This window comes from Calonectris borealis, chromosome 2 (genome assembly GCF_964195595.1).
Source record: "Calonectris borealis chromosome 2, bCalBor7.hap1.2, whole genome shotgun sequence".
Classification (NCBI taxonomy): domain Eukaryota; kingdom Metazoa; phylum Chordata; class Aves; order Procellariiformes; family Procellariidae; genus Calonectris; species Calonectris borealis.
This window is the reverse complement of record NC_134313.1, coordinates 98,770,800-99,059,157: the sequence shown is the minus strand read 5'-3', so window position 1 is coordinate 99,059,157 and position 288,358 is coordinate 98,770,800. Positions and strand designations below refer to the sequence as shown.

At 43.3% G+C, this 288,358-nt stretch overlaps 2 protein-coding genes across 11 annotated transcripts; both read right to left on the bottom strand.

Moving 5' to 3' along the window:
• Positions 1–89,156: 89,156 nt before the first annotated feature.
• EDN1 (endothelin 1) lies at positions 89,157–93,943 on the bottom strand. Its single transcript, XM_075140707.1, has 5 exons — positions 93,696–93,943; positions 93,333–93,471; positions 92,195–92,353; positions 91,819–91,926; positions 89,157–90,430 (listed from the first exon to the last, which is right to left on the bottom strand). The coding sequence occupies exons 1-5, from the start codon at positions 93,757–93,759 to the stop codon at positions 90,292–90,294; spliced, it is 609 nt and encodes a 202-aa protein (XP_074996808.1). The 5' UTR covers positions 93,760–93,943; the 3' UTR covers positions 89,157–90,291.
• Positions 93,944–122,610: 28,667 nt separating this feature from the next.
• Positions 122,611–250,001, bottom strand: HIVEP1 (HIVEP zinc finger 1). 10 transcript variants are annotated; one of them, XR_012672489.1, is made up of 11 exons: positions 249,908–250,001; positions 245,824–245,970; positions 179,077–179,130; positions 154,477–160,427; positions 147,881–148,014; positions 146,328–146,503; positions 144,191–144,295; positions 134,476–134,984; positions 130,558–131,637; positions 127,611–127,714; positions 122,611–123,137 (listed from the first exon to the last, which is right to left on the bottom strand). XR_012672489.1 is itself a non-coding variant. In XM_075142689.1 (10 exons), the coding sequence occupies exons 3-10, from the start codon at positions 245,861–245,863 to the stop codon at positions 130,462–130,464; spliced, it is 8,145 nt and encodes a 2,714-aa protein (XP_074998790.1). In that variant the 5' UTR covers positions 245,864–245,970; positions 247,611–247,689; positions 249,908–249,979; the 3' UTR covers positions 129,903–130,461. The 10 variants fall into 10 exon arrangements, 9 of the variants coding, with proteins under 9 accessions (XP_074998790.1, XP_074998789.1, XP_074998788.1 ...); XM_075142689.1 differs by lacking the exons at positions 122,611–123,137; positions 127,611–127,714 and adding an exon at positions 247,611–247,689 and having other exon boundaries at positions 129,903–131,637; positions 249,908–249,979; XM_075142688.1 differs by lacking the exons at positions 122,611–123,137; positions 127,611–127,714; positions 249,908–250,001 and adding exons at positions 247,611–247,689; positions 248,587–248,796 and having other exon boundaries at positions 129,903–131,637.
• Between the last annotated feature and the right edge of the window lie 38,357 nt (positions 250,002–288,358).

The window sequence follows — 288,358 nt, the reverse complement described above, 5'->3', positions numbered from 1 at the left end:
CACTTTTCTGCTTTACATACCCTGGAAGGTATGGTGCACTGTGTCTGAACAGCATCTAACGCTTTAATCACACTTAGCTGCTAAACAATAAAAATAAGCTCAGATTCTTATGCTTGCTCACACTAGAAATACGCATGCCAAGGTTTTTCTGAAGTGACTAATACTTTGAAGGACTTCTGGTTTCTAATTTTTGTTAACCTGAGCCACCTCTCACCTGTCCCTCCCCAAGCCTTGTGGTGTCCGTCCCTAGCTCCCTTAGAAGCTCCCACCCTCCAGCACTTGGGGGTTATTATAGTCCACTGGTGTCCGGCTCTGTTGCCCCTTTTTCTCAATATATACGGACTGCTGGTGAGGCTCCTTAAAAGTTTCAGTGCCATGAGGTGCCAGAATTTGGATAAAGACAGAGGGGAACGAATCAGAGCAATTCTTCTGGACATCAAGACCGATACAGAAGGACTTGGAGAGGGTGGATGGGAGGAGATGTGCAAAGGGCGCGTCAGAGGCCAACGGCTTTCTCTGCTGAGGAAATACTGCCCGCACCAAAGGATTTTGCCAAACCGGTATCTGAGCTGGCAGTGCCTGGGATGGGTGCCTTCCCCTGCCTACACCTTCCTCGGCGGCAGGAGCTATTAGTGGTGTTGCAACGGCAACAGGGAGGCCCAGCTGCAGCCCAGCACACACTCTCCTGTGCAAGTACTCTGTCCAAACCAAGTTTCTGCTCTGGACTCAAAGTTTTAATTCATGTCAAGATTCAACAAGTGGATAAAATGAACAAATGAGAGTGCTCAAAGGAGCGATAGGAAGGGATGTGAAAGATTTCTATCAAGAGCGTTTCATTTCTCAGCATCTGCTGCAAATGTTAATTATGTGTTCCCTTAACTCCTCTTCTTGAGTTTTATTTATTAGAAAACAATGCTGTACTCCAGGCTGCCTGGGTGGCTCTCCACGGTTTGGTCCTGGTCAGGGAGGGGATTTTGCCTACCCAAGCAAAGTATTTCCCTTGTTCTGAGGCCAGGAGATCTTCTCCTGTGGTGCAGAAACAGCAAAACCAACAGGACCAAGAGCAGACTGCTTAGTTTAGGACACATTTCAGGCAACTTACCTACTCCAGGGCCCAGCCATACCTCGGGAAGGCGGTAAACTCCTGCCAGCAAAACACCGGCACCAAGCGACCGCCTTGGAGGATTTCAGCCGTGTTCCCCATCTTCCTCTCCCCACACCTGATGGCTGCTCCCTCCCTCCCGTGAGCATGTTGCATGTTGGTTGCAAAGTCCTCCAAGAGGGACCTCTCCATATTGATTAAGTTAAACCTGAATTTAAGGCACAGCATGGTGCCAGTTGTCACAGGTCCCAGCAAGTCCCCTGGGCTGCTGTCCTGTATTTACCCACCTGCCATCTGGTGAGATCACTAACCGAAGGCTCATGTCTGAAAGAGGACATTTTTCACCTTCCAGGCTCCACCGTGGCCTCTGCAAGTCTCTAACCACCACAATATTTCTGACATGTCCACATTGTTACTGGTGGCCACACCAAAAGGCTCTGAGCCTGTGATGTTCCTTACAGCAGGAGTGCAACTGATCACACAGGCAGGTCCTCTTTGCTGCCAAGACATGAGCAGCACTAATTCATTTTAAACACAGCTTTTCTGGATGATTGGCCAGTTGCACAAGCAACCTACTTTCAAAAAGCAATTCTCTTAGCCCAAAGAGGGCTAGCAGCTAGTTTTTTGGTTTGCAGCCTTCAATACAATGTAAAGCAAGAGAACTGCTGGAAAACTATCCCCTTTTTTTTGGGCAAGTCTGAGCCATGCGGATTTGGTTGCCGGAGCCTTGTGCACTCTGCTTATTAACCCCGGTATTGTTAAACCCAAGCCAAGCACTAGAAACAGCGCCTGAGCCCTTCTGCAAAGCGCGACTGGATTAGAAACGCATTGTTCACAGCCCCGTTGCACGGACCTGCCTCGGCACCAGCCAGCGCTCGTGTGATTTAAAGAATTGGGGAGTTAGCAGAGAAGGGACCTTGAATTTACGGCTGCTTCCCAGAACTGTCCTAGTTAGCTGATTCCCATGCATCACCGCTCTGCCCCTCTCTCTGGGTCGAGCACATCCATTGCAGGGCTCACACCTCTCCCCGCTCCGAGAGGGGAGCTCGGCTGCTGTGGGAAGTGCCCAGAGCAACGCCCCGGGACCCTGACAGGCCCTCACAATTTCCCCCTTGGCTCTTTTGTTGGCTTTGCATGGCGGCGGGCGGCCGCGCTTGCTGCGTGACTTTCTACATGCCGGGGGATACTTCAGATGACATGATGGACAATCCCCCTTTGAACCCAGCCCAAGCCCATGCCAGAAAGGCCCGTGATAGATTCCCTGTGCCATCCTGCAAAACAGGCTGAAATATAGCACCTTTTAACCAAAGCCCAGGGTAAACAATACAGCCTGTACTCCGCTTCATAAACAGTCCTCGTTATTACAAAGGGCATTTCAAACGCGGTGTGCTATGGCTTGACCTTAAAAGCTATAGACAATCTAGCGGAGCACAGACGGTTTCATAAAGTACAATCACTTCCTGCAATTCTTGGGGCAGTGCAGCCGGAGCCGTGCAAATCCTGTTTTCCCTGCATTGTTTCCTGCATGTGAATATCATCAGTCTAGCGGTGCTCGTAACCATGGCACTCGTTAAACAGGAGCGGGGAGACTTCTGATAAAGCTATCCAGGATTAAGGATTTGCACAGGGCCAGCAACCTTGGCTGGGCAAGGCGGAGGTGCCAGCCATCACTTCAAAAGATCAAACAAGCAACACACACCCAAAAAAGTAGTGTTTAAAGAATAGCCACTGGGTAAAAGTGCTGTCAGACCCAAGTCTAGGCCAGTAAAGATGGTGGGAGCGCAGCGAGCCCCCCACCACTATCCTGGTTTTGGCTGGGAGAGATAGAGTTCATTTTCTTCCTGGTAGCTGGTGTAGTGCTGTGTTTTGGATTTAGTATGAGAATAATGTTGATAACACACTGATGTTTTAGTTGTTGCTAAGTAGTGTTTATGCTAGTCAAGGACTTTTTAGCTTCCCATGCTCTGCCAGGTGCACAAGGCAGCTGGGAGGGACCATAGCCAGGACAGCTAACCCAACTGGCCAATGGGGTATTCCATACCATATGATGTCATGCTTAGCATATAAAGCTGGGGGAAGAAGGAAGGGGAGACGTTCGGAGTGATGGCGTTTGTCTTCCCAAGTCACTGTTATGCGTGGTGGAGCCCTGCTTTCCTGGAGATGGCTGAACACCTGCCTGCCGATGGGAAGTAGTGAATGAATTCCTTGTTTTGCTTTGCTTGCGCGCATGGCTTTTGCTTTACCTATTAAACTGTCTTTGTCTCAACCCACGAGTTTTCTCACTTTCACTCTTCTGATTCTCTCCCCCATCCCACTGGGGAGGAGTGAGCGAGCAGCTGTGTGGTGCTTAGTTGCTGGCTGGGGTTAAACCATGACAACCCCTCAGTGGGAGTGCTGTTTGTCTTTTGGGAAAGCCTTTGCCCCTGCCTGAGAGTCCATGCATTCGCAAGAGCCCAGAGGTGCTGGGCTCACTGCAGCATCTGCGCAATGTGAGAGCAGATCTCCGGGAGGTGCAGAGGTCGGGGAGGATCACACCTCTCTCCCCGCTGCTCTCTGCCTTGGTTGCCTCTCCATTTCCTTACAGATGGGAAAAGAAAAAACATTGGACAGAGACAGTGCCTCAAACTGACAAGATAACTGAAGGTAGATCCTTTGCAGTATGACCAGTTCATGCTCTGGATGAGATTATTATTGACTCTCTGATTATTTAATGATATTAATAATGAGCCCTGCGGGTATCAGTTTCCAGACAATCCAAAGATGGTACCTGCCTAGCATATTCAGGATTGCCAAACCTTCTGAGCATTAAATTTTTACAGAGAAGTTCATGTAAATAAGTGCACGCAATTACACATTTAAAGAACAAAAAGTATAATGGGCTGACCATTGGGCACCTGGCCATCATCAGATGCCCAAATGCTTTGCAGTCTTTACTGGATTTGGGAGCTAAAGCATCAGCAATACCCTGTTTAATATTGGAAGGTACCTGGCTCAAAAAGACGTTGGAGGTGTTATTACTCCATAAAAGGTTTAATTTACAGATTCCCGCATCCCGAAATGAAACCAATAGCGCCAAGCCTGACCTCAGCATACAAGGCAGCAGCCGCAGTGTGAACCAGGCCGAGGTTACTGCAAATCTCAAGGCAAGTAAAGACTTGGTGATGGGGAAATTCTACATGAGTAATTAATTGAATAGGGCAGGACATAGTTCATCATGTTCTTAGAATACTATAATAAAAACCGCGTTTCCAAGAAAGAAGGGTGTTTGTGGTAGGAGTGTGTACTTTAGTGCTGGTGCCGCTGAGTAGGCGGGAATTGAACACAAGCTTTAAAACGTAGGGCAAGGGGGATGACAATGGTCACAAAATGGTGGCATTCATGGAAAGAGTAAAAACCACAAAACAAACCAACTTCTGCAAAGCAAACGTCAACAGCAGCATAGAAATGACAAGTCAGGTCTCACAGGAAAAAATTCTGGAGGAATTCTGGAGAAAAGTTACTATGCAAACCTATGTTTGGACAACCCTAAAGCAGTCTGAGTTGCAGAGGAGAAAAGGAAGTATAGCTGAAGAGCAATAGGACAGCACCGGCAGCTTGTGGAAAATTGCCATGTCAATGAAATTAATGTAGAAGTGGAAGTGCAGACTTGTACTGATGAATGAACATAGAGGAATAGCACAAGCATGTAGATGCAAAATGAATAGCAACTAGCAAGGGGTATAAAAGGCTTCCCAGATGTCTAGAAGCAACTGAACAACACAGGAAAACCCGTTACTTATCGGATAAAGAGGAGAAATAACGGCTGAGTCAGAGAAGGCTGTTCAAGTCCTTGTAAAAAAGTTAACTGTGAAATTGATTTAGCAAGTGGTAAGTATAAAGGCCAAAATAGAAAAAGAATTGCCCAAACAGTTTTTTGATAAGATAAATGCTTTCAAGTTCATGAGGCCTGATGAAACTCACACTACCGTAATTAAGGAACAAATCAAAGCAGACTGAGCTATTAGCTACTACCTGCAAGAATTCAAGGTTTGAAGAGGATGTCCCAGAGGGCTGGAAAATGGCAGAGAGAGGACCTACCTTTATAGAGAGGAAAAAGGAGGAGCCAGGGAATTCAAAACTAATCTGCCTAGCTTTGATAAATGGAAAGATAATAGAATGAATAGTTAAATAATCAAGTTATAATCCCAAGAGAACAATATGTTGACAAATATCAACCAGTGTGGTGTGTGTTTGTTTGTTTTTGTTTGTTTGTGGTGGGATTTTTTTTGGGGTTTTTTTGTTTGTTTTTTGTTTTTTTAAGAACAAGGCATGTCAGACCAATTCGTTTACTGGGTAAGTAGCCCAGTAATTAAGAAAGAGGCAGGATACCATTTTCCTACACAATATTCTGAGAAGCAAAATAGGAAAATATGATCTTGGTGAAGTCACATTCACTTCCATGTGCCATGGAGTGAAAAACTGCACTTGGAGACCAGTTATCAGTCATTCACTGTCAGAGCAGGATGACATTTAAGGAAGTCCTTCGTCCATTTATCCTAGTCTCTGCTCTATTCACTTTATTCATTAGAGGCAGGGACTGACAGTGAGCTCAGCACTTACAGTGCTAGCTACAAAGTTCGTGAATGATCCAAAGTGGGGAGGGGCTTCAAATCAGTGGCATGAAATCCAGCGAAGATGAGGCATTTCTGAATGCACAAATAAAGTAGATTGAATAAGCAGAGAAGTGACAGCACACCAAAAAGTGATTTTCAGGTTACAGAGGACCAGAAACTCAATGTGCATTAAGGAAAGAGGATGAATCCTTTTTTCAAGGTGTATCAATAGAAGGGCTGGGTGTGAAACACGAGGCAATTAGCTTGCTCTGTGTGACACTCGTGGGGCATCAGCTTGGCTCCCCTTTTGGGGTGAGATCAGTCCACTTGTGAGTTCAAAAGAGAGCAACAGGGATGATATGTGATGTGAAAAACACCTTATTCAAGCAAAGGTTGTCTTTTTTCGGTACAGAAACAGGAGCAGGGGGAGAACAAGAGAGGAGAGATGCTATCAGTCTCGCGGCATGCAAGAAGGGTGTTACACAAAGAACAGAGCTTAGTTGTTCTCTGTGTTAAGGAGAATTTTGTTTATTTTGCACAAAGAAGAACAGAGCTAGCTGCCTGGAAAAAAAAAACCCACAAAACAAACCCCAAAACTTTCTCATTCGAAGGACAGTTCAGCAGTTGGAACAAGCTACCAGAGGAGGTTGTACAAACCCTGTCATTGGAGGACTGTTAGCGGAACAGCTGTCAGGGTTGCTCTAGGTCATCTCTTGAGGTCCTATCCAGCCCTGCTTTTGTATGATCTTGCAGAGTAATTAAGCCTCTGTTTAACATTATGCGCATAAGTGACTTGTAAAATAGGCAGTGTTCCGAGTTGAGCATATGCTTAATTGCTTTGCTGGTCTGAGGCCCAAGGTATTTCTAGTAGGTGTTAATTTATTCCAAAAACTCTTGCTAGCAACTATTCCCCTATGCATCTTGACACCTGCAAAAAAATAAAAGCAGTATTCTTCTGTTTCCAAGCTGTTGCATTCCTTTCAAACCATCCTGCCTTCCTCTGATAACACTAAGGAAATAAAAGATTGTCTGTTTGAAACCTTCTTTACTGAACCAAATTATTTCCTCATGCACTGTAGATACAAGAAAAACATGAGGTCACTGAAACAATGAGATGAATTGTATCAATAAAGTATTAGGGATGCAAAATAAATACATGAACATATTTATAGTTCATTCAAAAAAATATATAATACGTACAGACATCACACAGTAATATATTCCCCTAAGCCTTGAATGGCTGGAAAACCTCTTGTCTTACAGCGGCAGGACCATTACATTTAGGTCCTAGTAAATCTCTGGGTTTAACCTCACTATGCCTTGTCTCCATAGCAGCCAGTGCATGGTGGTCTCCATCACCACGAACAGCAAAACAGTTCACAAAGGAGGACTAAAACGTCTTTAAGGACATACTGAGATTTAATTGACTTTCCCAAAGCTAGATAACCTCTTCCACCACACATGGGACCAAACCCCATCAGCACACAGCTGGTGACTGCATGGGGAGGTTGGAGATGCTGAGTACAGCTCAAGTACCAACAAATCCTTGCCTCTCTGTTGCTGTTTTTTTTTGTATGTGTGTGAAATGTAGTGTTGTCCAGGAGTATCGGTCATGATTCAGGTCTTCCCACTCTGTGCTAGGTGTGCAAACATTCAACAAAGACAGAAGCCCTGCCTAAAGCTTTCCAAACTGAGTGCAAGATGAAATACCACAGGTGGATGAAAGGAAGGCAGGGAGGAACAAAAGGAAACCATGAGTCAGATTGCACTATTATCTGAGAAATGCTGCTGTTTACAGAGGTGAATTTTAGCCCTTAAGAGGCTGCTTGTGGAATGGGATGAGAAATGGTCACCTTTGTCTTAAGATTTAGGGGCGGAGGAGGTGGGAAATTGCTGACAGAAGCTCCCATACCCAGAAAGTCAAGCAATGGGGTGCTTATGTTGCCAGCAAGAAGCCTTGCTTCAACCCCTCGCTGCAAAGCTGGCAGCAAAGGGACTTGAACCTGGCGCTACAACAGAGCATGAGAGTGAGGTGGGTCTGGCTGGGCTTGGACATCCCAGAAAACCCCAATGAACAGGGTGGAGATGATGGACTGGAGCCAAGGAGGTGTTCAGGTCAGCCACACTCATCGCTGCTAAGCTTCTTCCAGATCTATCAGAGGCTTCTGCCCTTCATTTTTTTGGGCTGGAGATGGTAGATGCCACCAGTCCCCCACTGGGCTAGGCCCTCTCCTGGGTTCTCCCTCTGTCACTGGGAAACTGGTGAAAGGGGAGGGAAAGATTCATGGTAAAGAGGGTTCCCTTTCCAACTGCAAGCTGGCTCTCACGCAAGATTCGATGGCCACGAGTGGGGGACTCTTCGCTTTCTTTGCTTGATACAACCCAAAATTACCAGTTTTCTTGACAACATTTTAACAGCAACACTAAAATATTGGTTTTGAGATCACTTTCTATGAAACTTCAAACTCAATTTAAAAGACACTTGGATTTTCCTGGCTTCCTGCAGATATGCTGAAATACCAGATTTTTTTTTTTTAGCAGTTACCCTTTTACTGTGAACTTTCAGATATGCCGCTTCACTAACGGGATTTCTCTTTGTGAAGCTCCGGTGCTTTAATGCTGATAAAGTGAAAGTCCCATCATTAATCTTTAAAACTGCAGAGCATATGAATTAGTATTTTCTTGAAATACACATTTCTGTCAAGCCATTCATTTTTTATTTCAAAGATACTTATGTTTTCCAGCTTTCCTACTGACACGTGAATTGGTATTTTCCCAGCAGTTCCCCTCTGAACACAATTTCTCATGCAGCATTCAGTCAGGCAGTTTCAGTTTGTGAGGTCTAATCCTTTAATAGTTTCACTGGTGAAAATTCCAATAACACGCGATTATATCTCTGGCACATATTACTTATTATTTCCTTATCAGTAATATTTACTATTTATTCTAGAGTAAATACACTGCTGGAGCACCCAGACTGCAATACGCGAGCTCGTTGGGGGTTGTCTTGTAGACCACTTGCTAACTTCTTCTCCCAGGAAGCCCCACCAAAACCTTGGGAAAACCCTTAAAATTATCACCCTGATGAACCCTCCTTGTCCATACTACAGGGAGCCAGAAAATCCCCAAGATGCCAAGTGCAGTCTCTTGGCCGATTTCAGTTGTTCCAGTGAACGACATTTGCCAGTCCCATCACAGAATCCTTAAGATCATCAAGTCCAACCGTCAACCCAACACCACCATGCCCACTAATCCATGTCCCTAAGCGCCTCATCTACACGTCTTTTAAATACTTCCAGGGATGGTGACTCAACCACTTCCCTGGGCAGCCTCTTCCAATGTTTGACCACTCTTTCAGTAAAGAAATTTTTCCTAATGTCCAATCTAAACCTCCCTTGGCAGAACTTGAGACCATTTCCTCTTGTCCCATCGCTAGTTACTTGGGAGAAGAGACCAACACCCACCTCACTACAGCCTCTTTTCAGGTAGTTGTAGAGCGTGAAAATGTCTCCCCTCAGCCTCCTCTTCTCCAGACTAAACAGTCCCAGTTCCCTCAGCTGCTCCTCACAAGACTTGTGCTCCAGACCCTTCACCAGCTTTGTTGCCCTTACTTTGTTGGAGGCATGGGTTGCATGCTATGGCCCTGCAGGTGGATCTCAGGACTCAGCTTGCCCTGACCCATGCAGCTTGGAGTGCAGACTCAAGTGGACCAAAGCCGGACACGTATATGGGGCAACACCATGAGTCCACTTCTTTATGCCTAAAGATCAAGATGGCAGGAGGTGGTAAGGTTGAGATAGCCGGTCTGTTCCCATAAACCAAAACGCTTGGGCAGGGCATTGAAGAGAGCTGCTGGCAACACCTGGGGCTTTCTCCCAAAGGGAGAGCCCTTCTGCGCTTGCCCGTGGAGGTAGGGCAGGAGCTGCAGGGCGGTGGGAGCCTGCTCTCCCACTTCCAGCCAATGCTTCTCTCTTAGCTGGCCAGTCCAACTGAGCACAATGCCATTTCTTTCACACAGACTCCCTTTCTTCTCAGTAAATCATCTTTCTGCCCTCTCTTTCCTCTTTTTGCCCAAGAACATCAGTTTTCCAGAAAGGTAAGGACATTTGCTTGGAGATCCTTACTAATCCACTGCAGGATTAGCAGAAATTTAACATTCAAAGGCACAACACTGCTCACAGGGAAGCTGAACACTAAAATATATATTCGTATACTTTTGAAATTCTGATTATTTTTTCCCCCCTATTGGAAAAAGATAAGCAATTCCAAGAGCACTGAATCTACTATGATCCTTTCCACTGTGGAGAACACACAAAAAGAATGCTTTAATTAGAGATGGCAGGGAAGATTAAAAAAAAAGGAGGGGGTGTTTCCTTGGAAAAGGCAATAGATTAAAACCAAAGCTTTCCTTAGAGACCTTTTTTTTTTTTTTTGCTCGCTTTTTGATGAGGAATACAGAAAACATTTTCTTTCTTGGGTGCAGAAAAGGACCTGTAGCCTAGGGAGGCACACCCCAGGGTGGTGAGTGGGCTGGTGGTAGGAGTGCTCTTCCTCTTCCAGATTACAGACCACTTCTCAAGTGAATAGCCGCAAGTCTGAGCTGTTGGCTATTGTGCAGTGTGTATTTTTTTGTTCCTTTCTTCCCCCATATTATTATTTTTATTTTATTTTTGGCAAAAACAGTTGGGAGAGTCTTGGTTTCACTGCACTTTGACTCAAGTGTCAACACCTTGAAATATTTTGCAAAATGGAATTCTTGCTGCCCACCCAGCCCTATAATCAACAGCCTGAGGTTCCCTCAGACACCTATGTTACCAGCAAGTCTGGAAATCCTTAAACGATGAACTAAAATACCTGTGCCTGAAAAGGAAAGTTGGCACATACTGCCTTAAAACCCAGTTTTGCAGGGAAGCAACACTTGAAGCGGGGAAGCTGTGAATCCCTGGTGAATCCCTGGTCCTAGAGCCCTCATCCTGGTTGGCTCCCCATGAATTCAGTCCAGTAACTGTTTAAGTAAACAGCAACCCCTCACCACAGAGCGTATGGGAGGTAACTGGGTAAGTGTGACAAGTGAGCCGCAGCGAGGACAGGGAAATCCCACATGCAGAGCAATAGAAAGAAAAGTTATAGAACGGAAAAGACCTTTAAGATCAAGTCCAACCGTAGACCTAGCACTGCCAAGTCCACACTAAACCATGTCCCTAAGGGCCTCATCTACACGTCTTTTAAATACTTCCAGGAATGGTGACTCAACCACTTCCCTGGGCAGCCTCTTCCAATGCTTGACAAACCTTTCAGTGAGGAAATTTTTCCTAATATCCAATCTAAACTTCCCCCGGCACAACTTGAGGCCATTTCCTCTTGTCCTATCACTTGTTACCTGGCAGAAGATACCAACACCCACCTCACTACAACCTCCTTTCAGGTAGTTGTAGAGCGCGATGAGGTCTCCCCTCAGCCTCCTCTTCTCCAGGCTAAACAACCCCAGTTCCCTCAGCCGCTCCTCACAAGACTTGTGCTCCAGGCCCTTCACCAGCTTCGTTGCCCTCATCTGGACACGCTCCAGCACCTCCATGTCCTTCTTGTAGTGAGGGGCCCAAAACTGAACACAGTATTCGAGGTGCGGCCTCACCAGTGCCGAGTACAGGGGCACGATCACCTCCCTGCTGCTGCTGGCCACACTATTTCTGATACAGGCCAGGATGCCATTGGCCTTCTTGGCCACCTGGGCACACTGCCGGCTCATGTTCAGCCGGCTGTCAACCAGCACCCCCAGGTCCTTTTCCTCTGGGCAGCTTTCCAGCCACTCTTCCCCAAGCCTGTAGCGTTGCCTGGGGTTGTTGTGACCCAAGTGCAGGACCCGGCACTTGGCCTTGTTGAACCTCATACAGTTGGCCTCGGCCCATCGATCCAGCCTGTCCAGGTCCCTCTGCAGAGCCTTCCTACCCTCCAGCAGATCAACGCTCCCGCCCAGCTTGGTGTCGTCTGCAAACTGACTGAGGGAGCACTCGATCCCCTCGTCCAGATCATTGATAAAGATATTGAACAGGACTGGCCCCAATACTGAGCCCTGGGGAACACCACTTGTGACCGGCTGCCAGCTGGATTTAACTCCATTCAACCACAACTCTTTGGGCCCGGCCATCCAGCCAGTTTTTTACCCAGCGAAGAGTATGCTCGTCCAAGCCATGAACAGCCAGTTTCTCCAGGAGAATGCTGTGGGAAATGGAATCAAAGGCTTTACTAAAGTCTAGGTAGACAACATCCACAGCCTTTCCCTCATCCACTGAGGTTAATGTTGCTCTCCAGCAAGAGCCATTATGAGCTGCAACCCGCCTGTTTGCAGATACCAGCCTTCTGCTTTGCCTTCAGGAAACTTTTAGGGGAGGGGCACAGTTACCTACATCCACAAGTCTTCATCAAAAGCTGCATCTATTCAACTTTTTGGATTTTGGACGCCTGAATGGAAGCCCTCTCCCTTGCCCCTTGCTGTGATGACAGGCTTTCATTCCTGGTATTGGGATGCAGCCCCCATCCAGCGAGGCTGATGGACACCCAGGGACACACGCACTCTCCTCTCAAGGATTCCTTTTATTGTTCTTCTCCCCCCTCCTTTTTTTTTTTTTTTGTTATTCTCACCACATAAATGAGAAGTCCTTCAGACAGAGCCTGCCGGAAAAGCCAAGACACATTCAAATGCTCTCTTTTCATTGTTCCCAGAAGATTAATGACACGTAGGCCAATGGGCCTGTAGCCCTGTTCCCGTAACCTGCATGCCAAGGGGGAATAAATGAAAGCACGTAACTGGAATTTCCACTCAGCTTGTCTCAACAGCACATGAAAAGCTAGGACAAATCAAATTACAACTACAGGATACAACAAAGAAGATCCCCTCTCCTTTCGAAACAAATAAACAAACAAGCAAACAAATAGGAGAACGGCCTGATTTAATTGGCGAAGTCAGGCAGCGCTAGCTGTATAACAACATCTGGGCTGTGCTTGCGTTTGGCTGGGGGCTACCTTCTCATGCCTACGTTAAGCACCAACCACCAGCGAGGATCCGGTGGACTTGGAATGTTTTTCAAGCTAGGCAGCCTGCTGCTGGCTCTCTGTGGCCAGCTCCCGCGGCTGCTCGCAGCTCCCGTAACCCAGCCGTGAGAGACCCCCGCCGCCCCGTCCCTGCCGAGAATGGGTGTCCATGTGTTTGTCCTAAATTCCAGCATGGCAGCCGAAGCCGGCTGGCAGATTAATTGCTCTGCAGAGGCCTGTCACTCAGAGCCACGGGTGTCCCCCCCGGGCAAGGTGGCTTCTTCATTCCAGGCTGCCAGCGCGGGAGAAAGGCAGTCACTCACTTTGAAGGGTGTCAGCAGGTTGCGTGCCTCAAAAAGCAAGCTTTAAATAAATATGCAGGTCTGGGGGCAATGTTTGACTCTCTCTCCCAAAACTCTCACTGTGGTTGTTGAGTTGCTGGTTTGGGGAGTTTGGAAAAAGAAAACAGGATTGAGGGAGCTCGGGGTAATGGCAAAGACATCGGGTAAAGCCAGCAGACTAAGACGAAACACCAGACCCCAAAGAGCCTGGGAAATGAAGGAAGGCAGGGTGCGGTCCCTGGAGTGAGCCTTGGAGCCAAACTGCCCCTGGCAGCACAGCTGTGCCGATATCAAAGCAGGTTCCGTCCCCGCGGGGAGCCGAGAGAACCCACTAAACCCCTGCTCCCTCCACTGCCACAACTGAGCTGGAACCAGAAATGGAAAAAGCTAACTCCTAGCCGGAGCTGGAAGAAACTTATCACTTCTCTTCTAAAGGGGTAAAATTTTGAATGCTATTTCCTCATGCTTTCTGACTAGCCCATCTCATCTTTTTCCCTGGGAAGATGGCTTTGGACATGCAATCCAGCCTCCAGCTGGGGAGCAAAAAAACCCCACCACAGCTGAGCTCTGCTTCTGCCGAGGAGACTTGGGTAGTCCCTGCGATGAAAAGCAGTCGCTGGCATCTAAGGTGTGCCCCAGAAATCCCTCCTACGTACTATTCCCAAATTTTGTAACTTGACCTGATGCACCGAGAGCAATGTTTTCTGTTCATTTCCACATTAAGTAACACTTACTAGATATGATGAGTGAAATGCACCACTCTTGGGCAGAGCTCCCCCTCCAAAACTAACCGACCAGCCAGAGGGTGCGCTGATCCCCCCGTTCCTTAAACTATCACTCCTTACCGTGTATTTACAGCAGTACAACGGCTGTAAGTAAACTTAGTAACAAGTCATCAGCTTTGTCTGTATTCCAGTCTATTTTTTCAATGATTTTTTCTTCTTTTAAACATAATTTTTCAGACTTGCCATCTACAACAAGCCTCTGCATTGCTTCCCCCACCCTCCCCCCCCAATACAGCATACACTAACAAGAAGCCTAAAAGTCATACCTGTGATACAGCTTGCTTTGGGTCACATAAAGAACTGGTAGTTAAGAAGATCTACACTGGAAAATGGCTTTACTTACACAACATTTGCTGAGGTCTGAAATACAGACCCAGAGCTAAAGGAAATCAGTTTGCTTACTTTCATTGTGTTTGCTTCTGGGGAAACTGGAGCAAAAAAGAAAAGCAGTATCTGTTTGTGGTAGCTGAGAGACATTTGTCAAAAGTCAAATATTTTCAGACATGGGTGCCCACAGGCAAATGTTATCTCCCAGATAACAACAGCTAAATGACTGCCCTGATTCTTCCAAGGTTGCAGCATCAGCAACGGTCACTGCAGTCAAGCAGCATTCAATGCCTAAAAACACCAAACCCGCTATTCGCGTCCATTACCAAGCAGTGACGTGAGGACCAACAGCCAGGCAACCTGTTCTTAAAATATCAATTAGCATCATTGCCTGACCCCTACACCAACAGGTCCTTTCTGGTCACCTACATTTCCTTCCTTGTTATTGCCTGTGATAAGATCCCACTGATCAAACCAGGTGGTGTTTCTCTTGCCATAGCTGCAATTGGCAGTCCTGGCCATCCGAGCAGAGTGTCTGTGCCCTGCAGCTGCGCCGGGTGGAACATAGCACGGGCTCACGCATTGCAGATGCCAAAGGATGGATTAGTGCAGTGGTCCCTCTGCAAGGGCTGCCTGACACTGATGTTGGTTTTTTTTTTTTTTAAATGAGGAAGGCCTGTGTTTTAAGAAAACATCCAGCCTGGATTTAGAAATTGCCAGGGAGGAGAAGGCGTTACGCAAGAAGATATCGCAGGAGCTGTTTGTTCCAAAACACAGCGCGGGGAATACGCGCACACCTCTACGTGTGTGGGATGCACGCACACACACCACACAAAACAAGAAAACAAGCCACAGCACTTAATCACTTTGGTACGCGTGAAGTCTAAGTGAGTGGGCTAGCAAAATAGAGACAGATGGCAGCAAATACATAACTAGCTATTTTAAGACATTGTTGTGCTTCAGCTGCTGCTGATTTCTCAATCTCTGCACCACGCGCCCCCTAAACGGCAGTGTTTCCAGCCCTCTGCTTTCCCACAGCTCTGGGATGCCCCACCGAGTGACAGGTCAGAGGGGGCTCTCGCAGCTTGTCTGAGGACGATTTGCCCTAGGGAGGCATCCGAGCCACTGCACTCTCTGTGCTGCAATGCCAGCTGCCCGCTGCGGCGAGCATCCACTGCAGGTGAGCAAATGCCGCACGCGCGTGTCAGCATCCCCACGTGTTGTTTATCTCCAGAAATAGCACCGAGTGACGCACTGGCATGTTAAAGTCCACACGGGGATTTATTTAATTTTTTTTCCCCCTTTTCTTTTTCCCTCCCCAAAGGTCTCCGAGCATGTTCCGGTGGTTATTGTTCTCGGGGCTGCGCAAGGGCAGTGCCCCAGAGGGGCTGGGCTGGAGCCTGGCACGATCCACACCCACATTCCTCACCGGTGGGAGACGGATGTCTCCTCGGGGCCTCTATTTGCACAACTTACTGTATATTTCCATAGAAGGACAATGAGCATCTACCTAAGCGTAAGAAGCCTCCCGGATGGCAAACACTCTTACATATGCACCCAAACCGAGGGATTTGCAAAATACAGGAATTCCCTGCATGCTTCTCCTCTGAGGTTTTGTGGGGATTTTTTTTTTTGCTTTAAGCAACGGAGTCATTGTATGAGTAATATGTCCCATGTATTTTTGCTGTCATTCATTTCTGCTTCCTATGATTTTCTTATCAGAGAAACTTCCAGAGTTCTGGAAAAGGATTTGCACACAAAATGCCTCTTTCACAGATGCGTAACCTCTCAAGTTCTTAAGTGAAAAAGCCACAGAAGTTGCCATTTTCAGACAAAAATGAGATTCCCTACGAGATGCTTAAGCATGTTCTAATTTTAAAAGATGCGAGCAGTCCTGCTGGCTTGAGGTACCAGTAGACAAGTGCCTGTGTTAAAAGCACAACTTTATCTCATTACAGGCTTAGCACGTGTTCTTCAGCAAAGATCAGCTGAGGGCAAGGTAACGGTGGTTTTGTAGCTGCCTTGATGTTGTGAGGATAGGAGGTAGGCAAAGTTTATAGGCAGACTCAATGCCTTTCATTAGGCCAACAGATACAGCGGGAGACCAAGCAAGCTTTGGGGCACACCAGGGTTGATACACTCCTATGTTCTTACATTTTTCTCAGCTCTATCTGATGCTACTCACTTCTCTAAAGAGAGAAGTAGACAAGGACTTCACAGGTGCAGATTAAAGCCTGAGAGCTGAAAGGGAGAGGAATATAGCTGTGGGACCTTGCTGACCTCAGCTGGGTACCTCTGAAGGCAACCTCCTCTCCCCTGGTATGCATACAATTTACATCGGGTTGATAAAAAATAAGTTTATTTCTGCTTTTTGTTGTTGCTGGTATGGGCGCAGCTACCCAGGGAGAGAGATTTATCTCACCTCACATGAGCTGTCTCAGCGTTAGGCGTCTGGCACGACCTGGTGTGTCTGGGCTCCCGCTGCAGTCAGTGGAAAGGGATGAGCTTTTTTCAGCATGATTCAACCCATTTTATGACATATATTAGAGACAAGAGGGGTGAATCGCCCTATAGACAGGCTTTGCTCTCTCTGCTGAGGATATAGGGACTCTGGATGACCAGACTTAGTCTTAAGTGGCTAAAATTAGATGAGGTGAATCATGCCCAAAGGTGATTTTTCTATGCTAGAAACGCTGATGTTACCCACCTAGCAAAATTAGTGAGGCAGCAACGTCTGTCAGTGTAAACCTGGCCCGTGTCTTTGCAGTTCAGGAATTTGAAGCGTCATCTGCCAAACATTCAATTCCTCCTACAGACTCCCCTCCCTTTCTGGGACCTATTGTACCCACAATTGCCCTGTGCAGATTTGACACCCCAGAAACCTTTGCTGCCCATTCCCCATCTCCTTTGTCTCAAAAACATGAAGAGAACAATCCTCATTTTCTATACATTTACAATGGCAGCTAAGGCAACTCAGAACGACAAGAGAATAGACGCTCAGATTTAACATCTTCAGTGCATCAAAGATAAGGCTTAACATTTAATATGGAGGCTTAATATTTAAGCCTCTCCCATCAAATCAGGATGAGATCCCAGTAAGTCAGTACCGTTGCTCTTATAATGACCAGCACCAAAACTTGTTGGATGTGTATATGGGAGAACCACAAGGAATTGCCTCTGCAGTATATACCTATATGTAATACAATTACACTTCATCCCATTATAACATGAGAGATCAATAAAGGTCTCATCCTAAACAGCCCTCCCCAAACCTACTTTTGTAGCATTACGTAATAGAATTAGAAATATGCTCATCATCAGCACACATTCCCAGCCCTTTCTGAATCTTGATAAATTCCTGACCCCAGTGACAGCGTGCAGTAATGAGTTTCATAGTTGAATTATATCACGCAGGGGAAAATAGTTCCTTTTCTCAGCTTTGAACTTGCCACCTTTTAGTTTCTTCCAGTGTCCTTGGATAGCAGCTAGGGCATGTTAGGAATTTTCCAGTGAAACAGATTGGAAAAGGGTGAAAATGTCTTTGGGAAATGGGTCTGTTTGACAATCTTCTGATAAAGCACAAACAGGACTGGGTCCCGGAGGTGTTTCCTGCTGCGTTGCCTGACATAACGCTGGGGAGCCGGGGGCTGCAGGGATCCCTGCTCCAGGGCAGGTCATTGCTGGGCTGGCCACAGCTAAGAGAGCAGAGGCCCCGGGAACCCTGGCTCCTCTGAATGTCTTGGAGCTTAGATCTCACTTCTCAAAGGAGGTTTAAAATTTTCCTGAACAATGTGTTTCAGTTCTGAAATTTTTGTGGAATTCCCCTTTTGCAGGAAATTTGGAAAACGTGTTTCACCGCTCCCCCCGACCAAAGACTGCAGCATTTCCTCCCTCACCACCCAAAACCAGCAACTTTTGACCCAGTGTCATGACATTCAGTCCTTTTACTTTCTGATTTTAAGGAAGCATTTGCCACCTTTTCAACCTCTTCCCTCCTCAGGATTTGCAGACAGCCCTCAGTTTTCTTTGCTCTCCTGGGAAACTCCTCCAAACCTGTGGTGTCTATTCTGAGCAGCAATCAGCAGCAAAACTCTCACTGCCTTTACTGGGGGACAGGATCAGTATTTCCTGCATAAAGAGCCACATAAATGTAAGAGGATTGCCGCCTGAATATTTGCACACCAATAACCGCCGCCTGACGGGTGTGCAGGGAGCGCCTCGGTGCGTAACAATGCGCAGTATTTGGCAGTACTTCAAAACCTTGCTTCTTCCCTTTTGGTATGTCTCTGGCACGTAACTGCAACTCTCTGATGAGCTTACTGAACGCCAAGTATGGGAAAAATGACTCGCTAGGTTAGAAATGCAGACCCCTTCTCTTTGCAAGAAGGAGAATTTCAAGATCTCTCTTCCGTTCCCATCTGGGCTGAGAGAATGGACCTGAAGGCACATTTAGGGTTACTTCCTTTAAAGGTTCATTTTAGCTTAGTATGGGCCTATCGCTACAAAATTAAACAAAAAATTTCCCACGCAAAACAAACAGAAAGGGCCAAAAGGTCTTCTAATGGACATTTTCCTTTGGTGTCCTCCTTCTGAAGCAGACTGAGGTTGCATTAACACATATTTCAGGCAAAAAAAAAAAATTCCCAAACCCTGACATCATGAGCAAACCAAAAAAGCAGCACGGCAAATTCATGCTTCTCATAACCTTCATTTTTGCATGTTATTCTTTCTCATTCCGCTGTAGGGAGTATAAAACAAAACAGAAATAGGTGCAGACGTGATTTTTTTGTGTGAAACTGATACTAGTGAACCTGCAGCCACCCCATTAATATAATCTGCTGGGGTGCACAGTCCCCATCACCACACTGGAGATGGAGTGAGGTGAAAGGATTTGTTTAAAGGCAGCAGATGTATAAATAATGAAGTTGGTGCAAGGATGATGGACCGGTGAATAACAGACTTGGGCAGTTCAAGGCAACTTAGGCATCCAAGACAACTGTTCCAGTTGCAGCTTGAAACTCCCAAAGCCTGGAAGATTTGAGAGCCACAGCTGTGGCTGATGGCTCGTCTCTTTTCCATTTCACGGTACTTTGTGCAACCTGACCTCTCGCAAGCATTGGGCTGGTGATCCTCCCTCACAGCCGCATCTCCGTGAAACCAGGCAGAGGCACAGGAAGCTTATCACGGTGTGCCATCATAGCCAGCCACCACTGACAAGTGCACAAGTTTTACTTACTGCCTCCCTTGAACTATATATAGACAGCCAGGCCTGGAAAAACACGAGTTGGGTCATCCACTCCAGTCGCCCACACCACAAAGATTATTTCCTTACTTTATTCTTGCTATTGTCTTATCCTATCTAGTCTCATCCACCCATGTCATTGCCTCTGCTACAGTTTGACAGTCTGTTCCAGGCATGCTCAAGGTTATGAATTTTTTTCCTTATGTCTAGCCTGATTTTTTTTCCATTTTTAATTTTAGGCCAAACTCTGTTCAGCCACTTTCTAGATAATCCAGATAACCCTCTTCCTTTCTTTCATACAATTTCCTTTCATTTATTTAATATTGCTATCATCATGTCATCACCCCCCAGCCTAACTTTTTCCAAGAGCTCCTGGCTGATGCACTCTCTGTTCCAGCATACTCGTGTTCTTCTCAGCTGCTCTTCCAAGGCTTTCCAATTTGCTTTTCTACCATTATGATAGTTTCAGCTTTCCTGCAGCATTTAGGAAGCAAAGTTCACTGCTCCCATCCAGTGTGTCAATACTAGAAGCTAGTAAATTTACACACTCTATTGGCATTATGTTTGTCTTTGAGACCTTTAAAGCAATTCTTTGCCCTCAGCATCTTGTTTGTCATCTTCATTGTAAGATCACAAGATGTACAGGCCAAGATTATACCTGATACCTGCACAAATCTACGAGCTTGAAGAGGGGACAGGGCCTTGCTGAGTGTAAGGGCTCATCTATAGGCTGTAGTTACCATAGGGTTGAAGACCCTGACACAGCCTGAGCAACGAGAGAAATATCAGATGCTGGGAATAGTAGCAGAATATAGGCACAAGATCCAACATTTAAAAAGAAGGAAAAAAAAAAAAAAGAGGTCATCAGCCAGAAGATTTTCAGGTAGTAAAAGACAGGATAAAATGGGAATAGAGCAGAACATTTGGAGGAGAAAGGATTTTTTTCAGTGGCGTAACAGAAAAATCAGAAACCAAATTTTCACCCGTTTCAGTAGGATTTAGGCAATTTCTGCTTTTCACTGGCTGGTTTACAACTGACCTACTAGTAGTTCCTTGTCAGCCAGTTTCACCCATTTGTACCTTAGCCTGCAGAGATACTGTTTTTCCCTTTAAAAAAATATAATGCATAAGAGATTCTTGCCTAAAAGACTGGTTTTTAAAATTGTTATTTCCATATTATTTCCTTTTTCTAATCTTCAAATATATAAATCACACATTAGCAAATAACTCTCTTCCTTCCTTGCCCCTGCCATTTGGATGTTGCCCATCAGTGATTGGAATTTGAGCCTTGTTTTTAACGCATTGCATGCTGTAGTTATTCAAACACTGAGCTTGCTGCCACCACTGAGGCCCCATGATAAAAGGTTTTAAAAGTCATAAATGCTAGTTAGACCGTGACTTTTATTGAATATCACAGAAAGGCAAGGTATGCAAATGCCATTTTATTTTCAAAACCCTACCCCCTCTCCTGTCCTTGTATCAAGTCACTGGAACCTCATTGGCAGATCGTAGATTTTTTCAAGGTTTTCAACTTCCAATATGACAAGTGGGGGAAAAACCCTTTTCTGTCAAAGAGGATGTTCTAGTCACATGGTTGAAGCTGTGCTCCTGAAAATGCTAATTTATCCCAGGTACAAAATAAAGGGCAACGATAGGAGTTTCCGAACATCAACATTTCTAATTCAGGACCATATGGGATCTCCGAGAGAGATGTTTTAGATGATCCTGACTATTATCTGGTGGTTTCACCCGCTCAGATCAAGGGCAGTCTTCTTCTCCCCTGGCTATGTCATCCCACCTCATTCAACACTTTGCAGTTATGGAGCAGACTGAAAACTACACTTCTTTTGGTAGTTTCAAGTTGGCTTCACAGCCACGAGAGCCAGCACAAAGGACGGAGCATGAACAGAAGTGCAGAGGGGCATCGGAAGGGGAGAGAGAGCAAGAGCATGGTGTCCTCAGACTGGCCTACAGCAACTGTGAAACTGCACCTCGGGTTACTGGCCTCAGGGCAGGACTATCCATGGCCCATATTACCAACCACAGGTTACGCTGGGTGGATTCTCTGATCTTCAAAGTACACCAAGCTTATTAATTGTAAATAGCTCACCCGCTTGGCAAGGACTATAGCTGTTGCAATTATAACACCCATATTCACCACTGCATTTGTTACACAGCGAAGGTCGCTGCTCCTGGGCGAGCTGTTCTCTCCACTGCTCCATGTCCCTAAAGCTAGTTTCTCTCTACATCAGGTCTACTCACAAATACTTCTTACTCCCTGTGGTCTTGGCAACATTTTAAGGCAGCTCAACTCCTAGCATCTCTTCAATGAGAAATTTGTCATCAGTTAGCATTCTGCCTTAGCTCTTAGGGGGAAAAAAAAGAAAGTTGTTCTTATTTGCCTACCAACCGCTTGTTCCCAGCTTTTGTTATTTTCTTCCCTAGTACCATATGGAAGCACTAGGGAAGACCCTAGATGAACTTACAGAATCAAAAAGCAAGACTACCCTACTTGTCAAAATAGAATCGAAGGAGTCAGATGAAGACCTAATTTCTCTCTCTACCACATGTGCAGTGTTTAATCAGGCAGCCACCTAGTGCAATCTCTTTGTCTATCAGTTTATACAATGCTGAAGTGAGGTTAGTAATTACCTTATTAAAAACAGTGGCTATTGTGGCACCAAGTTAGAACAGCAAAATTAAAGAGACCAGGCTGCTGAGAATGTAATTAATGAATGTTTGCAAAACTCTGTGATTATTAGATAAATGGCAGGCTTTGGGACACTAATTACTACAGTCAAACCTCTTTTGGTGATGTTTTGTATAGGGAATTAGTGTGATGACCCTGGAGACAGTGGGTCTGGGACAATGTCACCCCTATGGTCCCTAAGAGTTCAGCAAAATCAAATAATTTCTCCAGAATTATGTTTTAGTTCTTCTAGTAGCTGTGATGAGTGACAAAAAAAAGTCAGTAAAAAGAGAAGATTAGGACGTGATTTCCAAACTGTTAGGAAGGAAAGGTCTTGTGTAGTTACAGCCAGAAGCGTCTTAGAGGGGCTTGCCAGCAAGCAGAACCGAAAATCTTCAGCCCAGGGGTACAGACACCGGGATAAGAAATATTAGATTTTCCATTGCAGGAAAGTGGGTCAGAGAGTCAAGAAACCAATTAATGAATGGGGAATAGTATGCAAAGCAAAAAACAAATATCAGCATTTTTCCCCCTTGAAGCTGTTGATAATTTGAAGCTGTTTCAATAATGATATCCCAAACCGATGACAATGTTTCCTCCCACCAACCGACACTATCCTGTTGCTTTGTGTTTTAAAGGGCTGTCAGTCACATGGAAAACAAGGAAGAAAGGTCAGCAAGAGAGGACAGGATATGAAGGAATGTCGGACAACCAAGTCAAGGCTTTCGAGCATACAGAAACCCTACACAGGCCCTTGTGGCTTGATCCTGCAAGCCTTCCCCGACAGCAGCCGCCGGTGTTTGTGCGAGCATCCGAGGGAAACCGGCAGGCCCACATGCATCACTGGTGCTCCTGGAGACAGGAGCGTCCATACGCGATTCCAGTGCTCCAAAGAAATCATGGACAGTAAGAAGTGGGAAACAATACCCACATGGCAGAACACTACTATCCCTAGGGGGAAAAAAAAAAATCTACTGAGAACCAGCCCAACAGCCCTGTCTTGCTGAAAATGACTGTTTTCCCTAAACAACAAGCTTCCTCTGGGTCCAGTCTTGACATCTGTGCAGACTGCAGAAAGACAGTCCCTGAAACCACACGTTGAGACACAGTTTCATCGCATCACTCGTGTGCCATCTTTCCTCAGTTCAGAGTAAAGCTACAAAAGCCGCACTCCTGAGCCAGAGCGCTCCTTCGCCAGCATATTTTCTCTGGGCTGTGCATCCAAGGATTCTGAACATTTTGCCCCTTAGGTAGCAGTCTGCTATTTAACACTCTTTTGAGAGAGCTCGTGCCAGGAGGAGAGCAAAGCATCAAGGAGTAATGAAAGCCCTCAAACAAGTCTATGTAATTTACGTTAATTTTACTGTTGTCGGCATCTAGATAAAAGCATGGAAGTGACCAGCTGACAAAGGTGGGTTTCTAAAATTCAGGGAAAGCCACAATCAAAAGGCCACATTCTGCAGCAGCACCGGGTCCTTTGAAGACAGAAGATTAAGACTGAGCCTCTTAAAGTTCATAGCTACTAAACTGTTAAGGGTCAGTGAGGAGAGTAGCCGTGTAAGTAATGCGGACTATTTAACAGACTAAAGCTGTCCAGCTGCCTTTTTTTTTTTCTTTTTTTTTGGCTAAAGAAATCAGAACAAAAGGGCAACCTCAGAAAGGGAGGAGACCACACACACCTGGTAGATCAGAGTAACTGCCAGGAAGAAGCAAATTCCTTCTTAACAACTACTAGAAGTATTGCTTAGATTTTCAGAAATGTAAAAACTGAAGACTTAATGCAGCCCACAAATTTGCCTGTCCTGTACTTCCTACAAGCACTCAGAACTGGCCTGGTAGTCAGCACATTTAATCTTCTATTTTGTCTCATATTCATACATATGGCCCAGATACATTGCTCATATGGCTTTGGATGAAACATTGGACTATTTTGGGCAAGAACTTTTTTTTTTAAACAGCTTGCATAGCACTCAGTGGTAACAAGGTCCAACCCTTAACAATAGCAGTAATAAGTCACATAAAATGTGAGATCGTTAATACATTTTCAACCCGTTGTAACTAGAGAGAAGCTCTTGACGTTAACTTTAGATCAAAGTTATTGCAAAGTTCTGGCATATTTAAATTCAAGAACTTGTTTCCTTCTGCTACAACAATATTTCATTTTATTGTAAAAACTGCTTTGTCTAGACAACAAATAGGAAAATTTCTTTTGCTTGGAAATTGAATATCAAACTCTGACTTCAGGATGTGATCTGACTGCATTGATACCGCTTTCTGTTGACTGAGATTTCACAAAATGAACCACAGTCCTGTCCTGTTGGTTAGAACAGCCTTTTAAAGCTGGCAATACTTTCATTTACTAACAATAGGCAAATAGTGATCAAGAACTGGATACACATTTTTTATTGCATTGAAATCACACTCAAGTTTTCCTCCCTCTGTGCCTCTAGTAGCATTTTACCCCAGGCCTGGATTCCTCTTCACAGGGACCATGCAAGCATTGAGGAATTAGCATTGTAAGGTACTACCCATCTCACACAGCCAAAGAGTATTCTAGGAGTGCAACAAAATGCAGAAGTCCCTTTGGGTGCTAATAACGGTCTCAAGGATGAAAAAAAAGAGCAAAGCTACAGCCCTAGGGAAAAGCCCAAGGTGAACTTTTAGGTCCAGAAGACAGCATTCCCCCCTACCAAACCCAAGCATCATTAGACCCTTAGCTGACCAAAACCTGCAAGATCACCCTCACCCTGACCCCTTCCAAAAATTTCTCAAATAAGAATTGCTTACCCTTAAATTGTGTAGTAATTAACTACCTTCATTACTAACTGAAGTACAGCAATGCCATCTCACTTCTTCATTCTTTTGTATACTCATGAAATTCAGTGGCATTAACACATGCAAAAGTAACGTAGAAGAAAAATTAACCAAAAGGACACCTATTTGAGTGCAGCAGCACTCTTCCTCATTGCTCCTAAACAGAAGGTCTTTGATAAGAGGCCATACATTATATAATAGTGCTGCTGCATGTCAGCAGATTGACGCCTTTCTACCTCCTTTATCCCTGAAGGACAATAAATCAAATTTTGAATTCTTTCATACTCGTATAACCCCAAAAGAAGCTATTCTGGCTGCAAGCTGACAGAGAAACAGTGCTGTGCAGCTCTTGTTACCAACCAAATAGCAAGTGGAAGCAAAGGAACAAGAGGAATGGGAGCAAACCACACTCACCTAGCAGTAAATGGCACTGGCTGCTCCCAATGAATCCAGTACTGAAGAGTTACCAGGTGTGTGAAGTAGAGCCAAGCTTTTTAAAGCAACCTAAAAGATTTAGATGAAACATCAATGAAAGATGTGTCTGTTTACTCTCCACAGCTTTGAAAATCACTACTTATTTGACTCTGCTTAAGAGACATACTGGATCAGACCAGCAGTCCATCTAGCCCAATACTGCATCTCAGACAGTGGCAATGAATAAGTCACACTATTCAAAGACAGCAAATGGGCCTGGCCAGTTTCTGTGGTCTCTTCTGCTCGTTCTCTTCTAAGACCCACAATGAATGTATTAGGGATGATAGGGGACAGTTTCCTTTGGCCTTTACTTGTGGATGTGCTGTCACTGAATTTGTCTGATCTCTCTCTGAACCTGCAGACACCGTCTGCCTGAAACTTTCTGTGGCAACAAATCCCATTCTTCATTGCCAGCCACATAAGAAAAGTATACTCTTTTATCTGTGTTAAACTGATTTCTTGCTAGTTTCAGCAAGTGTCCCCCAGTTTCAGCATTAAGGAATTTGTTAAATAACTCTTCTACCTTCATCTAATGTACCACCTTTGTGATTCTGTAAGTTTTTACCATCTCCTCGCTCACGCCCCCCCACCTTCTTCTCTCCAAATTGAAGCAATTCAATCTTTTTAGTCTCTTTTCATAAGACATCATCTAATCAGCAGTCTCTGAGCTGTTTTCCTTGCCCTTCTCTGGATCTTGTCTAGCTCCGCTATGTCCTCCTCAAGATGCAGAACTGCACAACATACTGCAGGTATTGCCACTACAGCAGTTTTCTGTAGCAGGAAAATGGCACACTCTCTCTCGTTGTCCATACCCCTCCTTGTGTTGGCCAGAGCTTTGCTGGCTTTTCTGGCTGCCACTGCACACGGAGCAGATGATCTCCGAAAACTGTCACCGAGGATGCCGACGTCTCTTTCCTGCGCTGGAGCTACCGAGTTCAGCATCATGAAGGCGTGGTTTAGATTATTACTCCAAAGATGCATTACCTTTCATTTACCTACCTGGACCTCATCTGCCACCTTTTTATACACACATGTGGTCCTTCTGAACCTGGCACAGCAGTTGCCTACAGGGAAATGCTTAGTATTATCTGCAAATTTGCACATTTTACTGTTCGCTCCCTTCTCTGCTCTTCATTATCAATAAAAATGCAGCGCTCATCCCTGGGGACTCTCCACTACTGACTGTAATCCTCTGGCCAGTTAGTTTCTTCAATAACCTTTAGTGTGGCACCTGTAAAAGGCTTTTGAAAATTCAGGTGTTTTGAAAATGATGCTCACCCTCGTGCTACTGACACCCTCCTGGAGACCCAGAGACAAGCGCTCCCTTCCCCAGAGATGTGCGGGGCCATATATCGCCTTCCCAGGGATGGAAGTCAGACCCATCTGTCTTCCCAGTTCTGGTCTGTAGTTCCTAATTCTAAAGGCAAATTAAATTCAAGGAAACATTTTAAATCAAGAGAATTTCCTTCTCCACTGAAGAAGAAGTCAGGTCTGTCCTCTGCCCACTTCATATGATGCTGCCAGTAAGGCCTAGCTCAGTATATATGAAGACCACATACAGTATTTTGTCTGTTTATTCGGTAGGTTTTGGATTGTCATAAACTGTAGGAAAAAAGTGCAATGAAGTCATTTTGGAGAGTTGAAAAAACAATTTGGACAATCCCAGGGGTCCTTGGTTTTGCACTCAAAATTCTTCAATTGTAAGGCCATTTTCTAATTCAGAACGACTTCCTAAGAGGCCATTCTTTTACTCCTTTCTGCAAGAGGGCACAAGCATCCTGCATGTTTAACTGCAAGCATACAATGTTATCTGCTCCTTCTCTCTTATGTAAGTTTGCAGGAATGCCGAAAGACTTTCCGGGCTCTGAGAGGTTAGGGGTTGGAATCAGGTCCCTTGTATATCACTGCATTGGCTTTTTGGGACGTGAAGTTATTGCAATTAAGATACTGGCCGGATGTGTGGGCTAAAGAACCCGACTGATATCACAGGCATTTATTGATAATGCAACTTCTGAGGAAGAAATCTGGGGAATTGTTGTTCTTCATGCTTTCCTCTGCAAGCAAGCAAACCATATGGATTTATCAGAAACACACAATGCTTTATCTAGCTCAAGAGAAAAAGAATAGTGTTTATTTTACTGTGGAGGAATGTTCTCTTTCAGTTTTGAGAGCCAGTTGCCTGAGCTGGCACTGTGTACCATTTGGCCTCCAATAGACCTATTGCTCTGGTTTAATTCAGTGCTATCTTTAACCTGATTATTATTTACTATTTGTGTTGTGATAATGTCTCCAAGCTGCAGTCAAGGAGAAGGGCTTCACTGTGTTAGGTGCTGTACAAACACACAACTGAAAGATAACTCTTGCCTTGAACCGTGCAACTAAGCAGCTCCTGAACTGACTGCTGGCACACGAGGAGGAAAACATCAGCTGGAGGCTGGGATAAGGGCTTGGTGGTTTGCTTCCCTTCCCCACCTGTGCAATCTCAAGCAAGTGGCTTTCCCCCATCTCATTTAAATTGCACACCGCTGTACCAAAAGCCCAGCTGAAAGACAACGAAGGGTGGTGGGAAGAGCTTCCTATCTCCTAATTCCTTCCTCTTGTGGCACCTGGTATTTAAGCAGATCATCTGCATCTGCTTTCTCCACATGCGGGTGGGCACAAAGGAAGAAAACGCTGAAAAACCTGAAAATCAAAGCAGTCACATGCCTGACAGTCGCTCTGCAAAGTGTTAAGATGACCTTTCTGTGAAGAGAAAAAATCCTTTCCCAGAAATCTTACCAAAGTCCTGAGAACGTTTTTTTTGGCAACAGACATAGAGTAACCTTCTGCTCCAAAAATATTTTGGGTCCCTTCTTACTGCTCGAGGACAGCATCCAGAAGGCCATTAGGAAGGGTAGTGTTTGGTTTACTTTCACCATTTACCACATCGAGGCCTGAGGTGTCAGTGGTCTTGCAGGATGGAGCCTTTTGGAAGAAGAGGTTTGGTTGGGTCAGTGTCCACTTGTCTGGGTCTGGCAGCAGGGATCCAAATGTTTTCTCAGAGCTGTTGATTGCAAGACCACCCTTGAGAAATGGACTTTGAGTGAGGCCAGAGTGCTGGTAAAAGTGTTTTCTTCTGTGCCTCAGGATGAGTCATGGCTCCATAAACCCATTCTCACTTTCTAGTGCATGAACTTAAATTCCAGGAGTCTGAAATAAGTGAACACCCATGCTCGATGTGGGTTTCAGGCAACCCAGGGGAGGGCGAGAGAGAAGGAGGAAGACCGGCATACTAACTCTGTTCCAGCATTGGACTCGTTTTCCTGATTTTTTGTTAAATACGTCTCTCTCTCTCTGTTTCAGCAATATTTCAACTCTGTCTAGGTTTTGATATTCCCCAGTTGGAGATTTATTGAGTAATTTCCATCTGTGCTGCAAGGATGAGTTTTAGATGGTGCTGCTGAGGAAAATGGAGCAAAATAACAAATGAGGGGGAACGCAGTTCTGTGGCCTTTTTACATGGAGCTTGGACTCCATTAAACTGCAGCAACACCTTGCTCTTCTTGAACTATTTCCCCATCTTATGCTAAAATCTACTACTGCAAATATCCATGCAAATAACCCTGTGAAAAAGAGGCTAACGTGAGCTGGTATCTTTGGTAACAAAGTAGTAAAAAGTCTGTAATGAGGCACATAAAGTCCATCTTCACAGAGCCTGTGGGTACAGTATATATGACTACCTCATGCAAAATTCAAGAAAGAAGCTATAAAGAAAAGCATTATTTTTTACAGAAATATGTCAAAATGACACCATTGCTGGAAGAGGTGGTAGCAAACCAGCAATTAATGTTTGCCTTCTTTCACTTACACTACTGTCAGTTAAGAACAAAATACATAGAGTAGACAGGATACTTCTATGGTTTGTTCATCTAGGTCCTAATAAAATGTATTCAAGCCTGTGTTTGTGTTTTCTTGAAGCCACACAGATCTCCCGGCTCCTGCATGCTTCTTCGGTTGTTCCCTGCTGGCTTTGTCTCTGTGGGTTGCAAGCTCTCTTGGGAGAACTGGGTGTAGGATGGAGACGTCTTTTTTGTACTCCTGAAGTGGATAGCATGTTTTTAGCAGTACTCTAATCTTAATATATATATATAATAGTTAAAATAATTGTCTCCTAATAGGACTTTCCTAAGTAGCTTATGGCACACTGCCCTTATTGTAGAAAAGTCCTTGCAGATAAGAGATGTCAGTTAAAATGTAAGTTTTGCAGAGCACAGATAACATACAGTTTCATACACAAATTAAAAAAAATTTAGTACTTTTCTGTGTTTTGTTGTTTGTTTTTTTTGAACACAGCCATAAGTAGTAAAGGAAAAATAATGTGCAGGAACTGAATCAGCATACTGTATAAACACAGCAAATAGCATCATAATGACTATGTTATCTTATCATAGTGGTGCATAGTTTTGTATGCAAATGTTACCTCAAATATAGTCAACTATCTACAATAAAGAGCATTTATGGTAGCAAATGTAAGAATCACTTTATATTCTTTCATTATCATAATTGGCTTTCGAAATAGCATCGTAAATTTACACAAATCTGGGTCTAAGTTAACAGATACTTACTTTCACTAGCTTTTAGCTTGCTGCTTGTAAATTGGTTATCATGCAAGACTTGTTAAAATACAACGGGGGAGATGGGTTGAACGGAGGCACAGTTACACACTCCCTCATGCCAATGTCACAGGCCATTAGCAGAGGGCAAGGGGGAGCTCATGCAGCTGCCCTGGTGCCATATTTCATAGCCATATAATTTTACAATAATTTGATTTCTGCGCCAGCCAATACAACACCTTCCAAAGATTGTCACTGTCTTCAGCACTCTGAGAAATTAAACTCTGGGTCTCTGAAGTCACAGGAGAATAGAACTGGAAATGATTTTGTCATGCTGTTGTCCTCTGTGACACAAGCGGGTAAAGCATGGCCTAACCCAGACTTACCTGCCCCTTACCTTCATGGGAGGTCAATGAGAGGTTTCACACAGAGATGCTGCCATCAGGATCCTGAGTAAAGCCCATTTATAGCTATCCAATGTAGACTTGTGACCTGCTCTTTGAGGGCTTTTCTCTTCATTTCAGAATTTTATGTGGAGGGCACTTAGAGTAGAAAGCCCAGTAAATACCCTCAGAAAAGAACAAAACTAAGCGAGGAAGTAATTGATCTCAGCAAAGTTCCAGATGCAAAAATAATTATAAGACTTTTTCGCAGCTTTTACACTCTAAAAGAAGTAGTATTTGCTTTTAATGTAATTTTAAAAAACCACAATCGAACAGCTTGTGCGGTAGCAGCATAATACTGGGGCTGAAAATGGGCCCTATGTTTCTAATAGCCATATACAATTAAAATGCTTAAAGCGAGGAAAATTTTGCTCTTCCCATCACAATTCCATTCAAAAAAATTACTTCTCTAAAATCCTTCATTTAGCAGAACTTCTGCCTGAGATGGGCTGCTTTTTCCTCCTGCTGAATTCCTGGCACAATATAAATCAAACAAATTCAAGATAGCAAAGCCGGGAAAATCATTATTATAATCGCAATACCAGCAAAAAGGTCAACAAGAAGGAGAACAACAATAGGATTCTGGTAACTGTTTGGGAAGAAACTATTCTTGCTGCAGTCAAACTCACTGTTTTCATAACAACAAATTAAATACCAAGGTAATTCCCCAGAGTCTTCGGCAGTGTGGCTGTGTCGCAGTGGTAGAAGCCACTCCAGCACAATGCACAATATCATTAGGAAAACCTCCTGGCTGCCAAGCCACCACGCAGCCCAGCGGTGTTTGAAGTTAAGCTGGAGTCAAGCCTACCTTTTCAAAGAACCGCATTGTTATTCTTCTTTTCCTCCCGTTCCTGTCCATTTCCCCATCTTCCTCTCTTACTTTCCCCTGCCAGGCGGACATATTCTAGACTCCATTCATAATATGAGAAGCTGTAAGAGGGAGTATTGTTGTAGCGGTGCACAGATGGCTGGACTGCTGTCTTCACTAGTCGGGTATGAGGGTCTCACAGCTGCACCCGCCTTTTCAATATTTTATTTGTTTATTGGTGCCTGATATGTACCCTAAAAATGTGTAATTGATCAGGGGTAAGCTGTTGTCTTACACTTAAATGGCCCAGGAGACAGGTCAGCAAGGTGAGTGCTCTGCAAACACCTATTCTGACAAAGACTAGCATTTGTATTTGCTTTGGCTGTTCGACTTCGGAGAACGAAAAATCAAGACCATAGCTTTTGCCACGGTGTGGCCTTTCTGAGCCTCCTTTTACTCATCTATAAAATGTGATGTTCTATATATCAAAGTGTTTCAATGAGTTGCCAAGGAACTGCAGGTATCAAAGCAACTTTCTTAATATTTTTCATTGGGAAGCTTAGATTTCCCTGATTAGTGTGCAAAAATGAGTATATTTTATCACTTACTGGGAGAGTAGATGTGTCTATATTACTATGTCAGTCCTTCTCTGAGCAACAGGCGGTAACATAACTGGTAAATAGCTGGAGTGTAACAGAAAGAGAAGTCATTATTACAAAAAAAAAACCCCAAACAATTAAATGTCAGATAAAGAACATGCTGCAGCAATACAGTCGTTGGGGTAGTTGATCCCTGCCAATCAGCAGGTTTAAAATAAGCATTCTTATGTTATTAACAGCTATAGAGGTTTCACCAGGTAATAAATTCCCATGTAACAACAATAGGCTACTTTATCATCTGAACTTATTCACCATGCAGCCTGAGGCGTGGTTCATAAAGTCTAAAATATGTATGTTCACTGTGTTGTTTCATGGCATTTTCAGCTAAATACCCACTACTTTACCTTGCAGACCAGGCCCAGTATCTCCAGTCCTTTTACTGAGGCACCTGGCTGAAGCAAATTCATGATTTCATGAGAGTCACAGTGATGCGGGATGAGCGCAGCAAAATGAAGACTCAGCAAGGTAGTAGGAGGGAAGTTGTTTCTGCTCCTCCTGTGGGATCATCAATTTCTTTCTTCCTCACTTTTCCAAACAGTAATCTCATGCTTACTGTGCTCAGGAAAGGCTGACTGCCTTTTGCCGGGAGTCAGGCGCTCCTGGGGCCTTTCGACCCCCACTTAGCTCTTCTGCAGATGGAAACAAATGGAATTGAAGGTACTTTTATAAAGACTCTTGTCTTCAAAGGAAATTGTCACGTCAACATCAAAGTTTGAAATCAAGAAACCAAATAGGAGAAACTATTCTGAAAAATGGAACTTAACCTAGATTACATTTTGAACCCAGATATCTGGTCTGTCTCCTATGTATTTGATCTCTTCCCTCACATCAGGTAGCTTCTGCATCTAGTCCAGAACTTCTGAGTTAAATAAACTTTTAAATTTTTGTCTGGATCTCTAGAGATTTCAAGTGATCTATCAAATGCCTAAATTAATTGTTCAGGGGATTTGCTGTTAACAACACTTTGTACTCTGAGCTGATTTTGAAAAGAGTTGGAAAAAAAATCTAGTATTGGATTTCTTACCAACGCTTTGCCATTGGAGACCATTATCATGGTCCAACCATGATTTTCTACAGGTAAAAACTGAGACTGCATGTTTTATTCCTTTCAGTAGGGAAAGAAAATATTCCAGAGTTCTGTCAGATTCCAGAAAGCCTGTTCTGACTCTGTGTGTGTCATATTTCATAGCGTAGACTCCAAAATCCACTTCAGCAAATGACCTTTTTTCTGATGATCCTTTGAACTGTAATTACAGACACAAATAAGCATGAGGCAAGACTTTGCTGAACATAATTTCAGAAAAGAGAACTGTGAATGGCTTTATATCAAGTCCTCTGTGCATTTGCACTCTTCTGGATTTTACTTCACTTGACATGAAATTCTAGGGTGAAACAGGTTGGTGACAATATCACAGCGGTATGAAACACATTGGCTGAAGAAACTCCTGGGAACCCTTAGTTTCATTTTGATTGCCTAGTATGCAATATAATGAAAACAGCGTTGCCTGTTCATGCAGTAACTTCTCCCCTTACTTTTGCTAAATTCCTACCAGGGATAAATCTTTCTTGGGATGGTGGGGGGATAGCCAATGAATCAGAGATGCAAACAGTAGGTATCCTACGATAATAACAGTGATGTGGATGAAAATACTCCCCAGACCATCATCTTTATATAAGTTAGATGTTGACCTTGTGGTGCAACGTCTCTCAATTTTTCCTAAGTCCAAACATTCCTAACACATGCATTTGCAGAGGTCTGCTTGCCAGTAGCCAGATCGACATAGTTACTAGAGAAAAGTTTTATTTAAGAGGAAAAACAAGTTTGTTCTCTCCAGGAAAACATCCTCCTCCACTTCCAGGGATTTACAACACATTAAGGAGAACTTAATTACCAGAACTCTGTTAAAATCATTTGTCTGAAGTTACCAAGCAGTAGGATGCACAACAGGACAGGGAGAAGCTTCTATTTCTGGCTGATCAGATAGGCCTGGCATAGGAAAGCAGACCCAATCTGTACTTGTTTTCCTTATTGATAAAGTTCTCTGCAACTCACCTCACCATTAATGTCAAATTAAGAAGACCCAGTGTGAAAATGAAGCGTTGAAAGTCTAGCCCTGTTGAATGTAACAGCAAGATCTCAACTGGCTTTAATTCACTATTATTTCATCCTTTGTCTTTGCTTGTTATGTAGGCTATTGTTAATTAACTTCATCTTTCAAATATCTGTTGACTTTATGGAAAACACTTTGCACCTGATGCTTGTTTTGCTTTCTGGAGGTGAAATGCTAAACTTAGAATCACCATTTAATCACATGTTTCCTATGCATTCCACCTGAGCATTGTTGAGGCAAGCTTTCCTTCTAATTACAAAGGTGAACTGAAGAACCAGTGATTAAAATAAGATCAGCTTTTCCTTAAATACCATCGTACTTCAGGAGAGTGATCAAAGCTAGTACTTGCTTCCAGAGATATGTTAGTTTACAGCAGATGAACTTCTCAAATGAAGAATAGTGAACCCTATTTTTCCTGCTTAGATTTAAAAAAAAAAAAGAACACAACTGTTCAGTCTACTGGGCAATCCTTCTACTAAAAACCCTTTGCCTGCCTTTCAGGCTAACAGGGGGCTCAGCCCAAATAAGGCTAAAGGATTTGCCAAAAGGCCTCAGGGAAGATTGTGTTCTGTCTATAATTTTGTTGTCAGAATAATACCCATGGTTTTTTTTTTTTTTAATAAGGAAAAGGAGATTTTTGTGGCATGATCAGTTAACACTTGTAAAGCACTTTCAGATCCATGGTGAAATAATGTGCACCATATACATGTATACGTGCACAGGTACGTATAAAGTTTTAGGCATAATTCTTTTCATTTCATCCCAATTCCTGGTTGCTTGCGAAGCATGATCATAGCATCTAAAACTGAAACTAAACTCAGAATAATTTGTCGGAGATGCTGGAAGAATTCTATAACCCTGATAAGAGTTACTGCTTCCTTTAGGAGAAGCCTGAATGAAGCCCAAAGTCCAGCTGCTCCTCAGGGCACTGGACGAGCTGCTGCCTGGGAAGGAGAAGAGCGTAGAGCCTGTCCTGCTGTGGACTCTGTGCTGTGCAGGTGCTGGAACTGGACTAAAAAGGGTTCCCTCTAAGTATGTCTAATATACTTGTGGTAACAGATGGAAACGGCCATTCATGAGATATCTTGCTCTGTGTCTGAGGACAGCAATTTTTAGGATCTGTCCCGCTAACCTACAGTGGAAGATCAGCCAACATGAGCACATTTTCATGATAACTGCAAGAGAGGGCAGCAAAGTCTGCTTCCAAAGCAACGTGCTGACAGAAAAGCAGCTCATTTAAATATCTAGAAAACTGAGGTATTTAGAGCTTCTGATTCAGTAAAAACATTCAGGGCATATCTGCTCTGTAGGACACAGAAGCACAGTGTCACAGGTTGTTTTTCTTTGGTAATAAGTGATCTTATTGATGACAATTTGGAGTTACCCTGTGATGGAGTCATTTAAAATCAGAGTGCCCAGCTAATCATGTTCAGATCTGACACGGACTGTTTTAGCCATCCAAAACAAATGATAACATGGGCTTGAACCATTTCTTGTGGCCAGGAGACTCTGAACTCACTTTGACTCAGTACAGGTGTTGAAATCACTACAGGATTATCCCTGGAGGTGGGTAATCCTTTAAAGGTTCAGAGCTTTGGGTTAGATAAAAATCTAAACATTTGGATGTTTATCTGAAACCTTATCTCAGTATCTAAACTCCTGGAGGCTGAACACCCATCAGTTGCACATCTACAAGTAAAAGAGTAATAGGGCCTCTTGTTTCTACAGACTTAAAGCCTGATCCTGACAGCTCTGAATAAACAAAACCTCACATTGATATCAACTCGCCTTTGAGTTGGGGTATTGGGAATGGGAAGTTCCCTTTCAGCTAAAGGTGATCACAAACATTATCTGATGGGGGGGGGGGGGAAGCTTTGGTTACAAAATACAGAGGTTTTTTTCCATAGAAGTCATCCATAGCAAATTTTTCTTTTTCACTGAAAACCTGTACACTTGAAAATTGCCAAAGGAGCTTTGGTTGAAAAGCAAAATATTTCATCCCTTTCTTTTCTCACCCAGAAAAAAAGGATCTTGATAATGAAGTATGATTTTAAATCCGTACTGGCATTTTAATTCAGGTGCCTCAGGTTTCTTTCCCTAATTGTCCTTTACCCCCTAGGATGCCATATGACTGCTACTGAGGCACCGTGCTGCAGTACCTCACAGGAGGCATAAGAAAGATTGGGAGCATGAAACGCACACTGCAGCTACAGCACCGAATTATGTCAGTGCAGAGATACTTTGCTTTTCTACTACAGTACCTCAGATTTTTCAATTTTTCACTAAACGTTTTGCTCCTTTCTGGCATTTCAATGAACATAAAAACAATTTTACTAGCTGGTGAAAAATTAACTTGTGGCTATTAAAATGTGTATGAGTATAATAGTTTGGGAGGGGAGAGGGGGGAGTTTGAGGAATTACTCCTATCCTTCACTGACATTCCCATACTGAATGGTCTGGTTACTTGTTCTGCCGTGGGCCGTGTACATATGAAGGAACGGGGTACAGCCTGAGCGTGCCCAGACCCACTTCACAGCGTTATGACCATTGCTTTCTCCCCAAGGCTTGCTGAAACCAGGAGCACTGCTAGCTCCCAGTTCCCACACCTACAGGGAAAGAAAAGCTGCCACAAAGGAAGAAGCGGAGGAAAGAGAGTGGCAATTCAGCAGGTGAGACAGTAGCTGGAAACATAGTAGGTATGGGTTCTGTTCCCTGCTCCACCACAACCTCTCTCCCTCACCTTAGAGGAGTCTTCGTTTTTTTCCTGTTGACTGTAAAGGCTAGCACTCTCTATCTTAAGGGGTATTTAAGGAGAAACACTAAAAAAACCCCACAAAATTACTCAATTTAATACAGTAATAGGAGCTACAGTTGCACAGGGGACAGACACAAAACTGGACTGCACTACTGCTTGGCAAACACATATGAGCACTTTATCAAGGTCTGGGCCATGTGTCTCTTACTACTGTTTGCAAGCTGAGCCTTTTCCACGTTCCTATCGCATTAGTTTAATGGAGAATTAACATCGTTTTGCAGCATTTTAGAGGCTGGGAAGAGAATTCAACCACTTTCCCCTTCCTTTTCCCACTGACATGCCAGATACAGTCCCAAGTTCACAGGGCAATTCTGTTCGGTCCTGCACCTTTGGGACCTTGTGCATAGCTGCTACACCACTGTTGTAGCAACACTCCTGCCTTGGGAATGAAGAAAATGCACTTATTTGTTTGTCTTGGCACTATCAGTAAGGCCACAAGATTAATGGCCATTAATTAAAAAGATGTTAGTCGGACTCTTCTTTGATATGGCAATTTAAAGTTGATATCTGGAGACAAAGAGCTGTTCAGAGTTTCGCAGAGTAATTATTTTCTCCTGTCTGCGGTACAGTTGTCTCTTTTTGGCAGTGAAAAGTGCTTGTCTGAAAACGGAGGGAATGATTTATTGTCCAGATTATTATATTCTGTGGCTCAGGAGAATCATACTTCCACTTATGTGGCAGAAAATTATTGTCATTCTCATGGCATTTTTCAAGCATCATTGTGCTTTTGATAACTTATTCTCTGTCAAGCTTCCCTATTTAAGCAATATGCTTGTTTTCTCTCGTTAACTACCTTTTATATCTACAGCTGTTGTTTCTCGTCAATGTTTTATGCTTCAAATAAAAATGCTAATATAGCTCATGCAGAAAGACAGTCCTTTTTTTTTCTGGGTAGCCATGCTGTCCCTAAACTGGTTTCAAGTAGGTCAGGAAAGTGTTATATTTTATAAAAGACATCTCTTGCTGGGTTATGTTGCTTCTGAGCATCGCTTTGAAAATCCTACCCCTTGCAGCAAACGGGGCCTTACTTTCAGAGTTGCAGAGGAGGGTTTTGTTGCAGGGGGTGGAGAGGGGGAAAGAACGATGCGAGACAAAACGCACCTCCGTGACTCACGAATCAAACGCAAGGCGGGATTTGCCCACCCGCTCCCCGCGAGCCCCGGTTTCTCCCAGCAGAGCTTGTGTGCGATGCAGCAAGCGGGAGCGTGCACCACCCCTCAGAGGCATGCATTCCTCAGCTGCAAACACATGTGTGCTCCCTTTCTCACTCCATTCCCTCGCCCGGAGTGCTCTGGGGGAAATTCTTGCAGGATGCTTCCTGTTATTCACTTAATCCTCTCTCATCCTTAAATTCTATTAAACTGGGCATTACGAAAGCTTCCAATGATTTATTAATCAAGAATTGTTTTTGCGGAGCTGCTCATTACTTGCAACGAGGGTTCTCCAGCCTTGTCAGCACCTGGATTTTTTGGCTGAGGTTTCTCAGCACTGTGGTAAGTGGCAATGGGTCTTGCCCAGTTTGTGCATCACCACAGAAGTGCTGACTCAGTTCCAGCCAGATTTTAGCCGCCCAGATCTATAAAAGACAATTTAATTGCACTTGTCTCAGTGAAGATGTCATCTGAAGCTTACAGTTAGCCACCAGATAGCAAAGAGCATGTACTTGGTTGTGAGCAGAAACTGGTTACTCTAGAGGAACAATTCGCTAGTAGAGGGGTATTGCTCTGAAGTTGTGTGCTGAGGCTTTGGGCTTATTTCTTATTTTTCTTATTTTCTTCCAGTCTAGAGACTTGACTGTGTGAAAATCCCTGCAAACCCATATGCTTTCAGAAGCCATATAGGCTACGTATTGTTGTGCTCCAATTTGCTACTGCTATTTGCGCTTACACCTTGCCATCCATGTACAAGTAATAAATATGAATATGGAGATGCCAAACATTTGCAGTGGTTGCCTTCCACAAACAATACTGCCAGCTCAGATACTTCCTACAGATTATTTAAAGATGACACATTTCCCAGTTAACTTAAAAAAGTAACAGCAATTAAATGGCCGGGCTGTAGGTATTTCCCTGATAAGATGTGGTGAGAATTGCTCAGCCATGTGTCATGGCAACAAGCAGCTTTCTGAGTTACACCCCACCTGATCGAAATTCAAATAACCCAGGTATCAAGCAAAGCATCGGCCATCATTTCACAAGTGGTCAAAGATTTACTGCACTGGTAACATTAGTAATAAAGCTGCTCGTTGCTTTATCGTTACATTTAAATGGAGCTTGTTTCTACAGTTCATGAGAGAGGAAAAAACATTTTAGCCCACAGTGGTAAATGAAGGGTAGGTAAAAGATGCATTCCCAGATAGGAAACACGTCAGATAGAGGAAACTGGGAGCACGGGGGGCAAGTGGACAGAACAGAGTGTCAGGGAGCCGCAGCCCATCTGTACGTATATATAACACACAGCCCATTCTAAATACAGACAAGTTTTCTGTCTCTGTGTTTTAAGCAGCAGTGCAGTTCATACAGATAGGAATCCCAGCTCAGCGGATGCTATTCAAAGTATTCCACCACCCCTCAAAAAACCCAGTAGGTTTTTTCTGCTGTGTCAAGACAGGCAAACTGGTTCAAAGTACTTAAGCCAGCAAACACGTCTGCAATGCAGCCCAGCCTAAAGGCAACAACAGGCGAATGGTTTAATAATGCTACCCCATCAAGCTTAATTTCAGCCCTTAAAACACCTTGCGTGATTGGACCTTTGGGCGAGACACATACATTATAGAAATACATTATTTCTTAAATAGTAAATTCTTTGGGGCAGGAATCCCGAGTTCCTACAGGTCCCTATTTGCAGAGGCCTTGTTCAAGGCTCCCTCCACTATTACAACCCCAGAAATGAGTAAGTGCTCGCCTCTTGGGCCCACGCTTGACAGAAGACACGATGATGAGAGTGCATTTCATGTTTAAAATGCTTTGGGTTTTACTGCTAAAGATGTAATCTTGCATTTTTTTTACTGACATGGTATCACACACGTACACCATACGGTGCCAGCCGGCGAGCAAGCCCCGACCCAGAAAGCGTATGCTTTAGCAGTGCCAGCTTTAGCCAACAATAACGTGCTGTCAGAAAACTGGATTAGCTCTCAGGCTAGGTGAAAAGGAATGATTAAATGAAATCCGCTGATATGATTCGAGGCTCTGCAAACATGGATGTGCAACAAAACATTACATACTAACATAAGAAACTAGATGGAAAATGTAAGGGAAGCGACAAGATACAGGAGCCTAAAGGGAAACTGCCAAGTATTGTATAGCTCCTGACAGGGAGAGCTGTGGAGCACAATCCTTGGTGTGCTGCAGAAATATGGCTCTAACATCTTAAACCCTCATTTTTCTCATCCAAAAGTTATACATATAAACTGGAATATATAAACAGAGCACCTTTGTTCTAACTCTGCAGATAGCCTGAAACCACCTGAGAGATGGGAGTCTCCTAATAAGGAGAACCCACTCTGACCCCCCAAAAAAGACATGTAAGTGGTCAAGTCTATTAATTACTTTGCTGCTGATAGCATTAGTAGAACCATGCAGCTGCTGCCTTTGTCCCAAAGCCTCGGATTGTAGCAGTGCCCTCAGCTACTCCCTGCACTGCTGCTGCAAAAACCTTCATCTCACAGCCAAGGCGCTCTACAAGGCAACCCGTGCGGTGCCAGTTGCAGAGTTTGAGGTGCTGCTGAGTTTTGCCCCATGAAGGAAGAAAACCACCGGCTGACCTTCCTGCCAAGGCAACGAGCAGACAGGCTACCTGAATTACAAGTTTTCATGCAGCCAGTCAGCTGAAAATTTCCCTCCTCTGATCGCGTGACATTTTATCAGAAAAGGAACAGACCGTAAGTTGGAGAAACCGCTGAGTGAGGCACAGCCAGCCGCTCAGAGCCACCCTTGCCTTCCCTCTGTAAGTGGCCGGGCCACCTTACGCAGATGGTGCTACTGCTGCCAGCCTGTGATCGTGAACTGGTTGGCTTGGAGCCGCTTTGCCAGTTCAAAAGAGAGGTCTCCTGCAGCTCTCGTGCCTGGGGAGCTCCATCCCAGTGCCTGCACAAGTCCCAGGGCACTCAGGCCTCAGTTCACTGAGAATTAGAAGGGCAAGTGATTTGGTTTTCTTTTGGATCACTTGCCACCAGCTATAAAAAACAAACTGCCATTCAGCTCTTATCTGCCAAGCTCTGTATATGTGAATTTTGCTTCCTGTTATTGCAGCAACGGTAGGGATGGAGAAACGCTCTTGATTTCCTTTTTCAGAAAAGTTTTCTTTTCTAAACAATTGGTATTAAACAGAACAAAACAACCAAGAAACAGCATACTCATTTCACAAATTTCCAGTAATGTTAGAGCCCTGTACATTGTTTCAGCTCTTGCTGAGATGAAGCCTGATTACGCTAATGTTAGCCAGCCATTTAATTTGTTTCACTCGGAGACACTTTCACTACAGGCTTCCTGGATCTTGAGAGACTGACTCTGCTCGCAATTGCAAGGGTGGGCAAAGAGCGTCTGTAGGGTTTGCATCTGGCTTCTAGGAAAATAGGTGTGTACAATCATAATGTGCCTGTTCATGTGTATTTTCATATGGGTGTGTGCCTGTATTTGCCAGCAGAGATGTAGGTGTGTCTTCTCTAGTAGCTCTTGAACCCACTGATCAATGTCAGCCAGCACGATGGAGAGGCATAGGTTACAAGGATAACTAAGGTCAAGGATAATGAGACAGTAAAATGTAAGAGACCTCAGAAAAGGGCCACTGAAGGGAAAGACTGCAGGGTGGACTCCCCAGAGAACGCACATGACAGAGCAAGAAAAGCTTCCTGTGGGGCCCACTGCGAGCGGTCACAAACCCAGGAGCTCACAGGCAGACCCCAACAACGCCAGCAGGCTTCCCAGTGTGCCCATGCTCTGCTGCGGCTTGGTGGTGGGATTGGGATGGAGCTGAATAAACCAGTGGTACAATCAACAGTAATGCAATCAGCATCACATGCTTGCTCACTTATCCTGATGGTCAGGACCTGGATTACCCGGGAGACCACATAACAGTGCAGCCCATATATTTGATCTATGTCCATATGACATATGTATCAAATAACATAGGTCTGGCTGAGGCAGTCATGCTAATTCAAGGGTCCTCAAAATTAATACTTGTGAAGAAGGTCCCAACCTTTTCTTAGATGAATCCCTCTGTGCAGTGCACTGGGTACTCATTGGTTTCTGGGTGAACACAATATGCTTGTTTATACACAAAAGCCCTAAGCAACTTGAGGGCTTTCCCTTGCCTGATGAGTTCCATTGGGACAGACAAGATAAGCAGAGCCAGTAAAGAAAATACCACCTCCCTGCACAGCAGACACTCTTTGGGCAGGACCAGTTTTGTGTGTCTCCCAAGACCTTGGGAGAGAGGAGTACAACCTCCATGTCTTTCTTACGGTATCCTAATTGCAGCTCAGCTTCCTGGTGCACGCACTGTTACAAGAGTGGAGGATGAAGAAGTGGAGATTAGATATAAACATGACCATTGACATCATACACAAAATGCCTGATCCAGCCCTCTTTTTCCATAATGGAAACTGGATCAGGCTGCATAAGCCACTTTCTGCAACTACAGGTCAATGAGGGACACAGGCTCCAGAGGGACTGGCCCAGCAACAGCCCAGTCTTTAAGGCAGAACAATGAATTATTGGAGAGCTAAGTGACATCGTGATAAAGTGGCATAATCATTATATATTCTACAATAAAACAGTTTGCACTTCTCATGGAGAGCTCATCAGAACTACAACTTTTTAGTTTAAACCTTATCACAGTGTACAAGCAGTTGTTTTGCATTGTCCATTTCAAGGAATTATTCTCCTCCATTTGTTTCTTAAAAATTAATATCTTGCATCATGTCTTACTTTGATGGTTTGTTTTACATTTCAGGAATGCAAAACAATTGCACAATAAATCACTGAAGGAATGTACATGAGTGTTATTTGTCATGGTTATAAATAAATGAACTTTAGCAATAGTTGATAAACAGAACATTATGGACAATTCAGGCAGGCTTTCAAAGAGATCAGAGCATGACTTTAGCCCTTTAGTAATAAGCTTTATTTTATTGTCCCATAACCCACTGGAAACACTGCAAGAGAGGTGGCCAACTGCGTCTATGAGCTGGCAGCTAGTTGCCAGGGATAGGCTATAAAGCCCTTTTTGTTCTTCCACGGGGTGCCTGGGCCACTCAGTTCTGCCAGGAGCAGAAACACTCAGCGCCTGTGAAAACTTGACCATCTGTGAAAATTGTGAAGAAGGTTCATCCTACAGATGCTTAGGTTTTAGGAACATAGCGTTAAGATTAAATGAGAATCAAATTTAGTCTTATGCCCACTAGTCAAGCATGAAAACAGTTCATTACAGAAGAGAATTCAAACTGCAAATAGTAATGTCCTCCAGTTCTCAGCCACATTAAGACCCACCATAGGGTAAAGCCTTTTTTCCTTTGGCACTACTGAAATTAAATGCCCTGCTGAACAGAAATAGGATTACCCATTTGTTTAAATGCTTCCTGAACCAAGGACCGAGCAAGTATATCCAGCCTTCAGTTTGCCAGTGCAAGTATTAGAGAGGCTCCAATTTTTATGGACTCTCAAAGAGTCACTGCAGTGCGCATATCTTCATAGGAACTGGCCACTTCTGTGGAAATTTTAGTGTCTCTGAAAACCTAGGCAGACAGGTTCTTTGGTAACTATAATCCCATTCACTTACAGAAGTTTAGTTGAAGCTTGCTTAAACCTGCATCTTTGAAAGTCTAGATTTGGTCCAGCCCAGCAAGGATGGAAAAGAGCAAAAGGATAAGCTGAATTTTTAATAGGAAAGCTTATTCCTTAAAAATATGTCTCCGAGAACATGTGCATCTTTCTGAATTCAGGGCCAAGGCTCAAGAACACAGCAGATTAATCTGATTTCAAAACCAAATTTGAATATGTACACATGTATTTGTGAAATGTAATGATGGGAGGAGCAGTAATTGTGACATGTGCCAATCTTTCAGTGGCATATTTCTGAAGTGTAATTACCAGCAGTTACGAAGTAGCCACCTTTATGATAATAGGATGCAATTAATTCAGACAAGTCTCTATCCATCAAGGTAAAGTGCTACAGAAACCAAAGGGGAAAAAAAAAAAAACATAGATATGCATGCCTTTGCGTCGGTGGGTTTGCAATTACAGCTAGACCTAGCATTGCTCTTCAGACACCAATATCCGAATTGCTGTTATCTGCCAAAAATGCTTGTGCGCAGTACACAGCTCTTATTGTCTATTGTTATTATCTATCTAGACATCTATCTTGGGAATAGCTGAAGTGTCCTTCACTTTTCTATCTGAGGGTGTGGTGAGATGATAGGGCTGGGCTGTTACCGAGGCTCGCAGATGCTGCAGGAAAGGGGATCCACCCCAGCCCATCTCCCCTCCCTGCTCCCTCCCGCTGGCACTGGTGGGCAGCTGACAGGCCGATAAACCAATTCAAGCCAGTATTTCCAACAGGAAACTAACCCAGGGAGTGTGAGGGGGGAAACAACCCACAGCCAGTCTAGCTGGCTGAATAAATCTGTGCAAACAGACACGCGCCAGAGCTGGGGCAGGGAAGGAGTGAAATGGCATTGCTGGCCGGGAAGGGGAGACAGCCCCTGCACCGGCAGCAAAGCACGATGTTGGCCTCACTCTGCTGTCTGACCTCACCCTCGGCTTCTAGGAACAATGACTTAAAGTATATTAGGAATGACAGCTTCTTCCTCCAGCCTTCAGTAGTACAGTAAGAGTGTGTCAGAAATACAGGGGGTGTACTGTGCCTAGGGAAAGCATCAGGCTTGGAGCAGGAGAAGATTAGGCACGAGGAAAGACAAATCAGGTGATGAAATTTGCCAGAAGACAGGACTATTGCAGCTATACAAACAACCAAATCCAGACTCTGCATCAGCTGCTTTCCTCATTCTTTCTTATCCATGCCCCAGCACTGGGGTACCTTGTCCAGTACCTTGGAGCAAACAGAGCTGATGGGATATTTAACAGAATCAGGGATAGAAGGGTGAAAACCTTACAAGAAGTGTGTCAAAAGTGCTTAGGGTCTGGTAGACGTAAGTCAGTGCCAGAAAGAAAGGATACTTCTGTTAAAAGATTAATTTTCTGAACGTGAGGGACGTTCAGAGACAAATACACTCTTGAACTCGAGCCACGGTCACTCCTAAAGCCCAGCCACTAGTGCTAGCAGCGAGACACTACACCTGCTGCAACCCCTCGCTGCTGAAGAGACCGGCAAGCAAAGGTCCGCACGCCCGCTCCCCGCGCGAGCTCGGCACGCACGCTGACCTTGGAGGGAGCGCACTGCTTCCTGCGGCAGATTAGACCAGGCCAAGGTACAGCGGGTGCAGACAGGTCTTCGGGGAGCCGGCCCGGCACAGGCACGCTCCTGGTCTGCCGAGTCCCATGCAGTGCCGGCGGGCTCCCTGGGCCCCCCCAGATCCCCCGCGCAGCCTTGTGCACCCCCAGATGGCCGCCAGCTCCCTGGAGAAGGCTGCCGAGGAGCACTCCCCCTTTTATCCAAACAGGCAAATACGACAACTATCTGCCCAAAGGGGTTTCTGGTTCCATGACAACATACCAAACATGAACTGCTCCCACCCTTCTCAGGGAAGATTTGCAAGGAGACAGCTCGGTGGGGAGGAGAGCACCTTGGTGCTGCTGAAACAACACAGGCAGGTGCAGATCATGCTACTGCAGAACACCTGGCAATTGTCAAAACAGCAGAAACTAGTCAATTAGTGTTGATACTTTATTACAGAGCATCTTCTCCTTTATGACTATTAAATCTTTAATCCTTTACTAGCACATTTTTTTCTCCCCTCACATAAACAGCATTTGGTTCCCTGGAACGGAGCAAGGCTCTTTCACACAGTCAGCCACAGCCCAGAAGAGCCACAGAGAGGAGAGTAAGCACTAAGGCATCCTCTTTACTTTGTTGTTCCTCTCATTTCGACTTGATAGACCTTGACTTTTCATTACCAGGAGGCTCCAAAAGCCTCCGTGGAAAGAAAGGGAAGAGCCTGGGAGGCAGGGGGAATTCTCAGGGTGGGGTACGGGCTACGGACGCTTTCACCCTCCAGCCATCATTAGAGACACGTCATGGTGGGTAACCAGAGCCTTCCCCGGGGAAGTGTTGCTCAGTGCAACCCCAGCCTCTTCCTCACGCTACCCTTCAGCCAGACTGCACAGGATTGCTGGGCTGCTCTGCGTGGGGAGCTGGTAAGCCCGAGGTCAGCTTGTCCCGCTTGGGCAAGTGTTAGCTACTTTGCTGGGCTGCTTTGCACAGAGAAGGAGCTGAGTCCCTTCAACATGCACACCCGCACAGCAAAGCTTAGCGGTCAACATGGATGTACATAAGAGTCACAGACATACAGAGATTCAGTTTTGCACCCTGTGCATTTCCATGCTCTCCTCCACACATTCATCATAAACCCCTGGAAAATGCTCACTCATCTTCAGGGCCTAACTTGGAGCCATGGGACAACGTGAAGTGATGAGAAAGCAACCCTGTTCCTGCAGCACTGCTGAAGTGATTCCTCTGCTGCGGTTTGGTCATGGCTCCTAATCACCTCACATGCAGCTTCCTTAACCTGCAGTGCCTTCCCAGATAGCACAGTAATATAAGGCACCTGGGACAATTCAAGTGCTGCAATTACAGTGTATGTGTTCTGCTACTATTACTGTATACATTGTTACAGCGTGTAGATATCAATCAGTTGTTCATACCTTAAGAATATCACTAAAAGCAGAGTTACCCATCCGTGAGGCCTCGTCTCAGCAACCTCAGAAAGACCCGTTCCTGGATCCAGCCATGAAATGGTACCTGCACGCAACCACCCATACCCAATAGAGTGTCCCCTGTTTTCCTACAGCGTCCTTGCCCATTTTGAGATGGTCAGGTCAGGATAATAAAAATTACAAGGGGAAGGGAGACTGTCCAACAGGGCACAGTGAGGGTCTTCTGTGGCAGACCTGTATTACTGGACAAAACCAGAGCAACCATTTCTAGTGAAAACTAGAAGTGAGACCCCTTGGGTGCGCACAAGGTGGCTGATTTGTATCATCCTGGAAACACAAGGGAGCTTCAAAATGGGACTAAATGATGTTGGTGTCCTACTGCTATGGGTTTCAAAAACACCATTAAAAACCCATACATAACATTCTTACTCATGTACTCTGCCTTTAAATGGCCGGTCAGGGCCTCCGCAGCTCTCTGTTGCTGGAGGTGCCAGAAACCAACCAGCTCATCAGTGCAGGTTTCTAGCCTCCTCTGTTTGTGTATATTCAATAAACACAGCTATTTGGATCTGACCGAGCCCTTGTGGTTTCTCCACACAGACTTTCTTGCCTAAAGAGCAGGAGACTTGAAATATGTGACTAATTATGATGTTTTACCCTGTTTGCATGTGCAGGACTTGAAATGCTTCGCTGAACAGACAGGGATCCTCTTTCCCACTCTTGCGAAGCACAAAGCACGATGGGGACCTGAGGCATCTTGTATGAGCTCCGCTCCAGGACAGACAACAGGCATGGCCCGTTGGTGGGGCAGTCTAACAAACGTTGGCAAGCAGAGCTTACCCACCTTTAACCTCGGAGAGATGCTTGGGTTTGTTTCTGACTGGAAAGCTCGACAGATGGGTTTATCCACCCCTGTTTGTTAGCTACTACATCACTGTATAAAGGACCAGTCTTCCTCTGCCTTGTCACACTTTGCATAGCATTGTTGCTGTTTTCTTGTTGTGCAACAGTCATCTCAACTATCAGACTTAGAAAGCAAATGCTTGCAGACTTCAGACTTAACACATATACCCTGTAAGCTTACCAGCCAGCAAAATTTGTGAAAGCAAGCTCGAAAGAAATATAAGTTGGCTAGAACAGTCTGTTTAAAATCCAAATTCAAATGAGTACTCATAGAAAATATTTTGGAGTATACGCCCAGATTTTATGACACAACAACAATAATAATAGTAATACCACCTAACTTTCATCAGTAGATCTCAAAGGCACTTTACAAAGAGATTAGGCATCCTTAGAGCAGCTACTTCGCAATAGGCACTTTTTCAGCTGCTGACAATATTTAAATTACTGAAACAGATTAAGTGATATTATTAACTAATCACCTGCCAAGCCTTTTACGTCAAGTTGCTACCTGGAGCAGAGTATTATGCTTAATTTTGGAACAACTGACACCTATGGTTTGTAAGGGCAACTGTAAGCATAAACAGTAAACCCAACAGCACAAAGGTGAGTTTGCATGGCCTAATTTCATTTTTGCCAGTTGTATACAGCATCTTTTCAGCCATACAGATACTATTCTGCTGAAATCAGTTGAGGTCTAGGGAATGCAAGCGACTTGGGGAAAACGAAGCCTTAGCTTTCCAGAGACAATGCAAAGCATATCAGAATGGATCAGTCCAGTAATCACAAGTATAAATCAACAAAAAGTGAACACCTCAGACCTGGTAGGGCAAGTAGGACTTCAGTGGATCTGCCTGACAGAGAGGAGGGGGAGACTTAGGCCTACTCATAAGATAAGTTATTTTTCTTCTTCCAAACTGCTGCTAAATTTTGTTATGGTGCAATATCAGCCTCTACTAGGTGGTAGATAGTGCATTAGATATGCACAGTGGGTGGTAGATGTGTGTTAAGATATTGCATGAAGCAATAACGTTTCCTAAACTTTCTCTTTCTTCTACCCAGCACACAATGAAAAAAGCATGAAAACTACCCACAGGTTAGCAGCGGGTAGGTTTGAAGGGCCCATATTGCACTTGGAGATATTTTGACTGTGTTACAAACAGCCAGTCTCACTGGCTATAATGATCCTGTGAAGTTACACAATGCTTGTGGACTTATTTTTCATAAAAACTTGGAGTCAGGTGTTATTTTCAAAGTGCTAATTGAACTTCAAAACAAAAATTGAACGTCTTACCCTCACAGTGAGACACAAAGCTTGAAAATGCAACCAAGAGGTGTTTTAAGGATTGAGAGACTAAGAAACAAATAACACCTCAAACTGTATTAAAGAGACAAAATACTATTTGCAGTGCCTAGTGTTTTCAGTACAGTATACCAACATTTTCTTTATCGTGATTCGGTACATGACAGAAGAGATTTTGGATTTTCTGAGACCAAGGGGAATCCTCTGCTGAGGCTGCAAGAAACAGAGGCAGCCTTGTAGGAGGATGGGTTACTCCAAGACTAACCTAGTTTGTGGGCAGCAGGTAACACCAACAGGTATTGAACCTAGACAAGGGAAAACTGGTATTTGCTAGAAGTAAAGGAAAAGACTCTGCAAAATGGAGCCTCTAGGTTGCCTGTCTGTCACAGAATATACTTGCAGTCAAAACACTATGTGAACTCAAGTTGATTTATCAGTTGATTCTTCATTTTGAAATTACTTTAGGTACCCAAAAAAGGTAATATAGGTTTCTCTTTGTGAGTGATAAAGGAAACAGACCTTGCAATATAGTATAATGCTCTCCCTATCTCTATATCTCAAGTCTTTTCCCTATATTGTTCCAAAAAAGAGCAAAAGACCTGACTTCCCCCTTCATGTAGCTCATGTTTTGCCAAAGATTGCAAAACAGCAGTGGTACCATTTTCACATGAGCCCATTGCAATGGAATCAGGTTATACTTTATTTTCCTCTCATACCTCAGCCCTAGGTGGGGCCTTTGCGTAGGTGCCAGGACAAGTCAAGCAACCTCAGACTGCAATTAAAATGAACACTGAAATAAAGCATATCTGAACAAGAAGTTGTAAAAGTTAGACAGATGGCAGTTACTAGCAAACTACATTTTAACAAGGGAATCAAAATCTCACCATGATAGACGGGGAGATAGCGAGATTCGAGAAAACAACTTTGAGATTATCTGCGAGCTGGAATACTGGGGGGATTTTTTTTTTTTTTTAATTGCAGTTGAGTGAAACAGCTTTGCCTTGCAATACACATTAGTCAAACACATAAGTGATAGGGATAGAAAAGAAAAAAATCCCAGTGTTATTCTAAATATGGGTGGACCAGAGGAAATGGCTAAAGAAAGTAGGAAAGGGTATAGATTTAAGCTACACGGTCCCTGTAGCTTAGAGGTCTCTTACAGTCCCCAAAGCACACAGAACTCACAGCTTTGCCCAGGAAAAACCTGCATTTTCAGCTTAGCAGGAGCCAAGTAACTGTATCAGTTCTCTGTAAAACACAGCTGACTGCAGTCATCAGCTCCAACAGGCAGATGCAGGCCTGCGGACATGCAGGTGAAACCAGAAAGACAGCCATGCCATGAACAAGGCTTCCAGCAGTCACTTCCATCAGTGGAGCACCAGGGTAGCTTCTACCTCTGCAGCTCCCACCCTTGAATATCTCCCCTCAAGCCTCAGTTTTCCATCCATAGCACAAGAACAGTAACACCACCTCCTCCACCAGAGCCTAAGTCAACTAACACCCTCTGGTCAACAGAAATGCACTACCAACCTTTCTGATCTTTCAGAGACTGTAGCAAGGCTTTCATGTATCTGAGAGTCACAGGGCACAGCCCATCAGAGAGCTGAGGGGCAACAGCTGCTTCCAACAAGTTCTGCCAAGGGCTGTCTAGCCCCAGTTCTCCAGGCAGAGCTGCTCTCCACAAACTCTACTCAGCCACACTTACATGAAGACTTAATGTAGCGTAGCATGATGTGAGTCACCTGAGCTGGGTGCTCTCAAGACACACACATGGGCTGCATTTGCTACTCTGTAGTCATTATTTTGCAGCTGGAGTTAAACATGCATCTGGTAATTAACAGACTACTTAATTCATTTTTACCTTGCTCTCTTCTAGAATAGTTTGACAAGGTTGCCGAATTCTGCAGTGTATTTCTTCTTTGAATTTTACTGTAGTTATTTGCTTTGTAACTTCTTGAGCTGCAGTTCATTTGAAAGTGCTTATGTGCACTTTGGTATTTAACCTTCAAAATATTTTGATCAGAAGCCTAGGACCAGTAGCATGTTTTGAGTTTCTCAGGACATCAGCCTAAGTCCTGCCCTCATATTACCGTATGATCATAATATCCTTTAGCATTTAGATACTGCCCTCCCCCTCAGCAGATTTCCATGCCCTTTCCAGAAGGAGACAGTTTCGTTATATGCATTTTTAGAACAGAACTCCTGTCTGATGCGCAGAAGTAGGATGACTTGCCTTTGTGTCAGGCTAATAGCAGAGATAAAAGAACTCTGATTTCCTGTTGCCAATCCAGCATCCCAGCTAAAAGTACCACCAATTTCTTCTACCTTAAAATTTTATACCTAATTATAACATCTGCTTTACTGGTTCCATTTTTCCAACAAAATCATGATGGACCGTTCATCGCTAGTGCATGGTATTCACTTAGGATCCACTGATTTGGTGACCACTTCTGCCTGCGGACTCAGTTTCAGAAAGATTACGCACTCAGTCCAGATGCATGTAAACAACTGGCTTTAGTGGAAATTGTTGCTTTGCTGGATTAATCCGCTTTGCTAAGGGGCAGGCACAGCTGGGAAGCAATCTGTCCTTCGAACTTTGATTCATTTGTGTTGCCGCATGGTATCTGAAAGAAGAAAAAGCCGAACCCTTAGCAAAGCTCTTTTCTTCAGTGAGTATTGCAGATGCCTTACATGCCTTACCTGCAGCGCTGCTTCTGCCACACTGGCTTCACATCTGGAGTTCCCGTATGCAAAAGAAGTGCAGCAGAACAGTTGATGTTGATTGAAGCAGAAACTCTGTCCTCAGATCTGGTCCTACATTAACTCCCTTTTGGGATCGCTTTAGTGCTTGTATCAATGTTTCCGTGTCATCTTTCTCCAAAGAATAGCTAAGGGTGACCTCCAAGAGCAGAAACATCTCTGAAAATATGAGGAGGAAAAGAAGGAAACTCTCGGTAAAAGAAAAATCTTCAGAGATTTCACTTTGATCTTACTCTATTGTTTTGGTTTTGCTTCTTTTCTCAAAGTTCAAGTATTTTCTCGCCTGTAGCGATGCTAACAAATGGAACATGTTAACACACCCTCCTGCTTGTTGCTGATTACTATATTAAGATAGGCTTCAGATCAAAAAGCAGATGGAAAAACAAAGGTCTAGTTTACAAACTTTATTTAAGCAGACACCGTCTTACATTAACTTAGAGATACCTTGTAGACTTTTATCACTGCTGTTAATTATTAAAACATATAGACTAATTTTGCATCTGCTGCTGGAAGGAGTCGATAGGGCCGGCTCTGAAAAGCTTCGAGGACTGTGCCTGTGTCTGGGTTTTGGGCACAGCTCCCCCAGATAGCTCGGTTTCTCTGTGCGGTAAAGACGCCCAGCCTGCAGCACAAAGCCAGGTTGGGTCTGCCTTTGCACGCAAGTGCAACCCAGAGAGAAGCAGTTTTCACTGAGAATGTTTCTTGCCCCCAAAATGCTAATTTACTGGCATAAGCTTTAAATTGGAGCTGTACAAAATCCAAAGAGAATTGCCGCGAGGCAAATGACATAAGGGGGTGTAGGAGTAAATACCGCGGCTGGACGTATTCAAATGCAGCCCATAGTATTTCCCCGTCTCCCCCCTCCTCCCTCCAGGACACTGTTGGAGAGTTTATGCTCCTCTATGACAAATCACATTCCAAAAAGTTAATGACTACAAGCATGAAACGAATTATTAAGAATCATTCTTACTGAGCTGTAACTTCTTGAAACGAAATGGAGCCCAAGACCCTCTCCATGCCTTCAGCGAGATGGCTCGCTTGGCACGCTTGCCAACCCTCCCCGCCCTTGCAGCCCTGCTCCTCAGGCCTCTGGGACCACGAAGGGTTTCTGAGCAAGGAAACCTGCAGCGGCAGAGGCCACTAGAGGGCATTCAAAACACAATTTTTCCAAATTGTTGGGTGCCCGTAGCACCCAATAAAATCAATTAACTGGTGTTATGCGGACATGGTAAGTTGGAGAACACCTACACTTCTCGATTCATGTTTGTTCAAGACCTAATGCAGGTAATATTTGTCCTGACGCTACCACAAATGCTGTTCCTATGTAATTACAGCTAGAATTACACCACAGGAGGCTCAAATCCTATAGTAACAGGTTACTTTGGAGTAGAAAAATTCAGATTTGCATCTCTCGTTTGTTTTGCTTTTTACTCGGGGTTCCAGTAGACATCAAAGAAATGGACCTCACCACCGTTCACATTACTCTCCATATATGTGTGCAAACATGTACATCCAATTCTCGTAACTCGAATACAGTCACTCACAGGTCTCTGTCTCTGGTTGACAAGGTATTATTTAGCAGGCATCTTTCCTTCTGCTACCTTTACCCTATTATCAGTGCTACCTTCTTTCTGCAGTTTGCTTACTCAATTAAAGAGAAGTAGGTTTATTTGGTTTGCCTATTTGTTCAGATAAAGGTTTTACATAATATATCATTTTCTTGCTCATGAGCTGCAGCTGGGTTGTTGAACCTAATTCTCCTAAAACACAGGTTTTATATAAAATAGAACAGTATCTCACCAACTTAACAGATGTGAGGTTTAGTACACTGCCATCTTTAGATGAAAAATGAGGCTAACAAGAGGCTAGTAACACAGTTCTGTCATTTGAGGACACAGTACAGTATTTATTGAGGGCCATATTAAATAAAGTCCCTTTATTTAGTAGGTTCAGTTGTGGCAATGCAGTCATCACCAGGAAAGCATTTAAAGTCTGAATCAGTGTGTGGAATAACTTTGTTGTTCTGACTTGAAGGTACTTTTAAAAAAGAAAAAAAATAGCTGCAGCTTTTGCATTAAGTTCTGGGCATCTCTTCCTGTGGAAGTCTGTGCTTAGTCATTGTTTTCTTCCTTCAGGACCATTTTACCTCTCAGGATAAAAGTGCCCAGCTATGAAATAAACCTCAGTCAAAGCCTGTGATAGGATCTTCTAGGCTGGTTTATTGTACAGTTAAGATGTGGGGCCCCAATCTCCGTTTACATTGCCTGCGAATAGAATCAGGTTTGAAAAGTTAGGCTGCTTCCACTGATCCTCCCACTACCACATTAATTTCTCAGGACTGATGCACATGGGACAGGCTGCGTCGTAGAGACCATGCATACACGGTTCTAAGGAAAAACTTGTACACTGCTACCACTGGTGCCAAAGCAAACCAAAATGCCCTATTATAAATGTAGGCATTTTGCTCTCCGTTTTCATTAATGGTGCTGCTTGGAGGATGAAAGAACAGACTCGTGCTGGGCACCAGGCTGCAGCAGGGAATCAAACTCAGGCAGCGCCTGGGGATCACCACCATGCCTTGTACAAGGGACCCTGGGACGGCGGAGCACCAGTGCCCTGAGCTGCAGTGTCAGGAGAGGGCTGGTACTAGATGCTTCACCCACAGACCTCTACCAGCAAAGGCTCTCCCCTGTCATTTATTTCATTAACCTCTGTGCACAACCTCGGTGGCAGGCTTATGTCTGTCACATAATTGAATTTATCTGTCTCCTGCCTGAGGATACCCACCAAGCCTGCTTCCTACCCCATGATAGCCACTCTACCCCTAATTTTTCCTTCCTTTCTTTTTAAGAGTAGCAGCTCTAAGAGAGGGGAAGATGATCTGAGGTCTATGTGTGGGAAGGTACAGTACTACTTTTACTTGGACAAAGTAGGGACCAGAAGATATAGGACAACAAGATGCCGTAAGAGGACCAAAGGGCAGTGGATCGCTGTGACCAGACTTGTTAAAGGATTCCCCAGCTGATCTGCACCAGAAAAGAAGAGAAATCCCTTGTCGTTATACGCAGCTCTTACTTTTCAAGCCTAGTTGTGGACCACAAGGATTGTTTTTTCCTGATGTTCAGCTTTCTTCATTTTTAAAGGAAAAGTTAAGCAGGGAGGAGAGGTGGAAAACAAGGAAATCCAGAGCTGTCAAGCAGCCGTGAGTCTGTCTCCTAGAAAACGTGGGCTCCTTTTCTCTTGTAGCTGCTCTGTTTGGGAAGTCTGCAGGAGCTGATGGCTTTGCCTGAGGAATCCACAAACCTTCTGGCTAAACATGCAGACTCTGCCACCCAGACATGCGCAGCTTTCTGTGCAGCATCTGATGAGCTCTGCTATCTCCAGCAACTGAATTCTCTGAAATTAATATATATTACTCATGGTAAATGCCCATTTCAATCCCCACTCATTTAAGGAGTCCATTTTACATGAGAAGCTTGCTGTTCTCTGATGAAGCAGGTTTGTCAACACCAAACTTTTTTATTTAAAAAAACCCAAACGAACCAGCAGCAAAGCCAAGCCAATATTAGAAAAGCAATTTTGTGAGGGCTTCTCCCATATTGTATTTCATGCTCTAGCATTGCGTCTTTATGTCAAGCTGTATTCTCCAGAACCAAACCAGGAAGCTACAAGAGGCTGCAGGGCTGCAGCTGCTGCTCTCTCTGAATTGCAAAGGACCAGATACAGGAGAAATGCAGACCTAAACCAAAGACTTTAGTTAAAACGATCTCAGTACTTCTAGAAAATGTGTGGTAATTATAGAAGTTAAGTTCTATTTGGGACAGGTTTGGCAAGAACCCAAAATGTCTGAAGTACTGAGATACACATCTCTGGGTTTTGCAAATTTTGTAGAATATGAGGTGTATAAGGGAAATCTGGGTGTATTTCAGGTCTCATCTGCGATCTGGGTTTGGAATATATCATCCTTGCACCTTCAGGTTCTACATGTATTCCAAAAGATTTGGTTACAAGATCTTTTGTGATCTACAGAAGGATCTACCTCCTCACTCTCCCCTTGCATATACTTCTGTCTCTTTTATTTCATTCATCTTTTCCAAAGATTTTGCTTAGAGACCAAACAATGGTCTCTGACCTTATCAACACATGAGGCTTATGAGCCATCCCTCTGAATTCAGCAGGACATCCCATATGCTCTTGGTTAGAGGTGTGAGTAAGTCTCTGTAGCAGAAAGTCTATAGGAAGTACTTGGTTAGAGGAATACTTTGAACATGAGCGTACTGCTGTTTCCACATACGTCTGACGTAGTAACCTTATATGACTCCTAGTAGTAACCCTTTTTATGGTACCCTGCATGTGGTTGAGAAATGTGCAGTGCCCAATGACTACAGACAACACCTTCTTTTTACTCCTAGGTCAGGACTGTCGGTGGGATCTGCACTGAAATCCCACTGCCCATGCTGCATTTGCTCGAAGAAGTGCTGCAAAAGGGTGGTGGCTGTGGCTTGTGCCTGTGCCTCGTGCCTGTGCCTCCTGCTCCCAGCAAGCGATTATTGCTGGAGTCTTTTAGCCACGAAACAGTAAGGGCCTGTAGCATATTCTTAAGTCAAAGCCCAAAGTGAAGAACACAGCCATTGTTTGAGCAAATACAATCTATGACCAAATTCATAGATCTTAAAGCCATAGCATTATAATCAGACTTGCATTGCAGTGGGATTTCAGCCACTCATTTCCACATTGGTTGCTTTGTTTGCCTGAGAGGAATTATTTTCCTGGATTGGACTGCTCTTCTCTTTACAGCTGATGAATTTTCTAGACATTGAGTGTGACTGCTCAAATGGCTTAGTGGAAGTGATTAGGGTTATCTGGCCAGCCCTCAGACATAAGTTTTCCAGGAACAGCAATGATTTTTGTTTTTGCTTGTCCTTCAGGATTGTAACTGCACTTGCATTACAGTTTTCCACTTATTTGGCATACTTAAATTTAATATTTGGGAGGGGAAACCAGGGGAAGAAATTCCATTCCCCTGCTTGCTCTTACTTGTCCTTCAGCATTTCAAATTGTGAACTCTAATGTCCAAGAGGCAGCTCACTAAATTCTCCAGCGTTATTCTGCCAAATAACAATTCCTTTCCTGTTTCTTCAGTCTAAGCCTCACTGTCAGCATTAGTTGGGAGGAGGTGGGGCAAAAAGGACAGGAAAGGAGGCTATAGGGAACCGTCACCGTGAAGCAGGGGGGTACCCAGTGGCACGAGCAATAATAGCCTATTCAACAATCCTCCCATGACCTTGCAGGTTGGCTGCCATATAGGCCTGCTGTGGTCCCTAAAGCATTTTCCTTGCTGGTGTTCATGCTTTTATGATGGGTTATTTCAAGAGGTATTGGCTTGAGGGAAAGTTTGTGGCTGAGGAGTAACTTTGCCCAGTGCACCAGATTCCCTCCGGGAGCAGGGATGTTCCTTCGACTGCTCCCAGTGCAAGGTGCAGGACAGAGCTCTAGGGCTTGGGATTTCTGCCCTCTCGTATTCTCCTTTCTTGACACAAGCCTGTTTAATTCTGTGCTTTTTCCAAACCATCACAAGCTGCCCCTCAAGATATTGATCTCCCTCTGTGCCTCAGGGCCCATTTGTAAATGCTGGTAACAGGTCCTTTCTCCCGTCCTTTATTTGTCTTGTGGTCAGACTATGAACTCCTTGGAGGATGGACTGTGCCCACGATGAAGGGATCTACTGGTCTAAATCATAACCAATAGTAACATGGCACCAGGAAGAACTGTGGTTAATCCAATAAGTGAAGCTCGAGCAATTAATTCTGAGAACATTTTTTTGGGGTCATTTCCCCTGACTGATGCAAATGGGCACTGACGGAATCTGCATTCCTTTCAGGGCAGCCTGAACAGCTCATCCTAACTTCTTTTTCTTTCCCCAAGCATTTGAAAATGTAATTGCGAGGCTCAAGGATTGCTCAGGGTGATACGATTGGAGCTTTTTTAAGTTTTTGACTTGATTCAACACAGCAAGATTACACTACAGTGAAAAATTTGGTATGTGTGCCTAGTCACGTCAGGAACAGTAGGATTACATAGCAAAATGTATACTCTGGGCTTCCCATAATATTCCCAGTAAAAATGAACAACTGACAGGTTTTCCTATTTTATTTTTGGTTGTGAAGACTAATTTAAAGATAATTGCATTGCTCTTGTGTCAGCTGTTTAGCTTTTACTTTTAAGAGGAAACTGTCAGTATAGGGATTAGAATGAAGTAATGTCCTTTAATCATTTACCATAATTAAGATAAGTGAACTTAAGGCAAAACACATCTTACTACCGACATCTCTGCCCAACCCTGTTTCTTTTAGCCTGCTGTCCTAGTATTTTCCCCCTCTCACTTGGAGGTGGCAAACCAAACATGTTGTCAAGAATAGCAAAAAAAAGTGTAAAAATTTATTACCCCATCAGAAAAAGGGCTGGATAAATGGGACAAATGAATTTCAACTATGTTCAAAACAAAGAATCACTGGTTTTGCACTGGCCATTTTACTTCAGTTTCTCTTTTAATTTCTGTACTGTTTAAGCCTTTAGATAGTGTTATTGAATCTTGGATTAGTCTGCTTATTCCAATAACAGCTTCAGCAGCTTGCCGGAGATAAAATGTATGTAATCTCAGGGACAAAAATTCTCTGGTCACTGCTGAGTCAAAACTGTCACTGAAGATAATGTTCTTGCTGGGAGAGTCTAAGAATACCAGCAAGATTTGCAGGAGGAGGTAATATTTTTATCAGACTAGCTGATATAGCTGAAAAAGCAAACAAGTGTCTGGGTATAGAATTCCTTCTTCAAGTCAAAAATAGAAGAAGCTGAAAAGCTAGATACAAGTTGGGAACAATTGCTCTAATTTTAACCTGATTGTGCTGTCCACGTAGACTATGAGAGAGAAAAGATATTCCCAGCTGGGACCTACAAAGCAGAGAGATGAAGGTGTATGAGCTGGTCTCAGACGATATTGATACTGAAGACGCTAACTTTGAAACTGGGCCTGCTTTGAGCAAGGGATAGAGCAGATGACCTTCAGAGGTTCCTTCCAACCTCGTTTATTCTTGGGGATCTGTGCTTTTATGCTACCGCTTCCCATAAATCTTGCTTTTTTAATGATAAAGCTCCGTTGCCTAAATAACAACAGCACCCAGAGACCCGGGCACTGGCCAGATCCTTTCTCCCCTTGTAGCACAGGCCCGGGGGTGACATGGGCCATTTTGCAAGTTTTCATTCAGATGTGGACTGTTATAGATGAATTCCTGTTGTGGGAAAGACTGGACCCAAAATGGAAGAGGGAGAAACCAAAACACAGCGGCAGGGCATGCATGTGTGTAGGGCAAGCAGGAGCAGGGGTCGGGGAGCTGCAGCAAGGGGGGTGCGGGCGGGTGTTTTACACATACTCGCAAGAATGGTCATGCACACATCCACTGAGACATTTGACATTGAGGTCAATCATGTCTCTCAGCTATTTGGAGAACGACATTGCTGCGGGTTTCAAAAGGATGATCTGCAAGTGCAGCCAAAGCCGGCTCATTAGAGCACCTGCCAGTCTTTATCAGTTGTCAAATAAAGCAGATGGATTTGGTCAGCAAACCTGCAGATAAAACATTAAAGGTTTTGTTGTGGTTTTTTCCTTACTTTGGACCCCACTTCAAAGCTAGTTTCTGCTTTAAAGTTCTAACTCAGCCTGATAAATAAAAGAAGTTTAAGTTTCCAGTTAGCAATGTTTATCAACAAAAAACCAACACAGCTGACCGTTATGATTTTTAACATAGGCAGACTCAACCTCCATTTTTTTCATAAAAGGAGGGGAAATGGCTTACCAAAAGTTACAGCAGAATAATTCTATAAATAAAACAGCAAACATTAATGACAATCATGCAGTAACAAGCATTCGTTACCTCTTATCCTAGGAATTTAAAACAATTATGCCTCACAGAATCTAAAACAGGATGGCACAAGTTAAAGGACGTAATTCCCATATGGCCATAAAATTAGGCTGCTCTGCTTAGCGTGAAGTTCACAAGAATGGACACAGGAGCTAATGCAGGAGTGCTGCACCTTGCCTGTTAGGACAATCGCCTGGACGATTGTCCCCTGTACTTTAGAGAAGCCCTAAAGACTGCTAGATTATACGTAACTCACCGCTGTACCTTTTCTGGAGCTGGCACTTGCCACCACAGTGGCTGGAAGCCCAGTCCCCTCCAGCGGGGCTGATCACTGAGGGGCAGATGCTTTTCCCACCTCCCCTTCAGCCTCCTTGGACATTAGGAGCAATGCTGAGTCTGGTTCACCAAGCTTAGGCTCGTGTGGGTAAAAAAAGCCTTATCACTCAGGTGTTTGTGCAACACAAACATTAGAAAGAAGCATAGATACCATCAGAGAGAATTCATTAAGAAAATGCAAATTCATCTTCTCGGCAAGCTACTTATATTTTCCATTCAGCTCTAATCATGATTTGCAATCGTTACAGAAAGTACCTCTACATATTCATCACTTTCCAGCAGCTACTTCCTAATCCATATCACCGCTGATGGGATTGGACGTTGCTTCAGACATATTTCTGACGCTGAGATTAAGAAGTGAGCATCTTTCTGGGATTATCGCCAAGGGCATAAATCTCAGAGCGATGTGATGAATGGAGAGGTGTGAGGGAGGCACTTGAGGAATAGATCTTATCTGGCGCTGATGATTTCAGGGAGATATCTTTTGGAGAAGTAAAGGAATTACAAGCACTTGTCAAAGAAGACAGTAGTAAGAGATTTGACATAATTCAGCAAATGCTTTCTGGTGACGAGTAAGAAAACTCTCTTTCCTTCCTGGCAAAGCCCTCATTTATCACCTGGGAACAAAACTAATTAAGAGACTCAAATGAGAACTATGAAGCGATGTTTTTAATTACCTCTTCTGTGTAATAATTCTTTGTCACGCAGACATGCAAATGATTTGCTGTTCCCAAAAGATTGTGTTTGTGATTAAAGAGAGGAAAACAGGCCAGCTCCTTTCTCCCCTTTACCTTCAGCAGCACAAGCCTATATCCACTGTAAAGTCATCAAAGGTGTTGGAATAACACAGGATTTAATATGTAACTGAGAGTAATTCCAGCCTCAAATTATACTAGTTTATCACTGTATGCTTTTCCTGATGCCTGGGGAGCGATACGCCTTAAATCTCGCACACAGAGGTTCTGGTTCAGCGAGGAGTGCCTGCAGCCGGTACAATGGCAGACTGGCACCATTTTAGTGCTCCGAGCAAATCCACATCGGTCAAAACAAACCATGGACCCTGCAATCTCTGCATCTGGCATTTCAGCTGACATTTACCTGTCAGCTGAGAGGGGGAGGGGGAGGAATGGTGGGAGGGAGAGGGGAAAGGGAGGAGCAGCGCCGGCTTTCGGGTGGAATTGTAATAACTCCTTTACGGCAGGGCATTAGCATAGAGCCAGTGCCAGTGAAATTAGCCCACCATTGTCCTGGATAAACAGGGCCTGGGTTGAGACAACAAACCCGTTGATCGTATCTGTCAACACCCAGATCATCATCTGGGCTTTGGCTTATCATCTGCTCTGTCAACAGTTCCCCCGTAGAGAAAAGAAATGGCAACGGCAGTAGTAACGGCAGCCTGCAGCGCACAAGAAGCTTTTTGCTTTAGCAACCTGCCAGGCCATAAAAATGTGCCATTTTAAATAGGAAGGCACATTGTTACTGAAGGAGAGAGCCTTCGGGCAGTTTTCAGCAATGGGATTACAGTGAATTCCACCTCGGACAACAGTTTGGTGATATAGATGTCGCAGAGTTCAGTGTTTGCAATCGAACTTTCTCAAGATCCACCAGAAACCCCAGAATTTTAGTCAAACATTTTGTTTAATTTTGCTTGATTTTTCTTTGTGCATTTGTGCCTAAATTAATGGAGAAATATAACAAAACAAACAAACAAAAACCAAAGCACAATTCTTCCATTGATGGAATATTTTGGCTGGAAGCTCAGTCAGCAAAACAAGGGGACTCAACAATGTGTTTCCCTTCCTTGCAGCTCATTTTTCATCTTCGGTTTCCCTTTCCTTGCCCTTCAGGCTGCCATGAGAAGATGGCCTTTCGTTATGTGGACACAGAGCAGAGAGCAATGGGAAGTACCGCGGGTCAGGCAATAGCTCCTCAGCCAGCATAACCTGCTGCTGCAACACATTAACTTGGAGGAGTTCACAAAGGAAAGATTTATCGGGGTGCCCAGGCTGCTGATAAAAGGTGACCTACTTTCTTACCCAGCCACATTTGTGTTCCATTTATTGCTGAGCCATCAGGGTGCAGAGAAAGAGGCGAAGCATCCCTGGGAGCGTGGCAGATGTAGACAGCGTCTGAGCCGGGCAGGGGAAGGGCACAGACTGGCAGGTTTGATGAGCCCCCATGGACCCATCGGGCACAAACACGGGTCCTAGGGGGAAGAGGGGAGAGATATGTAGCTGATAACAGCAATTTGCAGAACAGTCTTACGACAGGCATGTGCAGAGAGGGAGAATCAGGTGGAGGAAAGCCATGCCTTGGAGAAGGAAGATCCACTGAGAGCTGACTGCCTAGCCATGATCTGCTCTCTGAAACATATTGTCAGGGTTCAAACTCTTATTAAAAGGATCAATCTGTCCCTTTCTGAGACGATTTGTGCATCTGTGAAGCCTGTAACATCCTCGCATCTTCAACAAGGAAAAGAAAAAACTACTTAAATTGAATGGCTTTGGTACAAAGAGGATCTGGCAGTGGCCAGCTTTATATTATTAACATTTCCCAGGAGTGATGTTCCACAGTGGCAGGCTGATGTAATTACCAGAAGTGAAGTTGTAAGTCCTATTGAAAAGACCAAGAGATTTACTAGCGACTTCAAAGAGGTAAAGATTTGTGTGGATTTGCACGGGGATAGAAAATGCAATGGGTTAGAAAATCAGGTCCTCCAGTGTCTTTAATCTTTTGTGGGCTTTATCCAGACATTTTGGTCTACAGGGGATTTAAATTAAGTTGCAAAAGAGACTTCCTAAACTTTCTATCCGAATGTTATATTATGTGGGTTTTATACTATTAGCTTAAAAAATTGACCTTTTCTAAGCTTTTTGGATTAATGGCTTGTGGACAACTAATGCTGGCTTAGTGTTGGCAAGGAATTTACTTTCACGATGTGGAGATAGACGATGATCTAATAGTGATTTGCCTTTATCCAGGAAATTCACATACATATTAAAAGATGAAAGAAAGATCTTGGGCTGAACCAGTAAATTATCAAAAATGACAGGTCAGGATAAAGTACACTAGAAAAGGCATTTGAGAGAACTTGTAGCGCAAAATACGTTTACAGATAGTCAACGTGAAAGTATACGATCAGATGTTTAGACTCTTTCTGGTCCTATTTTTGTATTAAAAGTAATGGTTCTAAAGTAATTGTGCAGATTTGTTCTGAACTATTTACAACTGATCATGTGCCAGGCTTTGTGATCTTTTTTTTTAAATGGAGATCACTCGAAAATGTGAAAGAGCAGTCAACTGAGGTAAAAAAAATCATACCTCTGATTTAACATGAGCTGGTGTCCATATGGATATGGAGCAAAGGGATACCTACTCTCAGACCGGGCACTGTGACGAGACGTCCCAGAGGACCCAGTGGCCTGAGGATCCTCCCTGTTGTTTTACAGCTAAGGTGGGAATGTCACTCCTGTAAAGCAGTATGAGGCACATTTTCAAAAATGCTCAGCATTGTGAAAGAGCTCTAAATTGTCTGGACCAAAAAAAAAAGATCCTTTTCACTGCAAAGATCACTTCAAAGACAAAAAGCGTCTTTCAAAAGATTTCCAGCTCCCATTCAGGCCTTGCCACTGGTCAGCTTTTCCCTCTGGCCTCTAGGTTCCAGCATGCTTTGAAAATCCACCATTATAAGAATTTTATGCAGGTCCAGGTCAAACATGGAACAAATTAAGGTGTGCTTCAGCAGGCAGATGGCAAACAGCCTTCCACTAAAATAAATGTCGTATGATGGTTTCCACTGTGCCTTGGTTTCCCCCTGTGTTCAGTTGGAATAAAGATACTTATTCCACAGCAACATTGTACGGCTAAAACTGGCTTGCTTTTTAAGACCTCTGGAGAGGAGCCAACATGGTGGGCTGGGGATGACTGACTATTTACCCTCGAGCAGTAGTGGAGTAGTCATGGACCCCAGTATCCTCAAAAGGGCAGGCAGAGAGGATTCAGCAGGAGCTGAATGAGGCATGGGTTTAACACCAGCTGTGGGAGGTGATGTCCATCCCCTGCCTTTGTCTTTGAGCCCTTTGCTGGCCCGTCACTGTTGTCTGGGAGTGCTGTAGCCAAGGCTGAAGTTAACAGGCAGGGACTACAGGATAATCTAGATGGACTGTGAATGCAGCACAAAAGGAAATACTTGTTCTCTCTCTTCACACCCGAAAAAGAAAAGTACTGCTTGTGACTTTCTCCCAGCTCAGGCATTTTGTAGATAAAACTGTAAAATTTCTATTCTTTTTAAGTATACTTACAAAGACATGTATCAACTCTATGACTGCGTCTCTCTTCCTCATAGATATTATATCAGTCAAAGGTGTTGACGCAGAAGAGGACTGTGGTTGGGCATAGAGTACATACCATTCCCTAGGTTAACTTACTCATCAGCGCTGGCTGGCTGAGAAAGAGCAGGAGCAGAGAAAAGCAGCAGATGGCACAGGAGTCCTGGGAAGACCATTGCCATTCTTTGCTTGTTCCAACACAAAATTGTCCCTGCAGATGAAGGGTTCCTTGTAGGAATGCTGTTTTAGCCAACATGGGAGAGGTTCCTTATAAGCTGGAATCAGTCTCATGGAGAAATGCCTCCTGCAGTGTGCAGGTCCCCAGCTGCTGTTCTGCAGCCAAGATACAGAGCACATGTGGAGAGTACTAAACCACGTCCCAAGAAGAGTCTTTGGGCAATACTTTGCTGCAAGTACCACCAATTGCTAGATGCTGTTTTGAAAGAAAAAAGTGTTTTGCTGACACCAGCATGCAGAGACATTTAGCAGCTTTAATGTTTAGCATGACGGAATCGAATCTGCAGCTGATTCACAGAAACATCATTTCATGGTTCTTGGCTTCTCTCTTGCCTTGGTCCATTTTATTGTACTTGCTTCTATGCAAAATAATATCAGCTGTTAATGAGGACACACTGGTTCCACTCAAGGTAAATGAATGAGGGATTTTGATTCTGCCATATTTTCCCTCTGTTTTGCTTTCACTCCCCCAAGTGTGGATTGCTCTGTCTCAGTTCAAGACAGAGGAAGAATAGTTGTATTTCACCACGGTGAGCCCCATGCTCTGCAGCAGCTGTAGCAATGCATGCCTTTGAGGAAAGTTAGAACAGCCTCTGAACTGTTTCTCTGTATAGGTATACTGCACCCACAACTCTTCTCTGTCATAAGCAACAGCATATAGATGACATAGTGGTCCATTTTGCCCATATACCCTGTCTCCTCCATTGAAATGACCAGACCTAAGTCTGGAGCTAAGTATCCGTAAAAAGTAAAGTGAGGTGTCTCCCACTGGGCTATTTCCTGGCATGTGCACTAGAAACAGCTTGTGATGAAGAAGAGGTCAACTTTCCCAGAGGCAAATGACTGCAGAAGACGCCAGGCTGAGGTGATTTAGTCTCGTTCATTCAATCACTGCCTGAAGTGAGAAATTTAGTCAGGACAGCCCACAGCCACAGGAACCAACTGTCTTTCTGAGGACTGCATTTGCGATTAACTTCTATTTGCTACATGCTGCACAGCTTTGCATAACGGTTATGCATTCTGGACAAACTCACCAGTAACCAAACCTCACCAGTAACAAGAAGTAGACTTCCACACAGTGATTGTACCCTAGGATTAGAAATCAAATTCTATGACTGGAAAAAAACCGCACAGACAATATGTGAGAAAATATGCTGGTTTGCTATTTTTTTTCTCCAATTGAGAGATGCATTAAGGCTTACTTCAAATTAAAATCTAGACTTTGATTCTGCATTTAAGAAATAAAGATGCCCTCAAATGGATATGCGTAAGGATAGCAAAGAAAATCTGTCTTAAAAGGCAAGTGAGTGAAATTGCCTAAGTAAATCAATAAAATCATTTGGAATACTAATGAACTCCAGATTTAATTGCAGCTACAATGAAGTCAGCCACCCGCCAGCTTGTAAGCTATCATTGTGTAAATCTGATATACAGCGGGTGTGAGCTAGCAGAGCTGCCCTGACTTCAGCTTCATGGAAACACCGGGCTCAGTGAAGCAATCCCAGTAGGAGATGAAGATCCAACACTGCAGTCAAACTCCTCCCAGGTGTCAGCAGATTTTTTGCCTGTATTCATTTTGGTCTCATTTAATAAAAAAAAAGGAAAAGTGCTGAAAATAGGTGAGGCAGAGTTAGAGACCTGATTTCTCTTGGCTCAGTGCTAGTTTTTCCTGTGTGTAAAGACACGGATTGCAGTGGTAGGTATACCTGAAGTCAAGGAAGGTACAGCTCACAATGTGGAAAGACTGTGGAGAGGAAGCCGTTGCAGATGTCAGTGTCTTGCTGCAAGGTCCTCCTGGGGCAAGCACATGGCAAGGCTTAGTTTCCAGAATAGCCCTTTTGGTAGCTGGGAAGTAACAGAGTAAACCCATCCTGGGCTACTAATGAGGGGCATCTGAGGTGGGGATACCTTTATGGAGCACCTTTGAGTTTTCACCTTCATGGCCTCACAGGCATAGTGTATTGATCACCCACTGCAGAAAATTTAGCCGTGACCGCTAAATGCAAGATCCATGGGCAAGTCCCCTGCCCCATGCTCCAAGTGAGGGGGACAGACAGGGGATGTATAATGCTGCCATGCAGCTAAGTCATGCATCTGTGTGGTTTTTTGCTTTTGCTGGACTTGTTTTTTAAGCCACCTCCAAGAGTGTGAAGAAAACTATAAAGACCTGGCAAACAGTCAGCAGAGGTTTCAAAGTGGGATGTCCACCTGTAAGAACATCTACCTGCAAATGCACTGGACCACTACTGGACACTAAATACTGCCCTGCCATGATTCTTCAGCACTGGAAACAGAGACCTAGCATGTTGTTCAGATTAACTCTCGATTAGCTCCCTAGGACTATGCAATGCCAACAGAAGTGGCTTTGCAAGGGCTGAATTGTTCGCTCGCCTGTTGCTCAGGCAGTCTGAGCACTTCCAGACGTGCTGCCTCTCCACTGCTCTCAGATCATAAACGCTGTCAGTAGGGTGCTAGAGAAGTGCGGAAAAGAAGCACTGGAAAAACATGTGAAACTGTTGAGGTCCTAGGTATAATACTGATATGGCAGCATGTATTGCAGATCCTAGCAGATTCAAATCTTGTAGCGTATGTTGTTCATGATGTCCGGGTTAAGCCAATCACTTGATTTGGGACCAAGAAAAACCCTGCGGGGAGAGGAATATTTCTTTCTTCTGTAGTGTGTGAGATACAACCTGCTTCCTAGGGCTATTTCAGACTTCTAAGCAACAATTTTCCTACCACATTATTGTTTCTGGACATGAGCTTCCCATGGGTCTCTTCTTCTCCCTTTACATACTACATTATTTGTACTGGCTCTCAGTCTTTACCATAGGTCTTAATTTGTCAGAGGCTATTAGGAAACTATTTTGAAGCCTCTAACAGTCAGTGGCATGTGGAGGTGATGCTCTAGGGCCCTGTTGAGATTAAACATTTACTGCTTGGCTTGTTTGTGATGACAGGGACCTGGCTGGTCTTCTCTTCCTATGCAAACTGGCAAAGCTCTGCATTTCAGCAGCCGGGAAACCAGCCCTGTCGGCACCACTCCTCGTTTGTAGTGAGGAGCAGCTTAGCCTGAGAGCACACAGTCTCAAAGCAGTGCTCTCCGTCCTCCAGCACAAAACTCTTTGATGGGATCTGCTACAGGAGATCCTGATAATACCAGTGAGAGGACTACTGAGTGCATGCCTTGTCTTCTCGGGCCCTGGAAACGGCGTCTAATGAAGGTGGGCACTCCTTCCCTCTCACTGGGGAGATGAGCATTGCATAGGCAGCACAAATAAAAAGATACACATCTAGGCACTCAGAATGATATCTGACAAGATAGGAACAAACAAATCATCTTCTTTCCCTCTCCCCTAGCCCTGGTGCACGAGGCACTGGCAGTTAGCAAAGCGAGGACAGACACCGTGTAAGTCATAAGCATCACTGCATTGGTTTTAATGACAACATTGTCTCTGTGCCTGTGCACTAGGGTCTCCTCAGCCTGCTGTGGGTATTTTCTGCTGTGCTAGGCTTTCATTGGACTCCCTACCCTAGCCCTCCTAAATTGTTAGTGCATAGCAATTAATGGAGCTGTCTCAGTTGCTTTTGTATTTTGTAATATTTCTACCAACTAAGATTAGCTGGGTGGTTCTATCTTGTATTTGACAAGCTGTCAACCAGTGTGTATAGGGGTAGTGATGTCTAAGGACAAAGAATAATACTTTTTCAGAGCAGAGCACTCACCTCAGCAAGCTTGCCTTTGCTCTCCTTTCCAAAACCTCCCAGGTGTGGACTGTATCCTATTGTCTGCCATTCCCAGGAAATGAAATTCATCCCACCACATCCAGGCTCCAAAGCACAATGACACAGCAGCTTGGAGTAGGGATTCATGCAAGGAATAATATGGGACAAATGACTGGCTGCTTTCACCTCTGTTTTACACCATGTTTACTATACAATGGGTTTTGATTGTTCTTTCACCCCTGAGTCAGTGTAGTACATACAGTCATATGTGTGCACGCTAAAAAATTGACTTCTAGCATCCACCATGGACTCTGCAGATTGCAAAAACACATTGGGAACTACATTGCAGATCTGTGGGTGGAACCTAGAAAAATGGTCTATGATGTTTAAACCACCATAAGAGACTCCTTGATGAGCTTGTATCTGACGAACAAAAGAAAGCACTTTTCTCACACAAGCATAACCAAGCTCTAGAGCTCCTTACCACTCCAGAATTTGTGACAGCCAAAGGTATAAAGTAGTTCACAAAAAACCAAAATCTTGGAAGATGCATCCTGCTATTTAACCATAAACTGAATTGGTTGGAGGTAGAAGCATCCCACCGTGGGAGGCAGATAGCTGTGTGCTTGCCTGGTTCTACGCTCTTTCCCTGAATATTTGCTGCTGGCCACATGAGTGGATAGACTAACTGCATAAACTAACAAAAGTTTATGTCTTTATTTTTCTGTGTTCCAGGTAAAATACAACCCAGAACGGATGCATTCTGACTGCTTCTTCTTGTTGCTGGTATCTCATTACTTGCCTTGAGGGTGATCTGTGTGTGAATCCAACAGAACTGCAGTGGTATACAGGGATGCCCTCTGGTCGTGTTGGGGTTTAAACTAAATATCAACTCGAGCAATCATGTTTTACCTGTATATACCAAGTTTCCCCTAATAAGTTCAACTGGAAAAAGTGCTTCACATGACTCTGTTAAGCAGACCTTACTGCAGCAGATTAGCTACCAGGAGTTCAGAATAAATCACCAATTGCAATGATAGGCAGTCAGCTCTGTGCACACACATAATCTGTGTTATTTTGGAAGCAGCACAGAAAAAGCCAGAAAACCAGACAGTTATTATGATGGGTGTATGCCAAGAGGGTCACACTCAAATTCAGGCTGTCCCAGCTAATAAGGTTTTTTCCCCATTGCTCTGAGGGTACCTGCCTTTCTGGATTCAGCTTTCCGAGTGGAACTTGATCCAGGTGAGAGCGGGGAGGTGGAGGCGAGCAGGGTGCTTTCTGCTCCTCCTCAAGGCTGTTGCATCATAGTCTTTGAGTCAACACATTTCAGACCTCCCACAGAGAGAAGACCTGGCTCTTTACCTGTGCAAGCCCCAGCATAATAACTTTGGGTAGCTTTCCCCAAGGCGTTTTGTTGAGGTCATACATGACAGTCACAAATATTTCCCAGATTACCAAATCTTGTGGAAGGCTGTTGTGTGTTGGACAAAGAATTTATTTCTAATTTTTTTTTTAAATTGCTGTAAAGCAGAAGTTAGCTAAAAGACGATCATACAAAGTGATGTCTGAGTCACTTGACCATGACTTCTCGCATTAAACAATGTAAGCACAGAAGAAGAATCCCATCTCTGGTTCTCCCTTTTTGTATCATGAGGCTCTTCTTGCAACACCAGCTAAGAAAGCAGTTTTCTGGGGACCTTTGTGAAATAGGGGAATCCCTGAAGGAGGAGAAAAAAATTTCTGTGTTGTGAGCCTTATGCACCATGGGGGAGAAAGGAGGTGTTGGAAGAAGGGTCAAACTACCTGGAAACATAGTAGGAGAGGGCTTTGCTAACCGGTATAATTTAGAACAGGATTGAGGATACTCTGGGGGTGAAACAGAGAACTAGAAAGCTTTGACTAGGTCCCTGATTGTGCGTATAAGCTATCCACAAGGAAATTGTGCCAACATTTCTTGGGAGGGACTGTGGTGAAAAGTCTCAATTTCTGGCAAAGTAGAAAAAAAACCCCAATGGATGTGCTGCTTTCTTGCAGAAGACCACATACAGCAGCTGTTTCAACCACGCAGGTGAGACTAACAAGGTACTGAGCTCCCTATTGACAGCTAACAGATTTCTCAGAAAGAGCACAACAGAGCAGAATGACAACAAAGCACTGAAGGTGTGGAAGGCTCTCATATTTGCCATTCGCACGGGATACCGCTCCTGCCAACATTTGTTGAAACTTGTATCCTTGATCAGGAATGACATCTTGTCATTTCTGCAAATGAACAAAATTCCTCTGGTGAAGAATTTGAAGTTTAAGCAGAGCCAAAATTGCTCAATGCCGTTAATAGGGCCCAGGCTGAGCTTTCATGCTGAAATAGCAACAATTCAGGGGAAAAAAGTAGTAAGTTAAGAAAGCAGCCAGGAGGCCCCAGAAGGGTGTAAACTATGCAAATCTCTGTTCTCCCAGTTAGCACCTTGTTCCAACTCTTTTCTGTTTCTTCTCTGCCTCTTTTTTTCAAGTACTTACTTTCTGCTACGAGAATCCCAGTTTGGATGCAAGAAGGTGTAAGCATTCTTACCATGTTTGTGGCGCAGGGCACAAATGAATTCTTACAGTGTGGGCCAGGTATGTGCTTAGCTGATGCTCAAATTATGCCAGGTTTTCTACAGAGCAGAAATAACAGGATAACTAAGCAAAAGTCCCTTTTTTTTTGTTGCTACATTTCTTGTTCCAGGAAAGCATCCACTGATTTCACCACGACTTCTGCTAAAGACTGAATCCATATCAACTGCAGAACAGGGCCTTCAAGAGAGGGGAACAACTATATTCGTACTGGTGTTCCTAATAAATACCTGTGGCTGTGATATTGTCTGGTTGCAGAAGCTAAACAAATCTGAAGTCGGTTTATTTAAGCGTCCCCACATGAATCCCCACTGTTACAGTGTACAAACCAGGGAGACATGGTTGAATCCTTGGCAAAGAGCAAACCCCCAAAACAGGGTAAATTTTAAATAACCTTATTGTTGCTTTTGAGTGGACGGACAGGAATGGCAAAATATGTTTCTGATGAAGAAGCCCTAATTTTCCTTCTAAAAATGAAGCTAATACTATGGATCCCAGGTATATTTCTGTTTTCTGTACTTCAACTACTCTGTCTTAGCTATTTTATAAACCCTCTGGTCACCAGTAAGTTCATGCTACAGCTGGAAAAGTGCCTGACTCCTGGTCCAGATGTAGTCTAAAGAATAACTGCAACATTCTGAGATGCAGAACTTTTTCCTTCAGTGAACTGATGGCCAGGTCCAATGCATACAATTTTTACACACAAATATATATATATACATGTAAATATGTATCAATACATACAAATGTATTTATGCACGTGTTTGTGGTTAGGTACATGCTCTGCACGTCTTGACAGCACTGGCTTCCACTTAAGGGCAACATCTCAACGAAGTATAATTATTTTGTTATGGAGAATCAGATCACTGTTGCATAGAAAGGGAAATAAAACCAAAAGCTACTCCTCCTCACTTCCCCTAGCAAGTAGATTTTCAGGTTTGAGGCTTCTGACAGGAGGAAGTTGTTAGGAGTTGTCTTCCAGGCAGATCTCGTATCTATGTTTGTCTGTCCTTACGGTAAGCAGGCTCGCAGCTCAACTGATCGGCACGGCCAAGTAATTTCATCAGCCTCACTTCAGACAGCAGGAGGCAAGGAAACAGCTGGGCCTTTGACCAGCCCTTTCAGCCCAAACTCATCTGGGACATGCCCATCAAACACACCCTGGAGAAACAGTGAAGAGAAACAGATCTGAGTCTCCCCTGCTACGGCCCTTACCAACGTTGTGGTATCATATCTCCGAGCCAGCCGTGTAGAAACCTGGGGTTGGATATGAAAAGCTTCATTTTTCACCCTTCTCGAGCAGGCATATGTCAGCACGCACTGCGTAAAACTGGAATGTCATGGGCATCACATTTCCAGCATATGCACCTTCTTAACATTTTTATCAATGTAAAAACACTTGCTGCTAGAAACAAAGCCATTTTAACTGACACCTTGGTTTGTTTTGCTGAGTAACTACATGAATGCTGTTTTGCCTCAGCGATTCTCTGCACTCACTTTGACTTTTTTTGTATCAATTTCAGGTGCATCAACATAGCATATTTCATTCTGGAATAAGAGCTTCCTTCCTATTTTTAGAGTTGTTTTTTTTCTTGGGTAGTGCACGCCTCTCAGAAGCGCGGTAAGCAGTGTGAATGAATCCTCCTGCCTGTGAACCTAGAGTCCTTGTTCAGCTGTAGACTTGCACTATAATAAACTGATTTGGGGGGTTTGGTCTCCAGTTTTGCATGTAGACTGGCTCCCAAGCTCCCTAGATTTAGTGACTCACCTAAAAAGTCCGTAGGCGAGCTCATAGATTTTTATCGCCAGTGAAGAGTTGTGGTGTTTTCCAAAAAACTGCTGATCTACGTACAATAATCTGTGCCTGTATATCCAGAAGAGTTCTCTTTTGGCAAGAAAGAGTACAATGGAAACCAAACAGTGGCATTAGAAATAGTTTCCTTACAAGATACTACGTCAGTTCCAAGCTGAAGTGAGAAAGAATTAAACTGTTAACCCAATAGCTCCTCGTCAGACTACATAGAGCGGGTTGATAATCACAGGTAAGGACAATAACTCACGCTTTATTTCCTACAGATTATAAAGACATCTCTTAACACTGAGTCACTTTTTCTCCAAAAATTATGGGTAGCCCAAAGCTAATGCCCTGCAGTAGCAGGCAACCTGCCAAAGGAGTGCCAAAGGGTGGCCAGATTTTGAGCAACGCACAGCAGGGCCAGCAATCAGCTGCGAGTCGCTGTGTTTTGCAACTAGAGTCTATGAGAGATGGCAGCTTTTAGCTCCCCGCTTCTGCTCAGCTTTGGATTTGGTGGGAGCCAGGAGCTGCTGCACACAGGCAGACAGCGCACTGCTGCTGCTAAATCCCAACCCGTGCTGTGTTTGGTGGCATTTTTCCTCCAGGTAAGACAGCAGCTCCTGCTGCACACGCAGTGTCTTTTGGCATGCCTGACTTCCAGCCGGGAAGGAAATCTACAGCCCTGTGCATCACTTTGCAGAAGCTGCTGATTTGTGCTCTTATCTGTTATCTCTCTTCATCATTTCCAGACTAAGTCATGCACAGGCACCATGATTTATATAGCTCAGTGGAATAAGTTATATAAATGAAATGCCCCGTTATCTATATTTCTTTATCACGTGTCATTGAGGCCATTCTTTAAAAAGAAGAAATCTTCTAGTATCTTTGACAATAAGAAAAGACTCCTTGGTCTTTCTTTGTCTCTCATACACACACACTCATTTGTCTGTTGCGCATTCACACACTCATCTCCTCCTCACTCTCTCTTGCATGCTCTTGCACCCTCCTGGAGGTCCCGCTTTCTTAAATGTACACAAAACACAATCAGGACAAAAGACTTGCACACGCTAATTAGCCTGGCTGATTTTTACTTGGTCTGGAGAGCCTTAAAACCTGAAAAGGCATTGAATATCAACAGTGTGGCACTTTATCCAACAGGGGAATATTTGTTTTCATAGGTGAACTACCCAGTACCAGCAGTCCTGACCTGCCTGGCCATGGGGTGAATTGAGCTGGAAGAAAACACTACTTTCCCAGGAACACGCACAGGTTATCTTTTCTTTAACCTTCCAGTTTGTTTCCCCTACTTGTTTGTTTGGGTTATTTTACCCTCTACCCATTTGAGGTGTGTTTCTGGTTCAATGCCCCTGTAAAGGCCAGAGGAATTAGCACTGTTGAAAGAAACCCAGTACTGAATTGCCCTTGTGTTGTCCGGACTTTGTTACAGCTTCAGTTCATTAAAACCAAGAGACGGACCGCTGGAAGAGAGAGAGACCAGCTAGAGGGGGGCACTCGGGCCTGGGCTGTGGTAAGTCTTCTTTAGGGGCCAGACCTATTTTCGTTTGAAAAGAACATGGTGAAAAAGTCACAGCTGTGAAATGGGAGGCTGAGTAGGAAATGACATATTCCACGCAAGCTGGAGAAAGAGTGATAGGTGCTTCATGCCCTAATTTTCCCAAGTCTCTGGTTCCCGTCGGCGCTGCAGCTCAATCTGCAGATGGGTACCTTGCACCCCTGCCTCACTTCTCCAGTTCTCTGACCTCTGTTGATGTATTCCTCCACACACCTCCCAGTCCTCTGATGTCCCTGAAGAGTGACCTCGACAGGTCCCATCGCTGCTGTGGTGGGCTGCCTGCAGCTCCTGCCAGTTGTGGGCATCCCCGAGGGCCCGTGGGCCAGAGGGTTTCTCAAAGTGGGATCCAGCTTTCATGCCTTCGCTGCCTCTATCCCAAACAGATGGGCAAGGTACAGGATGAAGACTTCGGTAGGGGAGAGATGGTACCCTCCCAAAGAGTGCAAGAGAGAGATGCAGCCAGCTGAGAAAAAGGGGGAGGCAAGATTGAACCCTTAGTTTGTCTCATTTTCTCAGAAAACTGAGATCTTCAGAGAGCTGAATTTTGCGTAGCTATTCCAAACCAAACTTCCCAGGTCTCTCTGGTCTACTCAAGCAAAATTATCAAGACAACCTAAAATAGGAGTCCTTGAGGCACGGTAGCAATAAAGTGACTTTTTCCTATCAGTTCTCTAAAAGCTTGCTGTTGCTACACCAGTAATTGCAACAAGAGAGAGGATCCTTGTAACAGACTGGCCTATTTTTAACAACAAACCAGGACCGAAACTCTTCTCCCTTCTCTGTTCTCAACTGTTATTCCTCTTTCCTTTCCCTCTCCCCACATTTAACCATTTCGTTACAGAAAAAGCAGGAAAATAGTAGCAAAAGAATATAGAGCAAACAAATGACATAGGCAAAGTTCCTGAAAGAAAAAGGCCTGTTTCTTCCATTTCATAAAAAAAAATCCAGAAATGTTTTGAAAACCAAACTTTAGGGCATCTTTTTTATTTCCCAAAGAATCCAGTATACCTAATAAAAATTATTTTGTTTGAAAATCATGCACCAGCTCTGTTAAATAAACCGCTGAAAATAAGTTCTGTACCTTGTAAGTATGTAAGTATCTGCTAAACAACATACATTATGAATAACTCAGTGTGACGGAATACTAGTGTATTTGGAGGGAAACATTCATCAAAATTCTTTTGAAGTTACTTCTGTCTGTGTGTCAGTTTACTAGGCTGTTTCCTACACCATATAAAATATAAACCATATAAAATATAATTTAAAAATTGCTACTTATTAAGAAGAACAGACAGTGCATTCATATACCACAAAATTGCAAAATTTTAGCAACCTTGAATATCAGGTTCTTGAGTTGTAACTCATTTGCACTGGAAACTTAGTTAACAAGTCAGAAAAAACACATTCAAAATACTGCAGAGCTGTAAAAGAAGCGAGTGCTGACATTTAATAAAATGCGTCTATTTTTATGTCAAGTCCTGATAACTACATTTTTTCATTTTCAGATATGAAAAGAAAAAGAATTCAGATCTTTCCAGACTTGGCCAAGGCACCTGATTCACAATGGAAAATATTGTTACGTCTTATGTCAGCATTACTTTGTTCCGAATTAAGGGCTGTGGTACTGAAATCTTTCTTTTATGATAGCGTGGCTTTCTTGCCAGTTCTCTCCTTCCCATAGCAACGTTGTGTGTTGGAGATGCAACACAGAAGTTCACTCAGCTTTGCACATCAGTTTTCATCTATGTCTGAATGCAAAATTACATAATGAAATGTATCTTTTCTGACGCAACCCAGTGAAACCTTGGAGGAAGAATGCGAGCTTGAAACCAAATCTCCCAAACAAATTAGTCTGAATCAGACTTTTTAATGGAAATATTACCAGAAAAATGGAAACATATATCAAAGGTGTCACTGCAAGCATTTAAGGGCCAAGGCTGAAGCCTCAAGTCTCCCTGTCAATTTAACTGACTATCCTGGTCACTAGTTAATATCTGGAACTGAATGGCAAACTGTTATGAATGTGTTAGAAAAATTAAGTTCTTGAAAGATAAATCGATAAACTGGGAAACAGAGGAGTATCGACACTGAAGAAATGGTGGCATTACTCAGACAAGTATGGAAAGGTTGGTATCAGCAGCTGGAAGAGAGTGACATAAATTCTTAGCAATTGTGCGCTTCACCAGGAGCTGTAAACCATGGGATTGGGTCTGTCTAGCTCTCCCCATGACTTTGCACCCCAGTTCAATGGATTCTTGAAGCAGCTATGAAAAGTCATCTCCAAAAGTTTTTGGCACAGGCTGAAGTCCCGCTGGAGTCAATGTGACTTGAAGAGTACAACAAGTGCAGGGCTTGCTTAAGACACTGCAGACTTTGCACCTCTGGCTTTCAACTAACCTTTTATTGTCTGCCAGAGGGTTAGGACCAGGCATTACTCAGAACTTCAGAAGAAATCTGCTTCCTGCAAGATTTCCATACTGATATATTTTCTGTGTAATGTGATGCTTTAGTCCCATGATTTACAGCCAGCATATATCTCTAGTACCTTGAACTTCTCATAACACCTCTGGTATCTTAATGTGTAACTCCCATGGCTTCCCTGTCTACCTTTCTCTTCTGCTTTTTCCCATAGTCATAAATATTTCAGAAATTGGTTGGTCAGACATGACCATGCTTTTTATCCCTCTAACCACCTTCTGTTGCTTTTGGTGTTAGTGCCATTACTAACCTGGGAGGTGCTAGAGGATGATGCCTGACCAGAAAACTCACTTCCAGCAAACTCACTCACTATCCTTACTGTTATTCTTCATTCAAGCCTACAGGCATTGCCCCAACTTTTCAACAACAGCCACCAACAATGTGTAACAGAGTTCCCTGTACCTCAGCAGAGCTCCTTGTGTCATTGCAATGCTGCAAAACACAAACATGGGTCTCTGTGAACTTGAGGGCAGCATCTGTACCAGGTAAACTTCTCATTAAACAAACAGGAGATAAGCTAAGCTTGCTCCATCTTTGCAGCTTTATACAGGTTTCTGGATTAGAAGACAAGTCAACAAAAGTTTATGTGTGCTGGTTCATAAGAGCACAAGAGAGAGACTATTGTCCTCTCCCTTGTTTTCATCTGCAGTGAAAGGTCAAGATCAATTTAGAAGTTATCTGTACCTTGACCATCTCATCCAGTGAAGAGAAAAAACACATTTCAGTTTATCCAAAGTAATAGTAGACACACATCTCACATGTGATTGACTGTGAATATTAGAAACATGAGGAGAACACTTTTTTTGCCATTACAATAGTTTTTTGCAGCAGCTGGCAGTACCCTCTGCTGTCGAACATTAATGAGAAACCAATTCAAATCAAGGTGGCCCCATCTCACAACTTTGTTCTCTACCTTCAGCACAGAAAGTCACTTCATCAGGTTTCACTGAGTACCCATCTGGCTCAAAGCTAGCATAACTGTTCACTGATGTCACCTAGATATTTCAGAGCAGAGCATGGTGGGCCTGGACCTGCTCGGTCCTCATTTGATACCACCCTTCATCTGACCCATCCTGACTTCAACTTTCTCACCAGCCAAACTCACATTGAGAAATAGGGCTTAAACTAGTTCTGTCAAGGAATGCCAGTGCTGTCTAAATGATCTGACTTTCTGATCATAGCCACACGTGGCATGCATTCACAAGGTTTCTTCAAACTGGGAGTGAGTACTGTGAGAACTGATCTTCAGTGAGATCCTGGCATGTACTCTGATGCTATTGAGAGCAACAGCTTCAGTGCTGTTTCTACATCGTTTCTAACCACACTGAAATTACCACTTTCCATTAATTTTATTTTTTAACTGTGTCCTTTAATTATTTTACCCTTCCCCTTTTTTCAGGGCAGAGGATTTCCCAATGAAAGATTATCCTGGAAGCGTACGATATAAATAACATCTCCTGGGTGTGACAGGCTCTCCAAATAGCTGACTAAGTCAGAAAAGAGCATGAAGAAATTTTCTTTTTTTTTTTTCTCCTCAGTGGGATAATCAAAACCAGCCATCTCTTCCTCTTGAGTCAGCCCAGGTATGTGAGGGTGGTAGGCCAGGCTGCAGGAGCCAGCCTCATTCAACTTTTCAATGGGAATCGAATTCTCTTCAGCTCTTGCTCTTTCTTCCCTCTGTCTTGTTACCTCCTCAGGATGTCCTAGAGTTAATTCATGGTAATTAAGCCTGTCCTAGAAACCCAGCTTAAGAAGGTGAGTTTCTCCTGCCAAGAGCTTCCTTTATGCTATTTTCTTCACCACACCTTCAGTTTATTGCATAGCTATTATACAGTGCATCTTGCTCTTTCTTGCCTCTTGGAACATATTGCAAGATTATTATTTATCTTTGGGAAAACAATTGATAAATAGCTGCCCTGCTATTCTTCTGTGGGAAATTCATATTTCCCATAAGAGAATTAGATACTGAATACAGTGGACCCTGAACATTTCCATCTGTTTAATACGGTTGCATCCATATTAAATGCTACTTTCAAATGCTACTTCATGAAGGTAAGGTGGATGTGGTCCTGACCCCATGTCTGTGACTGTCATCCCTCTGTAGGCTCCTTCACAAGCTCAGGGGAGAAAGCCAGATGCCTCCAGAGGAAAACTCCTCTCAGTTCAGGTGACATACAGTCAGCTATGTAAATTAGGTAGGATTAAACTAGGCAGTTTTTTCCCACCGTCTCTTCACATTGCCAGTAGATCCTTCCTGCACATTTACCCCACTGTCCTATTTCTGGCCTCTCCGTATCAACCTGTCCTCCTGGCCCATACCCGCCTCTTTTATCATATGCACGCTGCATAATGTTTTGGGAGCAATCTCATTTCCTTGGAGAAGATTCCCTAGACTCTTTGCACTTAATCATTTCTCCTAAAATTAGGCCAGCTGTACCTCTCCTTTGCTCCACCCTTATTGCTTCCTTAGTGGATGCTAACCAATCTGAAAACGTATCTGCTTCTAAACCCTTCACTCAGCTGGGAAGCGTACTGGTACTTCAGGGTGAATAATATCCTGAGAATAAATTGCTCAATATTGAATTGCCACTAAATTAATACCAGGCTGAGGACTTTGAGCTGATCACCCTGCTCTGCTCCTCTCGGTGCATTCTTGTTGCCCTTCCTGTTTTGGAAGGCGGTTCCTTGTTGGGAGTTTCATGGGGCTCTTAGGGTCAGAAAGTAAGTTGCAAGAAGAGGCTGTACAGAGTCTCTTCAGTCTCATTTTGCTCTTGCATTGCTCCTACCTCTGTCTTGTTGGCTCTTCAAGATGTAATTCCCTAGAGTGCACAGTGATTAAGGCTGCCCTCCAGACCTAGTTTCAGAAACCATATTTTTGAAGTAGATTCCTCTTTTCCTCTGGCGCTGTCAATTTACACAAGGTTCCTGTCAGTTTACTACACAAGTTGGTGATGCAAAGTCATCCCCAAACCCTTTGTCACTTTACAAAAAGTTTCAGTTCTTCCTCCAGTGGAAGACTGCACGTTGCATCTAACTCCATTCAACATGAATTAAGGAACTTTTTCATGTTTATTTCCCAGCCCTAAGGCCTTCTTGTAGCCTGAAGAAAGACTTCCCTATGGATCACCTGCACACTACCCAGGCTGATGGTTTGGAGACCTTCCGAGGTTGGTAAGACAGTGAAGAACTAGGCTGGACAAGAGCAGGATCTCACTGTATAAGCCATGTGCATCTGCCATTTCCTTCACTCAGTTAGTAACAGCTCGTTACAGTTAATAACATATCAGTTATTTCTTTTTGTAACGGATGCTGTGATTCAGTCCAAGTGTTCCACAGTCTGGAGGACACCAGAGGGGAATTTCACTCTTAGGGAGCATCTCTTCTGCCTGTGGTGAGGACAAGCCTTGGTGGCCAGGCCCCAGACACCTTTGGAGTAACCACATTGAACCGCATTACAAAACCTGTCGTTTGTGTACAAGCTTTCAGGGGAGGACAGAAAGTGAAGCATCAGTCAGCACCTCCTATTGTTCCAGCCTCATGCATGCACTTGGGTTGTGGTGTTCCATTTTTCTGACAAGCGCTCTCTCATCAGAATAATCAGGCACAGGAAAAGTGATTGTACTGAAAGACAGGATTGCGTGCAAATAAGGTTTCCAGATACGAGGCAGACTCATGGCTTTTAGGCTGTTTTCAAAAATTGATGAGTGGTAATGACGCCAGGACTAAGCCTGCAAACTTTGTTCCCAGGAGTAAGCCAGGCCATATTGGTGTGCTCCCGTTTAGTTATCACAACTGGAAAATGAGCAAAGCAAGAGCAGGCCAAGGACTTTCCTTCAAATCCAAGTGCTATTATTGCACTATTCTTCTAAGCTGTCCTTTGTTACTAACGGCCCAAGGAAAATGGGATCCCAGATGACCCCGGTGGTGGTGCTGATACTCCCTGTGAGGTGGGTTCCTGGAAGCTAAGTGCTCGTAATCCTGGGTACTGAGCAGTGAGCATCACCCTTTCTGTCTCCTGTTTAAAAATGACAGGCGTTGCTGTGAAGGGGCCCATCAGAATGCAGCTAAATTTTCCTTCCAGTTGAAAGGAAACATTGTCCCTCTCTCTGCATGGCCACCGCTGGTGACAGCCATTGTCCCTCGCACACCTGCAGGCCTCGGAGGAGCCTCTTGCTCAGAGGACCGTTTCTGCTCCGGTGCTGCCTCCTGCTAGAGGTCCAGCAAGCTCCTATCATTGATGCTGTGCTGACTTGTGAGAGCTGAGGACACAGCTCTCCTAGATCTCCTCTTAATTTAAGTATCCTTCTATACTTAGGTATAATTTTTCCCCCCAAAAAAAGAGACAAAGGAAGCCATCGAATGACTGTGTAAGAGAAGCACGATCTCTGGAGTATCCTGACATTATGTAAAGGCGTCTTTTGCAAAAGAGCTAGCAACCTGCTCAAACAGCACGAAGACAAGCTTTCATTGGATTCTCCATCATGTGGTGGTCACGATACGCTCTCGCAATACAGGTCTAGGACCAAATTCTGCGAGATCCCACCCATAGGGACTCTAGCTAAATATTGGCTTTTTTCTTCAGATTGGCGAAGCCAGGTTCGCATTCAACAAAACCAGAAAGTACAATCATTCCTGGGTAGGGTGGACTCTGGCCGCTTAAAGCCACACGCAGACAAGCTGGTAGCAGAGTTTTTTATCCCAGCTCTTGGTGCTCTGCTGTACCGTAACCAGATGGCCCCAGGTGAAGGAGACATGTGCCAGCAGACCGCCAGGAGCTCTGCCTCTGGGAGAGGCAGCATGCCTGGGGGGAACAGACCAGCTGGGTTCCCTGGAGAGCTGGACTCTAGGAGCCATAAATAGGATTTCTGTTCCACTGCCACCCTGAAGATGCTACCATTCCCCACCACATTACTTATCATCCGAAATTTTCCCACCTTGCCTTTCTGCCCTTATTTTTGACAATTTTATCTTCCTGGAGACACCATCCCGAGTGCTGAGAGTACGACCTGGAGACCGTCCTGCCTCCTGCTCGGTGTTCATCTGGACTAGCCTGCTTTTCAGATGCTCACTCTCTCTCCTTACCAAGCCTCAGTCCTGCCACAATGCCTGACTTTTTCTGGGCAGGGTGCTGGGAAGAGACGGAAATGAGCATTTGCAGACACTTTGAGCTGTCTCCTGAATAAATGGGAGAAAACTAAATGATCCCCAGACCGCAGGGATTATTGATTTTATAACTATTTCAACAGCTCCATCAGTGGTGGCATGTAAAAGGAGCTCATCATTTATAAATTGACTCTTCCAGGGATCAAAGGCCTGTCAGGGCAACAATTAGTTCTGGTAATTCATCAGCTGTTTGAGCTTGTCAGGTGGAGAGAGAAGGGCAGTTCTGCATCAGCTCCCTTGCAAAGTTGTTACCGTAGCCAGAGCCAGGTAGGATGTGCAGGTCAGTCATTTGCTAAATATTTCATGTCCTCCGATGTTTTGTCAGTCTTTCCGATACCTGATCCGATTTGGTTAGGCTGTCAGGTGAAAAGGAGGCATCTTGTAGCACACTAATGTCACCCAAGTCAGAGGTCCTTTGTGTCCTTAACAATGCCCATGTCAAATCCCTGGGGAGCAGCTAAACAAACTGGAATGCAGCAAAAAGAAGAAATAAAAAAAAACCCAACCAAAGCCTGTGGTCTGTTTTTAATTAGCCTATAAATGATTCAGAGCTCTCCAACTGTGCTGTCCGGAGAGGGAAAACTGAGGGCAAATATACTCTCTCTCCTTGTAGACCTCATAGTAAAAAAATCCATGTAAACAACATGAGCTTATTTGAACAGACTAGAATTCCAGGCAAAAGTAAACTTCTGCATAACAGTGAACAGCAGCACCTTTTGCAAAGCATCTTTTGCAAGGGCACCTAGAGAATTTGGCTATACTGACCAGAGCTCTGTTAGATTAAACGGAGATAAAAGATCCAAAAGGTGTTGTACAACATCAGGAAGACCTTTGTTACATTACGTTACGTTACATTATATGACATTACATTACATGACATGTGTGCACACTTCCACACTTAGAAGTACACATGCAGAGTCGGTAAATGCTTCAAGTTTTCCCCGATGTACCCTGTTGCACACACACTTTGCAATACCTGATGATGTAGTTATACAATCAGGCTTTTATTAGAGCGGTATCTTTCTTATTTGCTATGTGGCTGGACTCAATTCTGCGCTGTCCTCTGCTGACGACTTCATTTTGCAATTCTTTTTCAAACCTACTTTCCACGTAGGCACAGGTTTAATTAATTTGTAAAGTGGACCACCAAAAAATTTCCAGTGGAAGTACAAACTGTTCTAAGAATTTCACATACACAGGTTGTTGTAAAGCACATATGAACTTGCATCTCTTAATCACATTTCATGGCTCTTCAGATGTTCAGGGATCACAGGCTGAAAAACAGCTACGATCACATCTTCATACAGAAGCAGCTCACAAAAGCTATGTTTGGTCACAGGAACAGCACAGAAATGCTTGAGAGAAGAAAAATAAAAGGGTGGGGAAGGAAAGGCTGTAGTTTGCTTAGAAAGTTGACCCCTGTGCATGTATAGACATTTATAGAAATGTTTGCGGAGAAAAATAATTGCTCAGCAGAAAGTGGTTAGTTCAAAGAATAAATTTTTACTGTATAGTAATATCCAGACAACTTTCTGACTTGCCTAAAGGGTCAACATCGGAACCAGCAAACCGTAGCCCATTGCCAATTCAGGGCAAAGGACGGCACTCGCAGGCACTTCGCTTTGCAGCCAGGTGAAAGACGTCCTTGTGCTTATGATGAAGCAGATTCAGGGTGAAGTAAAATTGTGAAGTAAAATTAAATTAACAGCCTTAGTCCACGTTGTTTGGAAGCCACTGGAAAGCACATTGCTGCAAAGCGTCCTGCTGGATGTGTACCGAGAATGATGTAATGGTTAGCAGAGACCCAGGAGGAAAAACAGCAGGCCAAGTCCTCAGCAAAGGCCACAAGATTTTAGAAAGATAGGGGAATAAAATTTCTGGAAAAATGATGAAAAGATTCTTCTTATGAATATGTAGAAGAAACATGGACAAAGGAGCCTCTGTAGAGGTATCTGCCAATTTCACAGTCGTATGCTGCATCTGCATGACTGATACCCTGAAAAACCTCTGGGCTGGTGAAATCAGTGGGGTTCCTCCAAATTCACCCGAGTGACACCAGTTTCGTCAATCCACAGGGAAACTGGGATGAGTGGACAGCCCTCCCACCTGAGATGCTTTTTCAGAAACATCTGCTGTAAGATACTGATAAAATCTGTGGAGTCATTTTGAGACCACGAGCATCAAAGGGGAGCTGCTGCCATCGCAGGGCAGCCTGCGCGGCATTACCCAGGGCTGAACCCGCAGCCGCGTGGGAAGGGTGGTTTACATTTCCAGGGAACTGGGCAGGGCTGCTGGTGTGACGTGCAACTTGCAGCCACCCTCTCTCCCATCCCCCGTGGAGCACGCCGGCAGCGGCGTCGCGCAGGGTAAGCTCTGCGCAGCCCGGGGACGATGACTCCTTTCAGCAGCGTGGGCTCTTTGATCCCCGCTTGCCTTGCCGCATCATGAAGCTAGCTGCCTGTCAGATGTGCTGGGCAGCCCACGTGTGAGGAAAGAGATGTCTCCCTTCAGGTCAGATGAGAGGTACAGTCATGAGGGAAGGACCCAGAGGGCACTCTCAAGGCACCTCTCCTGCAGATAATATTGTGGTTCTTGTTTTCTACTCGCTTATGCCACCGAAGTGGGTGCGCAAGTTCAGGGTATGAGAAAGTACAGGAGAAGTCCTTACTTCCTCGAGGAGGGAGTTTGGTCCTGCGAAGTACCCAGCACCTTGGACCCTTTGAAGGTCCCGGGCAGTCTGTGCACATTTACATGACCACACTTTCATGAACAGCTGATGGCCACAGAGTTTAACTCTTTGCAGGGCTGAGCCCTATTTTTGGTTAAATCACTTGCAAGATTGGAAATCCTTCCACAGGCAAATACACAACTTAAAGGCCTGCACATTTCTGATAAGAATACGACAGGCACCATTTGACCAATTTTTCTGTCCACTTTAGTTTGCTGTCTAGTTTGTGAATATCACTGCTTTATACTCCTGTTAGAAATAAGAGAAGATGAAAATAAGAAGCAAAAGAAAAACAGATCTCTTGCAACAATAGGACTGAAATGAAGACGAGAAAGATGACAAGAGGAGAAGCTCTGATCCATCAAAACATTCGATGCATGTGGCTACCTTTGCACAAGAAGTCCTTAGGGCACTGGCTAATTTTTCGCGATGGACACTTCACCGGGTGCTTGGCTGAATTGTGTCTGTGAAAAGAGATGGAGAAAGCAGAGGAAAATGTAAATCCAATATATATGACCAAAGTACAGTGCTGCTTTCTTCTTGCCAGACTAGAGGTTGGATTTGTTTCTAGTGACTGGCATGTAACACACATTTTTCCTTTAGCTAGAAAAAAGTTAGGTTTAGGGTTTGGGGGTTTTTTTTATTTCCTTGGGGGGAAAAACACAACAACAATAGTGTGGGCTTGAATTACTGTTGGTGAACTCAAATCATTTCCGCAGACCCCAAAATAGTTGGAGAGGTCAATGAAACCGCAAACTCCACGGGGCTCATCCATTTCTGAACGCAGCTTTTTTGAGCCAGAGGCAAACTGCCCCGTTGCTTACCAGAGTGATATTTATCTAATTTGTTACTAGAAAATGCTTGCGGGGAGAAAAAAAAAACCACAAAAAACCCCAAACCCAGACCAAGAGCAGCAAGAGCCGCTGGAGCCCTGTGCTAGCATCAGCAAATCGGTGTCCATTTGCTCCCATCACGGCAGTATCGGCAAGAACGAAGCCTTTCTGGGTCAAATTCTGCTCTCGTTTTTCACTGGCATAAACGATGCCTCTAAAGCTGAGGGAATTGTTGGCTGACCGACTGACCTGGTGGACTTCAGGCAGAATTCAGGTCTCCTCGACCTGATCAGAGCAGAGGAACTTGTCCCAGGCACACCGCTAAGACGTACCAGCTGATTGTTTAACCAGATTGAGAAATAGCAAAATAGGCTTCCCTATCATTTTTCACCTAGCTCAGATTTGATCAGAGATATAAAATAAAGAAAGACACGAACACCCATTCTGGCTAAGTTTCCGAAATGTCATTCGCACGATGTTTACCTCAGGAAAAACGATCCTGCCGCTATCTTTGTACTTTATCTGTGACGCTCTGTCTCTTCGCATACTTACACTCACCATCGCAGCTTCCAAGCATTCTCCTCTAATTAATCAAAAACTCCGTCCTTTTGTTTCCTAGGTCACGAAGGAAGAACAGTAAATTAAATAAAGATATCGGCTGAGCGTGGAAGCTGGATTTCTACCCAAGGAACCTAATAATAGCGCCATGATGCAGGCGAAGTGAAAATTGATATGGTTTTATATACACAGAGGTAAACAGTTGAGTGTGAAGAAAGTAAACATCAGATAGCGTTCAAACAGCGGTTTATCCAGCTTATTCTGTGTTTGTAAATATGGAAGTGTGTTGTGGTGGCTAAATTTATCCTAATGTAAGGAAACACGAACAAAGAGGCTGGTATTTGGTAACTTCTATAGGCAACATTAGGACATCCTGAGTGAATTATTTTGGGGCAGTTCATGATAACATGGTACAGATTAGAGTTGCCATTTCTGGAAAAATTATGTAGATAAGATGGAAAGAATTTCAGTAGCATTGTAGTATTTTCCTGACTTGAAGCCTGACTCGAAGCCTGACTCACATGTTGAAGCTTTGTTTTATTGTACACCTTGTTTTGATATGTAGTCAAAACAGCCTTTATCCAGAAAAAATAAAAATAAACCAGCTGAGCAAGAAAGAATTACACACAGCATTGAATAAAAATAAGTACTGCAAGTTTAATTTTGGAGAGAAATAGTTGTCTTTTCCTGTGAAACGTTTTGCAATTTCAGAAATGGCCATGCCGAACCCAGGAAAAATCAGAGGAGGGAGATAGATACAATTTGGTAACAGCTTGGGAACGGGGCCTTTCCTTGCTCTTGATCTGAGCTGGAATTTCAGCCATTCGTCAGGTGTATTTTGGGACCATTAGCGTACGGCCACACTGGAAAGTGGTGGCCCTCTTCTCTAGATGCTTCCCTTCGTCCTTCTCAAATTTCTTCCTGAGTTAGAAGAGCCTTTCACTTAAAAAGGAGATAGATCATGGCCATGAAAGGTTTGCTTTTTAAAAGAAGACGTGAGATTAGTTTTAGTTAGAAGAACGAGAGCCCTGACTCTGCAGCCTTGCCTCGGCAGTCAGCACAATGTTTCCATTGGCTTCAGGCAGAATATTTTTTCGCTCAGGTCGTTTATTATAAGTAAGAATGTACTTTTACACTGCTCTGTGTTCAGTGCCATAAATCCCAGCACATACCATGCCTCTCTTTTTTCACCAGAGGTTCTGGCCTGAGTTATTGAATCTCTTTCTGCCATGGAGTTCTCCTTGAGAAGGAGCAAACCTCTGGGGCAGACCCTGGTGCTTGTATGTGAGCCAGCCTTACGATAAAATGCTTCATTTTCCCTTTTGCTTATTCAGTGAGACAAACAGACTGTTCAATTCTGGTTTTCGGTCCAGCTCATTAATGCAAAGCAAGGTAAGCTGCAGTTTATGCTCCTATGCCAGAAGGTAAAGAGCGCGGGGGCAGGGGCACATCCCCTTCCGCCTCCGCCACGTGCAAACAGGCCCCAAGAGCAGGCTGGGCAGCACCGAACGGCTTTGGCCACCCTTCCCAAAGCCCGCAAGCCCCTGGCATCGGGGCATCTCACCCTCCTTGTGCTCTTTGCATTGCCACTTGGGCTTCGTGCTGTGGGGGGCTCTTACTTTACCTCGCCCGGCTCTGGGGACCGTGCCTTCCCCAAAAAGGCCAGTGGGTGCCCATCACTACACAAAGCTGCAGCATGAGCGAGCAGCGGGGTCAGTTTAGGGGGAAGGCAAGGAGGATGAAAGCCAGCTTTCGAGTCCAGGCATGAGCAGAGTAAAACCTAGAAGGAACAGGTTTATTTTTAGGATGGTCTCTCAAGAATCCCTTAAGCAGCTGGCCAGGAATTTGGGCTACTAAAGCCCACCCACAGCACCATTTAGCCCGGACACCTACAAAATCTAGATAGCCAACCTTAATAACAGCAGAGGGGCTGCTGTGGCGCTCCTCTGCTCCCAGAATCACTCCTCTCCTACCGCTCTCTCCTGGGAGAGAAAACAGGAGCGGCTGGGACAGGGATGCCGATGAGCAGCCCCTCCCCTGGCAGGGGCACCCCGCGCCACCCGCTCGCCTGCCACATCGGCTGGGTGACAGGCAGCACCTCGACTACTTGCTTGTTTATTTTCGCTGCCGAAGGCAACCACCGGTGGGGGAAGAGACGGCAAACCAGGGAGGGTTAGTGAGGTCTCTTCACACCTGACAGAGGTCATCGATCCACGCATGTCCCGATGCAGAGATCAAAGGGCGGCTCCGGGGGCCGCATCCGCAGGAGTGCAGGGGCTGCCGGTTCCTTCCCGCTGCCTGGGCCAGGCTCTCCTGTCGGACCCTGGCTGCCAGCACTGCCATCTCCCTGCTGAATTACTGCCCCAAAACGTAGCAAAGCAGCGCTCTATGGGGTTTATTCAGCCTTCTGGTGTTTGGGTGTGAAAAACGCTGCAAACAAATGGATATTGACAAGAAATCCAGAACAATTTAAGAAATGTTTAACGGTGACTGCTTTTAGTGTTTGTCAGCATCACACACCTTGTATTGTGTTTGTTTGTAAAAGTTTGTTTTTAAGAAAAAACAAAACAGTTTTATCCATGGACCAACTCTTGTGCTTTTTTTTTCCTAGAGGATCAGAGATGATTAAATCCATTTACTTGCTTTAAGCATCTTTCCAGCTATAACCACTTTAGGCCAAAACGTTTGGAGACGTGCAAAGTCTGACTATTGCTCTAGCTCTTTCCTGGGCTTGGGCCAGGCTCCCAAGGATGAAGACCCATGAGGACTCCATCTTTGACTTTCGTGGGCTAGGCTGAGACTTTTTGGGCTAGCATGGTAATAAGTAACATAATACAGCCTAGTCCAATATAGCCCACAAAGCATCCAGTCTGTGCATTTTCTCCTCTGCTTCACGTATATCCAACCCCTTATTGGCAATATTTTAATGGTACGGTAAATCCAACATTAGAATTTGTACTATTGGATGAAAAAGACATCAGCCATGTGAGAGTGCTGCTCCAGGAGAAATTCATTTAGCCAATTCAAATTTCACCATGAAATTTTGATGAGCGAGCTTGAAGCTAGAACAAATATTAACTGTTGTCTCACATCTGGCATAACCTTTCTGTGTTGTGATTTGGCTAATCTGACAGAAAGGCAATCACGTGCACACATTTCATCTAGGTCAGCTTTGTACGTGGGGCAATCTACCTCCGTGCTCATGGGGCCACAGCCTACAGAAAAATGGGGCATATGAAGAACAAGCCAATACAGTAATTAAAAATATTTATTTCTGAAGATATTTACCTTGATAGGCATAAAGCATTTTCCAATTTCATACAGAAATACATAAAACATGCATAGACCAATATGGCCTACTTCAATGTGTATTCAACATGGTAAATATAATGAAGAACTTGTGTGAATATAAATACAAAACACAAAAAAATAAGCATGTAAGATTCAACCTGTCAGCAAATTCAACAATGTGAACAAATTCACTGCTATGAACATTCACCCAATATTAGCCTTTTGACATAATTCAAAACAACCCTTTGTCTCGACGCATTTCCACCAAACAAGGCACTGAATAAATCTCACAACAGCCTCTGGTACATCCCCACTTCCGTGCATTTTTGGTGGCATGTAAGACACAACAACTTCTATTATTAGAACTTCAGTTAGCCAAATATACTTGTTATGGGAAACCTAGTAGTGTCCTCTAACTTTTATTTTATGTTGAAGAGTCCTTTGGTATCCAAAACCAAAGGACTTTGACTATGCAAACAACCACGGTGTCTCACCCACATTCAGATAACTCTGGTTGTACAAGTAAATTAGACTTCTGAAAAAAGGCAAAGGGTTGCAGCTGATTAGTAAAGGCAATAACAAGGTGTAAAAATACTCTAGCAGGAGTGCAACAAACAGTACGCGAGGTAGACATGTATCTATGCAGTAAGTCCTGATTAAAGTAGCACTGAGACTTTCGTTTTTGCATTTTAATCAAAAGGTAGAGTTTTTCGCTTTGAAGTTTGTCCACTCAGATCTTGCTTTCTGTCCTTTCTAAGCACATCTGTGAGATCTTCCTTGCAAGATGCTTTTGATGTCGACCCTGAAAGCTGCTCAACTGATGGGTAACATTCCAGAAGCAATATTCAAATGTTTCTTCAGAAAGATGGCTTTTCATGTATGTTACTGTGGATTCCCCTTCATCCCCTCTACCCATCCATCCGAGTTCCAAAACGATGAAATCCTTTGCTTTTATCCCTTCAAATACGGGACTTTTTTAGCGTTTTGCTCAGCTGCGCAAACATTTGGACAGACAGGCCCTTCGCCGTCGTGGAATGTTAGAAGTCAAGAGAGAGTTTTGGTCAGCAAGTGTGGCGGAGAAGGTGATCTTCCCACTAGGATGCTTTCAGGCTTTCCCAGATGCTTTGCCTTTTGTTCGCCCTGTTATGTTTCAGCTTCCACCCTTTCTGGAGCTCAGCCTTCAGCTTTGCAATACTGAAGGAAGCTTTGATACTGTTACCAATGGCTTCCAGCCTGCAAAAATAAGAAATATTGTTATTGTTGAATTATTGTTACAATAATGAAGATGCATCTCCAGCGGGCAGACATTCAGTTTTTGATTAAGTAAGCCTCAGTCTAGATTTCTGCCATGGGACCCTCAGTAACTGCTGATTGCTATACCTCTGTCAGAATTATGCTAACTTAAGCCACTTGAAATACTGGATTCAGAATTTAAACCCAAACATTAAAATAAGTTAAAATATTCATTCAAATATAGATGCCCTAGACTTCCTTAAATAGCACGTATCCAACCAAGAGGTCTTCAGTGTTATTCTTTTTGGCTGTTTTGTGTCTTTTAGGTAAACCTGATCCTGGTTCCAATGAATGGGTACATTTTTCAAGTAAGTAAGTAAGCAAGCCCCATTTTCAAAAATGATTTAAGCCTTCCAAGGCCTAAGTCTCACTCAAAATCATCAGGCTGCCTGCTCCCATAAATCCTGTTCTGCTTTTGCAAGCAGCGCTAAAGAGTCTTCTTTTGTAAGGGCAAAATTCTGTATGCCATACTTTTACACGGGCATACGGCCGAACATTGAATGCTGGGGCTGATACAGCCGAACTAACACTCCGCTTCAACGCTGACTTCACCTCTGTGGGGTTCATAGCTGCACCAAGTCCAATGCATGCGTCTCCGAACTGCACTGTGGAGTGATATTGCTGCCTACTGCCACTCAGCTTATTATGCACAGACCTCAAAGGGCAGTCCTGAAATTTACTCCTAATATCAAATATTAAATTGGGCTTAAATATTAATTTAGTCTTCATTTTCCCTTTCCTCAATCTTTTTGCAGTCATTTCCATCACTAACATCCTGTACTCATTTTACACAGGTTTGTTGGGCAACGTAAGAGATAAGGCGGGTAGAAATCCTCCTGCATTCTGAAAAGCCAGCCACACCAGCCAGAAGAAACAATATATTCCAAATCCGGATAGACCAATAACCTTCTTTCTTTCCCTCCAGTAAAATGGAGTAAAGTATCTATGAAAAGGCATTCTGATTCAATTTCATATTAGAACAGTTGGGACATAATATTTTTAAGTAGTTAAGATAGTGCACGAACACACTAAAATGACAGGCTCTATTTATTTCTGTCAGTATTTCATGATTTCATACTCTTCTGAAGTTTGGTGTATCTTTAGGCCTACAACTAAGCCTGCTTCCTCTGAACAAATGGAGGTGCTCAGCACCTGTGTCTTCACAAGCTAAAAACCCACTGCATGAAGAAAAACCCTCAAGATGTCCTCACCGATTCCTCCGTAACTCTCAAGCTGAAATCACCAGCTAAGCCCACGCTGACCCGAAGGCAGGTGAACTGTGCTCTCTATTGCTACTTTGGGGAACTACAACAGGATGAGAAACTCACCGCTTCATTTTCTTGCTGTCAACAAGCTGTCGGTTCATGCATTTGGGTCCAATGCAATTGCCAGCTTTGTTGCGGTGACGCGAGGTTTTCTCCACTGTGGACTGAGCCCTGTTAAAAGTGAAAAGGTGCTGCTGTTAAAAAAAAAAGAAGTCTGCAGTCCACAAGGTGAGGCATCTCATCAACCACTTCTCAAGGCACGTAATAAGCAATCTTTCTGGGCCAAACCATAGTATGTATCATAGCAGTGTGATCGCTCAGGTAGGAGGCAAGGCTTTGCGGAGATTATTCGCTCAGCAAGTGCCAAAATGAGTAAGTCTACCACAATCCATCCCTTTTACATGTACTGCCTTTTAAAGAGTAGCAACAATAGACGCACCAGAGATCTTTTCCTGTCTGGCAGAAGTTCAGACATTTCTTGTCCTTCTGGTTGGCACATCGGCATCTGGTGCTAGGTTCAGGGAGCACCTCCGGCACCATGTCCTTCAGCGATCTTCTGGATCGAGAAGGGCCTCCGAGACCATATGGAACAGTCTTCCTATGATCAAAGAGACAACATGAAAGTCATTCAAATAATTCTGTGGCTTCAAAACAGCGGGGTATTTTAGGCAAGTTTATCAATGGGATAGATTGCATGAGTAAAGGTTGTGGGATTGGGAATGCCTCGTTGGTCACAGTTTCCATGAAAATGCTTCTGATGATCCTGCAACATATTCATTAGCTTGGCTACTGACAAGGCTAATGACCTTTTAATTGTGATTTCATAAGGCTGCTGTGCCTCCCTGTGCGATAGAAAGCAATAAAACCTCATCTCTTTGAACTTTGGTAATTGCCAACACTGAAAGAAGCAATAAAAGTGAGGAACAGATCCTCTGCACTCAGAGGAAACCCAGCAGCAGAACAAATCACCGGAGTCAGTGTTTGCAGCGTTAGGTGAGGCTCTGGCTCATGACTTTTTGGTGAGGAGAGCGTAGAAATGGACACTGTACATAACCCTGTTAACACGTGGGATGCGTTAATTTGCAGCAGAGCGCAGCAAGAGGCGGCCAGGAGCCACCCCATGTCAGAGTAAGCCTCCTAACTTGTTGGAAAGAAAAACGGTCAGACAAATTCAGGCTGGCAAAATCATACTTTTGGCATTTTGTCCGCTTCTGATTCATATTGAAAAGTATCCTGCAGCCTTTGCTGAGCAGCACCCAAAGGAAATACTCCTGCCCAGATTTTAGGAACGCAGGTGTGTTAGGGTTATTAGGAGCTATCTGCTCAATCTAGGTGGTCAAATCCTGCTTGCTTTCTCCCAGTGAACAGTCTCGCTGCTGAACTCGGCAAAAAAGCAGGAGAGGGGGGAAAAGCAATAGGAGAGACCGTGCAAATAACTAGTCCTTCCTCCCTTCCCACTTCTGCAGCGGGGTTTGTGGTTCTTGATTTTTCCCTTTCCCCCCCCGCCTCCTTTTTCCAACCTAAGCGGCACCCAGCGCTGAACGACTGCCGAAGCCCCCCCCGGTCCGCTCACTCACTCGGGGGTGTTGATCCAGATGATGTCGAGGTGGCAGAAGTAGACGCACTCCTCGTCCAGCAATGAGGAGCAGGAGCAGCGCCGGGCGCGGCGGTGCGCGGCGGCGGGGGGCGGCGGGGGACCCGCCTCGGCTCCGGGCGCTGCGGGGAGGGAGCGGCAGAGCTCAGCACCCGCAGCAACCAGGCACCCCGCGCGTCCCCGCCGACAGCCCCTCCCGCTGCACCCCTCAGCCTCCTCGGGACGCCCTCCCCGCGGTGCCCGGCGGCGCTCCCCGCCAGCCGGCAACGGAGCCCGGCTGCGACCCGGCAGCCCCCCCGCAGGGCCGGACCCAGGCGGCGGCGAGCGGCGGGGGACCGGCACCTACCTGCCGGCAGCAGCCCCGGGCAGAGCACGAAGAGCAGCGAGACGATCATCTGGGAATAATCCATAGCAGGCAGCGGAGAGCGGACGAAAAAAAGGAGGGGGGAAAAAAAGGGAAAAATTAATGAAAGAGAAAAAAGGGGGGAAAGCCTCTCCCAGCCTGGGGACGGAGAGCCGTGTCCCGTCCCCTGCGGGGCGCGGCGCGGGGGCAAGCGGCGGCTCGGTGCGCCCCGGCGCGTCTGGCTGGCGCGGCGGTCCCCGGCGCCCTTTTATAGCGAACCCCCATGGAGCGGGTAAACAGCCCCGGCGCTATTTTATCCCGAGACAATGTTATTCTGCTATTAGTCACCGCGCGGCAACGTGCGGGCCGAGATAAGGCCGGCCTGGAAAGGAAATCGCCTGCAAACTTCAGAGCGGCGGCGGCGGCGGCGGCGGCGGGCGGCGGGGGGGGCCGGGGGGGGCCGAGGGGGGCCGGGGGCGACCCGCCGGCGGGGAGGGGCGGGGCGGGGAGGGGAGGGGCGGGGGGCGCCGCGGGCCGCGCCAGGGGCGGGCCGCCAGGGGGCGCCTCGCCGCCCCGCGCTTCGCACCTGAGGGCGGCCGGCCGCCTCAGCCGCCTGGCGGCGGCGCGCAGGAGCCGTCGGCGGCCGGCGGGGCACCGTCGGCCTGGCCATAACAACAATAATTATTGTGATTATTGTCAGCGTTGTTGTTGTTATTATAACAGCGGGGCGGGGCGGGCCGGGCGGCGGCGGCAGGCGCGGTGCCGCCCGCGGTGGAGGTGTCGCGGCCGCCCCTCAGGCTCGCGACGGCCGTTGGAGTGGCTCCGCCGCCCGGCGGGGCCTCTGGGCTCGGCCCGCTGCTCCCGCCGCCGCCCCGGGGAAAGGCTCTGGCGAGCGTCCCCACCTGTCCTTCCCCAGCCGCCGAGGGAGCCGGCAGCGGGACGCCGGGGGCTGCCGCCGGCGGCAGGAGGGCCGGGGCCGCACGGGCAGCGCCGAGGGGGTGCCCGGGGGCGGCGGGGGTGAGCGCGGCCTTGTGCGGCCGACCCCCGCCCGCTCTCCGCAGGCCCAACCGAGTGGCCTCTGGGGGGTCTCAAACGGCTGGGTTGGGCAGCAGGGGTGAGACGTTGGGGTATAACCCCCCTTTTCGTCCGTGGCGAGGCATGGCGCCGTGCCACTGTGCGTTTTAGGGTCTGGGGCGTGCGAGCAGCAGCAGGCACGTAAAGCCAGGGGCGTGCGGTCAGGAGGAGGAAAGACCCGTGCCCAGCCTTTGCCTTTGGCTGCTGCCGCTAACTCTGGCAAGGTCAGGGCGAGTTTTTTTCCGGCATGTTTATGTTTGCTGAGGCGCAGTAGCTGTCAGCGTGGAAGCTGGACACTTGAGAAACGGCAGCGGCAATGCCATCGTACATACATACGTGCGTGAAATCCACTGAGCTCCCTACCGAGAAAGCAAGCCTCTGAATATAAACTCAAATGAACTCGAATGGAGTGGAGCCGTTGTGCTGCAAAGCGTGCCAATTTCACCTATGATAAATAGATAAGAACTCTCTTGGTATTTGTGGTATTTCCGTGCACTGTGCTGTAATAATAGAAATGACCTTGGATATCACAAAGAGCAAGGCTGTTAACTGCAAGTTGCATTGTGATCGCTCAGGTGAATGGCTATTTTTTTAAAGTATCAAATTATACTGTGCTGCTGTATCATAGCGGACAGACTGTCTACAGCCGTGCTGAGTCAGAATAAAGGTCCATTTAGCTGGTATCCTTTCTCCCACAATGGCTGTTAGCAGATGGTATGAGAAAGAGTACAAGAAAGGAATGCAAGTGGAGACTAATCCCTTCCTCGGTATAACTTCCCTGCTTCTAGCAGGATAAAGTTTAGGGGCTTTCCGAGCAATAGCGAGCATTTAGACCATTATGCTGAATAAACACCAGTAGCCCCATCCTGTGATGGTCATACCTTTTTATCAAAGGTTCTCTAAAAACTGCCCTATAAAACATCTGTGGGTGGAGAAAGCTGGGTTATACAAATTTTTTTTGTACCTTTTCAGCGTGGGAGTCTATTTTTCAGAGCAAGGATAGTATCTTCTTGTGTATTATGTCGTCTTGTGTATGTAGGGCAGCAGTTGCCAGAATACCAATGTATCTGTACCTGTATGTGTGAATTACTGCAGTTATGATAAGAATCTACCAGCAGAGGTCACCTAGCTACATATAAAAAGTAATCGTAGCCCACTGAAGCAATAAACTTTATCAGTATCCAAAAGTTGGGAAAGAAATCAGGTGATTTTTTTTTGGCTTCTTGGTGTTTTTTAAAAAAAAAAAAAGAAAGAAAAAACACAGCAGTTGTGTGGGTTGCAAGATAGCTATCGTTTCTGTATAGAATACAAATATGCATAGCCTTTCCAGGCCTGTCACTTAAAGACCGTATTTCATGCCAGCACTTACTTAAAAGAGATTTTTTTCTGAGATTCCTTTTTCTAAGATGTGCACTTGAGGCCAAAATGACTCACATCAGTGTAAGATATTTTCAGCTTTGTCAAAATGCTTTGTTAGAAAGTATTTTGTAAGCTGGCAAAAATGGCATGCATGTTTCCTTTGAGTAACAAAGCACAAACATATCTGAAGGTGCTATTCTTTCTGTTGTTTTTTTTTGTTTTTGAAAAAACAAAAACGTCTTCAGCAATTTTTGGTAAGGATTCATAAATATTATTGTTGTCAGAGATCCATATCCTCTGATTCAGCGATTTCTGATAACTCTGCTTTCAGGTCTAGAGACTGACCAGAATCAAGCTATTCCTGTTGCTTGTTCGAGTAATGCAAAACCAAATTTATGTTCAGTTGCCAGTGGCCCGGATGGGTCATTTCAGGCCGCGGGGACTGCCAGGCCAGGAGGTGGGTTTCCCCGGGAAGGGGTAACCCCCTGACGCTTCCTTGGGCACTGGGAGGTACTGGGCAGGTCTGTGCCGCGCAGAAATACCCTTTGGGAGTTTTGCCAAAGAAGGAAGATTCGCTCACTCGATAGCTGTTTATAGTAGGAGTCTGTAACAGTATGGGTCACAGTAGGGGTCTTACAAAATAAGCAGAACAGGACTAAACTGTGGCTAGCGGTCAGTGTTTGCAGAGTGGAAATACAAAGTCGTGCACGATCACACAAAGTCATCTACTCAACAAGTCGTCCCGGTGCACGCCACGCCAGCTTGCCCCAAGGGCTGGGAAGTTTGTGCTGTGTTTGCACTGCTACGCGTTTGGGCGAGGGTGGAAGCAGGAGCTGAGGCTTTTTCCCTTTCTAGCTGGAGTACCTCGGCCTGCCACCGCTGAGACACTGTGTTATGGGGTGAAAACTTAGCTGGCCAGCCAGGCTCTGGTTTTAATGTTCCAGCTGGAAAAGGCCACGGCACCGACTGAGTTTTCTAAAGGACATTTTGTATAGTGTCAGAAATGTGCAATGCCTGCTTATCAGCAAAACAATAAAAGGAGATTGTAAAACTGTGCCTTTCTGTCTAGGGAACAAGGGGAGCAACATGCTGTTTTCTGCAGATTTGAAACACAATTCCCAATTAAGTGAAAGTTGCGTAACTTGTCCCTTTACTTCACTCGCTGCCCCTCTTGCACCTTACTTTCCTCTTAGGGACCATCCAGTCCCCCTGCGCCCCTTCTTACACAAGAGGAGGGGGGGAGATTCCCCCTCCTCCCTTACATAACATGCAAATTAAAGAGCTAACTAATTCAGGCTTCTTGGAAGAGACCTTATTCTCATCTGTCACTACCCAGCCTACAATGTATTTATTTCCCTTTACAGATGTCAGGGTCCGTGAGCAGAAGCATAATTTGTGGAAAACTAACTTCTTCATTTCTCCCCATCTCCAGTCAATGAGTTTACGGAAGGACGTAGGTGCCTGTCTCGCACAACGCTTGTGGAACTCTTAACGTGCTGAGGAGAGGACGAGGGTCAGCCACTAATCCAGCAACCTCAGCCCCACCTGTTCGTTGCACATGGCTGGATCCTCTCCCTACCTCAGTCCCATCAATGGTCATTTTCCTTCCAGAATTCACTCCACATACAAAACCCTATTTAAATTAAGGAGGAAGGTGACAGCTATATGACGCTTGGCACAGAAGAGCCGTCATCACATGAGAAAAGAAAGCTCTTCCAGCCCATGCATGTCCTGGCACCAGGTGGCAGTGACTAGATACCATTTAAAATACAGAAATCAAAAGCAGCTTAGAGCTCAAATAGAGGAGAAAATAAAATTTACTAAGCAAAGGTCACAGTTTCTCCCAGGGCTAAAATTGTTGTTACCAGAAACACAAGAAGGACGGTTTGCAAAGATTCAGGTTTCAGAGGTACCGTTGTGAAGCCTTCCTCCCGCTTCCATCAGTCAAGTTCAAAACACAAGCAGTGTGAATTATGTCTTCTAGAAGTGTGAGAAGATGGTAAAAGGTTACATGTGTCGATAATCAGCCTCTTAAGAATGGGTTCTGCAAGCAAGAGTTTAATAAAGATTATCATCAATAAATACAAGAGATGAGTGCAAAGACTGCACCAGAAGGGCGTAGTGAAGAAAAGGAAAATACAGAACAGAAAGCGTCACTTGTAGAGAACCAGATCTGGTTCCATATACAACCTCCTCTACGAATACAGCAGCATATGACAGAATACTTATTTGCAAATAACAGTTAGTGGAAAATGTGCTTTATCAGGTTTGTTTACTTATTTCTTGGCAAGCCTGGCTTGCAAGGAAGTCAAACCCGACGCATCCAATTTGAAAATCTTCCGAAGCAAATCACTAAGAGTAGTGCACAGCTCTCTGACTGATCATCTTGCTCCTATCAACAGTGCATTTCAGAGTTTCATGTTCTTTAATAAATGCCACTTTCCCATAGTCTTGGCAAAGAATCAGTCATGCCATCCCGGTGTCCAGAGTTGGGAATTGAGGCAAGGAGGCCACTACCCATCCTGTCTAATAGTAGATATTCTGCTACGGTTTCTAAATTAGGTGAACCTCTTAGCTCGCCTGATGTCTGCACTGCCCTCTAGACTGTGGAAAGGGGCCTAAACTGCTGACAGTCCTAAATTTAGGCACCATCCTCCTCTTAACATCTACAGTTAGCTGGGGATGAATCCAAGTTGGTGGCTTGCCCAGGGTCGCATGAGAAATTACTGGGGGGGTGGAGAAATGAGCTCAAAAGTTCCTCAATGAGTTCCTCAAAGCCGCGTCCTGTATCCTGCCTGCTACATTATCAGCCCTCTCCATTACACAGGGGTTTGCTTATCAAAACTGACGTTTTAGCTGTTTTGATTTGTCCATCTCTTGGATTTTATGTTGCTTTGCTCAGAAAAGTTACTTGCAAGATCTTCATTTCATGCAGCTTGCTCAGAGACGCTTCTTTGAATTAATGAATTTAATTGACTTTTCATGCCTAGTTTTTCCACCTATCACGTGGCTTGCTCCACCTTTGAATGAGACTGTCTCCAAAGGCTCAAGTTAGTAGATTTCTGAGATCTAGCTGGCTCTACCCTTTCCTGAGTGCATAAAAGCCTTGCTGAAATGAAGGTAATTAGCAAACGCATTGTTCCAAGAATGGTGTTGAACTTTCTTTACAGCACAGCCATTCTGCTACCACATGCAGCCGCCCTGGGACTGTTTTGCCACCTCCGATTTGAACCTGGGGTTAGATGAGCGGGCTTGCGGGTTCCACTTTTTCTTTGTGAGAGAAACGAGTACGTGCTAGGAGACAGCACAGGTTTAGATGCGGCCTGAGCCACAGGTATGGGTTTGTTTTTCGTTGGTTACTTGTTCCAGATACTTGCTTTGCTCCCAAATCCATTAGCACTACACTTCCGTGCATCATTGCCTGGAAGGTGGATAGGAAAGTAGCCTCATAGGAACCAGTGCTCCTAGCATTAAAGACCTACTCATTGTCCGTTTGGGCAGATGCTTGTGTCCATCATTTTTTTTGACCGGGGCATACTTGGCCTGTAAAAGAAATGCTGACAACCTCTCTCCAGCTGCAGTTCCTAGTCTTTATCTGCCCTTGTTTCTCCCAGGAGAAGGCAGCTTTGTGAGGAAACATTGCATTAAACACGCTCCAGACATTTCTTGCACCCGGTCTTAGCTTGAACAAGTTACACCAAAAGCTGTCAGAGGAGGAGAGAAGCTGTAGATAAACTACAATAAACAAAAATGAAATAAAATGGAGAAGCTGTCCTTCTTATTTTTAAAGGAACAATAAGAGGGACACCCTCTTATTTTTCAAGTGACGTGTACACTTTAAAATATCTACTCTATGTCTGAGGTAAAATACAGACCACACAGATCCAGGGGTTGTTATGGCAATTACTCGCTGGTGACACTGACAAGAAGGAGATTTCGTTACCTATCGGGGCCAGGAAAACAGGAACAGCAGCTTGAGAGTCGCCGATGCCCCAGCACTGAGCTAAGATCACCTTAGGTCCAGCAGGTGCCTGCCTTCAGCTGCAAGAACGAGCCTGTTCCCAAGTGTGCATGCGGACGGTCGCATCGGCACGGCCACCAGAACACAACAAAGTGTCTGGGAAATGTGAGGGGGTGAGAAACCGCTGGAAGGGAAGGGGCTATATATGACTCCAGGTTCCTGTGAGCAGCTAAAAACCCAAGATGCGTAACAGGGCTGTATGTCGACATTTGCCATATATGACATATAGCGTATAGGAATGAGGACAGCTTTTCTGGCTGCTTTCACTAAGCATCCTTGAGGCATGTCTCTATCAGGAATTTTTCACCAGCCGTTTCCATTTTGGCTACTCAGCAGAACCTGAGTTGGTACCACTGGGAACCCCTCTGCAGGCTTGATGCCTGCAGCCAGACCTTTCTGTGTTGCTATTCCATGCGGATTTACTTGCTATGAGAAAAAAAGCCAATGCAAATTCCTCGGTTTCCTGTAGGTGTTCAGCATTGCAGTTGTAGGCGTTCAGCTGAAGCGGTGGAGCCTTGGCAGGAAAGGTACCACGCGGGGCCTTCGCTCTGATGGGCTGGTGTAGCACAGTGCAGATGTCAATGCAGGGCTGTGCTGTGACAAAAATCGTTCGTGGATGATGAAGACTTTTTCCACCGTTACTGCCAGTACTGTACATGCAGAAAACCACTCATCGTCCTTTGACTAATCCTGTTCAGATTAGCTGACTCTGAGCGTAATTACCCTGTTGCCATCGCTGTAACTGTATGTGAGCAGCTATTGCCTTAAGAATTGCTCCCTAGAGTCATTTTCCCAACATTTATCATCTCTTCACAGTTTTTAATGACATCTTTTTCTTATTTAAAGACAAACATATTCCACCTTTCCTAACAGGATTATGCTGTAAAACTGTAGTATTGGTTTCAGTTTCAACAGACACAGCCAGGAACAGCTGTTTCTTACACTGGGTTTAGGATGAGTCTTGTGGAAGTAGGAACTGTATGTATCACACAGTAGAGTTCTAGCCATCAGCTGACAGAGCAGACCAGCTTTCCTCAAATTCTTACAGATATATCTGAAAAGCTAAGCTAGTTTCACACCAGCTGAAACACACAAGCAGAAGCGGTTTAATTTTAGTTTCGGAGGGCAGAATAGTAAGGAGGGTCCAAACCTGACTGAAACAAAGTTTAGCATTGTATTTTCCGTACATTTCAGAAGTGAGTTATCCATATAGTTTTGTTCCTGGTTTTTAAAATTGCTTTAAAATCACACTTTTCTCTAGAACAGTGAAACTTAATTAAGAGAAAGTCCAAGCTAAACACAAGGAACAGCAAAGGTATGATTCAAAGGCCTCATTTCTCGAGGAGCTTTTCTCCCGACACCACATTTTTTAACCTTTCTCCAGCCACCGGTGACCAGAACTGTAATGTTTCTGAGAAGAGCTGACACTAAATTTGAAAATGTTTTATTTTGTGTAAGAGGAAAAAGAAATAAAACGCCTTGCTTCCTTTGCTGATACTTGCTCTTTGAATGGGGCCATATGACACAGCTTAAAGCTTTGTCTATTTATTTGCAGCTTGCTTGCTTCCCTGGAAAAGTCGAAGTCAAAAGCAACAAGACACAGTAACCCTCTCAAAACCCACTTATCTTCACAGGAAACCAGTTTAGGATTAGGCAAATCAGAAATCATAGAATCATAGAATCATACAGGTTGGAAAAGACCTCTAAGATCATCGTGTCCAACCGTCAACCCAACACCACCATGCCCACTACACCATGTCCCTAAGGGCCTCATCTACACGTCTTTTAAATACCTCCAGGGATGGTGACTCCACCACTTCCCTGGGCAGCCTGTTCCAAGGCCTGACCACTCTTTCAGTAAAGAAATTTTTCCTAATGTTCAATCTAAACCTCCCTTGGCGCAACTTGAGGCCATTTCCTCTTGTCCTATCGCCTGTTACTTGGCAGAAGAGACCAACACCCACCTCGCTACAACCTCCTTTCAGGTAGTTGTAGAGCACAATGAGGTCTCCCCTCAGCCTCCTCTTCTCCAGGCTAAACAACCCCAGTTCTCTCAGCCGCTCCTCACAAGACTTGTGCTCCAGGCCCTTCACCAGCTTCGTTGCCCTCCTCTGGACACGCTCCAGCACCTCCATGTCCTTCTTGTAGTGAGGGGCCCAAAACTGAACACAGGATTCGAGGTGCGGCCTCACCAGTGCCGAGTACAGGGGCACTTCCTTTTTCTAGAGAAATTACTCTATCTTTTAATTAGCAGATGCCTGTTTCCTTTTCTTCCACCGCCCTTGTTATAAGAAAAGGAGGAGGCAGGGCACCTAAGGGCACCTACCTTTTGCTGCAGTTACTATTTGCAGGTTTTCCGTTCTGTCACTTCTCTCCCCATAAACACCAGTTGTGATACCCGAATGAAAATAGCATCCTGTTTTCCCTGCAGTTTGTTCGGGATTGTGTAAGATATTCCTTACAATGAGAAGGTGGGATTTGCAACACTGGTAGGAAAGAGAGGTTTTTACTGGAAATAATCATCTTCAGCTAAGAGCTCGCTTGCTATGCGTGTGCCACGGTAGGCACGTGTGCTGCATGGAAAATAAACCGGTGGAAACTCAGTTGGAGTAAATCGTCTGGCTTCTCGGACCTTGCAAATGGCACCGTGCTACAAGAAATTCTGGGAAATAAGCAACCAGGGCCAGCACTGCCCGTCTCCAAAGCTGCTGCCGGGAGGGCAGAGAACCCGTTCCCGCGAAGGGCCGGAGTGCGAGGCCTCCCCAAGGGAGGGCAGCAGTGCAAGCCGCTTAGCAAAGCCCTTGGGGAGAGTGCTCCCTCGCCCCGTCCTCCTCCTGAAGAATGGTTTATGGTAAACTGCTGCTTTGAGATAGGGAACCTGCCATACATTTCCTTGTAGCAAAGTACACTGTAGCAAAGGGAGGTGCTGATTAGTTGCACGCAAACTAAACTGCTGTTCCTTAAAATAAAAAGCCTTTTTTTTTTTCTTTTCTTTGGTCTTATCACCAAGGGCATGGTTTTCTCAAAGGTTATTTGACAGCCTGGAGTCCTCAAGCAGTTGTGTTGGCCCACTGCATGAGAAATACAGCCAAGCAATGAAGGAGCTACAAAGTGCTGCATCTTCTAAACAATGTAATATTGACATTCAACTTAGTCCCGGAGCAGCACGAACTATGAAAGAGGCATGAAAGACGAAAATCTCAGGGGGTCAACCTAAAACAGGGCACGAGGAAGAAATATGCATTTTTGGGGGCTATTCAAGAGAGACAGTTCCAACAGAAGATCCATGCAGCTGCCAAAATTGCAAGGTCCCCACTGGGCTCATTTGAACACGTAACCTGTGCTCAGTGGTGTTAACTGTATGACCAGTTCCAGTGACTTCAAGAATATCTTTGAGCACATGCTCAAGTGTTTGGAGAATGGGGGTCAGATGTGTCTCCTTTTTTGGGGTGACAGTACATGGCAGAGTGCAGGTGACAGAAGTATTTCAAACATCTCTAGAGGTATTGCATCCTTGTGAACACTAAGAAAGGAAATCAGTGTTTCTGGGCTCACAGGTGCATATGGTCACCCTCCTGTGGTCAGCTACCACTTGTGGAGTATCCCCCTGGCATATAAAATCCAAAGCTCAGGAGCTTCATTCAGCAGAGGGCATTTCTCTTTTTTTAGGAGGTTTAATCTTAGTCTATGGGCCTTCAGGGAGTATTTTTTTTTTCCCCATTCCGCTCTGTCAGAGGTGTGGTTCTCTCACCACAAGGATTTAGTGATTTCCACATGTCCGGGGATATTACAAATATTACACGGGCTGCTTTCTGGATCTTAAAAGTGGCCGTCGTCATTTCTTCGAAAGTTTCTCCCTGGACAGGGAGGCCAAGTGTAGGAAAATATCAACTTGGAGGCACAGATAGATCCAGGGTTAGTCTCCAGTCATGATACGGTTGCTTTTACAGAGAGCTACTTCATTATAATAACAGACTTCAGTGATGCAATACACTTCATGACGTATACCTCATGGCATAAAACAAAGGAAACCAACTCTGCCTTCATAGACCTAGCAATTATTTTTTCATTTCCCACTTGGGAAAGGCCAGCAACAGGTTTATAGTGGAAAAAACAGGTTGCAAAAAGGAAAAGGCTAACCTAAAAAAAAGAAAATGAGAAGGAGGTAGAAAGTTAAGGCATGTGGATCTGTTTTCTGAAGGAACTTGTTCACCAGATTCTGGAGAGTGGATCTGAATGTAAGGAGAGGAGCCCAGATGGTTCAGAGCAGGGAATCGATGCCTCAGTTCAGCATCAAGGTCCTGAAGGAAACAACTTGCATGAGAAGAAGAGAGAAATAGCTCTTTCCCTCAGTAGTGCTATAATCCTGGTCCGTTCTGGTCTGGAGAGGCTGCTCAGCTACTCAAGACTAAAAAGCTGTGATATCGTGGATGATGACAACAAGCAATTGCAAAAAATTGCATTTGTTTAATAGCTAAAAATTGAGGCTTTGACTTTCACACACACACACAAAAAAGCCTAAACCGAGTTACTAGTAAACTGAGCACATCTTGCCTGGATTATGGAGATACCCCAATTAAAGCGTCCCACTGGACTCCTTTTGCTATTGGCTGAATTTCCCCTCCCTGTCCCTCTGACCACAGCTTGCTCTCTCAGAGGGCTTCCACGTTTGCATTTATTGTTCAAACTAATCAACTTGCTTTGATAAAATAAGGAACAGGAAAAGGGGAACGCTGAGGCTTTTAGTTTGGGATAGGCGTCGTACTACGTTGTTACTGTCCCCGAGCAGAGCTGGAGGCCGGCCGTGCTCGTCTCCTCCAGCCTGACTGCAGCCCGCATGCCTCTAGGTGGTGCCTGGCCCTAAAGTTTAATGCCAGGAGCCGGGGACCGGCAGCCTCGGGCCGGGTTTTGCCCAGCAAGTGGTGCCAGCAGCCGCATCACCCACCGTGCCCTTCCCGGGGTGGCCTGGGGAGCAAAGCAGGCAGTCCTGCTGAGCCCTTTTCACCGAAGTATTGCTAGAAAAGGCTATTTGCTTTAGGCAAAGGAGCCACAGCTAGAACTAGAGGGGTCTCCCACAGCAACAGACACGTCTGCAGTTCATCCAGACCCCACAGACAGACTTCATCCAGAGCTGACTGAGACACCTTCCTTTAAAGCCGCTGTGGGTCAGGCCCCTAATCCCAAAGAAAACCACCAGTTGCTTTGCTTTGAGGCTACTGAAAAGCCCTGTCATCTAGACAACTGGTGTCTTTAAGGAGATGTAACAAAGTTTATACCCTTCAGGCTGAAGTGTTAGAAGAGAAAAATTAAATGGGCAGGCTCGTGGGTCATCAGTGGGAGCGGGTGCCTATTTCTTTCCTGCGCTGCAGCCCATTTTGCTAACCTGGGCTGTGTTAAAAGTCTGGGTGTAGGGTAGGAGCAACTCCTGGAAACACATGTGGAGCAAAGGATGCCTGTAGATGGATGATACGGAGCTGTTCCCTACCCTCAGTTGTGAGGAAGGGCAATATTAGGGATTGGAAATGGAAGGGTACACCGAGTTTGTTAAGTGTGGAAAAAGCAGTTCTTGGCATTTCTCTTTACATCTTTGAGGTGAGGAACATCAACCAGGGAGGTTCACAGCCCATCCCTTCACCACCTCTCCTCCTTTTCCACTATGTGACTAGGAAGCAGAACACACTCTCTGTTTTGAAGCAAACTACTTGGTACACACAGCCATGCAAAGTCAAAATCGACCCTGACATAACTGAGACAGCCCCAACTCCCACCTACTCACGGTGCGTTCATATGTATGTCCCCCTCACACTGGAATAACACAGCTCCCTGGCTCCTACTTGGGAAGATGGGAGTAGTCTTGGAAGACTTGCTATTTTCTTTCCTGCTATACCCTCCTCTTGAGAGAAATGACAGTGCCCTGTATTTGGTATGGGGAGGAAGAATTTGCCCTTGGGCTTCCTCCTTGCCCCTACAGGTTTCCATGTACTTACATCTAAGGGGGAAGCAAACCTGGGACAAAGGGGGAGGTGGTGTAACAGCCGGAGGGACATCTGAGCAGGGTCATCACACCAGCTCATCCCTGCAGCAGGACATGTCCATCGGGAAGAGGGGGGACATCTTCTCTGACATGCACTGCTCTCCTGAACAGGCTAAAGGATTAGCCCTTGAATTTGTTTTTCAGATGAACTCGTGCTAACAGCTTTGGGCGGATTTGAGCTGACTTCTCCACATCGAGTCCTTTGACCTTTTAATCCTTCTGAAATAACCTATTCCTTCTCCTCCCCCTAACTCCCAATCCCGCCAGATCGCCTTTTGTTGTTTTTCTCCTTGGACATGTTTTGAGAGCTTGCAGCAGCTTTTCTGGTGGGCTGGGTAATTAGCTGGCAGCTCTGGCTCCTTCCTCCCACTGGGCTGTACCCGGGGCTACGCGTGGTTTCAGGGTGCTGCTTGACAAGGGTGTTAAACTCACAATTTGAAAGTTTTTCAGTGCTAAATCCAAACTTAGGCTTTTGTGATAAATAATAAGGAATATCTCTGACTTCTTTTCCCCTATTTTAACTTCTTCATCCCTCACTGCCGCTGGCAGACCCAAAGGGTTATGCAGTTCTAAAAGAGGAAGAAAAGAAACCTGAAAAAAAGAAAATTACAGCTGGCAACTGAGGCCAGATATAGCTGTGGTATGGATGGGATAGGGCGGAAAAGGAGAAAGCTGGAGGGGGCCCTGGGGAGGAGATGACTGCGGAGGTGGTCACATAACTCAGATGAAATATCTTAAGGACCTGAGGTGTGGGGGAGAGGCAGAACCTCCACTGCAAGTACAGTCACTAAAAGCTGCGTGAGGATACCTTTTATAGGCCCTGATTCAGCTCACATCATTCTGAGGCTCTGAAGGAGGGAACCCAACTAATGGCGCATCCGCGGGAGGTTCAGTTGGCTTCAGCCAGAGGATGAGCGCATGCTGTGTTTTCTCCCAAAGACGGGTAACACGCTCTGTCTCCGGCCAGGTCCCGCTGTCTCCTTGGCTTCCTCTGCCATCGATGGCTGAAATAAGAGGATCGTAAATGGCTCTTTAAAAGCATTTCACACTGGTGCAGGAGAGGAATAATTAGTCCATACTTATTCTTCTGGGCTTAGGTCTTTACGCAGACAGATCAATATGCTTCCTTCTGCAGTTCAGCTTCAAACTCATGTGTGGAGGAAATGCAGGGACTACTCGGAAAATTGTGCAGTGCCTTGCTTAAATCCATGCAAGGCTTATAGTTATCTGAGGTCCTTGGGAATTAACGTTGCCTTTAAAGTTAAGTGTATACTCAAGTTTTTCTCTCAAGAAAGATGGCTTAAGCATATCTGAATTGGAAAAGTCCCATCTCTCACAATTGCTGTGTACAAAACCGACTGACAAAAAACTGACTTCATGGTAGGCTGACTTCTAGATGGCAAAAGATACTGAGTGTTCCCTCGGCTCTAGATAAGAAAAGGGTGGCACTCCGGCAGCATTCTGGGGACTGCCAGCTTTCTCTCTCCTCTAGGGAAGGTTTGTTGGAGAGGGAACGCGCAGAAAGGAAGTCGGAAAGCTGAGGATGGCAGCTGCACAGCTCTGTGTTCAGTGTGTGATGATGGGAGAGAGCTGTGTGCCGTGGAGGAGGAAGGCAATGCCCGATCCAACCCAAAACAGGGACATCCACCCAAGGGAACAGAGAGGAGCAGAGTTACCTCAGCAGCTCATCCCACACCCCTGCACCAGGACACCACTGCCGGACTTGAAAAGGCACAGGTATTTCCCCTACACAACCCAGAAAGTTTGTCCACTTCCCCTCTACAAATAAAATCCTGTCAGAGTCATGGTTTCTGAACAGATTATGCTCTCACACAGTCGCTTTCTATGTGAGCAAAGGCAGTAGCCAGATCTCACACTCCTTTGCGTACCCGTGAAGGAAGATGGCACAGATCTATGGCAACTGTACTGCAGACCTGCTGTTAAGACCAAGGTTGTGGGCTTAATCACACATGTGATACATGGGGAAATAAATTCCATCTGAATGTACAATGTAAAGGAAACAGCCATTTCACATCTGTCATGCTGTCCAGTGACTTGTCTAATGGAAAAACAAAACAAAGTACAACATGGAAAAACTTTCACAAAAAGGTCCTAAGACGGGATGCTTTTTGCTCTTTCCAGGCAGTAAGGGAAATAGCCTGATTAATTCTTAGGGATGTCTGTGTATGAAAAAAATCTTCTACAGTCTCTGCACCAAATACAGTTAAATTAAGCATGGTAAATATAATCCTGAGCACTGTTTATATTTTTTAAAAAAACTGGAATTTTGGCAAGTTTTTGAAGCTTGTACATTGATGTCAAGACCCAAGAAGGGCTAAGCTGCCATGGAGGTCCTGAGTGGGATCCTAGGGGGTTGATGTCAACCAGCAGTCAGGAAACCAAAAAGGCATATGAGATTTTGGGCCGACTCCTGCCCCAAAGGGTTGTCTCACCTTGCTCAGCCTCTCCCAGGGTCCAAGTGCTACACTGCATCCCCTTCAAATCCCTTGCACATCCATGCAAATCCCTTGTGCATCCTATTCTGGCCTGGATTTTTTGTTATGGGAAGGGTGTCATGCTGCTACGCTCCCTTTCCACGTAGAGGGACAGCTGCGCTGGGTCAGACCGAAAGCCTCCAACATCAGCCCAAGGCAGATGCCTAAGGAAGAGTATAAGAATAGGGAAAGTAATAGCTTGAGACATCCCCATCAGTCTGTGACTCGAAGGCTTCCTGAGCCAGAGGCGGTGCAGCCCTCCGTGGATCCCTATTCCACTGACTTACCTAGTTTTCTGAAAACAGATGAGCTTTAGTGCTCACAACATCTCACGGCCAATTTCTATGGTGTGAAGAAAATATACCCTTTATATATTTGGTGTGAAGAAAATATATCCTTTAGTTCATTTCAAATCTGCTGCCTGGTTGTTGCATTATGATCCTTAGTTCCTGTCATGGAGGACCCTTGTGCACCTCCTTCCTAACACGCAGGGCTTTAGAGACTCCTGTCTTAGTCCCGCAGTCATCCCTGCCGTACTGGGACCGGTTTCCCTTTCTTCCGTGCTGGTCTAAGTCAGAAGTAACACGGTGAAGTCTGCAGAGGCTGAGCAGGAGGCACAGAAGAGAATATGGCTGTGCAATAATGCAAGCTGTGGCCTGCCCCTGCAATTTGGCCCTAAACCGAACACGAGAGGTTTCCTTATGTCACATCTGAAGCTATTTGGTGCCATTAGTAACAGAGCAATAAACCAGTGATCTTTTCTCTCCTGTGCAGAGGGAAAAGAAAACAGGGACCTGAGTGCTAAATTCAGTTTTCAACTTCACTGAGATACTGTTTCTGGTTTGGATGTTTTCTGAGCTTCGGTTTTAGAAGTGTTCAAATGTCCATGCTCACCCAGAAATTCAGTGAACTCAGGGGAAACAACTGGTCTCTGAACAGCTGTTAGTTTGGTTTTGAGTGCTTCAGAGGATCTTATTAAAATAATAAATTTCCATAGGAACTGCTACTGCAGCACTTTTGTTTTTTAATTTTTTTTCAAGAGGGAAGTTATGCAAGGCCCGCTGGATGATATCAGCACATCCAGACAGCTCGGAGACTGGGGAGTTTTGAGGAAAAAGGAGGCAAACAGAAAAGAAATGTGAGGTTTTCTCAGCTTGGGGCAGGGAGTGGGATCCTGGAGAGAGAATGCAAACTCCGCCAGCCCCAGGAGGGCCCTGCCTGGCTCTCTGCTGTCCAAAAGGTCACGGAATTTGGCAGCTATCACAGACAGCAAATAGCTGCTGATTGCCGCAGTGGGAAGTGCAAGGCCAAGCAAATTCGTTCATGATTCCAGCACTAAATGCTTACACCATAGCTACGGTTTGTATTTATGCTCTCGGGGATCTGCGGAGGGAGGTTTTGTTCCCGCTCTTGCCTAAGTAAGAAGTATTGCACAACAGGCAGGTGCTGGATGCCTTGGAGCAACTTCTGCTTGGTCCTGCTGATAGGAAAGCCGTGGGATGCAGCGTGCCGGCGGAGTGGAGCCTGCTGCGGCTGTTGCACCTCACAGCTACCACTTTGCAATTGCATCCTTACAGATGCAAGCCAGGGCAGCAGCTACTTGCTTTTTAGTTTAGACCCTTGTAGCACATATAACTACAACATCCCCACCAGGTTCACGAGCCCCTGGGACCTGAGTGATGGTGCATGCGTTGGCCCCTTTGGCCTTCTGGTAAAAGCAGATCTGCTCATTCAAGCAAAGGTCCCTGAAAGGGCTGCAGAGGAAAGAAAAAAAACAAATTGCTTTGGTTTAAGCTTCTGCAGACATCTTCATGATATAACTGTTTTTCAATAGAGCCACCTCTTAAAAATATAATTAGAGGTCACATATTAATGGACAATCCATGTCTTCAAATGTAATTAAAAGCACTGGTACAAAACTGCTTCTGTCCAGAAAGTTCCTGTGCTTGGCTAACTTTCTGGGGCTGGTCATTACTCCCAGCCATAGAGTTGCTTAAATCATGTTGATTCATAATCCTCTGCAAGAGAAAAATCAATGCTGGAGTGCTTTGCTTGTGTAACAACGTACATTAGTGAGCCTGGAGTGCCTCTTCAATGAGATAATACCAAGCAGTTAAAATATGTAGAGAGAGCCTCCTGAATTCATTATGAATCGATTTTCATCCTTTTAATATTCTTGTTTACAACGAAATTCCTGTATAACACACTGGCCTTTTCTTCTGCCAGTTCACCTCCTTCTTGGTCTTTGGGCTTCTTCCTTGGCGCTCTCCCAGTGCAAGCTGGTGGAGGGAATTACGGCAGGAGCAGCCTGTTGATCAGCTCTGCATAAACTGAGTTGTATAAACTCAACATTAAGGTATCTACAGTTAGATAGAAGAATAAAGCAGAAGGAAATGGCTAATATCCCTTGCAATGATGAAAATAAGAACTTGTTATCAGTACTAGCAGTGTGACAACGAGCTGCCCCTTCTTTCTCTGGTGGCTTCAGCTGGCCTGGCCTAAGCAAACGGGAGCTGGCTTCTCCCCTGCCTGTGGACATGCCTGTTAGACTTCCTCCATGGTTTTCCAGACAGCTTTCTGGGGATAAAGTGATTTGACAGGATTTGGTAAAACAAATAATTTCACTCACTACCTTGTGAAAGGTAAGTTTAGGAGCGAATGATGGTGCATCATGGTGTGTCTTTAAAGGGTTAACCGCATAACTTGGGCCATGGCTGTGTGTGTTAGGTCTTTTCAGTCTGTACTATCTCTGAAAAAGACTTTTAGCAGAGGCACAATTTTTTTTTGCCATTATAACTTATCTCAGCAGAATAACCTGTACCCATGCTCTACAGCTATGTCTACTCCAGGTTAATTTTTCTAGTCACCATTTCTAGTCATCATTCACCAGCCGTATCTCCTTGCAAACTCTGTCCTTCACAACTCCATCCGGAAAAATATGTAACATAGGCCTGATCTCCTGTTCTGCTTTTCTGTAACTGTACTCTGCCTCAGTCTGATTTCCTACTAACCAGGGCTTAGGAAGCTTATTCTGCTCAATTTTTTTGACAAATCAAGTGTGTGCTGAAAATTAGTACCTGATGTACACATGGCTTGCGTGTGTACTATGGGACTGGGTCTTAGTTTGCTTATTTATAGATGACTAAACACAAAAATAGACTAAAGCATTTGTATGCAACAAAATATGTTTTGGATGGGACTGATAAGCATCTTTTCATGTGTTACTTTAATAGCAGTAAATATCTAGGGATTGCAAAAACCAAGGGTTCCAGTGGAAAATGTTTCAACAACAGATGATGAATCCTGCTAAAACAGTTTTTATGCTTAAACTCATAATTAAAATTATTTTAGGCAAAGCTGCTAATATACTGGCAAAGCCACTATCCTTCTCTGAGACTGCCAGATGTTTTACTGTCACTTGAACTGCAATGTAGTGTGAAGACCGTATCTGTTATTTTAATAAATAATTTGTTGTATTTTCTTCTATTCTCCCATCTTCCTCTTTACGTCCAGCCATATCCTCCCTCTCCTTGACCTGGGCTATCAGCTTGTAGCTTTACATGCAGACCGTGGCTGCACAGAAGCACCCCCTGCTCTCAGTGGGATTGCTGAGAGTCCTACCAAAGGCTCCGCTTCTCCTTAGGAGGTGAAACGCTGCAGAGGCATGCATCCATCAATGTGCTTTAGTAAGCAATGGTGTTAGATAAAGTTTCCAGCTGGAGGGGGAGGAATGCTGCTTTTCCCACCAGAAAATGCCTACCCACGCCAGGGGCTAAGTTGTCTCTAAGGCCCATTTCTGCTGGCATTTTCTAACATACCAGCGCTCTCCCAGGACGCGGGTGGAGGAAACATCTTGAGGCTTGGGGCTCTCCTACACTCACAGGCAATTCTTGACAAAGCCCCAAAACCTTGGAAATTATACACGTGCTCCTCAAAACATGAGGTTTGATCCAGCATCACTTATTTGCACAGGAAACTATGTTCATCTCTGCAGTTACCAGTACGTGAAAGTTGTTCCTCGTGCAGACCTCTCCTTTCCTCAGTCAATTTAATGCAGCAGAAGTGATGACAACTTATGCAAGCAGTCTTCCTGGTACATGGGATTTTTTCTAAATAAGATATAAAGATGCATCATTTTGGGCCTCTGTTCTCTGGAAACTGCTCATGTACTCCATTCTTAATGAGCAGGCTAGGGAGTTTTTCCCCATCTCTATCTTAATATAAAGAAAGTGTTTAAGACAGCCTTTTCCTTTTCAGCGATCCATAAAGCAGCGTATTTGCAAATTCATGCCCACGTCAGATTATTTTTATCATTACAATTGGTGTCCCTGTGGAATTTGTTAACATGTTGCTGGCTATTTTCATCCTTCACATGAAAATGAATCTACTGGGTATCACACAGCTCAGTAGTTATGAGGTTTTTTTGATGAAAGACTTAAATTGCATCTGAGAAATAGGAATTACAGGGCCTAATGTCCCCCCAGAGATTTTAATTTAATACACAAAAGGAGCCACTCACTCCCTACTGAGGTCATTACACGAAAATGTTTTTTCTAGCGAACAGAGTAATTGGGACCACTGGAGCTTGTTTCCCCCACCCCCTCAAGAAAAAGGATGGGTCAATTTTGGCTGCCTCTGTAGGTTTGTAAGTTTTGTGAGTGATCACGCCTAAGATGAATTTTGTTGTTGTTTCTATAAAGAACAAAGAACTCGTGAGAGCCCCTGTTCACGCCACAGGCATTGCTCGGGGTAGTGGCCTCTCCTTTCACTGTTACAACGTGGCACTGGAGGAAACCACTGAGGTCCAGGTCCCCATAAACCCGAGTACCCAAACCACAGTGCCGGCCTCCCCTCCCTGCCCCACAAAACCCCTTCAGAAGGCAAAAACACCCTCAGAAAATGTAGTAGGTCAGTGAGAAAGAGGGTGCTGTCCCAGAAGGTTGCCCATGTCATAGGTGCCGGAAGGGGTTCATGGCCAAGGTAGTTGGCTGCACAAAATCATGGAGCTGATCCCACCCATCTCCTTTCCCTTGGTGACTGCTCTGCGGAGATCTGAACTTTAGGGCCGGGCAGTCTAAGGAAAATCCAGCAAAGTCGCCATATACTCATTTAACTCCGGGATAAACAAACATGTGCTGAGGTCACCCCCAAGTTATGGCAGCGCGGGAGTCAGAGGGATGTCGGCAGGTCAGGCCGCGGGGTCAGGGAAGATGATCCCACCGCAGTCCCCGCTACAGTCCCATTAACCTCAGCAACTCAGCTCCTATGCGTGGTTAAAATTTAAACACTTGCATAAGTGGTTTGCTGAACCGGTGCCAGAAAGATCAGTGTCTTGCAGGACGGAGCCCATTAATTCTCGCTCTCTGAGAAGTAGGGCGGGAACAGATGAGCCAGGAAACTAAACAGCTTTGGACTGTTTGATCCAACGAGAAGGGCAAATTCCAAAGTCGAGGAACCCTCATGCGCTTTGTGAGAAAAAAATAAAAAACAAAGGGAGTTCAGGGTTTCCATGCCGCAACTGTGCTTGGGGCTGAGGTAACCATAACTTTGCATGGATGCAGGATATTTTTGCACAGCAGAGCGAGCCAAGACATTATTCATTGTGCCGGTTTGTAGGCACAGATTATGTGTATCACTAGTGTGAAATTCAGCTTCTTATTTCTAACTTGAGAAAAACTTTCCAAATACTCATTTTTTTCTCAATCTCCTACTGAAGAACAAAGCACTCAGGAGAACGGGCAGCTAGGAGGCACGCTTGTTCCCCGAGTGCCACTAAACTTCTTTAACAGAAACAGATGATAACAAGTATACTAAAAACAAGAATAAAAATATGCCTCAAACAAAAGCAATATACTTCCAAAACAAGGCTCTCAACCACACAGGTTTGTCCCAGTGGGGAGAGGCTGTGAGAACAAACAGACGACACTTGTTAGTCACGTCACTTAGCTGCACGCCTGGAAAGCACTCAGATCTGATGGTGATGGTGATGACACCGTAAGACCCTATGCAGAACATAAACGCTGCACTGCAGTAAAGGCTTTCACAACGGCATAGATGGAACCATTATTTTTCCCCAGGGTCTTAGGCACTGAATTCTTTCAGGAGCCATTTAATTATTTTGTTTTATTTCTGCTCAATCTGTATAGGAAATCTTAGTAAAAGGACTGTTCATTTTGACAAGGTTCCTCAGGGAAACCTCGAGACAAAATAGCAGTAATTTCTTCCCTGTATAACTCACCAAGAAAAATAGGAGAGGAAATGAAGGGGTAATAACAGAAAGGGGAAGATTATCTTTTAAAAGCAATTGCTTGATACCAATACACAGTGAATGTATTTAATGTCATAAACATAGGTTTACTTAGGGAAGACATGAGGAAATGTCAGGAGCAAAGAGACTCTTATAGCTAAAATGAAATTAAGACTGGCAAGTGTAAGAGGAGAGGGGAGGGAGGGGGTAAGAGAATCTTATTAGGGATGGTCTCACAGTCCTGACGAAGACTTAACAGTTGGATCCCAGCCATATGTTTCCTGCAGACGTTGGGCTGCCAAAGCACTTGCCAATCTGGGGGCCTGAGTGGCTTTTTTCCTCCTTAGAGGGAGACAGTTGAGGCAGACACCCGTATATATAAATACACATATGTCTCTGGTGCGACCTTGCTTACAGAGAGGAGAGAGGTTATAAAGTCCTGCTTCCCTGAATACGCGAGAGCTTTATTTCCTTTGCTCTGAAATATCCAGGCTTGCTGACCCCCGAGCACTTGACCTTTCTTCCCATCCTTTGGCCACACTCCTGGCTCTGATGACGCCTTCCTTCCTGCAGGCACAAGGACGCTGGCATTTCAGGCCGATGCTTGCCACCGGTGGTCCTCTCCTCACAGGCCTGTCCCCATGCCCCAGCTGACAGCTTTGTGTTGCTGCCTGGGGGAACCCGACCGGGGCTCCTGCCAAGCCTGGGAGATGCTACCTTCCACTTGTGAAGAGGAAGCCCCATCCAGCAGTTATTAATATCTTTCCTCAAAATAGATCTTCCCTTATGCCTCCAGCATCAAGGTATAATCTATGTTTTTAAACTGGTTAAGAGACCACAGAGCCCACAACTGCAAAACAGGGGTCAACGGTATTTTCTCGTCTATACTTGTTTTGATCCTTTTGGGCCCTGAAACTTCAAAGACTCACTCATGTTGCTGAATTTTAGTCTTAGCAGCAATGAGTTGTCCCTTTGACTTGATATACACCTTATTTTATAGTTTGCGATTGACTTGGTGGGTCTCATGGCAGGTTTCAGGCTTGGATTTTAGGATAGAAACTTTCCCCTAGAAAATGTGTTGAAAATACTCAGTTGGGTCCAGCTCACAGCTGAGGATGCTGGTGACAGATTGAGCGCCTTGAGAGCAGTAATGGCTCGGCGTCCAACACATCCGCCTTCAGGTGATACGTCCTTCCCCCCAGCCAGGCAACCAGCCAGAGACTGGGATCTTAAAAGTAAACTCCAGTCCCATAAATTCATATGCTCATAAATTTTACAGCCACAGGGAGCATTAGGACTCTACTCTATCTTTTGTTTTATACAGGCCAAATAGTCTCATTCAACAAATTCTGCATCAAGCTCAGAAGTTCTGACTGAGCCATGGAGAAAATTATCCAAATATTGACATAAGACTGAAAGGAATGGGGAACATCCCATATTAAACTGTTCTCATATTGGCCATGTATCCTCATTTGCTTTCTATCTTTGTAACAATGCACATGTCTCACTTTTAAGGTTCCAACTTTTGCTTTTTGCTTCTTCTTTGTTCTTTGCCAGATTCTTCCCCCCCTCACCCCCCCCCCAAAAAAAAAGTCCCTGATTTGGGCTCTTCCTATAATAGCTTGGTTTTCCAAACTACCAACAGCTGTACTTCTCTCTACTCTTCCTTGGGCAGGCTACTATTTTGTTGCAGAAAGCTTATTTATTTTCTATTTCCTACTATTTTCTTTCACTGTGAGAAGCCCCGGAGAGCTAAAAAGAGCCTCTCGAAGGAGAGCCGGCAGGCATTTAGACTGTATGGGAATTTTTGTGATGGTTGTTCCTATAGATGAGCCAGGCACAACAGATGATACGCATGTAGATGCTTAGCTTGAACACGGATCTTCAGCTGAGGCTCTAGTGCTCAGCCCCACCTGCGCTGGTTGCAGCTGTGCTCCTGCTTGGCCATGGACCATTTCGACCCTGACCCCAATCCATGGACTGATGTCTTGGTTTGAACTTAGACCTGTCTGGCTGCTGTGGACTTGCCCAGACATCTGCCCCCCTGGGCCTGCCACGTTCTCCGTGCTTGGGGCTGTGGGACTGCATCTCTTGTCCATCCATGAAGCCCTGGCTCCACTGGCCCTGATGTCACGCTCACCTTGCTGTCCCTTGCTGCTCCATGGCACAGTTGAAAGAAAAATCTGTAGAGCAGGAAGAATCTGGTTTTATGTAGAGTGTATGTGTGCAGCGACAGAGAGAAACTGTACGTGCATTATGGGCACAGTGCTGAGGCACTGCCACCACTAAAAAAACCAAAGAAGAAACAAAAAAAGCAATTAACTCCCTAAATAGACACTCTGATCCCTAATTTTTCAACACGGAATAAATTTGTCTGCTTTGTTTATACTAATCCCAATCCTCCATGCAGAACGGTATATGTGCTCTGTTATTCACTGTCTGAAGAGACAACAAAAAATGAACTTTGCTGTTGGCCGTGAGCAACAAGGATTTGAACACAAAGGCAGAGTTTTTCCCTGGCATCTTCTTTTACCTTTATGGAGAAATGTATTTTAGAGTGTGACAGGATACATAATCCTTGATTAAAAATGCCTTTTAGTCAACATTTACAGTCCAAAGAGGAAGATAAAGAAGGTGGCAATGAAACTGTTAAAGCAATAGATGGCAGCTTTCTCTTGGGCTGCTTATAGCTCATCCTGTGTGTTCTTGATATTCTGACAGATCTGTTCAAAAGAGCAGGGGCACCCCAAAAATCAAGGCCAGGATTTTGCTATTGCAATTGCTGTCTTTGAAGAAGAAAACTACAGAGCTGGAATTCCTTAGAGCAAACGCTGATCCCAGAGTTACGCTGTACTGACTGGACTACAGGAGCTGTGTTTGGGCGTTCAGGCCTGAAGTCATCCCTCTTCGATATTAATTCTCTGCATAGGATTGTTCTCTCTAATATTTTAGAAGGCAGAACTCTGGGAAGGAGAAAGAGAAAGCAATTACGAGACAGGCAGATACTACATAGAAAGGAACAGAAGAAAAGCCTGGGGCATGATTGCCTTTACAACAGGCAGCTGCAGGATCCTACACATAGGCAACAGCAGTATGAAGGTCCTTGTGATGCAGCAGATGTGGCAGCAAAGACTTTGAAGAAGACTTAGCAGCCTGGTAGGTATCAAACAGCCCTAGGAATGGTCTTCTACAATTGTTCTGGCCATCTTCCTCAGGCTCACACTGGGTCAAGTACGCACAAATTTCTGCTGGACAGAAGAGGTACAAGCAGGAGGAAAGAGAGAAACCAAGCAGGGCTTGCCTTCCCCCCCGCCTTGTACAAACACTGCATGAGAGAGACCCATTTCAGAAGGATAGGAAAAGGGATAGTGATAGGAAATGGGAACAAGGAGGTAGGAAATAGCACTCTGTTAGCAGGAGCAGTGCTCCGTGAGCTCTGGCTGAGCAGATGAAAGGCAGCAGAGAGTCCTCAACTAACTAAATTCAAATCAGGCAACCGCCAGCTCCCAAAGCAGCTGCAATCCTAGATCTGCCTGTCATCGCTTTGCCCAAAATCTTCCCCCAGGCACTGATGACTTAGCTCTCCATGAACCCAAACTGAACTGGATTGATAGCTGCACTTCTAGAGCTCAAATCGCTAGAATAAGAATAAGAGATCTGACTTGACATTAATAAAAAATAGATCTTAAATGTGAAACTGAGCGTAAAGCAAGCAGCTAAAGTCACGCTGAGCACAAGAAGGACTCTCGCTACAAGTTGTGGCAAAAAATCTGCTCATCTGTGTGAGCCCCTGTCCTGCCCCTTCCTCTGAGAGAGTGCTGCGCTAATGGAAGGTTATTCCATCCAGAGCAGGCTGCTTTCTTGCTTCCCTCTCTCCCTCCCATACTCTGCCTCTCTGCTTAATAGCTCATCTCACAACCCACACAGTTCCTGGACTCTAAGCCCAGTTTATATCCGATTTCCAGCCTGTCAGTGTGATGGGCATCTGCTCCAGGCTTCTTGCCTTTCCCAGGCCCCCAGCCCATCAATATTGGGGCAGTTCCTCACCCGGTGAAAAGCCTGCCCTCCTTCCCCCCCGCCTTTATCTTTCCCCTCCCCTTGCTTCTTTCCTGACATAACTAACTCCACGTGGTGCTTCTCAGACTGGAAATCTGGTCTCTTCAGGGTCTGAGATTATCCTTAAAATGACTGGAGGAGAGGAAGACTCCTTTTGGCTTGCATAAACCGAAAGGACAGCCTTCTCCTTTCCTCCTGCTGATTTTTAAAATAGAGCTATCAGTTTTCCATATAGTCATCCTGCCTGACTTAATGAGCCATTGTCTTCAAAGACTTCACATTAACATGTTTATATATTTGTTTGCCTGGCTGGGTTCTTTAATCAGCGTGCCTTTGGTTCAGGTGCTCCCAGCAGACCACACTCTGCCAGGCTGCAGGAAGCCCTCCATTCGTTGCAGCTGCGCCCCCAAATTATGCTCTGCGACTGATTGCTTTTGGGGCAATTGCTCAACTGGAATAAGCAGGAACTTAGATAAATTGGACGTTTTTCTACAGAAGCCATTAACACCGCGCCTCGGAGAGGCTGGAATTGGTCTCATTCTTAGCAGTTTTGTTTCTGCGGTATTAGCTGAAGATCCCAGCAGGAGGGTTATTTAAGTGCAGAGGCTAGACTAAGATACCCTGCTAACCTAGGATGTGGCTAAGAAGGCTGATGTTAGAGATGCAGGGGCCCTGGTGGGCTTGGGGGGTAGCCTTAAAAGAGGGGGTGGACGGTAAGCTGATTTTATACAGCTTTCATTTTAAACAAGGGCTCCTGGCAAGCCAACCCCATCCTTGCCAGAAAAGGGATGTCTGATCTGGTTTCGTGACTCTTCAGTGATGCCTGTTTCCAATGTCAGGCTCATTTCTGTGACTGCTGCTAGAAGATCTGCACCTGCAGGGCTTTTCTTCTCTCTTTTGCCCCTGTGCTGGGTAAACTTGAGTTTCGACTGAGGTAGCAGCTGCAAGTACACAGGCAGTGAAAGTAAAGTAAAGTATCTATTGTACCTACGGTGTTGAAAGCTTCCTGTGAAATTGGATTAGCACTTAAACGTTGTGTGACAAAGCTTTATGTTCCAGGTTTTGTAAATGCTCTCAAGGAAAAAAAAAAAACAACCACTTGTCAAACTCTCTGTATCGTTTGGGGACAATTACAGTATCGCCAGATTAATTACAGTGTTTCTACAATGTTCTCCTCTGCTTCTACTATTAAAACACAGCAGAAATCAGAGTCTGTTTTGACCTTTATTCAGAGCCTCCTGTTAAAGTGACTTTCACAACAGAACCCAATTTGTCACATTTTATTTGTACTTTAATTTTATTATTAACAGATTAATGAAGCTGGTAATGGGTTTCCCAATGCTCCCTTTGGAAATGTGAACTGTGTCCCTTCCTTACATCAATCTGCTGTCAGCAGATGAAGTGCCTTTGCAAAATGCTATTAAATGTTACCAGAAGCAATTAGTCAAAATAGCAAGTCAGCTTCAAAAGGAGACACTCCAGATTCCCTCAGTGTGTTAGGAAAAGCGTATGAGTAGGATTTAGTCTTGCCAGCAGACACAAGCTTTAGGCCCTGCAGTAGGTGCCTGGGTTAATGACACGTAGAAATGCAAATGTATCAGACTTTAATTTGCTTGAAGGAATAATGTCAGGTAAAAAAAAAAAAAACAAAAAACCAAACAACCAACTTTCTGGTGTCATTAACAGCAATCCCCTTGTGCCAGAAATATCCATGCTCTGTTGTAAGATACTCTCCGTGCTCCAGCTTTAAAAATCCCTGAGTGAAATCCTGGCCCTCCTGAAGGTGGTAGGAGACTGCTCCTGACAACACTGAGGCCAGGTTTGGTCATAATTTTCTGGCTCAAACAATTATTTTGAAAGTATTCTCCCTCACCCTCCAAAGCATCGAAGTCCAACCCCTTCCCAGACAGCTCCCTTTTTTTATGCTGGTGCCAGAAACTCACAAGATGATAATTCCTAGAGGGACATGCGCAAACCCAGCTCAAGCTCAGTTTCCCCCGTTTGGCACCATCATTATGCAGCCACCTTTATTGTCTGGTCAGTGCTCCAGCACGGGGCTGACAGAATTGCATTATCGTACACAGACAAAACACAAAATGTGCTCAGTAAATGGTCCCTAATAGGACGAAGTAGGAGTCTGAACTCTTTCGAGGTTAGCACCTGGTTAAGAAGCCAGCAGTCCTCAGCTCCCTCACCACTGCCCTGGGTGAACTGACAGGGAGGAATCTGGGGGAGGCGAAGCATCAGGTATAACATCCTACGTGCCCAGCAAAGTTTCAAGCATATGCTCTGGGCATGCCTCCCAGGCACCTACAGACTGCTTTCCAGACCAACAATTGCCCCCTCCTCTTTCTCTCAAATGTTGGAAAACGATATTATCAGTCGTTATTTCCAGTGCATTGCTAATTACATGTGTATTGCACACATGGGTCCAATTAAAGGGGGAAGGTCGTGAAAAAAACAGAAATACCACGGATTATAAAAAACAAAAAGATTATCCATTTGTCCTCAGGACTGGACAATGATGTTTCTGTCTCTGTGCAGAAGGCGAATCTTTTTCATGTTATTTGGCCCTCCTTCCTCCAAACCCAGTCCCACCTCCCTTAGATGGTTGCGGTGGCCCAGACGGCTGCCCCAGCGGGGGAAGCTGCAGCAAGGGGCAAACTTTGGGGTCAGTTCATGTGCCTCTCACAACCACACCGTGGGCTGATACTCCTACATCGAGGGTTTTTTTGGAGGCGGAGAACAACTCAGCATCAGACCCTTGCTGACATTTTTCCTCGAAGAAAACATAAACAGCTGACCTCCACCCAGGGACTTGGACAAACTATAGTCTGGGTAAAAAACCACCCTTAATTTTGCCAAAACCTCATTGATTAAGAATACGCAGATCTAATGATTTTGCTGAGCATTTGCAGAGCGTATTCCTGCTGGGTATTCTTTCCTCCATTGCCTTCAAGTGAGTGTTCACAGTGCATAAGGTTAAAAGCATTTCTTTTCCCCTCCAAGTGCAGAAGGCTGATAGAAGAGTTAGAAGTCTAGGACTAAAAGCCCGACACAGTCCACCCTAAGACGTAAGAGCAGCACATTTTATCTTCCTTTTATATGAGCTTAATGACAGAAAAAGGACAGCCCTTTGGTCCTTCATTCAGCTATTTCCACCGACTAGAGGAACAACTTCTTAAAAAACCACAATATATTGTTCAAACACTCCCATAAAAATGGTCTCTCCGACTATCCAAACACATTGTCTGTTGTCTTAGATCAAACACGGCTCTTAATCTTAAACATAAGGATTAAAAGGCATCCCTTAAAAGGAAAGTTTAAAATTCTATTTTAAAAAAAGTTCAGAATCTTAAAAGACCAATTATTTGTGCAATCTTCAAGATCAAACGCTGCTGAAATAAAGACTTTAACTGCTTTATCAGATAAAACCCGTGTTCAGAGATTGCAAGGGGAGAAGAGACTATTAAGATAATCTAGTTTGACCTCATGACCTTAGGTTTTGGCATTTCACGGAATCTTTTCAGTTGTTCATCTAGCTAAATGGAAAATTGAATAAAAGCATCAAGAACACAACAGACTGCATAACCTTGAAAAAACAGACCACGTGTTTTCATGTTCCTTTAATTTGTGTGTTTGTAGGCAAGGCTCAAGACTTAAATGGATAGTACCAAGTCCTCCGCTGATGCTGTTGCTGAAGCTTACGGATGTCATTTTCCATCAGATGAGGATCTAGCCTGAAGAGTTTCCAACTGCAAGGGAGAACTAACTAAGTACAAAAGTGCAAATACTTAGAAAGGGTAATTTGTAGAAGACTCTGGGCAAACTAAATTTCCAAAGTCTCTCTCCTTTTTTCTTCTTTTTGTCTTCCTACTGTTTCTTTTATAACAAGTGCTTAGGACTGTGTTCACCATGCCAGTTTTCAGCAGGACTGGAGCGAGAAGCTGGGATGCATTTCTTTGTGTGTGTCTTTTCTAATCTGTTTGAGCTGTCTGATGTCTTCATATCTAATACATTCTGGATCTTTGATCTGAGTTGGAGGATGTCTCAAGGAGGAACGATGATTCACAGGAAAACAGGATATCCACAGGGGAGCCAGTTACCCAGTCCAGCAGAATTAATCAGCATTAGGTGTGTGAGCTCTTGCTCTGAAACACTGTAAATAAGAGAGAGTCACAGATGATTATAGGTATGGGAATAGACAAAGAAAGAGAGAAACACAATTTAAACCTCTAAGTGTCAAAAATGGTTTCTGAACCACCCCCTTTGATTTTGGTGGAGCTAAACTGTCTGGTGTCCAGATGAAAACATGACTTCTGTTTTGCAAAGAGGCACTGTTTCAGCATTTGCTCCTGTTCTGGCTCCTAGACTGTTTTTTGCAAACCAGGGACACACCTAACGCTGGGTAACAGGGCTGAAATACAGGACGCTGCCTTCCTGTGCCTAAACAGCCTCCCAGCCTGGTTACAGCGCGGTGCTCTCCCCGGCTTGCTCTGTCTTGCAGCCCGGTTTCTCTCTCTCTTTCTTGTATCGTGGCCTCGTTTCTGCCAGCGGGTGCCTGCAGCTGGCCTAGGCTACAGCACGGGAGCTTGGAGCAGCCTCCTGGGAAAGAGGCGTCACTAATGAAGGTGCCCGCTTACCGGGGGAGCCGAGGGGCATCACCTCCCTTGCTACGTAGTCCCTGGCCGATGAGGCGAGAGCTGGTGCAGCACTAGTGTGCTTCAGCCTCCCTCGAGAGGATGGTGACTGCATCCTTCCTTGCACCCCTCGGGCTCGGTGGCAGAGGGTGCCACCGCTCCAGTGTCGGTGGCCGAGTGTGTAGAAATGGACATCACCATCTCTTTTTCCTCACACATTTTCAGAATGAAGCCCCTGTGATTGCATTGTATAAAAGATGCGATCTCTCTGCACACAGTGTGCCTGAGGCATGGAGAGCCTCACAGAAGCAAACGACCTTGTTGCTAGATCCTGTGGAGGAGAACTGGGTGCCAGAAGGGCAGCAGCTCAGGCTGGGGAGTTTTTGAGTATTAGCAGGAACAGAGCTGTAACACTTTTCTGTTCAAACAGGGAATTTTGGCTTCCTGTCTAAATTCCTTTTGATTTGTCAAAAATTTCTGTCAAAAGGTGCCTTTTAATCCTTCATTTTGACTTGCTACAGCTTGGTCATAAGGGATGGGAAGGGGGAAGTCTCAAGATGGTGGCTTTCCACTCAGCCGCTTCAGGTCCGGGTAGGTCCTGTTGATGGTGCCCAACTCCTTTTTCAAAATCTGCACCTGCACGAGGCCCGGTGCTGATCAAAATCCTTGCTGGTGTGCCGTGGCCCTGTGCTCCTGGGGCGCGGGTGGATGTTCGTGGTGACGGTCCCTCCGTGCTGGTCCCTCACTGCACGTGCATGTCCAACGATCCCTCCTGCCTTGCACAGGCATGCCGGGGAAAGCCCCTCACGAAAGCGGGGCCGCTGCGGCTGCGATGGGGACGAGCCCTGCGCAAATGAGTGAGCTGCGAAATCACTTCCACGGCTGCATCCGGGGTGGGGAACGACTCTTAACGGTCATAGAGTTTATTAGAGAGCTGCTGTATACGAGATGCAACTGTCACCTGTGTCAAATATTTTGTTTCTCAGAAGGAGGAATCCAACTGTAAGGTATTTAGGTACCAACACCAAAGCACCTTAGACCTAAATGACCTGCGAATGGAACTTCTGAAGCCCAAAGGGATGTTGTAACCACCTTAACTTAACAAAAAGAGGAAATGCGAGGGGTATTTGACTTTACAAACAGCCTTCAGTTGGCCTGTTTCCAGCACAAATGCCTCATGAATGGTAATGGATTTCAAACACACTAAAGAGTACAGCCACAAAACCAAACAGGCCTTAACATTTGACCTTATTGGGGAAAACAAGCCTACTATTACCAAAGAAAACTAAGCATGCCTAGCTAATTGACTCATCTTAGGACAAGTTTTGTTTCCATGACTGAACCGTAGGAATGCAAAGCCTTGCCATCTTTCAGCCAGCATGGCTTCCTTAGATCTCACACGGAATATCTGAAAATCGCCAGCCACTCCTAACATTTTGAGTAGTCTGGCCAGTATAGAGAGAAGTGGAGGGACAAACATAACACCAGCAACACCTTTGCCATAAGGTGGTTTTTTTTTTTTTGATTCACCATTTCTGGAACAAAACATGGACATCAAATCAATTAATTACATGCTGTTACATCCCTGTTGCTGTTTGCTCATCCACCCACGGACATTCCACATAAAATTACCTAATAATCAATCTGAAGTATTTTCAAGTAGCTTGTTTTTATCCTAAGCCAGCAATAGAGTTAGCAATCCAGTGTCTAGACCTAAGATAGTGGTCTCATCCTCAAAGATATAAGCCATAAACGGTTTCTATGTGGTGTAAGTCTCTGGTATTTTATGTATCATTAAAAATGGCTGAGACCCTGTACAAGCAAAGGAAAATTCCTTAAGCCATGAAAAGACAATTCTAGCCACATTTTTGTAAGACCTTCATAATTTAACATTCACAACTAGAGACTGACCACAACAGTCACCTAAGATTCATGACACCTATTGTTCATACTATAAACCATGAAAACGAGGTAAGGATTCCCTGCTATGAGATGTAACTGGTCTCAGAGGATCTTTCAAAAGCAACAGAAGCACAGTTGCTTCTGTCAGATAAATCAGCTGAAGGCTATCTTGAGCAAGCACTCTTACTTGTAGATTGTTTGGTTTCCCTGGCTTTTGGCAAGTCACTCACGCTAAAACTGAGCTTTTTAAATTCTGTTTTGATGAAACTATCCCCATGTTAAACACGTTTGAAAGGCAGTTTACAGGCTTAAACTAAAGTGTTTATAAAACCTTAGGGAGGATTATCTTGCAAAAAATGAGGACTTCTGGAATAAGCTGTATAGTGACAAATTCATTTTATATTCTGTTTAACATACATGTCAGTAAACTCAAGGCGAGATACATCTGAAATACAGCATGTTTAGCTAAGTGTAAAGCATGGTATGTCTTTGTTTTATGGTATATCTTTTGTTTTTGGGGTGGGCTAGACTGTGTTCAGCCTAAGTACATTGTCTCAGATGAAACACATGTGATGTGCATTTGAATTTGCTTGTATGCAAAACACTGCTGTCAGACTTTCTGGCAGGGCACTGGCTGATATGGACCAACTGTGGGCAGCTCTGAAGCTACAGCAAGTTACTTGAGAAGTGAAAGGAGCAAAAGCGTGAACAGCAGCAGCAATCAATATAGGGCTGGGCATCGCTGAATCTAGTAAGTTTGTTTTATTTCAGCTATGGCCCAGAAGTTGGGAGTTGTGTCTGGGGATGTAATGCCACGGATCAAAAGATCTGAGGCCAGTTACAGCAAAAGTGGCTGTCTCTGGTTTAGGTCTTGTCCTAAGAAGTGACAGGTAGGTCATGCTGTAGCTTATTAAAGCCCAAACAGGGAACGTAGGCACATTTAGTAGAGTCCACATTCCCAAACCGATATTATTATATGGACAGCAGGGGAACATGCTGCCTTCAAAATCAGATACCCACATCATCAGCAAACATCACGTATTGCAATGAGAAATCAATCGAGGTCTGAGTTGAAAGAGAAGAGCTACAGGCTACGGGTCAATTCTTTTTCTAGTGAGGGCTTTTGACAGCTTACAGGGAAGCATCTGCATGGGTCTCACAGAAGCTGACCATGCCATGTCCTTACTGTAGCTGTGTTTGTACCCAGCCTTTAGCTAGCACCTGCTTGCACCCTCTTGATGAGAATAGGTTGTGTGAAAATGCCAGACTGTGCCTGGGTGCACTGAGGAGCAACACTTGCCCTGGCCTATTAATGTTTAAACAGTTGTGCTGGATTTGCCAGAGGGTGTCTGACAGAGTCGTTAAAAATTGATCCCTGAGTAAACAGCCTCAGTGCTATTTACTCCAATTCAGCTGCGATAATTTACACCATCTGAAGAGCAGCCTAATCCTGCACTGGCAAATCTCGGAGGTACTTGCTACTGACTTGAACAGAAGGATCCTTGTGGCAAGGGGAGTGCAATTTCCCCATCACTAATGACTCTGGACAAGAGACTAAAGATACAACACAATTTAAAATAAAAGGAATTAATTCAGAATGAAAACATAATCACTAACACAATGGTCACAGGCTTGTGCCGATGCAGGACACCCATGTATGCTGACATATAGCATAGATGTTGGTTACATGCATGATTAAAATTAAACTGCTAGCTACTAACGGAGGAGAGGTATGGAGTTTAACCTTCTCTCAGGTCTGGTCACACTCCTAGTTTGGTTTTTTTCCCTGTTGCACAAGTTGTAGAGGCGCCTCAAGGAATACCCATTTGGAAACATGCTAGAGGGAAGGGAAACAGTGTAATGTTCAGGACCACAAACATCTATCTTCTAGAAAAGTGTGATTTCCTCCCAACTCCATTTGAACAAGGTTAGATATACCTGCAACTACCCACTAATCTTTTCATTGTTAGCGGAGACCCTGCTTCAAATACGGCTCATCTGCTTTGCCTGGCTGTATATGATGATCGCTCACTATCAGTCAGTACCCATCCTCTTGGTTCTTTTTCTCTATTGTCCTGCTATTAACTTACCAAATGACACACGTCTTAACATTCCTCTTTATGACATGTTGTCTTGTCATTCTTACTCTTCAAGATACTGCTTCCATCTCTTGGCCTTGATGTCTTCAAAACACCTAGAATAGAAGAGAGACACGTGTAGCTCGCCTGATTCACCAGGTTGAATTTTCTGTTAAATTAGTGACTTCCTGGAATTAATCCTTAGAACATGAGCACACCACAAATTGCTAGTCAAGTAAATATTTAAGATGTGTATACAGTAAATCTCTCGAGTTTTTAAATGGTTAGTAATATCAGGACTTCAGGGCATGTGGAACAGCAATTTCTTACCTACTGCTTCCTTAAAAAACTCAGAGAAATGGTAATATTTGTGATGATATTCAACATTTTGGAGATAGTTTTACTTTGCTGTAAACCTATTTGATCCAGTCATCTTTTTTTTGTCATGCTGTAGACAAATATGCTCAAATTAATTAGCATAGTTCTAGTTTACTGGTAAGTGTAAGTGTCCATTTCAAAGAAGCTAAAACTGATGCAGAGTTTCTTGAGTTCATTAACTACAAACCTTTACCCGATTCTACTAGCAAAAGTTTCAGGCTCTTGAAGCATATGTAATGCAGCAGTGGTTTTTTTAACTTTGGCTGGCTCAGGTAATTTCACATGTTTGGAATAAATGATAATGATAAAAGGCACATTGACATCACTACATGTTTGTAAGAAGAACATACAAATGCACAGTGACATTTTACACAGTGGTTGCACATAAGACACTCACAAATCTGAAGTCCGACGCTGTGGGGTGCCGAGTACTCTTAACTCTCATGAAGTTCAGTGCGAGTTGAGAGTGCTTCGTGGTTCAGGTGCTTGGGCCTCAGTGAGGCTCTGCACAGTAAGGAATTATACCAACATTCACGTCTGAGCCGAGAGTAATTTCTCCTTTCTAGTACATGCGTTTCTAATTGCTGGATTAGTACAATTGGCTGATAATCACAGTAATATAAATGATTTTCTGGTACTGAAGTGCTCTTTCTGAAAGTTAATAAAGCTCACTCAACATCGCCTACAGTTTTACAACACACGGTAATGGAATAATGTAATGAGCAAAGTGAGAATAGTACAAAAGCTGATGTAAAGCTAAAAATGGATCTAGGATAGTGCTGTTCGTGAATACGAGCAGTACAAGGTATGAATTACTTCTCTGAGCTGGGTACAAGAGTTAATCTGTAAACAAGGCAGCCCAGCTCACATTCAGGTTCACTCCTGATTTTCTTTCAAGATTTGCTTCCCACCCTATTCTTCCAGTTGTTTTATATGCACTCGTCCTTGCTATTTCCATAAAGGTGATGATGCTTTTAATTTACATCTTCCAGTTTTCTACTGGAATTTGGTTGTTTATAAACTTCTGTAAGAATGGGATGTAAGGACAGAGCAGAAAACCAACTCCATTTAAAAATTACATCATGAATCTCAGGTCAATTTGAAACTTTCAGGAATGTGTAGCCCCGTAACATGTGAGACTTGTCTCCTGCAGTAGTTGAACACCTTAAAAATTTATTGGTAACTTTAAATTGTTTTCACTATGTGCAAACAGAATTTTATTAAATTTCATTATTCTGGGCTCCGTCCATGTCCTGAATGCCCATAATGACGAGTTTGTTGATACACGGGCACATTAATTGTATGTGTAAGACCCCTAGTCCCTTTTTTCCCCCTGCATGAATAAGACAAAGCCATGTTTAGGGAGAAATTGGCTTTGTCTACCTGTAAACGAAGATCACCTGAAATGCAGTCTTACAAGTTGTTGGTGGTAACTGGTAATGCCAAATCCTCATTACAGCAGTGGCATTTTCACCAACTGTATGGCGGATTTTGCAATTAAGAACACACAAAGAATTATTCCTTTCTTGCGTAACAACATTTTAATGTCAATAAAAACTGGTTTTATAGTTCAAGATTACAAATAAAAAAATATTTCATCTTGACCCTTTTGCTATTTTCCCTCAGGGAAGTCTTCAAATTTTAGTTAGGAAGTGTTAAAAACACGAGGTGGATGGATACTCGTTCTACAAAAAGCTGAAGGACTCCCTCCCCACTTTGCCATCGCCGGATGTTTTGAAATAAAAGGTTTTGCTCCAAGTAAGCTTGAAGAGTGTACTCTCTCTCTCGTGGCAGGTGAAACTACGGGGGCATACACCACCACCGGATCCTTTCAGGCTGAACGCAGCTGGAAGGATACTAAAAGGAACGAGTCAAGCGCCTCTCCAACTACCGGGCTGCATCAAGAAGGCACAACATAAGCAATGGTAAAGTCAGTAAACAAAATTTTACTGTAATATTTCATAACACAGATACTGTATTTCTCTTTTAAGTGTAAAGCTACCGTCTTACACAAGAAAGATGGACAGACCCTTTTCCAAGACTAATATGGATACAATAAATATGGAGTTTTACATACTAGATCTGTACACAGAAACTTTGTCCCACAGCCATAAAAATTTACATTTAACAGTGCAACATATAATTTAATCCTTTATTTATCTGACATACTTACTAAACACAAGCAACTACCTGGTTTTAATATACATATTTTATATATATATATTTTATATATATATATTCAACAATCTGTACAGGTTTCTAAACATAAAACTCCAAAAAGGCACAATCGTCTATACAACATGTACAAAAATGGCTGGAGCTGACAAGAAACAACAATTATTGGTCAAGAGTTCATGATTGCACGAAGATTAGTAATGGGTTTGTGTCAGAAAAATGTGCTTTAAGGAAAGGAAGGTTTGCAAAGAAACCTGTAAGTGTTGTAAAAAAAAACCCCAGAAAATAAAAACACAATGAAAAACAAAAACTAGGTTGCTATTACAAGTCTATCCTCATCGTCACTGCTGCCATCACTAAACTGCACCGTGTTATGCCGCCGGGGCAAGGCGGCTGGCCTGTGTACCTGTCTGTCCGGGGAGACAGTTCGGTGGACCGGGGACTTGGTTAACGCGTCGGGATTTGCCTTGGAGCGGGGCTCTGCCGGGGCAGCCCTCTTCACCTGGAGGGAAGGGACGTCGCGCTTTGGCTTGGCGGGGTTCGCGAGGTCAGTCTTTTCGGGGTCCGCTTTCCCCGGACCGTCGGGTCGCTCGTAGTCAGGCAGCGGGGTGGGCTCGGGGTGGCTCTTCCCGCCGTACCGCTGGCCGCCAGCCGCCGCCTGAGGAGAAGCAGCCCTGCTGGCCTGGCCGACTTCGGCCGCGGGGAAGCCGACAGGAGCCGGCTCCGGCTGGGCCTCGCAGGCTTTGCTGCCGGAGGTGGGCGCCTCGGAGGCTCCCTGCCCCTCGGCGCCGACGGGGCTGACGGAGGGGATGAGGGTCGGCAGGGCGATGTTCAGTATCTGCAAGCCGGGAATGTGGGCCTGCGGGCTGGGGTTGCCCTGCGGGGCCGCACCGGCGGTCAACACCTGGAGGCCCACGGCGTTCAGGGTAATTCCCGAAGGGCGCATCTGCGGGGCGATGTTTGTGTTTGCCAGGCCCAAGATGTTCACTGTCTCCATGCCCAGCGGTGGCAGGGGCTGCAGGCTGGGCGTGCCGAGACCCTGGATGCCCGGCACGCTCACCTGGCCTATGGGGATGCACGGCACGACGCTGTTCACCTCGGCCACTCCCAGGGGATTCGCGGCGGCGGCGGCGGCCGCGCCGCCCGTCTCGCCGAGGGCGCTGGTAGTTCTGTGAATCACGCTAACGGCAGGGATGGTGAGCTGCACCGGCCCCGCCTGGATGGGAACGAAGGTGGAGTAGGTGGCCAGGCCGGCGGGGACCACCTGAATCCCCCCGACCGGTACCGTGCCGTAGGGTGCCTTGGCTTGCCGCTGCGAGTGCAGGGGGAGGTGGCTGAAGAGGTGAGTCTGGGGAGCCCTCAGCTCGGCAGCGTGCTGCGGGCACCCGGCCAGCTTTTCCTCTGGGATTTCGGCGTAGGGCGACGGCACTGTCGTCTGCATGCTGCGGTCCACCGGCGAGGAGGGAGAGCTGACGGAGGGCGTGCTCTGGGAGAGAACAACACAGGCGTGTTAATGCGGCGGCCACCGCTATCCTCGAGTGAAATGAAAACGCAAGGTAGCTGGGAGTGCTTCCCACACTCCCTTTTAAGAAAAAACAACAACAAACTGGTTCACAGCATATACTGCCCAGCTCGAACAATGAACTAATTTCCTTCCTTTCTTTTTCCAACTCCTTCCTCGCCCACTGATTGCATTTTCCTCTCCTAATTACCCTGGCTAATTTCTCTCGAACACTAGTACTCGAAAACACTGCTGAATATCCTTTGTATGTGTTTCTTAAGGATCGAGAAGGCTTTGGAGAACTTTTTCTGTGGAAATCACCTCAGGCAAAAAGGTTAAATAACATAAGCTGGCATTTTTGATGCATGGGGTTCCTCTCCTGGAGGCATTACAGCCTCCGGCAGGCAGCGGCAGCTTCATGGCACATCTGTCTGTAGGTGCTTCTGATGTGGAAGACAGGCGATATGCCATGACAAGAGATGGATGACAACTACAGCGCCCACAGAGGCGGAGGTGATGGGCGGATACTGGAGTGACACGTGGGACCCACGTCCCACTGCTGCCTCAGCTCGCCGTGATTTGGGGCACACACCTGGAACGATAACTGTATTTATATGCTCCCTTTTCTTGTCATACAGTCTGTGTTACCAACCAACGCTGGCAACTCCTTTCCTAAAAACACCTAAACCGAGAAGTCTTAAACTGCAACTGCAATCCTGCAATATCTTTTAGTTTTAGGCATATTCATAACACATAACGAGTGGTGCAACCTTATTTAGTTTTTATAGTCCCAAACTGTAATTCTGCTGACTTTGACCAAACTCTCAAGAAATCTCTAGAGCAGGCACAAAACCAAAACAATAACAGAAATACTTTTGAAAACTGCTGGTAGGAAATGTATTGGTTAAAGGAGAATATGGTTTACTGACTACGCAGTGCCGACCAGTCTAAATGGAAAGATGAGTGTGAGAAGGAAGCCAACATCTTTCTCAGAATTAAGTCCTGTCTGACACCTCACAAGAAATCCTGATAAACTGGTACAGATGCTTCGAAGGAACATACAACAGCCTTCCTCAGCTGTCTCGACCCCTTGTCTTGATTGCAAGAACTGGGATCCACAACCATTCACAACAGGAACAGACTGTAGATTAACCATCAGACACATGGCTGCCACTTCTTTTGGTCTGGGAAAGGAGGAGGTAGTCTGGAAAGGAATTACTGCCTTGTATTACTTACATGTCTTTTTTAAAAAATACATTAATGGAGGCAATTATTAGAGGCAATTATTAACAATTAAACATTTTTAATTGTTTGAATATTTTCTTGAGGCTTCAGTGGTTCTGTTCGATGAAGAAGTAAACTCAGTCAAATTCTTTCTAGTATCTATTGGCAACAACTGAAACCCAAAATCCAAATATTAAGATCCTACCCCTTTTGTGGCAGGTATATACAGTGATCGGAGACCACTACATTTTATTCTCTGTCATACTACAAAATCGCTCCAATTTACATTTGCCACACGGACTCACAGTTCTTACAAGCAGGAATTAACCTGTGTCAAACAATGAAATGCAGCAATAACTTTTATTGTTTCTGCTTGTCAACACTTCACTATCTTAAATCTTGTAAAAAATAAATCCACTAGTACAGATTTTCAAAGAAAAAACAAGCCAATAAGTACTTAAACCAGAATGAAATTTTTACTTACTGTTTATGCGTTTGAAAATTTCCTGCTGCTTATTTTTCTGCAACTGCATGCATATACTATTTGTAAATATTGCATTCATCACAGAGAAGGCAGTAATTACTCCTTTATTTAAACTACATTTTGCATCACATTTTTCTGAGCATTATTGTGGAAAGCTCTAATGCCTTCCTGGTCTGCAGTAAGAATTCAAAACTTTCAAGAGATATCCTTAGGGTCAATCAGGTATGTGACTTGTACCATCCCCACTGCAGTCCATTAAAATATTGCTGAATTGTAAAAGGCTTAACACCTGCCAGTTCTCCTCTGTGACATCCTCGGCAGAGTTTTAAAGACAATAGTCGCCAGAATTACTGAACACTCCTGCAGCCTTGCACACAGACTGACCTCATCTTCCTGCACACTGCTCTGAAGAGCCATGTGTCTACAATAGCCATGGGCAAAATTGATCCTTTTCTGATCAAAATGTTCTTTCAGCTTGGAGAAAAACTGAGAGCACTGGGAACTCAGGTCTCAGTTCTGCGCTCGTCTCTCTTTTTGTTATTGTGCAAGGGCAATCTCCCAGTTTCCTTGAACATCTGGTGCTCCTTCTAATTCTACTACTAAGCATATCTGGAGGAGAGATAAGCAATTGCACAATTTTTTTATAGTGATAAGGCAAGAACTTTTGGGACTAGATTCATTTCCCTTGGCAATTACCAATAATTCTATCGTCATATTTCAGCGTGAAATGACTTCTGAATTCTATCACTGTCCTCTGAAAACTTCATAACCACCACCATATGTTCATTCTACATATCTGTTATATCCCTTCTGATTTGTAATACAATCTGCCAGCTCCAAACTTCAGCTGAAACGACCATATTACAATTAATACTTTCAGGGAGAATACATTCAAAACTAAGAATTTGAAAAGCACTGCTCCTACAACATCGTTGTTTCTGGAGTCCTGCACATCTGTGCTTCGATTACTTTCAACTCTTCTTAAAGACTCAGCAGCCAACAGCTCTAAGAATGAAGGGAAAGGCAAACATTTTGATCTTTGAAAAATCTCCAAGAAGATCTTTAAAAGGAGAATTTAAAATCCCTCTCTCTCTCCCGGAGTCAGACACTCCTACCTTTGTAAGAGCTACAGTTGATATTAAGGAGTGGCCCGAGGCTGTTTCTGGATCGGGGTAATCCACAGACATCTGGCGACCTGGAGATGTAGGAGCGACGTCCGCCAGTGCTGCGCTAGTACTGCGGGGACCCGCTCCTCTCTCCTGGACTTTATCCTCCTGTGCCTCCTGATGGGTGAATTCTGCTGGCGACCTGGAGGTCCTGCTAACCGCGCTGAGGACGGTCATCTTCGTCAGCAGCGCTTTTGGCAGACCATCCATAGAGTCTGTGTGAACCCCAGCAAAACAGTCTGGAAGTCTGATGTCTTCATCAGTGCTGGCGGCATCCTGCAGGCCGTGCCGAGAGGGGTGATGCTGGGGGCTGGCTGTCACCGAGGGGGTTGTGGATAGGACTGACTCAGCCTGGCTGTCTTCATCGTCATCTTCATTGTCATTTTCATCTTCATCCGCACCATCAGACTCCTCCACATCATACCCTGACCGGTCATAGCCAAATCTTTGCTTCTCACCTGCAAAAGTGGGAATTAGAAGGTAAGCCAATGAAGGTCCCGAACTGATTGGGAAGGAGGTGGGAGGGAGTAATTAGAAACACCAAAAAAACACATGGCACGTGCATTTTTCAGTCACATCCCATTGCATCAAAAAACCAGGGAAGATTTTAATTTTTGTTTTTATTTTCCAGTGTACATATTTAATTATACAGCTACATAATCTTTCATCTCTGCTTCCGTGTTGTTTTCAAGCCTCTGGATTTGGCTGTTTTCTTTTAAGCCACTTATAACTATTTGCTCAAAGTCACCCTTCACTCTTTTGCTTGGGGAGAAGCAGATCCCCGGTTCATTAAGTTCCCAGTGATGACACACGGAGCTGGTCTGCCAACCTTAGCGGTGGGATATTCTCTAGCTGGTTCTGACTCATAAGTGGGTGTCCTTGTACCTAATATGAATCACTGCTGCAAAGGGTTTTGAAGGATGCAAACAGAAAGACTGGAGGCTGTTAGTCAGGAATCTGTCTCGTTAACAGGCAAAAGAGACCAAAATTAGACCTTACCAGATTTCTTCACTTTGCTAATGTTTTGAAAGGTTCATTAACAAATCACCCAAGATGTCCGAGGAGGCAAGAAAGCCCTAATCCTATCAAAACTTACCTATGCATGAAACTTTGCTCCATGAAGAAGCCCTCCTGACTTCAAGTCTTAAAGCCAAACTGCTGTCTAGTGGTAAATTTCTACAAAATACAGCTCCACTGCAGTTTTCACCTTCTTTTATATCATAAGTTGGAAAGAAAGAATCGTCTTTAGTAAAGAGACAGAAAATCCCATCTGCTGTATCTGATTCCAAGCCAGACTGTCTGGGATCATATTTTATAAAAGACAAAATGCTTTGAATGCACTAATATTTTATATTCGATTAAAGGTCTGTCTGCTGAGCTGTCCAAAAAAAAATCAGCATAAAAATCATTTGGCTCTGCAAAAGCAATGATGGCTGGTTAGTTAAAATTTCAGAGATCCTGTTCTAGGGAAATCTACACAGCAACTTACCATCAAAATGAACGCTTCCGAAAAAAATCAGACCCTTAAAAGAATTTGAATGTACTACCAATACTTTAGGGTGCTACATTACCAAAACCAGAATAAGCGTCTTGAACTCCAGATAAAATAAATGGGTTTAATTGAGCTACCTCTCAATAAGTTACCCACCATTATAAGCCTTTATGGTTTCAAATGAGCAATGCAATTAGGAACGAGACTAATAGCTTCTTTAAAAAAAATCCCTCTATAATGACTTTGCCCCTCTTTGCCTACACAGTAATTTGTACATTAACTAAATATGGAAACTATAGATTTTCTACATTTACTGCAGCAGGCATGAAACTGAAATGTTATTAAAAATACCCCAAATCCTCCAGGTCACTGGAACGATGCTAACAAAAATATTTTTTAGAATTTTAAATAGTCTTCATTTATAATTCTCATCTACAGACAAAGCTGTTCAAAGAAGAAAATACATTTTAGTGGAAAAATTAATTCAGCAAAGTTCATTCCAAAAATATGGCAAGTAGGATTGTTAAAAATATTACTAACAAAACCACACGGAGTTATTCAACTTTTTTTTTCTCGATACGTCTGTCATTTCTCTTCTTCACACAAACGGTGTTTCTTCATCATTAATTTGCAAAGCAAATACATCTAAAATGTTAGAATCTCTACATGTGTTTAATTTCTGAATGGAGATAACCTCCCTCAATGCCCCTGTAACAGGTCTCGAAGACTTCTCCATGTGTTACATCTAAAGGGTCACCCATGCATTTCCTGCAACTCTTTAAATAATGCATGGGGCATTGCAAAGTCTTGAATTTCAGTCCGGACTCCCTCTTAACTTTGGTCTCTTTACCAACATCACATAACTATTCTCTGGGAAATCCTACTCTTTCTTTTCTTTTTTCTCCCTCTCTCCACATGAATCACATTTTCTAAGAAAGCTGATGTCAATCACAAATGACTGTCTCCACTGGCAAGAAAAAGTACCTGAAGTGATTAGACTGACTTTGTAAAGCAAGGAAAACATATGCTCAAACAATGCTCTGATTTATAGTAAGAAACTATCTTTTCTTCAAATCAACATTTAAAAACGCTACAGGATTTACTAGCAAATGCTGCTTCTGTAGAAATTTTCTGCATACGTCTCAGCTTTCTAGAATAAAACCACGGAAAGGAAAAGGGGAACTGTGCGTGGGACACAGATTCCTTACATGCAGGACTCCGTGGGATATCATTTCCCTCCATTGTTTCCCTGTTTACCTCCACCCTTTGTGCATTTGCCAGCTTCTATTTAAGTGTGGTTACCTGGAGCCAGAGCCTGCAGTGTAGGCGAGGTGACAGCGATGAATGTGGTTCCCTTACTCCCACATCGCTTCGAAACGTCAGATGAAAAAAAAAAACATTCCTCGCTTGCTCTGGCAATGCACAAAGGAACGCTCTGCTCTGGCTTTTACACCTGCGTGCATGTTTGCTGAAACAAGAGGTGCCCAAGCTTTCGTAATTAGTGATCCTGTTAAGCATCGCTGTAAATCAGTGGAGTTGCAAGAGGACCCAGTGCTGGAGTTTCAAGCGGTGGAAGACCCAGGCAGGTTATGGGGCTTCTCCGAATGAGGCACTGAGCTGAGGCTGTGACCACTCCTTGTGGTGAAAGACTCTTTTCCAAGCAGTGTCTTGTTAACCAAGTAGTATTGGCCCCGATCCATTTTAGTAATGGTATGCTGCCCACTAAAGTTCCCTTGCAGTTTTAATTGGGGAAAAATTAATTCTTCGCTTCCTATCTTAAACTATGCACAATTATAACCATATGCTTATGTAGCTGATATATATAACTAGAACTGACTCAATTTCCAAAGGGAACAAAATGACTTCTGTGTTTAACGTTGTATGAGGTTGTAAAGCAGTGTGGGATATTTTAGAATGAAGGATGTGTCATAAATTTAAAGGCCACTAGCATATGGGGAAATGGCTTTTGGCATGAAAGTTCACAGTTTTTTTTAAAAAAAAAAGAAAACAGGAAAAAAGTTTCACACTATTAAGTGAAGCCTTTATGAAAGCTACTTCTCTTTCAAATTTGTAACTCTCACCATTTTAACAGAAAGACTGCTCAAGACTGCCTCAATTTTTTATAAAGACTGTTTTTGGAAGAGTAGGGAATGTCTCCCATCCTCTGTCAACTGCTGCAATCTTTTCTTTTAAACCCTTAGTAAGTCTCTTTCTTCTTCCTGGACTTCACAGGAGAAAGTGGAACTTTTGGCTTCAGACATGAACTCTGCAAAAATTAGGAACAGCTGGAAATAAAGGTATAATAGAAATATGGGCATAACTTCTGATGCGGGATTTTGCTCACATGCCAGCTATAATTATATTTAATAAAATTGAGTTTTTAATCCTTGGTATTGAAGTAAGTGTATACAAATCATGGGCAAAAATCATCTTAGTGCTTCATTTATTTTTTTGTCAGTCCTGAGTTAGTTAATCAGCTCTGTACTGTGTTTGTGGTGTTGACGAGTTTGTTGGCTAAGGTTGTGTTATACTGACATTTTACCTCAAAGCTGGGAAAGAAAAAACTTCAAGTTCTTTAGCACAATAGCATTAGCTGGACTTATCAGCATCCTAGTATGTCCATTAGTGAAGCGCCTGGGGCTGATAAGTCCATGAATTGCTTTTTCCAGTTGTGATGCTATGAATTAGGTAACTGAAATAGGTCTCTCTATGTACTTTGAAGTTCTTTATTTTAAAAGTTTTTCCTAGAGGAATCCTTACTGTATATGGTTTTAACAATGACCATCTAACTATCATCATACTGCAAAGTACTAAAAGAAAGGTTCTTCAGAATCTCAACTTACAGCTTTTAATTTTAACTGCGATATTACCACCAATTAGTCCATCACATGACCTGACTTACCAGGCCCTCCTACAGACTTATCAATTTCTGCACCAAATCCAATGATAAAGTTCAACAGCTTGTAACTTAGCCATATTTGGTTATAACTTAATCATTTTTAGGTAGATTTTCACATAAAGAGCAAAATATTAATTTTCGTTCTTTCACCAGCAGGAACACAAGAAAGAGCTGAAAAGATAAGTCCAGACTGCTGAAGTTTTACACATTTCTAAGCAAATGGACAGTTATGTAGATAACTATAGGATTGCTATTAGCTCTATTTATACAGATTAAAGACACAGCTTATTAAGTATCTGTTGGTCTGTTCACTATCTATTCCCATCTAAATTTAAATTTACTACATTTATTGGCTTTTTGCACCTGAGTAATACAAGCAGTGTTTATTGCCTCAAGTTGTGTAAGTATCTTCAGTTATGGGTTAATATCTACATAAAAGCATTTAAAAATAAAGCATCTGTTCTGTATTAGATATTCTCCATCAAACTCAAGAAAAAAGATATACTATGGCAATAAAGGCAGAAATATTTTTTAGTATGTCATCATATTATCATAAAATTGAAAGTAAGGTCTGTATGTCATCAATGCACTCTCTATTTTTCTAAACAATTACAAGCTTAGACTTGCCTTTCACCTGTCGTATTTGTCTTGTAATAGACCGTTCCACAACCATTCAAACAAATTTTTAAAAAGGTAAAAACAAAGTACTGTGAAATAATGCTAGCATCTATACCCAAACTTGCTGTATCCTTGTCTTTCTAAGTTCATAGGCGATTTCAGTCTTGCTTCAGCTACTGCCCACTGCTCATCACCATCAAACAGGACTCATAGTGACATCTACTGGGTTAAATTCAGACTGGTAATAGCCAGCGCTCCTCAGAGATGAGGAAAAAAAACCTGCTTTTGACTTTCACTCCTAAGAGTATGGAAAGTAACAAAGTAAACTAACCAAAAAAATAAGAGTAACCTCTGTTTAAAGAGATTATTCATACCTAAGCCTTCCTGAGTAACCTGTATATGGTAAATCAACCCTAGCACTAGGTAGTCTATTCCTAGGCTGTAGGTGTAGGGCTCCAGCATGCTTAATGTACATCTAGTTGAAGATTAGACACTAATAATTAAAAAAAAAAAAAAAAAGGATTAAAAAAATATTTCTTGTAAGCTATGCAGAATCAGCCTTCCATTCTATTTGCAAAAGGAGGATATTATTGCAAGGATTTTCATTTATTTTCACTCCTTCAGTGCAGGTGCAGTGAAAACACAGACTGAGTCATGATTAAGCTAATGAAGAGCCATGGAACTCACTTAAGATCTACTATAAGTAATATATAGCTAATTAACTTAGAACCATTGTATCTTTAGACGGGTTTATTTAATACTGCCGAAAATGAAAGTGTTTTTTTAATATATATATGTATGTGTATGTATATATAAAAAGATACATATCTGAAACTTAGAATTAGGTCTTTTCACCGGTAAAATAATTAATATTTTGGGATAAAATTTCTCCATAGAGACCATTTAAATAAGTTCTGACCATCTACTGATTTCATTATTAAATAACTATCTTGTGCAAGTTTACTCAGGTGTACCATACCACTCATACATTAGCTTACATATGAAATATTACAGGTTTAAAGTTCATAACTTTTAATTTGAAGACAAATTATTGTTGTTTTTAAGACCGCATAGCAAAATATTGGGTCAACATGGCCAAAAAGGATATCCCCAGTTGCAGTCTGTCACACTAAACAGTTCACCTCGCCTGACAATTTAATTCAGATATTAACATTCCTTACATTGTAACCCTGTATTTTGGTGACAAGAACATTCCACAGAGCAGAAGATGAAAGATAAATGGATGAGGGAATGGTTTTGAATACAAAAAGCCAGGCCAGAAAGTACTTACTAATACCCAAATGATGACAAGTCCAAATACAAAGAATGCTATGTTAAAAGCTCTGATCACATATAGTCTCAGACAGCTAAAGAGCATCTCTTTCTTTTTTCCCTAGACGCTACAGCACAACAAAATTTCAGCTTCTCAAATTACTGAAAAAACAGGCTCTGAGTGTGCGCGTGCCTGTGGGCAGGATCGTGCACAACTTTGCACTCCTTATTCAGCCGGCACGTACTATTAATCTGTACTGCTATCAGGTCAAAGTTGACTTCTCATATGAATCTAAAAAATGATATATACAAAAAACTGTGATTGCCTATGCTTTAAAAATCTACATAAAAACAGAACCAGCAAATTCCTTAGTAAATAAAAGGTTGGTAGCTTTGTGAAGTTTTTGGCTAATTCTCTAATTCGAAGTCTGGTGGAAGACATACAGCATAGTTATTTTAAGCAAAGGTGTAGACATTTTTATTGCCATAAGAATAATCAGTATTCCAAATGTTCAGATAACAGATTAGTTAGAGGCAGACAGACAGACATTCTCTGGGTCAGGAAACTAGCCAATCTCACACGGCCTACAGGAAGAAGAAATTTTTTTTCTGAGGTCATAATTATTTCTTATCAGTTTTTCTGCACCTTCCTCTACATCATCTCACATTGCCTTCCAACTGAGGAAAGAGATGGGGCTGGGCAAACCACTGGCTCGAAGAGAAAGATCATCTTTAACAACCACCCAACTCCTGAAGTAAAAAACATACGCATTTAAAGACGTCGTTTTTTAAAGCACCAAAAGGATACGCGGCACAAACCAGCCACCACCGCACACCAGAGGGAGAAGGGGTGAAAGGGCCAAAGACGTAACGCCACGAGTGCTGCTTAATACCCGAGGCCCGTCACGTTTGCCTTTGTGGGGGACATAGTGCTGGCAGGGCTGTCCCTAGAGCCCAGACCTGGCACGAAGGGAGCTGGCCCCGAAAAGGCCCTGGGGAAAGGGCAGCCAAAGAGCCACTTCGTTAACTGAGACTGCCTAGACACCTCAAAAAAATAAATACATTCAATCACATTCAAACTTAGCCAAAAATTAGCATGTACAGGATTTCAGAGAGGGCAGCAGAACCACCTACATTTAAAAAAGCATGTATGCAAATACTTCACACTTTTTTCCCCCTCCTGACTCTTCGCCTCAAAAATGGGCCAACCGGCAAGCTTCTGAATTATCACGAGAAATACCTTCAAGGGTGGCTAGGTGAGCTGAAGGTGAAATCACATTTTTGAAGTGTACGGTTCCTCACTGAATTTACACGGATAATTGTAAATGCCCTGTGTTAAGCAGCAACTGGAGAGGCTGGACTGGTTTGGCTGCAGCAAACGCATGTTTATCACGGGCTTAATTACCCTGCGTCTTGGATAGGACTTTTGTGCTGAGCTTTGTGCTGCACAGCTGGTTTTGCTATGGGTACATCAGCCAGACCGTTTAGAGAAGGTAGGGGTTTTATCACCAAGTCGTTTATTGGTTTGGGGTTCTTAATTAAGGAAAGAAATGTTACCTGCTCTATTTTGGGGGGAGGTAAAAAAAAAAAAGAAAAAAAGCATTGTAGTCTTAAAATTAAATTTCTGGGAGAATTTCAAGGATTATGTGGCAAATCCTGCTGAACGTTTGTCTTGCCTTTTTTCCAAAATAGAATATTTAATTTATTAAGTAATTACTGTGCTGAAGCAAAGAACATATTTCAGGGAATATAGAATATATTTATACTATGGTTACACACACTTGTACATGATATGTAAAAAGAGAGAGAGTCTCTCTCTCTCAATTAAATAGTCTTAAAGCCAAAGGAAAGCAATCTTTCAACAAATGTTTGAAATGGCTTACTTCTACCGGGTGTTACTGATAATTCTGTTAACATTTGAAACATTTCCCATTACACTACAACCACAAATGCAATTTTTAATGTATGCAATTGGGAGTATCAATTTATCAATCAATAAAATGTTTTCAGTTCCTAGTAAGTGGAAATACCTGTTCGGCTGTAGTTTACAAAACTAAATAAAATGCGAAAGCTACAGAATATTGCTTAAAAAAGTGACGATTTTTCTGTTACGTGAAGGCTGAAAATGTGTTCCTCTGTGAGAAAAGGACAGTAATTTGTACTGCCGCTTATCTTCTGTGTTATTTATTTGGTACCTCAAATTGCAAAGTGGGACATGTTTTTAGCTTACTAAAAAGGAATATATCGAAGAATGCCAAAAAAGGGAAAATGTAGGTTTCTTTGTACCTAGTGCACTACTGAATCATACCAGCTGAGTCATATTCCCAGCATTATTTAGAATTAGATTCAAGCTGATTCGCTTATTCTGCTAGCGGTTGTCACATGGGAGCAAGTGCATTCATCTTTCTTGCCCTTTACTCTTTAAATAAAGATCTCCACTGCTTTCTTTTCTCAAAACCTCATCCGCAATCTAATAAACTATTCCACTGAAGGAAGAAAAATACAAGGCAAGGCAACAGGACTCATCTCCCTGCTGAGAAACGGGAGGAAGAAGAAAATGCCATCACTGCACTGAGCCATGCTGAGATCTGACACAGAGTCCTAACGCACAATCCTGTTCTCCATCTCACTGCATCTGGTGCAGCTACATCTTTCTTATCACGCCGAGCAAAACCTGTGCAAACCCGGTTTGGCCCTCTTTGACTGTCCTCGATCTCATCTCCTCTTCAGCGGAGCCATCTCAGGATGTGGGAAGTGCAGAATTCCAATTATTAGCAAATACATTCATTTTGATAACACTTTCATCACTAATAGAGAAGTAGAACAGGTCAAGATGAAAAATGTTCATAATTTCTAAATGATCTCTATCTGCTGGTTTATGCGCAATTATTTATGAAGGAGGACAGAACTCTACACTGGAAGATGATTAGCCTCCTTGCAAAGCACTCAGCAACATATTTGTGATTCTGGGTGGCACGTTAGTGATATATTTTTTAAGAAAATGTGCATCTCAAAACTTTGACAATTTCATGCACAACTATTTTCAAAGAAACACTATATTTGACTACATTTTCTTCTAGGCAAACAGCTGTTTTTCTGGTATTTTCAGTCTTGTCACATTTATCTGTGAAACTGGTAAAGTAAACTGCGTAACACTTTGTGAGAAATTCAGCAGCAATTTATCTTTAGCATATGCTTGTCATTTCTTTTGGTGAAGGTTTTTCCAGTATTTCTTACTCCCTTGGACTGGCTTCTAAGATTTTTATCTCTATATCTTTTCCCTGTACAAGAATTTAAAAGCTTTGGAAAAGAAAGGGTAAGAAACTGGGATGACAAAATAAATAAAAAAAATGCAGTAAAGAAAGAAGATTTTAATTTCTTACCAAATTCTTCTTCTCCATCCTGGTCATCTATTAAGCCTACTGAGACTCCCAAATCCATGCATTTCTTGCTATGTGCCTTTGACTTCATATGTTTTGTTAAATTTCCTTAAGAAAAAAATAAAAAAAATTAACTGCTCTGTGACTATAAAAATGTATACAAATACAAGCTCAACATATCTAGATCTTATTCAGCTACATTTATAACCACCCGTATAATTTGATTTCACATATGATAGAACCTTGCCCCTCAATGCAAGCTGTCAACGGCTGCGGCAGACTCACCATCCTGAATGCTACTAGTTCTCTGGCTACGTTTCATGAAGTTCTTTATTGAGATAAAATAGCATAGGATGGAAATCCTAGATGATGATGTATTTTGCATCGGTGTAAAAGATCCCTCATTTGTTTATGGCAAAATATAAAAAAGGTTGATTCAGTCTTCAAAGTCATGTTGACAGAAAACTACTGTGTGAAACTAAAGTTCATATCTTGCAGCTCTTTTAGTATTTGATGGATTCTATTTTTAGTGTAATCATTTTCACTGCCGACCTAAAAGAGATTAATTTTATTCAAAATCAGAGCATGAACATATTTGATCTGAATCTCAAAAGTGAATGTGTAACTGCTGAGAGGCCCCACAGGCCCTTCTCCTTTGAAAAGAAAAAAAGGCAAATACCATCAAGAAAAGGTTAAGAGTAGATCAGAGATCTGTAAATGATGACATTTGTGAAATGTATGTTATTACAAGTAACTACTTAAACATCCCACTGTCTCTCAAAAACTGTTTATTTGAGGTATTTCAATGGGAGACATTACAGTGGGTGAAATGGTGACTCTTCTATGGTTACAGAGTACTTTACTCCTGCTTCAAAACGAAGCTAGGAATTCTCCCCAAATTTTGAAATAATTGTTAGGAAGCTGTATCACTCTATTGACTCACAAAGGGCAAATTTCCCAGTTTTACACACTGCACGAAGTTACTGGCTACACTGTCCTGCCATGAAGGGCGGTTTCCCAAACATCAAGCACCCAACTGTGTGACTGACTCTGCCAGCAGCAACGGCAACATCCGGGCATAGCAACTGCAGAAGAGGAAGCGAATACAAGTATCTGCTACAACTGAAACCAGGGAGAATTTCAAATGGGCAGAACTTAATTACTTGAACTTGGCCAGCACGCCTACTCTGCAAAAACCATAATCAGAATTTATTGGGTTCACATGCCGGCATTCCATCTTAAAGGCAACATGATGACCCAGCGTGTCAGGATGCAGCAACAGGTTTTGACACATCTAAAGACTATCCATCCCACTTTCTGCAGCACTGACTTATTTCTTGGAAGTTTTCCACCCAACTGCTGAATAGTCTTGAACCCACTAAAAATACAAATGTTTCTGAGGTTACAGCTGGGGGGGATTATTGCTAAATGATGTTCAAAGCCAAGAAAAATTTCGCTGCTTAGAATTTTTTCGCTGAAAGTATTTTGGCTGTGAACTACTTCCGTCTGCTTCACGTATTTTGAGTCCTGGATCTACCACTGTTTAATATACCACCTGCTTAAACTAGATGCATTTAAGTATCTGGTGTAAACAGGCTTTAAAAAGTAGGGGTCCATCGTTGGGTCTTAGAAGGTCAAGTGGAAAGTGAACCTTGTCCTTCAAGGGTATAAAAAAACATTTCAATATAGTAATTTAATAAAGGCCAATTTCTTCCCTGGAGCAATTAGCTGAGTGCCAATAGGAGTACAATATATGTCAATATCATACCTCCAACAGATCACAGCTAGGGACTTAAAATTCCGTGTTCCCATAGCTACCTAGAATGAGCAGCTAACCAGCTCACTTATCTTCACCTAATTTTCATCATACTCCCATATGATTTCCCTCTTCCACTCCAACTTCTCACCTACTGTGGCACGCCACAGAGTTCATTCATATAAAGAGGTGATTATCTGAATAAACATACAGAAGACAAAGGAAAAAAAGGAAATCAGAAACTACAAATATTTGAAGCATTAGAGAATAAACATCCACAGAGAGGCAACTTCTTTAACTTATGAACAAATGTGAGAAAAAAAGAATTATACTTTAAAGTAGAAAGAAAAATGGGAGAAAATGTACACAGAAAAGTACCCCTACCTTTAGTTTTGAAGGAAAAGTTGCAGTAATTGCAGTGGTAAGGACGGACATCTGTATGTGTGCGAATATGCTTCTTCAGCATGCTGGGTTTCTTGCAACGTATTCCACATTCTTCACAGATATACTTCCCTCTCCCTCTCCCCCGAACATACACATAGTCTTCATTTGACTTGTACCTAGTTACAGACCATAAGAGTAAGGCAATTAGTTGTAATGGGAAAATGATTCTAGCTAGAAACCCTAATTTACCAGAATTTAAAAATTAATATAATAGATGAAAATGTATGATTGACAAAACCAATCATGCTCTTTTTCTGCTCAACTTCTGCATTTATTTGTTAAACTCTTATCTAGATTTTTCACTAGGTAATCACGGACTTGTTTAGGAATAATGGTGTATCTTTTTTAATAAAGGTATCGTTTGATACTAAGCATTTAAAGATTTCAAATTTCCTCTTTGCAACACAGGAATATACATTTTAAAAGTGTCAGTTCTTGGAAGCGGGTTTGGGCACCATGAGGAAGCTTTAAAAGAGCATCCCTGAGGCTCTGCGTTGGATGCAGAAAAGGAACAACATTAGTTACGGCAATGGGAAAGTCTTTAAAACTCCCTATCAGTGCGCTCCGGACTCAGCATACTGGGACTGCCTCTAGATGGAAAAAGTAATTCAGATTCAATTACAGCCTTCACATCTCTGCTCAAGGACGCCAAAGGCTGTGCTTAGTTTTTGTGACCTAGTCCCTGCAACGTCTGGATCTGAGCAGAGGCACATGGCAATGTTTTACCTGGGCAGCTGGTAACGGCTTAACTGCTGGCCTAGACTGGATCCAAACCGGGAACCAATAAATGGAAAGCCCTAGAGCCCGCCACCAATTACGAGAATAATAAAATATGCACAAAATATTTTTGTGCTCAAAAATTTGAGAAGTGTCACGGGCACTTTTCTACTAAAAAAATCTGTTTTATAAGATGTTGCACATGGCAAAACACTGTGGCTAAAGCAACTGCTATTCATATCAGGCAACCAATTTAAAGTATTACAGTGCATGGATTAGGACTCTCAGTAAATATTTCCATGGCGCTTTTCAAATCAGGAGTTCTCCAGCCTGTGTATACCACAGCAAACTGCCAGACAGAGATTGTACTGCAGTCTGCTGCTTAGCCCCTGGACTATATCCTCTCTGGCTACAGCTATACAACCTTACTGCAGAATAGGTATTATTTATCACTTAAGAGAAATATAGGAAAAGAATTTACATCTATGGCTGTATCTAGCTGCCTTTACTGCTGATTAATGTTCGTCCTTTGGAAAAAAAAAATGAATCGCGCTGCCTACTGTTCTTTATTTCATTACCCCTCCTCGTAACTCTCATGGCTCCATGCTTCTGATGACTTTCCATTTTTCTTGGAAACATAAACCAACATCCACAGACCACAGTATGGGAACTGTTGTTTAAAATAAATCAGATAGGAAGCAACATCTCTGCAAAGTCTAGAATCAAGGAAAAAACATCTTCCCAACGATATCTAGTATACAAACTATAATACTTGCCCTCCATCAAATATTTTAACTCTTCTTGGTTCAGTTTTGATAAAGGAGTTTTCTTTATCATGCTCAGTGCTTGATTCAGAGTTTTCCTTATTGCTGAATTCAGTTGCAGTCAATTTTTTTCTATTTAATGCTCGCTGAAAAAAAATGAGATATGCATATCATTAAAATTAGTATCTTTCGTATGCCATTCAAACCTGTAAGTTATGACGAATAAAAGCATCATAAAAGCCACAATTACAGTAGCTGATTTTTTTACAATGTTAAGATACATGAAACAAAAAATATCTTTTGTTAAACAACTTCTCTACTATGCATTGACTATTTGTGGACTGGCAAACTGAGATGGAGATTGTGGCACTGTAGGCAACCAGGAATGCTTTGAATCTACAGTAGGAGATGCCTCTTCCTTCTTCAGGGAAGGTGAAAGTGACATTTTTTAGCTCACAGATAGCCTTCTACAGAGCAAAGATGCTTACAAGGAAACCCAGTTGCCTCCCGAACGGCCTCAGCTTTGCTCCTCTGCCCTCGACGCGGCCACTGGACCACACAGACGGAGCTCTGCAGCTGCATGATACCCTGCCCCCGACAACTTGACAAAAAGGGGGAAACTTTAGCACACAACCAGTTTTCTGTGCTTTTTTCCCCACCCGCAACGTTTCAGGAGCACATCCCCAGCTCTAGCTGCCTGGTGTCTACCACAGCAGGGCAGGGGCAGGGGAGGGAAGGGCTTCCCTGACTGCTCTCCATCCCTGGGCTGTGGGTCTCGGGTCCCCCCCGCCGACCCACGAGCCAGCAGCGCCTCATGGCTGGCGGGAGCTGCTTTCCTGCGGCAGGGCCAAGAGGAGAAGGGTGGGAAGGAGGGGTGTACCAAGGGAAGATACTAACAGGTAACATTTCTGATTGCTAATATTTTTAAAAAAATATACCTGTTTTGGTGTGGAAATTGACTGTTCCCAATTTGGCGAGGTTATTAACAGGGGCTCCGGAACCCTTCCAAAGCAGGACTCCACACTTAATTCCCACTGCCAGACCAAATTACAAGAAAAAGTGTACCAGTTGTCTAGCAGAACAAAAATACGTTTCTCCATTTCCCCTGATTATTAATTAAGGAACTTTTTTTTTAAAGGAGGATGAGTTCCCCCAACATTTGCCAATTAAAATATACTCCTTCCAAGTCTAGGATATTTATAAAATGGGCAACAATGAAGGAATGATCCAATTAGCCAGCAATTATTACTGCTGTATTTATAAACTGTTCTACCCACGTAGCTGGCACACTTGCCACATTTGCTCATATTGATAAGTGAATAAAATGATGAGAGAAAAAAAAAAAGTCTGGCCTTATGTTTTCTACTCATTATAAAATTTAATGCTGTAAACTTGCAAATTCTTGGCAAGAGGAATGACTTCACTGGCTGACTTAAAATGACTGATGAATTACACTGGTCGTTACATATATTGAAGGGTGACATCATTCTGGCACCCGGTCCTGGCCCATCGTCCTCCATGCAGTGTCAGACACCGCCTTGACTTCACCACCTGATGAGGAACATGGCTGATGAGGAATTAACACAGATCAGGGGAAAAGCATCTTCCTATTCAATTCAAAGCCCTAGGAATCCGCACAGGCTGCAAGTACTAATCCAGTCCGTGTGCCTGCATGCAGCCCTCTGATTGATTTGGGCTGGATTTTCAAATATCTGAGCAGTTCTACCAAAGCATACATGACAACTCTGCCTGTGTGTAGGAAGAAAGAAATTTCACCCTGCATGTTTTAACAGCATCCATACAAGGTGAAAGGAGATGATGTTCTGGATGAGAAATATCAGAAGTGGAGCCTACTCCAGTAATCGCAACTCAGCCATGTTGTAGTTCCCATACACTACCTGGCACATGAATTGCTTTTGTTTCCACGGCAAACAAAGAGTAACAAGGTGACTTTTGTAATTTAACAAGAAAAAAGTAGTGGAAAATACAGAATACGTACAATAAACCCAATACCATGTAAATATTCCCAGCAGCTGGAATAATGCAATCTTTAAGTGCCTGATCTTTCAATCCTAAATACTAAGTATTCTTTCCAGATTTAATTTTCAAGAACGAAAAGATAAAGGAAAAAGAAAGATTCCGGAATTATTTGGCCCACGTTGTTATCTAAACTACAATGAAACAGCGTTATAATATTTGTGAATCTATATATTCACAAAAGCACCTAGAGTGCAAAAACTAACACAAGGCCAAATACCTCTGGATTCTCCCCCTACCCCTTTTTTTTTTTAACAGACATGTTTATGCACAGACATAAGATAGCCTAACACAGGAGTTCAAATTACTATTTACCTCCCACTGACGTGCTTTAATTTACTGGTTATATGCTATTTTAGCTGTTGTTTCAGTGTCTTAAACATGCAAAATGCTGCTGTCAGAGAGATGCTCTAATAGAAACACCGAGTTTCTGTCACAGAAATCTACAGAAATGCTCACGCAGTCTTTTTCGTTCTTATGAAAAATTCCAAATTGATGCTGAAGAGGACTTGGGTCCTCTGTAAATTTTAAAGAGCTGCCAGTCTCTAAGGAGCTTTCTTGTGTGGAAATCCTTTAACGTACCTCACCTAAAATCCCCCCAAACCCCACAGGTACTGGTGGAAAGGGCAGAAAACCGGCAGTGCTGTAAAATGTTCCTCTCCACAATTACTTATCCCTTCCGTTTCTAACACAGCCTTCTCCCTCTTCTCCCATAGAGACAAGGACCATGATTCATTTCTACTTTACTCGTTTTGCTCCAATTTAACTCCACTGTCTTCAATTACTGGTATAAAACTGGAAAAAACCTGCTCTTAGGGCTGCCCAGAGACCACAGTTCAATAGATACTTCTGGTACTTTACAACATCCCTTGGAAAAACAACATGCTCACAGCCTGAATCATCAAAGTTATAAATTTCAGATTAGAATATTCATTAAACATTTTCCCCGTTGGCACATAGCCACTTGAGGAAAATGGTTTTAATATCTTTAAACTTTTACTAGTTTACACATAAAAATCTTCTGCATTTAACTACTTTCCAGTGGTGAGCTGGCCTGTCGTGGCACACCGTCCAAGAAAGGAAAGCTTTCCAGTTAGGAGAAACTTTCTGCCCATTCTTGCCCGAAAATCTTCACCCTGGAGTACTGCACACATTACTGATTTGCTTCAGAGAGGGGAGCCAAGATCAATGCGGGGGCTTGAGAAAGGGCTCCTGATCCTCACCTGAAGTCATTGGTGTTGTAAAACTGGTGAAAAATAATAATAAATAGAACAAGAAAATAAAAAGAGCAGGGAGATAAAATAAGCCTTTTCCATGCAGGTGAACCTCCTGTTACAGTTTAATGTGCTGTACTCATTCCAGGAGCTTCTTTCACAATAACATTTTGTGGTTTGCTCTCTGAATCACTGGATCATGGCAACTTCACCTATTGCCTTTGAGCAGCGAATTGTGAAGAGCAAACAAAGTCCCGGGGTTCCTTATTGTTTGCATTTTGTTCACATGTCTCTTCATTTCCCATGGCATCTATTGTTGAAAGAATTGCCTTTTTTGTGACAGTGATTAGCAGCGGTTATGAAGCAGCATGAGATCTCTGCAAACATGACTTAGTTCTGGGGATAAAACCCAGGAACAGTTCAGGAAGCTGCTTTATCTTGGTGAGAATATCGGCACAAGCAGAATATGCCAAATCACTCTGGAAAGGGTGAGACTGGAAGAGAGGAGGTGAGGCATAACAGTGCTGCATTTTTATTACTATTTATAAATTGGATTATAGTAGCACTTAAAGCTTTCCATCAGGTCAGGGTTAAAATGTGCAAACCACTTAAGCAAATACAACCCTCAGAGACTTGCAATCTAAATTGTGGTTCCCCAAGGAACTCAGGACCCCGCCCAGCTTTTAAGCAGGAAATCAATCACATTTTTTTTGAGAATTATTTGCTAATCTGTTTGTTGGCTTTGTTGTTCTTTTTTTTCCCAATGGAATATTAATTTCCAAAAGGACCTCGAACGTTCTCCATCCTCAGTCTTAACCAGAAAAAACGCTAGGAGAATTACTGGGCATGAACTGAACGAGGAATTTCAGTTTTTGCTTTCTTTAAACATGGCTTCTGTGAGGAAGTTTCCAAGTTGGCATCAGCTATTCCATTACCAGGTCTAACTGGAGACTGGTAATACAGAGGTATATTGTAACAGCAGCATCATCAACGTGGAAAGTAGCTGAAATCCCGCTGCCTGAGTCATTAAAAGGGAAAGCAGACAAACTCTGGAGGTGTTGGGTCATATCAGGTCTTTGAAATTTTTAATTTCTGCCATCCTATACCTTGCTCGTACAATCTGAGATGCCAATTAAACTTTAATTGGTTCTTTCTCGCTGCACTTTCTTCCTTCATAACGGCTCTGAGTAAAACCTGTAAATCAGCCGCAAGCAGAGCTTAAGAACTCTTCATTTTCACCATGCCCGTGCGCTTCATTCAAAACGTCAGCAAGAAAGACTGAAGAAAGATTAGTAACTGTGGTTCTTTTGTGGCAGAAGCACTTTAAATGTACCTGACAGCTGCCTATTACAGCATTTAAGTACTCCTCGAGTGTTTAAAAGGGTGCTGTCAAAATATTTTTCAAAATATTATTATCCATTATTTATATTCTAAACAGAATTTGTTTGTAGACAAAATTTGTTCTTCAAGAGGCATGCAGTAGCTTTGTTATCAGAGAATTTCTTCTGATACACTGTTCTTTAAAAATAAAACAAACATCAGTCAATGACACAACTGATGTGAGACTTGCCTTAGAAAGAATCGCTCAACTACGTACAATGAAAAAAGCTAAATATTTGAATCCTTTTTTCTTTTTTTTTTTAATTTAGCACTATTTAAGTACAACATCTCATGAAGTGTATGAGGGAGCAGGCTGAAAAAGGTAATACGAGTTTAAAGAAAGGTGGCACGCTAATATGGAACCGACAATTCAATTCAGATACAGCAGTCTGTATGTATTTTCTGCACGAAACATTCCAGATAAAGTTTTGACCTCCAATATAAATGTTAGCAAAGTCTCCCACTGATTTCAGGAGGACCAGGTTTAACCCTAATGCTCTTTTGGCCTGAGAGTTTTCAGCATATCTTCTCGACTCCCCCTGTAATTTTGAAACTATTTCTTCCTCTTATACAGAGTTTCTCATCCTATTGCTCTTTTCTTTTTGTATCTTAGCAAAACATTTAGCAATCACAGAGACATCCCCGGGTGACCTCTGACCTCTGTCACTCAAACTCCACAGAAATACGCGTCTTTTCCCAAGGCTGTGGTACGGCTCCTCTACGGACGGCCCTATGGACCCCGATTCCCGGGAAGTTTTACTGATAGCAGACTGAAGGATTAGGGCAAGTTATTATTGCTTTTAAACTGCTCCCCCCCCCCCCCCCCCCCCGAAAAAGGTTTCTATGTCCCAGGCATCTGAAGGGCTCTGGAGAGAGGGAGGTCCATGGCTAACACCCCATTTTTGCCAGCTCCGAAGAGAAGTTTGGCATCAAAGTTGCAGCGTACACAGCAAAGAAAAAAGAAGAGCGCGAAACTGTGCTGTACGCCAAGGCTTTCTTCAGAAAGCTTTACGGTTTCACTAGATGGGACAATAAAAGCTAGTACTGGATCCATTAAATAGACATGGCCAGCTCTTGCCATACTATAGGGCAGAGAGACACCTTTACCCATTCACAGAGGCGGTTCAATTACTAAGGAACGCCAAATCCAGTGCAAACCAGAGCTGCTGTGGTCCTGTACACAACAAAACTGTCCAGTGAGAGAAATCCTGATCACACGCGTGCAGCCCCCAGACAGCGAAGGAAATAACAAGTGACTGCTTTGCTCTGCCACATCTGACTCTGGAATGACGCAGTGTTTTACATGGGTCACAAACATTGCCCTGAGTATATTCCACTGCGCAAGATTTAACGTCATCTTTGGAGCCATATCGATCCAAGAAGTTGTCAGTGTTTTTATGGCAGCCGTAATTTTATTTTAAACTTTGCTATTTTTGTCATTATTTCACACCACCGATTAACCTGGGTGGGAGAAAGGGAAACGGTACACTGCTCTTCTCACAGTTAGATGATCAGCGATGGTGAAAAATGTTTTCATGGCGTATCCATGGACACCTGTTCAGGCTGAGCACTCTTTTATAACAGAGAATACCAGCTGACTTTTAAGGCAAAATATGCAATTATGATCTTAAATTAAACCTGTTTTAAGTTAAAAGTGTTTAACAAATATTTGTATCAGAACTATTTTTGTTCTACCCTTCGCATTTAAAGAATAGCCAAACACTTTCTTGCCACAGTAAACACTTCGTATATGGATTTAAATCCAAGAACTAATTTTCATGAAAAGAGATAAATCCTTATGAACAGGTTTCTTAATGGAATTAAGATCTTTTTAGCAGTTTGATCCAGCAGAACTAAAATAAATAAGCACATATATTATACGTCAGGCATACTACATTCTCTAAAACACGAACAAGCATGATTTCCAAAGCAAAACCTCTGTAAAAGATCAGTATACATCGAGCATAGCTTAAGTACCTTGGTTAAGCTGTTCTTCCACTTGCTTGAATAGACCAATACATCAGATCTGGGATGAGTAGTTCTTGCTTGAGTGTACAGCGGTTTTTCAACTTTCTGTTTTGAATTGAGGAGGGAGAGCGCTACCTTTGTCGACAGACCAAGTGGATTGGGATTGTTGGGACTAATGGTCCAGGTAGAATAGGCTGAGATCTTCTGATCATTCTGCAGCAGATGCAATGGTCTTCTCTTCAGGAGATAACACCAGGTAAAACTCGTTGAGGTCTTGAGGCTTGGAAATGACAGCCTCTGCATTTCTCCTGCGTTCATTGCAGCCATCGTAGTTACAGGCTTTGCTTGACCCCGGCTGTTGATTTGCTTGCTCTCATTACTGTTACTTGGGGACCTTCTTTCTTGACTGCTAGTTACAGCTTTGGGAAGAGAACTCTGATTATTCACTGGAGACAATTCAGATGGTTTTCTAACTATAAACACTGGTGATGCTGAAGACTTAAGGTCTTCAGATTCTGGTGACTCCTTTAGGGTTTCTGAAACCCCAGTGTCAGATGAATGACGGTCAGGCAACAGCAGGTCTGAAGTACTAGCTTTGCTGCATTTTTCATGCTGTGCAACACCATCAGGCTCTAAGAGATGATTTTCAAGAGGCTCTGTGGTGCAAACCTGTCTTACCAAAACTGGTTTCTTCTGCTTACTAGTAAGGTCATTAGATCTAACGTTCAGTGAATGCAATGGTCTAGCATCTGTCATGCAGGCAGCTCCACTCTCATCTTTAACACGTTTTTGCTGTTTTTCCATGGCAATATCTAAACTGTTAGCTGGGGAAAGCATTCGTTTACTTGAAGCTGTAGCTTCTTGTTGAGGGAAGAGCCCGCTAACTGGCACTTTCTGAATAATAGTCAAAGAGCTTGACAAAGGTGAATTTCTGGTTCCACTTTCTGGTAGTGAATTTTCAAATTCAAATGAATTTGGCAAAGTCCTCTGGTGATCTTTGTGAGATTTTGGCAGCTGAGTTTTGCCTTCAAGCGTTGGCACTGTTGCAACATTTGTTTTGCAAACAGATTGATTTACCTGATCCTGGGTCACTAAAATGTGAGGAAGGGGTGTAACAGTTGCAAAGCCATAGGATGGCATACTGCTGTGAATACGGACGGGAACCACAAAGGGAGGAATCTGATGTACTTGACTGCTGCAGTTATTGGGGACAATTTGCTTTAGAGGAGGCACAGAGTATGGATTAGACATGTCAGACAGTTTAGTCTGCAATTCAAAGTTGGATGCGTTCTGGTCCACCCCAACTTGACTTGGAACTGTCTGAGTTGATAAAGTATTTTTCAGCGATTTAGAAGAGTATGGCTGACCTATATGTAATGTTTTAACTTGAAGTTGATACTTTGGAGCAAAACAATCCTTTTTTTCATCGGGATGACAAGAAAGCACATATGTGCTCGCTTGTTCCCCTTGGGCTAATGTTTTAGTAGATGTCTGGGAAGGCTGATGCGTTGAGGATGGCTGTCCTTGATTATTCAACACATGATCTAGAGGCTGCTGAACCGAAGACAGGCTAACAGGGTTACAATTTTGAATTGCTGAGTGAGGCCTGGAGTGAGTCTGTGAATGCTGAGTACTTGAAGGAAACTCCACTGAAGATTTGCTGGAGGTCTGCAGCCTGTGCAATGGCACTGTGGGCACATCCATAGGGTGAGCTGTCTGAAATGAAGAAGTCAATTTAACTTGAAGCTGATGATTTTCTGGAGCAATATTTAAAGATATTTGTCTTACAAATGGCCCCCTCCTCCTTTCTAGCAGAGGCACGTGTCCAGCAACTCCATTTGCAGACGACACTTTTGGAGCAGCTATCTCTACGAGCGAGGCAGGTTTTGACAGAGACATGCTTCCACAGTCGAAAGACTTACTCCTGTAGTCCACAACCTCCATTGATGGCTGCGTGCAGCTGATTTGCTCCGAGGCGGCACGTCTCATTTCCCGGTAATGAGGTCCAGGCACAGCCAGTGCATGCGAGCCAGCGGGAATCATGAGGAACTCCGACGACTTACTAACAGGCTCTGCTTTGGAAGGGTTCTCAGCCTTTGAAGTTTCATCTTTATCGAGTGAGAAACTGGAGGCATGAGACAAGCTACTCTCCCGACTTAGGCTTCTGGAAAGCGTAGAGTCAACACTTGATTCAGCAGATGAATGCTCCATTTCAGCCAAGCGAATTCTTTTCTTCTTCGGTGGAAGCTTTTCTGTCGGCAATTTTGACAGCGTTTCGCTGCGCTGTGGCCAATTAAACCTTTCTGTCTTTTCCTGATCGCTGCATTGGTTTTCTTGGTCCCTGTCTGGTTCTTCTGTGACCAGTATTTCAGGAACCTGGATGTTATGCTGGCGAACAAGTCTTGATGGCTGAAGCGGTACGCTTCTCTCATTGGAAACTATTTGGCTTCCCTGAACTTCCCCTCTAGGTGCTTCTGACGACAGGGGTTGATGATGCTGGGGAGTATTCGGATGACAGTGCCTATCCTCTTGGATTACAACTGTATTCAAGGAGCGGTGCTTCGCAACCTTGTTGGGCTCTTGAGAGGAAACTGGTGATACTCTTTCAAATGACTCTGATTTCTCAAATGAGCTATTTCTGCTCAGTGAATTGGTGTGCTGTATTACTGAAATGCCAGTCCCTTGTCTTTTCAACTCCACCTTTTCCTGCACAACTAAACTTGCCTGGTTTTCAGTGAGCGGGGCCATCTTTGGCTCAGTAGTCTGATCTGTGCCTCGAGCCACAAGCTGAACTTGTGAACTCTGAAGTAGAAGGTTGCTCGGCTGTTGTGATCCTACCACTGTTGTCGCCACACTGTGTTTTGACAGGCTGGAAGAATTTGCTGGCTTGCTTTGGCCTTCTGTGTTCTTTGATGGTATGCTCGTATCGTTTTGCTGTGGGTCATCATCATCGCCAACACTTTTCATTTTCCTTCTTTTCCTTATCTGGGGTGTCTGCTCCCAGACGCCAGTTGAAGTAGTGACTCTGTAGTGTAGAATTTGAGGTTGTGTACTGTTTGGAACAGTTTTATGCTCAGGCTCTCGGATGGCTGCTTTAGTTTTAGGTCCATGCAACTCTGAACAATAAAATTTCTTGTGGTTTTCAAAATTTTCCAGTTTTCTATATCTGTTTCTACAGGTTTCGCACTCAAACATTGTTCCTCGCACCTGAGGGGACTTCTTTGTTTTTTCTAAATTTGATCCCTGTGCCAGGGACTTACTCCTTTGCAATAAAGATTCATTTGATAAATTACACCCCAGATAACTTTCTTCTACAGATCGCACTGGTCCAAGAACTTGGCTTTCACCAGTAGAAGAATCTTCTATTGCTGCCTGTCTAACAAGGGTCCGGGGATGTCCACCTTGGTTCAGTGGAGTAGCAGGTCCCGATACAAAAACATCATCATATAAAGAACCAATTTTATCATCAAATGACTGACTGCCTCGAAGGGGATGAGAGGGAGGTATTACATTTGGAGGTACTGCTGAGTAACTGGTAGTAGGCATGGAATTACTTCGTGTTATAGGTAAACAGTCAAGGGATGGTACAGAAAGAAGAAAAACTTGCTTTGATTTCTCAGTGGGTGTAAAAGGAGACTTTGGTATATCAGAGCTTGAGCTAGTTCTTCTTCCCATGGGCTTTAAATCAAACTGGAAAGAATCCTTAAATATGTAGGATTTTGGTGAATCTATGCTTCCTCTTCTTGAAAGAGATGTTCTTCTTGGTTTCACACTATCTAACTGTTTGTCATCCACAACAGCTTCATTATCAGAAATTAACTTTGAGATACGCTCCTCAAGGGTTTTTGTTGCCATGGGAGGTCGCATTTGGCCAGAGAGAATCAGATTTTTTTCGGCACAAACAGTTTGTACCACTGATGCTACCACACCACTTGCTCGCGGCACACAGGGCAGGTTTTTATTTGGATCTTTCTCAGAGGTCAGCAATCCTCTCACAAAAGGTGCTGGTGGGCTCATTGTTTGATCGGCACTTTCAGAACGAGAGAAATAACCAGAATCAGTACTACCCAAACTTCTAGGGCTCAAAAGACATTTTCCTTGCTGATCTTGGGAACCATCGGTTGCCTGTTGTCTCTGGAGCTGAGCATGCACCGCTCCTACTGCAGATCCCAGCTGTTCCTCTAATAGGCTCATTTCTACTTTCTGATGTTGCTTTATGTCATTCTCCTTGAACGAGGCTGTATGTGTTAAATTTGACTGAAGAGCTGTCACTTTAAAATCTCCTTTTCTCTGTGCTGCAGCAAGCTCGGGTGCTGGTTCTGTTACTTTTGGGCTATCGGCCCTTAATGGAGAAACATTTACAGGATGAACTACGACTTTTGGTAAAGCTGCCCTTACTTGAGGTTCAGTATCATGTAACGAAGAGTCACCTGGTATACAATCTGGGTTGCTTAATGGAATAGGGCTTCCTTTCCGTAACGTTTCTGCACTTGAAATGACTTTCGCTATTTGTGCAGGTTCCAGTTCTTGATCATCTTGTCTTTCATCAGCAGTGCCTTCATCTTCACTTTCACCGCTTTCTTCCACATCTGAATGAATGCTAAGTGCTTTGTCCGAGTCATGAGATAAGAAGAGGCCACCTGAATCTGGCTGTAGGACCAGTCCAAGTTTGATAGCATGTGCATGAGATTTTTTGTGCTTGTACAGATTGCTTTTGGTTTTAAATGAAAACCCACACGTCACACAAGGATACGGTCGCTCTCCAGTATGGGATCGGATGTGCTTTTGGAGAACACTGGGCTTGGCACAGGCCCGATTGCAATACTCACAGACGTATTTCCCTAGCTTTTTAGGCTTCTGGTCTTTCAAGAGGTTACATATTTGTTCTACACCATGGTTTACAACTGATGCTATCTGGGCCGAATTATACATGGGACCTATAGACAAGTGTGTTGAACTCGATGTGCTAATTGACAAAGGTGAAGACGAACTAGCTACTAACTGGTTTTGAGGAAAAACCTGAGTTACAGTGGAAGATGAGGTGTGAACGACAGACGAAGTTACTGCTATGCTGTATATCTGCTGGAGCTTGGGGTTTTCTTGACTCTGCTGTTGCACCAGCGATCTAGTGAAACTTGGACACATAACAACCTGGTGATTTTGTTGACTGGTTTTAGGAATAAGGTCTTGTGAATGAGAAACTGATTGGCCTTGTGCTTGTCCAGTCTTGGCTGTTGTTGCTACATGCGCATTGTTTAGCGTACACGGGAAATAGTGAGGTCCAGCTGCAAACTCACGCTGTGACAAAGCAGACTGATTTTGGACGCTCATTGTATTGGACGTGAGACTAGAAGAGGTGCTTACAGTTTTATTTGGTCTCAGTTTCTCTATCTGCATCCCATAAGGGGGGCACTCTTGTGCTAAGGTGTTCAGTTCAGGCTCCATAGCTTTTAATAAGACATCGAATGCAGTACGTGTACATGGGGATGATGAACTGCAATCAACAAAATTAATACATTCATTACTGTCAGTCTTTGTTTTACTTGATGGGGAGTTTGAGAGAGACTTCTTCTCTGGTGAGTTCAGTTGGTTTGCATCAGTATCCTCCACTGCCTGTTTACCCAAATCCAAGGACTGATGCGTCAATGAAAGCTTTGTCTGCATTGATGTCTCAGATTTGGTTGTTTCAACACTTATCTCACTACTAAGCGCTCTCCCGTTTTGTTTGGTACATTGATTTCCATTTTGCACGGGTAGGTGATCCTGTGCTGTGGCGTGTTCAGAGGCATCCGGAAGAGCTTTTAGCGGTGAAGGGTCTACATTTTGCTTAACCTTGGCTTCGGTGGGGCTTCTCAAAGGCGATTTTGGTATTTTTTTCAGATGGTTTTCAGTCACAATCTTTTTTCTTTTCACACCCTTAATTGTATCTTGGGTTCCTCTAATACCAGCATCGGTGATTTCTGTTAAAACAGAAAGAGAACAAAAAAGAATATTAAAACTGGATAATGCAGTATATTTTTATTTATAGCATTTTATCATCTCTAAGTTTCAACAATAAGCCCTGGGGCAACACAACTGTCCATTTCTCCAGCCTCCAATATTTTTTTTAACAGTAAATGTATCTTAGCGAAGATCTATTTTGTTTTCATCTAAAAAGAGCAATGCTTTCTAACTGATGCTGTAAGACATTACAAAAGTAATTCAGTATAGGAAAAGCTTCAAAGGAAATGTAAGAAAAGAAAGGCTACTGAAAGAATATTTTAGCATTTATAGCAACTCCTTTTCAGATAAAGTAAAAAGAAACCTCTCTCTTGCACTTGTTTAAAAATTCAAATCGTTATAGCAGGAAAATGAAGAAGCAAGACATAAATCCATTTTCATGCCGTGTTTGTCACTTTTTCCATCTATATGTTGCAGTAGTCAAGGAATGATGACAACTTCCTCATGGTTATATTTGTAAGTAGATTTATCATGGAAATGGCACAACCACCCACACCATCTGTCAAATACTGTATTTCAGAGCTCCAATTACTGAACTTCAATAGCATTTCAGATGAGCAACTACTGCAGATGAATAAAATCAGTCACACTTAAATGATTTTCTATTTGTGCATCATGAAACAAAATAAACTAAATTTGAATTATTTCATTACTAGCTACACTTGTTGCTGATTTTAAGCAGGTATGCATGCGGAATTTCAGGGGTGTAGTGAAGAGCAAATGAATCGGAATATTATTCAGCAGAATAATTTTGTAGCAAGTACTTATATTTGTACAAAGTCCAATTTCCTCTTTAATGAAAAATACATATAAGTAGACTGAACTTCAGTGTTGATACTTACAAGCTTATTTTTTCGTAGATACCTGATGTTACACACCTTTGTTTACCCCAACAGTGTGATATTTACTCTGTTAGTTCATTTTTTTTTTTTTTTTTACTTCTTTCCTAACATACACTCAGTCATAGCCACAGCCTCAGCTACCACTGGTAGTGCAGAGGAAGCCAAATATTAAATGGATATAAATTCATTTTCTTAAGCTTTTACAACTCATTCATTAGGCTGTTAGCCAGAACCATATTCGTCTGATTGCCAATATTCAAAGCAAAGGAAGAATCTGACGTGACTAGAGGGCTGATGCCTCTGAAAAGGTTCAGCTGCATATGCATTTTGGGAAGCGGTACTGAGTAAATCCATGTAGTACCTGCACAGAGTTACTCAGGAACAGAGGTTTATGTGCACTTCAAGGTAAAGAAAAGCCTTAAGAAAAGGTATAAAGGGGCAAAATTCTAACAGTCAACTTCATAAGGAGGTAAGCGGAGAAAGCTCAGACTTCCCAGTACCCATCAACCCCAGGGCCCCCTCTGAGTGGCACAAAGACCATCCTCCTGCAGAAGCACCAGCCGGCTTCTGTACTGCGGCGGGAGGAAGGCCAATGCATAGTGAGCATCTGACAAGAGATACTGGAGCTGATGAATCCAGGGTGAAATTCCTGCTCCATGTTAAGGAAATCCAGGCAATGCCTAAAGCTTGTCTAGCAGAAAGTGACCAGTAGGAAAGGAAAGGCAAGAAGATGTTATGTTTTCTCCATGCCAGAGCATAACCTAACTGGGTTGTGTGCTAATGCCAGGTACTTGGAAGTTCAAAATCCCCTTCCCAACTCGAAGCCAGCTTAACGTACAGATGTATTCATTTAGGGTGAATGGATATTCTGGAGATTTCCTTGCAAACTGAAAGATTAAAGACTACGCATAACATACGTAATATATTGCAAATGTGGAAGTTCTGCAGAACCTGACCTTTTCCTCTCTCAGCCCTACTAGAGGAAGTTTAACTGTGAAGGGTAAGAGACCGCTTTGTCACATTCAGCAGTCCCACGAAAAGGACGCTAGAATCCCTTGTCAGAACTACTGGCTCCAAATCCTAGTTATGGGGACTTCATGCTCCTCTTGTGCATCCAGAAAGAAATTTCGGCAGTAATCGTTCACTTAACCTTTAAATGAACTTTGCCTTTATTGCTTTATCACCAAAACCTGTTAGTATTAGGCTGGGTTTAACATATTCAAATCAGAGCTGTCTTCCATCACGACGTTTTGTACTTTCCATTGCTTCACAATTAAATGAGTGGCTTACACTAATAAGTTATCATCAATAATATTAATGGTGATTTCTTTAAAATTCATAGTCTACTGCAATTGTTTTTTCTTCAATAACACAAAAAACAATTTTACAGGAACCAAAGAGAAAATAACAAGGTAATTATATAAAAAGGTGCTTTTAGCCATGGTTTGGTGATCTCTTAGAAGCATGGCCATGTTAATTGAGCATAAGTAATTTGGTTCCTTTTATGCACACACTGCAGCTTTTATCCCGTCACAATCACGCCTCCGCACCGATCGTACTGCCAGTGTTTGTACCGGAGTGCTACGGGAAGAGCTAGGCAGATTACACAGAGCTAGGAAGATAAAAGCGCCAGGAATTGCGAACATCCGAGCAGACAAACGTACACAAAAAGACTAAGGTGTTTTATACTGCAGTAATTGAACAATCAAATGATGTGCTGCTTCCTGATGCCTCAGAATATTAAATAACTAATATTCCTAGCTTTCAACCATACAGTGCAGAGGAACAAGAATAATCAACCTGCACCATGCTAATGAACTGGAAACCAACACAGATGTAATTGGCTTACAAAAGCCTTAAAGAAAGTAAAAGTGTATCTCTAATCTACCAATCAAGCAGTTAAAAATATGAATTCATTATGAATACAAGATCAGAATTTTCCATAATCTATTTACTGCTTTACTTTTTAAAAATGTTGTTCAACACATGCCAAACCATAAAAATTGTTCGGGAAATTGAAAAGGAAAGAAAAAAGAATAAACAAAGGCAACTTATGCATTGCATAGAGAAATAGTCATTTTCCTTAGTTTTCACAACCACTAATTGTGCTGCTACCAATAAAATTGCAGCCTACAGAAATAATGAGAACTAGCTCCTTATTTGTATTTCTGACTCTATATCTTTTGTGATTCCAGAGATGGAGTCGCAGGTTTGCTTCAGTGTACCTGTCTATAAAATCTCGTAAAATGTGCTTTCTTGACAATGGCTTTACAAGGCTTAACAATAGTTTATGTTCTGTGCTCTGCTCTACTCCTAGATAATTTAGAAATCCTTATTATTAATGGAAATATTCACCTTATGTCTGCTAACAACCAAATTTCTAGCATATTTGGGGAAAAAAGGAATCCCTGACAACTTCGTTTCACTTATTTTTAGCTTTTCGTTCCTTTTGTATAAGTCTTCTTTTTGTATTCCCAGTCTATGCTGAAGATATTCCATTCCACGTTTGTTAATCTACAGCTGCATGCTTGCACAAAGATCAGCTGCATCAATATTTCCAGAGGCAACAACAAAACTGGCAGAAAGCATCAGTCCCAGAATGCTAAACACTCCACTGCCTTTCAGAGCTACAAACTTTCAGGAGCGTGATAACTTGCCAGGGCTGTGTATTCACATCAAGAAGCTGACACTGAACAAAGAGAATGTAAAAACATCCTCATGTGAAAAAAAAAAGAAAAGTCGTCGATCTGCTTTTCTTTCTCTCCCTGCCACTCCACGCACCCTGCTCACCTCCCTCTGCAATCATAAAGCCCTTCTCATCGCTTGGTGGTAATTCCCCTTTTTCTCAGGTGGTGAAGTGGTCTTGTTGAGAAGTGCTGTCACCTCAGTCAGATGTCTAAAAAGTATCTTTTTCATAAGCTGTATTACACCAAATAGGATTAAGTTACCCAGCCCAAGAGGAGAGGTAACAATGCCGTTGTGCTCAGCACCTCTCTTCACATCCCAGGGACACCGGCGCATCTCTTTCACGCTTTGCCTGGTTGCCTCTGTTCTGCTTTGCCATCAGGACTCTCTGTTAAATTCTTTTCCTTCAGTATGAATTCTGCACTCAAGACATGACAAGAAAAACTGATGTTTCTAAACATGACTTTGTTCACCTACAATTTCTCTGCTGCACTTCGCACAGGAAATAGAGCAAAAGAACACAAGTGTGATGGTGTAGATAGCAATCTGGCAGAGTAACTCATGCAGCAAATAAAGGAAAGGTATAAGCGATCTGATTTTTTCTTCCGTAGCATTCACTGGTGAACTAGACAGTGTCTTGACAAAATGATCTCAATGGTTTTGTTTAAGTAACTTTCAGAACTGCCTGTCTCAAAGCCTACGTGTTATTATAACACCCACTCTCTTTCTCTCCCTTCTAATAGAGCTACGTGCTTGTACTTAAAAAAAAGGAAGAGAGTAAGAGGGAGCCGAAGCAAGGCACCAAGATCCTTTCTCCCTCAGTGCTACGCTGTGAAACACGGAGCAAGCAACCACTACCTGCCCCTACAGTACAATGAACGGCACAATTTTCACCTCATGTCCTCACTTTATGTTGCGGAGTTTAAAAAAATCACTGTAGGCTTACATACAGAGACCAGATTTTCAAATCCAAGTGCCTAAACTTTAGCTCCTAAATCTGTACTTTGCTCCCAAGGCAAGTAAGGTCAAGCCTCTTCTGAAAGTGTTCAAATACTAATTGATGTCTTAAACGTACAGCTAAAAGGTTACTCTGACACCTAACAATGGTAGCGATTCAAAGGTGGAAGGCTTTTCAAAAGACAAAGACCATTAGTAAGGATCTTACTCTGATTAAAGCTAAGCTTCCCAGTGTCTTTAGATATTCAAAATATTCTTATTCTTGACATCTGATACTTATTTCATTTTGATTTCACCGAAACTATCGAAAGCACTCATGAATCACCCCACTAGGTCTGTTTTCATGAACAAGTAAAGAATAAGATTATGAGATAAAGAAATAAGTCTTGCTGGCAAATGTAAGACCACCGGAACTTACATTAAACGCAGCCGGGAATAACTAAACTTTCATTTTTTATTAAATTACCTCTTTAGCTTCATACTGCCTCCTACATGTTAAGTACAGCCATAAATATTTTTCCTAAAATTATAGTTTTTCTAAAGTGTAAAAAACCTCAACCAACCGAACAAAGAAACCTTGATTACGTAAACCACACATACAATTATGAAAATGTTCACAGTGAACAAGTCAACAGAAAGATTTCAACACGATTAACCTAAGCGGCGTGCTTAATTTTAAGCACAAATAGAGAGGATTTTAAAGTCAATCACCAACAATTTTAACAGTCTTATTTCAGGTGCCTAACTTCAGACTTCTTGAGATGGCCACATGGTGGTCGCTCCCTGTTTCAGAGGTCAGGAGGCAACTCAAGGAACCTGGGGTGCTCCAAGCCAGCAGCGATATTTGAAAACCTCTGTTAGTAGGCTTAATCTATGCTTAACAGCTTTTATTGCTGAGAACACCAGTCCAAACATATACAGAGCGGACCCTTAAAACCCACTTGATTTGCACTTAAAGCACAATTTGACATTAATTAATTTAAAAAGTGTGTGGGGGGGGAGGAGCTGTGACATTCAAAGGCTAAAGCAGTCTGATAGGGATTGGATCAAGCAGCGTTCATCTATGCCAACATCTGTCCTTTTGTTCGTATCAGCAAATACTGGGCCATTCCATAAGGCATGGATAAGGTGAATATGGTTTCATGATTTCATACTGCCTATAAACACATGATTATTTTTCTTGGTGTTTTTAACAGACAACACTAAGCTCTGGGTTGATATGTGGCCCATCAAAGGTATTGTATTGGCTGCCAGCAAGAGAGAGGTTCCCCAGTCCTCTTTTAAAGGTCATTTCACACCAGGTTTTCATACTGGAATGACTATTTTATTAGCATAATTTCTCATGATTAACCAAAATAGCTAAAGTCCTAGCAACCAAGTTCCAGGAAAAGTGCACCTGTGTTAATGTGTGGTACCAGCACTCATTTGAGAAGTGCCATTAACCTCAATGACAGCATGCATTTTTGTAAAGTCAAATTAAATGTTAATGCTCTCTACCATCACACCCTGCAAGCTCATAAAATCAGTGTATCTCAAGTCCATACATTAAAGGTAATTGTAGAGAAAATGTATATTGATATATACACCAAGAAATCATTCCCAGTACCTCTACCACTAAGTAAGTTTCCCAAATTTAAAAATTAGTATTTCATAACATCATAAGACAATTCAGGTGGGAAGGGACCTCAGCAAATCTCTAGTCCAACCTCCTGCTCAAATCAGGGCCAGCTATGGATCAGACCAGGGTCCTTAGCACTTTGTCCAGTAGGGTCTTGGAAACCTCCAAGGAGAGAGTCTACACAGCCTCTGTGAGCAACATCTTCCACTGCTTGACTGTCCTCATGGGGAACAAGTCAGTCCACGCCTCTTGTTTCAACTTATTCCTATTGTCTCTCACCCTCCCACCATGCTCCACTGTGAAAGAGTGTGACTCCATCTTCATGATAACCCCCCCAAAACCCACCTCTTCTCAAGGCTGAATGAGCCCCGGTCTCTCAGCTTCTCCTCACAGGACAAGTGCTCCAGCCCTGACGGTTGTGGTGTCCCAATGCTGAACTCATTCCAGGTTTCTGATGTTCCTCCTGCACTGAGGGGCCCAAACCTGGACCCAGTATCTAAATGTGGTCTAAGGGTTGCTGAGTAGGGGAAGATAATCCCTTCCCTTGATCTCCTGGTCATGCTTTCATTCATCCAGCCCAGGATGTGGCCTCCCCTGCTGCCAGGCGTGCTGCTGGCTCATGCCCAGCTTGCTGCCCACCCACAGCCCCAGGGCCTTCCTGCCAAGCTACTCCCTGGTCCGTCAGTCAGTCCCCTGCCCGTCTCGCTGCAGGGGCTCCTCCTGCCTGGGGGCAGGGCTTCGCATTTGTATCTGTTGAAACCAGACTTACTACTCCTCCGGTTGTCCACCTATCCAGACCTTAACACCCTACCTTGGATACAAGAATATAGAGGGAGACAGTGTCAAAAGCCTTGTTAAAGTCAAGGTAAAAAATTACATCCACTGCTCTCCCCTTGTCCCCAGATCTAGTCACTTTATAATAGAAGCCATTTTATCACAGTTTTCATCAATTTCCATTGTTATGAGATTGGAATACATAAAGCTGAAGGTCTGCAAAGTACTTTTGCTCACCTTTATACCCATACACTGCATCTTCTATAGGACTTCATCTTAATAAATCATCTGGATCAGAATACATACCAATGATACACTCTCTGGCTACATGGGGAATAGCATCTCCCAGGAATCCTGCTTTTCAATTTTTCTTGTTGCTTAATTCCTTTTCCCATTCCTAACCTCCACCATCAAACAAATTACATCAGTAAATTCTGCGCACACTTCATCTCACTGATGGCAAAACTAACAGGCACCTCAACAAAAGTGATGCAATCTAAAAACGTTCAGTTTGTTCCACTGGATGCTTTAACATAACTACAGATGTGGCTGGCATTGCTTTGTATCTAAGTCTATTCATATGCAGCTTATAGGTTTTCAGATAAATACGTTCCAAGAAATACCCATATTGTTGGCTACCTAAAGTAAGCAATAGTTAAGAACAGGCAAACATTATTTAATCAAGTTTACTCCAAAATGTAATGTTTAAGCTATAGAATGAGAGGAAACAGTAGATTGCATATTACCAGGAGTGAATTGTCACTTTGAAGCTAGCACTGGGAAAAGGAAGACGTATTTCTTGTCTTTGGGTAATATTTTCCTGAAATAATAGGCCTGTCTGTATTTCAAACCAGCCTGAGAGAGAGAAGAGCTGGTGTGGGAGCGAGGAAGAGGCTACTCAGACCCCACGTCTCAGCACCTCTCTCACCGTGTTTGAGTTGCAAAGATACACTAAAGCTGAAAGGGCAGAATAGCTTTCTGGACTGACCGAAGCTAGGGTAGATACAGAGAGATTGCACTCATTAATTCAAAACATAAAAGTTTCTTCCCTGAAAATCAAGAACATATACAGCCTAGTCAGTGAAATAAAGCAAATGATAGGTTTAAAGGTGCAGCCACAGAGAAAGGCGCACTCTGGGCGACTCCTCATGCACTAGACGAAATACCGTGGCACCATTAGCGAGGGCAGAGCAGATTAGCTTTATAAATTGTGCAATAACATTTTAGCGTAAGGTAAGCGAGACACCTTCGCCCCGAGGCACACAGCTTGGACTTACCAGGAAGCTCCCCTGTGATACAGTTTCATCCCAGACGTGAGAGCCTGCCAACTCTTCTTTGGCCTTGGGATAGGTAAAGAGTAAATGACAAGTTGCAGTCTGGGGCTGTCTTTCTGACAGCATCTTTTCAAGGCATGGCTACTCACATTAAGACAACCTCGACGTCGAGACTTGTGATGGGGTGCAAGGACATAACTACCCTATGCTAACGAGACCGAGAAAGATCTTCTTTATAAGAGTTTGGTCTCATTTTGTGCATTTAGCTTCTTGGCTTGAGTGAAGAAAGCGACAGCCAGCAGATTTTTAGCCATAAAAGCAGCGTGCTTGATGAGGAAGTCCATGAAGATCAAACAGCAATAAACATCTGACCACTGAGGTAACACTAGAGCGTCGGCAGAGAAATGCCAACATCCATATGTGAACAGGAATCAAATGCAACATTTCAGCACATCTGAAAGTCTCTGACCAAAGTGAAATGGATTTTTTTTTTCCCCAAAAAGAGTTAATTTCCTGCCCAGCATGAAACACATTAAATGAAACATGACATTTGATACTGATCGAGATTTCCCACCATTATGTGTGTAAGAAACCAGCAGAGGCTGAACCACTGTAAAGTTTCACAGGACTGGAGCACTTCATTGAAAGACAGAGGAAAGGCAACACAAGAACAGCAAACGCCGACCACACAGCCTATGGTTAACGCCTAACTAGTCACATAAAATGTCAATATATGAATATTCAGCAAAGGCATATACTACAGTATTTTAAACATGCTGAAAAAAATTCAAAATATTTACTATATTAAGTAGCCCTATAGAGTTTATGTACTGGCTCTGCATTACAGCTCTATATTCCTAATCTACACAGAAGCCTTAATACTAAATTAAAAAAAGTAATCACCGCTTAAGTGCTGTTAAGACAAAGCATGTTGGTATGAGCAGGTGGAGGGACAACATTATGATAGCTAACCTCACCAGCAATCCTAGCTTGAGAAGTTCTTCCACATGAAAAAAGACAGGATGTCTCCCCAAAGGCAAATCAATGAGCTCCCGGTCAAAGCCTAATGAGAAACCAGTTCCACCCAGTCATCCATGTAAGAATAAAGCTGTTTAAATGTAACTAGTTAGAGAAAGTATGTTGCCAGAAATTAACTAAAATACCTCAGGGACACCTGGAAATCCTCTCAGAACGTCAGGCAATGTCGTGAACAGTTTCACGACTAAATTATCTGTTTGCAAGTTAAGGTTTATCAGTTATTACTGGAAAGTTAGGATTTGGCTAACAAATCATTAGAACAACTTGTACCCCTAACACACAGAAGAAGAAAGGCCATTAAAACAGAATTATAGAATGGCTCATGAAACAGCAACCAGTTTAAGGGTTATCAGCAATGAGCAACTGCTATCTCGTCAGATGAGATACTGAATATAAAATCCCCAAACATGAGTCTGAGGGGAAAAAACAGAAATGAAAGGAACAAGATGTTAACTAAACTCTCTCTCCACATAATGATGTTCAAACAGAACAAGCTCCTTAGTCATATTCTCTGCATTTCTTTAATATAATCTTCCATTTGAAAAGCAGGGATCAAATGGAGCAATTTCCATACTGCCTGTAGCAACTGAAGAGAAATGAAGAGCAGCAAAGAGCTCAGACCTAACAACCATACTATTTAAAAACAGAGAAAGGAATAGGAGCTCTGGCAAAGCGAGTAGGAAAAGTCTTACTCAGCAGGTCTTTCTTTGAGAACTAAATGGCGCTGTGAACATGACAAAAGCAGGAGAAGTTGATTTGATGGAAATCTAGACACGAGGAATGTCCTAACCCTGGAGGCTCAGTCTGGCGTGCTAGAGGTGGGAAGGGTGATCTCCCCAGGATAGGTCTGCTTCAGCATCAGCGGGAGGTCCTCAATGCCAAGACCTCTGAGCTACCCAGAACTCTTTCATTTCCCCAGCCTCTTGTCCTCTTCCACTGATGTGCAGAGTCTCTCTTTTTTCCCTCTCAGATACACCCGTGCCCCTTTTTAGGAGATTCTTATGAGAGACTCCATCCAGGTCAGCCAGTAGTATATAACCACCGGAGAGTGGTACACTGTATCTAACTTTCCATCCATTTATACGTTACATTTTCCCTTCAGAAGGAGGCCAAAAGAAATTAACAACTAAAAGGAGCTAAAGGAGTATTTGGAAAGTATGAAAAAAACACTCATTACTCATATGCAAGGCAGACTACAAGGAAGCTAACAAGTGAAAAATCTTGCATTTCCACAACTGGCTTGCTCCCAGCTCACATCAGCTAAAATTAGCAACCTATTGCATTTACTACATGCGCGTAGGTATGCCTCTCGAATTAGCCAGTTCGTTAGCTCAGCATCCTCCCACCACAAAAATAAGCCTGTTTTGGCCTCAGATTTTAGAAACTTGCAAGAAATCCTTCTATTCATTAAAGCAGGGTCAAGCTCAAAATGTTACTGCGTCTGAAAACATAGCCACTGATTTAACAATGCACTGTACCACGATTTGGAATAGCCACTTTCCATTTACTATCAGGAAGATGCTTTTTCAACAATTGTTTTACAAAGTTAGTTTGTCCCTTTGAAAATGATATTTGCAGGTTGGAATCTCTTTTGCTGAACTGTCACTCAAAAAATTTGCTATACTTGTCAGAAAAAGTCAAAATACTATTATTACTTTAACATCCCATTAATGCTTTAACCAAGTTCTCATAATAGCTCCAAAGGATGAAATGTTCAATTTAAAACTGTAAATCTGTTTGTCTGCCTGTCAAAACAATACCAGTTCTTGCTGTGTCTAGCACCAACAGTGGATTTACTGAGCAGATTTCAGCTGCTAGTAGTCTAAACTAAATGTACTAACCAAAGAAAATTAAAATAGAAATAACAGATACGACATTGACTCACAACCCAGGAGGTTTACAGAAGCCAGAAAACTTCCCTGGTCCGTATTCTAACGTTGTTTCTCAGAGCAAAGAACATGTAAACATCTCCATTTTTACCAGTTTGCCCCCACTGGTAAAATGAGGACATTAAAATGTACTTAACTATTGAAGATGAAAGCAATGAAAAATGAGGTTAAATGATATCAGAGACTATTCCTGCTCCCACAGAAGTCAGGAGAGTTTTCTCACTGTCCTTCATGGGCACAAAACCCGGCACTGAATGTGCCTGAAGACAGAAAGAACATTTCAAGTCGTCATTGTTGTTACCAGCAGCATGCAATGTTCCCTCAATATGAAAACACCAGAGATTTTAAGAATAGATGGGACTTCATGAAAATGTGAGATCTTGCATGGCATGAGCTACAGACACGAATAGTTCCTGTATCAAGCCAATCACGGCTGTCTGAGCTGCTGTACATATTTTAGGAAGATAATTCAGTCTTGATTTAAAGCCTTATAGTTTGACATACACGGAACCATTTAAATAAATTACCTCTCAGACACACGTATTGACATATTTTAATGTAGATACAAACACTTTATGAAGTCAGACATCAAGAAAATGCACAACTGAATTGCATGAAATATCTGCTAGCTTGTGGTTTTGAACATTTGGAAAGCAAAAGGTAGGTAGCTCTGGTGTACGTCAACAGAAAAATAAAAAGGCAAGCTAATCCTCTCACCAGCATTAAGTAGCAAACAGGACACTACTGTAACTTGCAACTTTTGAAGATTATATACTTCCATTTAGAGCGGCTGTATTTCTAGCCCATATGGTTGCTGAAGATAAGGACGGAAAGATGAAAAGAATCAAATGAAACTTTGGATCTTGGTTACACGTCTGGCCCCAAAAGTAAGGCACAGTTTCCTACAAATACAAAATGGAAAGAAAATGTTTTGGACAAAGGATAGTATGTGGGTACCACAGCAGCAAAGAATCCAGAAAGCTCACACGTTTGCAAACCTACAGGGAAAATTGAGGGAAACATCTGCGGAGGATGAGGTTACTTTAAGTCGGTAAATCAAAATGCTCCAATAGTTTAGTACCACGTTTCCAGATTTTTGTTCGATCTCTCCCCTTCTCATTCAATTTCCTATTTCCCCTGAACATTGGGACGAAAAAATACAGTACTGACCACAGCTGAGGCCCTAGGGAGCAGGGTACCTCACCAGCACGCAGTGCACCCACCTGCTTTTTGGCAGGGAGAGGTGCAGTGGCAGGAAGCGGGATCGGGAGGGCCTGCGGGGAGGGGAGAGGAGGGAAGGGACCTGGCCACTCCTTTCAGGCCAGATGGTGGGCCGATGAGTGTCATCTGTAAGCTGGGATGTGGCAACATACAATGGGCATCAATCTTTAAGGTAAGACGTATGCAACGTTTTGTTTATCTAGAGAGAATGCTGGTGTATTTATAATAATGTATTTGAAACTCCCTCTATAATTTTGTCAATAACGTGCATTCATTTAACAAGAGGAATGATAAGGTAGGGAGGGTTTGGAAGGACTCAGAAGATACAAAATACGTCTACTATGAATCTGCAGCAGAACCTACGTTTTTGAACTCAAGTCTCATGCTTCCATTTATAATGACAAACTTCCTCACCTAAATCTGTTCAATTAACTAGAAAAACAATATTCCGGTTAAAAAAACAGCAGATGGGCAAACAAGGTAAAGGGCATTTAATTTCAGTTGCCTCTCCTCCATGCCAACACACTACTTTGAAGGGACTGCAAGTGTGGGAGGGGAACATATGTGCATGTGGATTGTGCATCTCGGAGAATATTTGCTGCTGGAACATAATCTCTCCTTTCTTTACTCTTTCTTTCCACAATAGCTCAAATGTACATTCACATGATGGGTGGTTCCACACAGTTGTATGTGGACGTGAGCCAGCGAATGGAGAGTCTCGGTCCTGCATGCAAACAGTGAGTATAGAGCCACTCCACCAAATGCCGTGTCAACCTTAAGGCTTCAGAGACAGATCAGCACCCGCTGAAAGCGCAGGCAGAAGCTTTAAGTAGCCCCATGAAAGAGGCTGGAAATAAAGGTATTTTTCAACAGCACCCCAGAAGCTGCTTGGACCTTGCTGGAATCCAGACCAGGGCTTTGAATGGTTCTGTCTTGGTGGTTTCTCAGCAAATACTGACAGAGCCTGCTGCCATTTAACCAACCACTGATGAAGTCAGACAAAACTCTTGGACCTGCCAACAATGTTTCTGTATCTAAGGAGGCAAATGAAGAGGGCACTATTAATATCGAAGCATAAGACTGTGGAAAGAGAACTGATCTGGGTGAAATTCTGATACTGTCTTAGGGAGAAACTTGTGGTACCTCTGGAAGGGAACTGTATCATCAAGATAGATCTGTCACAACAGCTTGGACTTCTGGAAGAGGTCAGAGCAACCTAGAAATCCACCTTCACAGACCAAGAAGTGAACAGCTATGCTGAGGATCTGAAACAGAGGATGCAGGAGAATACATAGCATAGTCTTCAAATTCCACGTGCAGCATCTCCAGCAGCAGGCAAGAAACTGAAAATGCTCTTTAAGGAATGTGAAAATGATGGAGTGAGAAAGTATAGCAACTTGGTTGATAGGCAAATGACAGACTCAAATAGGTGCTAAGGAGACCTTAACACAGTTTAAGGACTGACCTGATCCCTTCAGCTCAAGTGGGTACTGCAAAATGAGTACTCACTCTATCAGAATTGATAAACTGGAGGGGACCAACGTAACACACTGATCTGAAACTTAACTGACAGCTTATTCCTTTCTGTTATTTACGACATCGTCTTTTCTGGGGGTGAGACCAGGAGTGATGTAACAGGGAGAGCCACCGGAACATGGACCCTGGTCCATGCTATGAAGCGTAGACCTTGAAGGAAAGGTAGTGTACAACAGCTAAATCTTCCCATGCTTTCTCTGAGTAAAGTCAGCTGCAATTGTTGCGGCGGCAGGATAATACAAAGCCTCTGACCCCTAATAAGATGTTGAAAACAGGCTTCTCCTTGAAGCTAGACAGTGAGACACCTGCTAGTCCTGGGAAGAGATCAGGAGAGGAGACTGGCAGATGCCTGCGTGCCATTAGAGGGACTGGAAGTCTGAGTTCAGCATGGATTTGTTATATTGCACACAGGTTGCAGTGACAATCAGTAAACCGTCTAAAATTTTACGTATTGAAGAAATAGGTACAGACAGTCTACCCATCTGCCCCTATCCTGCATGTGCTGGTTTTGGCTGGGATAGAGTTAATTTTCTTCATAGTAGCTTGTATGGGGCTATGTTTTGGATTTGGGCTGAAAATAGTGTTGATAACACAGGGATGTTTTCATTGCTGCTGAGCAGTGCTTACACAGAGTCAAGGCCTTTCCTGCTCCTCACCCCACCCCACCAGCGAGTAGGCTGGGGGTGCACAAGAAGTTGGGAGGGGACACAGCCGGGACAGCTGACTCCAACTGACCAAAGGGATATTCCATACCATGTGACGTCATGCTCAGTATATAAAGCTGGGGGAAGAAGGAGGAAGGTGGGACGTTTGGAGTGATGGCGTTTGTCTTCCCAAGTAACCATTATGCATGATGGAGCCCTGCTTTCCTGGAGATGGCTGAACACCTGCCTGCTGATGGGAAGTAGTGAAGGAATTCCTTGTTTTGCTTTGCTTGTGTGCATGGCTTTTGCTTTACCTATTAAACAGTCTTCTTCTCAACCCATGAGTTTTCTTACTTTTAGCCTTCCGATTCTCTTCCCCATCCCACTGCGGGAGAGTGAGCGAGCAGCTGTGTGGGGCTTAGATGCCAGCTGAGGTTAAACCACAATACTGCAGAAAGTCAAAAACTTGAGTAGAAATTCAAACAAGAACAGCAGCTTATTCAGAGGGCTGAATTCATACCTGACAAGCAACTATGACAGTCTGCAAGTCTAAACTGCAATGAGGTGAGGAACACACGCGTGTCCCCGGACCATCCCAGACCACCTTCTACTCTCAGGACACAGCAATCGGCATGACTGAGAAGTAGAATGAGGAAATCCATCTTCCATCTGATCTAGCCATTTATCATTGATCCTTTTGGCTGCGACGTGGCAAGAAGCGGTTATCTGAAATAATGGAGCTGAGTCCAGAATAGTACTCCTAACAGCCAGGGAGACCCCAGGATCGGTGGGCAATGCAGAGTATACATTAGGCCACGAGATGGTTCTTTTGGGGATCTGCCATCCACTTTATGGCAAATCTTGGTATTGCTGGACTTTATCACCAACTTTAGTTCCCTGAACAGTTTCAGAAGCTGAGATAGAGATTTAGGTGGCAGTCTTGGCATCGCTGGTGCCAAGTATGGAGATAACCAAGTTAGTTCCACTAGTCCTAAAGAATGCAATGACAGTGTTGGTGGAGCTGCTGTACCTAGGACCCAGACTGCTGTGATAGGCAGAGAACTGCTGCAACAGATAAAGAAGAAAACAAATGCTTACAGCGCTTCATATTGGCCTTCAGTGGCTGAACTGGTTCTGGGGATGACCAAATCAGAAGCCTCTGTGGTAATCACAAGGATCTGAGAGGACTTGACTTTACCAGTCTGGAAGGGAGAAGACAGAGAGACTTTCTTGGGATGGCTTTCTTAGGAGGATGGCCAGCAGCAGATCAAAGACAAAGCAGTCAGATTCCGCTGACTGCCTTCCAGCCCATGATACCCACTGGGTCCCACATCAGAAAAAGCTTTCACTGCTTTCTCAAGGAGAAATTTTCTGTAGTTCAAGCTCACCATCCCCTCCAGGATTTAAAGAACATCACGTGGAACACTCTCTGGGAACAAGACCTTCTCTGTCACACTAAGGAAACCCTGTACCCGTGTCAGAAGATGAAATTCAACCCCAAAGCAGGGGTACACCCAGGGTGTAAAACAGCCTTGGGAAATATCATCAAAGCTGAAGAGAAGCACAGCTTCTCCTACCAAAAATTCATAGCAGCAATTGGGCAGTTGAGAGAAAATGAAATGACACAAGAATTATCCACCTCACATACTGACTGAGCAGGAAGGTGAGCATGGCCCCTAATGAACATGTTTCTGGTCTCAAGTGGCAGGCCATGTGAATATCCATAATCTGAATGTATTTGTGAACTACCACTCCAAAAATAAAAAAGTAGGTCTTCCAGTTGCAACTTTATACTAAATAACCAAAGTCCGCAAACTTGAAAACTCGTCTGCTCATTTACTGTTTCCTCTGTGCTTAATGGACACCTATTCCAATTTGCACTTAATTGGATTACTACAGCTAATGGCAAAATGAGGTGTTAAATATGTATCTTTTTGTAGTCAATTAAATTTAACTTAAATCCCATTCATGTATAAAGTTATGACTGATCAGTGCACAATGCTCGTCAGCAGAAACCCAGCATGATTAAACTTATGAAAAATTCCTCCCTGCAAATATGCTGTGCCACTGACAGCTCCACTACTGACAGAGCAGTAGTTAACTTATGATAAATTCCACAAAATTACATTCCCTATTAATTTCAGATAGGAAATAAACAAATCTAAAGTGATCTAGATGAACTGAAAGACAAAATAAATTAACAAAGAGGAAAAATATATAACCATCCTTCACATGAATCTGTATACACTGGCTTGTGATTTAAAATAACTTATGTCAATATGTGCACATTTTTGTTTACTTGTTTAGCTCAAAACATGTATTTCCTCTTTTTCAGACTCTAAAGCTTCAAATAATTTCATTTACTTCATATTACCAAGAAATCTATCTATTCAGACATTTAAGAAACTAAAAAAAAAATGGCAGAGAACATTTTTTATTTGAAAAGAGTAGCCTTATCATCTCAGTTATTTCTCTACCAATTTTCTATGTAAAAATTTATTTTTCAATTGCTAGCCGTATGAATTTAGATTAGGAGTCAAAAATTAAGCAATGATCTCTCTGACTTCTGAGATGCTGAAAGCTGAGTGCTACCATCATGTAAAACTTTGCAACCCCATCCTTTTCAGAGTACATCGTTAAGTTTACACTAGAGAAGTTGTCTTCCTTTGTGCAAAGGTGTTACTGGCCCACATGTGAGAACAAACGCCTGAAAGCAGAGGTTAGCTCATCTTTAATTTGAACATGTCCACCACAAAAAATAATCCAATATTACTTCTGCAAGACCAACAGCAACAAGAGCAGACAGCAGTACTTCACACACCAAGTTTTTTACGTTTGGATGACAATACCATTTACCTATGATCCACAAAACAAAAATACATCCAAACTATTTAGTAGAAGGTCGAGTTTGTTGAAAAGTCTTTGTAAATGTTTGAAGGACTGCTATTACCATCTAGCCACTTATTTTTTTTCTCTTCCGCCTTTTACAAATACATAGAGCAACATCACAGTCCTGGTGCCCATACGAGACAGTTTGTATCAAACCTTCCCTTGAAAAACTAAACCAGTCAGGAGTTTGCAGAAAAGATAGCTGAGCGGGACATGGGACAAGGCTCATAAAATCACAAAGGCAATGGATAAGGTGAATGTAGAACTATTTAACAGCATCTCTCTACCTCCCACATTTGTTCCTCCCTGTATCACCTAAATCCCTCCCTTTTGCCACCTTTGGTTCCTCCTCTTAGGCATCCCATAATAAGTCCTGTGCAATCTCCAACAGCTCTTCCCCTGCATCCCCCAACACGTCCCACACCCACAGCTAGCAATGCCCTTAGTCAAAAAAGCAACCCAGAGAGCTGCTCCTGATGGCTCACAGTGATGGGTTTCATGCCTGGATGCTGAGGCTCTGCTGGGACAGCCCTGGGAGGGGACCAGACAGGGTCTTCCTTCCTCTGGGTCCTTAATATGGGTTTCCACCTGCCCCTGTGCTCCTCTGGGCTTGTGGACACGGACCTTTCATGGCTCTCCCACAATGGGCCCGGGAGTAGCCCATCAAGGTATTGTTTGGGCTCCCCCCACCAGTGTCCCTCTGCGGGTGTGCAGATGAGCTTTATCACAGAACCCAACAGGTACCGCTGCCGTCAGCCAGCCTTGAAAAGCAATGACTTTCCACCAGCTTTCTAAGCTCTAACACACAGATTGAATCTGTCACAGGTCATCTGTTTCTTAAAATAACCTGTGATGATCAATCCCCCTTCAGCATCTGTTAGAAATCGTCACATATTGCTTGTCATAAACCAAATATGGTTATTAATGATTAGGTAAATCATATAATGAACCAAACGGTTAGCACAGGCTGTAGTCAGTAACTTGTGCACATCCCTAACGCTACAGCTTCAGCAGTCTCATCAAGGTCAACACAGCTACTCAAGTGGTTAAAACAAAGCATTTGCGTCTCAGCAAAATTAGGGCGTTACAGATCACAGCCCCTGATCTGCAGATAGACATGCCCAGGGCCTCATCCAGCACCCAGCCCAGTGGAGTCTTTTCTCTGATGCAGGAAGGCTTTGGATCAGCCTCTAGAATCGCAACGTGTTTTCTTCTATTTCATTTTTCGGGTTTGTTTATTACCTCTCTGTTGGTCTTCTGTTCCATTAAGTTGTTTTTGTGCTTCTTCAATTTTGTCTGCAAGAAAGAGAAGTCATTATTAAAATACATATATAAAAAAAGCAAGATTTTAGAAAGTCATTTACTGAAATCTTTCTTGAGCTATCTGTTTATATTTAGGAGTGATACCATTCACACGTAAATATGCAGTACATTATGAGTAATACGGCCATATAAAATTTTATCATGTTTTACCAGCAAGGCTATTGACATGTTAAATTATATGGAACTGTAGAAAGAAAGAAAAGCATTGGCATTGGATCTGCAGTCAACAACTAATCCCGTCGTAGTTTTGTACCATCTATAATAATTTATGCAGTCAGGGGACTCTTCGGAATACGTATTATGGTGCATTACAGAGTATTTTAATACGTTTTTGAAAAATGCTGTTAGAACAAGACAATACGGCATTAAACACAGCGATACAAAGAGCAAAGAGGATTTGCTACATGAAGCAACAGAGCCAATACTGTCACATGGGAGTAGCGGGGGGGAGCAGTAGCCCCGTGCTTATTCCTCTGTGAAACTACCCGAAATTCATACACGTGCAGCAGGAGCAAAAAGAGGCCTCAAGTCTTTACTCTTGCCCTGTTCTTTGCAGATCGCCTGCTGCTCCCAAACACATCGGTGTCGGGAAGGGAATTGTGTTTCTGCCGCTGTTGCACAGAAGATCCCACGGGAAGGGGGGACCTTGTTCTGCACGCGTGTGTGTTTGCATGTGCAGAGCAAGAAACAAGAAAAGGGGCAACTGGAATGAATAAAAACTTGAGACCAATTTCTTTTTGGTAGCAAACACTCCTCTGAGTGGCTTCAGGGTAAGAGGTTGTGTTGATAAGAAGCAGCGGCACTGGGAGAGGCTGAGCTCCACATTGAACTATGGCCTGACCAACCAAAATCTCAGCTTGGAAAGCAGCTTTCAGATATAACTGATCATTTTCCAAAATACCTGTGAAAGCTTTTTTCTTCTTCTTCTTTTTTTTTTTTTTTTTTTTTGCTTGGGAGGGGAGCAATTTTTATAAAATTAAATTGAAAGAATAGAACATAACTGGATTCACCCTAAACCTCTCCGACTCTACTGGTACAACTCAGGAAATAATCAGACTTCTTGGCTGCCATACGTAGAATGAGGAGGACAGCTCTGCAAAGTCCTCACCTCTTTCTTCACAAGCGTGGAGGCTGTTACGCGGTCTGGCTTTTACTCACCATTCCTATACAACCTAAGGTTTCTAGAAAATGGTCCTTTCTTCAAGAGACTTCTAAATCAGTGGGTTTAAATGACTTCTCTAATATTTATGAGCCGAACCACTCATTTGTTGGAACCATTTGTTCACAGAAATTGTTTTCCAATTATTTTCTTAGTATAACCAAAAAACTATAATGGAAACAAACCCTTCTCACAGGTTTTAAGACTGAGTTTTGATCAGCTCACTCCAGTTCTGCATTTCTGCCTTTCAAAACTAGTACCAGATTCCCTTCCTCACTAAAGCTCAATCACTTCTCTCCTGTATGTTGTCCCAGAGAATGCACCAAAACATCTCAAAAGGATGCTAACCGGCCAGACTCCCAGAGCCAGAGCGAATGAAGCTGCTGATGAGAAAGACTACCACCACAATTCTAAAAGCCAAACCTCTTCCTTCTTCCTCTGAGGTTAGCAAGACATACGTACACATTTAGAGCAAAGTTTTATACACAGTCTCTTTTGTACTGACTGACTGGCTGCTGAAGACAAACACAAGCAACTCAAAGAAAACAACCCTTCGCTAGCTCTTTACCAACCCACTGACACGGGCTTACTTTGAACAATGAAGACTTGATATTTAACATCTTCCTGGATTTCAGCTACAGCTGAAATACTGTATGTATCTATATGTTTTTGTATAGAAAGGGCTGTAAATAACAACTTCTAATAAAAGTAAGAGGAAACATAACAAAGCGTCTTTTATATACATGTGCCACTAATGCAGAATTAGAGAAAAATGTATCTAACAATCTTATACTGTCTTCCCCCAGGTAATTGCTTTACAGAAAGGTGATGGAATAAGCAACTTGCAAAGCTGCATGACAGCTGATGAAATACATGAACGCATAGGTAAAAAATAAACATCAACAAATTAACCCTGTAAATGGAGCTCTAAGATTTACCAAAAAGCAACAAGCAATCAAAACCATAGATTGGCTATCAAACTCATTTCCCCTCTGCTTAGAGATATATCTAACGCACAAGATACGGTGTTTCTCTCTTGAGAGAATGTAAAAGATTTGTCACCAACATTTATACTTAAGTACACAGACAACTGCAGTTTCATTATTAAAAGAATTATCTGCATATTTCACATAAATGCTACAATAAATGTATGCATTTAAATCTACGATCATCCTATTAAAAAAAAGTACTTAAGTATTTTGGAAGCATGCTACATTAGGTTGCCAGAAAGATTAAATGCTTTCATCTCCTTAGCTGAATGCTCTCTTTTTTTTTTTTCCCCTCACAAAAAAAAAAAAAAAGAATTCCTATCAGAAATTCCCAACCACTTCTTTGTCAGACTGTAATCCCAAACAAAGAAACACAGATAACAGAAATAATAACTAGGTAAACATATGCTTGGTGCACAGCCAGAAAGTCTCCTGCACTTCCTGCATCTCCTGAAATGTTTCCCCAATGAATTATATTTGTTGCACATACGTCTTCCTACCTATGGAGGTATCTCTGTGCAGAACACTTTCAAGCATTGTGAACACCAAAAAAATTCAATGTTGGTTCTGGAAATCAAGACACTGATTTTGACCGTAAATGAGGCAGCGTATTAACACGGGTCTGCCTGCTAAACATCTCATTGAGGACTACATCCTTCTAACGACCCGTATCAGACAGCTACCTGCTCTTCTTATTGCACCAAGGCATGTTTAACACCGTTGAACAAAATTGGTGGCGGCTGCTTCCCAGCCTGCCGTGTTTGACAACTACAGATCCTACATGGGCGACTACTTTAACAAACCGCTGCGTTTCAGGCTGGAAGGAAGAACTGGGTGATCCCGAACCGCCGCGGAGCAGGCGGGAAGAGCAGGCTCTGAACCACTCACCCCAGTGACACCGAAACGCAGCCTCCCTGGTTCTTCTGACAACTCCCACGTACACCAACAATAACTTGCTAAATAACATCAAATTTGTATTATCCAGTCATCTCCTTTGTCTCATTAAATTAGCCGTATGTGAAACATTTCAAGGCAAATTATTTCAGATAATGTACCATATTCTTTCACAATTATATCATAGATTCTCTAACGGTACACACCTTTGAAACTCTTTATAAGCAAAAATACATTACACAAAAACCATCTGCAAAACCCAGGAGGAACTGAAAACTGCGAAGTCCACTGTTAACTGCAAATAATACTATCCGATCCAACACTCACTTGATTTAGTATTATTTCAGATTTAAACCTGTGATATTGAAGATACTGTCTAATCTGAAATTCTACGATGGAAACATTTCATTATCACTGGAATATTACTTACTTTTACTACGATAAGAGAAAATAATTTAACTAATAGAAATTTCTAATACATGGCAGGCACATCACCCTCTTTATTTCCCATAAAATGACAGAATAGTATATATCTTGACCACTGGTTTGTTGTAAGACCTATCCTAACATCCCCAACCTTCAGCAGACAGCCTTCTAGAGTAGCACGTATCTAAAAGCAAATGATGATGGTGAGAGACACACTCTCATTTAAGATGGGACACTTCTCACTAAGTGCTTACTAGAAGGGGAAAAGCTGAGCAACAATAAAAGAGGAAATCTTCACATGTGCCGCTGTATAGAGAGGAGACTCCATATGATAGCAGCGTCACAAGCCACGGAGCCAGCTCTTGGTTATCCCAGGCAGGTGCGTACCACAAAAAAGCAAAGCATAGGTAACATCATACAATAGTTGTATATAGAGAGAGTTACACGCTCACACGCACATATATATGTGCACGTGTGTAAAATAAAATGAAACAACAGCCATGGGTGCAATGGCTTTTCTTACTCCAGTATTGTCCAACAATCACGTTATTGTCCAACACAGCTCTCCCAGCAGGTATCTGCTGCGTGGAAATATCATCAAATTCCTTGGGGTTTTAAATATATAATGTAACCATGCTTTTTAGGAACACGAGGAAGGAGGCTGGCACATGAAAATATGCTTCTTGCTTTACACACCTCATGCTGTGATAGATCATTAAATGGATACCAACAGTCTGAGTTAAATACAGTGGTGCTGTGGTGGGTTTCCAAATGAAAAAATAAACCAAGATTTTTCACCAGTTTTACATTCTCTATTTTTGATCTTCACTGAGAGATATAACCTCACAGATTTTAATTACACCACAAATAAATTGTAAAGTTTATAAATATCTTTACTTTTTTTTTTTTAAAGACATCAGCATATCAACATATACAAACTTGAACATGTTTATGTTTATTAGAAATGCATCAGGAATTTTCAAGAAAAACTTTAAATGCCTTATTTTTATGGTCAGTTAAGGAAGAAAAATAAAGGCTTAGGAATTTCAGCAAGGAAAGCAGAAGTACAGAAAAGTGTGAGGTTTGCAAAATATGAAACCAGTAACTTCTGACAGCAATTCAAGCTAGAGCAAAAGAAATCTTTCATTTCTGGATTTGTTTGTGGGTTTTATTTTGTTTTTTAAAAGCACATAAGAAAACTCCTCTCTTTTTTGCTCACAAAAGAGTCCCCATGCCAGCGTAACGAGAAGGCTCTATCCTGCAGAAGAAGTCACCCCTTGTCCTGCTGAACAAGTCAACCGGTACAGTGACAACACAGGAATGGAGAAGCAGTCGCTGAGGAGGACTACTTCTAAGCCATCAGAAAAGCTTACATGGGGGTGGTGGGTGGGAAAAGTTCATTAAGCTTAAACAAAATGCCCAAACACAAATATTTTTCATTGTACGTATTTGCAGGTGTCTATAAAGAAAGCTTTTGTTTTTTTTTTGCTTCTTGATGAAGACTCAAAACTTCTGCTCTAAAACAAAACAAAAAAAAGGGTTCTGTTTCTATTTTTTTTAATCTCACATACCCTGTCTCTCTATGGATAAATGGAAAATTAGCAGATTTACACCATACTGGACATTAAGAGCAGGTTACATTATCACAGCTTTAAAACAGAAAAATTTATATCTGCCTGAAAGGCTATGTTTTTATATTCAAATATTTAACCAAACAGCTGGAAGGAAAGTGTCAGCATTTTTTTCCCCCTTCAGTGAAAGGCAGGAACTCCTCTCAGGCCTTACGCCTGAGTCATCCTAAAAATACCTCCAGCAAAACAGCTTCAGATGGCAACAGTTTTTCTTCTTGCTTTCTCAAAAAACTCACTCTCTCTTACCTTACTGCATCAGAAGACATTTGAAAAGTCATTTTAAAAATCACTTTGCATGTTTTTTCAATGGACACTAAGATAGATATCACTTCAATTATTTTTTCTTGCATTGATCATCTAGATTACTAGCAGAGAAGAGCCTGTGGTGACACAATATTCTTCAGCTGAAATGCATTAATGCCATCAGTCTATATGCATTGGGCAGTATTACTGGAAACAGCATCATATGTGCGTTTTCTTTTTTTGAGGGTGGAGGCACAGCTTGAGAAAACCACTGATGAAAGTCCAAAACACTGCATTTTCCATCGCCACTTCACTTCAGAGAGCAAGTGAAACGAGGCTGAGACCCTGTGTGGAAATCTCCATCTCTGGCTATTGAAACCCACCAGGCTAACGCACCAGAAACAACGCGCTTTGCATTTCACTGGATGAGAAGTGTTTCTGAAAGCATCAGAAGACCACCACGTATAAATAAACAAACAAAAACCCAAACAAATAATAAACGCCCTGAGCACTAGATCGGTGGTGCAAACCAGCACGGTGTATGAAGAAGAGCTCAGATTTGACACGGAGGGACCTGAGCCCAACCCCACGTCCCACTGGAACCATTTCACACCTCCCCGAGAGCGAAGCCTCATGCTTCAAGCACCCGTGCCCCCACAGCGCAGGCAGCGGTGGGGCGGCCGGAGGGGGCCGCGCGAAGCTGATGCACCAGGCGAAGCTGATGCAAGCTTGGAGCGCTTCCCCGGGTGGCAGGTTCCCTGGGCACCTGAGGCAGCGTCTAATCCCAAGGCGCCCTGCTTGCAGCAGAGGGTACCCGCCAGGGGCTGGGGAGGATGCAGAAGCGCCCGCGCCCCACTGTGAGGGGGCTGCGATGCTTGGCTTTTCCCTTTCGCTAGGAGGAGGAAAGGTTCTTTACAACCCGCTAACACAAGGACGCTGTAGTTCTAATGCTTTTCGGTTAACTGAGATGAATCCCAAGACTTCCCTTAACCAGCTAATTAAAAAAAGGAGGGGGGGGGGGGAAGAGGCAAGAGTCTTGTCTGTACAAGGAGCCCATTAGGTTAATTGAGAGCGCGGCGCAGCTGGTGGCGCAGTCGGCGGGAGCTGCTTCTTGCCCGTCCTGGGGAGGAGCGGAGGCTCGGCAGGCCCCTGCACGCAGGCTTCCCCGCGCGGCGGGAGAGGCTCCAAACCCAAAACCCAAGTGGCAGAGCCAGGGGAGCCGGTGCCGATGCACCCCAGGCTGGCAGCGGGAAGGAGGGTCGGCAGCACCGGCCCTCGCTGCAGCCAGGAGGTGCAGGGGCTGGCAGACCCGGCCACCCGAGGACAACGTTGGTGGCCCAGAGCTCCCACCGCTGCCTTCCCGCCGCAAAATGAACACCTACAGAGCTGGCAAACAGCGGCAAAAAGACGTTTCATGAAACCCGTAGGATGAGGCACTCTTCTCACTCAAATTTAAACTTACTTTTAATTAGAAACCAGGCTTCTGTCCCCATATGTTTCCCTTTTCTAATTTAATGAGGAACGCTCGAGATTAAAAGGAAGAGATCAGATGAGGCAAAAACAGTCCCTACGTCCTTCTCTTCAATTTTACCGTGTGGGAACTTGACACCTTTTGGCATACGGTTTGTTTCGTGGTTTCTCCTTTCCAGTCTGGGGCTTAAAGAATCACAGCACCACGGCTTAGTGGGTTGCCAAACACTCAGCCTGGTAGCACGGATGTCCCCAGCCTATCACAAATGCAAGGTAAAACAGATTAAACCTCAGTTTGTCAGATGCTACAGGGTTTGAAGATTGCTCGTACAGCTGTAAGGGGCGGGGGGGAACCTCCTAAAAATTATGAAATGTTAATTCAAAATTCTTAGCAACTAGTAGGACGATGCAGGAGCAGTTGTCATTTTAAAAACTATCAACTACTTTTTAAAACATCTTAAATGAGATTTAAAACATCTTAAAATGTTCTACTAGTCATTAGAACCTTGACTAATGACCTGTTTGATCAGTTTTTCAGGAAAATTTTATGCATTTTCATTTTAATGTCAACTTTGAATGTTCATCATACTCCCTGCCATATATAATTATTTGCATTTAAAAATGAAAACCCCATGACAGATATTTTACATAACCCCGTTGAAAATAGAAGATAAAAATCCTCCTACTATTCTTCTTCATTTTAAGAAAAAAAGAGGCTTGCACATTTGAAAATAAAATCTGTAATCTGCAGATTGAATTAGTATCAGCAATGAACAGCTATACTGTATATACAATAAAACAGTCAATGGAGAGGCTGTATATAAATTAAATATATAATAGCTTTATCCTTGCCATCACATGTATTACTTAAGCATGGCAAGGGCTCCTGATGAGGCTGACAAGGTGTATGCGCATAAATTACATAAGCACTTTGCATATGAACCCGAACTCAGTCCCTGTGTCATCAATTTACGATTGGGGTGCTTTCAACGTTTTTCTTGTTTACCTGATTTGAATTTTTATTATGAGGCTTTTAAACTCATTAAAAACTGAGCACAGGAGGGGGTAGCAGGGGGGAAGAGGATTTTTGGATGGCTGTCGCCTCACAGAGGGATATAGCAAACAGCGAGGCACCTGTGGGGACAGGCACAGTAGCTGCCAAGCACAAAAATTCAGAAGCGCAGGTGAAGTGTCTTCAGCAATATCTTCTGCCTGGCACCGTTTCCCCCTGAGTAAGCCACCGTGCAAGGGTGGCACTTCCCACGGCTAGTCCCTTTTCCACCTGCCCCACAAAGCCAGGCTAGATCCTATGTGTTCTTCTGAGAGCCACCAGCTGTGCCACCAGAGAGAATTCATTTATACATTCTCTCCCTCCTGTACCAAAGCACAAACACAGGTACTGATTGCAGTTCCATTTGCATAGCTCCTAATCAGCCATCTAGCACAATAATTACACCATTGCTATGCTGATGCTAGAGCATTGTCCTGCCCCACTGCCAAATTCTAGCTGTGTACCTAGAACAGGGTGATTACTATCACTAAAATCTGCTTAATAATTATTTCACAGCCTCTAGGGCATTCGCTGTTCAAGGCTTAATTTCGGCTTTCTGGGTTTTCTTCTACACCTAACCCGGTATCGGGGTTAACAGTTGAAACAAAATATTAAGGACACGAGTCGCTCTAGTTCACCACCTTCTCCAAGCTGCTGCTACAGGCACCTTCACACCTTCTGCACTGAGACAGGTTCCCTCCCCCTGGTAGGTTTACTGACGTCCCCAAACTGGAAAAAAGTGTGGTTTTCATTTATTCATGTTTTTTTTAAAGCCTGACACAGAAATTAAATAAATGCTGGTGAAATACCTGCAAGCATTTAAAAAAAAAACCAAAACAAAAAAACCCCCACAACTTTTCCACTCACCCCAAACACATGTAAAAATAACAACGTGTGGGGCCCAAAAGATTCCTTTAATTTCTGTATTTGCTCAAATACAGATCCTATACCAAAGCAGCAAACAGTCGAGCCAGCCACTCCCCAGCCAAACAGGGGAAAAACTTTCCATCCATCTTTCCGGTACTCCAAAAGCACTCGTCCTCGACTGCAAGGCTGCTGAGGGAGGGCTTGCCCAACACAGAAAGGCACAAAACTGGTTCAACAGGTAGCACAACATCAAGAGCTGGTGTTTCATCACCTGAGACAACAGCGCAGAGGCTTTCTGCAAGTTCTCCGAGGGGTCAAACTGCTCTGCAATTTCTTCTTCTATTTCTGGAGTTCCTCAAACGCTACTGAGTTTACAAGGCAGAAATCATGTGAGTAGATACATTCAGCACTGAGGAACCTGTAGCACCTACAACTCTGTTTAAACACAGATTAATTTTCTTAAGCTTAGCATATACCTTAAAAATTATCTCTTTACTGAGATCCTAAAATCTTGATAGAAATGGTTTAAATGATTAGATCTTTAGTAAGACTTTAGATATTGAAGTTCTTATAATTACCTGATATTAAGATGGACAATAAGTAGCACAGCTGGCTAAGAAAAAAAAATTTTTTTGATGACACTAACAAAAACCGAAGCAAAGCAAAAGCCTACAAGTCAAGCCAAAAGTCCAGCCCAACGTCTTGCCTCCAGCAGCAGCCAAGAGCAGAAGTGGAGGGAAAAGCAGAAGAGGACATGCGGTAAGTCCCAGACTCTAAAACCACGCAGCTCTGAAGCAAGCTCCAGAAGCTGTATTTGAACCTCACGGGTCCCACAGATTATTCCTACATTAGTTTCTCCAAGTGTGCTTTGAATCGTGTGAGCCTTTCACTTCTCTCTTCTTCAAACTGCACGGCCTCATCGACTTAGTCATTCCTTATACAAAAGCTGCTCAACAGACTTACGACCTCTGCTGCTTTTGCAGTACTCTCTTATCCTCTTTGGAGGTGGAAATGAAGAAGGGAAAGAGAATTAGGAAGAAGACGTCAGAATCGATCCCACTGTTCAAGATGAAGGCACAGCACAAATGCTACTGTGTCAGATATGTTTTTCTCTACTACTGCCATAAACATTCCTAATGTTTTATTTGCTTTTTGACAGCTAGTGAGTATACAGTTGACTTCTCCACACAAATATATGACCCCCGGATCTCATGCCTGAGTGTTAACAAGCAACTCAATTTAAATGAAAGGTTAGAATATTTTTGCTGTGGACATCACTTTGCATTTATCCGCACTGAATTTCATTTGCCATTTTATAATATGGTTGCACAGCAACCTAATGTCATTTTGAAATCCTTTGCATTTTCATTTGCATCTTCATCTTCACCTCCATCAAATCAGCCACACTGCCACTTCACTATGCTTGCTCTTTCCCAGATCACTCAAAAGAACGGGAATCGACAGAGGCACGTTTTTATTAACTGTAAAATGGCAGGCAGTGTTTGTCCGCTAAGGAGTGGGTATCGACTGCAAAATGTGTAAATATCAGCCTCTCAATAAATTTACAGACAAGAGATTTTTCTTCTGGGGTGTATCGAGGGAATTCACTCGGTACTCTGTCTTTCTTCTTTAAAACCCTGTCCTTACTTCCAACCTGTCTTTAAAACCCAGCCTCACCAAACACCATCGTCCCCTCACCACGGAGCTCAAAGAACGTGCCTCTGGGTCATCACTTCCAGCCACCCTGCCCACTCCTTCCTCACCAGCTCCTGCCAACGCTGGAGCATCTTCATGTATCATCCTTATAACCGGACTGGCTCGAACACACAGCTTAGGACTTCTTCCAGACCAATGGTCAGCTGCCATTTATGCTATTCGGTAAATCCACTTTGAACAGGGCTGCAAAGTCACACTCACCTTCAAATTCAAAATCCTTCTTTAGTATAACTAAACATGAAATGCAACGTTAAAGCTTTTCATTAATTTAACTAAGGTATCTCATTTTTTGCTTGCTTGTTTTTCCAAGAACTTAATAGTCTTAATGTTACGAGCCAAAGCGTGTGAATACAGTCCAACACATGAACAGTCATAACGGCATCAGTGGGTCTTAGTGCTAAAAACCCAAAAACCTAAAAATCCACAATTAACTTGTTATGCTAAACCTTGCTCTGTGGACTTTGCAAGTTTATTTTTCCGTAGTAATCTTCTATTTTTGCCCTGATTTTTTTATATGCTGAATGAAATGTTACCATCTGCAGCTTGAAAGTGAAAAACAACAACAGAAATTGGACTGACAAGAAGAAAAACGCCTTTGAAAAACTAGTTAATAGAAGCTGATGTAGGACTAGGTGTACCTGAAACACAAAACTTCAGCAAAGTTATGATATTTTCTTCTTAACAGTGTGCTCCAGCCATGAACTGGGGCTTAGCCACTCTAAGAAGCTTGCAAACAAAACAGCCCTAAGCAGTTCATGTTCTCTTCTCAGGCCGAACACAAACTGGGGGTGGAAAATATACGTATTAAGCCAATACCTCACTTCAGTGATTTATTTTACTTTTCCCCTCTACCTGTTCCCATCCTCCCTCAAGACCCTCCCTCGAGACAAAATAACCCACTGAGCACTTGGGTGTTCTCCAGTCCATGTGCCATTCCTGTCAAAGACGGTGGGAACAAGGATAAACCACCTCTCCAGAAACTGCATGCGCCCTACGCAGGGTTAGGCCAACCCTAAACAAAGCGAGGAAGTTGTGCACTGATTACCCTAAATCATCCAAATTTGCCGGACGGTTCTCAAACGTCCTCTCAAACGTACGACTTTGGGAAGGAGGGGGCCATTCAGCAGGCATGCTGAGAGGAAATGGGGCACGTAAGGGAGATGTTCTGTACCGAAAGGAAATAAAAATAGATCATATATTCACCAATATATTCCCAGCAAATTGGGATGAGCTGAAACTACAAACAATGCTGCAGCTTTGTTATTTTACTACTTTTAAAAACTATTAGAAAGGAGCTACCATTAATTGAAGTAGAAACGGTAAGCTGACCTTGCAGAGCACCCCACAGCACACAGCAACGGGTCCTACACCATAACCCTCCCGCGCTGTAAAAACCTAGGTGTCCCACTATTTTGGTTGCTTATTCAGGGGCTGAATGGCAGATAAGCCTTATAAGACAAGGCTGTACAGAACAACTGCTTTTTTTTTCCCCCCCAGGGAAAGGGGATGGAGGAGAGGAAAACATCCTGGGGGCCAGATTCAGCCCATATCCTGCCAGCTAGTCACCTCCCATGTAAACAAGTATCCATTTCTTCAGGAAAAATAGAGGACTTGAAGTCTTCTATCACAGGGGGCCAAGTGACAAACGTCCAAGTTATTATGAAGGGATTATTTTCGGGTCACAACCACACACCAGCCTGCTAAGTATGTGCTCAGCTTTAAGCACCTACCTGGTTACCCTGCAAACCGCACGAGCCACTTTCAAGCTCCCCTGCTCCTTTTCCCCACGTCCCGTACAATGAAGATTTCCGCTTGGAGCAGGGCTGTGCTGGTCCCAAGGCACTTGTTAAAACCTGTCTCCAGCGCAGCCAGCTCGCATCTTGTCTCCCTCCTCCTCCGTGCCTGCTCTGGCTGGCCCCGGGAGCCGAGGCTGGCCCCGGGGGACACCGCTGCTGCTGGCTCCCTGCTCCCGGTCCCACCTGCAGGCACCCTGACCCATCCCAGCTCACCTGTAAAGGACAGCACTGCCCTGTCCCGGACCGCTGCAAAAAGTCAAAATTGCTCAGATCATACAGTCCGGCAAAAGGGAGCAGAGATGAAGAACCCAGCACGATTTATGAGCACCACCGATGAACAAAAATGTGTTGCAATAGACCCCAGAAGGCCTTTTGTGGGGCTGAATTTATAGAGAACTGGAATAAAACAGTGAAATCTTTAATGACTCCTCCAAAGTAGAGTCCTGACCAAAATTTGTTTCTTTTTCTTTCTTTGTGGGGGTTGTTGTTAAAATATTTGCTATGCGCCCTGGATGGTAATCAGCATCACATCTAAAGAAAGAAATTGAAATGCTCTTTCTCTCTCTCCCCCTCAAAGAAATTTAATTCTCCCCAAGAAATAAAAGAAAGTAGGCTGAAATATCTTACTGGCATTCCTTTTTTGATTATCTCTAAGATACCCGTGGACAACAAATAAGCTCTTGAAAAAAAATATCCTGGAATGTTGACACTGCAAATTTAGTTCATTAATTTTTATACAAAAAACCAATTATTACAAGAAGCTGAGGAGGTTTTGTTTAGTAAAAATATGATAGTATTCAAATAGTTAAATGTATAATTAACATGGTAAACAATGTTTTGAAAAATGAAGCAAAAATTATATAGATCCACTCACATTCACCTCATCCCACCAGAAGTACACTTCCTATTGCCGTGGAACAGCAAACTATTATGATTTCTTTAAAAAACACCAAGTAAAATCTAAACCAAACCCAAAACCTAGCCCTCTTCCCCCTTTTTCTAGGTTCACTGGTGAAATTTTCTTTCTCTACTTGCAAGCTTAGGAAGATGATTAACGAGCTGCTTCTTGTACACCTACAAAATGATGGCATTCTGCAATCTGAACATCACCCGGGTGTTTTTTCCTTTTTTATTTAGAATTCACGCTCAATTTTGCATCGTCTGATTGAAGATGAGGGGGTGGTGAGGAACGTGTGGGAGAAAGCCACAGCAAGCTGCTGCACACACCATCCCGTCCTGCATTTGGAAGTGAACAATTAAGCCTGGAGGGAGCTTGCTTCAATAGTGATGTGCCGAAGTGAGCATCCAGGGACTTCAAGTCCTCAAATAGATTTTTTTTTTTTGGCCTTTAACAAAAAGATTTTACACAAATCAACCCCGTGCCCAACAGAGTAAAAAGACTTGCATCCAACTTTATTAACTCATTTACAGTAAGATTTTTTTGTTTGTTTGTTTTGTTGGAACAATGACTTCTGGAAAATATGGTGAGTGGGAGAAGAAACTATTAGAATGTGCTACTTGACTAAAACAATGAAAATGCAAACCCAGTATAATGTCCTGGAACTGCTTTTTTGTTTTAACATGCCTGTTTGGACATTTTCTTGGTAGCACTAAAATTAATAACTTAAGAATCAGCCCCAAATTTCCAAAACTACTGAGATTTTAAATGGCATTTTCCCCATATATACCCTAATCTGTTTATTTCAGTTTGAAATATGCCTTACCTATTTACAGAAGTATTCTTCTCAATTTTTTTTCAACAGCTCAGCTAAAATAAATTTCTGCTCAAAGTTTCCACATTTCCAGCCAGAGAAAGGGTAACTGAGACAAAAATTGTACATGGTTAAAAGGGAGAAAAATAACATCGGAAACTTTGCACGCACAAAGAAGGGAAGGAGGGGAGAAGGAGGCCAACGGGACAACCTCTCTCGCTCTGTAGTTTCTCTTCTCTGAGGAGGTTCACACCAGCTAGTAGACCACCGAGTCTCCCTGACCTAGGCACCTGGGGCTGTGTTGAAGGAAAAGGCTCCGCCAACTTCTCACTAAAGCTTATGAGAGCCCTACTAAATACCACGAATGTTCCACTCAAACTTAATATACACGGAGGGGGCATTACATGAGGGAAGTGAAAAGATGTTGGGGGGAGAGGAAAAACCAGTCCACAGCTATCAATCTGATACTTTCTCCTGATGGCATCCTGCGATGGAAGACAGAGATGCACCACTTTTCACCGACGCACCCAGCTGAGCCAGGCCCCCAGCGATGTACCAGGGCACCTGCCCGGGGAGCGGGAAGGCAGCCGGGCAGATCCCACGGTAGACACCTTCGGTCTCTGCAGTTTGGGTGCTCTTTCCTTGGACTTTCTTGACAGATCATTAGTGGTCACCTGCCAAGGAGCAAGTGCTGCTTCCCTAATACTTATTCTTCTCCAAATACTTACTCTTCTCCCTAATGCTTGTATCTTCTCCAAATTCACCTTGTTCATTGTTATAAACCATCATGCAAAACTGCTGGAATGACTAGATTTTTCCAGCACAGAAAAACCAGGTGCAAGACTGGACTCGGTGCTCCTCAACCTCTCTCAGGTCTCTACTCTTGACAACCCCTCCTATGCCAAGAATCACGTCAGCAAGATCTTCCTGCTCCCCTCCGCTGCCACCAGATTCACCTGGTGCTACTATTTAAGGCTGTGAGTGGTAGGACAAGGTGGGCATCCACCACCCAAGTGCAGATATCTGGTATTCCCCACGTGAACTGCAGTAGGTCAAAGGCTTCAGATGCCTCCAACTTGGGGAAGACCTCAGGTTGTGCACAGAGCTCAGACAGCATTTTTCTCTCTTTCTTTGTGGTTCTCAAAAATAGAGGTAAATATTTTGCTCCACATTGAAATGGGTGAGGAAGAAGGAAAGGAGACAGGAGAACAAAAGCAGGATAAAAGGTGGTGGTGGGGGGGAGGGGAAAGAAAATGATGAAGTAAAATACAAAGCCAATAAACAGTGTCTATGCTGCAGAAATGATGCACTGAAATTATTTTCTTCTCCTTTTTTTTTTCCTCACTCTGAGAAGATGATAGATCAGTTCATACTTTGAGGGCTCTACACAAAGAGTAGAGAAATAGCAGCAAGTAGGAAAATACTAAACACATGATTTCCCATTTCTTTTCCCTTGTAAATAAACATTGTACAATATTTTTATTGGTGACTAAATTTAATTAAAATATATACTCATACAGCAGATGACCTCATGCTTTCATATCTTTGGCAGTCTTTCTGTCCAGTTTCTCGTTTTATGTAGTTACAATACGTAATTATAAACCAAATAACCTCAGGTTAATCCTGAGGCAGGATTAACCAATTTTTTTATAAATAGTCAGGTATTTGGCTTTTGACTTCATAATTTAGAATAAATTTTAAGCATATAATACTTTAAAAAAATCAAACCAAAACAAAACCCCAAAGCCACCCCACCCCAAAAGCCAACAACACCCCTCCATTCATATTAATCTTATGGCTTGGGTATTTAAATATCTTAGCTCTCATTTGTTTTATCCCATTTAGTAATTACTTGCAATTGTATTAAACTGTGACAGTTTTATTTTTAAGAACTTCCAGAAATTAAGTTTTATTCAAATTGAATACTCAACAAGTATTCATTAACAACTCAAGCCAGGGTTCAGTAACTGAATCTGACCTTAATTACCAATTATCAACTGGATAAAATTTATGCATTCACACTCCTAATAGATAATTCTGAAGATTTTGGTGGCTGCAATTTCATTACCTCACATGCGACAGTAAACAAAAGATTTGGAAATTGTTACTCCAAATTTAGCACAAAAGCAGAGACAAACCCAACGGTGCTCATTAAAAACCCTTGTAAAATTGGGATTGAAATATGGAAAAACAGATACCATTTTTAAATTATTATCAGGATTTAGTTCTGAGCATGCAAATAGTTTAAGTTCCTGGCTTAATTCACAGTTTAACCACAGTCTATCATATGACATCTTAGGAGTCACCTCCTCACAGGACAGCTAGAGCAATGCAACCCAACCAGTACATTAGCAGCCTAAATTGCAGACTATGGAAAAGTGTTTTTACCTGGAAGGCTGCGTTACAAGCAGCATGCTAAAGCAAAAAGCCATGATCAAAGCACTGAAATACAGAAAGAAATAAATAGGTCGAATCCCTGTATCTGTTTAAACTACTCATGCATTCAGTTTATGACCTGTTGGTGTGCGGCACTGAGGAACTGACCTGCAGGTCTCGATGATTCTCTGAAAATAACCACAGACTGCACAAGGTTCATTCCGGGGCACTTTGCTGATTTATTTTTTTAATTCTTTGTGGGAGGGGGTGGAATTTGCAGATAAAATGTTGGGTTGCTTTAGGAAAAATATACACAATAATAATACAACTAATTCAGAAACAGAAGTTGTTCAAAGGGCAATAAAATACTTAGGAGCCTGTAGAAGATTCCATATGCAAAGAGTCTAAAAGATTACAGCAGTTTCATTTACAGAGAGGTGGAAAATATTTGACATAATGCAGGTATGTAAAATAATAAATGTTATAGGGAAGGTCAAGCTGAGCACTACTGGAAAAAAAGACCAAACTGAAACCATAACTCTTACTTCTAATATCAAGATGTAGGTCTTAGGAGCTGAACTTTTCACTGGTTCTGTTTTACCAATTTATCTCAGCTCTCATTTCCTCCCTGCTTTCAGGCAGATATTTAAAATATATGTGTTTGAGATTTAGCTTTCCCACTGCAAATGAATTCATTGATCAATTCTGTTTGAAAACATTACAGAGAAACCCTTTTAAACACAATGAGATATTAGCTCTTGGGCTTTTGCCATGAAACGCTGAAGCTGTGTACTGGGGATTCTCAGCACTCGCATTATTAAGAAGAACACACCCTGCTAAGGGTGAACAGATAACGTTCTCGATGGAGATCAAATGTGATTTTTAGAACACCACCCAGCAACTAATATCACTGCATGAAAGGTTAAAAAAAACCCACAAAACAAAACACCGTGGTCCACAACCGGTTCTTGCAAAATTGCCCACTGAACCACTTGTTATTCTCCCTCTGAAGCACTTTGCAGGGGCTGCTTCGAGACAGGATACCGATGATTCACTCTGCATTTGTTTTAAAGAAATGAGGAAAGAGTTAAAAATAATTCTGGTTGCTTTAGAAACTGACATCCTTTGTTTTGGTTGAGATGAAATACCATTACAGGCATGCAATACCCTTTAAACTTGCCACTATTCCAACAATAACTAAAGCGGTTCTAAGAAACTACCACCCAAAAAGAGATCACCACAGATTTACAAGAAGTTTGCTGTTGCAAAGTTGGAGTATACTCACGATATTACCAAAAAAGCTCAGCTGAGTCTAGTTCGGAGTGACCTGACTGTAACCACCAAAACATGACAGTAACTCGCTGCCCACCGACTCCAGCAAAACACAGCAATCAAAATAGCAATACGGGTTTTTCTATTTTGAACAGCAACTTGAAGCTAACCGTATTTTCAGCAAATGCAATACTCAACCCAAATCATTAAGGTGACATTTCTAACACAAAAACATTAAAATACTGCTAAAATTTAATGATAAAGCCAAAACCATGTGGTTTTAACATGCATTTTAGCTTTAACATGCTTTAGCAATTTCACTCAAATTGCAACCTTTTAGACCACTGAACTCAGACTCTCTTCTCTGCTGATGCAGACACTTCTGCCCTAGTCACGAGCACACCTGACCACTGACCCTTCAATATTTCTTCTAAACGACTCAGACTTTTAAACTTGTAAGCTGTTTGCTTTGAAGTTGGCACCACTCCATCTAAAAACACCTTAATTATTAGAATTCAAGCACGGAAAGGGATTTTTGTTTTGCAATATTCTAGCTTCCACAAACCGCTTCTCAAGCCCATCCATGCTGAGCAGTCTCCCACCCACTCCCTGCTACCTGCCCTGAGTCCCGGCAGCCGCCGAGGGCTTGCAAGAACACAAACCTCCTGTTTTGACATCCGTCCCTGCCCAAACGAACCTCAAAGGACCACTTTGAACCAACCCAGCAATAACTTTTAAAGCAATATATTGGAATATACGGATGTTCCAGTAATAGCCACCTATATATAGTATACGATGCTACATGTGAAAATATATATGACCTGACTTGTAACTCTCTTGATCTGAGTCTACCTTAACATTTTGGAGATTGTTCTGACTCAAACTAAAATTAAAAACATTGATAGGCAAAACGAAGCTCAATAGTTTGCAAACTCAACTGCCATCTCTCCCTCTACATATGTGTATGAATGTACACATTTTTAAGGATGCATAATTAACTGTAAGAAAATAGTTCTCAGAAACCAGAAAGCTAAAGTATTTATATCAAAAGCTGAATCCTTCTCACTCTATCTGCACAAATAAACCCACTGAAGTTGCCAGCTTTGTCAAAGTGAGCAAGATTAGGTTCTAAACATAAATCAATTTAAGCAGTCAGAAACCTACAAGAAGTACTAAAGTTGCTTTCAAATTCCTTGCAGATTTTTACAAATTGAAAGACATTGACTTAGTCTGTGGAAACAAAGTTAGTGTTTTCTAATGCAAGGCAACATCGCTATCACATGCAACATAGCTTCTATCAGGGCCATTTAAAATCAGAATAAAAGTATGGTATTTCTAGATAGTATTGCGAGGGTGGTTTGGGGAGGGTTGGAGTGGGGGTGTGTGAAAGGGGGTACTGATCTTGCAACTGCAATATTATTTAAAATTCCAGGTATCCATGCTGGTCAGACAGCTTTGTGTTGTTTTGGTTTGGTTTTTTTTTCTCGTTTTTTTTCCTTCGGTTTTTTGCTTCCAAATTTTACTATGTATTTATAACCATAAAAGCCAGTAAAGTGACTTGATTTGCGAGAGGCACTACAATCAGACAGATCTAAGATAAAAATAAAACTCATTATCTATAAGGTTGCTCTCAAGTCAACTAACACATTTGCATCATAAGAAATTAATTCATCAGTATATTTTTGACAAGCAGAGTGTTTTTCTCTGAAAGGTCATTTTTCTAAATTAAGCAAAGTATTAAATATCTTTGCTGTTCTGCTGCATATCCCAAACTTAACTCATGAAATGTTTTCACAGTAAAATCAAATTACATTTGAAATAAATATATGAAATAAAGTTTCACATGCATTTAAATTTGACATTTGTACCATAAGCAATGTAAGCAAACAGTAAGGCCTATTCATACATTTCATAAACTACGTTAACTGAAAATGTGCATACTTAGTAAATGCAGTATAGCCTAGTTTTGCCGAGAAAGCGTCCTTCTTTCAAAACTCCCCTAAACGCACACTGGTAAGCATGAAAGGTAGATCTGGACATCATCATCCACTGTTCAGGATTTGCGTGGGTCTTTCTTACTGAACCGGGAAGCCCAGACCGATGTCCTACACACCGTGCTCTGCTGCGTGCCGCCTCTACATCCCTCCACGTCTTTCCTCTCTCTCATCAAACAGCGCGGGGATGGAAGCCACCAGAGCTGCTGCCCAGGACTTTGCTTCTGACTCCCATCCTGCCTCCAGAAGGAGCTTACCTGGACCCTTTCAACCGGCGGTGGCGAAGCCTTGTGATGAACTATGGAAAATACCCACCTCTCCTCTCCCCTTCCACGTCGAAAAAGGAAGCCTCTACCCGCAACACTGACAAGAAAAAGCAGCTCCGCAGGATAAAAACCAGGACTCCTCTGGTGCCAGACAGACGTGCCAAAGACAACTTCTCTTTGTGAATAAATACAGCGCAAAGGATAAAGCTTCTCCCCTTTTGCACCTACTGGAGTTCTTCTGCGATGAGTGGATTTTCTGCAGCGCCTGTCTTCCTGGCAGGCTAGGGTTACAGGAGTGTCTTCCCTTATGTAACTTCATTTCTTGAGTACGCAATTACCCAACACACCCAAGGCACTCCAAGGCTTTTTTTTTTTATTAAAGAAAAATTAGTTTCTTTCCAGCTGGAACATTTTTCTTTCAAACTTAGGTCTGTTAGCGAAGCCACAGAAGCGCTCTGAATGTGGTGCACTGAGACCCTCAGTATTCCAATAAAGTAGACATTAACTTCTTGGCAGCGCATCTCTCTCTCTATGTATGGGAACGTAGGCTGAGGTCCAGACTTGCAAGACACCTCAACATCCACAAGAACCTCCTCCATTTTCACCTGTGCACCTTTTTCCTCCTATGGCAGGTCATCAATATCTGCTGAACACTCCTCCCAAAGCCATACAAGACAGCTACCTAAGCCAGCAAGCCCCACCACCAGAAACAAATGCGCCTTCTGCCATTCCACAGCACGTAATATTTGACTGTATTCTTCCTAAACGAAACACTTTAACTCATTTTACAAGAGAAAGACAGTGGCAAAGAGCAGGATACAAACAATTAAGGGAGTATTTGCCCATGAAAAGGCAATGGGACATTGTGTGCAATCAAGGCACACTCAACTGCAGGAAGATCTAGAAAATTGCACGCTGCATTTGAATAGCCATCAGTGAAGTCAAATCTGTCAGGCACACAGAAGATCTGTCAGGCAGCACATACACAGACCATAAGGGCCTTACTATAAGGATTTGTACTTGCCATAGTTTCCTTAAAATACCTTCTCCCTCCTGAACAGGTCTTCAGCCAGAGGCCATTCAAAACCTTCCCTTTGGGCACACGTTGAGGAAAAGAGACAGCACTAACATGCTGTGAAGAAGGTACCAGTCACATCCATCATCAGTAGATCTGTGCCAGGCAGAGCATGACAGAGATCTTTGATCACTTGTAAGTAGAAATGGGCCTTTTTAACTGGCAACCTGAGTAGTTAAAAGCACAAAGGAATCCCAGTCACCCCAACGCTGACATAGGATTATAGTCACACCGGTCTGAAGGTGACACAGGGAAACCACTGCTGTTCGTATCACAGTCAGATAGTGAAGAATCAGGACCCTATCTACCGAGCAATGTGACAGACACATATAAAGGGGGGAGAAAGTTAGTCCCCTTCTCCCAGGAAGTTTAACTTAAATATACTGTTAAAAAATACTGATTCTATTTCACAACCATTACAGATTCCCCAAATCCATACCTCTGCTCAAGGTCCTAAACATCCTGACAAAGTCATTGCGGCTGTTCATTCTTTCTCCGAAGACACTATTTTTAATCGTTTTAACCAAAAGCAAAGTGGTGGAACTTCACAACCATAATATTTTTGGAGGTCCTGTAAAATTTCCTCGCTTCATCGCCACGTTACACCTCGTTACAGATGACAGGTCTGGTACAATACAATGTCGTGCTGGGAAAAAGGAAGATGCAATATGTAACCGACCTGCAGCCTGCTCTTTGCCACGCTCCCTCAGCCACTCGGGGCTTTGCAAGGGTGGGTAAGGCAAGCTCTCCAGGTGAGCTGAGCTGAGCCGGTGCCGATACCCCAGCTCTCCTCTGCGCTGGCGGTGATACCCCAGCAATTGCACATAACCACACAGGCTGCTGCAGAGACAGAGGCATTCCCTTTTCTGGCCACCCGCTCCGCTGCAGGAAGGGGCAGAAACGCTTTTCCAGACCTCCAAGATACTGAAGGAGCAGTGAAACCATCAGGTTGAAGGGATGCTGACAAATATTTGTCCTTGTCATTATTTCAAGTGGAAGAAAAAGGTTAAGTTGTCTGAGGGAAATTAAACATTTTAATAGGAACAAGAACAAATATGAAGTTGTCAGGATGTAAAAATGCAACCTCCATGAAACTGTTCATGTTTTGATCCATGCAACCAAGCAAGATAGATTAAAAATAACCATGCTACACTCCACTTGAATGCTGTTGACATAAGATCTATGGGAAAGAAAGTAAAACGTAAATAACCAATCAGACTGTTGTTACACTGTTGATTGCTGAAGATATGTAGTAGGAAATGATACCTCCCATCTCATACAATTCAACAAGACTTAGGCACAGCAAACCAAAATTTTGTTTGTAATATTTCATTTCTAGTTCAGATTTGAGATCGCTGGCCATATTAATTTACAAATCTTTGCTTTATAAACGTATCACGTCTAATGTATATTTAAGAAGTAAAACTTGAAACCAAGCAGTGCAACAGTAAAGCTTCCTTAAGGCATAATGCCAAAATAAACCAGAAGGCTGCAGTAAACTGCATTAGTAAACACGTTGTGGGAATACCTTGTACAGGCCAGTAAGAATCTCTGTGCTGTATTATCAAAGGGGCCTTAAGCATTATACTGCAAATCCTGTGTAACAAGAAGTGGATGAAGCATATCAAACCATATACTGTTCTTTAAAATTCCCCAAATAAAAACTAGGTTTTAAGAAATCAGGTTGACATCATATGTTAGTACTGGAGAGTAAAATGCATTACATGGTGCATTATCCTCACAATTATCCCCAAAACAAGTAATGCATATCCATAAAATCAGAGCAAAATAAATTGAAACACATCATGGCTGGGAAATGCACTGTTAAAGTGCACGGAGCCTTATTAACACCGGAGTCAACACTGGAACTCTCATTAAGATATTCCGATGTTTTGAAACCCTAAATTAAATTTTCCTTAATGATCTACTGGCCATTTCTCCCATTCTAATATTACCGAAGGGCACAGCTAGCATTGTTTGGCTGTAGTAGTTGATTAATTTTCTATAGCTTAAAATGGCCTATGTTGGGCTGACGCCTAGCTTCCCCAGGAAAATTGTAGGCTCCCAAGCTAACAACAAGAGGATGCTGCCAGAGGGAATCTGCCATAAAACAATTTTCTGTCAGAAAATTCATTACCAAAATTTAAGGCGTTTGTGGAAAGGATGAGTTTCAGCAAGTTTTACATTACAAAATATTTTCTAGAATGGTCAGTTTAATCTTTTTCAAAAAAAAACCCCAAGCAACATTTTATCCAAAGCTTTGTTTCAAATTTTTTATTAATTTACACTAAGAAAAGCCATGCAGACTTTGAAAAGTCAAATTCAAAACAAAGTATTTAAAATTTGTAACAATGAAACCCTGATTTAATACACATTTTTATTTCAGAAAAATTATAGAAATGTGACCAGTTTTGAGTTTTCTGACATTTTAGGTTTTGTTGCTTTTTCACATTAAATACAAGTTGTAAAGGAAAACAAAGGCACACTTCTAAAAATAATGTCAACAATGACCTGTGAACCCAATTTCAATGAGCTTTAATTGCAGATGTTTGAATAAAGTACAAATCTACTCTGAAGATCATCTGACATACCCACAAGGAATGGCTTGGCACACACTTATCAAGTGTGGATTTAATATCTAGTGTTTATTCAAATCTATGAACGCATTTACTACTGTTCAGAGGACTCATTCTGAAAATACTCCTGGTTTAGGTAATTTCAATATGGATATGTTTTGCTTTTTGCACAAACAACATTGTATCCGTTGTAAAGCTGCAAACTTCATTATGGATCTCAAAATGCTGGTCTTTTTCTTTTGTTATATACACACCTGTCCCTTACAATGCTACGCAGGCATCCACAGATGAGTATCTCTCTGTTGCATGGAATAAATTAGATGAAGCTGAAATGCCTTCCCCAACCCCACGCTCCAAACTCAGGTGAGCATTTGACCCCCTCACCAATACGCTACCAACAGAGGACATCGGATAAAGAGCCCAACCTCTGAATTCAAACATGTCCAGAGCAGGGGACAGCCTAAAATATAAAAAAAATGGCTAGCCCAGAAAACCCCACACATCTTCACCGAAATTCAGACCGTGCTCAGGCTGACTATAAAGCTCCCAAGGATTTTAAGAGAACCAGAATTTCATCTTACAATTTTACTAGGAAACCAAAACTTCCTGGCACAACCCCACAACATCCACCTATCTGTGGGAACTCCCCTGTTATGACTTCCATTCCCCTGTGGCAAGCGACTCTGCAAACCAGCCAAATCTCAGACAAAGGTTTGCTTCTTCGTTGCTCCTCTGGAATCCCAGGGCGTAGATGAAAGCGAGGACTGGCTTGGAAAGTGTCCAGGCACAGAGCAATAAAAAAAGCAGGTAGCAAGGCGCCTACCAGCAGCACAAAATTTCCTCTTCTATGGCGAGTGGGAAAAGGGAAGGGGATGCTTGTTTTCGACCGCACGGCTCAGTGATGGGAATGCAGAAGAGAATATGTGGGACGATGCTGGAGAAATGAGGGTGAAACGCCACAGGGAATTACTTAATGGAGGGAAAGGTCGGGTCTCAGCGTTAAGGAACTTCTTGTGGGATATGTGAGTTCGGTACTGGCGCCCACCACAACCTTCCTGCATGCCTTAGCTCCAGTCCACAAAACAATGTTTCCATGCTCTAAGGATTTATTGGAAAGATAATTTGTATTCCTAAGGAACATAGTTGCTGCACACATGAAATCTTGTAGAGATATTTAGATAGTTTATTGCCAACTACTTACACAGAACATACTCTTGAATTAACCCCTTAGATGCCCTCTTGAGCATATCTTCTCATTTATTTTTCCAATGCCTTTTCCAATGGCGCAGAAAAATTTCAAGGCAGCTTGATTTGTTGCTATTTCATTACATACTACTACTGCATCCAAGGTGGGGGCACGAACTCTTCCTGCCCTTACACATTCTGACAGGTTATACTAAATAGTTAGACCAACGACTTCAAAAGTAGCTAATAAGTCAAAGCGCCCAACCACAGTTCTCTCAATCCAGCCTGGTTTTCAGCAAGGGACTTTCTGAAAATCAGGCCCTATTAAATTGTCTCAGACTGGGCCCACACAAAGCTAGCTGCCTAAAACCCTTCTGCAAAAACACACCTGACTTCCGAATGCGTCTCCTATATATGCAAAATTAAGGTAGTTAGAAAGTAGCCTCTTCTTCCAACTTGTAGAATTAATTCCAAAGCCAAAATCTTCATAATACAGTTGAGAATTTTCAAAGGCACTATGACGTTGGCAATGGGTTTTAACTAATTTTCCCACAGAAGCTGATGGTAAAACTCCTGCCAATTAAAACAGTGTTCATCTAACTCAACTTCCAAGCGCTCCTGACAATCACACTCATAACTCCTAGGTGAGGTAACAACCCATTTCAATCTTTTGGAAAATGATCTTCAAAGATAAAACTTATTTTTATGAAACCCTGATATTTATCTTGCAATGACAATAAAGATCTGTAATAAAGCACAGATGTTCAACCAGAATAAAAACTTACTGGGCTCAGCAGGAACTGGTTTGCGACCATACACTTTACAACATACAAAACCCAAACAGTAAGGACTGAAACAGTGTGGTACACCCGTACACTGTCTCAAATGGACACTTAGACCACACCAAAAAAGAAACTCATGCGTTACTTTAAAACCAGCTCAGCCTCCCACCTGGCATTTCCCCTCTGGCTGGGCTAGCAGAGTGTTCTTCATTAAGATCCAAAAGCCTTATCCCTGCTTCTTAATCTCCCTGTACTACCCATTTTCTAGATGAAAGACAACTTGCAAAGGTTTAGGATCACTTCTGGTAAAATATGCCACACGAATTTACACGATCAGATTTAGTATCACGAAAAGATTTCCAAATATATTAATGGGAAGATTTGTGCTTGGGTTTTCTTCTGGAGTCTCCCTCTAAATAAATTCCACAGTTGAGTTATAGGCGCCTTCTCAATGTGTTTTCACAGTACAAGCCAGGACTGGATGAACCAATATTAATAGCTGATCCTCCAGTGTGTACTGTGTCCTGTCATCTACCATCTCCAGGGCCATTGGCACTGCTGGAATTTATAATCAAATCATGGTACATAACAGACAAATGAGCAAAAATTCTTCTTAATTTAAAATGTCATTAATTCCATTATAATTATATTGACTGTAGTAAAGGTCTGCCATTTTTAAACGGTGCACAAACACTTAATTCCCTGTGACAAGTATACATATACCAAAACAAAGCTATAGAGAGAAGCTGATGCTAGTTCCATGTCAGTGAAGTGAAAATACCTGAAAGGCATATCTACACAACATCAATTAAGACTACCCATAAATCCAGCGAGCTTCAGAAAGGCTCCAGAAGCAAAGCAGATGACAGGGCACGTCTCACTTCCTTCAAGGAGGAAGCATTTACTGAAACCCTATGCTGCCAAAGGTAGCTGCCAAAACAGCAGCAATTAATGCTTTCAGCTGCATATGCCCAGCCTATCCAAAATAATTTTAAGGTCAAGCTTCATCCATCTTCATTTGTTTTTAATTTTGCCAAGGTAACTGCGATTAACTTATCAAATTTCAGGCTGAACTACTTTGGGGTCAGGGGAGACGGGAGGGAAAGAAAGGTTAATGCAAAGTCATGTGTTTGCCTTACAAGCCTACATAAATAACTGCTGGTGATGCAGAACAATACTGCATTTTAAAATAACAAGAGTCAAATTCCTATAGCCGAAACAACTAAATCATAAGTTACTTTATCTCTTGGAAAGTAGTTGTCAATATTAACAAACATCAGACATACACAAAAGACAGCTGAATTACACACAAAATTCTGTGTACTCTTTACTTAAAGAAATGCAGCAGAAGCAATATTTCCAGTTCCCAAAAAGAACAGCTGTAAGCTAGTCTGGGGGCAACCGAGGATGTCTAAACACAAGCAAAGTTCTCGTATTCAAACACTTCAAGTTCTCTGAGCAAACAACAGTTGCTCATATCCAAAGACGACAGCGCCAGTGTTGCTGGCTCCTTCAACAGGTACCAGGCCTGCTTTGCTAAATAAACACTCCAACAACAAAAGTATCTAGCAAATTCCTGACGGGAAGTTTCCAAACCTGAAGCCACCAGAAATGGCTGCAGGCATATCTGCCACTCTCCAGTGACAGGCAGACACCCCTGCTTCCCGGCCTCAGTCACTCCGAAACTGTTTCTCAGCTCCTTCCCGCACCGCCTGGAGTGCCCTGAACTATTGCATAACCCTGCTGCAACAAATCCCGTCTTCTGGCTCCCTGTGCTGCCCCTGTGCTTGCACAGTTTGGTACAGCTGTATTATTCAGCTTTATGTTTTGCCAGCTCCGACTTCTCCATTTGTAGAGTATCTGTGCGCGCACACGCAGGTAGCAGGTATGCTTTGCTAATTAAAGCAACAATGCTCTTCTCAAATGTCTTCACACATTAAATTCTCAGCTTCTGGAAAACTGGTTTGGTTGTGATTCTCTTGGGTTCCCCCCTCCAGTACAACTTGGAGATAAAGATCTTGTCACAGCTGTAAAACCCAATGCTAAAGCTACACTACAACCCAAGGTTAGGCTTTGCCTATTTATACAACAGCATCCTTACTTTAATGCTTTGAAGTTCTTGTAGTCCATTTCTGTCTTTTTCATACAAATATTTGCAAAAGCGAAACGTCTTTGTTCATGTAGACCAAACAGAGCCTTTTTCCCGGTAATAGCCTGGAAGCTAATAACTATTTTAGAGCAATTCTAGTACAATGAAATGCTGTTATTGGCTGTTTATGTAACAGTGAATTAACCCCCACCGATACCTTTCAGGAATTCATAACCATAGTGCACAAAATGTACTTCGCGAGAGCTTGTTAATATGGTAAGTGCAAAAGCCGTCTCGATTCAGAAGACTGTCTTTCAAAACAAACATGCTTAACCTGCAGTTTCAGTCATGGAAGAAATTACTCAATTAATTGCAGACAACAAAAACAACAGGGTTATAACTAATGTACAGTAAATGCTCTGTGGGTGTAATACAAGCTCATTTCCCAGTAGTGTACTCTCTTACATCCTAACACATTTCTTACCCCACTGCTGTAAAACAGTTTAAGAATGTTAAATTTACTCAGATTTTTTCCCCCCCACACATTTGTTTTCTGGCAGTGAATATTATTATTAACCCAGGTAGGGTTTGTTCTCTTACGAAACATGTTTGCAATATAGTATTTTGCAGCACAGTATTTTTCATAGTTTCTTCTAGACAATACATCGTCTTTTCCAAACTTAAAACCAAACATCAGAATTTAAAAAGTTTTTGCCTCCACTAATGATATCCTTGCAGTGACAAAAGAAGAGACCACAGTGACAGGACTCAATAAATTCTCACCTGCTTCTAGGAATTCAAGCAGGCAAAGAGTAGGAGAAGCCTCAAAAGCACAAAAAGATCCCATCAGTGGCAACTGCTCCCATTCTGACACTAAACAAGAGATGGAGTGAAACACTACTGATTAAAGATAATGGAAAGAAAACTTACCAAAGCAGACACTGATGTCTTCTTCCGTCATTCCTTCCATTCATGTTACAGACATCTGTCAATGACTTGATCTAGGCTAGATATCAGCATAGGGCTAATATTTAGACTTGCTGCTTGCTTACTGCTTGTAGATTTTTCAGGATATGTTTATATGCACAGCTTATGATTAAACTAATAACAACTAACTGTGATAATAAAATATGCAGATGAAAATTCAAAGAATCCCCTTCCAGCACGTGACAGCTGGTTCTCGGCAGACGCTAGAAATATTCGTAGACGCATATGCCTCCCCTTTCCATTGAAACCAGCCCAATGCCTCAAACCCACCTCCCCTAAAGTCTTGCGATATTTTTCTCAACGTAGCCCCCGTGCAAACGCACCGAACCCTCTTACCCTGAGAGCCACCCCCCCTCCCCCCCCCCCGCCCTTGCACAGCTTTATTTTATTTAAAATGATGCCTGCAACAGTTCGGGGCTGCAGGCTCGCCCCCGTTACCCGGCGGGTCACCCCCCGCTACACCTGAACGACCCTGCCACATCACGTCAGGCGCAGCGGAGTGCCGGCTTAAGACGTAATCTCCCTCTCTCTCTCTCCCCGGCTTACGGATCCCAGGAATCCTCCCCCGCTATCTCGCCATGGCAACGGCAGCTACGGGGAAGACGGTCCGCCGCTTACGCAAGAGGAGCGCGCCCAGCCCTGCCAAAAGGCCGACGGGCCCCCCCGCCCCGCCGCCACCCGCGCACCGCTCCGCGCACCGCCCCGGCGGTCCCCGCTGCGCGGCCCTCGCCCCGCCTCACCCTGAGAAGACGCTGAAGAAGCCTGCGGGGTTTGTTTTTGTTTTGGGGGTATTTTGATTTCTTGGTTTTTTGTTTGTTTGGGTTTTTTCCATTTTTTTTTTCTTTTTTTCCTCCCCCCTTCTCCCCCCCCTTTTTTTTTTTCCTTTTTTCCTCCTTTTTTGCATTTCCCACAGCCAACCAGCATCCTGCTGGTGCAGATTTAATCCACTCCAACCCCATCTCCCACCATGGAAAACCGACCACAGCAAAGCCCTTCACCACCACGCAATTCCCACTCCTACTGCCCGTTAACGGGTGGCAGCAGAAAATTGTTGGCGCGTTTAACCTCTTCAAATTAATAACTCCGGGAAGGCCAGAGAACTGGCAGATGAAAGGCAAGGTGTGGTGGACTTTGATCGCGCAATCGGATCCATGCGGGCAGGCCCTCCAGCCCCTGCGGAGCACCGCTGAAGGTCAGCCTAGGCTGATCAGATTGCAGCAAGAGAGCCGTAGAAAGCGAGCCAAACGGAGGTGGAAAAATCTATACACCCAGATATCTGCCAAGAGATGAAAGAGAAGTTTGCCTCTGGTGCTGGGATTTATGATAAAGGTAAACGAAGCCGTAATGTAACACTTGCCAAGATACTTAGGTCTTCCTTCAGGAAAACACTTAAGCATGTGCTTAAACCCATTACTATTCAGGGCAGCCCATAAGCGTTTGCTGAAGGTTAAGCATAACGTTCTTAGACGGGAGCCCTTAAGTTCTACGCTGATTAAGGGTTTTTTTTTTTCTTCTAAATCTGAGCCACTGTGAACCAACAAAATGAATTGCCCTCATTATATTTTAATATCGCCTCTGTCTTCTTTCAAATTAAACTAGAGAATGCAAACAGAAAATAAGCCTCATTTTATGTTAAGAGGATAAAACCCAACTTGACATTGTCTTTTTTTTTTTTCTTTAGGATCAACAGGCTGCACAACACCATGCATCCCTATGAATGAGCACCTTTCATGAGGAAGGAAGCAAGCACATGGAAAAATGATTGCTCTGCTACTCCTAAAACTCTGGAATTCCCTTGATGTGCTGTTACAAGCCAGAAAAGATCACACAGAGCAATGCATACATACATATGCTTTACCCACTGATCTCTTTTGAAGCAAACCTTAAAACGCTGTAGATGGTGAACATATTTCAGCTATTAAAGGTCGTGGATAAGACAGCTATTTATCAGTTCAAGTAAGGTCACTGTTACATCCACAAGCAGAGGGCTTTGCCTATTGCACAAATGACACTGCCTGCCCTTAATGCCCTGAGAAACTTTTGACTAAGCTAAGCATACATAACAAGCCACAAACGTTACATATAAATGTTACAGTTCATTAATGTTCAACAGGGAGGTATCATGTCTGCAACTGCTTCAGTTTCTGTTTCACAGCACACCGCCTCTCCTCAGAGCTCTCCGCTGGCAATTTTTTAAAGAACTTGTATCCCCTGTTGGAGGAAGAAACCTCCCTAACTAGTGAATCGGCAGTTGTGGCTCTTTTCAAAAACCTTTCTCCTTGCGGTCGTTTAGGAATATTCTGCCCCACACACTAAACTATTGGTTCATTTACTTTCTTTATACACGCAGAAAAATGGACCCTGGAAAATGGTTTGTGCCAGTTTTAGACTTCTACTGGAGGTAAAATCAGGGTCTTGGTTGAATTCTATAACATACAGTTCTGAAGGAAAACATTTTTACGTAACTGTTCTCTTTCCCTTTCTGGGAGACGGCCTTGGTAGGAGAACTTGTGAGAGGCAGTCAAATCTCCTATTGCAGGTCTTGAGACAGATGGCAAAGTACCAGAGCAGAAGGTTACATTAAGGTCAAGGTGTTTCCCATTCGTATTAGCCATATCCAAATGCTATGGACAGGCAGGAACATCTTTACTATATTCACCTCCAAGAAACTTTACCTCTTCTCCTCACTTGCAGTAATTTGCCCTGCTAAATCCTGAGCTAAAGGCACCACCATCTTGCTGGAAACCTTGTTGTTATAAATGGGTAAAGACAAAGAAATAAAGAAGAATCTCAGATGTCTGTCCCTAAATGACCAATTTACCTTTCAGGAAATAAAGGTCTCACCATGCTCCTATACCTTGGCAAGGGAGCTGGACAAAAGAGATGAAGTTTGAAACCCCAGTGCCACAACTGTCCTGATGTGCCCCATTCAGTTCTTCAAACAGGAAAGCAAACCTAAGAAGGAGGTTAATGATCTTACATTAAAAAAAAAAAAACCCCAAAAACATTCATAAAAACAATTAACAGAAGGCCACGATCACACTGCAAAAAAATGAAAGTGCATTCAGGTGTCCATGGATAGTAACATTACCCATGAACTTAATTAAAGTGCCTCCTGGGGTGAGTGCTGTAGGACTTCTGTTTAATCAGAAGAACAATGCTGCAAAAAGGGGGAGAAATTAGATGTTCACAGCTTAAAGACCTATGGTCAATAAATCAACACAAGCAACATGAAGAAACGAATAAGTAAATGACTACAATCATCACCGCTGTGCAGAGAAGCTTGAAACCAAAGAAAAAGAAAGGTCATTATGAACAAACCTAACTCTAAATTTGTAAAATAAACCTAGAAGAAAATGTCTCCTTAGATGAGATCATAGCAGGGCCCCCAAATGGTTTCAAGACAAAGCGTATGTGAACTGCTCTCTCCTGTGAAGGCTCAAAGTCAGATGCTCAAGTCAACTACCAGTGAGTTTTCCCACAGAAGTGGGACCTTCAAGAGACTGTTTCTACTGCCACCTGATTCACAGCAAGGACCTGGCAGCATGCAATTACTGTGCGAGCTTCTCTCTCCTCCCCCAAAAAAGGGCACAAAATGAAGGATGCTAACTGTTTTCAGTCATTAGTGATTGGAGATCACAGCACCTGTATTTGCCTACACCTCCTGCTTGGAGGAGTATTTTAATAGTCTATTAAAAAATTAAGTAGTAATGAAACAAAAATAGATTACAAACAGACAATCTCCATTTTCTAAAGTTGAAATCCCAATCTCTTCCACTGGACTGAAAGTCCAAGTGACGAAATAAACCTTGAACTGTGTCCTAGCATTGCTCTACTCATCATTTTTGGAAACAAAGAGCACCTTGTCCCAAACACTGCAATTTAGCAACTTCATCTGTATACGTGTCCTGATGCCAGATGTCAAAAAGAGGGAGCAGAAAGCCTTCAGCCAGCCAGTATCAAAACGAGAGTGTTCCCCCGATCAATGTCACTGACTGGAATCGCTCTTGTAATCAGTGCAGTTACTGTCATACCACCATGACCCGACCCGAGGCAGGCAGCTGTGCTCCCAACCCAGCGGTCTCCAAAAGTGGGTCTCATGAAAAGCAAGCAGTCATCTGGGGGGGGGGGGGGGGGGGGGGCGGGTAGGGGGGTGGAGAATAAAAAGGAAGAGCTATTTACCATCGACATGTTCAGCAGAACTCATCTCATTAGCTCTCCCAGTGGCCTCCAGGAGCAAATGAGCAGGAGAGATGACAGAGAAGAGCTCTGCACTGGAACTCACTGGCAGAGGGAAGGGGGGTCATAAGGGCCACAGTCTTCTCACCGTCCAAATTCCCCGAAGGAAAAATGGATACATTGTCTATGCGTATCAGGTCTCTCTCTAATCTCAGCCACTTCAACTGTTCCTAAATGCTGAACTCTGTTTCAATTGAAAAAACAAGGAAAACAAAATCTGTATATTCCTGATGTGCAATATACAGCTGTCACAAGAGACAATACTGCAGATACAGGAAAAGAGAACTATTTAACCAAGTATTTTTTTCCATTTTTATCGAAAGTAATTCCAAATAATGAATGGGGGGGAGAAGAGTTCACTATGCTATCTAGCATTCATCCTAAGTCAGATTGCAAGATGCGTTAGAAAAAGATAGCACTTTTTTGGAACTGCTTTCAATATGATTTAATAAAAATTCCTACCTGGGTTTGAAATAATCTTAAATAGTCTTTCCAATGGTTTTATCCTGTTACACTATGATTTAAACCAGGTATACTGCAATTTTGAATCATAATCAAACAAGGTATCTCAACCAATTTAAACTATAATTAGACCGCAGTATTTTTACTACTAAAGAAACCTAACAGAGGAACAACATGCTTGGAACATCTGTCGCAGTGATTGAAAGAAGTCAGGAATAGCACACACTTATTTTCTTTTCCGAGATGCTCTCAATCTGTTGAAGCAAGGTATCAGTGGATTGTTTCTAAGAGGTACCTCACACTGGCCCGTCTCTTCCAAAACAAAGATGATTAAAATATCCCCTTGTTGCATAACCTTGTCTGCTTGCTTATTATTATCTGCTATCTCTGTATCGGGGGAAAAAACTCCTTGTCAAAGCTAGTAAGCATGTTACAGTGTTATATAAAAAAAAATTTCATTTGCCTAAGTCTGAAAACCTCCACCTAATGAAATTAACATTTTAACGTGTGTCAATTATTATTTACATTTAAATAATCAACTGTATGACTCAACACAATCTCTGAGATACAGACCCCTAACCAAGGCTATCTGTCACACAGCATATCCTGCAGAGACGATCAGAGCCAGAAGTATTTATGACACACTTTCCAGTTACTTCATGGAAGATGACAACAGCACGGCTGCTCACCCTACACTAATGCTGGTTCGCCAGGATGGGTTTCTATGCTGCTTGCTCCTTAGGTGATCAAAATCAAGGTTCCCTCGTCCAACCACTGTGTCCTGCCTGCCCAGACCACACAGAGGTGTTTTCCACGGGAAGGTGAAGAAGGGAGGAGTCTCTGGGGCTGTGCGCGGGCTCCCTCTAAGCGCAAAGTTAAAGGAAACTGATACACCAAAAAGTAATGGCATGACTCATAGGATTCATTACATGTTCTTGGTGTATCACTGTCATGGGTCCAACTGTGGGCAGCCAGCAAACACTACCTCTTCTCACTGTCACCAGGCTGAGGTTTCAACCGCATCGCCGAGCGGCAGCCGGCGTACACATTGCTCTCCTGAACTAGAATCTGCCAGGGCTTTTAGGTCAGGCACATAATACACGGTAAACAGCAGCCTGTTACTCCACATCACCTCTGTCTGATTGACAGCATCAACAGACGGCTAAGGCAGGCACGTCTCTCTTGCGCTCTGGTGGAATAAGCCTTGAGGCTCACCTGGAAGAAGATAGGCTGGTAGGGTTGCCAAGATGAGAGGATGCCTTTAATAACCAACAACAGTATTGAATGACATGAGACAACGCAGCCCACAAAGGGCCGGAGGCGACTTGCACGGCCTGGGTGGTTCCCTTGTGCTCGGTGCTAAAGGGGGTTCAGGAGAGGTGACCATCACCATTACTGGTTTCTCGGACCAGCCTGGGTAAGAGCTTCTCACCAGGTCACAGCACCGCCACGGGACTGCTGGCTATGGCACCAGGGTCTTCGAAAAAGCAGCCAAGCAGTTTCTGACCAGTGGATATGGATGTAAAAGCTTTCTGAGGAACTTCAGTATCAAATAGCCAAGACAGAACCAAGTATCAGCACTCAAGAAGGACTGAAATTACTGTGAGAAGGGAATAAAATGCCACAGCCTTGAAGTTCTCTGCTCATTATTTGGAGGGGGAAAAAAATAAATCAGACAAGGACAGGGATACTTACATATTCAACTAAATAGTTTAAAATCCTATTTCCTTTTCATATGTAAATATTCATGTTAACGTATATTGTGCTAAAAAGATTCATAAGACATTTAAATATAAAACACAGACTTAAAAGAAGAATTTATCCCTCTGCATAATGTTTTCTTGTAGATACAGGGCTCTTTACTTCAAAAGGGACTGCTACACAAAGGAATCATTGTTAACTTCCAACTTCTGTATCAAAAAGTATTTAGTGTAAGAATCCAAAAAAGTTCACAATTCAGCCGCAATCAGGAGCTCACATCGGGTTCTTTTGCAAACAATTCGGGAAAAGATGGTGGCTGTGTAATTCACCAGGGTGACCCCAGCACCCGCCTTATCACACCCCCGCTCCGCGGCTCAAATCCTTCTGTATCTTTATTAAAACTGATGGATACAAATCCCGTCTGCCTCAGAGCAAAGACATTATTTCCCCTCGCATCCACTGGTCCTTTTGGAGTGGTCTCCTTTGAGGTCTCCGGGGGCATGTCAGCTCTTCGCTCCTGCTCTTTTTACCGCTCCTTAAATTTCAACAGAGGGACTTCAGCAAAAGCTATCTATTTTAAACCGTTTGTAGAGAGACTTGGATCTACATTTCCAGAGCAATAAAAAGGTAGGATGGAATTTTCTCTGTCAGTAGCAGACAGGCAGAGCTCCTTTTTGACTAATTATTTTAATGCTGCTGTGGTTTTGTTGTAGTATTAATTATGTAGTAGGGCGCCCACAGCTTTGTATAAGCATCTTTTTGAATTATTTAAAACAAAATAAAAGGGAAACAGCAGTTACTCAGCATTTCTGCAAACTGTGCAACTCAAATTTTAGCACAGAACACGCTAAACAACAAATAACGTAGTCTCCCATGTGCAGGCCTTGAAAGATGAAGCACTGGTCAATTCTACAGCTGGCTGTCCCTTCAGAGCGGTGCACGTGCTCAAGGATAGAAGCATCGTAGGGTTACCAAGGGTACTACTTTGTGGATTCAGCTGCTTAGTTTCTTAAAAAAAAACCCACAACCCAAAACCCCTAATCCAGACCATAGCGTAAGTGGAAAAAAAAATGTTAAAATAAACAATATATTTCTATTAAATTTTTGAAGTTTTGGTTTCAAATAACCCAAAGTGAAAGACCAAAGGAGAAATAAAGCTCCCAGATGCCTGTATGATTTCAGCCCAGTCCTTGACCAATTCAGTAATAGTTGGGTCAGATATTATAAACTAATACAGATGATATTTGACAACATGGTTTTCCAGCCACCGTGGAGCACCCTTCCCTCCTGCTCCTGAATCCATCCCGGTCCCCGGTTCTTGCACAGCTCTGTTAAACCATCCCCTTTCACGCTGATGACGGAAGCAGCACGGGTAGCAAGTTTTAAGAGAGTTCCCTTAAGGCTAATGAGGAAATGTTGAAACGAACCAGGGTGCAGTCATAGCTGTGTGACTCCGAAAGAACATATTTAGGAACAGATTCATAAACAAGGGGATTGCGGCTGTCAGTAGGGGCTTAAGGCCCATAATTGGGATCAGACAACATAACGTGAACCGCGGCATTCGCCTCAGTAGTTATCACACTTCTGTCCTTTTTCCAGCAACTTCTGCTGACTCAGGAGCACAAACTGCTGACACCCCTCCCGGGAGTGCTCACGCACGCAGCAAACTCCTTTACACGCACACAAAATCAACAATGTGAACACGGAAAGGAGTTTGAAACAACAAGCATATGTCAAAGAACTTAAAAAACAAAAAGTTCCATGCTTTAACCACCTCTCTTTTTTTTTCAAATGCTCACATTAAGTGCTACACTGAATAAAAGCAGCTGAATAAACAATCTTGGGATTACTGGAAAAAATACAGTGGTGGAATTTTGCAGGATTTTAGCCCACTACAAAGACCATCAGTTTTTTGTCTAATTTGGAAGACAAATTGTTTCAATGAGTGAGGATTTCCCTTCTTTTCAGTAAGGAAAAACCTCGCCATGCATGTGTGGCACATCCTAAATAACCAAAAGCATCACAGGAGTTGTTCTGCATAGGTACCCACCCCAGACACTGCACAAGTAACCCTGCCATTCGAAATGTGGGATAAAAAGACTATGGAAAATTTTAAAGTACCACTTCTTGAAACTTAGAAAATTACTGTTGTTACAAGAAAATACATACAAACAAAACGAACTGAATTTATTTAACACTTTATATAAAAATCACTTGAACTGAAATTTTTTGCACAAAGAATATGAAAAGGTCACACAGAAAAGCAACTTGGGCTGCAAAGTGACAGATTTCAGGCATGCACCAATGCAAGCAAGCAAATGTTCGCATTAATAATAATATTACTAATAATACTGTCTTGTATATATTTGGCTATCTCCTAGCCCCAATCAGGTTATAACCTTGACACCCAAACTAAACTTCAGCACATTTATTGCCCAAACCCTTTTGGCATCAGATTTAGCAACTGTGGAAAAATATTCCAAGTTTTGTCTTTTTTACCCCAGTGAAATATTTTTACAGTTTCTTTAGTCTAGTTGTTTTCCTCTAAGTAATTGTTATCCCTTCTTCTACTTCATTCTCCCATGCTGGCCTCACAACCAGTTTTCTATCTTTCCTCGACCGCCCAACTTGCACTCTCCCAGCTAAGCAGTTCTACGGAAGAGAGCTAGAGGTTACAGCGTACGATAAGCTAGACATGCATCAACAACATCGCGCTCTTGCAAAAAAGCAAACATTGTGCTGGAACAGACAGATAGCAACAGAGGTCCGTGAGGAAAGCCTTCTGCTGTACTCACCATTACTGGGATGTCAGCAGGAGCATTTTGGTCAAGTTTCACTGCTGCACTCCATGAAACATGTGGACAAGTCCGAAGATATTCAGAGAAGAGTAGAAAAAGGATGGATTATGTATCTAATCTAAACAAAAGGAAACTGAAGGGAGACAAGGTAACAGTCTTCAATTGTTCAGAAGGATGATGCAAAGAGGAAAGGAACTTATTTTCAAATTACAAGAAGAAAGACTTCATCAAGACAGTGAGAAAAGCTTTCTGACAGAAAGAAAAGCACTTGAATAGAATATATATGATATATATGAATACATATACATCATATATATGACATATATATTGTATCTTTTTAGTAGGATGAGAACATGTATCTATATATGAAGATGCTTGTTGCTGTCAGAAATGACCAAGACTTTGCCAACGCTGTCTTAGGGTAAGTGGTTTAGATCATTTCTTGGGGACCCAGTTCAGCCCTGTGATTCTGCATGCAGTCAAACCACCTTACCCTATTCCCAGCACCAAGTGCCCACTGAGGCCCACGAGAGGAGCAGTGCCTTTGTTTTAAAATACAGAAAGAAAAGAGGCTTTAGCTTTGCTGTCCCTGTTAATCCTGGGCAAAGGTCAGGTACAACCTGCCCCTCAACAGCAAGTCTGAGGTGGAACAATAAAAGATGACGTAGCCGTGTGGAGTACTGCAAGTCACCTGAACTGCACAAAAAAACCAAAGTCTATGCAATTGGCTACAGAGAAAATAAAAGCAGGGGTTTGCAGTTAGATGCTAAGAGGTCTACAAATAGGAAAGGGCAAAAATCTGCTGGAACACCACCTTTGACTTCGCTTCTAAATAAAGTACATGGCTTTTCCCTCTCCTATGTATTTTGTCTACAGACATTACTAGTAGCTTAGGGTAAAAACTATTTTACTTATTTACACTGTCCCTCGAAAAACAGGGATCTCCCTCAGTTGATTATAAGCACTGACCACCCATCAGCTGTCCAAACAAATGAGTTGCATCTCCCACCTCACTGTGATTTAGGTACAGATACAAGTTTGGGTTCAATCTAAGGAAATGATTTTTTTCCCTGTTCTCCCACAACTTTCTTTTACGTTTCCAGGGTGGTTTTTTTTTTTTATCTGTCCTTTTCCCCTTTTTCTCCTCTCTCTTTCCTCCTTCCAACCTTTTCTGTTCTCCACTAGCTGCTCTTCTCCACTGCTGCTCCTAATTTCTCTACACCACACCACAGGGTAGAAGGCAGTGGAAGAAAAGCAGTGGGACAAGCACACTGAGCTCCAGTAAAACGGGGACACGCCTGGTGCCCTCCTCCTCCAAACATTTAAAAGCAAAGGTCTCCAACCTTCATTGATCCATCAGCAATAACAGTACAGACTAATACTGAAACACCAAGGGCAACATCAGATTTTGCTCTCATATCAAGGTTGACTAAATCAAGAAATATTTCACATACAGAGAGGGTGGAAAAAAGAAGAAAGCCTGAAGGACTGACTGAAGATGCAGAGAGGTACACAATTTGGGCTAGTCTTGTGTGTAACACAGAAGCATCCACAGAAATGTTACAGTTGCAGTCACCCTATAGCAAGGATGTGAAAAATTACTGTGATTTTTATCCCAATCCTTGGGGTCGGAAAAAACCCAAAGGGGTAAATGAAAACACTTAACAAAACTCTTTAAGAGCAAAGGCATTGCAATAATGTCTTACGTTGAGGGGACCGGAACTACTGTGCCTCTATGGGACAAAGCACAGATCGGAGAACAACACAAGTAGCTTCAAAAACTTTTTGTGTTCTCTGGTCCCTGGACTGCTGTCGGGGTTGGAGGGACCCTGACGTGATCTGGATGCCTGCCGCCTGCCTGGGTTATGCTGACCATTGCGTATGAACCGTTGTGTCCTAAAGGCCGGACCCCCCTGACACACTCCTCCTGACTTCCACCGCACGGCTTGCAAGAGGAGTCCAGGGCTGAAGCACGTTCTCCAAGCCAGAGAGATGACAATGATCCTGTTAAAACTGTTCTAGATTTTTTTTGTGAAAATTGACAGGACTGCAGTCCTGGTGAAGATCTCGGCCACCACACATAGATGTTTCTTTGGCTTTTCCTTTTACTGGCAACACAGAAAGTGGCAGTGTTTCAAGAACTGAAGCTCTCCAAGAAAATAATTCAGGCAGAACAGAACACCTCGGTAATTACGTTACTAACATACGCTTCCCTTAGCAAAGCCTTGTCCACAGCACATGCATAACTAAGTTTCAGCAACTAGTTTTGGAGTCACATCTCATGCAAAACACCTGTTGAGTTTAACTACAGCAGCTTTTGACAAACAATTTATCAGAACCATTTTTTGTTGTACAGCCAGGAGCAAGGGTGCCTTAACTGAAAAGTTTATTTCCTTTTGTTGTTCCAGGCAGGTGCATTAGGATTGTTGTAATACTGGGCTTTGTTTGATGGAAAGTTTCTATATGTATATATATCCCACACACGCATATATACTCCAAACTCCAAGGAAAATAAACAGGAAGTTAAGCTGTGGTCATACTTTTATTTATACTGGTCACAGCAATTCTCATTTTCTCTGGAATACCCAAAACCTTATGCAAGTGCATGGCAGATACGGCCTCTGGCTTCGCAAGACATACTTGACAGGGTAACAATAGCTGGACAAAATAGAGAACTTCATGGGCTAAACTCTGGCAGAAGGGTGGCCATTCGGCAACAGTTGCTCTACCAAAACCAGGCAGCTAATATGGAAATTACCTCCCGGTTCTTAAATATGAAGTGCACTAGTATCAACAAACTAATTTTAAAAACTAATGACCAAAATTAAGGAAAAACAAAAACAAAGGTACAGTTCAGATCAGAAGTTGTTCTGACTATCTAAAAGTTTCCATGGATCTTACCAGAACTAAGTGTATTTATACAGACATCTAAAAGTTGATTTGAAAAAACAGACTTTAAATTCTGTTTTTGAAGATGTGAGCCAGTGTGCCTGGTCACACAACATGCTACAACTGAGTTTCTTCTTCCACTCAGAGCATTAGGCAGTTATAAAAGGTGTTAGTAGGTCTTTAATTGCATCATAAACCTTGGCAGTGTTTGATAATTTCTTAAGGGATTTGATAGAGGAAGCAAAAGGTTACAGAAATCTCAGTTTTTCTTCTTAGGTTCCTAACCTTCACAGCAGTGCAATCATGTGGAAGAAGCAAATGTGAAAGTACCAGATGAAAGAAGGCAAGTAAATACATTTCAAGTTCCTTTTTAATTTTAAAAAATCTAAGAGTTTAAGCCAGCTTCAGGGAGCTCTGGCTCAAGACTAAGCACCCAAGGTTAAGAACACTACTAAGCACTAGTGTTTTGTAATCAAACCTCTAATTTTGTGCTGTATTCAAGCTAGCAGTTACTAGCTGAGTTAGTTCCCGAACTCAGTGCTACCTGAGTTGGGCAGCAAGGGCTGCACGCACCCGTGGCAATCTGCCGTTGAAGACCAGGGGAAAATTTGCTCTATCTCAGCACATGCTTTCCCAGCCGGGGTCCGCTCCCCACCTGCCCCCGAGAACATCCATCAGCTGGGGGTGATTCACTGGTTGTAAGCATTCCTCCAAATGCTGCAGTCCTTCACCAAACTGCTCGAGCATCACGTCTCGTCGCTTGGGCACAATGCACATTGTAGAGGGCTTGAAAATTTTGCACAGCCTCTTTTATTTTAGGAACAATAGAGATGCTGCTGACTACAAAATGACTTCTTAACAGTGTCACTTGAGGGGGACACTAGCAGCTTTACTTCCTCAGGATGTAACAATGCAGGATGAAACTACTGCTTGTGTAACGACAGTAACCAGCTGTTCTTGCCATATAGCGGTGTTGTGCCCTACCAGGGAAAATACAAGTATGTACCAAAGAATCAAGTTCTGGTCCCAGAGTTCCAGTAACTTAAATCCAACAGGAAGAAGCGTGCTCAAGAAAAACTCAGAAGGGGATTTTTCCTTCAGCTTCTCTCTTATATGAAATATATGCGTGTATAGCAATATTCCTGTTTTAGTAGCTCTGGTATTTGTTTTCCATTAGGCATTATGAAACTTACTTTAGCAAATATGTTTTGTGGGTTGTAATCCATAGCTTGTTAACCACTATATTCATTTAGGGACTACACATATGCTTTTTCAAATATAGACATAAGGGGAAGTAAAAATCATGCCAGAGAGCATTGGTTAGTTCCCAGGAAAGACAGCATCTAGAATTTGGCAGCCTTCAGACATGAGAAGAGTACAAACACCATCAGACTCAAAATTTTAAGTAGTTTGTGTGGGCCATTTTTTTTGTATTGGTGAACCCAACTTCTACAGTTATTTGTTGCTTAAACTGTCCTTATTTTTTAATACAAAATACATAGCATCGTTTCCTTTAGCTGTAGCATTATAATGCTAGAAAATGATATTTGCAAAACACACCCCCACAATTCTGAGTGCTTCCAGAAACTTATTTTTACTGGACATTTGATAGAAATGCTGTTGTCATTCACTACATCACTACCAACCCTCTTACGAAAGGACTGTACGGTTGGCAAACAGAAAATAACAAATGAGTTATCACTGGGTTTCCAATAAAGTAGAGAGGGAAAAGTGGTCACACCAAATCACCAGAACACACTGAGAACTGGTCTCTACCACCCAACAGAAAGTGGGGCAGAGATCCCCGAGGTCATGCTGAAACGATTTAAATTACCTTCAACACATCAGAGCGGCACAGAGGTCTTGGATCCTCTCAAAAGCCTTCTGCACTTCATGAACCTTGGCTCTCTGCTCTGGCAGGTATCAGTTTCCCAACGGGGCACCCCGGCTCAGCACAAGCCCGGCTGTCAGCAGGGCAGCCCCCACTCCCCAGCGTCGGCATCCTCGGGTGACAGCTGCCACGACTTAGCCCGGAATCTATATTTTACATTCATGTATAGCAAATAATAAACTCTCCAAAGCTACCATGCTAGCGATGAGGCTTCCTAATTGGGAAAAACACACCTGCTCCAAGGTAGCTGACTGGCTTACTGGTTTTCTCTTTGGTTTTGTTATAGCCAAGATGGAAGAATCGCAGCTTAAGCTTATGGCTTTTTTTTTTTTTTTTTAAATAAAAATATACTGTTGTTTCGGTAAAAAGAAAACAACAAAAAACCCAAAGAAAAACCAACCAAACAAAAAAGCCCCCCAAAACTCCTGCCATCAGCGGGCATATCTATTTAAATGTGGATAACAAGAGGAAGCTGCTTCCCCCGCCCCAATGCTAAAGTTCAGCCTGTCCTAGGAGCTTGTCTGGTTCCCTTCCTCACCAGAGCTTCCCTCCCCTGCTACGGGGAGCACGAGCTCCCCGAGTGAAAATACAGTATTGCGTACAAGCAGACCCACACTGAAGAACATCGCAGGGCTGGGGAGCCAAGCATCGGACCGAGGCCAGCAGCACAACCTCCCCTCAACCGCAACTCTTCCTATTGCTGCTCTTCCTCTCAAAACCGCTGCAGCTCTCGCCGTGCGGAAAGGGTGGCCATCACTGGGTGGCCAGCCACGCGCTGTCCTCTCTCTGCTGCTCAGCGAATAGCCCCGTGCCCCCTTTGCATCGTTTTTCAGTCCAGTTGGTAAGAGACAACGTTTAAAGACAAGTCTGGGTGCTGGAACGTAACATCGTTGAGGGCACAGGTTTAGTAGCCATCGCCAAAGATAAATTTATTCTCTGCTGATCCATCTACCTCTTAATAACTGAATTCTGGATGGCCTCTAAGCAATGAACTCTAAATTATAACAGGGCTTCTGCACGCACAGTTGGGCTCAAAGTACTCACTATGTTACAAGGGCAACAGATAGCTGCAAAAAGAACATATTCTTATCCCCATGTAAGAAGAAAAAGATATTTATATTGACATTACAGAAGACCTCATTGGAAAAAAAAGCCTTCAAATATGTTCCATTTTTTAAAATCAAAATTAACAGTTTATTCTTCAGACTGTGATTGCACTGTAAAAGGGAAATAAAACCATTCAGTGTGCTTCCTCGAGGTTTAAGAAAGTAATTAAATACTGTACAGTTTATAATACTTAATTTGCCTCAGCTTCTGGAAAACAAGACATACGGGGACACATTCAAAATTTTGATCTAGTCTACTTGAAAACTATTTAAAGGAAATATTAACGGATATATACGTTGCTGAATCCCTCTGCCAATACTTGCTGATTATCCCAGCAGTTTTCCCTCCTATTGCTGTATGAAAGAAACAGGCAACTAACTCATTAACCAGGAGGTGTTGATTACATACGTATTGTTATCAAAAGCACAAACTACACTGTTTTCCTTTCTCTTAGTTACAGTAATTTTAGGTGCTTACAAAACAAGCAGACTGAAAATATTCAGCCTGAAATCCGATACTTAAATAATACTTGAGTAATGCCTCCTTAGGAACCCAAGTAAGACACACAGAAATTTCATACGCTCAAAGCCTAGTTATGCACAGCTAGTAGCTATTCTCAATTAAGTATTCTATTTTAAAAATGGGTAAAGCTGAACAGACACAGAGCACTTTTTTTTTGTCTCAGAATAAGTATGTCCACAGAGCTGGAACATTCCCTGAATTTTACATTTATACCTCCTTTAAATTCAAGTTAGTTTCCAAATGCAAAAAAGTCCCCATTTTCTTTTTTGCATTTGGAAACTAATTTGAATTTAAAGGCCTAACTACAGAATACTTGGATTATATATATAAGGAATGAATGCTGCCTTCCAACAAACTGATTCAACTGGGTATTTTCAATTTTGCAGCCAATTGAAAGAAGCCCCCAAAACCACAAAAAATGACCCAGCATTTTTATCTGCCCTTCCCGCCTATATATATTTATGAATACCAAATTCCATAGTTACAATGGACTCTCAAATTGTTTTCAATAATTCACCACTGTGATGGCCAGAGCCCCAAAGTGACTAACTGTAGAACAGGCTACTAGTTGAAGACAATTTAGAAATATCAGCCCCCAAGGCCAAGTCTGTCATCGATTTAATATGTTAGGTTTAGTCTCTAACTAAAACTAACAGTGCATGTTAATGTCACACATAATCGCAATAAAGTGTTATAGCTCTAGAAGACAAAGTGCTAGATGATTCAATAAAACTCTCCTAGTACATGATGTAACTGAATTATTAAGAGGTAAAATACAGGAATTTTAAGGCTCCTCCTCATCAGCAAGATTTGTTCCCAAGTAAGCTTAAAGAATATGATAGAAGAAGCATCTTGGTTGCCACATAACTAAAGACAAGAAAACAGAAGAAAGGAGCTTCAAAAAAAATCAACGGAAACATGATCTGAAATTGTCTTCCCTTAATTCTAGGAACAGGCCCCTTCTCAGAAAGGGAGCATTATAAAGGCAAAGAGCACCTATGCAGAGCTGGATCCTCAGATTTCTGTATCTATAGAACACCTTGGACAAAATCCCAGAAAAACAGGTTGAACAGAGTATATGACAACAGCCTCTGAGTCTGTACTTTGTTGTCACGCTTTACATTTTTTGTTTGTGCTAACTCGGTAATCAAGAACTCAACCCACCACCTGGCTGAAATAAAACTAGTTTTTGCTTGTGGTTTCTCCAGCATCTCTAGTCGCTTTGCAAGGTCACATTGAGGACTAGTAGTATCAAATGCAAAGAAAAAGCAAGATGTGTTGCCAAGCAGGCAATATCCAGTGCCTCCCTGGCAAAGGGCAGACAAAACAAAGGCAAAGGCAATCCATGACTCTGGGAAATGCCTGCTTTCACTTATTTATTTTTTTTAAAAGTCCTCCAAAACAAAATGCAGAGACCCATCACTTTAACTGAAGAGAGTTTTATACAGCATTTTACTTCTTTGTCAGACAACGGTCAGGATGGCAAGGCAATATTTTCAGTATCACCAACTTCTGGTGTATTTCAGCTGCTCTTTTTCCCCTCTTTCCACTGTAACCAAAAACATTCTACTTAATAATATTTTGCATACTCTTGGGAAAAATGTTAATTACAAAAGGCAGGTGGATTTACTTTCAGGAAACACAATACCTAATGGCAGTAACTCTTCAGAGCTCAATGACAAAAAAAATCTTTTCTGCTTCACAGTTCCTACAGCCCCACTAAAACATCGCCGTTACACCGTGAGGTTGGTAGCTCATGTCGTATTTTCAGAAAAAGTTTTCTTTTACCAGTCCAGTCTGTGTATAACTGACGGAAGACCTAAGTTGGCATTAGGTTCATAGAGGGTAAAACTGAATATTTCCGTGCAAGTAGGACATCTATTGCAGTCGCTCATTACTGCTCCTAGCACTTGCCCTATGATGTCGCTAAGGGAATGGGTCGTAATACTTCAATTCTGCTAGCTTTTGAAGGCCTACCCCAGCAACTGACTGCAACAAGGTATCTTTTTTCCCTTCTCAATATCTAGTACAACAGATGGATTCCATGCCCAATATTATTCTGTGCAATGTCCTGAGTTATACCACAAATGGCTTATGTAACACCGCTAAAACAAACTACTCTGCAGCAATGAATGGGGACTCTGTTGTTGAAGTCTTTGCCAAGTGCATGCATCATTCTTGGTTCCGCTAACGTTGAGTAGGGACAAAGGCTATATTCTGTCCTTCACGGCACAGTGACGATGCTGTAAATTAAAGAAAGCACAACACGCCGACAACAGACTCATTACTGCTTTCTTACTCTCAGTTCCAATACATAAATGTAGCATAGAGTTCCTCACATTGTGCTGAAAATAATGGGAAGCAGGGATAAACATGGGAGAGCCTTTCCATAGCTCAAGAACATAGATCCCACTTCCTCCATCTGGATCCAATTTTGTTGGGTGTTTTTTGCATCAACCGTCTATCCTTGTTCTTACCTTTTCTTCTACATATTTTCAGAGCTGCTGTTCAAGCATATCAATAATTTAAAAAATAACCTTCTCCAGAACAGCATCATCTATACTTCTATGAGAATCTGCTCCACAGTCTCTGGTAATGTTGTATCTCTCTCCACTATCTTTATTTCAGGCAAATACAAAAAATCAAGTTTGGGGAAAGATCTAAGAAAGTTTCATTTATAACTAGATGTAGACATTTCCCATACAGGCAAGTAAATTACACAGTCCTGATTCCTCCATAACTCCTTTTTCTGCCCCTGTTCCCTGTCCGCCTCTCCTTTTCCCACATATATACAACCTGGGCTGTCTGGCTGCTAAGTGTGACCTCCATATCATCACAATATTGAAGATAACCTAAGTGGAGACTTCAGAAAGCACACATCTAATAATAAAGCTGTTTGCAGAAAACTGTGGGAATTCCAGAGAATATTACAAGCCTAGAAGGATAGGTATGCATACAGAAATAACGTAAACCAGACTTGATTCTGATGCCCCAAGAGAAAACACTCCTGTATCAATACTATGCTTGCCTTAGGAACAAAGAAATGCCTATCAGCATCCTTATTACTTTTAGAAAAAAATATAATGCTAGTATGCACAAACATCTGACTATTTTCAGCAAGTTTTATCAGGATTAAACAGAATAGTATTAACTACCACAATGATCAAAGGCTAAACGGTACCTGACCATCCCCAACATTGCCACCAGTGCCTCTAGCTCAACAACCCCACTCATCCCCAGCCTAGATGAGCCATTAGTTAAAAAAAACAACCCCCAAAAACCCAAAAGTGCCTCTTATGAATGGCAACCTGACATTCATGGAGACGATTCCATTACAGTTCCCATAATGTTTAGAAATTGGATTCGAAATAGGAGAAATAGCGAATGTAATTCTACTGCCAGGAATAAAAAAAACGCCAAGAGTTCTCAGGTTAACAGGACCCTGAAACAAATCCCTCTCTGTAAATTTGGGATATATTCTCATGTAAGCAGAAATACAAATTAGACCAGTCACTAACAGGAAAAACGCTTTCCTTTTTCTGTGTTTCCAAAGGAAGCAGAGAATTTGGTGCAAATGCACCTCTTTTCTCGGAAGTGGATTTCTACAGAAGTTGAGGTAAGCAAAAAGTCGCTAGATGAAAGCTTCACAACACAGAAGAAACATGCAGCCCACCCAAGTCTATGACAATAATCTAAATACTCCACCAAAAAATAGCTGGAAATAAGCTTAGAAAGAGCTCAAACATTATTTACAGCTTAGACTGTAAATACACAGAGTGAAAAAATACAGCTAACTCATGGGCACATGTTGGGCTGCAACAGCTGCTGGTGTCAATAGTGCCTGATGCTAGTCTTAAACTGGATTTGTTAAGAGTGGAAATACCAGACCTGAGTGGACCCTCAGCCACAGTTACTGACTTGAGTGCCAATGGGCAGTGCTGAGGGGTCTCCAAGGGTCACCCAGTCACTTTCAGGGGTGGTCTCAACTGCGGTGCCAAAAATCGAGACAAAAACTCCGCAACTCCGCAAGGGCTACTGAGCTCTCCTATGCTGCTTCCGATTATATATTGTACTTGAAACCATTCTGATATAAATAAAGATACTGGTGAAACCAGCCCAGTGACAGCATCACTCTAATCAACTTATTTGCCAAACAAACGAGTAAATGGTCTGGGTGAGTGAAGAGACCTGCCTCTACCACCCTGAGCAACAAGAAAACTTGTAGCTGGTGGCTGCTGCCGCAGTGAACAGGTTCCCTACGCCACTCGCCTGCTTCTGCAGGGATTTAATTTGGAGAGAGCATACTTTGACAGGAAACTCCACAATCACTGGACCAGGATTTTTCCCAAGGAAAGTACAGTATGGCAGCAGCAGGAAAAAGAAAAATTAAGGTTTTTGATGCTGCATAAACATGCCTATACAGCTACTGGATTTGAGCACTGAGAAATATCTGAACTCATAAGCTTACTAACTTGCATGCTGATCTTCATATTTCAATTTAGCAGGCACTCAAAAATTTCTGTTATGTTAAAACATTCCTAAAATGAAGCACTTCAGGTTCCTTATACAAGATTTTTTACTATTTTAGAAGGACCGTTGCTTGCCCTGTAAAGTTCCTTTACTCCCTTTGGCTTTTCCCTTTTGAATTTCCCTTTTATTTACTGAGAATGTTTTGAGAGGTTTTTTTAAAATATTTATTTATTGAAACACTCCATTGGAAAAAGGCAACACTGATACAAAATTACTTCTTTTAATCAAGTCACACATTTCAATAGCATGTAATTCAAACGCTTACCTTGAAAAGAAGTCTGACAACTTTTGTTTACATGCCTTAACTTGCTCATTTGCATTCTGTAAAATATTTTGAAGTCATTAACTGGAAGTTACCATATCCTCTATGGCACACAAAAGAAACCTTCATCCTGCAGCCACAGTCATTTTGTGTCATTAATCTGCTGCATGATTCAAGCACATCTGGATTTCTGGTAAGAGCGTATGACCAATAATAAAAACTATACATAAACTAGCTCAGCTTGGACTCCTGCATTCCTTTGGGAAACTGTCAGCAGAAGCTCTCTCCTTGGTTGTAGCTGTATTACTCAACACGAGCACAGGAATTGTTTGTGGAAACATTTGGTATTTTTAGGCCTGGCCTCTCGATGGGAATTCCACACTGAAAAAAAGGTATCAGTTATACACTCAAACCCCTCATTGTGTCCCCTGCTACGAATTTACATACAGGGGGTAGAGGGTGAATTGCTCAGCTATAAGCTGGAATTTACAATTGTGTTTAAGCACCTGCTGAAAATAACTAGGTATTATGCTCTTGACATGAGTACACGCTTCTCTTTTTCTGCAAAGTAAAAGCCTCAGCTCAATACAGGACAGGAGTACACATATGAATAAAATGAATCAATATTGAATGAAAAGCCACAAATCCGCTCTTCTAATTCCCAGTTCTTGTCCTAGTTGCACAAATATGTTCTTTTAATCTAGTTTTTAAGGTTAGACACTCTGTATATAATTTATATAATTTTTCTTGGGGCAAAAAAAAAAGAAAAGCAAATAAAATAACCTGTAAGAAAAAAATATTTCCATGGGCATTAAGCATGAATGGAAAGGGAAAGCCAGGAAGAAGCAAAGATGACTCAGCTGGAATATCTACCCCCCTCTTCCTCTCAACTGCATGCTCCGACATTAGTGTCAGTTACAGACAGGTGCGGACAAAGTTTTCCTTGGGGAACTTAACTGCAAACGAATAGGTTTTTTGTGACTGTATGGAGGATTTTGTATACACTGAGCTTCAGAGCATTGCTGTACTTCCTCACCACCACAGCAGCACCGTTAATAGGAAGGGAATGAAGCAACCACTGTGACTTGGAAGAACGTTTCTGTAGCAATTCCTGGGCTCCAGTTTCTGAAGAGAGAAAATAGGTGGGGCGACTGGATTAATCTCCGGAAAAAACTCAGCTTTTTTTCCAGTGGATTTTTTGCTTAAAAGTCAGCGTTGTTATTATAAAGATTATTTAGTATAGCTTGTAAGAGCACCAAAATAAACAAAGCAGTGTGTCTATCAGGCAGAGCTTTACCAGGGGAGCAAACGAATAATGCGCCGGGAGAGTGACAGCCCCTTCCTCCACCCGTTAGCAGACTCCTGGATGGTTTGCACACACCTGGTCAGTGATACGACACAAAAAGCTACAGCGGGGCTTCACGCACCCATGCCGCGGCATCATTAGCCTTCTACAACTTTAAAATGCTAAGTAAGCATATATGCAGTTCCCACGGTGGGATTTGCATATGAAGCAGAAGGAGCAAACCAGGCATTTTAAAATTTGCTTACCAAACACTTTTCTCACGCAGGCACACATAAAGGATAAACCCACGTCGACTTCCACCACGCAGCGTCACGCCAAGTTCCTCAGCACTCCTGGGCACAAAGATGGCAACAGTGATGGAGAATAGCTTTTCCAACCTTTAGACAGCCAGAAGTCTATTCCCATTATCTTGCCATGAGGCTCTAATCCCCATGATTCATGTTTTGCGGTTCCTAGGCTAGTGCGGTTCCCCAGGCACGAAGTCAGCTGCTTCACGGAGGCTGCAGCCAGAGCAGAAATCCACAGCCTGTACATCACTGGGGCCAGGCTCCCCTTAACCTGCTAGGCTACTGCTTCAGAAATTAAGAAGTGCGAGCCCTAGTCCACTGCACAGGCTCGCCATACACACGGAGCTGCATATTCAGAGGCATGTCTGCCATATTCATTGCAACAGCCCAGCTGAACTGAAGACACACAAATGTAGTTGCAGGGACACAGAGGAGGGCTTGGCCACTACCGAAGGGAATTAATTCTCAGCGGTGAGACATCCAGCTGTTAATTACGTCTCAGGATGAACGAAAGTCTAACTGTATCTTCAGGCGCTTCATTTCAATAATTCATTCACCACAGAGAGCTTCCCTCAGATGAAACTCGTAAGAGGGAAGAACAGACTGGGCAGCTCCTGGAACTGGTGAGGCTGTTCAGAGTTGTGTCCTGCTGGCGCAGCAAGGCAACGGGCCCCTGGACAAACACATCTATACCTCATTAATCTACACCCTGTAGCGCTAGGCACAAGTATATGATGGGGGGGGGGGAAGGGGCGGAAGTCTTGTGAAGAGAGCCACACAGCTCAAAAATTTTAGGAGAGAGTTCTGTTGGAAAACACTGGGTCAGCTGTGACCACTGCTGCCCGGGGCAGCAGGCTTCATCCCCCAGCATGATGCTAAACGACCATTCCAGGGCCTGATTCACCAAGGGCTTTGGGCGCAATAGCTCCTCAGGCTTTAGTAGAGAGTAGGTGCCTACACACCTTGGTGAAGCTGTCTCTTAATCCTGTGCCTCTGCTTCTTGACTTTGTGGTAGTTGTAACAGCAGTACCTTATTTTGAAAGGTCTGTTGAAAGAAGTGCAACAAAAAATACAGAAGCCCCAATGACGGTGAAAAATGTTACTATTGAATGGTTTGATTTTGGATGACTTCAAGGAGGATAGAGAAAAATGACAGGATGAATGCCTAAGTCAGTTCCAGCTATTTTCTTCATTTTTCTTCTAGCAGAGAGAGAAGAAAACTGGCTGCATGAATGGTACTCCAACACCAATGCAATAGTAAAAACACAGAGCACTGAGTAGCTTGGGTATTACCTATGCAGAAAAAACTGACAATTGTGAATTACTTGGGTTTGGTACTGCTTATGCCTAATAGTTTTAAAAACATTTGAGGCAGGAGGGGAGAAAAAAAAAAGAAAATGCAAACCAAAATAAGCCAGCAAGATCAGTTACACACTTGCTTGCTATGAGAGAAGGGTGATTGTTCCATTTGTTGCTTGCCTATGTTTACTTTCTATCCCTTCACAGTTGTCAAAACCTCTGCCAGTTCAACAACAACAACAGAAGCCCTTCTGTGTAAACCAAAGTCTTCGCTCTACAAGCCCAGGTAGAAGACTAATACAAAACCTTGCAGAGGATATCAAAACTAATGCAACAATAATATACCAGGTAGAGGGGGGAAAAGGTTTGTGTCATCAGATGGCACAGAAAGCATATCCAGTTTCCTTTGGAAGAAAGAGAGTCAAATTATCCTGCACAGGTATTCCCTTTCCAACACATGAGCGCAGTATGTTGTCTCTCCTTTTGGACAGTCACGTTAAGTGGAAGAGGACCCATGGCTTTTCAAAAGCATCCCACCTTCCTGATGTTATCTCCATGTGAATATTCCCCTTCAAAGTTCAATCGTTCTACCTAAAAATTCTTTGAGGAACTGTTCAATCCTCGTGTAAGATGCCGATTTTTAAAGGGGAATCATTCAAAAGGCAAAAGGTGAGAAGCAAACAACGTAAAAACAGAGTCATGGGAAAGCAAAGGAGGGAGGAAGGGAGGGAAAGGATTAGGTTTTGCCTCTCTACAGAAATTGTTTTGATACAGTATCCCCGTTGCATGAATTTTCCATATGCCTGTGTCAGATCCACTACTTTAAGCCACAGAGCTGTCAGATGCTTGTTTTTTATGGTGTGCTTACGTGGCAGGCCAACCTTTCTGTTGAATCAGTCAGTTTTTCACAAAGCCAGGATCTGCAACCCAGAAAGATGTACATGCTCTTTTGGCCAAAAGTCTCAACTTTGCAGCAGAAGTGAGTTGGCAAAGCAAACCACTATATTCTGGTACCTAACAACTGTTATCAGAATCAGTGCTTTTACATGAAAAAAATAAGACGTTATGAACAACATAGGAAATAGCAACTATTCTGCACACATATATGAAGCAAATATCACAATGGAAATGCAGATTTAAATGATCAGATGCTACCATAAATTGGCAATTCTTAAAATAATCCAGGAAAATCTCACAAACTTTTGTACGTGCTCAACTTTCTTCGTCTTTAAAAAAAGTGAGGAGCGGGAGACATTTAGTTCATGAACAAAAGCCTTAATACTTCAGTTAAAACTTAATTTAAGTCTGTTGTAGACTAAGTAGAATTTGCAAAAAACCCCGAACAAAATAAAACCAAACCCTCCCCACACTTTTTCCTTTACCCATATCTGATTAAGAAACCCCATAATCGCACAACTAAGTGAAAATATCAGTTATGCAGGTATCGCTTTACAAGGCTGAGGGAGGTGGGAGCATCTCCTGCACGTTTTTTACCTCACATCCCCAGCCTTTAGCATCTGAAACATTATCTCCATTCTCCGTGCCTCAAATTTTGCTACGTAAAATTGCATATTTAAATGCAGCATACATGCTAATCAGGACGTAAACATTTAAATAACAGAATGCTGATCCGTTAATCAAAACTGATTACCAGCTTTCTTTCCATTTACTGGGGGTTCTTCTGTAAAATAACGTCTTAGTTACTGTTGCCAAAACTGTGTTTTTAAAGCCTCTTGGAGAAAAAGCTGATTACTTAGAACATTGGCTCAAGAGACATTTTTACATCGGTGTTTACTAGAAATGCGAGATTGAAATTAACTTGCAGGTAACCAGTACATAATTGTGCATCTACATTAACCCTTTCTGTTAGCTTAAAAACAGGCTCTGTCTCCTCTGCCCCTTTTCCTTGCATCAGTAGATTTTAAAGCATTTCAAATTTCTGAATGCCCTTGCAGAAATACGTGGTTAACCAGAAACTTTCAGCTCTGGAAAAGACTGACCACTACATCCTTTTCAGACCATTATTTTCCACCAATAAGACATTAACCTTCAGATTCCTCCCTGTTTCTAGGTATTTTTAAATAGCTTTTTATAATTAATACATCCAACTACAGAAGGCCAACACCGGTGAGCTAGGACTGCTGCCGGCTATGCTGTGCAAATTGTGATTTCCCAGCCAAATTGAAAATCAGAAATTCACAAGCTGCACTTATAAGCTCTTAATACCGGACCGCAGGCGACAGACTAAGGTCCACAGAAAAATATCTCAACGGGTTCAATCTACCTTTTACCCTCGATGCTACAAACAGACACAGGAAAGGAGGCCGCGAGGCACGTGGGGCACGCCAGCCTGCTCATCACACACTCTCTCTACTGAAGTTCCCTTTGATGGTGAACAGGAGAGTTCCACTGTGCAAATCTGGTCAGCTTTTTACTAAACCATGGAGATTGAGCATTCAAAAGAAAAGCTGCTAGCATATTCGGAATTCGGAAGTCAAGAACTTTTACCCCCCCCCCAAAAAAAGAAGAAGGAAAAAAAGTACAAAAATTACTGTAAAAGTCGGGAAAATATTTCAGTATTAACTCTTTTTTTGCTCTTCCAAACAGTCCTAAACATGTTTATACAGACCTATGAGAAATGCAACCATGCGCACACTTGCTCTTTCATCTTGGAAACGCTGTTTGTAGAAATAGTGCCTAAAATAATGGGGTCAGTTTTCAGGTATACTGAAAATCCATTACTTGGCATTGCTTCCTCAGCGTGTTACAGATATCACATTCTTCAAATCTCTGAACCTTGATTCTTAATACACCATGCTTCTCTACAGCCAATTTCTTGTTCTGCTTTCCGAAAGCACTGTAAAGATGTTATTCCTGAAGAACATACTTTGTTAACTGTATTTTTTAAGGCCTCATCATGTAAACTCTGGGTCGCTTCAGTAGAAATGTCTTGTAGTACCTACAACTTTGTTCAGGGAGCAAATCGAAGCATGTAAGATGTTAGCAATATCAAAGGTTTGTGAAGCTTAAGAACAGGAGGAAAAAATCAGGGAGGAATAAGACGACAGTATGAATTTGCCCGTTTCCTAGATGCCCACTAGACTGTTGGTTATAGCTGCATTAGCAGGCAGAATGGTAGAGAAGCAATATCCATAGATAGTGAGAACTGGAAGTCACTCTGGAAAAAAAGAATAAGAGAAGAGTAAAAGCACAGAGGAAGAAAAAAAATAGAGAAACACCACTTGCAAAAAAAAAAAGTTGTGAAGAAAAAAAGTTAAACTGACAGTCTTAGAGAGGAACATGCTATTCATTTATTTTTGAAAAGGCATGATAGAAGCCAGCCATAAGATACTGGAAAACCATTAATAATTAAAACCTGTTTTGTGCCGACACCATATCCCACCTGGATGCCTGTGGAAACTTCCCACGAGCTCTGGGACGTGCCCCGATCTGCCTACAGTGCCCGCTCAGTCTAGGATATGGGATCCCACTGGCAAAAGCCCCAGGCAGAAGATCCCAACCTGCTCCATCAGGGAATTTCAGAGTTTGCCCTGACAGTACTCTTGCATCTGTAGATGACACACCAAGACAACTGAAAGCTTCAGAAAACCATAAACTGTTAAGACTGCAAGGCTTCTGAGCAAGCCTAACAACTAGCCTAATTAATGAGCCTAAGAGAGGGAAGATTGACCGTTTCAACAGGGAAGCAGATCTGCATTTAGCAGCCAAACAACAAAAACTGGCTTGCTTTCTACCACTGCAGCAATGGATTTCATGTACGTGAACAGGGATGGTAGCCAGGTTCTACAGCAATCCTGGTACCAAACCTTGCTGAAGAGGTACTGAAGACAAACTGCATTTCACAAGTCTGACAAAAGCAAAATCATCCTGTACCAGAACAGCAATTTCTCCGGTATCTCCAGAAGTTACATCACTGTTTCAGATTATATTATAGAATTCTAAGGAAAAAAAGGAAAAAGCACATAAAGAAAACACTAGTTTGAAACGTGCTAACGGACACATATACCTGGACATAACATATATATACAGTGTTCTAAAATAAATGTAAGATTTTATTGGCACAGAAATATACTTTGTTTAAAAGAAAGAAAAAACATCAGGAAAAAACATAATTAAATGTTCCATAAATTATTATCATGAAAAAGGGTATTATCCCACCCCCCTAACAAATGCATGCAATACTTGAGACAAATTCAGCAAGTCTGCTGTGTACATTACATAAAGATTTGTTTGAAAATTATTAAATCATCCCTGTAATAAAGTTTAGTATTTTCACAGTTCCTAATCTGCCTCTTAGCCACAAAAGCATTGCCCTTACACTGAAGAAGGCAATTCTCTTAAGATTCAAGGCATTAAACTATTATAATGTACATACTTAGCTCTACCTCTTGACAACTGACAATTACAGGAACATTTTGGCATATTAGGTATTTTGCTAATAAAAATTGTAGAGTGAAATATTTTAAACACAATTAATACATACACTATTGTGTTTCCTTCATAGATCTGGGACAGAAATACTTGCTTCTGTAAGAAATCCTGAAGCAGGGAGAAAGGTAAAATCTGTACATCTACTGTCTAAGAGACATGCACTCCTCTTCAAAAAGCACAGCAGCTAGAGATTCCTTATAGGTAATGGAATAGCAAAACCACCAGAGAAGTAATATTTTAAGTGCCATTTCTAAACACTTCTTTCTTTTTCGTGGCTCCGTATTCTGTCTGCATTGCAACCTTTAGGGTGAGAACAAGCATGCAATCTCCCATCTGACTTAAGAGAGCTCAGTAGTTAAAAACAATGCCATTCAACATTAACTAACCCTCCTTCCTACCCCCCTGAAATTAGGCCAAAAATCAGAGGAAATCATGTGGTGTGCTCTGGATATTCCATGACTACCACCGCTGGCAGGGCGTAAGCCACATATTTCATAGGTAACTAGGAACACACACACAGTTGTTTTGTAGCGACGCTACACCACAGGCTCCTGCTGAACCGCTGCTTTTCCTCCTCGCAGCTCGTTCCAAACCTGTCGCGATTTCAGCCCAGGAGGTCTGCCCCAGGGTTTGCGAAGGGGACTTGGTGGGAACTTATCTTTTAAACACATGGGAATTCAGGGGGAAAAAAGTTCACAGGGTATTTAACATACGAACATGCATTCTCTACTCGCTGCTTCTTCTGGTAATCAAAGATGATAAATCCAGTTTACTGCATTAACCAGATTCAATTATATGAGTATCAACAACGTCTTAAGTCAAAGATGAAATTTTCAAGTACACAGACTTTTTCAACTTTGCCTTAACAAAAATCCTCCTTCCGCTTTTCACAACCTCTGGATCGTTACAAAGACATTTCTTCTTTAGTCTGCCACCAAAGGTCATACAGGAATCACTAAGTCAGCATATTCTCCAAGCATTCTTCTGAGAGAAGCTTTAAGGGCATTTAAAAAGCTTTTGTATAAAAACAAACAGTACTGCCTCGCCTACTGAACTCGAGCTTCTCCACTTCCCCCACAAATGCGTCACGAAAGGCTCCAAACATCTGCTGTAGGGGGGTTCCCCCCTCCCTTCTTCTTAATGTAAATATTCTGAGTTACGATACATTTAAACAAGTGGAGGGAAAGACTGCACTTGGCCCAACTCATCTAATTTGGAAATTTAAAGTCCAGTTTATTCATCTGTTTTAACACAGCAAGGAAAATCTTACTTTTCCAACTGAGTAAGAGCCTAAGTTTCTCTCCCCATAATCTCATAAGCCATTATGAACTAAAATGCTTACTACAGAAGTCCAACATACCAAAGAATGAACAAGGCTAGGAAATACATACTGGTATAACTACTCTTAGGAAATGCATAGCTCTAGGAAGTCTCCTTTACGTTTTCCAACATAAGTATTTACAGCAGTTTGCAATTTGAAATCAAATTGTCTGATCGTAAGAACAAACTCAAATACATGCCATGAAAGGGAGTAATTTCAGGATTAAAAAACAAACCAAAACATAACCTCTAAAACAGTCTTTCTCTAAGCTTCCTGAGTACATCAAGGTGGGCTACAGGGTGACTGCTTCAGTGATAACGACTGCCTGTGGTTAGAAAAAAATAGTTTTCACCTCTTCAGCAATTTTGCAAAGTGTTAGGTCAAACAGACACTACCCCCTAACATGCAGACAACTGCGTGTTGATACTGAGCTCCCTGAGCAAGGTCCTGCATGCCTGTCCACCCTGCCAAGGACCGGTCCCACAGCCCAAGAATCCTTGCCTGGAGCAGCAGGTAAGTATTTATCACACAAACCCTTTCAAGCATCGTAACACAGGCACAACGCGAGTGTGAAGGAAACAGTATTATGCTGCAAATTCCTTTAGTACCTTTTTTATTGAAGAGAATTCATTGCAACAAGGTATTTTTAAATGGTAACAATGGTCTTGGAAAGCTTATTGGGCTAGATGTAAGACTGTGCAGTAACACAGCCCAAAACTGCAAAGTCTAGTGGACTGATGCTTTCAAAGTTTGAAAATACTGACAGGAGTGTTAACAGAGAAACTTGCATTGTTTTAAAGCAGTAAAAAGTTAATTAAGAAAAACATGAGACCATAAGCCTTTTTCATAACAGCCATTTAAGATGTAGATGACCATAAACCTGCGAGGAGGCTCTCTTACCCAAGCTTCTCAAGCCTATCCAGGATTTTGCTATTTACATGTTAATTTCTAATGGTTACATATTAGAAGTGGCTGTTGGGTTTTTTGTTTGTTTTTTAAGTAATTTCACACACACTGACACAAACCCCACCCCAATTAAAACAGCTACCTTACATACCTTACACATACTCTCACAGCAAACCAAAATCTATTCTGAAATGCAAGGATTTAAAAAAACAACCAACAAACCAACAAGTCATATTCTTCTAAATGCTCACAAGAAAGCTGGACTCTTACAAAATGTAATTGTTCCTGGGCTCAAAAGACTGGACTCAGTTTCACCGCAGAGCCAACTGCCTGCTTTAATAGAAATGTTTGAAAGAGCACCTGCTGAAAGCTTACTTTTTGTTTCTCTTTTCACAGCTACGATTTTTTTCATGACCTTCCTAACACACTGGAGTTCATGCTTCAACAAATGCCAAATTCTGTAGCATTTCTTACTCCACGCTCAATTAGCAATAAAGAAGATACAGGATGTAAAGGTGAGGCAGAATTACAGATCTGCACTGTTTCCACTTCACTGTATTCTGAAAGAAATCTAACTGGCTTATACATAGCTTTCAAGCCCCAATTCATTGCTGGTTTTTTCGTTTCTGTACAAATTCAATTTTTTTTAACCTTGCCCTTCACCAATTTCTTCCAGCTCAAGCCTGATTCTAACTGCAATTATAATGATTTTATGTTCCATAAAAAATACAATTTGTTGTTTTCTACTATCAAAAGAACAGAACTAAGCTCTTTCCTCCATTCTTTTTCTTTCATCAACATTCTCGCCGGTATTTCTTTGCAATCCTGTGAGCTGGAATACCATTCTTTTATCCCTCTTCTTCATGTTATTTTAACTCCCTCTGAAAGCACCTATTTTTGCCGCTGCCTGTATCCAGCAGACTCTCTTTGCATTATCCCCATTTTCTTTTCCTAATATTCAGTGTGCATATGCAGAAATCTATAAATACATATTCAAAGCTGACAGCGCCAGCTACAATCAAGTTTGGTTTTCTGGACCTCTTTTTAATTGCTTAAATCTTAGCCAAATTTTGTTAATCCTCAATGAAAGTTCTACGCCAAATTTTAGAGGGAGTGTTTTGTTCTTAAAGTCATCCATTAAGAACCTCCATCGCTTCCCAGTTTTGAAATTTGTCAACAGAAGGCGAGGTTCTTGACAGAAAAGCAAAGAAACCAGAAATAAGGAACATACCTTTTGTTATCCTTATGAAAATCTATACCTGCCTTTGGACAACTAAAGCAGCTCAAAAATCCTGCTGCTTACACATGGCAATTAGAGATTTCCGACATAGTTTCACAATGAGTTCAAGGAAGAGGCTCAAGACAACCCTGCCTCTGCGCTGTCCCTCCCAGGCTGCCACCGCCACCTGCTCCAGCAGCAGAGAGGTGTACAGCATCAGGGAACCAACAACCCAGCACAAAAATTACCCCCCGCCCGTGATGCTAGCATAACTCACTCTGGGTGCCACTACTTCTTCCACTGCGGGGCCAGCCAACACACGAGCGAGGAGGGCAACACAACAAGGGGAACAAGCATCTGGGGTGGGGGAAGGCAAGACCGCTTCACTTCCTCCTCCTCCTCCTCTTCCTCTAGCGGCAATGGCTTAAACCAGTCTCGAAACCAACTGGGAAACGATGACATTAAAGATGTTCCTCTCTAGAGACTTCTCCTGCAGCGAGTATTCCCTCCTGGCTGCAGGGGCTTTCTCAGCAACAGCTCGAAACTCTGCAACATGATGATCAACACTCACCGATGGGAGCGATTTCTTTCTCCGCTCTCCAGCGCCTGGTCCACGCGGAGTACGTCAGCATGCTGCATGGCTCACGCAGCAAAAGTCTGCGTTGCAGCCTGAGGTCCCAACACATCGATGACTCATATGAGAAGCGTTGTGGTTCAATACGGTGGAATTTCTTGGGTTTTTAGTTTGGTATTTTAAAAGCTAGGAAGTAACCTTTAAGAATACCTTTTAAATGTTAAGATTGTGAAGCGAAGCAGCAAGAAGTTGGAGAACGCCAAAAGCAAGGGTGTTTACGCAAACTAAGCCAGTGCGCAAAATGGTCTGTGCTCACTGCTTGGCTCTGTTTACTACCAGTTTCGTCATCGTCTTTTTCCATTATTTAGCCACCGAGTGTCTGCTTCACAACACTAACAACTTTATCTTCTGAGCCCTTAGAAGCTGATGTGGTACTGGTATCTCCAATTTACAGGCAGAAAACAGAGGCATAGAGAGATTAAAAGATTTGCCAAAAGTGTTGGCTAATCCTGGAGCTTCAACTTTAGTCACCTAGACCTTGATTTTTTTTTTTTTTTTAAAAGTATTTAGCACTTTTGCAGTGTTTTGCATCCAGACTGTAGCCATAGTGGACCAACTGCAGTTGCAAAAACTCAGAATTTGTGCCCGGGCATCTCGACTCAGGCAAAATGCAGCACACACCATTAGCAGCTGGCTGCAAAGGTAACAGAATCGCTCAGTCTCACACAAGAAACTCAGTGGCAGAGGCAGGAATTAAACGCGACGACACTTAACAGTGTTATCCACCCTACTGTTCTTTCCCCTCTTGCAATCCACTCTCAACAGGCTTTTGTCCATCACCTGTGGGCACTGACATTAAGTCCCAACCATCCTGTGCAGTGAATAGGACTAGACCCTATTGAAAACACACGATCAAATTTAGGGACACGGAACAACGAGACAGGAACAGGACAGGTGACGGGTGGCAAATTACAGCTTTAAATCCAGGCTTTCTTACACTGCAAAGTATTTTAGACAGTTTTTCACATGTAAATATAGACATTATTCACATTACAATAAAATCTAAGGGCTGCAGCCAAGATGATCTCTAATGTGCAAGACGTTGGACCATACACACCGTAAAAAACAGCCTAAAGATCTTACACTCTAAACAAGTAAAACAAAAACAAACAAAAAAAAGGGAAACATTATCATTCCACATCCCAGATGAGAAATAGGAGGCACAGGGAGAGTACTTCTATGGTCTACAAGAGATCTGGTCTATTCATTCCATTACACGTGGATCTGCTGGCACTCCAGCTGATGATACACCAACAGAGCCATGCATTCTCTCTACCTTCCTGAGGGAGGTTTTTGGTTCAAATTTGGTTTGCAGAAGAAATTATATGAAACAATCTGATATACAGAAACAAGAACTGCTGTCAAATCAAGGAATAGTTCTATAATAAAGTCACCAAGTCAAAACTCTGACTTCTTGTTCCACCTGTGTCTCACACATGCTCCAGAAATTTAAGCAAGACACATATGCAGCATCTTTACAGACGTCCAGAGGCACGACACAGAGGGCAGACCACTGGCACTTCTGATGCACCAATACTGCATCAACAGCCCCCGTTGATCATCAAATACCCTGAAGTGGAGCATTATTTTTGTCTTGGAAACAATACCAAGACCCAAAAGCCAAAAGTTGTGCTTGCACATTTCTTTTGAACCAAGCAAACACAAGTTACAGAAGTGAGCCTTGAGAAACCTCAGCGCTTCTATTTTTATAAGTCATTTAATGCAAATCATGAACTAAAGCACAGCACACCAATCGATTCTCAAGTTTTATAGATGACACGACCAAACACTAATAAGAAATATCAACCTGTCAGCTTTCAGTGTAGACAGGCCTATTTCAGTACTGAAAGCACATTACAATTTTAAACCAACTCAGAGAGCCTTTGCTAAATCACACTTAAGATGTAGTAGATGCCTAGCTCTTCTGGACATCGTAAGGCCCAGAATGTGTCCAGCTTTCCAGCAAACTTAAGCACGCTTTTCAGATTACTGTAAAGCTATCAAGATATTGAGCAAAGCTATTCATGTTATACTTGCATTTCCTTATCAAATGCAAAGTGATAAAGATTTGGAGATGGCTGTTGAACTTTATGGGCCTGTCCACCATTTGTTTCAGATAGAAATATTTGTTTGAGAAGGAAAAACAGAAACAGCAACAACTCATCTTCTTAAAAATAACAGAAAGCTTATCTAGAAAGAGACAAAGTTCAAAATATTTGTGTTACAGTTTTGTATTGGTGAATCAGAGCACTGTGCTAAACACTGTACACATAATAAATAAGTTTTCATTTTAAACTCTGCAACTGGGTACTTCTAAGTAAACAAAAACATGAGTTGTTTTTCCTTCTATATCCTCACAACCATCTGACAACAAACCAAGCCCATTCAGCCCTGCTAAAAGCATAATTCTCTAATGGAACTGTGCTTCTGGGAATACGTTACAGCTTCTATGAAACGTTTTGTTACACCTGTGTATCAATTGGCCAGTAAATATAGGGTGTAACCGCATGCGAAGTAGTCTTTTTGTTAGTTTTAGTGAGCTAAACTTCACAAAACAAATGAAGTAAATTAAGAAAAGACGACCTCTGGATATCTGAATAAAACAGATATTTTCCTCTTCTGCAGCACACTTATTTTCTGGAGGGGGAGTGATGACGCTTTTGATAAGCAACATGATACGCATCTTCAATATTTAAGAGACTAAGACAACATCAGGAACACCTGCTTATAAACTCACTTCCAGTCACTTAGCTGACAGGTAACCCATGCCAGGCTTTTCCTAGGCATGCCTTTGGCCTTCGCCTTTGAAACTACTAAGCATTTTCCAGAACCTGCATGCATCCAATCCATATCCTTTTGCAGGTAATTGCAAAACTGTAATTTCTCTCACATTTTAGCCACTCATCCCTACTGCTGGGGATGACCACGACTGTTAAGTTAGTCCGAAGACTAAGTCTGACACTGTGCACAACTCCTTTTACCAAAGCAGTCCACCAGCGATGGTAACATTTCTCGCGTAAGAAGGTATTTGCAGTGAGGAGCAGGGAAGGCTGATGTGACAAAACAACATCACGAAACAAGCGCAGCACAGCAGATGCCTTATTGGTACCCTTCAGATACGACATGCTCATTCAGCCGCAGTCGGGCATTAAAACCATGTCACTAACGTATAGTCATGAAAACAAATGGCCAACTAATTTTTTTTTTTAATTTTTATTTGCAAAATAATCTTCCCATATCCTGTCCTCTTGATACAGGTTTTTTTTTTCCCTGCTGTAAAATCAGGTTAGTATAGCACTATACTGACTCATCTATAAACAGACAGTGAAAGCTAAGAAGGGGGAGAGCGGAGAGGACCTCAGCACACAAAAAAAACCCCACAAAAAATAAATTTGATCTTCACTGAATCTGATACTCTAGGACCACTACTAATCTGCCAAAGGCTGTCAGCTCTCTTAGCAGTACACAAAATGAGTAAAATCAAGCCATGTCACAAAAAGAAGAGCCTTAAGGTTTCCTGCCAAAATCTTCAATTTAGCTCTCTATATTAAACAACGCTACTTCATTTTCCCCAGACAATAAGGTTGCTTACGGTAAACACAGGCAATATTAAAACTTTCAAAACGTACTCCTATGCTGCAGCAAACCTCAAATTAACTAATGGGAGTGTGTGGGGGGTGGTGTTTATGGTGGGGTTTTTTCTGTGTGGTTTTTTTGTGGGGAGGGAGAGAGGGATTATGTTGGGTTTTTTTTTAGGGGAAAATACTTTAGATTCTTGGACTTGGTTGTTTATTCTCCAGGCTGACTTGGACTGCAAGCGCAACCCAAGTAACTCATCTGATGCACAACAGGATAGAGAGTGTCAAGGGTTGTTCAACAGTGATCTCTCAAAAAAGTTAAACATTGATGGGCTCTGGACAAGTCCAGCTAAAGCTGTTGGTGATTTGACTGCTGTGGGGCAATGAGAGGAGTTGGGATAAGGGAGGGAGAAGCCAGGTAAGGGCATGGAGTGTTCTTTGTACATAGTACAAGGTGACAATCAGGTTTAGACAATTTAAAAATACCTTTTAACCTAAAAATACAGGTTACTTAATCTTACAGTTTTGTCTTCCAGAAGTTATAAAACGTAAGAGTTTGCAGAGTTTTACCTTCAACCACAGACATTTATTCTTTTTGCAGATTTAGTTATCATCGGTACTAATTACCACGGATTAAACCACAGTGTTAAAAAACCACATTTTTAAAGTTTTAATGGTTAAAGAGTGTCAAATTAAGATGGCTCTAACTTTGCATACATAAAAATAAGCTGTCAGAAAACAAACCTGTGAAATCTTTCAGCCTCCTCAAGTTCCAGCAAAAACTGAGGGTTTAAGCAAATATTTTCTGCAATATTCTCAGAGACTGATAAAATGACTAAAGAAACTGAAATCCAGTTTTCCTCATCATCTAGACTAAAAATGGAAATAGGGCATAACTAATGAGAAGTAAACTGATTTTTCAAATCACTTCACCTCTAATAACCCATGACAGTAGCAATATATGCTCACGACATGTTGAAGTTTGCAGCACCTGTGTAGTTTTAACAATTATTTAACCATTCCAACATCATTTCAAATTATGGGCTCACTGTATATGTCTATTTCCCTTCTCAACATTGAACCCATCTTAATTCATTCAAGAACTCCATTAGTTGTGGAAAAATAGGAACTGATGAAAACTGCTATTACAGGGGGTGATAAAAGCTAAATGACTGGGGAAATTACGCAAGGCAAAAAAAAAAGCAATTAATTTCTTACATAATTAAGAGTTCAATTAGATTATTTATTTTAAACGCATTTACTTAAGTGAATAGAAAGCTTTCCAATAGACTTAACTCCTCTTAAGTTTCAAGCAATACAAGAGTAGATATCAGACAGAGTACTAAAATTAGATCACTCTCATATTTGATCGGAAAACATAAGCTCAGCTACGTCAGCAACTTGGTAAGCAGCAATATTAAAAATCAGGTCCTAATTTACTGCTTCACATTCAGTAAGAAGGGGAAACGGCATCACCTAAATGTGAAATTCCTGATCTGTGATGGAGGTTTATCCATCACACCGAACAATGCTGCTCAGCCCTTCCTGAATAAAGACACTGCAAAAATGTCTCCTCCAGCAGAGATTGTTAGTGGTAGCAGTGATACAATCTGCAAATGCGAGGTCTCAAGATACAGCTGTATACATGAGCACTTGAGAGCCTCTCAACTATAAACTAACTGAAACACATGCGGATGTTTGTTGGGTTTTGGCATAAAAAGTTAAAACCGGATTCAAATGCTGTTCCTGCCCCTAAAACTTTATGTTGATACTTGTGGTTTTGTAATAGCTTTTATTCTCTGAAGGGATGCTTCCATACTGCAACTGTAAAATTCACATCAAAAAAGCTGATGACAGCTACACGTGAGGGTGCAGGTGGAAGCATGTTCTCCCGAAAGCTGCGTACGAGGGTGGGGACGGAAGCGCGTTTCCCCTCAACATACACATCTGCTCGTCAACTGACCTCTATTTTTCCGCTCATTTAGTTCCTCCAGGGCCACTTCTACCAAGACAGTAACAAATAACCATAGGATCAGATTCCTCACATTCATCTGCCAGTCCTGCGCTCTGTTAAGTGCACTGGGACTTTGTTCAAGGAAACGTCTGGACGTACAAGCTTGCCAGTTTGTGGAGCAGGTCGCTTGCCTGATTGCTCCTTTCCACAGCCAAGGAGCTACCATTCCGCTGTGCGAAGGCAGGACAGCGAGGAGATCAAGGTCAAACCTAGCAATGCCCAAGGTAGCATGGGTGACAGAGATGATAAATAATGGGGAGGCATGCATGGGAGGAGAGTTTGATCCCCTCAAAAGTAAGCCAAACTGATTACTACTAAGAAAAACAACTACAGGCTGTCAGATCTCATGATGCTTCTACGTGACATGCATTTCCCACCTCCCTGTATATTTCAGCTGTAAATTCTCTGGTAAGGAAACTACGTCTTCCTTAGCATTTTCAAAGTTCATGCTGGTTATTGCTGTAAGCTGGAGGATACCAAGAATGCTGTCAAGCACACAGACTGCTGCAATAAGAACAGATTCCACTTATTTCTCTCAAAATTAGAGCTGTCTCGCAGATGACTCCTAAAACTTGCTTGCAAACTATTTTTGGATCAAAACAGACTTCTTAAATACATATTCCTTTAACCTCGTAATTGAAACGGCAACTGAGTTTCCCAAGAGCTTTTCTTTCTCAGCTGAGCACTACATACCTCTCAGATTTCTGGGATGTATCTGCTTTGTCCGAGGCATTTTCCTCTAATCTCATACACCACTTTCTCCTCTCAGAAATGGAAAGTACAGCAAGCAGAGAGATGGCAGCTCCATAAACTTGTCAAAGGGTTCAGTTATTCCATATGCTAAAAAAAGAGAGAGAAAAGTTATGATATGGACACATGAATAAGGAAAACAGAGATACCTATCTGCCCCCTTTAATCCTCAAACTGCTATGGAAATTAGCGATGAGCCAGAAATACTTCCGTACCTATCCTTTTACAGAGTGAAATGTTCCAATATCTTAAGAAAACTACATGAGGGTGAAACTCCTTTTGGGATTACTCAGGAAGCATGAGAAAGCTAAGACACTTTTCCACATTTGTCAGCTGTTTTCTAGCCAGAAAACCTCTTCCAACAACTCATGTCCCATGCAAATAAATCCAGAAAACTAAACAAAATTTGACATCAGGCTTTAAGATACAGATCTTCATCTCGGGGTGGGGGGAGTGCAGAGTGGAGAGCAAACGCACACTGCATCAGCAATAATCCGCCCTATTTGTAACATCAGTCACCTCCGGGTTCCTTACACGGAGCATGCAAGTCCGGAAGAACTCCCCATGGGATATTTCTGCCGAAATATCAGCGTATAGCAAACAATCACACCGGCTCTTGACCTACCTGCAAGCTGTTGCACAGCAAGTTTCTGCCCTGGCGTGGTCCTACGTGGCTGCAGCAGCCCCTGCATTTACAGGTGGCTGCAGCCAGCAAAGCCCCAGTTCGGATAAACCCCACAGACCAGGGAATTCCTTTAAATAGCCTAACACACGGATTTGCTGCTGAAATGGTACAAACCTACATTTGCATCCCCAAACCTACATCTTTTTCAAGACTAACAAAACTTTACTTTTCAAATATTCTTACGATTTACTTCCAGTTTAAGCAGCATTTTGCTTACTTTCTGAAATCCTACAGGATGTGAAATCTCCCACAGAACTATGGCAAACTACTTACGCACAAGAACTTAAAAAAGAAAATGACTGGTGTAATTCTGCTCTTCCAGCTAAACTAAAACATTCACCGCTTTTCACTTTTTTTTTTGTAGTAGTACTACCTCATGTTAACAGATTTTATTTTTTTTTTTTTTTTAGTTAACACCAGGAAGAAATTTTAAAAATTTATATAAACTTCAGAATGGCCCCTAATACTGACAAGTTGATCAAGGATAGCTACTTGAAGTATGTAGAATTTTTAGCATTTAAGTATTAATTTAGGGTTTGTTTTCTTTAAGACAACCATGTTTTTCATAAAAATGGAATTCAAACCCACTTAAAATAGACTACTTGCAACCACCCCTTCAGTCTACAGACTGTTGAGGAATATAATGATTAATTTTTAATGTTTCTTTTGTCTGTTGCTGCATAGAAGGACCCAAACAGGAGAAGAAACTGACTGCAACTGACACAAAGGAAGGCTGGAAAATGTTATTCTGACTAATGGTTCTTCACTAGGGTATTACTGCACGTTAAAGGAAAACCAAGGAAAAATCCAAAACAGAGCACGCAGCCTGTCAAGTTGTTCACCCATACCACTTTATCTGCAAGGATAACAGAAAGATTTAGAAATTAAATAAAACCTTGTGCTAACAGGTCCATTCTCCTGGTCTTGGACACAGCAGCTGGGTTGCTTGGAGCAACAAGCACCCCCCGAACCCCAGTCCCCCTTCAGTGGGAACTCTGGGTGTTGCTGGGCTGACGTTTTTAAAGATTATAATAAACACTGTCACTTCTTTATGCAAGTTATTTGGAGCAGGAGTTTGAAATCCCCCGGGTATCCGTAAATCATAAGCACCTCCCGATGCTCCCCTGCAGCACAAATGACATCTTTTTTATGCTTTAAAACCACGAATTTCCCCCGCTCACCAGCAGGACTTATTCTTTCGGGGGAAGAGATGGCCGTGTGAAAGCCACGGCGGAAACACCGCGCAGGACCCTCGCGAAAAATCATTCCCTCCTTAATTTGAACAAAAAAGGGGGAAGGAGACACGGGCCTTTGCAAACGCAGCGGTCACATTCCCCCTCTCCCCCCCCCCCCCAAAAAAAATGCAGATCAGGGAGCGGGGCGGGGCGGCAGCCAGCCCCGGGGCCCCGGGAGCCGCCGGTATGCGCGAGCAGGGTTGCAAAGGGAAGGGAGAGAGGGAAAAAAAAAACATGAATGAATAAAGAGGGAGGAGCCTGGGAAAACCCCTCTGCAACGCCGCACCGAACAAAGCGCTGCACACATGCCGGCGGGGGGGGGGGGGGGGGGGAAGCGGGGGGAGCGGCCGCAGCCCGGCTCCCAGCGGGGACGGGCGGCGGGAGGAGTCGGGCCGGGGCTCCGCGGCACCCACCCCCCCCCAACCCAAACCTCGGCTGCGAAGCGGGGGGGAGCACACCGACAAACCGCCTGGAGCTGTGGGGTGCAGCCGGCACCCCCGGGGAGAGCGCGGGCGGGCGGGCGCGGAGTCCCCGCGCGTCCCGGCGGTGGGGTGGGGGGTGGGGGGGAGCGGGGCCTGCGGTCCTCCCCGCCGCCGCCCGCCCCCCCCCCGCCGCTGCCGCCGGCGGAGGACACATTGTGTTGTGGCTGCCGCAGCTCCGCGCAGAGGGGGGCGCCGGCCGCGGCGCGGGGCGGCGGGGAGCGCCCGTCCCACCCCGCACCCCCTCCCTCCCCAGGGCGCCTCCCGAGCTCCCCTCCCGTCCCCCCCCGCGGGGCCCGCTGCAAACCTGGCGGAGGGGCCGGCGCGGCGGCGGCTGATGGCGGCGGCGGGGAACGCGGCGACCCCTGCGCGGCGGCGGCGGCGGCAGGAGGGGGGGAGAGCGGGGGGGCCGGGAGCCTCCTTCACTTGACAACCTCAAACACAAACATGACCCAGCGCCGCCGCCGCCGCCGCGCCCGGGCGCGCAGACACACACACACGCACACACGGCCCGGCACCGACACCCACCCCTCCTCCATGCACCGTCCCCCCGGGCCGGCCAAGGCACCGCCCCCCGGCACGGCCCCCCTCCGCAGCCCCCCGCCGCCGTGCCGGCCGGCCCCCGGCCGCGCCCGCCCCCCGCGGCAGACCCCTCCTTCGGGCGCCCCCCCCGCCCCCCGCCATGTCCCACACGGGAGCAGACCAACCCCGGACCCCCCCCCCGCCCCTGCCCCCCGGCTGCGGGGCGATGAAGGGGGGACACACACAATGCGGGGGGACCGGGGGGGGGGGGGGGGGGAGGGAGCCTCCCCTGACAGGCGGGAGGGGCGGGGCGGGCCCGGCGGGGGAGGGCCGGCAGGCACGGGCGGGCTCGGCGCATCCGCCGGGCTCCCCTCAGGGAGAGACGCGCTCCCCCGCCCCGCCCCTCCCCCCGGCGCCCCGGTCACTGGCGGGGGGAGGGGCGCGAGGCGGCGGCGCGGGCCACGGGCGGGGGGGGGGAAGGGGGGGCGGGGGGTGTTTTACCTTCTCTCACTTTCTATTGCAGGAAGCGGGGCCGTAGCAGTGACGTCACCGGGTCTCCCGGCCCCGCCCCCCTTCCCCGGCCGGGCGGGCGGGGGGAGGAAGGCGGGGGTGGGGGAGGGGTCGGGGGAGGGGTCACCGAGGGGGTTTCCTCGCGGCCCGGTGGGGGAGGGACGGCGGCGGAGCGCGAGGCACAACAGACGCGCCGCGGGCCGGCTTCCCCGCCGCCGCCGCCGCCTCTCGGGCGGGACCCCGCGGCCACCGCCCCGGCCCCGGTTGTACGTCCCGGGCCGCCCCCCGCCCCTAACGGCCGGGGGGGTCTCCTCAGGGGGTCCCGCGCGGCGGCCGCTCCCAGCACGAAGCAGCGCCGCCCCCGAGGGCAAGAGTCACCCCTGGCCCCCCGCCGCTCGGGGCGCTGCGCCGGTGCGCGTCGCGCTCCCCCCTGCCGCGGCCCGGCCCCCGGGGCACCGGCACGGCCGGACGCGCGCACACACACACACAGAGCCGGGGCTGACGCGGAGATCCCGGAGGTTCCTCCCCGCCGCCCGGGCTTCCCCGCGCCCCCGCCGCCCGCCCCGCCGCGCCCCGGCGCCGCCGGGGAAACTCACCGCCGCGCCGCGCCGCGCATCCTGCCGCGGCTAACTTTTCATCCCGGGCGGCAGCGAGCCCCTCCGCCGCTGGAAGTGGGCGGGGGAGGAAATACGAGGAGGAGGCGCGTCGTGCTCTCCGCCGCGGCGCCCCTTTTTTGGCCCGGGCCGCGGGATTTGCCGGTGGGGGCCGTGCCGCGGCGGCTGGGCTCCTGCATCAGCTGTGCGTGTGTGCACAGCCTGCGTGGGCACGCGTGTGTGTCTGCGTGCGTGTGCCCCGAGCGGGGTCACCCTGCCCGGGAAGGGCGGTCCCCCCCGCGCCGGGGCAGGGAGGCACGGCCACGGCCGGGAAACGCCGTGCCCCCCCCCCCCCGCCCCCGCCAAAAGGCGATGTGGAGAGCAGGGGGCTGGGCTGGGCTTTTGGCGCTGAGGAGGGGTCTTTTGTATTTAATTTTTATGCGGGCTGCCTGACAAAGAGGTGTTGGCAACTTTTCATTACCGCTCAGGTTTTCCATCAGGTTTTGCGTTTGGAGCCAGCACGTGATGTCTTTAGCAAATAAACCCAATTAAATATTTCTTGCATCACCTCACAGTTCCTCCTCCTCCTGCGCTCCCTTGGCACCCCTTGTGCTCAGCTGTAAGCGCTTTCACCACGCTACATCCTTCTCTTGTAAGACCCGGGCCTGCCTTAAGAGAACATGACCACCATTTCCAGAGTCTTTGAGTTTTTCACAAACTGCATTTAATCATGCAGGGTTTTCATAAGACAGGCAGAGACTTTCATCCCCATGTCAGAAGGGAGAAACCAAGGCAGGAAGACGCAGAGTAGCTCATTGCAGACCTGTACACAGACACGAGACCACTTCTGTCTGAGCTTTTGGCCACAGGCACTGCCTCTGAGCTATTTTTCCTCTTGAGTTCACGTAAGTTATACCTTGAAAACGTTTATGGGTTACAATGGTGGCAGGTTCTCTGCTGTGGGTAAGCTGTCCTGCCTCCTGTCTGGAAGCAACAGAAGTATTCACTACACAGAAGGCAGAAGTAAGCGGCCAGCCTTCACACTGCCTGGCTAGTCTGCAACCTGGCAGTTACGGTGAGAGATGGTATTCATCACAGAATCAGAGATTTATGGAAAAAACAGACCCTCAAAGAGTATCTTCAAGGAGAAATGTTGTATTTGCTACTTCTCCAGTTAGACAAGAAAGTGATGATTTTTTTTGTTAGAGACTGTGCTTGTCTTTCCCCTCTAGTTTTTAGACTTGGGGCTCTGGCTTGCTAAAGAACAGAATTGCCATTAGCCTGAACACATCAATGTGAGTACGATCCTGCGGGTGCCATAAGCTTAATTTAGTGTACCAAGTCTGACCAGTCACAAACCTGAGATCAAGTGGCCTCTCAAACTAGCTCTGGACCTCTACTTGTTTACTTGTTCTGTTCAGCTGTCTCAGAGTCTGTCCCGCCGGCCTTTGCGATACACGGCATCTGGCTCCTTCCTCTTCTACTCATTGTCTGAAAGCTTCAGGTTGCTGTCACCAGATTCATCAGGGAGGAAGCATCAGATGCTGGCCCTTCCTCACAAGATGCCCAAAAAAAAAGGACCCACCACAGCTGCTGCTGGTGCCAAAGGAAGTCCTAGGTTACCCATCTCTTTGCAAGAGAGATGAACTTATTCATCTGAATAAGTTCAATGTAAGTGCTCTGACATGCAAGTTGAAATGAAGGACAACAGCAAACACCCTGGCGCCAGCAGGAAACTCTTCTGCTAGAAGTCATCAAACTGCATCCCACCCAGCAGCGTGAAAATCCAGCTCTCTCACCACATAGATGTGTACAGGAATATAATAGGTGCCCTTCCTCTGCAAACAAGCACAAGTGTTTTTACAAGAATGACTCAATGAGGTGTCGAAGAAGAGACAGGTCCCCAGGGAGGCATGGGGCATGTCGGATGGTGCCAGCTGATCCACCCTTGAACATAAAACCAGTCATCTCAAAGTCAGTTTGGGTCAGAGGACAAAACACAGAACTGAAAGTCTGGCCCCGTGAGGTTATTCCCTCGGCCATCTGAAAAAGCGGCCGAAGAGGCAGCTGTGAGCTGGTGACACCAAAGAGCCATCTCCAGCCCAGCTCGGTGTTGCTCCAGCAGGCTCCCCTCTGGGCAGGTAGAAAATACAGTCCCAAGGGTTTTGAAAAGGCGGCATACCAGGCTGGTTATCCTGGGCAGACCACCTCATCTTTTTCTGTCTATTTTTCCATCAGTAAAGAGGAAGTGCTTACCCACTCAGTAAAGTACTTTGGGAAAAGTACTGTGGGTGATTGCTAGTAGGAGGCACATAGTAATCTTCTCAAACCTGCAAATGAGGGAAATTCTTTAAAAGTTTTCAGCGAGATCTAAAATGCCGCATCAATATGCACATTGAAAAAAATCCTTCGTGGCAGAATTTAAATACTTTTAAAATTTCTCCTAAAAGGAGCCCTACAGGATACAAATTCCCTTTAAATGACTTCGTGTGTATCTGAATGGGGAAGATTATTAAGGCTTTTTTCTTTCTAAAACTCCATTACATCTTCAGGAGGACACCTATTTTTAAACACCCTCTAGATTTACGCTCGAAACCCCTACGCTCAGAAACTGGTATTCTGTAATGGCTCACAGGTATTTTATATATAAATACATACACATACACACATTAGGCTCTCAAGAAACCATGATACATTAGGTACTTTTAAATAATTCATTGTTAAGCACCCCATGATAAATCTCTAGCTGAACAGTATGTGATTTTGCTAGAATTCTTGGTATATATTGAATGTGAAGCACTGTGGTAAATTTAACTACACTGAGCATCAAATGTGAAAATTTTATATTGTACATTACATCCTGATACGCGACTGAGAATCTTTATTATTGAGGCTTCAGGGAATTTTTGAGGGAACTTCTGAAGTCCTGAAAAGAAAAAACAAGACTGAGCGCTATTTCTCTATAGAAGTTGAGATTTTCTCAGAGAAGGGAAATTCCGTAAGTAGCCTGTATTGAATTAACATAAAGGTTTCACTAAAAGAACTGCTGTCTATTAGCTTGTGCTCTGAGGCTCCTCGTTCGGCGCTATTCAGATGAAAGTCAGAGGATCTTGGCTTACCTGGCACGAGCCCGTGCTCAGAGCGTTTCCAGGGCTTGCCGCTCCTGCAGCAGGGCCAGAGAGATAGGGCAGCAACCGCTGCTGCGAGGGGAGGTCATTTTTCCCCTTTTCTCCAGCCGTAACTGTCACCCCAGATACTCACAACTCTCCCTTGTCAGCAACGGCCAGACGCTTTCCCAGAGGCAGGCAAAGATGACAGCAGGGACCTGGCCGTGCGTCGCTCCCTGCAGCCTGCTGCTCCGAGCAAGGAGCTGGTGCTGGTTGGGGCATTTTGCATGGCAATGTCCTGTATCTCCCCTTGCAGGATGTCCGAAAAGGCAGGTTGCTTTTATGTTGTCCCGTAAGTTGAATTGGTTCCTTCTCATTTGGACAAACTGGCATTATGCAATGGAAAAATGTACCATTGAAGAATTTTGTCCCAACCTTGCTTTTTTACTTATATATACACACTGCAGCTGTGTGTGGTGGTCACTGGTGTGGACCCCTGAGGCCAAGGAAAGGTGCAAGTCTGTCCAGCTTCAGGTTCATCAAGTGATATAGGGCACAATTCACTGACAGAGCTTCACCTTTTTTCCAGATATTATTAACCAGACATTTCAATGAACTTCATGATAACTGATGCCATAACTAGTTATTTACACCATGTTCATCTTAATGATATCGGAGCATCTCAGACAAGAATACCTATGTTTAAGATGCTATGTTTTGGTGACTGTTTGTCCTTCCCCCTCCTTGGAAGAGCCCCAACTGCTGTGGTGCTCCCCCAGGGATAATCACAGGAGAGCTTTCCCAACAACAGCTCCTCCAGGTGGGTGAAGCAGTCCTCACCCTACCTACACCACCACCACAGCCTGACATCAGCCTTCTTTCCTCCCAGCACACGAGGCCTCGCGTGTTTTGGTCACAGGACAAGAGATGGGCCTCAGAGCGAAGCACCCGCTGAGGAGGTTGCTTTCTAGCAGAGTCCTTTTGAGGTCTCCTTCGGTACTGCAAGCTCTGGCAGGACTAGTGCTGTGCCCACAACCACCTGCAGCATCCTCTCTGCAGAGAAGATGGCAAGGCCAAGAGCAAGAGACTCATCCTCAGCACTTTGCAGGCTGGCCCCCACTCCCTGCCCAGCCAAACCCTCCATGATGGCATGCCAAAGTCTAAGGAGGGAAAAAAAAGAAAGTAATTAAAACCTTTTTCTCCAAAAGGTGTATGCTGTGCCCATGCTGTTGCTGACCTGCGCTGAGCAGGATGAGAGGACCAGGCTGGACCACCGCCATGTGACGAATGCCTTGTACTGAGCACACCACACATCTAGCAGGGCTTTGTGGGATGTGACATTAAACCCTTTTGGGAGGGAGATAATTGCCACACAGAATTATGAGATCTGGGGTGGAGGATTTGGGAGAAGGCAAAGGCTCATTTGCAGTGCAGGATATGATACTGTTGGGGTTATATTAAAGGGCTGAGCCAGCTCAGACTCCCTTCCTCCTCCCCGAGATGGAGCTCACCCAAGGCCCTGAGCACAGTCTTGTGTCCAAACATGAGGCAAGTTTGAGCTTGGGCCGGCGCTCTGAAGTTAGCATAGATGTAGCCATGAAAACCAAGTCCCAGAGCTTTTGGCTTTCCACTGAAAACTGCTTCTGCCTTTTCAGAAAGAACTGTTTCTCTGTAGGTCAGCAGGCTCTGTACATTTACAGCCCTTTTACTCCCTTGCACCCATGTATTTTTAATCCTAACTGAGCTAGACAGGTTTCTTGCCGTCTCTGAACTTTTTCATGAAGTTGCTCATATTTTCCACTGCATCTCCCCTTCACCTCAGCTCGCCAGTTCACTCTGATCTTTCTTTCTCAGTAGCTCTAGGTTCTGAACTGTTCATTTAAATGCGGTGTGGTTTGCCAGCATTTTTTAAGCCTTTTATTTTATCTGTTAAAGAAACAGAGGACACATATGCACTTAACACGAGTTCACCTTGCCAAGATGCTTTCAGTAGTATGCTTTTTCTTTAGATTCGACCATTAACATTTTAACATATCTGAACAATTAAAAAGCATTTCACCCCGTGCCTTCTTCCCCAAGTATTTTTGCCATTTAATGGCACTCTAGTATTATGTTTGCCACAGACATGTATGGGAGAGGTCTTTTAAATATCACATTCTGAGCACATTAAGTTAGCTTAGCAGCTCAAAGGTTGCAGGGTTAATTATGTTTTGCTTATTTCCTTTTATTTTCTCTGGAAATGTTTTCCCTTGCCTCCTTCCCCGTACAGATGTGAGTATAAGAAATCCACAAAGAGGAAAAAATCCCCATTCTATTGAAAAATCTCAAACAATTTAAAATTTCTTTGATTACTGGGATGTTTACTTTGCCAGGCATATTGCGAATCATTAGGCACAGATCAACAACAAAGCTTCAGGTTCCTTTAGCCTTGTTCCCCTGCCTATAAAGTGGCATTCAAATAATATATGGAGTATTTGCAGTGGTTAATCACAAGCCAGACATACAGCACCTTTCATAAGCTGTGCTATTTCTTTCATTTAAAGATGTTCAGTCCTCCTTAAATCCAAATGGCTACAACAATAACTAAACGTATGGTTTCGCTTTGAATGATCTGGGTGCCTTTCTGTTAATAATCCTGCTACATAGTTTCTCTGTTTGTAGGGTCTCCTGAAAAATAATTTCCTCCAGCTGTAGCCAGTGATTTTGTTAAATCTTTTTATCTTTTTAAACTCAGGCTAACAAGTGTCAGGCTCCAATGCTGAGGAGCATAGAAAGTTTTCAAAACACGCTTTAGCAAACAAATGCAAGTTGTAAACACAGCACTTGCAGTCTTGCAGCTGTCCCAAAATTTCACAAGGCCAACACTGTAAAAGCCATGGATCTCATTTTCCAAAATCCTATCACAGCAGCATGACTGCATCCTATACCCATTTTCACACATCGATAAACAATTACCCGCATAGCGTACAAGACAGAGGAAAACTAGGCGTAGGAGAGCAACAGTGATATAAGTAAGAGACCTGGTTCAAGGCTGGCTTCTCACTGCAGTAAGGAGACAAATATTTTGCGTTTGGTTTTTCACGGATCGGCCGAAGGCTGCTAGGCAGCCCGGAAAGCCGACAGCCAGCCCCGTCTCCCACCTGGCCGGGCTGTTGCCCCAGGTTGGCTTGGCAGCCTCTGCTCGGGCTTCTCCAGGTCCAGCTGCACATGCATCCCTTCCAGAAAGTTGTGCCGTGGGATCGTCGCTTCCCAGTTGAAGCCCCTTTTCACCAAGGAGGAGTAAGACATTTCACAACTGACTATATCGTCTATTTAAGCACTGTAATGTCTTGAAAGGCAACATCAAAACGTGCTCTAGGGTGCAACAGCAGGCCTCAAAGCTGTTTGTCTGTCGGCATAAGAAGTGGTACAACAGAAAAAGCACACTTTATTTCCTTCAGAGGTGAATCATTCCCCAGCCCTGTCTTTACAGCAAGCGTTAAGGCCTTTTCTACGTCACAGAAATATGACATACCCTACTTTGATCAAACTGTGGAACAGCCATACTGATGAATTAAATGTGCGTACATTTGTGGAGAGGAGAATCTGACACTGATGCACAATTAAGCTTGCAGATAAGCTCGTGGCCACACAAGGAAAAGCAAAAGTTAAGACATCAGATCCTCCACTGGCTTAAATTGGCATAGTTCCTCTGAGATACATAAATTATATTATTGCCATAGAAATCCTACAGGAGAAATGGCTGGCCAGCCTGTAAAAGCCCAAACACAGCATGCACTCACCGCTTAAAAATACTGAGTTTGGCAGGGGTGACAAAACCCAGGTCAATACTTGACCTGAAGAAATCCTGCATGGAGGCCAGGCCTGCTGAGATAGAGACCCAGCCACGTGAGGCAGATGCCGGGCGCAGATAGGAGAGGAGCTTGCAAAGAACAGCTCGGCTCCCTGAAGGCTTCAGGCACCAGCATGCAGACAGGGGGAAGAGTATGTAGCACAGCTGTGAATCCCTCTCTAGAGAGGTATTTCCCTTGTGGAGTAATTTTTCCTGTGCCTATCTTCAGGAAAGAATTTGCGTGTCTGTTAAGTCGCACTAATGCCAGTGAGTGCACTCTCAGAAAGCCAGAGCATATGCTTAAGGGCTTCTTGTATCAAGTTTTACAGGCATCATTTAAACACGCGAGTTATCCCCTTGGCTTTGTGGGACACTCGTGCCTAGAGTCCTTGATGATCTTACTGTAGCCTCAGTAGAAAACTTCAAACGGAAAAAGAAAGTGAATGTTACTAAATCAAAAAAGTTCACAGAGAACAAAACATAACTGAACCCCTCCTCCCCCCATCTAGGGTTCCATTTTGTGTATCTGATCGTGTGAACGGCTTGCACAACAAGGCACCGAGATCAATGGGGCTAACAAACCACAGGTTGTGCTTTTTGTTGAGTCAGAGGCATTGTCTGCAAATATTCAGAGCGAGTTCTGCAATGCTCCACCATGCATGATCTCATTATCAAGGCTGTAGTGCCATTCTGGTGTAATGCTTTAGAGATCCTTCTCTGGTAAAAAACACAACTGTGCATTACTTTTGTTGTCTCTTAAATAGCAATACACAAAGCTGTAAAAACCCTTCTAATTATGTTTAAAACCCAATCACATTAAAACCAAAGCTGATGCCAAGAACATTTTAATCACACAAACCAAGAGATGCAGAAACAATTCACTCCACTGCTACAGACTGTAGAATGAAGTAAGCATGATAATTTCAGTCTGGTTGATGGAGGCCAAACTCATGATACCCACATTTACATCTCCCCTTTTTCCTGCAAGCTGCCTGTAAGCTCCTTTTTTTGTTTGTTTGGTTTTTTAAATACCCTTTCCACTTACACACACTTTACTCCCATTGCCAGGGCCCAGCTTGCTGTTGTGTGTTTTGTCTCTTTATCCAGTTCTTCTCCACACTACTTCTCTCCCAACTTCAAAGCACCTTTTCCCTACCCAGGTTGCATGAGGACACAGTATGCGTTCCACCTTATTTTCCCCAATCTGGATGCGTCTTTTGAGAAGTTGCAGGTTAGGAGAGTAAGGAGTGAAGCTTCCTTCACTCACTTCTCTATCATCCTCCCCCTTGGCTGACCATTTGGTGTATACCTCTTAAGCAGCTCCCAACGAGAGCACAGAGAGGACATGGAGGTGCAAACAACAGTTCCTTTTTTTAAAATTTGGGACCCGCTGCCCAGTCCTGTTACTACTGAGACCAAAAACATTCCTTGATACTGTGGAGTTGACTGAATGCACTGACAAAAAGTGATCAAAAGCTGATTCTGGAAGTCTACTGCAGAAATACCCTCAACTGCAGAGTCCCAGTCCTCTTGACCTATAAAATGCAAGTGCGTTGGTCTGACTGATAAGAAACAGCAAGTACGACCTAAACACCAAGCTCTGGAAACACTCACAGGAACCACATCAGTGCACATTTCTTACGTAGACAAGCAATGCTTTGCAGGCTCAAGCCAGTGAGGTGATACATTGAGTAGAGGATTATCTTTATTTGTGGGCAAAGTTCTCTAGCCAAATCTGAACCACAGATCTTCACATCTGAAAATAAAAGCGTTATCTAGATTTTTCTCCTGTGTCAGAGATATTATAGCGAAGCTGCTAGAGGCTTCTGTTCCTTACCTCTGCCTTCTGTTGCTACTTTCCTGCCTCCAGGAGAAGAGAAGCCAGTTACAGACAGCTCCTTCTTCATTAGGCAAAAAGGTGACTTCAGTTAGAGTGCTTCTGCAGAGTAGTCACCATCTTCTGTAATTTTGGTAGCGATGGCCACAGTAGCTCACCTCTACACACTCACGTATGTACCTGAAGAGAGTGTCAGAGAATAGCAAGAGCAGGTCTTTTCTCCAAGGGATGGCAAGCTAGGAGCTGAGGTGATCCCATGGTCTGCCCCACAGCGCCAAGTGAGCCAAGCAGGACAGGCCCAGAGATGGTGGCCAGATCCAACCACGGGTCCAGACCATAAGGCAAAAGCATGTTGATAGGGCAGGTCAAGATCAAGCCAAGAAGCCAGTTCATGGGTGAGGTCCAGTGATGTCTAGGTAGGGCCAAGGTGACAAGACAGAGCCAGGTTCAGGCTGGGAAACCAGTCCATGTGTTGAGCTCCAGAGAAAAGGACTCCATGGCCAGCCATAGGCAGGCTGAGCTGGAGACCAGCATTCCTCCAAACAGCTCAGGCAAGAGCTGATGGTTTCCAGCTGAACTTAAAAGGGTTTCTGGGCTCTTTTAAGGTGGGTGAGGCCTCAGGTGAGGCTGGTCAGGGCCATTAAGGACTGTTAGTGTTCTCAGGGACCTGAGGGAGAAAACAAGCAAAAGAAACTGCAAAACGTACTTGTGTATGTATAACACATTCATGTATACGTATGTATGTATAGCATGTATATGTCACCACGTTAATATTCTGTTTCTTAAGTACACTCTCCTCATTTCTGAGCATCTGGCTTATAATTTCAGATCCTGTAAGGTGTGGAATAGTCCTTAACTCTAAAAAGGTATCTGATGCCACACAGCAAGCCAAAGATTAAAAAGTTAAAGAAAGCCACAGCTACAATAAAGGGATTGCAAGTACTTTTAAACAAAAACTCCAACCTGCAAACAATATGGCCTGCATTCAAATTTACATCCAGGCTACTTTAAAATCTCTTCAAGGACTTTTTAGTTTGCCTGGCTACAAATCATTATAAATCTGGAAAGTATTCTTCTGCATTTCCTACATCCTTCCTACATGCTCTCTTTTTATTTGCATTACTACTTTCTACTCTCGCTACTACCTGTTATGTTCACTTTTTGGACTATTTTCCCCAAATTGATTCTCCCTTTGATCTTTCCAGTCCACAAGGGTAACCTTTGCAAGCTCTCTATTATTTGTGGTCTTTGGTAGCACCTGTAGTCCTTTCTAAGTTAAAAATCAACTGAAGAATTAATTCACGTGCTGTTTGCCTTCTCTCTGCTCTCACTGGTGAGTATCTGACACCAGGTTGGACCCCACACCGAATCCTGAAATAGCCTGAATTTTGAGAAAAATTTCCATTCCTGGGACTCGCCCTTGCCATCGGTCGGGTTGTTACAAGCAGTGTTCAGGCAGACATGCACGCACACACACACAGGATCAGGCTTGCAACTGTTGGATTTCCTGGGACAAGGTTGTATTCTAATTATCCTGCAGTAAGACGTTTCAGGGCTGCTGAAAAAAAATATATTAAATATAAAACAATTATTCTTATGAGTAACTTCCTTTACCTCATGTCCCAGCTTCATTTGGTTTTCTCTGTATTTACAGTCTGGTTTTATGCCGCAATTATTCCTGGCCAAATCATCTGAAACAATTTTTAAAACATTTAATTTTGCAAATGTTTCTATACAAATGCAAATCCTTTATTAGAGTTTAGATATTACATTTATTCTTTCCTTTTCATTGCAAATTTGTGTAATTAGATTTTAATTTAGTTTATATTGGAATTTTTTAATGTTTAAAATCCCATCTGTACCCTAGCATCACCTCCAAATGGTCCAGGTTGAAGTCTCCTGGATTTCGATGTTGTGGAAAAATGTCTTCTACTAGCTCTACTCTTTCAGCTGTGCTTGAGTGCGTTAGTGTCGCACATGGAGTTTACATCCTGCTCTGCCAGCAGAAGGGGTTGTGTGGACGCTCCCTAAGCTGCTCTACTGCATGTGGGCTAGTTCAGACTGCTTTCTTTAGCGGTTTAAGTTAACTGAGTTAATTCTGTAAAGAAGCAAATGGTCTATGTAAACATATTTCCACCTGCTGGCAAGTCGGTGGGAATGGTGACCTCTGGCACAGGAACAATAACCAATACCTTGGGGGGCAATATCTTCAACCAGCGGAGATAGTCGCAAAGTAAACACGTGCTTATGCCCGAACTCAACTAAAACCTGGAACACAAGAATGCTGCAAAAGCTGCGTTAAGCTTTGAAAAGAGAGATGGGGGTGACAAAGAAGAACGATGCATGGTACTGCACCTGAGTGTTGTGGGACACCGTGAGCAATCGAACAGAGCAGTTCCCTGGGTTGTTCTGGAAAATGCAGGTGCGGAGTCAGCGTACAGCAAACCCTCCCAGATTGCACAGATGACTCAACAGAACTTCAAAACCATCTATACGGAAGAGTTATTCAAGGGTGATTCATGACCACTGGCAGGAGGGGATTATCCAGGGAGAGGACGAGGGCAGTTTCATTTTCTGAAACAGCTTCAGAGAAAATGAATCAGATTCAGACTGAAGTCCGGCCACCACGAGTGGCCATCATGCTCTGATCTGTAGAGACTGGCGGCTGCATAGCATGTCTTAATGGAGGAAGTCTGAAATATTTTAGAAACTATAGAGCAGCCCATAGCTCTTACACCAACAATGTCACTAGAAGAAGGTCTGGGCAGGCACTGCAGCTGAGCGCATCCAGCAGCGCTCTCAGATGCTGGAGAGATGCAGCGAATGCTCCTCGTCACACTGCATGGTCATATCAGGAGAGAAGCCTCACATCTGAGAAACTAAAGCTGAGGAGAGTGGAAAAAGAAAACCAAGCTCGATGGAAAGAGCACCGTACATGCACATTTGTGTCCGGGCAGCTTCTTGCACCCTTTTCCATCTCCGTAGTTATAGAGGGGCTGCCAGGATCCAGCCTTCAATAAAAGGCATCTGTTTCTGAGGTGAAAACCAGCACTTAGTTGCTAACAGCACACAGTAACTCTACACATCAGTGCAGAGCAGGAAATGAAAAACGCCTTTTCTAACTATGTTATAATGGCAATTTTAGGTAGATGGAACATTAGCAGCGGATGCCAAGCTGGAAGCTGGCCACCCCGTTGGCTTTTCAGCAGTAGCTTTGGTCTTTGGAAGCTTTTCACAGGCTGACAATGCTTCAGAAGAGTCTACTTTTGTCTGGGATTACAAAAATCAATCGCACCACTTGTACATAACATGAATGGTTACCATGCGGATAGCCCCTTCAACCAACTGACATTTATTCCAGGTTATCACATCCAGCGTGCCACAGGAAGCTTTCTTTAGCTTTATGGTACTGTTTGTCAGGAGATCATTTCCATTTTTAAACTTGGTTTTCTCTTTCAAAGGAGAATAGATTTTTTTTCTCCCAATAGGCAAAATTAGTTCCTTCAGGGAAGGTTTAGGTGCTGCTAATGTGTCCCAGGCCCTCTTGGTCTTGTAAGCCATTTCAAGACCTGCACACAACACCCGTGTCACTGTAGTGTTGCACCTCTTCTTGTCTCTTAAACATCCATAAAATGGATCTTGAGCTGTAACTACCTTTCAATCCTTCTTTCAGTGGAGAAAAGTCATATCAGTTGGTGGAAATTATACTTCTGCCAATGTTAAACCTCCTTTCAGTTGGTAAAGCCTTGTCGATCAAAACAGAAGCATTTTATACATGAATATCACTCAAGAAACACCACAGCAGAGGCAGGTTTCGCAGCTCAGCCCACGTATCTGCATTGCGGCCTTTTGAAATAACAGAGACAACCCAAAACATCCTGAAAGCCATCCAGCTTCACTCTGGGGGAATTGCCTGACTCGCTATCACAAAGTTAGCAGACCACCTTATATATCCTTACATCTTTTCTGAGAGTGGCATAAGGATTAAGACGAGGACATCCCCACCTCCAGCCGATGCTTCGTTGCTGCACTCAGCCTATTTGCTTCTCCTTTCGAACTGTCCTTGGGGCCACCAACAGTTGGGACAAATCAAAGAAGCTTTCGGACTCCAGTTTAAGTTAGGAAACTGGTTTTGTCCACTGCTGGCCTAAGATTCAGAGTGTGAGCATGGCTTAAAAAAATGCATTTCCCTTTTCCACTTCCACCCCCAAATTATGCCTTGTATCTGCCGCAGAGACTTGGGACACGCTACTTAGCAACTTCATGGTGAATCAGACATATTACACAATGATTTGATTAAAGGAAGCATTCCTCTTCAACTGAGACACAGTTATGTCACGGATCTGCACAGAAAGCTTTCCAAACTATCATTCATCCAACAGTCCAGAGCAGCTGTTAATATTTAAGGAGCACCAGAAGTTACTAAGTGTCTCTAAAATACCTGTGGGATTTAAATGTTCCCTGTGAGGTCCACTTGATAGACTCATCGTGATTTTGGCCATGCCATAGGATTGATTCATCTGCCCCTTGAGTATTTCCTAGTGCTCGGCAAAGAAAAGGTAGCAAAAAGATAGTTTTCCGTGGAAAGTCATACATATGCATGGTACACATATGTTTTATGTAACGTGTATCTCTCTGTGTACCTATGCACAAAAACGTGCTCAGAAAACACTGTTCAGACTGTAAAGTTCACCACTCAGTAGTTAGCAAACACTACAAGAAAGGTTACCCATGCAGTATTAGTTTAGTCCTGTATAGTGAGTATTGGAGACCAGCATCATGCTCCTTTGCTCTGGGTGAAGGCCACCCCATGCATTGCGTGTTGCTGAGGGTGAGACTCCAGAGGAGCAGGGTCAGACATGTTTTGATCACAGCTCATCCCAAGTAAGAGCCTACTGCCCTGGCCCTACCACCAGCTACTCATCACCCCTTCTCTGCCAGGCATATAATCACACTTTCTGATCTGCCAGCACAGCTCCATCTGTAGTCATTTCCTAACTCAAATTCTGTCAAATGATCTGTTTTTTGGGGGGAGGAAGGGGGTTGTATATGCTTTCAAAGGGTAGGCAAAACAGTGACCCTGCTATGCCGGATCATTTTTGCAAAACTGAGGAACAGCGAGATGTGCTATTCTGCCAACAGATCTGAGGGGTCAGCAACCCATGAGACAGGATCCTCTGCAGCCAGAACATTGTGTCTGATTGCACCATTAATGAGCTCCTGTTCAATATTTCTTTTTCACCATATTGCTCAAGGCATGGTACCAAAGCCTTAGTAACGGTGCCATTCAAACCCTGTGGTGGAGACAGAATTACTAATATCTATAACACCCACCACTGTAGTATCACAAATACCCATTTGTTCATTAATTTTAAATGCCCAGTTTGATTTTTTCAGAAGCTTTAGCATTATACAGCACTTTACTTGATGGGGGAACAACTTACATTGGCTTTTGTTGCAAGCGTAAGCATCAGCACCTGAAGTTTGGAATATAGAATGTAAGAAACACACTTTCTTAAATAAGCTGTCAAACTGTCAAAGCTTGATTAACATCATGTAGGAATTAGAGCAGAACCAAGGACAGATTTTTTTTTTTCCAGGACAAGATACTGCTCTGACAATCTCCTTCCTCAGTCCTTTGTTCAGGCAATGCACATTTGCCAATTTCTATATCGAACAAAGCGGGGACCCTGTAAAGCTTGGATCCATCCCAGAGCAGATCAATCCTGCACCTTCAGCAAAGAAGAGTCCTGAGGGGAAAAAAGTATGTATGATCATCCAATTAAAGGTGTAAGTCTCATGGCTGCAAGGATTTTGCTGCATGGGCAGCCTTAACTTCTAGTATTGCCCAATGACTAAGAACTTGATTTTTTTAAACATTAATAAAAGAAAAAACAAGATGACATGACCATTATTTCCTAGGTTTATAAAAGCACGTTGAAAGCCTAGAAATGTGCTTTTGTCATCTCTCAGTACCTCAGCACACCGGAAGCTGCATAATGGTCTTGAAGACATCTGCCACGTGAGCAAAAGGACAACTTCTACCCGAGTTTGACCATTGCCCTGTATATCTGACAGGATCTCTCTGTGTGCATGTTTGTGTGTGTGTGTGTGCATGTTTGTGTGTGAGACACACACACACTTTGCCAGTGGGTTTCAGTGCTATTTGCTGACACTGGAAAGGATGAACCAAAGAAATACGTGCTACAAGAGGCACATACTCTTCTGCTTTTCTTTCCCAAGTTTGATTGACTCGGTCTCACCCCACTACGATGTTGCTGTTTTGATTCTTCTCCGTCAGTGCACTCCTCAGCCCTATCCGTTTCTCCTTGCCAGTTGAATCTTTTCCTTCCTCCCTTCCTTCCCTCCCTCCTTTGGGCTGCGAATCCCCATCCCAGGCTCCTTGCCCAACTACGCTGTCCCAGATTAATTGTCTGCCTTCTCCCTCCTTGCCCAGACAGTCCCAGTTCTACCCCAAAGCTCTCCTCCTAAAAAGTCTCTCAGCCCACCAGGGTCCCTCTATAGACCCTTCATCCAGCTCCAGTCTTCTGCCTTGTCTCAAACTAACTCCTTTCCCCTGTCCCACTGCCAGACTGATTTTCCAATCAGTCTCACATTGGTGAACCAGTTCTGACTCTCCTCTCCCAGTTCCCATTCTTGTCTTCCTTTTCCACTAGGCTCCAGCTCCTTACCAAGCTTGTCGTCTTCCTCTTAGCTTCATCTATTTCAGTCATCCCTTAAAACCTGCCTCCCAGTCTCCTCTTCCACAACTTCTCCTCTCTCCAAACTGCTCAGCTGCTAGCATGTGGATGGATTACCAATGATGGAGAGGAGGGAGCTCTGAAGATTTTGGTAATTAGCTCTGTCAAAAAAAGCCTGCAGCGGGAACTGCAGCAGCAGTCTGGTTTTGTCCCTTTCACCCCAGGGCTGAGTGGAAGCCGCTGCTGGCTGTGTCCAGACAGACATCTTAACCTGATCTCAGACACCTTAAGTACCTTAGCACGTCAGCTGCACAAATAAAATTCTCTTGATTGCTTACAACTTGAGATACAGACTTTGAGCTCTGGTCCTCGGGAAATGGCAGACCAGACGTTGGGGTCAGAGACATACCACTATAAATATAGCCAGGATTATCTTTGTCCTTCTAATACATTGCTATAACACCTGTATTGAGTATCAGTTATCTGCCTGTACTTACATTAGACATAGAAGAATCTGCTCCAAAAGATGTACAATCTAGTTAGATCCCCCCACCCCCCCAAAAAAAAAAACCCCAACCCCCCAAAACTCCAAACATTAATGGAAGTGCTATTGCCTTAGTGTAAGTTACTACTATTGGACATACTCAGTGAATGCTAGTAGCTTGCTCTGCAAGGTCCTTTGCACAATGCTTTGAAAATCCCCTGAGGTTCCCTCCTGAGCAAAAGCCGAGAACCTGGAAGAACAAAATAATGAGCTCCCACCTGAACCAAAAAGCTCCCACACACTTGTTTAATTTGTGATGGAAAAAATGCCACTCAGATTCTCTGCATTCACCTTCCCTTTCACCGTTGCAGTTGAGCTGGGGGAACAATTCAGGCAACTTAGGACTTCCCTTCCCCACCAGCGAGGTATGCCCAAGTGGAAGGCGAGGCTCAGCAGAGCAGAGGGGCCAAGTGGATAACTTCTGCTGGGGCCTGTGCTCTTGTTCCTGGAGCTGGCAGTAGGAAAAAGCAGCAGGAGCATGGGGAGCTGGGACACAGGAGAGGAAGTAGCAGCAAAGGCTTTGGCTGGTAGAAAGCTAAAATGGGAACCTGTGGGCAAAGGTGGAAGTTATCCTCTGGGGACACGGGTGGGGAGGAAAAGGGCTAAGAGGCTGGCTCCAAAAATGTTGGTAACCACTGGCCTAGAGACACTGGCAGCTTGCAGCAATTAATGTATTCCATTACCTCATGGTTTTACGCTTCAGATGCAGATTAATAGCATTCATTCAAAGAAAGAATGACATCATCTGCATAAAATCCTTTCCAGTGTCATACAGTATTCTCTGGCTTTCTGATTATCGCTGGTCTACTGGGTTAGTGATGGTGTTTCAAATTTTGTTTTGTTTTCCAATTTAAAAAAATAAGCCCTTCGATCCTCCGTTCAAGCCTGTTTGCAAGAATTCTCTTAATGGAGGAGGGTTTCTGCATCCAAATCTTTCTTTTTGTCATCTCCACCTGGTCCTCATGTCTACTCACTGCATTACTTTCATGCATTTATACAGTTCTCCTCAAACCTGCTTTAGCAAAGTCTCCGTTGTGGCTAGCTGGGGTGATGATTAGCCATGGCAGTGAGGTCAGCTTGCGCAGTTGCTGCCGAGGTGGTGTAGCTTGGGCACAGAGCCTTGACCAATGCTTGTCGGTCTCTCTCTCTTTCACTAGAGGCCATGATTTCATTACCTCCTACAGATTAATGTCTTAAGCATCTACGTGCCCTTCTCATTCCTACGGCAAACCTTCTGCAGAGGGCTTGTGTATCTTCAGCCTTCAACCTAGCAAGGGTCATCTGGCAGCAGGTTGCATGTTTGTGGGACCTTCTTTTGAGGAAAAACAGTCATTAGACTCCTACACACCATTCTGCGTAGGTGGCACAAACTAGCCCTGCATTTTTTTGATGCCATCACCTTATTAAACATAAATAATCTCCAAAGATAACAGGGCAAAGGAAAAAAGACCGAGAATATTCCTTTGGATAGAGAAAGTCTCTCATATACTCATGTACAACCCGATATAAAAGTACCGCTTGAATTTCGGAGAAGTATGGTCTTTTCTCAGCTTTTTCACAAAGCTTCTGTTAAACACCAGTTGGGTTCACATGCATTCGACAGGAGGAGAATATACCCAAGAGTATATATAAAAAGTGAGTGAGTGAAACAAATTCTAAAGATTTTATTGCTTTATTTGTCTTTTCATTTTTCAATCCGTTTCTAATCTGAAACATGCAATTAAGAACATGTTGTGCTATCTGAAACAATAAGCAGGGTTTACATATAGCTGTCAATTATCACAGAAGGTGCTGGGAAACATTCTGTAAAGCTCTGTCTACACTATGCAAAAAGCAAATCACAGCTGCAGCAAAGCAAGCAACATAATAATAATTACCCTGAAATCATCTGCTTAAATTTTCAAATGAATTCACCATGAGCAGGCTTAGGCTCAAATAGTGTTCCTTTTCTGGCAGCTTTCTATCAGTTCAATAGCACAGGCTTTTGCAGAAATGATACTTAGAGGACCTTAGAGCTGGGAAGATTTTCTGGGTGTCTGATTTTTGTTCCCTGCTGTGGCTGCCAGGCATACTGTATCTGAATCTGCATAAATGATAAAGCTCTGTCTTTAAAAAGAAGGGGGTGGAAAACTCGTTCTATTATTTCCCTTAGGAGGATACTGTCCATTTAGAAATACCTCATTTCCAGCTTGAGCTTTTCTTAGCTAACGTTGTCCTTTAGCATCAATGATCTTTCCATTGTTTACCCAGTATTTATACACCACTTCCATAACCTCTTGCAGCCTGGGTTTTGACAAGATAAAAAAGTTAAACTCTTCTGGTTTCTTCCCATAGAAAGTTTCTAAATGGTCAAACGAAAAGAAAAAAAAAAGCAGACCTGTATCCAGACCTACATATGGAGGTTTCCATCAAATGTCTGCCACCATTCAAAAAACATATAAATTCTTAGTACGGCTCTGTACTGTTGCAGGAAAACAGATTGCCCCAAAGCTGCAGAGGGAAGGAAAAGGCTGTGCTTCCTAAGCTCTTGGCTAAACACCAACACAACCCAGTGCATGGTAAGCCTATTTTTCAGAAATCTTAAGCACCATCAACCCTCATTGACTCCAGGTGGAGATGAAGATGCTCAGACAAGGCCCTTAAAAGCATGATTTGGCTCTTGAGGTAGGTGTAGAGTGTGTCTACATTCACACAATATTCTAAGGGGGCACCTCACGTCCTCAGGCACATTTAAAATTGAGAATGGTGGCAACATTTCACATCCTTAGAAACCTTTTTCCTTCTTCCAGTCGCTTCAACTTGGCATGCTCATTCTCGGAGTGAATCACAAATACAGCACTTAATAGTTCTCTGCGGTCAGAAACTGTCTGAAGGAAGTATTTTCTGCCCATTGGAGAATGTTGACTCATCTACACCAAATCCTCTGAAGAGACTCTGATTACAGAAAATGTCCAGTTGTTGATTGCTACGTGACCTCTTGCTTTCAGAGACCTTTCCCGGGGCTAGTGTTTAGGCAATGGATGGATGGATGGATGAAGTGTGCATGTATATATGTGAAAGAGAGGTGAAAGTTTATCTTAGGTAAGGGACTATCTGGGTCACTGACATTTTCAGTAGGTTTAGACAGTGCAATAGATGTGCTAAAGAAAATGGTGCCAAGTGGCATCATTTTGAATGTCTGATGTTAATGCTGGAAGAAAGAAGGGGTTAGAGCTCATGAAAGAGAGAAGAAAACTGCTGTCATCCATTTGTAGGGTCAGGTCCAGAGAGAAGAGGTTCTGTGTTCCCAAGAGCACGGCCCGGGAAAGCCCTCAAGAATGTCCCGGTATGATGAGAAAACTGAGACCTGATATGGCACATAGACCTGCTATTGCTTTGCCTAGATCTGTATCTCTCTTGCGCTGCCTAAAACAAATAGTGTGGAGGGGGCGGTAAGGAGGGGGGACGGGGATGTGGTTGTAAGCCTCGTGTGGTTGTAAGCTATCGTGTCCCTGAAGAAGCAATCTGCCAGAATACCCACAGAACTGGTGCCCTGGGAAAGGGTTTGATTAAGCCATCAGGGAGTCTCTGAGACCTGACAGCAGTCTCAGGATCTGCATCAGTGACAGCAAACCATTACACAGAGGTCAAGTTCAGCCCTGACAAAGATTTGAGCTGGCACCAAAGACAAATCAGCTACAATGTTTTTGCACATAAACTTGGTGCTCGACTCCAAATCCCCTAGGGAGCTGGATACCAAGGTCTCAATTCTCGGAAGGGGATGCTCAGAGAGGGTCTGCACTTTGGGAATGCGTCTAGAAATCCAAAGCCATGAAGCAAACAGATGCAGCAGACTGGACCAACTCACACACAGAGGTGGGAGAGCAGAGCTAGGGCTACAGCACCAAGCTCTCCAGAGCTCACCATGCAGATTGCTGGGAAATGGTGAACCGAATCACCAGCTCGCAGCCTTGCAGCTCCCCGAGAAAGTGGGAGACCCTCTGGTTTTCAGGCTCACTCGTCCCGGTCCTGCCAGTCACATGGAAAGCCCTGGGATGGGAGACCCAGGTTTTCCAGCACCCTCCCTTCTCCAGCAGCCTGCCAGAAATTCAGTGACCCCGAGGGTTTTCCCTTTCATGGAAAATGTTGAAATTTAGGTTTCGTTCCAATTTGGAATGAAACCAGATTTTGCTATATCAAAATCCTCTGCGAAATGAAATGACTTTTCATGGCGCAGCTTTACTGATTGATGCAGACTGCATGTAACTGAGAAGAGCCTCCTAAACGGGTGTTTCAATCAGAATTTCCTGGTGTGTCACTTCCAAGAACACAATTAACTGCAAAACTGATGTTTGCCGTTTTGCAGGAAGGCAGTGAGAAAACAAATCGGGCACAGCGTCAGCAAAACGTCATACGATGTGGTGGGCGCTGCCGCTGACCTGACACTTTCTCTGGAGAGGTCACGTTCACAGGCTGCACCTTCCCTTTTTGGTGCACCTGGTCTATCTAAACCGCAGGGAGAGTCTCTTTCCCGCTGCTCTTGAACACATACGCACATACCTGGCTCTCTCAGCTCTGACGTTTTCAGGCTGCAGGCAGTAATACTACCATCATTTCGGTTAGCGTGTGCTGCGGCTGAGCTCAGAGCAGTCGATTGCTTCGTGGTTTGTTTGCGGGAAGTTTGCAATGTGTCCCCTTGTGCTAATCAGCCAGCAGGCAGGCAAGGTGACAGCAAGGCAGCTAGCAGGCTTGCTTCTTGTTTGCTTGTTTATTTTAATCATCGTATTTTCATCAGTAAAAGTATCTGATTTAAAGTGGAGAGGAAATATAAACTGAGGATGGAGGAATTCTGTAGATGAAGGGATGTTGCCTCAAATGTTTTTGCACACTAATTACTTCTGTTTATCGCCATTAAACACACGCACATGGCTTCAGTTTTTACAGCAGTTGCCCGACTTACCTGCTGTGTATGGATGATAAGATACTCGACTGTGAGGAAGGTTCAATTAATTCTACTTTGCAGTTAGTTTGGTAAATTCATTTGATAGTCTGGTCTGAACGACACAGCGTTATTAATATCTGCAGGCACAGGAGAATGCTGCAGAGTAATATTTCTGAAACAGAAAACCTGCAGACACGATTGAGACAATATAGTTTTTCCCTTGTTGTACAAGGTGATTACTTTAAACTCACTTCCCTTTAAGTACCAAAAGTTGGAGGCACAAGGAGAGGTTAAAAATATTTATTTTTACTTTTTATTTTACTGGAAGAAGATTAAAAGAGAATAAGCAAAAACTTTAAATGATGTGTTTCCAAAAATACAGCTTACAAAACAAAGAAACAGGCTTGTATGGTTTTCTTCATATATTTACCTCTGGAAGAAATCCTGAGTTTAACTACATGTATATGTTGTCAGTTTTGTTGTAGGTGTTGCTAGCTTGGTATGATTTTCCTTATCTGTTCACGTTATTAATTAATTTACCTCCAGCAGTGACAACAAAGTGGACAACGTTCCCCCCAAAAAAGATCAGAAATGGGTCGCACTTGAAGAAATTCCCCGTCTAAGGGAACTGGGGCACAATCTGTTCCTCTGAGCTATTTAAGCACAGGTAGCACAGATTTCCCCCAGGTTTCAATGAAATAACCCACTACGATTTAGATATTTTTAAGATTCTTCTTGAGACACCAAATGACAAAATGTTCCAGATTGTTTAAAATCAGTTAATCTGTAGGTGTTTATTAGTACAGCACCCCCCTTTTCTATCACCCCAAAATGCCCCTTTTCCGGGTGCAGTTTTATGGCGAGAGCCCCAGCCCTGGAGCCCATCCTTAAACTGAGTGCTTGCATTAGGCATTGATCCCTCTACTAACCCACTCACATCCATATGGCCAAGGCAAACAAAAATATGCTTCCAGTGAGGTTTTCTGCAGTCAGAAAAGGGGAAATCTGTATTGAATAATGTAAGCAAGAAAATATGTTCACTACTTAAAAATCAATATTCTCTGGGAACTTCACCTCGTCCTTATGGTATCTAATTACTTGGGAACTTTCATTCACAGTGACATGTACATGTTGGAGGGAGGAAAGCTAATGGGAACTGCTTGTCTTCCTTTATCCCCCAGAAATATCAGGTTTTAAGAGTTGTATTTGTTACACGCAGACACCTTCCTTTGGGAAACATTATGTATTTAATCCACTTAGTATCTTGCTACTAAGACAGGTACTGTTTGGAGCAATACATATCTTTTCAGTGGAATCTGGGATCTCAGTTAACCCCTAAATAACCTATAAAAACATTCAGGACAGGATTTCTCTTCGGCCAAGGTTGTAAGGCACGCAAACCCCAAGTGCCTGGCTGTAGCACGCTCCTCCTCTACTCTACCAGTATGCACAGCCGTAAAAAAAGCAACAGTAATTAACACAGTGAGCTCATTTTAAAAACATCTGAACAGTTTCTAGGAATAATTCCATTGACCTGCTCTTTCATACCAGACATCTTTTGTTCCCTTCCTCTTCAGGCTGCAAGCTGTCTGTGAGTAGTAGTTTACGCTGGAACAGTAACATTTCTCCGGGGACTTCTAGGTGCCTGCACAGGGAGTGAAGGTCTGTGATTTATACAGAGAGGATTGCTTCCAGGACAACCCAATTAGCTCCTTCATTTAGGAGCAGGAAACATAGATAGCCATTCTTTTTTCTTTTCTTTTCTCTTTTCTTCTCTTATCTTTTCTCTTTTCTTTTTTATTATTTTATTTTAATTTAACTTTACACTGAGGGCCAAGCAAAATAAACACCCGCCATGGACTTGTAAGGAATGAGCGAGTGAACTCTGGAGCTTTAAAAAATAGGTAAATAAACTGATAACTCTGTTAGGTGTGCTGGTGAAAATGCTGGAGTAATCCAGGTGAAATTATTGAAGTAATTCCACACAAAGAAGTAAGCATGAATTAGATTCCACGGTGCTAGGAAGGATGAAAGAAGAGGAGTGCACAGGCAGGAGTAAGGAGAATGGTGTACAGACTTCATGCATAGCAGCATAAGAATAAAACACAGACAAAAGGAATCAGCCACCCTCTCACACAGGGCTGCTGCAATACTGGAGCGTGGGCCCTCATTATATTATTACTTGGATGAAATGCTCAGCATTGCCTTATGGGGTGTGCATGCCTGCAAAGTTCAAATATTTTATGTGGGACTTATCTGGCCTGGAGGGAAATTCCTGGTGCCCCTATATTTAACTTGTATCACAGCAGGCCAGTAAAATTCCCTATGGTTTTAACTCTCTCGGTAACGACTGCCCAAAATTAGCCAGCAGCCTTGCTTTTTGTTTTTTTTTTATAACAGTGTAGAGCTATCCAGAGGAATTTTACTAGATTAAATAATATTTACCCTGTGCTAAAGTGGGATGCCTCTAGAGAGGCCTGTGGCTGGGAAGGGGATGTGAAGGGCAGCCAGACCCTCACGGCTGACCTCCCCCTCCAGAGCAAGCAGCGTGGCCAGGGAAGGGCAGCTGCCGCGCTGATGGCGGTCTGGGAAACACTCACGGCTTTCTGCAAAGTGGGGAAGCTTCTTGCGCCTGGGTGTTATTTCTATTGCAGCACCCCCGGACACCCTGCCCCATCCAAGAGCAAGAGGCTTTGCACCCACGCGCAAGCCAAGAGGCAGCAGTCCCTCAGGGCTGTCGCTGGGGCAGGGCGACGGGCAGAGGCGTGCAGCGGTGGGAAGGTGCCCACCGGAGCTCACAGAGCAACACCAGCCCCGGGAGCGCAACCGAAGCATCCCCACCGTCACTTACGGGCCGGGGCAGGGTGGCAGGCTGCGGCTCTTCCTTGTTACCTCTTCTGCTCCTTCCTTCCAAGGCCAGCGGCACGCTCACCGATTCCTTTGGCAATAGCGGAGCAGCTGTAGGTGACAGTACAGGAGAGGATGTTTTGCATTCCCAACTTGAGCTGTGCTGCACTCCAGCTACACCGATGTCACCAAATTACAAAACTGTTGAGGTGGGCAGGAGCTTCTGGAGATCATCCAGTCTAACCTCACTGCTCAAAGTAGGGGCAACTCCAGCCAGTTTCTGGAAGCCGCGTCCAGTTGAGTTTTCAATGTCTCCAAGGATGGAGACTCCACAACCTCCCTGGGCGCCTGTCCCAGTGGTCAGCCACCCTCAGAGTGAAAAAGCTTTTAGTTAGGCTTAAATGGAATTTCCTATATTTAAATTTGTGCCCATTGCCTCTTGTCCTGTCACTGCGCACCACTGAAAAGATCCTCCTTGAGCCTTCTCTTCTCTAGATGAAACAGTCCCAGCTCTCTCAGGACAGACTGCAGGTGCGGGGCACAGCCAGATAACCATACTGACCTGTCAACTGTTTACGTGCAACCAGTCCTTTTTATACCTTTACCCCTCTATTTTCCCACTCTTGTTCCTCCCCAAATCATCTAAAACCCTCCCTTGTCCTGCCTTTGGTGCCTCCCCTAAACATCCCCTAAAAAGTCCTGTGTGATCCCAAACTGCTTTTCCCTTCTATCCCACAAAATGTCCCACCCCTAGATAGCAACCCCCTGAATCTGAAGGGTGACCCAGAGAGCTGCTCCCGATGACTCATGGTGATGGGTTTCACATCTGGACATTGGGGCTGAGACTCTGCTGGGACAGCCCTGGGAGGAGTCCAGGCAAGATGATGGTTCTTCAGGAGTGCTCAATTTGGGTTCCCACCTACCATTGTGTCCCTATGCTCCTCTGGACCTCTGCAGATGGGCCTTTGATGGCTCAGGGTGTAGCCCAGCAGGATATTATTCAGGCTCCCCCGCTGCCATTGTCTCCCTGAGCTCCTTCTTGGGCCTACAGATAAGTTTTATCACATAACCCAACACACTGAGCCAGTCATTTCATTGTAGAAGGCTATCAGGTTGATCGAGCAGAGCTTCCCTTTTTTAAGTCCATGCTGACTACTACCAGCCACCTTCTTGTTCTTCGTATGTTTGGAAATCATTTCCAGGAAGATTTTTTCCATCATCTTCCCAGGGGTCTAAGTGAGGCTGACTGGCCTGTGGTTCCCCAGATCCTCCTTCTTGAAGACAGGGGATGACATTTGTTTTCTTCCAGTCCTAAGGAACCTCTCCCAAATGCTATGACCTTTCAAAGATTATCAAGAGTGGCTTCGTAATTATATCAACCATGTCCCTCAGCACTCCTGAGTGTGTCCCATCAGGTCCCATGGACTTGAATGTGTCCAGTTTGCTTAAGTGCTTCCTAATCCAGTCCTCCTCCACTGAGGGCAAGTCTTCCCTGCTCTGGACTTTCCCTCTGGTCTCAGGGGCCTGGGATAGCTGAAATCCAACCTTACAGTAAAAACCAAGGGGAAGAAGGCATTGAGAACTTTGACCTTTACCATGTCTTTTGTCACCAGGTCTCCTGCCCCATTTGGCACCAAGCCCATATTTTCCCTAGTCTTCCTTTTCCTGCTAATGAACCTGGAGAAGCTCTTCTTGTTGCCCTTCACGTCCCTCACCAGATTCAACTCCAGATGGGCTTTGACTTTTCTTACCCCATCCCTACACACTCAGTGTCTTTATATTCCTCCTGGGCCATCTGCCCCTACTTCCACTTCTTGCACGCTTCCTTTTAACATTTTAATTTTGTCAGGCGCTCCTTGTTTGTCCACGCAAGCCTCATGCAGCCTTTGCTTGATTTCCTGCTCGTTGCGATGGACCATTCTGGAGCTGGGAGGAGGTGGTCCTTGAAAATTAATGTGCTGCCCTGGACCCCTCCTCTCCAGGGACATTTCCTGTAGGATTCTTCCAAGCAGAGCTCTGAAGAGTCCAAAGCCTGCCCTCCTGAAGTCCAGGGTTGTAATCTTGCTTTTAGACTTGTTACCTCCCTTCAGGATCCTCAACTCCACCATATCAAATTCTGAAGAGCAGACCTTGTTCTCTGCTTGGGCTCTGGCACAAGATACATATGAAAAGTCAATTCTTCATGTGTTTGAATGAGGAAAAAAAATCGAGTCTAAAAATAATAATAAAAAAATGATAGATCTTCCTTTGGAAATGTTAGCTGAAACATTTGTTTTTGTCTCTTTTTGTTCCCAAATAGCTTCTATGAGAATATTTCTTAGTGCTTTTACATAACATTTTATATTGTGTTAAATCACTGATCAGTTTTCTTTGAAGGGAATCCTTGCGGGGCTTTTGCAATGCTAGGAAAAGAAGAAAAAAGGAAGGCATATTCTTTTCTTTCTTTCCAATTGGAAAAAGCCAACCCAAATCAACAGGGAAATGGTTTAATTTCAGACTCCTAGAGCGATGTTAGAAACACTAGCAAGGATGAGAAAAAACATTTTAGAAGATACAACTGATACTTCACTTTCATTTCTTAATGTTTTGCATGGTTTTCCCTGTCTACTAGAATGGTGCCAACATATTTTTTCTTAAAAGATGCAGATTTAAAATATCCAGCTCAATCAGATCCATAGTCTTTGTTTGCAAAGAAGAAAAGGCTTGTGTTCCTGAGGGGCGACACGGCGCGGTGGATCCAAATTGTCACTGCTGCCCTGGTGTGTTATGCCCCTTTTTGCCAGACATAGTTGAACCAGGGAATTTTTTATTTCTTTTGATGAGTGCTAAGAATAAGGTGCAGGTAATTCTGCTCATTGCTCTTGCCTTTTAAACTATATACATCTAATTGCAAGTTAGTTAATCTAGACGTCACATAGAAGTCATGCAAAAAAATCTAATATTAGCTGAAGAATGTCTATCATAAATACTGCCACAAAAGTCCATAAAAGTATGCAAAGCAGTGAATGTGGTTAAAAAGTTTACAGAAGTTTCTGGAAAATTTGGCAATTTTTGGAATCTGTAAATACAAAAACATTGGTTGAAGGAGCTTTTCATCTGTTATGGTAAAACTTGCAAGCTAAGTATCAATCAAGTAAGATTGCTTTTCCTTTCTGTCTTGTAGCCTTTGGGAAAAAATGTAGAAGCATCAGAGAATACTATTGCCCTTTCCATGGGCATGGGAATGGTGGACATCACTTTAAATCGCCAATTTGTGTGTGGTTCTCTTTTTGGTAACTGCTGGAAAACCACCTCTGCCTGCTCTAGCCCCCTGACTGCACGCTGTCCATTTTTAATCTCTGTTTTCCCAGACTCCTGTGCAAACTATTTTCATTCTGGGGCCAGAATGAAAATATTTTCAGAAATACTTAGTACCCAACATCTTTACTAAAATAAATGGTTGGGTTTTCAAAAAAGCTCAACAGCTTCTCTATGGGGGAACTACTGGGTGACAAACTTTATCCCCCTCCGTTGTCCCAGTTTGGCATCTTCACTTAAATATCCCTAACAAACACTCCTGACTGTCTTTCTAGTTGGAACCATTAACAAATTTTAAGTTCTATAATAAAAATAAATATAATCCAAATCAGGTTGCAAATTTTTTTTTTTTTTTTTAATATCTAAAAGTAACTCCAGACTTCAGAGAAAGAGCTGGTGTTATTCACAGTGTAAGTCACTAGAGCTGTACATTTCAGCACAGATAAATGAAATGTCTGCTGCATTAAACAGAGACAGCAAAACACAAAGAAGTCCGCTTACAAATCCAGGGAGATTTTCTAGCACAAAGGCAAAGCTGCTAAAGTTTTAACAAGATTAAAAATTGCAAAAATATGCAATTACAACAAAATATTGCATAAAATACAATTTAAAGTGATTACACCTTTTAAAAATACTGGTTCATATTAAAACACAGGCACATTCATGTGGCTTTGAAATGCATCCCAGTAGAGTGTAAACAGAAAAACCATTGCATTTCATCGCACAATAGTCAGAAGCAAAAACCGTGTTGCGTTCTAAGCATTCATTAAACATAGAAATATGCACTGAGGATGTAAATGTTGACTAGACTCTCAGGGAAGTGTATAATTTATATTCAAAACTAAGAGTCATGATAAATACCCAGCTTCAAATCTCCTTGGACGGTGTCTCTCAACAGATTTCTAAAAACGTACATTTATGGAGTAAACAGAATTTTTAATGGCTGCTAGCAGTAGATCAGATTTGTTATGCTTATGGGAGTTGTGGTCATCAAATATTCATGCTGATGGTTCTTACGCAATGCTGACAGCTTTCTAACTTGTGAAATGAATAATGGGTGAGTGGGGATTGATGAGATAAGTAGACTGCTTTATCTGAGAAGGGTGACCAGGCTTTTCCGTGGCAGCAGGAAGATTAAGAGTTGCATTCTCAGAGCAAGAGGGGAAAATCTCAAGGTGTATTTCTTCAGATTACAAACCAGACACATCTCTTGATCTGGCCATATGTTTTCTTATTCTTCTCACTTTAACTGTCCCTTCCAGCCTAAGGGATTTATTTGCTGGTGTCGGGGTCAAGTAGTGCAAAAATGACTCATAAGTTTCTGCTACCAGACAAGCTGGGCTGAGATACTGGATCATTTCAGGCAGGGTGGAGGGAGGTTGGTAACATATACATAACCCATCCCCATATTTCTTACTTAGGCAGTTTGCCCTTACTCCAGTTAGGGCAAATAAAGGATTTTACCTCTTTAAGGAACATGGGGAATGGTCCATGAGAAGTTTTGGGTTTTTCTTGTTTGTTTTTTTTGTTTTTTTTTTTTTGTTTTGTGGTTTTTTTTTGTTTGGTTGGTTTTTGGTTTTGTTTTTGTTTTTTAAATGGACCACACACCTTTAGTACATTGTCTGATTACTACTACTAAACAGTATACTTCAGTTTGATAATTTGGCATAACTGCATTTGAAAAAAGCTGCAGGTTAACCAGTTATGCTGTACCGTAAACCAAGATCAGATCAGATCATAGGACATGTCCAGTGCAGCTGTTCTTCACTCTCTTAATAGGTCTTTATTTTATATGAAAGCCATTATTGTTCAGTAGTTACACATCCTTCATATTATTTGATCTGGCCTTCGGCCCTCCAATTCCTGGAATATCTCTATACAGGTCAAGGTAAGAAAAAGTACCTCCACAACAATCTGGAGAAATACTGTGTGCCCAGCACGTTACAAGATCAACACCAGTGACTTAGCTGCCAGTTACGGTTTTCTAGAATTAAACCACACAAATTACCTTTAATTCTTTCACTATGAGCTTCCTCATCTGTGAGACAACGCTTGAAAATTTTAGATCTCATGGATTTAACTTGTTGGTTTAAGTGGTAAATTACAGAATCTCCACAAAAATAGTTCAGAAAGTCCACATACAGTGTGATATGAGTTTAAGCAAAACTATATATACAATTCAAAAGTCCAGTTTTCAACCACAAGATAAAATGTTTCAGAACATAAGCCGATTCCAACACTCTTTCCAATAAAAACAAGAGGCAAACTCATACTGAAATCAAGTAGAATTATATCCGCACTCCCAAGAACGACCTGCCTCAAATACAGATAGCGATGCAAGGGACCCTGGGTAAGTCCAACCCTTTATCACAGACCTTGAAAGATAAGAATGTTAGCAAAAGGATGAAAGCCCTAAACCTCGGTGCTAGTCTCAGATTTATCATAAAGCGTGAGTACCTTGGAGCCTAATCTTGCAAATTTGACTTGGGCAGTGCTGTAGAACAGACTGAGCAATAAAAGTAAAGGGTACAAGCTGAATCTCTACTTTTTGTCACATGGTGCTTTGCAGCATAAACTATCATTCAGTGGGAACACGCAGCGTTAAAAGTTTCCATCAAAATTCCTTTGCTGGAAGTTCTATTGCCATGATAGGAGTAGCGTCACAGGGCACACAAGAAATTCTGTGGTGGACAACTAAGGGATGCCTTCTTGAAACAGAAATTTCTTTCTAATGCTCAAGCAGTCAAATGTTCCCTCACATCTTGGAGAAGAAGAATCTATATTCTTGCCAAAACTCCGCTGTTTTCTTCTTCTCCCCCTGAAATCTATATGCTGTATCTTTTTAGACAATGGTAACTCAAATTCAATGTTATGTCCCAGGTGAAAGCATATCCATCATTCACATTGTTCTAAAATCACTTTCAATTTTAAAATCGTTCACTTACTACAGCACATTTTATTACAAACATGCAAGACCCAGGGAAAATGAAAACTGCAGGCATCAACTACTCTTTCTTTTCTTCCAAATACAGATTTGTTTAAAAAACCCAAACCCCTCCCATCCATCCTTTGAAGTACTCTAGGTTGTCTTAGCTTCTTTTCCCCAAATGCCAAACCCAAGGGAAGCCACCAGCACAGTTTCACCATCTATGAATGCCAGCTTAAATCTGTTCTGATTTTCTGCAGCCTTTCTTCAAATACTCCTTCACTACAGTTCCATATTCCTTTTCTGCCTTCTCTGCTCTAGACCAGTTGAGGGTATATTAGCAAAGGCTTAAACTCAGAGAGACAAAGAAAGACAATGTGAAAAACCTAGCTTCTAGACTCTAATAGTGAGAACTGTTTTGCAAAGGTCTTCTCGAAGAACAAATCCATCCATTCTCTCCACTTATTCTCCACCATTTCGCCTATCTACGTTTTACTCCCAGTTATGATTTTCCTGTTGAACACCTCTTACAATACCATCTCATTACTTGCTTGTCAAATTATCTGATTACCATATCTTCCAGTTGTTCTGTGATCTTTTGTGATTTAACTTTCCAAGTTCACAAATAAGACTTTGTGGTTTGCAGTTATGTTACTCCCCAGAAGAGCCTTTCGACCATCGGGAACATTTGACACCTTCTAGCATCTGAGTATAATGCCTGCTTGGACAACAGATGAATGCTCTTACTACTAACTCGGCCCTTCCGTCATTTTTATGTTTCAGCAGGCTTAAGAGTTCTGGAGATTTTCTACTCTCCAATTTGTGCATTTCTTTCAACACCTTTTCTTCTGTATAGTTTTTAATAGTACCTCTAGCCATCATCAGAAAAAAAGAAAAATAAATCACTCTTGAGTAGGTGCCTTCTCAAAGGCTCAGTGACATTCGTGTTTCTGAATTGATCCTTACAAGTATCCGTAATCCAACTCTTTTCCAAGTTCTGTCCTCCTGATACACTTCAAGGATTTCTTGCTATTGTTTTTCAGTTTTGTGCTTCTTCCCCCCAAATATCTCTGCCATTTGCCCTTTCCGTTTTAGCTCTTCTGATTTCCTCCTTACATGCCTCCTGCTGTAGTTTAATTTCTTTTTATTGGCTTAATACAGTAGAATTTTAATTTTCCGATGGTTTGGTTGAAATAATCTCCTGCCCCTTGCCTGGAGTCCATGCTCCCTTTTCCATTCAATGATATTCCTGCTTTCCAAGGTTCTGTTCTGAGTGGGGGGTTTAAATTTTTTTTTTCCCCTGTAAAAAGTGCCTCTGTAGAATCTAAAATATTTTAAAATTTCTTTGTTTTTTATTTAATTTTTAAAAATCATTCTTCTATAATACAATGTTACTGGGCTAAACCATGTTACATTTCCTTGTCCAAAGATGTAAAATAGAGCTTATGGACCAGCAGTTCTGCTGAAGCCAGACTTGTACTCTGTCAGTGCAATACCAAATATTTGAATAGACTAGGACTACTATTTTTTTTTCTTTAAGACATCTGAGAATTCTCCACCAGCTCCTGTCTTCCACAGACTAGACTAAGTCTATCTGCTGAACTGTGGGCCATTATGCCCTCACCTTCTATTTGCAAAATCTGCCTGGATAAAAGTTCAGCAGCTTCCAAATTAACTTTTACAATGGGAATCTGTACTGGAAGGAAAATGGTTCCTGGTGGGACAACAGCTGGCCAACACAGACGCACCTTTCTCCAGTGAGGTTTCTACTTTCTCCTTCTGTGGTTTAGGGATTTTATATGATAATTTATGTGGGAAAACACTTGACTAGCAGTAAAACGTGACACGGAGTTCATCAGCACAGTTGGGAAATCTAGCTTCCCCTGCATTTAATTCACCAGTCTGTAATTAGGGCTGTGAAAGTGAGCAAAAGCAGGGACCCAGCTTCCCACATCAGACTCCACCTTTTACACCTGTGCTTAGCCTAAATGTATGGAAAATTCCCTTGCATAATCCTACACAATATTTTTATTTCTTTTCCTGGAAAGACTGAGCAAATTCACACAATATATTCCATTGGTTTATCAGGTCTACTGGAAATTCTGCAAAACCATATTAAGTCAGGAAAGTAAATCTGATATAAGGTAATGAAAATCTGTTCACAACTTTTGCAGTAGCGAGATTGATTCTCTTCTCACCTAAGTCAGCATTAATCAACTTATTCAACTGAAATTAATAGAATTACACAGCCATCCAAGTGGTGTTACCAAGAGGGGAATTGGTACCACTGTGTATTTAAAAGACCAGTGTTCCTCTCGTCTCTCACAATTGAACAGATCAGGAGAACCTCACTTAAGCCAGCAGACCAAAACTAGAGTGGAGAGCAGAGAAGCTGTCCCATTAGCATCCTGGGGGTGAAGAACAAGGAAAGGGCATTGCATGGCCTCTAAGGCAATGACCGCCTTCTTCTGTTCCCCACAAAGATGGTGCCTTGCATGTAGGGTCCCTCATGAAGGGTCTTGCAGGACTGGTACAATAGATACGAATAGCAACATAAAAATCACAGCAGCCTTTAGTGCACGTTTCTGTGAAGAGCCATACAAAGTTCTAGCAATCAATGTTAAGGTAGGTACTGATAATTTGCTGGCTCAGACCCTTAGAACCAGCAGCTGGCAACCTTCGAGACCTGCAGGAAGCGAGCACGGCCAAACTAAAATAACTCAAATACAGAGTGATGTGCTGTAATGCTTCCCAATAAACAATCCCATTTGGCTAAGAGGAAAATGAATACAAATAAACCAGCTGAAGCACAATAATATAAATTACTTCCAAGATGCTGAGGAGAATCTAAAAATGTTTTACTGGGAGAGGAAAGAGAGACAAAACACGTGGAAGGAGGGACTGCGTTACATGCAGCGGCTTTCTTCTCCTGATGGTGAATTACATCCACCCCATCCTTTCCTTTTCTTCCTCTCTGTCTAAATGCATTAGGACAATGAGGTTCCAACACAAAGAAATAAACCTTTAATTAATAGTCTATGAAAGAATTAACTTATCCATAGCACACTCACTCAATATGATTTCTCAGCATGATCGTTCCCTCTTCGTCTGTCTTCTACCTCTATATTCCTGTCTTCAACTATTCTTCATTTCTCACTTTTGTGACTCAACTCATTTTTAAATACAACATGAAATAAATACTAGTTCAGTATGTCTGAGTGGCAATTACACCACTTACTAGGTCAAGCATATATAAGCTATTGTGGCCGCTGAATGCCTTCTCTGTGTGAATGCACCACAGCCGTATCTCAGATGCACTGCCGGTTTTTCATCTTTCTTCCCTCCCCCCCATGGTTTACTGTTAAATTTTTTCTCCTTTCTGCTGTTTTATATCCTGGCTGAATATAATTTCTAGAAAATTTCTCTAGAAGGTAATTATCGGAAAGCCAGTTCCATACATACCAGTTTCCAGCCAAGAATACAAGATGGAGAACAACCATTATATCACACACGACCTGTGTTTCCAAATGAATTTTAATAGATTAAGAAAATAGAAGGCATAATTTTTAGGTTTTCACTTAGGGCAACTCTTTTTAGTGGAAATAGATCAAAATAGAGAGAATAAATTATTACAACCTATCGTGGTAAAATGTGTGTAGCCACTGAAGTTACAAGCAATATTTCTAATTTCTGTGGATTGATTCTCTAAAGTGCTGAGCATAAGGCTTCTGAAATCCCAAAGCAAGTTATGCAGATGCTTAAACGCGAGCCTACGGCTGGTCCCATAAAGGTCAGTGACTGACGTTGTCAGAGGAGAGGGGCTGGGGGTGCAACCTGGGTCCTCCAGTTCCTCCCCGGGGTTGGGTGGAGGGAGAGACACCACCAGACCCACGTGGCAGTGGCCATTTTCCCACCTGCTCCACAAATGGGGAACAAACTCTCTTCCTGATGACGGCAGGGAAGGTGGTCGCTTCTCCCACCCTTCCCGCTAAACCATCTCTCTGAAACAAGTGACAACCTGCCATCCCAGGGAAACGAGCGAGACGTCTGCCTGTAGCAATATCATCTTGAATTGCGAATTAATCAAATCTCAGAAGTTGAGCTTAGGTGTTACAGGCTTCTCTGGGGAGCTCAAATTTACCTGAAAGAATTCAAAGAGTTTTAGACAAAATTATAGCTACAATTTAGCAAAGGAAACCTGTATAGTTACATTTCTTATCGCTGGAATGCTGTAAAATTGAGGCAAATTTTCAATCTGATTAATTCATTCAGAATGATTCCTGTTGAGCAATTATCTTCAATAAAGATCTGTCAATACAGTTTCAAGCTATTGTCATTTTATATCAAATATAAATTAGACAGTATAATGAATTCACGTACACCTAAACTCAATGTCAGATGAACTTCTTGTATGATAATCAAATGAAATAATCACTCTAAGAAGATAAAAACAAAAGAACTTAATACAATAACAGTAAAACTCCTTCCTTCTGGATTAAGAAAGCATGGATGATTTTGCAAAATCATCTGGGATATACATCCCATTACCATTCAGGTAAGTTGAATCTAATAAAGCTTTCAGGATTGCTTGCTGGAAAGAAAGAGCCATTATATTGACTGGTGTAAAATAGCATAGCTCTAAAATAGATAAAATCATGTCTATTTAAACTAGGTGAAGATTTGGCATAGAAACATTGATTTAAGCACTAGTTTGCCAACGTATTTAGTTAAAGTCTGTGTGGCCAGAAACGCTGCCATGGCACACTGCCTGAGGGGTTAATTTAACAAAATTAATCATTTCTGAGACATGGAGAGAATTGTTTAAATATGTTTTGGTTAGGGCACACCAGCTGATGCATGGCCTGATACATCTGAGCAAGAAAGAGTTTCAGTTCAGCAGCTTTTCTGACTAGACCCGGTATTAGGAAAACAGGACTATGCTGGATCAGAGATTAGGTTACAGCTCTCATCCGTCTAAATGGGAAACTGAGTATTTTTTCCAAGAAGAAAATTTTTCTGTCCTACTCAATAGTTTGTAGGGAATTGACACAAAGCAGCAACAAAAATAGATCTGTAACTTCAGCCCCGCTGAGCAAATACAGGATTGCCTTGCACCAGAAGAAAGCAGATCTCCACGAGAGCTGCAAAGACTCAGCACCTCTGGAGATCAGTCTCTCACGTGTGGCTGTGGGGGCTTGACTCCAAGGCAGGTTTGTACGTTCAGGCTTGACTCACCCACTCGAGCTCAGAGAGTGAATTCAAGCGGGGACGAGAGCCCTGGTCCTGCGTCCCGTTTTTCCCCATGACGTATACCACCCTCCATACCATCCTCTGAGGCCAGCGTGCAGCACGGCATGGCACGACACAGCCGTCGGGTTGTTATTTTAACGATTTTTTTTTAGTGCTGAAAATAGCGAACATTTTTAAGGAGATAGATTCTGTGCTTTTGAGTCCATGCGTTGTTATTCTACTGTCTTTATTCTTTCTTTCTCTAACTCTTCGTCTGAATGCTTCTCAAAGGCAGGCTGCCTGTGAATACTTTTTAAAATTTGCCTTAATCTGTAGTAGCCAGATGGCTCCTGCACAGCAACAACAACTCAACAACTTTTGTTTCTTAATAGAAAACTAAGCTAAAAGCCATTGCTTTTATACATGTATAGTTAATAAACAGAGAAAACCCAAAGGTAGGTGGAGGAAAAGGGGCACGTTTAAAGGCTTTTTCTTTACAAGCACAGCAGCAAATTGAAGCGTGGATCATCCAAAGCAGAAAAAACAGCAGCCTCAAGCAGTGCCATACCAGAGATCAGAAACCGGCATTCAGCTCTCATAATACAGAATAGAAGTTGCAAAGAGAGCCCTTTCCTGATGCTAAGTAACAGGGAGTGGTGACAATGGAGTCTTGAAAGACAAATGGCTGTTGAAATGGCTTTTTTTTTTTTTTCAAGTTGCTAATAACTGTTCTGTTTTAAAATCCTCCACGAAGTGTGGTCTTCTCCAGTGACAGTACAGCTTACACGCAGAAACTATAAAAGTGCGTATGACAGGAGGAGTGTCTGCCTAGTAAATAAAGCTCATCTATCCAGACAGATCTATTAAGAAAGCGTTTTTAACAGAAGTTTGAGTAGTCAAATCAATCCTAAATGGGAGATTGGCGCTGCAGGATGCCGAGAGCTCCCAACCTCCAAGTATGTCCTTGGGGACGTCCAGGGCCTTGCTGGATTAGATCTCTGCTCAGACTGTATTTGGGGATTGTTGAGGTGGATGCCAACAAAACCCTTAAGAAACACGCAAGCGTTTTGTGCGAGTCTGCATGGACACATGCCATTAGGTTAGCTCCTTAATGCTTTGCACCTGACATTAAGATTTAATTATGCTGCAACTTGCAATTATCTCTCTTCCTGGCTGCTTTAAATCCTTGCTTTCTGGTTGCTGTAAATCCCTGCTTTGCCTTACAGTTCTCCTTGGCTTCAGTTGCTCTATTATTAGTGATAGACTTACTCGTGCAGTAAATCAGCTCAGACAGAAGGACTGCAGTGTTATTCTTACGCTTACCCTTTGCCTGGCCAGGGACCAGCAGAAGTCACACATGTCCAAGTACCCAGTAAAGCTGGTTACTGACAATTCAAAGTAAAGTATCACCTGTAGTGCACTATTTACTCGCGCTTGTGTCCCAGAGGCAAAAGCAAGGATATTTTGAGGTATTTTATATTATCCACTGCAAGACAGTGGAGCAAATACTGATTAAACCCTATTTTCTTGCCCACATTACTGCATGCATTTGATATTTTAGAGTAGGGTAGTTAGAATTGCTATTTTGCTGCTGCTTTAACTTTGCATCGCACTGACCATTACTCATTACATTTTTTCCTGTACCCAGACAGAGCAATCTTGGAAGATCCTTTCCTCTGAAGCAGTTATGTGACCATCTATGTGTATAAATACGCAGATTCATTTATGTTTTTGCAGACTGCAATATAAGGCAGCACATTTATAACCATAGGAGAGTGAAACAATGAAATTCCATTAACTTCTAGTTGGGCATAAAGGAGGTTACACTCCTTTAATCTGTTTTTATGAAACAGAAATCTGCAGTTGTACTGGCATTCAGTAGTTCAATGGTAGAGAGAAAAAGAGTTCTTGAAACTAATTTCCTTGATGTAAATTTTGGAGCTGGTTGAACAGCATGAAAAAAAGCTAAATAAATTATGTAACAAAACCGAGAATATTTGCTGAATAATGTATGATCTGGTCAGGATGCTCTTATTTTGGGGAAAGCAGAATTGATCTAGTAAAAGAAATTACTTCAGTATAGTAATAAACAGAAGTAGAGCAATGCGAGGTAAACTGGCCACAATTAGGACCTTTTCCTTTCTCAGAAATTTGGTTGAAATCAGTACCGTGACCTAGGAGCAATATGTACATTTATAAAAGCCGCCACCATAGAGGTTGGACTCACAAATGAGCATCTGTCACTCCTGATGCCCAACAGTAGGGCTGGACCCTGAGCTAAGCTTGGCCACACCGGCACTGTGGTCCCTCATGACCGTTTTTCCATCAGCAGATCCCATCTTTTCTCCCATCTTCCCTTCCCTTAAACCTTGCACAGGGCAGCACCGCTCCTCCCTGTTTGCACAGGGGCTTAGAGCATTTGGCCACCGTCTTGGACACCTGCACTGTCCTTGGGGACCTGAGCGAGCATCACCCAGAAGCCACAGACATCAGCCTAGAGATGATGGTGTGACCAGTGGGATCTTTCTGCCTTCCCCTCTGAAGCCTGGATACTGGGACATAACTGGAATATTGACTACAAGCCCGTTTTTCTCCAGGAAAAGTGAATACATTCACACAGTTTTCTCTAGGCCAGCAAATAACTATCCCATGCAATGTGGGATAATGATCCCTGCCCCATGATCACTGCTCTGGCAGCTTGGTAGGCAGAATACATTCCACCTCCATTTCTTTTACCAAGCTGGAGAGTGGGAAGGGCGTGTGAACAGCTTGGATTTGGGTTGTTTTCTGAACACAGCTGGGTTATTTAAGGGCTACACAGCCCTCCTTGGGCAGAGCTGGTGGCAATGGCAGTCAGGCAGCCCTCAAGCCAGAAATCACGGTCCAGCACTGCAGTGCTTGGCTGCCCACAGGGTGCTACCCTGACTCAAGAATCACTTATCTGCAAAGCCGAGAGCAGAAGGCAAATTTTTTTGCCATTTGCAACAGCTTCTCTGGAAAGAAACCGCCTTGGAGGTGACAACAAGGTTGTCTTCTGAAGCTTGCGCAAAACTAGCACGTACCGAAGACGAACATGTGAGACTATTACAGCACCATCTGGCAATCCCCGAGCGATGATCTCACCTGTCTTGCGTCACGAGGGCAAACATCTATTCTCTTCAGCCTCAGGGTCGACACATGGGTTGCACTGAAGAGGCTGGAGGTCTGTGATCA

What these genes read in the sequence shown, in the direction of transcription:
- EDN1 (XM_075140707.1), bottom strand. Translation starts at nt 93,759, where the DNA reads ATGGATTATTCCCAGATGATCGTCTCGCTGCTCTTCGTGCTCTGCCCG. An exon ending in ATCTGGATCAACACCCCCGA is followed by an intron (nt 92,354 to 93,332) that starts GTGAGTGAGCGG and finishes CTTTGATCATAG; the next exon opens with GAAGACTGTTCCATATGGTC. An exon ending in CAGACAGGAAAAGATCTCTG is followed by an intron (nt 91,927 to 92,194) that starts GTGCGTCTATTG and finishes CACTTTTAACAG; the next exon opens with GGCTCAGTCCACAGTGGAGA.
- HIVEP1 (XM_075142687.1), bottom strand. Translation starts at nt 245,863, where the DNA reads ATGCCTCGGACAAAGCAGATACATCCCAGAAATCTGAGAG. An exon ending in ACATCCCAGAAATCTGAGAG is followed by an intron (nt 179,131 to 245,823) that starts GTATGTAGTGCT and finishes TCTTTCTTGCAG; the next exon opens with ACAAAATTGAAGAAGCACAA. An exon ending in GGAAGAACAGCTTAACCAAG is followed by an intron (nt 148,015 to 154,476) that starts GTACTTAAGCTA and finishes ATTTTTTTTCAG; the next exon opens with CGAGCATTAAATAGAAAAAA.